The sequence below is a fragment of the Embiotoca jacksoni genome, unplaced genomic scaffold, assembly GCF_022577435.1.
Source record: "Embiotoca jacksoni isolate LCO1_2020_lvr unplaced genomic scaffold, fEmbJac1.0.p SCAF_5, whole genome shotgun sequence".
Lineage (NCBI taxonomy): Eukaryota > Metazoa > Chordata > Actinopteri > Embiotocidae > Embiotoca > Embiotoca jacksoni.
Window position 1 is genome coordinate 7,102,121 of NW_027185403.1, and position 282,265 is coordinate 7,384,385.

Below are 282,265 nucleotides of genomic sequence, written 5' to 3' on the forward strand. Positions count from 1 at the left end.
GTCCTGTTGAGCAGATACCCGTCCAGCCGTTGGTCCCTGGTTATCCTGCAGGGCCACGTGGGTACGTATTAAGCCTGACTTCCCACTCGGCATGATGTCATTTCAGTTTGGCTCCACTAGCTGTAAGAGGAAAAGAAAAAAAAAAAGGAAAACACAGTTAGCAAAAACAGAACTAAGGAATGCAAACTGAGTTTGATGAAATCCATCAGCACAGAGGTGGAGAAAAAAAGATAGTAGGCCTCATATCTTTAACCAGTCTGGACAGAAAGTGTAGGGAAGGAGTCTGATGCTGAGATTGGAAGTCATCCCAAACTGTATGCTGTCACTCCAACCTCCGGCCTTCTTAAACAACCATAAAACATGTCTTTGGCCTGGAGATATGGAGAGGAGAGGGGCATCTGCTGGTTTAATCAACTGATATAATGGCTGCAACAGGAATCTTGGTTCCAAGGGGCAAAATAAATCCACTTATTACTATTTTCCCATAAATGTTTATTGATTTTTGACACTTATCAGCATCAAATTACATCACGGATAACTGCTTTTGCAAATATTATTTCTTAATGAAGTGTTGTTGATGAAAAATAGTGAAAGATTGGGTGTAAACTGGCATATACAGTATGTTACTATTTGTACTGGATACAACTGAGACCAAAACCCTGTAATCTTTGACGCTGATGTTTATTTTTAGTTTCATTTTTGACCACTTATATTATTCTTGCAACATTGTTCAAGGCCCTGAACAAAGGTGGACCTGGAAAACAATACAGTCCAACAGGGAAATTAACAAAAGCAAATGCATCTTATGTCTTCAGTTTCTCATGAAAAAATTATTTTCGAAACATTTTCCCAGTTTGATGAAAAGATCTGAGCCAAAATATGTGATCTGGGCAATTATAAATTATACCAGAAGGGGGAAATAACTCAGGGAATGCTGGGAATCATGAGAGCAATGAAATGTTCTTGAGACCAGAGATAACACAGAATTGTCCCTCCAATTGTCATCAATCAGCAGTGAAAGCGTCGAGCCACCCGGCTGTTAGACAAAGAGGAAAATGCACACATGTGAGTGTCGAGTGTGAAGACAGGCCGGCTGACTGCATCACACCAATATGGTTTGAATAAGAGGAAATCATCAAAAGGGGCTCTGATAGCTACACTGCGCAGGCGACTGCAATCCATCTGACCACAAAAGCTGGATCCCACCTCCTAAAACCGTTTCCGTGGAGGAGACGCAGACAAAAAGCATTCAGGTCATTTGAGAGGAGGAACAAATCCGCTGTAAAGGACTCGGTAAACAGACCCAAATATTTACAGCCTCACAGTGAACATTCCCACTGACACTCCTCTCTGTGAGTCTCTGCTTCATGCACAGACACAGTGGAGTTTCAATAATGAATTTGACACTCAAAATATACACCTCTGTATCCTCACTTGACCCTTTAAGCGTGTTACTCCGTCAGCTCCCTGCTGACGTAGGAAAAGTCAAGATTTTACCAAACCTTCCATCACATTTGACCAGATGGCTTTAAAAACACAACAGTATTTTTACGACAACACACAACTGTAATCACTAACCAAAGCCATGCCTAGTTCTTTCATATCAATTCATCTAATTTGTGGTATAATGGATCTTTAAAGGTGCATTCATTGATTTTTTTTTTGTCCAAGGGGCAACATAACAAGCTGATAACACAAAAATACACATATTTCCATGGTTCCAGCTGTGATTGGAAATCAATTAATTCCCCTTTCAAACATCCAGCAGTTAAGAGCAACATTAGCATCAATTTCGGTGTTTGTGTTTCTGGCGACCTCACGAATATATTATACAGTATTAATCCTTCTTTCAGCGTTATTTGTCAGATAAAATATCTTGCTCTTTAGCTTGCTAGTTGCTTGAACTGTCACTTCTTTCGCTGAAAACACTTTCCTCCATTGATAAAGTTACAATCTCCGAGATCTCTGTTTCGTTCTCTTTGGCAGCACCAGTGGTGATAAGCAGTTATTGCAGCTGTTTTGTGTCCCAGAGACCCAAACAGTGTCTCCTGTCTGACATCATTTCTTTTTCTTTTGGATTTGCCCTTGTTTTAGAAGTTTCAGTGTTTGCAGTCATTAATCTTTTGTTTGGTTGTCGTTGTAACTGATTACTTGCGATGTTAGCTTCATCTTCTTCATTCGTATGCCGCCGCTTCACACAAGTGATTTCAAAAGGAAGCCTGTTGCACTACTTCAGCCCGTTCTCATTCTCAGGGTGTCAAATACTGCCGTTTTGGTAAAGCTGCTGGCATGACAGAACAGCACACAATTTACATATGTAAATTTTTTTTCGCACTTTGAGACATTTGCATTCTCACAGACTTACACACCTGTGGCCTGAGTGAGAGTACCGTGTTTGATCCATTCAGCATCCCTAACCTCTCACTCTTTATACTCCGTCAGATGACCTTCTTCAAATTGGGTAGTGAAAGCACTGACGCCAAAGCCTATATTTCAACCCAAACCATGATCTTTTCTTAACCCTAATCACGTAGTTTTGGTGCCTAAACCTGAGGCATTTTGTACTTCTCTTTGTGAAGCCAGCAGGCTAAGATAAAAACATGAGTATGATGCCCTGGGATGAGAACAACCACCAGTGATGTCACCCGTTTGTTTGTGAACTGTTGTTCTGAGGCCTTGAGTTTGGTGTTTTGGCCGTTGCCATTTTGCTATTCTGGATTCAGAAATGACCATATTTGGACGAACTGGAGACGAGCGAGTGGTAAATCTGACCTTATATCTGAGGACAATATGCCTCGCCCACCTATAACAGAAACCTGACTGCACCACAGACCTGTCAATCAAACAGACAAATCCCAAAACATATCTCTGTTTGAGGCCTAATATCTAATTAATGATGGGATTATTTTCAGATGGACCACCAGAAAACTAATAAAAAGATTAGACTTAAACAAATGACACCATAATAACTTCTGACAAAATAATTACTGACTTTGTATTTCATGAGAGAAGTTGAATTGGATACTACGGAGCCGGAGTCTTTTTGGAGCCAACCCCTAGTGGCCCTCGGTGGTATTGCAGTTTAAGGCACTTCCGCATTGGCCTAATTTTTCAGACCTGCAAGCTATGTCCACTTTCATATACAGTCTATGGTCGCCACACAAAACCAAGCGCAATCAATTTGCAATTCTGGTACAACAATGTCTTTTATTAGTGGACCCCAGGCTCAGTCACCAATTTGTTAAATCATCAGCGATAAACAGACATTTGTTAAGAATAAAAATCTTTGAGATTATTACTTTAATGCAGAATATTTGGTTTTATTTGTGAGTGTTTCACCTCGAACTTTAGTTGCGATACGATTTTACTAACCAGCCTTAAAATAAACCTTTAATTTTCACACAGGTTTGCCTTCAGAAAAGAGGATTACACAACCCTCCCTCCAACAAACTAAAGTGTCCTTTGAGTCACCATGTAAAAAGTGTAAGTGTAGTTTGATAGCCACTCTCCGTACTCTCTTGTACCACAGGGAACAATATACCGAGGCTGACGGTGTACCCGAGTCCTGAATGGAATGTTCTGGAATGTTCTGGAATGTTATTGCCGCCGTTCTTTGCTCCTGACAAGGACCCAGAGAGGACCCACCCACGGGAACAGCGCGGTTTGCCGGGTAACGAAGAAACCCTGATAACGACCACAGTGTGGTGTGTTAGCTGAGGAGACGAATCCAGACAGAGTGTGTGTACAGCGACCCCGGCCCCCCAAACACAACAAGGAGCACCTTCGACGAATGAAACCACTCATGATCAGGAGCAACAACCAGGACTGGACTGGACCAGCTCTTCAGAAAAACGTCACACGTTTTCAGTGACTACTGACTGTTTTCACATGATTTACTAACTCGGACAGCCCCGTGTGTAAACTAGTAAGGACTAACAGTATGTTAAAATAAAATAGTGAAGAGCTTACGTCAGTAGAAATCTTGTCTCTTTGAAAATAAAGTGTTGAATGTCCCAGAACTTTCTTCAGCTGAATGAAAATAATGTTAGCAGATATTCCACTGGCAGCCAGTTCAGTCTCTTGGATAATCAAGTAAAAAAAGATCAAGCCAAATTTAATCAAATGTCACATTTATCCACAACAAAAGATGAACAAAGGCCTACACAACACCCAACAGAGTTAAAATAAATCAAAAAGACTTGAAAAGAAATAAAGGATTAAAACTAAATTAGAACAATGTCAAACAAAACAACACATGAGGATATACATGATATACAGGAGCAGTAAATTAACACAAAAGATTCATTAATATTAAAAATATACTTAAAATTAAAATTGGGCCTTATCAGGATATGCCAATGAGAACAAGTAGGTTTAAATATTTATTTGAAAACTGTTAGCGGTGAGAATTCAATCCATTATATTTGGTCTTTTTTTCTTTGTACTACCCAAGAAGGTCTGGACTACATATCATATCATACCTATCATATACATATCATCACGTCTGGACTATCAAAATTTACTGTATTTGACAACCTCACCTGCAAAGAGAACAAAACTGCAGTAGAAAACATATCACTCCTGTTGTGGCCTCTCTTTACTGGTTACCAGACAGTTTTAGTAGATTTTACTGTAAGGTAAAATGAGATCAAACTTCAGGATCAGTGTCATTGTTTAAACCATTTCTTAAAACTTTTTAAAAAGCATTTTATCAAACTTAACTCAATGTTTTCAATTCCATGATGTTTCATGTATTTTATTAGTTAAATTTCATTTTATAATGCAAACAGCTATTGCTTGAAAGTGATCGTGTATTCATAAGTTTATTTGTATGTTTCTTATTTTATTCTGTCATGGTATTTCTTTAATCAACTCCAGAGTTTGTGGCGGTGGTGGCTTTCCTCCTCGATGCTCTGCATGAGGTTGACGAAGGCGAGCCAGACGAGCTGCGAGGCTGCCAGGTCTCTTCGCTCTGTTCTTATCTGCAGCTGCTAATCCTCGCAGTAACATGCAATATTAATTTGGTGACATCACTCCACTACAAAACACCAAAGTGTTGTAAATAACAGCTATCAGTCTCAGTAAGCAGACACTTCCTTTGAAATATCCTAAAGAACATGTCTGAATAAAGACAAACAAGACCATCTTTCGCACCTAAACACGCCTCATCACTCTTTCCAACAAGCAAATTAAAGTTCCTAACGAGGGCTAAATGATCAGTGCATGTGTTGAGCTGTTTGAACTGCATTCCCACAGGTAAATTAAAGTATTTTCCACTGCTCACCTCTCGCCCACATATCTACTGCAAGGAGATTTATCACTTGCACAGCTCTGGATGAGGAGCTGAGCAAGCCAAAGGAGTGCAGTGGAAAACCTCTAACAAGGACAAGAACGTGGCATCTTTAGCTGCATTCTTTCCTTCATCAGGAATTCACTGAGGTTTGGCCATGCATTTTTTTGCTGGAGCCTTTTCCTGTTCGCCTGGGAATAACAAGGCTGTCCAGTTCGTGTCCCAGTGAGCTTTGAAGAGAGAAGCAGGCTTCAGAGCTGTCCAAGTGCTCAGGGCAACTCCTCACCCACAGTTTAATCCTTTAAACACTGCATATCACACAGAAACAAAGCGAGCCCTCCCCCCACCACCACCACCACCCTCACCCCCCACCAGTGTCCGAAACAGGCCACTGAAAGCCGCGCAACTCATTTTCCGAGAATAATACTCTCTATGCAGATCAGTCACAAGCTTGGGTTCAGGGTTTTGTCCCCATGACTGGTTCTCCTTTCAGCTACAGACACACTGATGAAGCAATGACGCTCATAACTGGATTCCAGCATGGCACATCTCTGCTCTGCAGTCAGCTGGAGTTTATTGTTTTTGACCAGCATTTAATCCACGGCTGATTGGAGTCTATAAATTCAACAGACAGGAGATGTAGCAGAGATTTATAGCTCCAAAAAGACATCAGAGCCGTGACGAAACATTCCAGCGACAACTGTTTAATTGTAAACTTATCTGAAGGTTACCCACAGCCAGATGAACAAAGAGCTCCGAGGACACGAGCGAACTGTGAATCTGTGATGAAGCTTTGCAAATGCATGTCTGTTTATAATAAAACGATAGAATCCAAAACACCCCACACAAATCCAAAGAAAACTCTGAGGAAACACCAGGGATGCAGATTGGAAAGAGACTCTGAGAGATGATCTGTGCCAGTAAATGAATGTCACAGCCACCCCCACCTGTCCTGTTGTTCTTCCCTCATCAAATATCTTTTTAAAAGGGAAAAAATGGGGTTAAAAAAATAATCAATCAAATATTTATATAACACCTTTCAAACAAATGGCTTCACAAGCAATTGACAAAATGTAAGATAATGAAAATGAATTTAGAGACTAATACACACCAAAAGAACCAAAAACCACAAAAGTTAACAAAGAAAACAATAAAAGAAGGTAGTTAAGACAATACTCAAGCAATAAACACAACAATAAAAATAAATTGATTCCGGTAAATAAGTAAAATGTAAGCAAAATAAAAGAGAATGATAAAGAGTAAATTATGAGTAAAACATAATGGAATACAATAAAAAAAAATGTGATAATAAAAGCCAGACTGAGAGGTTTTTAGTTTATATTTAAAGACATCAGTGTTTTTGGCTCCTCTCAGATTCTCTGAAGGTTTTTGGATCTGAGGGGCCTTCTTGGTTCATATGGGGAAATTATTTCTGAGAGGTCGTCTGATGTGAGCCTGACTCTGCCCGACAATCGCTCACAGATTCAGTCTTCACTGTGATTATAGTGCCTTCAAATGAATCTGGTGAGCTTGTAGTTACGACATAGGAAGTCGTGTGCACGGTATTCGTGGCATTCAAGTAGTAAAGTTGTACGAACACTATTGCCAGGCAACAACAACATGGACGGTGTCTAGAAGCCACAGAGGCTACATATTAAGAAAGCTAGCAGATGGATAATGTAATGCAGGAAAAGCAAAATGAAAGATGAGGCCATTAGAACGTCAACATTTACCCTCAGACGTATCATTAAATTATAAAGAAAAACAATTACAATATATTAACTTCAAATCCAATGACAAAATGAACTTCCATGGCCTCCTTTTTTCCCTGAAATGTCAGAAAACACTCCACAACTCATGAACTTAAGCTCCAACTTCGTGAGTTGTGGAGTGTTTTCTGAAACTTTTGAGGTCCAAGGTTATGAAAAGCAACAATAGGGCTGCGTCCATGTGGACTCTTCTCATAAGCAGGTAACAAAAGAACCAATTTGAAGGCAACAACAGTCCATAAATGTTCACATGAAGGTTCGTTCACTCACTCTATAGGTCGGACCAATCGGCAACCAGTGAAGGGGGCTGAGTGCAATGACGTGGTAGTAGTTCCAGCAATGATGTAGGGCTTCAGCGAGCTACATACGGTATATGATGGTCAATGCCGATTGGATAAAGGCTCCCCCAATGGTTTCAAAATTAACCCGAGGTCCGCACTGAGTAGGATGCAACGCCTGGAAACAAATGGAGCAAGGCCGGACCCATATATGCGTGCAGTAAATTTGGATCTGTAATACCAGGCTAGTCTGGTGCAAAGCCACGTAGTGCTTTCTAAAAGTATTCTAATCAATTCAAAAACAAACAAGTAACCAAAGTAAAAACTTTGAAATGGATGAAATGTGTGCTTCAGTCAGAAAGGGGAGGAATGTACTTGTTTGTTAACAGTCCCTTCAGCCTTCACTATCCTCTCCCATCTCACGCATTAATCGTAAGGGAAGTGGCTGTTGCGTAATTCTCGTAAAAAAATTACAACCCATGTTAATCACTTTGGATCCACTGCTGCAGCTCACACTGATGCAATGCGACCGACATCTCATGCCAATTGTTCCTGTTTTTCAGTGAAGCGTGTGAGGCAGCCCAGACGTTTGGCGGCTCAGTGCCGACAGCAGGACAGGTGACAACAGAGAGAGACAGAGAGAAGCACACGAGGTGGCCAAGGCCTGATCTCAGCTAAGACGAGGCTGGGCTGCAGCTGTGTGTCCTCACGTTCAACTCCCATCTAGATCCAGATTAGTAACACTATTACTCAGCCAAGACCTGCTCCCACTGACACTTGGACATAAGTGCACTGAGGTGTACGTTTACACAAGGCTGAGCTGCTTGTCTCTCTGCTGATAGTATTCATTTATCCATCTATCAATGTCATTGGTTATAAACAGCTGTTTTCACTGAACTCTATCCCTCCATCCGCTTTCTGTTGTCGTAACGTTTGATGAAAACATCCTCTTACTACTGTGATGAACAGTCCTGCTAAATGCAGTGGACAGTGACACTTGTTTTTGCCGTCCTCTACAGTTTAACATCTCGCCTCATTGCCGTGACGTCGAAAAGGTACTTTAGGGTGTGTCGTACACTGTGACATCACTGTTCATGCATCTCACTCTGGGTGTAGAGGGGAGAATCTACACCTCACCGTGTCTTCAGGTAAGTCCTACTCCTGCTTTTAAATTTACAGTAATGGAGCGCTGATGTAGAAGTGCACTCCAGGGTGTGACAGTGCACTGTGACATCACTGTGACATGACCGTGGCAATTAAAATCAGCCTTTAAGATTTGCTCCTCACTAAAGGTCGCAAGAAATAAATAATGTTTTCTTTAAAATCTCTCTGTATAAATATTTTCGTTCATTTTGCCCATCACATCAGAGCCACATTACATCTCTCCACGACTCCTATCCTGCGTACAGTGTTTGTGTTGCCGTCACTCTCTCTTCTCATGCAGGGCCCCTGCAGCCAGGAGGTGTTGTTGAATCATGAGCCTGTGACTTGGCAGGGTGTTGAATGACTGTCAACTTAAAGAGCACCAGTTCACCAACTCTGCTGCAGAACCAAAGCAACTCCATTCAGCCGCCCGGTCACCCACAACAAACACCCCGAGGACACATGGAAACCACAGAGGTTTTACTGTGAGCTGCCGCCAAGCCCCCTAATGCTTTCACTTTTCCTTTTTTTATTTTTTTATTTTACACAGAAATATGTGCTCAGCCATTATTTCATTTAAATCATTTCATAAAACTTGAACAAGAGTGAGTGATTTTTTTTTCAGCACTTTGTTTTACAGCTCAGCCTTTGACAGCTGTCTACTGCACCTCGCAGGTGCAATAAGGAGCTTCTCAGCAGTAGTTTCAGGGATAAGTGCTTTACTCAAGGTCATTTCACATCTTCCAGGTGACTCTGGTGCTCTAAAAGCAGCCACTCTGTTTCACAAACACGCCTCAGAATACTGTAAATACGACAACTGATTAAATGATGAACAGACGCAGTTCAAACTATTCTGATAGTTGATTCAAAGTTTATATCATTTTTCCAAAAAGTGCTTTAAATTACTTTAAAATATTTTCCAACATTTCACCTTTAGATTATTGACAGTACAAAATAAAATAGGGAATTTTCTTTCATTTTTTTTACCCATTTCTTAACAAAGCAATCAATAAAAAATACTATCGGCAGGATAATTGATAATAAAAATTGATTTTAGTTGCCCTACTTAAAAAATGTAGAGTCCTTAGATCACGTTTGCACTTGTAAAAAGCAGAAGCAGTAGAGACTGTGCTTAACTCAGAGTCTGCACGCTATTTCCCATCTAAATCATATCTGTCTCTTCCTGTGAATGAAACAAAAATATGGAAACAGTGAGCGAGTTAAGGCACCACAAACAGTGTGAACCTGCTGCTAATAAATCACAACCATGACAGCTCTGTAACAATGGACTCCACCTGACCTTTCCTTGTTGCTGCTCTCAGCACCCGAGCTGCTGCTGCTGCTGCAGGGTGGTGTGAGTCTGAGCATCGGTACAACTCAGCAGGGCTACAGGCAAAGAGCACCGCTCTCTCAACACAAAATGAGGAGAAAAACTAACATCAATCGCTTCTAGCTGCACTTCAGAGTATTCTTTATGATATCTGGCTGTTACATTTGACAAAAAAAAAATCTCCTGTCACCGGAGGATCAGACAGTTTGACGAAGAGCACAAAAATAAAAAAAAAAGACCCAAACAAGCTGAGGGCAACAGAGGTGGTGTCTCTTTACCGAGTCGTGCTGTTTCTTTTATAGAGTCGCTCAGACATCATGTGACAGACAGATGGAGCATTAAGTCGTGATTCACACAGACTGTAGTGACCAAGCATGATGAAGGTTTTAAAATACACGAGAGAACAGAGGCGGGGTAGGGGGGGGGGCGGGTCTGAAACTCTCCTCTGTTGTAATATCTCAGCCGGCCTCCTCCTTCACAGCTTGTTCCTTGTGAGGCTTATATAAAGAGACGTGGGACTTATTCCACCCTCTACTCTTTATTTGTCCTCCAAGTTAAGACTTTCTCACTCTGTCCTCTTTCTTCCACTTTGGCTGGAATGCTGGGAAACTCTGAAACATATCCAACCGTGTCATTCAAGTCAAGCAGGGTAGAACGTTAACATTCAGAGCCGTCTCTGCGGCCTCAGCGGCTCCCAGCTCTCCTTCATTTGATACTCTCTCATTGAGTTGCAAATGGGGTCAAATTCAACTTGAAAGAGGCAGAAATGCTGCCGGAGAAGGAGACCACAAGACAGGTTCCCGACAGTCTGGGTGTGAACGCACATAAGTCTCCTCCGACTTTTGTGGTTTGCTTTGTGTATCTAGAGATGTTGCAGCAGCAGCAGTCTGGGCATGTGCAACATATTTGCTGCGCCCCACATGGTAAACGGCGCATGGGAGCGAGGCCAGGTATCTTAATCCCCATCACCCTTGGGATTCCCCACCAAGAGATCCCATTAGTGAGGATAAAAGCTGTAATGTAGTCCGGAGAGGCTCGGTGGACTTGTGGTGCGCTGCAACCCCCACAGGCCAGCAGTGACCTCCATCTGATCCCTCACTAACTGGAATTACAGCTCCGGCTCCAGCAGGCAGTGTAAAAGAGCAATGAACTGGAAAGCATTTTGATGTCCTAATGAACAACATACACACAGCAACAAGTCCAATAAGGGGCACCTATAAATTTTAAAATCGCAGCAGTGTTTGCAGATCCCGCGGAAACCGCTTGTAACTCTTAAACGCTTGCAGTGAGATGAGAGGAAATAGTTTCAAAACTAAAGTTAGCTGTTTGGAAAGATGCAGCAGGATGCCACAGTGTTAAAAAACTGGCAGACACTGTGTGCCCACATGTGTTTTTAAGACAGAAAAAGTGGCTCTTTGTCTTAAAAATTTAACTTAAAGGAATCTGAAGGGAGGAAAGTTGTCCACATTCTTCTCAGACATACAGTACAGCAGTGCATAGACCTGGGTCAGCATCTGGTGTCACTGAGCAATAATCACACGATGTGAACACGAGAAATAATTCAACAACTAGATCCGGAGATCAGAAAATTTGTTCACTTTAATGATGTCTGGAGAGCGATCAGAGCGGGTGTTGGACCGTGAAAGCGAAAGAAATCGGACACACCTGAACATAAGTTGCAAACTTCACCCCGAACGTAAACAAGGGATGAAAGGAAAAGATCATGAGTCGAAGCAAGCGGAAACCGTTGATGATCAATTTGTATGGGGTTACCCCGATTACACTAAATGTGATGATGGTGTAATGAGCCCAGCTCAGGTTGCAGGTACACAAATTTAACAGCAATGAGCAGGCGGCTGTGAGTAACGAGCGAGTCTGAACGACTCTGGCCTGCATTTACTTGGTTTTGGCCTCGGCTCTGTGCGTAATTACTTTAGTATGTTTCCCCTCATAGTTTGTGCTTTTCGTTTTATGTGAAATAAAGGAAGAAAGTTTGGTCGAAGGCCAGTCCCCTCCAGTGACCGCTTGTCCTGACTAAACAATGAGGACACAGTTTCTGGAGCCAAGAGGAGAAATGTTAAGTGTGAAGGAAGGATTTCTGATGTTTATGTTTATCATCTGTGAGGTATGTACCCCAGCGAAGGTTACTGCGACCCTTCTCCTTTTACGATCATGTGTGTAGATGTTCGTGTAGTAAAGTTACACCGAGCTGATCGCTTCTTAAAACTTTTTTTTACTGCTGCTGACACTTTTGACCTTTTAGGCACCTGTTAAGTTTTGACTTAGATAATAATTTTGTCAAACACTTACATCACAGCCTGCAACATTTGTATGAGTCGGCGAACTTAGTATGCACAAGCACTGGGATCAATAAAATACTTCCTGGGTACTGTTATCCACAAATGTATTAAGATATGGAGTGAGAGGACAAAACGTTAGAGACTAAGGTCGCAACAACTTTGCGTGATATTATTTAAATTACTTAAATAAATTACACTTGAACTCTTTAGTCAAAATTACTCATTAACTGTTTAATTGTATTGAACTGCAGTTGTGTTATCACAGGATAATTAGGTGAACAGTGCTGATATATATTTCAAAAACATGTAGACTAATCCTGGAGGCTGTCTCTTCTTACAGTACAGTTTATTTCCAGGTCCCTCGCTCTAACTGCAAAGTTATTACCCTCTTATCCCCCTCATATCTACGAGCGCATACGACACCCTTATTATGTAATTTGTATGTCATATATGGAGTGTAATTTTCAAACTGTAGCATTAAATTGTTGGCTCCAAAATAAAAATCCCCTGACTTCTTCACAGATTATTTTAACATTATGTTACAGTAACTTCTAATTTAAGCGAGACAGCGGGGGACACATAAAAGGGAAGGAAACACCTGCACAGAGACATATGCAGCAGGAAGTACACCTGCATTTTAACAAAGGTCACTTATGCTGTGCTGTGGTGCTTCTATTGTAAGTATAAAGTGATGATAATCTGCATTAAAAAAAAAAAAAAAAAAAAAAGGCCTGAATTTACTTTTGTGTTGACTGGAAACACAAAAGTGTCACTAGTTTCCTCAGATATTTCACACAGCAGCAGGTCACATGTGTTTCTGGTTTGTCGTATTGAATAAATGAAACAAAAACTGGTACATTTTCCGTATTAGTTTACTGTGTGAGATATTAATGATGAAAACTTCTGGTGTGAGAAGGGTTTTTCATTGTACTTCAGCAGCATCAGCAACGTAGCACAGGTTATATATGATGTTTGGATTGTTTTAGGAGATTTTTGAATCACGGTTCCTCTGAAAATATATATATTTCTACACCGTGATGACAAACCAAAGACCAGACTAGAGGTGATTTTATGATGTGCAGCACAATGGACTAACCATACTCAAATATCTGACATTTAAGACTTGTTGGGTTTAAAACTGAATAGTCACTGATTCTCTTGAGTCATACGTGTAGTGATGAGCAGCATGGTGACCTCCTGACGTTGTGCTAAAAGTGTGAAAATTCAGGTCTGTCAGTTCTGTGCACGAGTGCAAACATGCGATGTGCAGGGCGGTGCACAGGGTATGCTTTGTACACAGGTCAGAGGTCAGAGTTCATATCTGTATTGGACCGCAGGAATTTTTGAGCACAAAGGCAGGAATAGTTTTACTCCCGTGGTGCTGTTGTGATATATAAAATCAAGTCTTCATGACTATCATGTAAAAATGAAGAAGTCATGAGATTTTGTCATTTTGGAGCCGGAAAGATTAGATTTTTGTCGTAGAAATATTAAATCTTCATCCCCCGCTCCACATAAATGCCGACAGAAGTCTGGGTTTTTATCTCGTGTTTGAGGTGTCTTTCAGCTTCTCCCTCTGTCGTACACAGAGCTGATATTGTTGTCAAAGCCGTGGCTCTTTTACAGCGGCACGTTACAAGAAACTGGGGCCCATCTGGTGAAATAAACGGTCAAATAAAAAGAGGTTAACCGGCCCCTCCCTCCGTCCGTCCTGCATGCTTCTGTTACAGCTCAGTTATGGAAACACTGAAGCTAAAACACTTCCTGCTACTGCACACACACACACACACACACACACACACACACACACGCACACACACACACACACACACACACACACACACCTAAGTCCATGTCCCCCGGCCCTCCTGGTTTACGATCCCATCATTTGGAAACCGAGACCCACATAAAGCAGTGTCGTTTTCCCAATTAGGAGAAGAAAGGAGGGCTGGAGATGAAGAGAGACAGCAGCAGCTTCTGGAGTCAGCATGAAAGCTGCTCATTTGCTAACACCCTGCTGGGTTAATTCAACCCCTGCATGAGTGTGTATGTTTTCACACTGGCCTACTGAACTCTTTCATTTCATGCCATCAGAGGACCTCTGGTGTGGACAAATAGACTCAAAGGAATGAACACATGATAACACACATGTAGGGTCTCACATGCAGCAAAAAAATATGAAGAAGAATAAAAGGAAAATGTTCATCTTCGTTGCATTTGTTTTGCTTTTAGTTGTCTGACTCCTGTAACTTAACCCTCGGGAGTTTAGTTTGTGAGCAGGTTATAGGCAGAAATATGTGCCAGTAGAAACTGAATTTGAATCTTTTATATTTGAATTTGAATCGCAATACTTGAGTAATTGCTTTAATAATTGAATTTGAATTGCTCAACTTGAACTTGAAATTTTAGTTTGAAACTGAATTCCAATAAACTTGAAACTGAATGTTTAATTCTGAATTTGAATTAATTTGCTCTGAAAGCGCATTTAAATGTCACTGAAAATTCAATTCAGTTCTAACATTTCAAATTCAGTTCATGAAATTCAGATTCAGTTTGCATCTCACATCTGGGTCTTTGAGGAAGAGCAATCGAGAGCAGACTCACAGATCCGTATTTAAACAAAAAAACACCATCAGCCCGTTGTATCTGCTGGTGTGTTCACAGCTGGTTTTAATATATGAGAAACTGGCAGATAAGAAAAAGGTCAGAAGAAATAGAGGGAAAGCGGGATTTGGAGCGTTGCATACCATGACAGAACATAACACATATCAGAGCCACTGTTGATTTAGGCCTTCAGTTATTTTCTCTCAATCGATTCCAGTCCAGATGCAGTAAAACAGAGAGCCAAGGCTCTGAAGACACCAAACAAATAGGATTTATTAAAATCTAGATCTAGGTTAAGCTCCTCAACTACAAACCATGTGTGTTTGGAACATTTCTTCAGAAATGTTTTCCACTGATCCAACCATCCAAACCAATATTCAAAGCTGCGTCGAACACGTTATGTGTTGCTGTTGTGAGGCAGCTTAGCTGTTGCTAGTTTTACGCTAAACTAAGTTAATTTCCTCTTTACATTTGAAAGAGAGATTAAAAAAAAAAAAAAAAAAAAAAAAAAACTTTCAAGTTAGAAAGTGCTGTAAATAGTACAATAAAGTAGTATGCAGAATCCCGATATGGTCAATTCAAATAAAATTTGATTTAACTATATAGAGACGACTAACGATAAACACACCTGCAGGAGAGAAAGTCTGCAGAATGCAAGTGATGAAAGAGGGATAGAAACTACAAACACCGCCGCATTACAAATAAAAATCGTTCCTGTGAAAGTTTTGAGGAGTGATTTAAAGGAGATACAGAGTCAGCTATAGCTTGAGTTCCTCAGGTAAAGCCCTCCACAGTTGCGGGACTCTTAACAGAAAACGCCCGGTTTCCTTTTGTAGCGAGGTGAGCAGAGCAAAAACGTTTTATTTTCCAGAATATCTCAACTGTTCGCTTCATTTCGAGCTTCAAAGTTTATTCTTGCACTGCAGAACGGCAGCAAGGAAAACAGATCACACCTGAAGGTAGTAGCTGCACCTTTCGATCCTTATCACGTGATCTCCCTCAGAAAACATGAACCTCCACGTGAGATTAAGACATTTGAAGTTCAACTTTTAGGCCCGAGACAGACAAAAAGTCCTTAAGGTGCTCAAAAAAAATGATGTAAATGTGAACATTAAAAATCAAAGTCAAACATTCAAGTCACTAAAAGGTAGTAAAGTTTCTGTCATGAGGTGTATAAAGTGTGTGCGTCACCAGTAAGACATGAGCAGAAACGTGCCAGGCAGCTGGTACGGTGTAGAGATGGTGGACAGAAATCTTCACACAAGCTCTTTACCATCTGTTCTGGAGCTTTCTATCATATGACCTTCATCAACAGACTAAGTTTGCCTACTTGTCGGAGAAATATAGAAGGTCAAATTAATTATCAATATTGCCTTGAAAGCACGTGTTAAAAGTTCCACCCAGACTCAAGAAAAGTGTATTTGAACTAGCTCATCTGGAGCTTTTGACCACATCACATGACCTTCATCAGCAGATGGAGTTTGCCTACTTGTCTTGGTAATATAGATGTTCTAATTACTTGTCAGTATGTTCTTAAAAGTTGATGTTAAAAGTTCCTTCTAGACTAAAAAAAAAGTGCATTTAAAGTAGCTCTACAGGAGCTTTTGACCAGGTCACATGATCTTTGCATGTTCCTTTAAAGATACTGTTCATATTAAACAGCTTGCAGACACGATGCCACATTGTCCCTTTTACAGGAATAAAACACTATGAGGCTGAGTGGTGCTTCACAAATCAGTACTACTACTTGTACTTGAGTACAATTTAACTGTTGCAGTACTTTACTCCATCAGGATATTCTCTGAACAGCTGGACACACCGCAGCCAGAGTGGGAGTTAAGCCCTCCGTATCAGGTGTGTGTGTGTGTGTGTGTGTGTATAGGGGTGTGTGTGTGTGGGGGGGGGGGGGAGGGGGGGGGCAGTGAGCGGTGGTCGGACCGCAGCACACCCAAGAAACTGCCTGCACACGTGCTTTGAGTCATGTCGACCGCAGAGAGCAATTCATCCAAGTGGTGGACATTTCGACCGATTGCCTCCCCGGAGGCTCGTTTAAACACCTCTGTGGTCAGCTCCCGTTCAGACTGAACTCTGTCACAAAAAAAAAAAAAAAAAAAAAACTTCACACAGGTGGAAAACGTGAGGAGGGTGTTTTCAGCACTGCAGCAGGTTTAAAGCTCAGGGAAAGTGATGAAGATGTGAGCTGACTGCACTTTTCCTGACTGCGCTGCCAGTGTCAACTGGAAACCTGGACCTGTTGGAGCAACACGTGAGGAGCAGATCCCCGAGACAAGACGAGCAGAGAGCTGCTGAAAATCCGCTCAGTGCAAAGTTACGACTCGGTTATTACAACGCTGCCGTCAGCGGTGACAGCTTGTGATCCGTCACCAAACGGACTGCAGTTTGTTTCCTTTAAGCTTGTTCTAAGTTGTTTCCGTCATATTCAACTTTGAAACAGTCTTTATCTCATTGTTGAAATTGTTTTTGCTCCTTTACCTTCCATCGGAGTAAAATAATCTGTAAAAACACTGTGAAGTCCTCCATCAGGCCGTGACGCCCTCATTCATGATCTCAAAGACGGACACCGCCACCTGGTGGTCAATAAATAAAACTACATGTAAACAACAACATGACCGAGACGACTCTGAACATGCAGTTTAACCGTGACTGGTTTCTTGCTGATCCTTGACCGGTGATGAGGGTTATGATCCCCAATCCTCCAATTACACAGCGGGACCACCTGCTGTCATGATTTCACACTGATAGCAAATAAATCATCTCCGTGACGGCTGAGTGAACTCCATCTGATCATGTGGGGACACCACCCTGAAAAACTACACAGTGGATCCTGTGGTAAATGTTTTTTGTCAAACTACACATTGTTTATATTGGAGCCCGACAGATACCGGAGTTTCTGGGCTGATGCTGACACCGATATTGATAAATTAGCTGAACATTTTTATATGTCCATTGTTTATAGTTTATATAAACACATTTTTGCAGTGATCCTTTGGATGTGGTTATCAGACACTTTTAACACTTGTGATGAAGCTATGTAATAAATTCCTAATATTCGTACAGTTTATTATCACGCTGACATCAGTGCACTGAAACGGTGGACTTCACTGGGAATTTAATAACTATTAAAAAACACAAATAGAATATTTTCAAATTTACCTCAAGCATCTTTTTCTGCATTATGTTCTGTAAACAAGTTTTCATATTAACCACCACACAGGCTGATATTGATATATCTGTGATGGGCTAGTATCAGCCGATAAAACCAACTGGCAGATTAATCAGACTAAATATTCAATCCTAATCAGGTTTTGGGTTTGTATCATGTTCACACTAGAAGATGTTTTTTTCTTTGTTACTTCGACGTTTCGGCGTCACCGTGCAGAATGATGAATCTGCTCACATTAAATCTGAGTTCAAGTTGTGTATTGTGTACTGTTTTGAGGACACACAGTTAAAGTTACAATATGAAACTGCACTGAGTTTAACAAGAAAACAACCGCAAAATGTTCTGCAACTATTTTGATAACTGATGGATTTTTTTTTTAAAAGTAAAAATATTTTTTTGTATTCTGGTTTACGCTTCTTGAATCTGAATATTTCCTCGTCCACTGCAAGTTAGATGTTTGGACAAACAGAGATATTTCAATGTGTTCTCTTCGAAACTGAACATGTAAAATACTCAAAGGATTAATCAGAAAAATTAATCGACAGTTTAATCCATAATATACCAATCTCAACACAGCGTCTGTCTTTGTCCCCTTGATAAAACAGTAAATCTGAATCAAGAGAAGTTGCCTTATGTAAAGATTTATTAATTTATAATACAAGCTTTTATGTAGACCACATCGCATTTTAGTTTTTACATTTATTCATACTGAGCTAAACTTCATAGCAGTGACACTGATTGACAAAAACACAAACCAAAGGACACTCAATGGAAGGAATCAAAAGGTTTTCCAACTGTTTCTGAAGAAACCGCAGCCCATCAACACTCCCAGTGCATCACTTTTTTTTTTTTTTTCTTTTTTTTTTAAGACCACATGCCCTCACTAGTCCTCATACAGTATGCCACGTGCATCACACACCCTCAGACACACTCGCACACAAACTCACCCACACTGAATTCAACAAATACCTATACACAAGATAAAAATTGATATATTTAAATTTCAATATTAATGATATTACTGAATTCCACGATAAAAGGCAAACGAGAAGTAAAGACAGCATCCAAATGAAAAGGAGGTGAAACACCACCAGAACCCCTTCATGCAGGGGGGAGAAAATCTCCATCTGTCTCATTTTTAGTGTCCAGTAGAGGAGGGTCTCACGCCGACGCCGCTCCTCCTTCCCATCTTCAACTGCTTCTTCGGTCTGCGTTTCACTGGCCCGCCGTGTCGGCTCCCGTGACGAGGGAGCATCGACAGCCTAGTCGATAAAATCTCCACCAGAGGTGCGAACGAGAGACCCGATGGCACCGAATCCTCTGACTACATCTTTTCAAGCCTCACTGGGGAGTCTGTTCCCGTTCCTCCAGGAACCTTCGGGTGTTTCCACAGCCCTCCCTCATAAAAGTCTTTTCTGCATTGGTCCACTGTCGGAAACACAATGATGCAGGTGTTTGGCACGAAGGCCACCGGTGCCGATACAGACCGAACGGTTCAGTTAGTGGGGCGCAAACAGTCTGAGGAGGATGGGACGTTTTCTACCACGTGGGGGAATTAAGGTCTGTTCATCTGACCAGAACAAAAGAAAAAGCCGTGAGGGAAGAGAAGATGAAACACAATAAACACTTCAGTATTAACAAACTGGTTAAGCGCAATGAGAGGGTTAACACCATTCAGTAAGACCTGGGGAAACATCCATGTGACTAGTAGGGAAGGGTTAAAGCCAACTCATCCGTTTATAGCACTTCTGTGTCCGTGAAGAGCGACAGGTTGCTTTCTCACTACGGACGACAGCTCTTTAAAACGTCTCCGGCAGCGAAGAGCCGCCCGGGAGCGGAGGTATTGTTCCATGTTGTGATCTTTAAATGAAAAAGGGTAACAACAGCAAATTACGCTGACGGTAAAAGTTCGGGGTCAGAAAAGTGAATATATTGGCACAAAAAAAAAAGAGCCTCAGATCGGACAAGAGTTCAACCAAAGCGGCTCCAAACAGACTTCCTGCGATTTATTCCAGATCCGCAGCTGACGGGACGAAAGGTACGAGGGAACGGAGAGGAAGGGGATGTGTGTGTATGTATGTGTGTGTATGTGTGCACGTGTGTGTGTGTGTGTGCGTGTGCGTGTGTGAGAGAGAGCGGCTGGGTGTTGGGGAGGGGGGTCATATCTGTTGCTTTACAAGAGAAGGCAGCAGTTGCTCTCTGTGGTTTTTTCTCTGTTCCGCTGACCTACGAAGAAAGAACAGCAGAGTCGTGAGGTGAAAACAATGAGCTGCTACATGTACCTTCATATCGACTTGTGTGTGGGTTGAGGTTAGCGGCAGGAAGACAGAAGCTTCCCCGCACGATGTCCGTGACAGAAAACGGATCACACTGAGCCCACTTTACTCAGACAAACGAGTCAATCAATTACAAGAGCAGGGATACGATTACATTTCCATCAAGTGATCAGATACCACAATCCCACAGGATAACTAGTCTAGTTCTAGTAAATCATTTTTTTTATTATTATTATTATTATTTTTTTTTAAAAAGACAAAGAAAAGTCGCTCACCGTGAGAGTTGGGCTCTGGAAGAGTCTCTCTGGCAACCAAGTGCATGACGGTCGTTCGGCCCTGCGGCAGCTTTAGAGCTTCACACATGGAAATACACATCGTGATTCAAAATGCTTCTCTGTGTTTCACGGTATGATCAAATGACGGCTAATGCTATTAAAACAACAGCTGATGGTTTAGACGGACAGTTCAGGCGTTGTTGAAAGGACGAAACTTCAGACAAATATTTGCCACCGCGGGTAAATCAGCTTTTTTGTTTCTTTGCATCTTACGAGTAGAAAAAACCTTGAAGATACTCTGCGGCTTAGCACATTTATAAATTTGTCTCCACCTGAATGTAAATGTTATGGTTCAGTACTCTCTCACTTTTTATTTCCTTTTGTCTCTGTTATAAATTATTTTAGTTTTATTTCTTGTGCACATTCCTGTTTCTGTTGTATTTATTTAGTTCTTGGTGGGAATGCCGTGTTACTAATCACACATATTTGCGTATTAATGTAAACGGTCACTACTCAGTGGGTTTCCTTTTTATGAATGCAAGTTTCGATCAATCGATGAAATTCAGACTGGCAGACAAATTACAGCCAAGATGAGGGCCGGCAGACCGTTCGCTTCACTCCGATAGAAGAGAACCGTCGGGCCACCGTGACAGACCTCTCACTCAGGAAATATTGTTCGCTTATACTCTTTTTATAACTGTACAGGGGAATAAACCGAGCATCGGGCCGGGACTGCGAGGACAGACGCTTCGTGGACCGCGGCTGTCGCCTTGCCGGCTCCTGCGGTCGAAGGCCAATTCATGGCTTGAAAACAGAAAGCAGACGCACACGCTTGTAGAAATGAGCTCCGAGTTTGTTGCCCTTCAGTCCCCAAGCGCGAGCAGGATTTCGGGGAAACTTGCAGCTTCCCACAGCATTTAGACACCATCGATGAAAAGCACCGTCAAAGTCAGGCAACGACAACTTCTAATACAAACTGACCTCTTCCATTGTCCTCACGGCGGCATGTGACGCACATCATCTGTGCACAGTGGCGGATGTGGAGGTCTGAGGTTGTTAATGTGATGATGGCATATTGTGGTTGTTTCAGCAGGAGTGTCTTTGTACTCTTTAAATGATGAATTATAAAATGTGCAACAGCGAATCTCTTCACAGCTTCTCCACAAGATAAACGCCCATTTTGTCCCGCTGGCACGCCGACAGGCTACGACGCGTGGACGCCTGGTCTGTGCGGACCCGGTCGTTCACGTCACACCCAAACCATGAATTGACCTTTGCGTTTACAACCCAACGCACAGTTTCCCGTCCCGCTTGATTTTCACGATACGACACAAATTACGGTCCGACTGCAGCCTCACAGAAGAGCGTGTGAAGGGTTTAGTCCACCGACGGCTGCTCCACTTAACACCCGTCTGACTGAGGGTCATTAATCTCGGAGCAGGTAGAGGGCGGCGAGTCCAACTGGTCAAAGGTCTGACGAGATGAAACTAATCAAATCAGGTGTTCCACTGTTTCATTTGCTGCTTACGCTGCTTTGTCTTCACTCAGCCGCTCATTTTTAAACTGCGGTCAGCCTAAGCGCAGGACCACTACTACTGTCACCATGGCAACAAATGAGTTGATGATGTCGTATGCAGAAGTTAAGCTCTGTAAGTGCAGTCTATGCTACTGCAGTGCATGTGTTTATCGTTCGCGACATTACCTTTCCTTCATTGATAATACCACCAGATGAATTCCTGCAGTTTTATTTTACACAAATTTACACAATTTATTAACATGACAGAGGAATTGCAGATCTCAAGTGGAAGTGAGGTAGTTATTCACACTTTACTGTAACGCAAACGGTCTCAACCGATTTTGTCATTTTTGAAAAAGGTTTGTTTTTTTCCCCCCCCTGACAGGTTGGACATCGTTTCTTATTGCGATGAAATCCCCCCGCAGAAATGATCACTCAGTAATAGGTACTCTTTCAGTAGACGTGGACCTCGACGTGTTTTTTTTTTTAAAGTGCAAACAAAAATTAAGACCGGGGTTTGGGTGACTGATTCACTCAAATGTAGTTGGGCAGGAAATTTCATTTTTCTTTCAGTTGTGCGAGGCCCATCATATTACTGCCAGGAGTTTGATTACCTACGTTGACTGGAGTAAAATAAAAGTCCCACAGTGACGAGTAAATAAGTCACGTGTCAGCATGTAAAAGTGGACAGAGGTGAGCCTGAAGGTTTCACTGTTGGCTGTCAAATAATTCTCTGTACGAGGTCCACCCACTCGAGAGTTTCCTGAGCATTTCGGCCACATATCGTGGCCTGAATGAGTGCATGTTACCTTGTCATTCACTGTCTGTGTGATGGTGTCTTTGTGGCGAGATGGTCTTACCTCCCAGGGTAACGTTGCCATGAAGGAAGCGTCCCTGGAAGATGAGGCGCAGTATACTGGGACTGCTCACCTGCTCCTCCTCCCACCCTGCCACAGAGAGGAAGAACAGGTGCATCACTGACTACCACCCGGCTGATACTGAAGTTCAGAGGCAGAGACTGATACAATATATTAACTTCTTTTTTTAATCAATATGTCAGACAATTGTGTTTTTTTTTTTTACATAAACACGCAACAAAAATGGACTACATGTTATCGTTATACATGTTATGAGAATATTTTGTAGTCAAAACCCTTTATGCTTTAATTCAACTGTAATTGTGACTTTTTCCACATTACCTCACTACTTCATAAAAGGAATTTAAACGTTTAACACAAACAGTGCACACAAGGTTTTGATCACAGCAGTAAAGCACTATGACAAGAAACGGTCATATTACGGGTGTGTCATATCGTTCGTGGCAACATGAGTGTCATTTTTAATATAATAAAACAACTCGTATCAATTCAGACAATATTTAGAATTAATGCAACATACATCATAACAGTATGACGTGCATTATGTGCGTAACTTAAGCACTCAGACAAGCATGGCTGAAAGCTGCTACACGGTGGAGAGTTGGTTTCAGATATGGAAGCGATTTCAGGTGTGTGAAAGTAGTTTGGTTTCAAAAGTTTAGATGTGCAACGAACCAAAGTAATATGTCAATTTATACTGAATATTTAAAGGCAGACTGTTATGTTTATGCTGACATGTAAAACTTATAACATTTAATTTGTTGCAGTTGTATATGCTCTAGAAATTAAGAATAAAATAAGTTGTCGCATTTTTTCATATCAAGAACATCATTATCTCAGAAATACACTGAAATATTATATTATTTTGCCCTATCATAGAAAGCAAAACAATTAAACCAATCCGTTGATTATTTGAAGGACAACTGACTGAATCAAAGACAGTCCACTTAGTAATTTAATGTTTCATGTACCTGCAGGCCAGTTCTCGAACACATGCTTGGCGATGTCTGTGGCCGAGTCGTTCGGGGAGAAAGTGAAGTCCTGCGTTTTGCCACTGACCAGGATAAGGCGGAGGTGCACCTAAAACAACAAACAAAAACATCTGAAGACCGGTCCGAAGAAATGCCGCAGCACCCAACATAAACACCAAACGTCCATTAAAATTCTTCGTGATTAGTCGTGGTGAAATCCCACCACTTCCTCTAACCTCTTCAGACATGAGGTGACCTTCAGAAGGCAGTGAAGAGACAGGCATTCCAGTCTAATTAGATTTATCCACACCAGATCTCCACCCTTTGACTGGGCGACTTCATTCACGGAGGGCTTACACTGAAGTGAGCCCCTGTTGCCAGAGACAACAAGAGATAAGGGTGGGGCTGAGGGGGAGAACACTGGCCCTTTAGTTCCAGGGCGCTGCTGCTCCTCTCCGGGCTGTCGGCCTAATGCGATAACCCCAGGTGTCCCAGACAGCTCTGGGCCATGTTATTAAATTTACATGGCCAGTGCGTAGCCCCAAGAGGGACTGGGCATATGTGTGAGGGAGGGTCTCTAACCGTGGGCCTTCCTTCAAATTATATCCTCTGGGCAACTACACATACTAACCTGTTAAATAAATAAATAAATAGAAGAATAAAAGGGGTACGTCTTGTCCAACATGCCTGTAAGGCCAAAATATTACACCATAAGCAAACCCACATGGGATTTTGCTCACTCTATTTAAAGTTAAAAAAACAAAAACACAAACCCTTATTGTAAATGCAGGTCACAACTATAAAGTATACCATGTTTTTCATTACCAAAAACAGACTAAAAAAAAGCATTTTGTAACCCTTATATGACCAAACAGTAAAATCTAGTTCACCTGTACAGTCAAATTTAATGTATCAATATATTTAACGTTATTGTTTTCTGTTGGTTTGTGTGTTTTAAAGAAAGGAAAGCATAAAAAGATAAATATGGCTTTATGAATTTAAATGTGCCTGCATATCAGTAGTAGGATGTGGTTTGGGATGTAATTTAATTTTTGTTTAATTTTTAAGGAATTTTTAAAGCTTTGATCCTAAAATGTAAAACAAGTCAATCAAAGAGTTTTTTTGGACTCAATGGTGCAATGCTGGCTGAAATGAATCACCTGACCTTGATCCAAACAAACACAGGACAAGAATCTCTTGAAATGTGTTAGAAATTAAAGGAAGTTTTGCCTGGAGATGGTGAATCGTCACCAGTAAAGACAACAAGTGGATATGTGAGAGTCACAGACTTTGGACAGACTCTAAACCACAAATGTATTCAAAGCAAAATGTATCAAACCCCACTGAAACTCTATTTAAATGTTTTATTTTCACACGCATTATTTTAATGTTGCTTTTAATGTAACTTACAAATATTTAAGATCTTTTCAACATATTTAATATATTGAAATAAATTGAGGTTACATTTTTCAGCCCTAACTTTTTTAATAGATACTGATTTACAAAATAATTCCGCCTTCATGTGTTAATCATCGTCCTCCTCCCAGATGTTGGGAGACACTGGTCAACATTTTTCACCACCGCTTTATAGACCAAACAGCTAATCAATTAATTGAGGGAATAATCGACAGATTGACCTATAATGAAAATAATCGATATTTGCAGCCATACCTTTGTTCACCTACTTTACACTGCATGTACGGACAGCAGGGTAACATCACTCTGACCTAATTATTGATCCATTTTGGACCTTTGTTGTCTAATTTATGCTGATTCTTATTAATCCATCATCTCTAATTAATGATGCAGCTACTTTAATAAATGACTTTGGTATAAAAAAAATAATAAAAAAAAAAATCTTTCATGCTGGGATGTCTTTTCTGGAGGAGTCGGAGCTGACAGATGGGGGTACTTTTCCCGGACATTTGTCCTTCTTAAAAAGGTGGCACATGAACTTTCTTTGGTTCACAAATCACAGAGGAGAGAACAAAGAGACTTAACCAGGAGGTGTGACGTCAGGAGGGGGGGGCGACCCCACTCTCTGATCTGTTTACCAATACAACCCCCCCCCTTGGTGGTCCTCTGACCTCCCCTCCCCCCTCTGAACTGAATAACCTCAATGTGGGGTTACATACCCATGTCATCATTAACCAGCTTTGTCGCCATCTCTTTCATCCCCCCCCCCAAACAAAATAAAAACAAATCTGCCTGGTTACTCAGGGCAACACCCTGTGAAAGTCCTCGAGGTTCTCCAATCAAAAGAAAGACATTAAATCTTTCAAACTCTATTTATGATTTATTTTTTTTGAGGCTTAACATGGCCACTGGAGGTTTATCCGTTCTTGATGTTGGTCAAGTTTTGTAAAAACACAGCTACCCACAAACTAATGCCTCAGGGTCGCTGCCAAGAGAGATGATCAAATAAATCCAGCCTCAGTGTGAGTTTCTACCTGATGTTGGTGCCCTAGAGAAAACATCTGATGAGGTTTTTTGTCTAAATATAATGTAAAACAATATTCTGACAGGAAAGACATGTGCCAAGATGATTGTGTTTTAACGACTGCGCCTAAAAATGATTTAAAAAAAATGAAATTATGTGAATATTGTTTTAAAAAAAAAAAAATGACATAAAATAATTAAAAACAGTCGTCACAATTTCTAAGAGGTAAAGGTAAGATTTTCAATTTTCATAGTGTCTCTCCAACCACCCAAAAGCTGAAATATGCTAAATTTGCAATAATTTATACCAAAAAAAAAAAGACCAAAGCTGCATACCTTCAATAAGATATTTTAAAACTTTTTTTTTTCTTTTTTTTTTTAAATCGTTGCAGATTAATTTTCTGACAGTCAGTCTTCCAGCAAAAAAAAAAAAAAAGCTTCCCTATCATTCACATGACCAACTAATCCATAACCAATCTTTTATCGAACTCTAAATCTGCTGGTTAAAACTCCACAGTCGCAAATGTTTATCCAGCTTTTCATTGCGAAGTATTCCTGTGAAGCGACTTGCGCGTTAAGACAGCCAGCTGCCTGGATCTTTTTGTCCGCCATGACTTCTGCCATCCTTTCTGTTGTGTGTCTAAATAAGTGTTGTCCATTCCTGTGGTTTAAGGGGGACGGGGCGAAGGAGGGGGGGACGGGGCGGGACAGAGTTAGAGGGTACAATCAATTGGAATCTAAACCTTGAAAAGAAAGTAGGGCAACGTTTTAACTGAGATTAGACAGATGGTGTTCACGGGAACAGCAGTTACTATCCCAGCTAAGTGTTTGTGGACGTCGGCTAATCCAATACCCCCCCTCCACTCCCCCTCCACCCTACCCCACACACACTCAAAACTACTCCAATTTGGTGGGAAACGTATATTTAATACATTTATTCCCCCCCCCCCCCCAAGATAAACACACACATACATCAAGTGTTGGTATTTTTTTTAAAGTGACCCTTACTCACAATATCAAGATCCTTCTGGGTGGTCATGGCTCAGCGAGGAGGAAGGCCGTGGACGTGGAGCAGAGAGGACGGGACTTGGAGCGCTTCAGCTGCTGGAGAAGGGGCCAGAGCCCTGACACAAACAACAACAACAACAACATCGTGAGGCACCATCGCGGCAGCACGTCGCTGAGGCCACAGCTGACATCAAAACACCAACCAATCAAACATCAAAACCTGCACGCGATTATCTACCTGAACCTGCAAAAGCAGTTCGGGGAAGAAGCTTATTTCAGAGATTCATCTCGTTTAAAATAACAAACTTCGATGAGTTCAGAAGCTCAAGTCAGATTCCGACATTAACCTCGAGATCAGGTGATCAAAGCTGGTGGGCTAACGTTTCCTCATTCACACACATCTCCTCTATTACAGCCGAGCAGCTGGCCTGAAGTCATTTATTCGTCACTTGAATGCGTCTCTCGCCCAAACCCGACACCTAATCACCGAGTTACCGTCCGGACGGATGTCGAAACAAGAGTCCTGCGAATTGTGGGGGTGCTTTAGCAATTTGTAGCTGCTGTGTTAGCTTTACGCCAGTTTCCCCCTTGCTATCCGCTGACTGGCGGCGGCGGCGGCTTCCTGTCTCACTAAAAAACGCGCCGCCATTGTTTGTCACGTCGGCCTCACCTGCATCTGATGAATACGATGGGATTTCGCATTCAGTTGAGTTGACGAGTCAGCGGGGCGCGATTTTAATGAGGAAAATATCGAATGCAGACGGATTATCGTGATGGTCGACTCTCGGTATCGGTGGCTTTAATGGACGGGAAGACGCCGGAAGTCAGCTGGTTGTAAACAAGACCGCACGCGCTTCTGGGAGCTGAAGTCCAGGACGAGGACAGGTCGTCCAGGACGAGGACAGGTCGTCCAGGACGAGGACAGGTCGTCCAGGACGAGGACAGGTCGTCCAGGACGAGGACAGGTCGTCCAGGACGAGGACAGGTCGTCCAGGACGAGGACAGGTCGTCCAGGACGAGGACAGGTCGTCCAGGACGAGGACAGGTCGTCCAGGACGAGGACAGGTCGTCCAGGACGAGGACAGGTCGTCCAGGACGAGGACAGGTCGTCCGATAGTTATGCAATCCAGACGCGTGTGGAGCAAGTAACACCTGCAGGATGTTATATTTAACAGTAACTACCCGAAAGAGCTCATGCTTTGGCAGTAAATACGAGATCAGTACTGGTACAGAGATGAAAGCTCACCGGGTAAGACAGCAAAATTATAAAAACAAAAATCGTTAAAAAAAAAATAAAAAATAAAAAACACGTCAGTATAACAGGACTATTTATTTCCTGTAATGCTGATGAAGTTTTAGTCCTGGCTTTGGAAGCTCTGGGTCGATTTGCGTGCTTTTTTTCAGGACCTGGTATTTGGCTGAGCTTGCTCAGCTGTCATGAAGATCATCACCATGGCAACTGAGCAAAACCTCCGATGGTGCAAAAGCCATGTTGTTCTTCAAGGAATTATTATTCCGCGTTATTATTATTCTCCGTAAACAACTGAATTTTTGGAGGCTTTATCATATTCAAAAACTCATTAAAGTTGGTACAAACGTCTCCCCAGGCAAAATATTTCTAATTTTTGTGGGGTCGCGAGTGGGCGTGGCCAAATGGCTCACTAGTGCCCACTAAACAGATGCCCCGGCTGCACTTACCTACATGCACGAAATTTGGTGCACGTGTATCACACCGAAATGTACAAAAAAAGTTCCAACGCACCATTATGTCAACTCAACAGGAGGTATGCCGTTTTTTATTTAATCGCCTTAAAATTTAGTCTGTGCACTCTTAACATGTTTGGAATTAAAAGTTATCAAAATAATACGTTTTCGTCGATCGGTGTTCCCGTGGCGTGGCAGCCAAAAAGTGACCCAAAAGTCATACAATAGCATGTCGTCCAAAAACCTTTTGCTATTTTTTTGCTTTTTAAAAAAAAAAATTTATTCATCACAAAGGGAGTGCTCAAACCCCAAACCTTTTTGCAGAGAGGCAACAGTGCTAATCACTGCACCACCAACCTTCCCAGGGTTTTACCTGCATTGTGTCAAATCTTTGGCTCACTGCAACCTATAACTCCACCGTCCACAAATATTCATTCAAATGCGACCAAAATTGCCGCAGACATTCTTTGGATAGTAGATATACATGTTGTCAACAGGGTCTGCAGTGATATCAAATATCTTCCTGTAATGTGTAGTGTATGCAAAACGTTGAAAATTTCTCCAAACGTTTCAACTTCACTAAAAGTTGAATCACCATCAACAGGCCAAGGTGAAATTTGAACCATTTGAACCATTAATAGCATTAATTGGTGAACTACAATCTTTTACCTGTTGAGTTAACCAGACTGTCGGTTGATTCACTGGAAAGCTCTGAGTGAACTCCGGGAAACACTTTCTCCGCCGCTACTCGTTCTTCTGCGCCAAAGATAGTCCCGCGGTCTACGACGCCACTTCAGAGCTAGAAATGATCTCATGAAGAAGTGCGTTCGATCCCCGCTCAAGATAATCCACGAAGTTTACAGAGGGAGAATCCCCTTAAGACTAAGCCACATGGTTCACGGAGGACAATTCCCCGTATAACTCCATTTACAACTCAAACCCGTATGTTGAGACATACGGGTTTGAGTTGTAAATGGAGTTATACTATAAAGAACAAGAGATCAATAACAATAAAGGGTATGTGGATTTCAGTGCAAAGTACCACAAACTTCATCCCCCAAAATCCCATAAATACATTTTGATTCTACAGTATGACTTTTTTAATCATATTTCAGACAACATGTGACACAGTGGTGCAGTGGTTAGAGCGGTTTCCTCAGTGAGATGTAACTGGTTCGATCCCCACTTGACGCATGTTAGTTCAGAAAAAGGTCATACTGTACAGCCAAAGATAACATCTCCACTTCGTAGTGGATTGCATTTCACCAATATTTAACAAACATACATCAAACCACAGGATGCCATGACATTTATACAACAGATTTACATTAAATACCTATTAGCCTATTCTATAATATGGTAGACTTCACATAATCTTTCCTACTTCAGTTACTTTTTAAAGGTAATTACTAATTCTATAGGATTACCCCAAAACAGAGTCTATTTTTTGAGTCATTTTAATTATCAGACTTTCATCAGAGGCTGCAAACAATCATGAAACCACACAAAATCTGGCACCCAAACAAAACCTGCTGTCTCCATGGTGACATTTGAGGAAGAATTTGCAGGTGGTTTCTGTTATATGCACGTCTACTGGCTGGCATGTATCCCACATCAGTCCTGTGGTCTTAATAAGCAGAGGAAACAAGTTATCCAGGTCTCGGCGTGAATTTCGATCAAAAACAGCATCTGTGATGAGTTGTGTTATGAAAATTTCCCAGCTGATGCGTTTGTGCCAAAGCCATGATTTGCATAGTAAATTCATGCGATGATTATTTTGATGGAGTGTTGCCTCTTTCTGCTGTGAGAATTAAAATATCCTATGAAGTGTGACTTTTACCATGACAAGCTTAAATATAAAAAAAAAAGAACTACCTGAAAGTGCAAATTAATTATTACTAATTATTAATTATCCATCTTATATTTTTGTAATTATTTTCAGTGGAATTTTGTATTTGCTGAGTTAAATACCAAAAATATTATTTGTAACACTTCACTTGGCGTAACTTGAAAAAGAGACATGTCTGATATTTTTGTATCGTGAGTTACAAAAGTTACTCTGAAGCCGTTAACCATCAACAGGATGATGTGTTGGGACATGTGTGTTTTTACAAAGCAACAACATGCTGGAATTGTTGGTACAACATATCCTATCATAAAAAGGTGTTGTTGATTGATGTCTGGACATCTTCTCTGGAGTATCTGAACAGTCTGACTGATGATTACTGAATGTAGAAGATACTTCCTTCCAATTACGTGATTCTTTGCTTTTTCCTCTCCAAATGAATAAAACTGTATCAGTGGAACTCAAATGACATCAGTACATTTAACCGTCTAGCAAACAGGTAGAGTGTTCAGAAAAAACAATTAAGACTAAAACTTCCTGCTCAACCAGGTTATCAAAGTTTGTGCAATACCAACTGTAGCAATGAACAGTGATTCACAAAGAAGGGTTAAAATAAGGTCAGGCTTTTTTTGAGTCCTTGCATGTGCCGGCCCAAGGTCTTTCTGACACTTTAAGCTTTTTTTAGTACCCTCATCGAAGCCTCACGTCAATTCAAACAGCTAAATTACAACTGATTTAACAGCGCCATCAGCGGTATGTGTTTATTTCAAAGTGAATTAAAACGGATCAGTGTTTGCTCGCCCAGCCTAATCCTAAAACCTCTAATTTTAAAGAAGAAGATCAACGCAGCCAGTGGCGTAGGTCCGCATCACCCGTTCTCACGCCTGACACAGCTTTTGGGAGAAGTGAGTGACAAAGCCAGCACAGAAAAAAGCTAATCAATATAAGAGAAAGCAGGGCACTGTGGTGAGTCCTGCCTGGTTATAGACAGCACATGTTCTCTGGTTTCTTCTGTTGATCCCACCGCATGAGCAATTAGGTTAGTCATAGCAGAGCAACAGGCAAACAGAATCTGCACCTGGCTATCAGACACCTGGAGCCACTGAAGCATTTCACACAGGAAGCCTCTTCTCAGTCATGACTCAGCTAATGAGGAATGGCGCAGGATTTATAGACTAACATTAAAGATGGAGATTAAGTGCAGTGTCGCTGGGGTGTGTTGCTTTTCAACACAAAGAGCAGGAAGCTACACGAGTATTCAAAAGGAAATACCACACAAAAAGCTATGTGGCGGTTAAAGCAAAACTATGACAACTATGATAAATCTGACATGCAACCGACCACCGATGGACTAAACTAAGGGCTTTCTCACTTCCTAATTTTAATGCCATTTTCCTGTTCATTACTCTCCTGTACAAAGACCCAGGCAACAAAAGGCCCAGCATTTCACAACAGTAAGTCCAGTGATGAGGCAAAAGGTAGGTAGGTAGGTAGGTAGGTAGGTAGGTATTTACTTTATTAATCCACGAGGGGAAATTTTTTCGCTACAGCAGCATACAGAAGCAATAGGATAATAATAGAAATAATAGAATAAAATAATAGAATAGAATAGAATAGAATAGAATAGAATAATATAATAATAGAAAAGCAATAAAATAAAATAGCAGTAAATAGCAGTAAAAAATATAAATATAAACTATAAAATGCACAGTATATACAGTACATTATATATCTATATATATTATATACAACAAACCAAGAAACACAGTCAACATATATATATATATACAGTACAGTATATATCTATATATATAATATACAAACAAACCAAGAAACACAGTCAACAGTGTTATTGTACTTTGATGGATTTTGTCAGAGGTGAGTTATTGTACAGTCTTATTGCAGTGGGCAGGAATGATCTCCTGTATCTGTCCTTGTGACAGCGGAGCTGGAGGAGTCTTTTAGAGAAAGTGCTCCGCTGTCCCTGCAGCAGGTGGTGGAGAGGGTGGTCAGGATTATCCAATATGGATAATAGTTTGTTCAGCGTCCTCCTCTCCACCACCTTTTCCAGGCTGTCCAGTTTGTAGCCGATGATGGAGCCGGCCTTCTTAACCAGTTTGTTAAGCCTGTTGGTGTCTCCGGCTCCAATGCTGCTCCCCCAGCAGACCCCAGCGAAGTACCAAGCACTGGCCACAACAGACTGGTAGAACATCTCCAACATCTCGCTGCACACATTGAAGGATCGAAGTTTCCTCAAGAAAAAGAGTCGACTCATCACCTTCTTGTAGACAGCATTGATGTTGGTCTTCCAGTTCAGTCTGTTGTCGATGGACACACCCAGGTACTTGTACTCCTCAACCATGTCCACCTCCTCTCCCAGAACTCTCAGCGGTTGTGGAGCCGTCGCCTTCCTCCTGAAGTCGACCACCATCTCTCTGGTCTTGGCCACGTTCAGGAGCAGGTGATTTCTTCCCGCCCACTCCACAAAGTCCTCCACTACTGCCCTGTACTCATCCTCCCGTCCATCCCTTATACATCCTACCACTGCAGAGTCATCAGAGAACTTCTGCAGATGGCAGGACTCTGAGTTGTACTGGAAGTCAGTTGTGTATAAGGTGAACAGGAAGGGAGACAGAACAGTTCCCTGTGGAGCTCCAGTACCACTGACCACCGTATCAGACAGCACACTGCCCAGACGGACAAACTGTGGTTTGCCTGTCAGGTAGTCATTGATCCAGGAGACGGTGGGCGCGTCCACCCCCACCACCCGCAGCAAGTTACACAAACAGTGCCAAATTAATGGTTAAAATAATGTCTCAGACATTTTGTTTCTCTGTGGAATTGAACATTTTCTTATTGGATATAATCGTCAGTAAATTCATTTCAAGATAAAAGTTGATTGTTTTGGTCACTAAGATTTTCAGGTTAAAAGAATCCAGGTCGTCTCTAATGACAGAGTTCATACAAAGTCATGTCTTTGATGAATGAAAATGTGACTGCAGTCAGACTTTACTTTAACAGTGTCATCGTGTGACAAAATAATCTACACTCGACTGTCCATTTACTATCTTTTTATAGGATTTCAAGCACACATCATCGTCTTCATTGATGAGTGGAGCTGGATCACTGATGACCTCATTAAGGCTGTGAGATGTTTTTTTGAGCTCAGAAAAGTTTAGATTGTTTTGTGACACATATTGTTCCCAAATTTCATGAATGGACTTCCATGACTAAACTCTAAAAAGAGTTTGGATTACGAGCCGGGCAAATGACCCAAGGCCTCACACCCTCAGGGCCCCCTGAAGCCTGAGTGTCACTGAATATGAGATAGTTGCACACATATTATCTAGTGGCCTGATAATTAAAACATGCAGAGTGGTGTTTGAAAGTTTGTATTTTTTCAGCATAAATATGAGTTAAAACATAATCAGAAATGAATGACAGCCTTAACAGTAGATAAAAAGAACCCAGTTAAACAAATGAGACAAAAATGGTATACATTTATTCGTTCAGTAAAAAAAAAAAAAAATCCAGTATTCTCGTGGGTTCACAAACAAGGCAAGGCAAGTTTATTTGTATAGCACATTTCAACAACAAGGCAATTCAAAGTGCTTCACATAAAACCATTAAAAGCATCAAAACATAAGGCAAAAGAAAAGGACAGTGATTAAAACAAGCCCCATGCTACCTGTGGCATCCCTGGTTTAATTCTCGTCTGGGACCTTTATAGCACGTCATGTCACTCCTGCATATCTTTGCATTTCCATGCCAAATGTGCAAAATATAATAATCTTTAAAAAAAAAAAAAAAAAAAAAAAAAATCCACACAATGCTATTTTTAGAAGTATTTATAGCATCAAAGGTATCAACCAAGGAGGGCCTTGAATTTGTTTACAGGTCTTTCTGTCTTTCAAAGTTTATTACTTGTATGATTTGTAAGACTTTAAATTGGTTTGTTTATAATGTGCTCACACCACACATATTGCTCAATAAAGTCATTCTTAATCAAAATTCAAAACCGGTTCATACCTCGGCCCGGGAGTACGCGGTTGGTTTCTGGTTATCTGGGTGTATAATTAAACTATTTATTTTCAGAAATTTAGGGAACTCTACAGAGGCCCATCAAATGTTTTTAGTTTTGATTTTGCCCTCAGGCTTCCTAACATGTTAATCTGACCAGAGGGAGTTGACAAATAAAGCAGAAACATTAAACGTTATTCTATAAAACATGTTGTTTGGCAGCCTGTTTTTTGTTGTTTTTGTTGTTGTTGTTGTTTTTGTCTCTGCTCTGCAATTACTCGTAATACCTTAAATGGCTTTCATAAACTGTTACACCGTCCCACCGCAGGTGTTGCCTCTGCTGTTTACGCCTGTGTTGTCACATGAACGACTCGGGTTCCCAGAATTCCGTTCCGCGCAGACGCAGACCGCGTTGCCTGACAGTGGTAAACAGACGTCAGAAGGGAGTCTTCGCCTCGAGTCAAAACAAAACAAAACAAAACAAGTCGAAAAGACAGTGAAGGAGTGAATATTTTGACAGCCGCGACGACAGGAAGTTCTACAAAAGTCGGCGCTGATTAGAAACGGCCACTTGGGCGAAGTTATCGGAGGCTTTTCGCGGACTTTTCCACGGATTGTAAACTCTGGAGTAGCAGGAGCTTAACGCGGCTAACGTTACGGAGGCTATCGTGCCGTTTTCAAAGTGCGGCGAGTGGGAGCCGACAGACCCGCCGGGGCGACCCAGCTCTCACCCCGGCGCCCGGGGTCGAGCCGTGAGGATCGGCTGCCGACGCCGCGCAGCTAAATTCGGCTGAGGTGCGGGCCTCCGGTCGACAGTTTTTTCTTTTTTTTTTTTTTTTTTTTTTTTTTTTTTTTTGTAAGCGCCTCTTCGAGCATCGTGTGCGGCGGCAGGAGTGTGGGGAAACATGGCAGATGGTGACATGCGCCCGGCCTCAATGTGGCGGATCGTGCAGACCTGAGGCACGGACTTTTCTTACTATATTTCTGTTATCTTTTTTTTTTTAATTTTTTTTTTTTTTTTTTAAATCACCGTAAACACTATTGAACCGCCCTCCCTGTCCTGGAAGTTAGTTGTTTGGTTCCAGCACACAGGCTCTTTACTGCCCACACGTTGTTGAATAAACGCGCTGCTCGGACCTTCAGCCGCAGCTCACTTCCACTGGACTCCCAATTAAACCACTCCGGTTTATGACTGTCTGGGGGGATTTTTTTTTTTAATGTAAAGTTTGGCTCGTTTTGTGTCTCGCTGAGAGCTCAGACATCGCGTTGTTTACAAGTACAGACGGACAGGAGCTCTCTCCCCTGAAGCTCCTTTGTAACCAGCTTAATCCCTGCGTGGAGTTTTACAGTAATCGTCCTTGAATTTGGTACGAAATAATTCTTCATTTTTGTTTCATTCGTAAAATGAATGTCTAGAAAAATAACTTTTACAACTAGTTCATCCTTTAAATTGAATGTTTGCGTCGAGGAATTTCATTAGTTTTCATCCCTAATTGATTTCCAGGTGAGCCCAAACCTCTGGAGATCCAGATGTTTTGGCGTCACTCTGCCACTTTTGTTTTTATTTCATTCAAACAAAGGGACCCCAGTCCCAGCCCTTCTTCATTCTATATAAATCGGAAGGTTTATGATAGTTACTATTAAAGAGATTATTTGGGTTCCCTAATCTCCAATCTGAGGATTAACCGAGGCTACTGGTGTGTCCAGATTATTACGTCTCTTTTCTAGGGCCCTCATCTGACACCCCCGCAGTGGCCTCAGGATATTGTTGTTGTTGTTGTTGTTGTTGTGTTCAGAAGTTTTTGAACACATCAAAGTTACCTTTGAACTGTGAAGGTAGATGTTTTAAGTGAAACGCGTATTTGAGGTTGAGCGGAAGTTCAGAGCACCGACATGGACGAGTCATCGGTGCCCCCGATTGACCCAGATTTCGAGCCGCAGAGCAGACCCCGCTCCTGCACATGGCCGCTGCCGAGACCCGACATCTCCGCTGTCAAGCCGGAGGGGGGGGGACGGCACCGAGTCCGCCGCCGGGACCCCGCCCGCCGACGAGGACAAGCCCGAGCCGCAGCAAATCACGTCTGAGCCCGAGAAAGCGGCGGCGGCTGCCGAGGGCGGGGTCGCGGCCGGTGTGGGCGGAGCCGGCGCGACGCCCCGCAAAGGGTCCTCCCGGCGCAACGCGTGGGGTAACCAGAGCTACGCGGATCTGATCAGCCAGGCCATCGAGAACTCCCCGGAGAAGAGGCTGACCCTGGCTCAGATATACGAGTGGATGGTGAAGACGGTGCCTTACTTCAGGGATAAAGGAGACAGCAACAGCTCAGCCGGCTGGAAGGTGAGACCACCGGTTCATCCTCACAGCATCCAGCTTTAAGTCTTTTTTTTTTTTTTTTATGACTTTAAAATTGAAAAGAACTGGTTTGCGCGTGAATACTGTGACTGGACAATACGGGAAAAGGAAATACACATACCGACATCAAAGTATAGTGCACTATATTTATGTAGATATGGCAAAGTACCTGTTGTTTTGTTGATGAGACACACTTTACTACTATTAGTCCAGCCCAGTGGATCACAGAGGTTTTTTTTTTTTTTTTTAAACAAAGTAATAGCTCCTTTAGACTTATTATTACAGTTTGCATGTCTATTAGTTTTGATTCTCTTTTTTTGAGTCGAGAAAAACAAGGACAGAAAGTTAATAGTTAAACATGTAAAGTTAGCTAGACCCTCAAAAATAAAGAAAATAAAAAGTCTGACCTTGTTTAGCAGTTAAATAATGTTTTTTCTGTCCTGTTATTCATTTCACGACAGTTTATCTTGTGACCTCTCGGGGGTTTTGTGACTCCCAGGTTGATTTAGATGACACAATTGACTAATCGTTGCATCTTTATTCTTCAGTATAATTTATTACCAGGTACACTCGGTCTTTAGTTTTGAGAGGATAATTTAAAGCCATTAATCTGCAAACAAAACCCTTTTGTTTAATGAAAGGAAACTGACTCATAACTGGCAAATCCTTCATTTTTCATATTTCCTGTATTTCTCTATTGTCAGAATTCGATTCGCCACAATCTATCACTCCACAACAAGTTCTTGAGGGTCCACAATGAATCGACAGGAAAGAGCTCCTGGTGGATGCTCAACCCAGAGGGAGGGAAGACTGGGAAAGCTCCTCGCCGCCGGGCCGCCTCCATGGACAACAGCAGCAAGCTGCTGAAGAGCCGCATGAGAGCCAAGCAGACCAAGAAGCAGGCGGGGGCGGCCGGTCTGGGAAGTGCTGGAGGGGTGCTGCAGGGCGACGGCAGCACGGGTTCAGCGGGTGCAGACAGCCCCAATTCGTCCCAGCAGTTTCCTAAATGGGGGGTCAACAGCAGCAGCCCCTCATCCCGTGGCAGCCTGGACGACAGCGACATGTGGACCACCTTCCGCCCACGCACGAGCTCCAACGCCAGCACCCTGAGCGGACGTCTGTCCCCCATCGCTCCCGGCCAGGAGGACGACGATAACCTGCCCGAGGACGCGCTGCTGGGGAGATACGCCTCCAGCAGCTTGACCCCCACCCTCACCGAGACCCTCATGGAGGAGCTGGACCTGATCGACGGGCTCACCTTGATGACCGGGCAGCAGGGAGGAGCGAGTCCCAGCACTGCACCACCGGCGCCTCCCACTCCGCTGCCCTCTGCCTCCACCCTGCTGCCTCGAGGCTCCAGCTTCCCCTCCTTCCATCAGCTGCAGTCATCCAGCCTCCCGCAGGCCCCCACCCACACCGGGACCCAGCCCTCCGTGTCTCAGTGTGGACCCAGCAGCAAAGAGTCGTCGAGCTTCAGCAACTCCCTCTTCAACCCCATGTCCGGCTCCGGCTCGCGTGGCAGTGGCCATTACGGCACCCACGTGCCCTCCAGCCTGGAGGCGCTGCTCACCTCCGACTCCCCTCCTCCCAGTGATGTCCTCATGACCCAGGTGGACCCGCTCATGCCCAGCCCCGGAGGGGTGGGCCTGATGGGTTTGGGCAGCTCCGTCGTGGGCATGAGGCCCAAACCCAACCAGCTGCTGTTGGGTAAAGGCCTGGAGCCGAACACCATGTCCACCATCGCGATGCAGCCGCAGCAGCAGCAACAGCAGCAGCAGCACCACCTCCACCAGCAGCAGCAGCAGCAGCAGCAGCAGCAGCAGCAGCAGCAGCACCAGCAGCAGCAGCAGCACCAGCACCAGCACCAGCACCACTCTCAGATGGGGTTGGGGATGATCCTCTCAGGTATGTCTCAGGACCCGTCGCAGCTCTCCGCTCTCAAAGCCCAGCACGCCACGGCGCCAGCTGTGGGCTCTCACCACGGGGGGCCCATCGCCTCGGCCAATCTCGGCGCCAACCTGCAGGGCCTGAGTCAGTTCGGAGCTTCGCCCTGCTTCCCCAACAGTCAGGACCGACTGCCCACAGACTTGGACATAGACATGTTCACCGAGAACCTGGACTGCGACGTGGACTACATAATCAACAGTGACCTCATGGACGGAGACGGCATAGACTTCAACTTTGACCCCATGCTGCCTGGAGGCCAAACCTACGCGGGCCCGGCAACCACGCAGGGCTCCGCTCACAACTGGGTGCCGAGTTAATTCTCCAGGCGGCCACACACAGTTAAACAGGTACGCTGACTGACTTCGGTGACTTTCAGTGTTTTAAATGAAAGAATTAGTTTCTTTTATTTTTTTTTCTATTTGACATCATTGTTACTTTGATATTTTCGTGTTATGGTGAAGTGTGAGGAGCCTTTTCACATGAATAATAGTTTCTACAAACCACACATGGCGGCACACGTGGACGTCATTTACGCATGTTTGCGAATGATCTTTCAAGTGCACCGCTTGCATAATCCGGTTTCATGAGCCAATCAGCAGCAACAAAAATGACCTTCTTATCATCTCGTCCCGCAGGAACCGAGCTCCAATCAAGACAAACCTCACAGCATGACGAAAACAACCGGTGCATCCCTCCTCCCTGCTGGCTGAAGACACTTTTTTTTTTTTTTTTTTTTTTTCAAACATGAAGTTTCTCTTGGATGGTAAACCGCAAAAAAATACATAAACCAGACCTCACCCATGTCACGTGCCAAGACATGCAGAGGACAGGGAGGAGATTCAGGCGACTATGCACAGTTTTTCTGTTTTTATTTTTTTAATAACACTTAGCAACAATTTGGCTGCTAGCCATTTCTTTCCTTTTAATTTGAACTGATGATTTTTAAAGATTTGTGACATGATGTTTTTAGAGTGAAAAGACAAATCATCAGCTCCCCTCCGTTGGGAGTGTTCATATTTCAGTTTTGTTACACCTGAATAGCTTTAGGGTGGATACGGTACCCCGGATCTCGACAGACTGTGCGTTTTTTTTTTTTTTTTTTTTTTTTTTATTTTTTTTTTTTTTTTTAGAAATGGCCAGTTTCCCGCCGACACTCGGCTCAGCACAAATTTGCCAGACCAAATGAGATGCACTTGACTCTGCTGCACCGTCCCCGACAGACAGGAGGCGGTAAAAAAAAAACTTTGAGGACTGGTGGAAGACGACAAATGGAGGGTACAAAATGCTCGACTCCACATTGGCAACACATCTGGCCCTTAGCACGATTAATTACACGATTAAGTTGATCAGTTTAGAGAAAAAAACAAGACAAAAGAAAATGCTTTCTTTTTTTTTCCAACAGGAGGGTTTGTACTTGCAGTTTGGCATTTTTGACTTCGATCCAGTGTGTTCAGGTAGATGTCAGTTAGAGGGTGTTTTCTTTTCTTTCTTTTTTTTAATCCCTGATGTGCAGTTAAACTAACAAAATGAAGAAACTTGTGAATTTTAAACACAGGGCATTCAAGGGTAAATTTATTGTAAATTTATTAACAGATGATTGGTTGGCCAAGTATTACATTGTCCGAGACAGCAGCATGCCTCCACTGTCGAACGCTCTTCCTGATATATATTATTTTCTCTTTTTCCTTTTTGCTTTTGTCTTTCCTCGAGCCTGTGCATTTTCAAAGCACTTAGGTCTCCTGCGACAACAGGGACCCCAAACTAGGAGAACACATCCACGTTTAGGTTGTACCATTTCAGTAAGAGAGAGTCTATGATCTTGTAAAAGAAACGTTATGTACACGTTGCACATGTACATGACGGCGCGCTATGCAGACTTATCAGGAGAGCTAAATGAAATCTTGAAGTAAAACAAAATTAGAAAATCACTTCTTGAAGGGTTTTGCTATTTAACGTTTTCCTGATGTGTGTCGGGGGAGAAACCGGGTGCTTCAAAGTCAGAATATCCTCTCACACTTAAATCTTTCAGTACTAACCTTAAAGAAATTAATCCACTGTGTGAGAAGTACAAAAAAAAAGAATATATTTGATTATAGTTTTAATATACAATTTAGATGGAGATAATAAATCAGATATTAATACATATGAATATATTACTAATGATGTTTTTTTTACATTGGAGGAAGCATTCTCAGATCATTTTTAACGGTAATTTTCTATACTTTTATTTTTGTAAAGGATGAGATGCATGTAGATTTCTTTTTTTACATAACCAAAGGAACACTAATATTTGCATTTGCATGGCATTTAGGGAGCGCTTGGGCCTGACAGTATCCTTGGTGTACATAAGCTTTGCAGAAAATTGCCTGTAAAGTGACGGGGCAGAAATACTTGACCATTGTAACTAAAATTCCCAGTCACCCACCTCGAGTTGCTTTTTATTTGTTTAATTTTTTTTTTTGAATCCAAGTAAAAATCTGCGTCAACGAAAAAGATTTCTCATCTCAAAACGAGACTCGTACAACTGTTTACCTCTCAGGGTCACTTGGAAGAAAAACCAACAGGAAAGCCAGAGGGAGACGTAATCAACTAAAACAAACTATTTATTTTGCACAATTTCTGTTACGGCCGACTGGAAACCAACACACCGAGTCTTTGTTTTGTTTTCCTTGCCTGGAGACATTTCTGTCTTAAAAAGAGTTGATCTCAAATTATCCCCTTATCATTTTAGAGAAATGTATTTTAGCTGTCCAGCCATGTATATCAGTACTAGCCTATCCCTTGGGTTTTTTATTTTTGTTTGTTTTTGACTGCCAATATTTAAAACACTATAGCATGATGTTACTCTGTAGCAAGACTTTATTTTGTCATCTCTCCCCCCTTTTTGAAAGTTTGTGTTTGTATTTAATTACCGTCTGCTTTTTGCGAGCGGACATGACATCCCTGCAGTTTAAAATTTTATATTCATCATTTCGACTGTAGCTTGTGTGAATACGTTAGGAGCTGTATAAAGCACTCTCCCTTTTCTCAACAAATATTTTGTATTTTATTTTAATGGTGCTGGATGTCACGTGTGACGTATCTCCGGGTACATTATGATGCAACGGGGTGCATATCAGGGCCTTGGATTTTCTACGTAAGGCACAAGGATCTTGATTTATGGTAGAAGTTATCGCACAATCAACAGCAGCCCTTTAACCCCCTTTGTTTTTTTTTTTAAATGTTTTTATATGTCTGATAATAATAATCCCTCCCCCCCTCCCTTCTCACAACCTAGTCACTTAATCTGGAAACAAAAGACCAGCTTGTTTAAACTGCATGATTTTCTTATGTTCAATCATAACGTGTAATTATTTTTAGACAGTTGTATACGCAACAACCCTCCCTGTTGTTCTTTATGAACAGCTGCAGGACGTAAAGGAGCAGCGGCTGCTGCATCTGGCTTTACTTTTTACTTTTGCCTCCTTCAAACACTCTGCTGTTGTGTTATTACTTCTCTTGTATCTCCCCTGTATGTAATGACAACTATCTACATATTTGTACTTGGGTTTTCTTTAAGTAGCAGTTAGTCCCTTTATGTTTTGAAATTTTAAAAAAAAAGTCCCCATTTGATACAGTATTTTAGTATTCGAAAAGGGTCGTTTTGGCTATTTTTTTCATGGGGGGGGGGGTGGGAATGATGAGTTGTGCATAAGCCAATTACGTGTATGATTTTTTTTTTTTTTTTTTATGTTGATAGTTTCACTCTGCGCCCCCTTTCACCTCACCTCACCTCTCCTCTGTCTTTCTTTACACATTGTAAAGTCAGCAGGAGATGACAAACAGTTCTGAACAGCAGAAATCAATTCAATAAACTGTTTAACCCACTTTTTCTTTTGTCTCGAGACTTTTCTTTGAAGCTAAACCCAGTTCTGCCACTAGAGTGCGCCATCGTCCAATGATTTCTCCGAGACACTTAACTGAACACCAAGGCACATGAATGTTCTTTGTGCCCGATGTTATTCATCACAATGTAAGTGTAAGGTTCATGTTTGATTTAGGAAGCAGCAGTGTAACCGGAAAGCTTTTTCTGATGCTTTTAACCGCAGACGAGAGAACGCTGAGGTTCAGAGTGAAACCCCATCAGCCGGGAACGACCGAGATGTGGTTGAAAACTCAAGAAAATGCTTGTAAGTACGCCTCGAGTTCATATTTGTGAGACTTGAAACCTAAAAAAATATCCAATTTGTACTTTTGAGCAACGGCCAATAATGACAATTGACTCAACAACAGTAAAAAGGTTGAACTGTGATGAAACGGATCAACTATTAAGTGAAACAAATTAAAATAGGTTGTAAAATGAGGTCTGAGCGATTTGAAAAACAACCTAAAACATAAAAATGCGCCGCTTTTCAAGTTTTTAAGTGATATCGTAAAAGAAGAGAAAACAGGCAGCAGTCATTTTCGTAGAGCATCTTTATAGAAAACATTTCTTCACATTTTCAAAAAACATTTTTTTGGTCTTTTTTTTTTCCTTTGTTCTCTTTTTTTTTTTTTAGGGTTTTGTTTATTAATTTTTTTTGAAAGATAATTGTCCATTTTTTTTTTTCTGCTAAAGCTGAACATTTTTAACATCCATCTGTGTCAAAGGCTCCTGCTGCGTTGCTGGGGGCTTGTGGAAGGTGTCTGATGGAAAACACGGGCGTTCACAGCTGCAACATTTATCAGCTTTGGTGCTGACCAACACCAAAAAGAAAAAAAAAAAGAAAAAACTTCTCCCATTCATGCGGGGGGGGGGGAGAGCCCCGAGTTTTACACTCGTGTCGGCTTGGATTTTTTTTTTCTTCCCCCCCCCCCCCAGCTGCGACCGAAACCCACAGTCAGCCTCCAGTCGTCACATCCCTCCACTTCAGCAGCGCTCCAGTTTTAGCCTGAAGGCACCTGTGTTAAACAGCGCTTTTGCTTTTGTCGATATGCATTTCTTTTTCTTTTTTCTTTTCCAACGTCCTGCAGTCACTACTTTTAACTCTACACAGTCTGTCACACCTCTACGTCTACCCGGGCCGCAGCGCGCGACCTGCCGTCACACCCAGACACAAACAAATGTAATCCAAAGTTACAAAAACTGTAGAAATTAAAAAAAAAAAAAAAAAAAAAAGACATCGAAGAGAGACAAGTGCTTTCAACAACCAGTCTGCACGTTGTTCTGCTTTGCTAATTGTACCGCAGATTTTGACTTGATAATCAGCTTTGATACAGCTCAACAACAAAAAAACAACAACAAAAAAAAAAAGCTTTAACACAGCTCAACTCATGACCGGTGCGGATCTACTTCTGGACATTTTTAATCTATCCATTTTATTACTTCACTTTTCAGGAAGGTTATTAATGACCCTTCGGTCTGAAATTCAGTCTCTGATTTGATAATTTCTGAACCACGTCAGTAAAAACATCATTCTGTGAACGCTGTAGGAAGCTGACCTTTTCAGTTTGGCTACAAATTTTGTTTTCCAAATCAGTCTTCCAAATTCTCCACTGAAAGTAACAAAAAACAAAAACAAACAAAAAAAACAAAAACAATTCACTGAGATATCTTGAATCGAGTACCTTCTTCACTCAGGAATCCGAGCGGAGAACAAAAGCAAGTGTTTTTGAAAGTTTGAGGACAAACCGCTGAAAAATCGTACGGGTCATACAGGGAAGAAGAAAGGCATCAGACCCACGCACCGTGAGCCTCGACATCCACTAACAAGCTACCTTGCATTATAAATATATAAAGTTAAAAAAAGTGCTTATTAAAAGAAACTATAGTGATGTGATAACTTCCAGCAGTGTCACTGTTGTGTTTGTTCCTGACCAGCATTAATACAAAATGTCAGGGGGAGCAAAACTGTCGTTCTTCACAGTCCACTGAATGTCCTCCTCCAACACTGACGAGGATTGTCCAAAAATAATAAAGGCCCTGGTCTCCCATTAACATTCATTCAACTAGTACAAACAAAACAAAAAAAATTTTGTTTTTGGGTGGGGTGGAGGGGGAGGCGTAGTTAATACAAACGGAGACTCGTCAAACTAAGAAGGAGAGTATTGGCCACTGCTGCTGCAACCAAAGCAGTTTCTCACAGACTGAACTGAACAACACAAGACAACAGGTAAAAATTTAAATAACTAGTAATAATTGCACATTAGCCAAGATGTCTGATAAGAGGACTCATTCACAATTAGACAATTAGCAGGAGGGAGGGGGCGGAGGGGGGGGGGTGGGGGGGGAGAGGGCGGGGTGTGGCACACTATGGCATAAATACATTAAATCTGAGAGAAAGAAAAGCACATTCATGAGGCACGGCTACGAACAATGGAGCTCTTGTGTCCTTAAAAAGTGCCGCTCTCGTCCCGCGTCACCGCCCGCCGCTGAGATGTCTTCGTCCTCCTGCGTCTCCGGGGCTCTCTGTACCGGCGGAGAGTTCGAACGTCGGCGCCTCTCTCTCTCTCTCTCTCTCTCTCTCCCGAGCGCTTAGGCGATCATGTACTGAGTGATGGCCCTCAGCGCGTACAGCAGCTCCGCCTGCAGCCGCGCCTCCATGATTAGTAAATTGACGTGTATCTGAAGAAAGGGGATGAGAGACGATTAACGCGGGAGGCGCGAACGTACGTCCCGACGGGGGGGGGGGGGGCTGACCGCGGCGCCCGTCTGGCGTTTTGAGAGAAAACGTCCGTAGAGCACCGAGTCGGGTCGAAGGGGCGTAGTTTGACGCGGCGGGAAGGCGCGCGTGTCTTGAGCGGTCGCTGAAGAATTAAGATGAGGAGAAAGTCTTTGTGCTAAACCAGGTTAACCGGCCGCTGCCTGTAGCCTCGTCTTCATCATACAGGCACGACGGTGGAATCAGTCTGAAGGTTGTTGTTGTTGTTGGTTTTTTTTCCCCAATTGTTAAGTTTTTATCACGCGCGCTTTCAAACGTAACCTACATATTACGCGGCAGAAAAACGTTTATTTTTTAATTAATTTTTTTAATGGAAGCAGGTCGGTTTTTCCTGAGCTTTCGCAGCACACGTAAAGGCGTCTACCGATTAAACTGTGTGGGAACACGGAGGAAGAGCAGGACGAGACCATCATCGCTGGATGATGTTGAATTGATCTTTCTTTTTTTTTTTTTTTATATATATAAAGAATGAAGTGAAACATATTTATTAAAAACGTTTTTTTTTTTGTTTTTTTTTAAACCAACTGTCGCAAATTCACATCGCCGCCCGTATGAGCAGTTTCGATGCAAAAAAATTCGCAGGCTGGGGTTTCACATTTTTGTGTCACGTGATCGCCCCCCCCCCCCCCTCACCCCACCCCCCCGCTGTGTAAAGACCTTTAATCTCATTTAAGTCTCGGCAAGAAAGCAAACAAGTCTATGAACTTTTGAACTCATCCCTTACTGGGTTCAGCAGGAAGCCGTCTTACCCGGTCTGAAGTTTTAAGTCGGGTCCAACTCAGCGGACACGCGGGGGTTTTGGTGGCGTCCGGAAAACAGGCCACGGCCTTGATGTACAGCTTTAAATCTCGCTCCAGCAACTGGTTCACCTCTCCGTAATCATAATCGTCATAGCTGCGGTCGAAAGCAAACGTAAATAAATCATCGAAACGCAAATCAAATCCAGGATTGTTGTGCGAGTAAAAGAGGATGTTTTTTTTGTTTTTTTTTTATCGTTAGTACACAAACCAAAAAAACAAACCAAAAAAAAAGTGCCCGTCTCACCGTATTCCTAACACACAGTGGATGTAATTCCATATTGCCCTCTTCAGGTCGGGGCTGTGCAGCGAGGGCAGCGTGGTCACACTCCTGAATCTGTCGTCCAAGAGGTGCCCGATGTCCGAATACAATCTGTTGACCAGGGAGAAGCCGTGGTCTTCCCACGAGTAGTCCTGCAGAGTCGATGCAGCCGGTCAGAACCACCGAGCTTCAACATGAAGTCATCAGACGTGCAGCGGTGCTTTAAAACACTCCCCGTATGTCATCCGCGTCTTTGTTTTTTTTTTATTGTATGGAGCCACGATCGGGTAAAATGATCCAACAATTAACATAAAGCCCTCATAAAATTAAAATCATTTGCTATTTAATTTGCGACCTCTCGTAGGAAACCGCTGCAGTACATGTAGAGCGTGCAATCAATAAATGGCACTAGACTACTGAACAACAGAATATTATGTTAATACATTAGTAAATGCGCAGTAAACCTATATGCACACATCGGACAGTAAAAAAAAAAAAAAACTCACGCGAAACAATTACATGTCAAACCTGCATTAACTAGCCAGCCACGTCAACTTTTCATTTATATATATATATATCAAAAAAAAAAAATAAAATCTAAATATACAGTACGAGGGAAAAAGAAACTTCAGCTCTCGTCAAAGAAACATTTTAAAATGTCAAGAATAACAATTATGATTAACTTGACCTGCCTGACTGCAGACGTCAAATTTACAGTGTTAATGTTCTGGATGACTGCAGCGTCCTCGTACACAAATTAAACAAACGGCTGGCAGCAACACACACACACACGCACGCACGCACACGCACACACACACACACACACGCACACACGCACACACGCACACACGCACACGCACGTTTCCCGACTCCATCCGTTGCGTACGGACACATTCACAAACATAACGTCCTCACCTGAACTCTAAACACTTGGAAGTGGTCCTCCTCTCGGCGTGCAAACTCCTGATAGCAGAAGTCGGGGTCCGTGATAAAACGCGACGGATCGGCGAAGCATATCATGTCCTCCTCTTCGTCCATGTCTAAAAAAAAAAATAAAAGGAGATGGAGGAGGGGAGGAGGGGAGGGGGGGAGAGAGTGCGTCACCGAGTGTGGCTGATGACTGGCGGTAGCGCAACTTTCACACCATGCGACATGAGAGCGAGAACATCGGAGCGGCGTTGGTCGGTCACCTGTCTGCTGGAGCGTCTGCGCCTGCAGGAGGCGCTCTTCTCTCTTCTCCCGCTCCTCCTGGGACTTCTGGATCCTCTCCTTCAGACACATCATGTCACAGCTGGAGTCCAGAGACTGTCGACACAAACGGCAGCGCGCCGGTGAGCTTTCACTAACTCCGCCGCGAGGAGAGACAATCTCGCGGTTGCACCCGGTGTATCAGAGTACGGTGAGCGTCTCCTGTCCTCATATTCACACAAAGAACTCTTTAAATCGAAGTGATGCCGAATCAGATCATGTTTCTCCGAGGCTTACTCAATCGTGCTCTTACATACTATTAATTATGGTTTGTTGTTAGGGATCACGTGAACTGATACAGAACGTACAGAAGGCACGTTTGCAAGCAGCCTCAATACTGAAATACATTTTTTTTTTTTTTTTTTTTTTTAAAAAGAGCTCTTCTAAGAAAATACTGTGTAATAATGCTGATACAACAGCTTCCTCGTGTTGGAAAACATTTTTTTTTTCTGTTTTATATCATTATGTATAATATAATTGTGGGTTTTGGACTTTTGGTATGAAAAAAAAAAACGTGCAATTTGAAGTCGCCACTTTGGATCATTTTTCACTGCTCTGACATTTTATTGACTAAAATAAATACGGATTAATTGTAGAAACATACTCATGAGATTCAGCCCTGCCGTTTAACTTTTTAATTATAAAAGCTTCATTTATTTGTTTATCTACGTCTTATCAGTTTATCTCAAATGAAGCAAGAAAGAAATATCAACATATTTCCAACGTATTCAGAAGACCAACGCAAATGCAGCTGAATGTCTTTCGGCGTTATTCATGTTTAGAAGGTAAACGAAGTGGAATAGTTTTGCAAAACGAGAGTTTGCGCTTCGAATCTCTCTGCAGCTTTTCACTTTACAAGATAAAAGTCCCGATTCTTTACCCGTCGTCGTGCTTTGTGTTCGGAGGGAGCGGCGAGTGACTGAGGCACGTTGGTGTTGCCGTTGGCAGCGTCGAAGGGGCAGAAGGTCGGCGGGGTACCGTTAGGAGATTTGGAGAGAGGGACAAAGTCTGAGTCTGTGTCGCATCCAAACACAAAGCTGCAGAGGGAGTGGCAGTGGGCCAGGATCACCACGGCCTGCACCAGCTCAGCCAGGGACCAGCACTGCTCGCCCGACTTCAGCAGCGTCTGCCGGGAACGGAGACGAGAAGAAAGCGCTGCTTTAATGCCGCGTTTTAAATGCGTAGGATAAGTAGGCGAGTCTCTGCGGGCGACGTCAGAAAAACATTGAACACGGGTCTCGTTACGGTTTATGTACACTTTGTTACGCGTGGTCATTCGTCACCGTACCTGGATGTGTGAGCAGGCGGTGAGCCAGGGTTGGTGGGCCAGCACCTTGTTGATGTGGTTAAGGAGGCGAAGGCGATGGGGCGCCGCCTCCAAACCCTGCAGCCACAGAGGGTCTCCGCCCACCCTCAGAAACTGAGCTGAGTGCAGGTACACCAGGTAGTTGCAGTGATGTCGCGCCGCAGCCTGGAAGTCACAGCAAGAGACAAAAAGTTGAAGAGGCCGGATTTGAAGAAACTCCCGCGAGTCTGTTATTCTTTTATTTGAGGCGATATCAGGGATTCCTGCTGCCATAACGGAGTGTGTGTGTGTGTGTGTGTGTGTGTAGAACGGCTTTGCGTTCGTTTCGCGGCAAAGTACAGCAGCGTGACGACCGCTGAGGTCTTCGGTGCGTGCCGGTGAAAACGGCCGGCTCACTGACCATGATGGCGATGTAATGGCGGTACGGCAGCGGCAGGGGGCCGTCCATGTGCAGGATGTAGTGCTGCGTGCGCAGGAAGCTCTCCAAGTACTGAGGGTGAGACACCATCTGTTGGGACACGGCGTCCACGCTCCCCCTGCTGACCAGAGCCTTCATGAAGAGAAGCGACACTCGGTCCTTCTCGCTGTTCACCATCACCTGCAGGAAACAGGACAAGGAGCAGGGAGAGGGTGGGTTTCTGACAGGAAACCGTAAAAAAAAACAACAAAAAAAAAAAAAACATGAGCCGTTTGCTATCGCGGGACAAGCTGAGGATTTTGTGTACGTGTATGCGTGCGTGATGCCGAGGAAGTAGTCAGGGTGGCCGAAACGCTGCGCTGACAGCCACGAAGTGACCGGAAATGAACCGCTACAGAATTGTACAATCTGGTGACCGTTTCAGCTTCTTAAATATGAGGACGTGCTATTTTTTTTTGTTTTTTTTTTGCATGAATTATACCACCGTGAATTCAACATCTTTGAGTTCTTTTGGACTGTTAATCGGACGAACTCAGCTGAAGTCTTGGACGAACAGCAGCCGCGATGCCGTGATACCGGTGCCACTGGCGAGTGAGCGCGTTCCTTACGTTATTCTTTCTCCAAACAAAACGAGCAAAACAACAAGAAGCTCAGCCGGGAGCTCAACAGACACACTGACACCCGCTCAGGTCAGATACAAGTCCACCACATTATTCTTAACTGTAGAAAAAGCACTGTGGCTTGACGGGTATCTATTTCTGTGAAATGAAAGCGGATGATGGCGACAAAAACAAGCCTGATATATATCTGAAAGCAAGAAACAAACACCGAAAATTTTCCTTTGAAAAAGGGGATTTACACGCTGAGAGGACGCGCACACGAAGGAACTAATGTGAAAGTTGAGCTTCGGAGGCCTTGAACAGGGAAGCTCGGCAGCAGCGAAGAAATGGATGAGACGAGACACACAAACGTGGGAGCGACTCGGCTGCGAAGGGAAACGGACTCGTGTGGAGAGGGAAGCCGGCCTGCCCTCGCAGGCACAGCCATTTATTAGCTCGGCCACGGGCGAGGACTCAACCTCCCCCTGTATGTGAAACCCGAGCGCGGAGCGCTGATCAAAGCCAAACGGTTCAATGCAGTTTGAAGTGTCCAAATGTTGGCGAAGACTTTTAACAGCGCAAACAGCTGTCTGGGATGATTACCGGGCCTGTCAAATCACACACACCTCAACTTGTGTGACGGATAGCCGGAGCAAATGGCGAGTTGCCGGCCTCGTTACTTAATTTTAGCCCCGTACGGGTCTTCGGCATTCAGCGCCATGTTTATCTGGCTGGTAGCTCCGTGTGGTATTTCACTTCTCCCTCCAGTGGATGAGGGTTTCCTCCTGATCCTGCTCGAGGCTCCACCTCTTGACCTATATAGAGTCCGTGTAGATCCTAAAAGACGTGTTAGCGTACCATAAACAAATGTACCTCGTTCTGATTACATCTCCCTAATCTCAAAGTATACAAAAAGTAAATGACATATATATATATATACACAAATAAAATAAATTTAAAAAAAAGAAGCAGCGAGTGAGCGAGCCGAAGAGGAGTTGGCACTAAATGAATCGCGGACCGTGACCCACTCTTGTCTGTCAAGGGGGATGAGAAATGGTGCGGACTGGAGGGAACGTAGAGCACACAGGTGCCTGCCAATCAAAGAGCTTTACTGACAAGAGCACATTCACACAAGTATCTCTCCGCAAACACAAGAGCTACTGATTAGTATGCCGAGCCGTAGAAACTAGGTTATCGCTGCATCAGACACTAACTGGCTCGGTCACCGAGAGGAACAGCACTTCAGAAGCCGGCACGGTGCAGAAAACTGTCCCGAGGCTCGTCGAGGACTTAACATCAAGGAAGACCGCAGTCGAATTTCTTTTTTTTCCTCTTTTCTTTTTCTTCTTTCTTGTTGAATAAACTGATATTGACTGATCACACTTCCATCCGATTGCGTATGACCCGTGCGCACCTTGTCAAAGCCTGCAGGTTGCTTATGAAAACCAGACCACTAATACCCCACCGACGCTGTGACAAAACTTTAGAAAAGTGGGGCATCATTGGCAGCCAAGTGACGCAATGATCCTGAGCACAACGCAGGCATTCACCCTGCTGATGTGTCCCTGATGCTGCGGCTACTTGTTCAGAGGGGAAAAACAATTTCTGTACAAGGATTACTTCAGCAAAAGGTTACTGCTGTTGTTAGACGGGTTAAAGCTAAAATTACAGACTTGTGCTCTGAACTGAGAACCATGCGCCCACACAGCACCACTGCACAAAACGGCATCCTTACGACGGGCTCCAGACAAAGGTGGCAAGCGTCAACGAGGACAATTCATACAAAACCGTCAGAAATGTAGAGGGAAAAAAAAACACAAGAAATCACTAAAAGCTAGTGACCTTTAAATAGTCCCATTCTGTTATTTAATTATCTTCAACCACTGTCAAATCTAGAGCGTGAAAAACAGAGAAATGAATGGCAACACTTACTCTCGCACGGATTGAGGAGATTAGATTTGTCCTCGGCAAAACAAAGAGGAAATTGGTATTGTGCGTAATCTCACAAACATGTCTGGACGACTGCAACGGAACAAGTCAAAGTGAAACAGGAAGTACAGTAGATGTGGGCATTCAGGCAGCAGGAAATGACATCCCCCAGTTTTAACTGAATCTGCTGACAACACAAAAGACACTGGAAATCCAGATAAATCTACATTTCAATCATGTTTATAGTATGTTTATGACAATATTTACTCCCTTATTAAAGAGTTTATCCAAACAGACGGTTAAGGCCTGCTGTTGATGCATCCAAAATCATTTCAAGCATTTTCACCCAACTAATCAATATTTGTGATTAATATACACGGTGGGAGTATGTTTAGACAAACGTCCTTTGTCTGGACACGCATCCAAACTGCTTCATCTTTTACAAACCACAGAAGCAGCAGACAGCAGAGCTTTTGATAAGGCAATACACTCCTTATTGTCCACCCACAGGGAAAAAAACACGAGAGACAAAACTGTTAACAAGCATGTGTGGGTGAAAATATAAAGCAACAAGGAACGCATCATCATTTGGGCAAATGTGCATGGTGTTATCAAATCTATTACTTTTGCTTACAGTACACCCAGCAGCAACTGATTGTGAAACAGAAAAATGTTTTTGTGGTCAAAAACAAGCCGGAGGGTGACAAAAGGGAGACAGCGATGCTGATATTAGAGCGCTGCTGTATTCAAATCACAGGATACATTCAAACTTGTGGCTTGGCTGCAAAATATGTAAAAAAAAAACCCAACAACAACTCACAGAGGGCCTGTTGTGAGCAAAAATTTGCAGGTGAAGATCATTTGACATTAAAAAACAAAAAACAAAAAAAAATCTCCCTTCCCAGCACGGGGGAGGAAGGTGGTGGGGGGGTTATTTGTTTATTGATCAGACAGGAGCAAAAGACAGGGATGAGATGAAAAACAGGGGTGACGTCACCGAGGGGAGGAAAGGTAAAGGGAGACAAAGACGGGCTTTGATCGCCGGCTGACAAACAAAACAGCAGCACTGTACAAGCAGGAATATGAAGCAGAGCGAGCGGCAAGACGACGCACAAAGAAGTGGAAAAATGATGCCAGCAGTCTTCCAAGGGTAAATGTGTCAGTTGCAGATGAGACGTGGTGGTGGTGGTGGTGGTGGTGGTGGTGGTGGGCTGCAGGAGAGGGGGCTGCTGCAGATATAGAAGGACATTCAATCTGCATTCCGATTGGGCCTGGAGGAGGGGTTCGTCCTTATCATGTGCCGGTGTCCTGTGCATTAACACCCCCTACACACACACACACACACACACACACACACACACACACACACACACACACATCACCAAGCAGGTTTTGGCTCTGCAACCTGAACTTAGGCAGCAGAGCAAAACAAACCAGCTGCAGCCCAGAGAGGTTTGCAGAGGGCAGTAGAGGGGAGGGAAAGGAGCTGCACATACAACACAACCAAGACAAACAACACACTGTGCTGCAGGATGAAAAAAAAAAAAATAAGAGACAAAAGGCAAGCCCATATACAGCAGATGAGTGATTGGACCTGTCAGAAAACAGGGCAGGCAGGTAGAATGAGGGAAAACATGCAGGTACAAAAGACAGATAACAGAATAATTTATTACTCATCTTATACACAAACAAGCAAGGTTAGTAGGTTATCATATCCGAGTCAGATACATGCCTCTTTATTATAACAGGCAGTTTTAAGTTGTGTCATTTTCCTTCGCAACAACACAATCCCTGATTGTTCCGTCTCCAATTACTAATAATTGTGCACAAATGCCAATTGATAACAGAGGTGAACAACAAACAGTGAAAGGGGGCAGTGCAAAGTAGCAGATCCTGGGCTTAAAACCAGAGTTTCTGCTCACATTCCTGCCTGTTTTGTTCCATTTCTGGACCCTAATCTGCAGCAAACACGTCTTTTTTTTTTTTGGACTGCACCCGAGACAGCGCCCCCTCTCTGTTGCACACTGAAAAAACAGCGGCGGAGGAGAAAAACAACTTTGATTGGCAGTCCGGTTCAGCCAGCAAAAAAAAAAAAAAAAAAAAAACAGCACAATAAAAGTCGCCAACTCTCAGAAGGACCGCGAGCGGCTTGAACGATCCCCGTCAAGGCCTTCACGGATCAAACGCATTCACGCCACGGTGCCTCCCCCCCCCCCCTCCGTCGACCCCCCCCCCCCCCCTATTCATATCTTATTTATGAGTAAATAAAAGCGCTCCGCATTACTTCACAGCCTCCGAACTGACACTTTTCTCCCAAATCCTCAGATGATGTCATCTTCACCTGCAGCTGCCTCCTCGCGCTCGCAACGGCTCGGCCGTTGGCGGACACGCACGCGCGGGGGGGGGGGGGGGGGGGGCTAATAAATAACGTTCAGCACGAAAAGGTGAGAAAAAGTCAAATATGACCTCATTTTAAAAAACGAAGTGCCGAAATCATCCGCGGTGCAACAACAAAGGGAAGTCGTCACTGCTCTGTTTGTGCCAGTCAGTGTGATGTCAATCAAAAAAAAAAAAACACACACAGAAAAAAGGGGGTTGAATTTGATCGAAACACGTTTATATTAAAAACAAAAAAAAAACACGAGAGGAAATGCTGCGAGGTTCACGCGACATTTTAACGGCTGTACATGAAAACTACAGTGAGGAAATGTGGCCGCTGCTGACCGAGGATTTAACCGCAAAAGACCCCCCCCCCCCTTTTTTTTTTTTTTCTTTTCTTCTTCTCCCGTTTTCATTTGTGATTTAAGTCAAATTATGTTTGCTCGGGAGACAGTTAACCCGGCTAGCTTTGGCGTGTGTTTTGAAGTTTCGCTAAACTGCAGCCGCTGTTAAGTTAAAACACGTCACTGTCTTCACTGTTAAAAGTTTACAGACCGAAAAACTGCCGAAGGCGAAGTTAACCTTCATCTTCCACCTCTGCAGGCACACACAAAAAAAATAAATATCTACGTTAAAGCTTAAAAGGCCAGAAAAGCTGAACGTAAAGAGGCGAGGTTTTTTTTTTCTTCCTTCCTTCTTCTTTGATGTAAATTGATCTCCTTCGTTAAATGAATGAACGCTACTCAGTTAGCCGCTAGCGTTTAATTGTGTTTAAAGTTAGCCCAACTCTTTTTTTTTTCCCGGCCCCGTCTACATGTCATCTCGACCTACCTGTTTCTGGGCTCGCTGGCGCTGGGTTCTTAGGGAGTACTCCATTTTATTCGTACAGATGATCATTTTCCAACAAAGTGCGCTATTGCATGGATGCGGCTGTGTTCTTTCTTGGTGCCTTTCCGAAAGCTGGCTAACAAAGACGGGACCGGACGAGACGAGACGGGACGAGACAGCCCGCCGCTGGCTGCAGGTCAGCCTGGTCTTGGTCGCTCGCAGACCGCACTGAGCGGAGAAACCTGCCCGGAGCCGAGCTGACAGCTCCAGTAACAGTGTGGCCAATCAAAGCACGGGGGAGGGGCGGAGCTGGGGCTAGGGGGGCGGAGCTATCTGGCGAGGAGGGCGGAGCTATGTGGCGAGGAGGAGGAGGGTTACGTCCAAATGCTAATGAACATCTGCAAACAACAAGCGCAAGAGAAGGCAAACACAGGCTAAGGCAGACACACACAGGGGGGACTACCAACTTTCATACCAGGACGGTTGTTGTTCTTGTCCTACACCTACAGCTGCGGTTTACCATTTAAGGTGCACCACCTAATGTGTTTAAGTCCCGTCTTGTAACGTGGTTCCAAGAAAGGCTCTGAGCAAACTGGTACATCCGGGAATTTTGGCTTTCAGGAAACGTCCCCGCCCCCTTTTGGAGGAAAACATTGGTCTCGCGCCACAGGCTTCAAAGTAAAATAGCCTTTACTAAACCAATCCATTGTAAACCACCGAATCAAAATTACTTTAAAAATGACATGGCGGCACTATGTCAAGGGGTCATATTCTGCCAGAGAACACGCTGGATAGATGAAAAGGTTTAGTTTGATCCCTCTTTAGTCACTTCACTCCAGTCTTCCCTTGTATAGACTGGTGCCCTAGAGCCCTTCTATCAGGATCTTTTTTTTAGGACACAACAGGGAAAAAACATCAGAGATAGGAGGGTTTTTTTTTAACATCATTGTTGGTAACTACAGAGCTATAGGTGGTCAGTAATGTTATACAATTAGCTGCCTATATAAACTATCACTACATAGCCAATGTTGGCATTAACAGCTGTTTACTCACCAGTCCAGAAGAAGCGTCGTGAGTTCAGAAAATCAAACGTCATTCCTTTACTCGGCTGTCTCCAGTGCTGGAAATCGATGCCAGTATTAAGTCTGGTTTTGCCTTTATTTTGCCAAGTTTCAGCCATTGTTGTGTCCAAAGGTATTTGGACACTTTGGCCTAAATACATTTCAGAAGTTTTCCTCAGGGTTTGGGCTGGGTTCCCTACTTCCAGAGAAGTCTCATCTAATGCTCCAACGTACAATAATACTTTTGACGATACTGTGCTTCAAGCTTTGAGGCAACAATATGGAGAAGGCTCTTTCCTATTTCAGTATCTTAGCACCTCTATACAAAAAGCCGGGTCCATAAAGAAATAGTTTCCCCCAGATTGGTGCATCAGGAAGAACTGATTGCACTGAACTCTTACCCCAGCTAACGCCTTTGTTAATACATATTAATTAAAACTCTGCATCCACAAAAACTTCTGGAGCCCTCCAAGAGCAAGGCTGTTGCAGGGGCATAATAATACCCTAAGGTCTTGAATGAGATGTGCAACGACTACATAGACATGTTACTTTCCAGTGTCTAGTTTTGTCCAAATGTACGATAAAACAGCCAGTATGGACATCAAACAGGAATATACTTCTGAGGCTAAAGCCATCGAGCAACTGGAGTCAAGATGGGTTCATATATGACTGATCAAAACCACATTAGGAGGCTGGAATAAAACCATAGAGACTGATCAAAATGTTGTATCTCTTCTGAAATATGCTAAAGTCACACAAAGACATAACAGGCGTGAAATTTCCATCGTCTCGCTCTCATACATCAAATCATCCAAACATCCCCAAGGCAAAGGAAAGCTGCGTCATTCGTGGCCATATCCTGATCTAAACTAAACACACAACAAGCATTGATCACAGTCCCTCTTGCCATGTGATGCTCACAAATGACCACTGCATTCAGGCTTGTTTGATTGACCCTCTGCTTTGACCCAGTTGTTACTTTTTGTATGGACTTATTCAGTCCACTCTTGCCTTGATGAATGGGAGGTTTGTTTCTTCATCAGGAATCCTGCAATTGAATTGGTTTGAATCAGGATGTTTTCAGAGTGTAGGGGTCACAGTGTTCATTTCAGCGATGTGCACTGAGAGCGCAGTTACTAATCTGAAGTATTTAGCAATATTAAATAGAACTTTATTTCCTCGTGTTCCTTACAAGGAACAGGATGTTGTGTCCATTAAAAGGAACACAAGGAAAGAAGCTAAATAAATATCACATTTGTTGTTTACAATCTCTATAGAGTCATAACCGTTACAATTTCAATTTACATCGCTGGTTTAAACCTCAAAGTCCGAGACTGATTAATTTATTTGTAGGCTCACTTTTGATTTTGAGTCAGATATTCACCTATGAGTTGATGTGTAAGGACAACACGTTTGCGGTTTAAAACTCTATTTTCTCTTTTCACAAAATTAATGTTAAGCCCTTCATTGGTCCCGGTGAGGCAGAGAAGTGTTTTCTCTACATTCAGCTACAACACAGCAGTTTCAAGACAACATTCAAACATGCATTCAGGCAACATTAACGTAACGTTGTTCCCTCAACTACGAGTCATTGACTACCTTTATGTTTCAGAGAACACTTTTTGAATGAAAATAAAGCGGGAAGAGACACTGTAGTGTGGAAAAAAAAACACACTCGAGCGTCCATCTCCACCAACATCATATGAATAATGTGTCCGACAGAAGCAGGCAAAATCCAACAATTACAGCTGAGCTGAGTCAAAGAAAAACTACAGGAGGTTGTGGTTCTGCCTAAAATGTTAACAGTAAGGACGTTATTTTCAGTCTGGCATTGAGCGTTGTCCTACATTTAAATATATGATAAAGATAATAATAACTTTATTTATATAGCACCTTTAAAAACAAGAGTTTACTCTACAGAGAAGCAAAGCATAGTCATACATGACGTCAATACCGGTAAACATTTAAGAAAACAGGAGGCAAAAAAGACCATACCATGAAGGTAATGAAGACAAGAAAACCAAACAAATAACCAAAACGAGCAAATGGAATAGAAAACAAACAAATAAATAAATGAATAAAATAAACAAACAAGAACAGGGGAACAAAAGAACTGCATAAAAGGACATAAAAGGACGACATCACTTAAATGCAATTCTATAAAAATGGGTTTTAAGAAGTGATTTAAAAGAAGTTAATGATTCTGCAAGATGTTGACTTACAAAAGATTACAAGTGTATAAATGGGCTTAACTTGTGTCCCAGAAACTGTCTGTGAATGTCAGGAACTGCCAAATAATTAATCAAATTTAATGTTATTTTATGTTCTGAAAGAATTTTGTTGGCTCTTGTCCCGTGCTTACGTCTGACAAGAGTTGTGAGACGGAACGAATTCTAATGGTAGCATTTCATTAAGGTGTTTTTGAGTGCCTTGTCATTTTGCCTTTGTAATAAATTCACTGTTTTATGTGGCTTGACCCATTACTTTAAATTTCTATTGACATTTAAAAGTCACTGTTTACTTAGTTCAGCTGATCAACATCTGCCTGGTGTCACTACAGAATCATAAACTAAAGCCGTTATGCCATATTTACTGGCAGCTGTGACGCATTAAGGAACTGTAGAAAGTTACCTTTCCCAACGAGTTTCGCATCATAACAAAAATCCTTTGTTGCAACAGAAATATTTCTACAAACAAACTGGAGGGACTTTCCTAAGAAGTCTCCTCGTTTATTCCTCCTGTACAACAGTTAAAGCAGATTTGATACTTAAAATATTAATCAAACTGATTGAAATGGCATTTATGGCTAATTCAATTTGTGAAGAGAGAACTTATTGTATCATAACTAAATGCTGGTGAAACTGATTTTTTTTTTGTGGCCTGTTTTACCTGAACAGGTTTAAAGTTGGTAATAACTTAAAGTTGCCAATCAATATTTGTGTGTCTCCAGACTCTGGTTGAAGAGCCAGAATAGAGTGTGTGTGCTGCATCTGACCCATCATTTCCTGTCTAATAAAATCTCTTCTAAAGAATAAACTTTTTTTCCAAGAAATGAGGAATTAGCAGTTTGCTCAACATCAACACTTTGCCTAAACTGAACAGTGTGCCTTCCTTAATGGCACTTTAGCCACGCCTCTATGCACATGATTTCAAAGCTGAACAAGAATAAATTTATTAAAATGTAAATAAAAAGCCTCATTTGGAATTCCACATCCTTCTTCCAAAGCTGCTAGGACATACAGTTAACTGTAGAGTTCCTCTGCTGGTTGGATGATTTCTGATAGCCTCTCCTTCTCTGATCAGTGAAGCAGATGGTGGTTTCTCTTATCTGAGCTTATAAAATAAAATACATCTTCTCCACTGCTGTTTTGAAAAAACACACAGACAGGTAGATATGGGAAAACAGGACTACTAGTTAAAATATTATCACCAGGACCTTGTACAACATCGGAATCTTTCTCTTAAAAGTGGTTTCGAGTTGAAATGCCACCCAATGTCAGCATCTGTTCTTTGTTTTTGCCAGTTTGGACTGGGAGAGGATGGAGCGCTGTCCTCGGCCAGGAAGGACAAATGATAAATCACCCCACAAGGTTATAATTTTTAAACATTATCTCGCCCTCGTGGCGAGCACTGGTACAACTCATCTCTCTGCGATGCAGCAAATTCCATCAGCGTCTCTGGAAATCTGCATCAGTTACATCAAACCGGCTTTCTGTCAGACTTTTAAATAAGTGCAAACTAGAAGGAAATGATATTCATTACATTCAGAGAGCCATGCAGAGTGTGGGGTAGATTATTTAAATTTCATTTCACGGTAGACAATTCTTTTTTAAATAAATGTACATTTTGTTGTAATTTGAATTCCCTCCAGCTCGCGTTCAGCTGCAGCCTTTGGCCTACAGTGAAAGAACAGTCTGCAGCGCTGGGATCACACAGACAGAGAGAAACAAACAAGTTAGAGCAATCACACACCTACGGGCAGAGATTATCCTCACTCGAGACATCTGTCCTCTTGAGAAGAGAGCTCTTTTCACTAAGCCTAAATACACAGCAGACTGTAAATAAAACATGTATGCCACACAGGCAATAGGAAAAGCAAATAAACAACACAACAAAACAAATAAGCTGTTAAGTATACTATCTGTAGCGATGAATCAAAAGTTCCTTCAAAGATAAACTATTTAAGAGCTATTTTTTTTAGTAATCTCTGTCTCTTTCCCAACATGCCACAAAGACCAACAGTCTTCATGAAATAGATGCCATAAATTATTTTGTCTAAAATTAGGAGCTAGCAGTAAGCCTGACTTCTCTATACAGTCTCTAAATTTACACAACAACAAAACTAGAAAGTAAGTAAAACTAGAATTACTGCGTTGCCGTTCTATGCCTCCTCCTATCAGTCACGTTGCAGTTTACATGTTTCATGTTTATACAGACTCATATCAGATATGTCATGAAGACTTTGACATTTTAAAACATGAATGCTGCACACATCAACCCAACAGCACAGAAGATCTAAACAATCACCACAGTTTGAAGGTGGACGCCTAAGATTAGTGTCACAGACTCAGTATCTCTCCAACCGTGAATTAGGTTGATAATCTCTCCTTCTGTTCCCGAGTTACGGTGTTGAATAATGGACAGAAAAGTGTTGTCACAGAACATTATGACTTCACAATGAAGTTTATCCATTGACCTTTTGGATATCCTACAGATCCTATTAGAGCTTTGTGTGAAATTGTCATAATTAGTGTACAAGTTCTTTAGTTGTGGACACGTGGTTTTGTGACCTTTGACCACCATAATCTAATCAGATCGTCCTCGAGTCAAAGTGAATGCATGTTTTACATTTAAAGAAATTTCCTCAAGGTGTTCCTGAGATATTGTGTTCAGAAGGAAGGGACAAACAACCCGAAAACATTATGCCTCCTTCCGCGGCTGTTGTCGGCACAGAGGCATAAGATGTAACGGCTCAGTCACATCTGAACCTATAGTTTGTGGATTCCAGAGTTTTCAAACAATTCCTGACTTCCATCGCTGGGTTTTGTGACTCTATGGTTCGTAGTCTTTGCTGCACTGACTGCCGCAGCCTGTTGTTCAGCTTTGTCTAAATCACTGCGTTTTATTTGTCTCCGTTTTCTCTTTCAATTGTATACAACTTTTAAAGAAGCTAAATCTAAAACTATTATACAAAGAACTGACAACATACATGTGGATTTGAAGTCGGACATATATTATTATATCATACAAAAATATAAAACACAGCAGTGTCAGTTGTCCTATTCAATCATAATCTACAGCAACACGATAATCTAAAACTCATCTCACCTCAGTGTAACAGGAAATAAGCAGCAGGTGGAATTAAAGGTTCATTTAATGCCGAGGGCTTTGTCTAGAAAGTTTGCAAAGTTCTGTGGCTGTCCAGGTAAGAAGGGCTGGAGAACAGAGAGGTCCATGGTCTTCAGAGTCTCTGTCAGGGTGCTGAAACATTCATCAACACAAAAAATGCCTATTACCTTTGGTTTATCTGGATAATCTCACACGAACAAACAGCATCAGTTCTGACAGGAACTCATACCTGCACGTGCAGTAGAGCAAGTGGGAGTCCATGTGCAGCCGTCGGGCCAGCTCCAGTTGGTGGTTGTTCATCAGCTTGTCGTTGACGACGACCAGCAGAGGTTTGCCTGCACCGAGAGCCTCCAAACAACTTCCGGCCCCTGAGGAGAAAAAAAAAAAAAACAAGCTCAAGATTATTTTTGCTGACCAGACCCAAACAATATTTAGCTGATACTTTAGTGATCTGCATTTGCACTATTTTCCATGCTCCATCAATTAAGCAGAGTAAGCAGTGACAGGCCTGAATTTCAGCCCAATGTGTGAATCTCGTATTCAGAGTGTTCAGCCAAACTTGGTCTGTGTGATTTCAACTGTTTGAACATCCTCCTGTTTTAATATTACATATACATCCTCTGATGCCCTCATGTTGTATCAGGCTGCGTTAGTCATCAGTTTCCTGTTTGCACACCGCCAACATACCTGTATTTACTTTTACTTTGAAGTCTGCATAGACATTAATGTCTTCTGGGCAGGTCATGAATTATTTTTAAACTCTACTTATTAATCTGCACTCTGTTAAAAAAAAAAAAAAAAATTAAATAGAGAGTAGTTTGATTTTTTTTTTTTGAACATCTGCAGGTTCTCAGCACAGTACATCTGTGCTGAGAACCTGCTCAACATCTTTAAAATGACCTCACCTGCGTGGCTGATGACGAGGTCAGCCTGCTTCATGTCCTCTGCGATGGAGTCTTTGAATCGAAAAGCCTCCAGTCTGATGTGTGGACAGCTGTCAGCAGCTGGAAGAAGAGATCCTCTTCCAACCTGAAGAACCAAACGCTCATATCCACGAGCCTTTAAAGCCTGTGCGGAGAAAGAAATAACTCTGTGTCAATGAAGTTGTTTTTATAGAGAAGCACTATTTTCAAATAATACAATTAAACTACACACTGCATGTTACGGCCATTTTTTTTTTTTTTTTTTTTAAAGATCCTGGAAAGAGGCATTCACACAATATGACTTCATCAGGTGACGTCTTCAAATATACCCCACTTGTCACAACTGGGGCACAACTTTATTGAAGATATTCAAAGTACATGTAGGAAAACATGCAATAAATCATTGTATTGTCAACAATGAAACAGACAAAGGGGGCACTGAAGGCAGATCTAAACCCAAATCAAACCAAATATAAAACTATTAAAGCAACAGACATTTATAAAACTGCTGTAACGAGGCCATTTTTGGAGAAGCAATCAAAAAGGTATTAATAAAACAAGATTAAAGGCCAGGGTTTCTCCATTTCCAAACATTACATTCTCCACTCATAACTGTACTGTTTTTCCCATGAGAATATATGCTCGTGTTTTCATTTGGGACACATTTTAGGAATAAAAAGACAGGTTGTCCGACAAACAGCAATATTTCTATTTTTAGTGCAGCGTTTCGACTTGTGCAGCCGCGCTCTTTGTCCTGAACCTCTACTGTTCACACACAGCTCCGATTTTTGTTTTGCACACTTTGTATTAACTGCAGTAAATGTTGGTGAAAAGATGCCTCTTGCCGAACGTCACTCACCTGCGCAGCCTCAGAGGACGTGACGCTTTCAATGAGCTCATCGAAGCTCGTGGTGCCGACAGTTACAAACACCGTCTTCATGTCTGCTCGGCAGTTTTTCAACCTAATTGTCAAAGATTTTAAGAACTTTTCGGACACCTCATCCTTTATCTTATGTCTGCAGCCACAGACCTGACGGCTGCTTCCGCCTCGGACCAGATGACGTCACAGCCGTGGTGTTAAAATGTGTTGTGCCGCCACCTAGAGGTCCGGAGGTGTTCCCTGCAGGCCGTGATGTGTCTTGAGCTGCAGCGTGGAAAAATACCAGTTTACTGCATGTAAACTGTATCGATCCACAGAAAGTCTTGGTTGTGATGCTTCTGAGCCTCTTTACACAGTCATTTTAAATAATAATAGGATATAAATCAAATATACCTTCCTGATGATGATCCATGAAGTGTTGTTCGCGTCATTTATCCTTAAAAAGGTAGCATGTTTAAAAAACAATATCAAAACACCCATCGTCAGATGATCAGACAGAATTCCCATTTTGTTTCCTTCATCAAAAAAAACAAAAACAAAACATTTTGCAAATACAGTAGGCGCACAGGACATGGTGAGCAGACTGTATTGATAAAAAAAAAACAGTAAACCTACATCAAGATATAATGTTCCCACAGAATATCTCTGCAGGCTACTTTATTTTTGAATGGTCATATTGATTAGATGACCGGGAGATGAGGCAAAGCGGACCCACCAACACTGGACCAGTGGGTACAAACAGTCGAGGAAATCTGATGGAAGAACTGATTTGTATTGTCACTGCAAAAGGCTCAAATGGGGAAAAAGTGAGACACATTAACATCATCTCAAATGAAATAAGCAAAACTGAACTGAAAGACAATGCTATGCACATGTGATTTGTATGTTTTCCCTTTGTGCTTGTTTGTCTTTATTTAGCATATTAAAAAAGAAAACAGTAAAATCGACATCATACTGAAGGGCCTTTTTCCACACAAGAGATTTTGTCACGTCGCATCAGAAGGAAAAGCACCGCTGTAAATAGTTGCTTCCTTATCAACCTTACTCACAGCAGATGTTTTGATCCATCGTAGCAGGAAAATCACAGGTGTAACTAAAAACACTAAAAATCTTTTTTAAAAAGGCATTTCCCACAACAAGAAGTCAAATCTCTGCTGTGAAAAAGGTCCATTGTTCATGTTGGCTCAGTGTCACACAGTCATGACTTGCTGTGATATTTAATAGAACTGAGCCACCGTCAATAACACCTGTACTTTTCCTATTATGGCAAATCAAATGTCTGCAAACAGAGTAACTACCGGAGGGCCACACCTGCAAAGCTCCCTGAAGAGCTCACCACACTCATGTTTCACTGTGTGGCGATGAAAGCAGGACCGGTGGCTGGGAGCACAGCTGGACAAACCCTGAACAGAAGCATGCGGCTTTTAGTTCGCTGTGTGGTGATCTGAAATGTCAAGAGCCTCAATGTACAGGAAATGGAAGTCAATGAGGCTTTAGAAGAGCAGAAAAATAAGCTTAATAGCAAAAGAAGGAAGTTTCTGAAGACAATACTGAAGTTTGTCCACATTATGAACAATTTTAGAAGGGGCATTCACCTGCTGTGGTGGACGTTAACACAAACAATGTGATGCCACGTCTAATATGGATTATAAAGGCCAGCTTTGACACATTCCTGCTGCAAATAGTCCATCACAAGTCTGTCAGGCAGGGTGTGGTGAGGCTCGCATCTTGTCCACAGTCTTTTGACACCTGGGACATGTTGAGACAGGTCCCGCTCTGAACACAGGCCCTTAAGCGACACTGAAGTGCTTTGTCTCTTTCTGTCCTTTCCATTTATGCCGAGCAAGCACTCCTGCAACATGCAGCATAAAAGCGAGGGCTGCATGTGATGTACAGACTTCCCGTACCTGGAGCATGCAGGTGTACAGCAGCAAACCTGCTGACGGAGCTCTGCAGAGGAATCAGGGCACAAGTTTGTACTTGACACCGACAGCTGGGCTCCGTGGGCACATTGTCACTCCTGGGAATATTTCCACCTCGTACGGTGCCGAGCTCCTGCAGCCCACATGAACCCAGTGAGACGCTGCAGGTCAGAAGATGTCCACACACTCCATGTGACATTTCTTTAGGTCAGTGGTTCCCAACCTATTTCACCGGGCTTCACCCCACAGGCCTGTCAGATGGATTCAAGAAGCCCTTTATTAACACCACCTCTCATGTTCAGAAGTATTCGTTTGAACATATTTCAAACTGCATTTTATTGAACTCTTATTATGTAAAAGTGGATATTTTTTTTATGTTAATTTTTCAATTGAATTGTCAATGTTCAGTTTCGTCAGACTTTCAGACAACAATTCAACCCGTTAGTCTTTAGTTAACAATTTTAACTGTTAGCTTACTTTGAACTAATCATTTCAGAGCATTTATCTATACTATTAGCTAAGTACATTTTTCATAGTAATGCATCGCCTTCCATTACTGATACTGTTATTTAAGCAAAATAATGAATGCAGGGTCCTTTGTAAGATAATACAGTATTTGAAACCTTCCTCCAATTCCACTTGGCAACAAACTTGAAACAGGTCATTTTAACATGATTTTTTTAAATCATGCTTTTATAGAGGATCACCACAATCATGTTAAAAATGATAAAACGTATCAAGTGACAGCTAATTTGACAATGAAACAGGACACAGATATTGTATAATATATCTATTAATAGAATAATTTTCCAAAGCTTTACTGTCCAATTCCATATCGATAGGCATTTATTACTTACATGACACTTGTGGTCCTCCATAATTACTGGGAACCTCACTATTCATATTTGTTTGCCATGGATGAAATCGCTGGTTTACATGGTCTTAGCTTAATGCACTACACATTCATACCAGGGGAGACACGTGCCCAAATCATCTCTTAACTTCAACGAAAACAAATGACTCGCTTGCGATAATAATAAGTTGATTTTGTTGCAGCTTGCCGACACCTCCTGCACACCGCTGGCCGCCGACAGTCCCGCGGCCTGCGGTGATTTCTGTCGTTCTCGTGGTGCGGACAGAGATAAAGCCAGCAGGAACCAGGACAAGACCTTCCAAGGGAGTTTTGTTTCCCTCAAGGATTTTGGAGGAGCTGCAGCGACCCTGCTGATTCAGAGACGTTAGCATCCCCACACAGCAGCAGCTGCTGCCAACTCGGTGAAGGACGCACAGACTCAAACGAGCACCCGGCAGCTCCACCAGACGACCACAGAGAAGGAAGAAAGAAGAGCCAGCTTTGTGCTCTGCAGGAAACTGCAGCAGCACCATGAGCGAGAAAGGCAAGAAACAAATAAATAACTGCAAAGCACACACACACACACCAACTCAACCGTCAGATTAGTGCACAAAAATACACAGCAAGAAGGGAGTGAAAAGTGTGGTCTGTTTGTGACAGCTGCTATTTTTAGACAACTTAATAGTTTCAGCTCTTTGACGAGACCCGTTGGAAGGTCATTACGTGGGGGGCGTACTACTTTACATGTATCACTGCACTGGCACAGCGTGACGGAGATGGGTGGAGAAGGAGATTTGACGTCTCGGCTGCTTCCGTTTTTTTCTCTTTTGGGGAGACGTGCGACCCTGCTGACACCTGGCCTTAGCATCTGTCCCGAGTGATCGGGTAATACAAGTAAATAAACACGTACAGAAACGCAGGAGAGGAGTTGGGGCAACAGGCATTTAACAAAATGAGACATCCTTGCCCAGTGGAGCCCGATTTTAATTTGCCATAAATTTAAAAAAAAAAGAAAAGAAAAAAAAAAAGACCTATTTCAAGTTTGTACATGTCTGAACACTTCAGTTTGTGATCCACAGCCTGAACCCCAAGACTCGACCCAATCACGTCAATTCAGGCTCAGATTATTCAATTAGTACAGCGGGTTTGAGAGAGTCGGACTTTGCGCTGCAGCGGATAAATGAACTCTCCAAGTGTCAGGCCTCTACTAAAGCTCGGGGTCTGATGCGTCAGAAATGACCGGTGAAGTAAACTAAAAGATAAAAAGTGTCACGTACAGAGTTTCAAATGACCAAACAGATGTTTTATAGTCGCGACAGGTGAACCTCTCCGGCTTTTTGTAGTTCAGCAGCGCACGGCAGAACCACTCAAGATTTATTTCTAGTAAACTAGTGATCCGATCACCCAGGGGTACGTTACACGTATTTACATCTTTTGTGGTAGCATGGCGCTACTTTCCTTTAAGTTACAGAATAACCATGAAACTTTGCGGGGAAATGGTTCCCAAACTGCAGCACTGACAATTTGCACAACCAGCTGCAAAAATATGGCATGAAAAAGGTTCAAATTCAATTTTCTGTTTCTAGATTTTGAAGTTGAAATAAGAACAGATTAGATTGATATTGTTTATCAAAGACAAGATTGTATCTGTGTCCCATCACAAAAGCAAAGAGTCCAGCATGTTTATTACCAAATAACGACAGATGTTCATCTTCGAGAGGAAAAAAAGAAACATGACACCAGGATGCAACAGAAAATTTAAGGCTCTGTTAAATTCTCAGCTTCAAAAAAACAAAAATACAACATACCATGTATCCTGAAAACTCACAAAAAGCAAAAACTAGTATAAAATTAAAAGTTTAAAACTGGCTACCCATGTCATTAGTTTTTAATAAATAGGTTACTATAAGAAAAAGAAAAATACAAAGTTAAATTGGATTAACTGTGCCAGAGCTTTTATCAAACCACGTTGCGGCGGGAGTGATGACAAGAAATCAGCGTCTCCTGAATTTAAAGCAACACACGTCATGTAGTCAAGCACAAATATTTTCACTGTGAGCTTCCTTTGGTCGTTCCAAAATCATTCTCCTACACAGACTCCTCAAAAACTGAAAATGGAAGACCTGCGTCCACGTGAGTCATGCCTAGCAGAGACTTGAACAGAATTTAGGCTAAGAACAGTAAAATGGCTCATCCTCATCACTTCAAGTTGATTTAGTCATGTAAACATTTTCACTTTTGAGCATGCGAGTATTCAGATGAGTTCAGCTGCTTCAGGCCACTGCGATGAAAACAACGTATTGTCCCTTGAAGTGAATGATCCTGGTCTAATCCAAAGTTATACACCCTGTTTAAGTGTCCCTAAGCTATATATTAAAAAAAAAAACTAAAAAAAAAAACTTGCAGTACAAACTGCTGTAGTTTGTGTCAGAAGAACGATTTAGAACAAGATTTTCAAAATAAGGTGAGCAGTACACCTGGGCAGCAAACTGGTTGAAGAATGCATGCTTAAAAGTCAAAATGTTTCAATATTATGAAATACTTTGTCAAATTCCAAACTTGAGACATAATACAAGTAATATTAAAGTATATAATAGTGATTAAAGCAGCTTTAAAAAGAAGCTGCAACCTCACAAACACTCCTGCTTAGTATTTCAGGGATAACTCCATCTACAAGGAAAAAAAAAAAAAAAAAAGAAGACAGAAATTCACAGATGGCCGTTCTTACAAGTCTGTCTGCCTGTCTGACTCCGTCCGTGGTCATCGAAAAAAGGCCGTTGAGGTTGCAGCAGAAACATCTTTCTAACTGTTATGATATCAAAAATAGGACCGACGTCTTTCCTGTCAGAAACCACCTTGAGCAGAAACTTTACCAGCCGCTGTAAGTTTGTGTCAGTAGGTTTGAAAGTCAGGTTGAACCCTGGTTCATGGTTTTTCAAAATGCTTGTGGCGATCTAGACAAATGATGGATCTATAAAAAAAAAGAAAGGAAGAGAAACAGAAAAACGTTAGGTACCGCAAGAGGTTTAAAGGTCTGGTGGGCAGTGGTTAACGCAAGCAGCCTCTCTCACAGAAGCTACAGTGAACTTCCTGTTTTGGAAGAATTTCTTTTTCAGGATGTTACATTTTCCGCTTTCTGCTGCCAGGCTCACGGACCGCCTGCTTCTCGACTCTCTGCTCTTCGGGGTCTTTTTCCTCTCGGGCCCCGAGCTGCTCAGACAGTTGTGTTCTTCATGCCGCATACTTTCTGCAATCTTATGATAACAAGCTAAACCAACGGTTTGCGCCGAGCAGCACCACCCACTCGTCTTTCTCACTTCCAGCCGAATCTCTCCTCTGCTTCACACGGCACTCAAAACGCCACACAGTCATCCATGTGTCACATTTCTCCTCAGCTTGTGAACCATCTTTGCACAGGCACTGCAGGGACATTTTATCACATTTTGTAAAATTAGAGAGCGGCCAACTGTCCGTACCTCTTCCTCACTGTACCACGCAGGCCGTGCAGCACTGCTCCTGCTTCTCCGGCAGCGTGGAATAATTCATCTGTCGGACGATCTCTGCAAACAGCTCATCCACCATGGTCTTGCTCTTGGCAGAGGTTTCAATAAAAGGGCAGCCCCACTCTTGAGCCAAAGCTCGTCCGTCTGATCCGGCGACCTCCCGCTCAGACTCCAGGTCGACTTTGTTGCCAACCAGGATCAGCGGCACTTTCTCAAAGCGCTTCACTCGCACTATTTGGTCTCGCATCGGTCTGATGTCCTAAAAGGTTGATTGAAAGAGGAGTATGAGTGGAGCTCCTCAAAACCCACAAGAATTTCTATCAGATACAAATGAATGAGGCACTAAATTCGAGTTATTTTACAGGTATTAAAGAGTGGAAAACTGTGAAGGGTTTGCAACACAGACTGCACAACTACATTATTACACCAAGTATTACTGCCTTTGTTTATTGTGTGGTTATTTTTGAGTTTTTGTGGCACTTCACGAAAATAAGTTGTCTGGTAAACAGTTTGCAGACATTCAAAGCTTTGGACAGGCAAAGATGTGCTCTTATAAAAATTTCTTTTAAAAATTTCCCCTCGGGGATTAATAAAGTAAATACCTACCTTACAGCGAAGCTACAGACACAAATGCAATGCGATATGTTATGGCTGGGACATGTATCGATATTATATCATATCTCTTTATGAGACTAGATATGATCTTAGATTTTGGATATCGTAATATTGTCATATTTTATCAGTGTTAGTCTTTCGTGGTTTTAAAGGGTGCATCACAGTGAAGTGATGTCATTTTCTGAATCGACCGTTCTAGCTGTTCTATTATTTCACTTTAGCCACTTTGTCATTGTATTCGCATTACGACTGATTATTAAAAATCACATTTTGGAAATATTTGGCGAAAGCACCTATAGTAATCTCTAAAATATCGTTTCAATATCGGTACGAAAGCATTTGGCCGAAAAAAAAAAGTCGTAATATTAAGATTTCGTCCTCATCGCCAAGCCCTACAGTTGTAGTTGTTCACACAACAATAACACTGTTGTCTAGTGTTTCTTTGTATATAATATATATAGATATATATACTGTACTGTATATACTGTGCATTTTATATTTAACATTTTTTACTGCTATTTTATTGCTTTTTATTATTCTATTATTATCTTATTGCTTCCTGTATGCTGCTGTAGCGAAAAAAAAAAAATTCCCCTTGGAGATTAATAAAGTAATAAACCTACCATTGTAGGTTAGGTTAGGTTATATATGTATATATATGTATATAGTAAATCACCCAGGCTAATCCCAGGTTTCGTGCTGTGGTAGCAGAGGGGGGGTGATGGGGCAGTTGTTAAGATTAATATTATCATAAAATGTATTTAAAAATGCCATAAAAACAAGAACCACCAAACAGTAGGTGCAGTGAAAAAACAACAACACACACACCTGGGTGCTCCACCTCAGTGTTATAATGGTGGGGAAAACCCTGGCCCCTATAACGATGCCAGCTAAGTGGCAGCAACATGCTCCCAATTACGACAGCAATCCCCGGCTTGAAATAAATGTAGAAACTCACTATATTTTAATTGTTGTTGTTTTTTTTGTGCGTGTGCATCTTTTAGCGAATGATTTCCCTCCTTCAGTACAATTTGATGGAGAAACTGGCAGCATTTACGACACGGGAGACTCGGGAGTCACAGCCCGATTTTACTTTATTTATTTTTAAACACCTATATAGCTGCATTTTGCACGTGTGGTACCTGGAAAGACTGCTGGTTGACCAGGCTGTAGACCAGGATGAAGCCCTGCCCGTTCTTGATGTACAGATCCCTCATGGAGGCGAACTGCTCCGTCCCCGCCGTGTCCAGGATCTCCAGCACGGACGGCGACGAGTCCACCTCGATCTCCTTTCGGTAGAAGTCCTCGATGGTCGGGTCGTATTTCTCGATGAAGGTGCCGGTGACGAACTGGACGGTGAGCGCGGACTTGCCGACGCCGCCGCTGCCGAGAACCACAACTTTGTATTCTTTCATCGGGGCGGCCGGAGAGGGCTAACGTTAGCAGCTAACGACGTTAGCGACGCTGCTATACTCGCTCCAGAAACATTTATCAGGCCTTTTAAAAAAAACAAAAACTGGCAGAAACTAAGGCGATAAAAAAAAAACAAAAAAAAAACGAACCCTCTTCTTTCACTTAAAACCAGATATACTGCCCATACTTTTATGCTGTTTTTGTTTTTTTTAGTTAGTTCGTGAGGAAAAGTTGGGTGTCCGTTAACTCTGCCGTTAGCTCGCGTCACAGCTAGCTCGCGCCTGGCTGAATTCCCGCGGTGCCATCCCGGAGCCTCGCGCCTTCACGTCCGATCCGAGGAGCCTCGAGTACCGGCGACTCATCACAGACAGCAGGTCGCGGTGATACACGCTACACCTCCCCGACAGACTGCATGCCACTGCCCCGCTCTCTCTCTCCCTCCCTCTCTGTGTCTGTCTCTCTCTCTCTCGCAGCCGCTGGTTATGTCCGTCAGTCCGGGCCCGGTTCTGGTTCCGGCCCGGTCCGGCGCCTCGGCGACCCCCCCCCCCCGGGGCGTGCTATCGACGCAGATTCAGTGTAGTGATCCGACGGTCCATCGGCTGCGGGTTATTGCTGCTCCAGGGTGCGTTTGGACCTCTCGGTGCGGCGCAGGTTTGATTACCAGATAGGAAATATTTTTTTCCAACCAACTGATTTCCTGAAGCTAACAGCCCGCTTCCGCTAACGAGAACAAGACATCCGGCGCGATGCTTTTCAAAATAATATCCTGGATACTGGGAATAGCGTTGCGGGTTCTCCGTGTTTCATTTGACCGCATGCAAAACGTAATCCCACGGTAGTCAGTGCTTTGACATGTTAATTAGTTTCTTCAGAAGTCCCGTAGCTGTAAGAAAACCACTTCAAAGGTAGACTGAATGTTTGGTTTTTTACCATATACTACCCAGATGTTTTGATTTATCTAATAAATTACTAACCACATTTAAATTCAATTAATTGATACCAGATAATTGTTGTAGAATGACTCATCTGGATTTCACATTAATGAATGTCTAATTTCAAGAACTACAATATTGTATACTAATACCAGTCTTCTTTTCTCTTTCCATGTTTCCTGTTTATATTGCTATTGTCACTAACAAATACAAGTAGTGCATGTATTACTCTATATTGATTAATGATAAATGTCATATTTGTTACTATCTATTACTAAATAAAAATTATTATTGATTCAGTCTGTACCCAATTTATAAGAGCTTGTTTTAAATTAAATGAGCAGATTTGCCTCAGGACAATGAAAACATAGACAGCATGTAGGCTGAAAATCCAGATTTTTTTTTTTTTGCATCAATCAGGGGATTACTTTCACTCACCTTGTTAAAGTGTTGTTTAAATGTACTCCAGGGTGTGTCAGTACACCCTGACACCAGAGTAGGGTGTGCTTACAGATGCAACAAACCATTTGCAACTTATTGAGTTACTCCATAAAATATGTCAACTATAGATATTAAGATTTGTACTTCTCATGTTACTGAGGATGTCAGACAATCTGAGCTCAGGCAGTCAGCTTTGTCAGCTTTAGTTAAGCAGCATTACTGTCTGTATTCAGGCCAATCAATCAGTTTGAGAGTGACAGCCGGCTCCTGTGTTTTTGGTTTTAATAAGACCACATTTTCTGTGACGCGTATATTTGTAGCCTACCTCTAAGTTTTATTATACTGCCTCTCTGCTGCAGCAGCTTGAGTTTGCACCTCACTCAGTCGCATTAATTCTGCTCATTCGTGAACATGATTTATAAGGTTGCTCTCCACCTTAATGCTCTAATGCTCAGGGTCTAATGAAAATGTAAAAACGTGACAGAAATAATGACGCATAATGCACTAAGACACTTATTACCATACTTATTACCATAAATACCACGACAGATGCTTGTGTTTACTTGATGCCTCAGTTATTTGTCCACACAGCAGACATACTTAAATAGGAAGGGTTCCTTTCATTCAAATATAAATTGATTTGGTCAGCTATGCAATGGCTATAATCTAAAGTAAACAATGTGGGCTGAAAAAGCCTTGAAGGGAACATATTAGCATCTTTTTTAGAAGTACTGATCAAATGCAGTTTTTTGTGCTTTATTTAATAAACTCCGCATAAGACATCCATGACTTCCACTTTCTTTAAATTTATATACATATAATGAAGTCAATCGTATGTAAAAAAATAAACTGACAAAGGAAAACTACAAGTTGACACAAAAATCGAATGAAGAATAAAACACCACGAGAGGCTCACAATGATGTGTTTTATTTAAGGTCAAACAGAAATCGCAGAACTCGTCATAGGCACAGAAACTGACTCTTAATAGCTATACACTGCAAAATAAATTGGCATGTAGCACAGCAGCACATACAAGCACCACAAGCAGAAAACAGAGTGAAAACAAGAAGTGACAAAGAAACAGCGGTCACGTTCAAGTCTGTCCTAGAGTGTCAGAGACTTTTTCATATATGGCTTAGTCCTGAACAGTCTTTGGCCCTCTTCTTCCACAGTTTGCCTTTCAGTCTGTGATTGTACCCAATTTAAAAAGGTAATTTAACAACTCACCAGCAGAGGATTTTAAATAAAGGGATACGTTCTATACACACACGCAGTCAATTTCAATGTAGAACGTAAAAGTACATTTTGCACATTAAAGGCACAATACAGCGGGAAATAAAGGTGACAAAGCATCAATTTCAAAACACAATCTTATTCAGGTGTTGGTGACTGGAAAACCACAGTATGTTAAAATGGCTGCATGTGTATTTCTCCGTACACTGGCGCAGCAGTAATGAAGTGAGCTGGTGAGTCATAGAAAAGAAGCTTTGGTGAGTTTTGGGTACACGTCGTTCAGAGACCCGTCTCTGCACACAGACGCTCTGAAGCCAATCTTCTACAGTCAGAGGGCTGTGAACCGATTCACCAGGATGACTCAGTCAATCCACCACTAGGACAAGTGCCATGGCAACAAAATCGCTGGCTTTAAGAGTAATTGAAGAGCATCACATGTCCAAATCTGCACAAACAGAGTTGCGTAAGGATGCTGCTGCTGCTGTGAGAGTAACATTGGAAAACCATGTTGTTTGTAATTTTGACCAGAATCCTGAGGAAAATTCAGATTTATTGTTGTTTTGGATAATGACAAGGGAATAAAATAAATAAATAAAAAATAAAAACATTTTGCATAATGGAAGAAATTAAAAGTGAATTTAAAACCCTGTGAGCACATCCCTCATCCACGTTACTCTGACTTCTGATTTTATATCTGCTCCTCTTTGAATCCTGGCTGTTTTTGCAGATAGAGCTGCTCTGTGCTTTATTTTGGTGCTTTCCTGGAGAGAGAGGGAGGTGTCTGCATGATGAACGTTTACAGACAAGGTTACATACATTTCAGGCTGACTCTTTCTTTTAATCCACCTCTCCTGTTTGTCAGGGTGACATCTTATTGAACCAAAAATGATCCAGCAACTACTCTGAAAAAAAGCTTTTTTTTTTAAAGCGAACCGTTCGTAGTTTACCATTAGGCGACATCATGCTTGGCAAAGAACAGGGCTCGAGCAAACAAACTAAAGGACAGATCCCTCAAAGCAATCTTTTCACACTGTATTAAAACAATATCATTAACAATACATTGATTTGATTTTTTAATCAACTCTTTTATCTGTATTTATTCAAAATAAATTTTGAGTATTTTGACAGAGTTATGTACATAAGTGCAAACAAGGTGAACATCACACATTCGTATACACCTCAGCAAGGATCGACATCACCCAGCACAGCTGGGCAGAAAGAGACTTCTGGACCACCTTCTTCCTGAAACAGAGCTCACCAACGAAACAGCTCCTCACAGACGAACCAGAGCCAGGCTGCCCGCTCTGCAGGAGGTTTGACTTTACAGAAAAAAATCTTTCAGTCAGTCCAAAAGCCTCTTTACCTCCCTGACAGATAGGTGTTTGCTTTAAAAGCCAAAGTCCATTCTTATTTCTCAAAAACACCATGTACAAGAAAAAAAACAACACTGAAGGTCAAATAAACAAAACAAAATAAACACCTGACCTCCCCCAAGGACCTTTGGATATTACAAGGATTTAAGTTTTCCATATAAAATATTTAATCACGTTGCAATAACAAGACAAACTAATTAGACATTCCCTTTTTGAATAAGTTAGTGTGGTGTGTTATTTCAATTAATGTGAAAAAAATTCACTATTAGGATAATAGAAAGGTAGCCATGTTGTCATTTTGTTGCCATAGCAACAGCAACTATTACCATTAACAATGACTCCATCATTGTGTACAAACGATTTTTATATTATATTGTTTTTTTCTTGTAGGTCTACACAAACTATTAACTATATATAAATGATTTTTTTTTTTTTTTTAATTTTTTTACCATGCCGTGTTTTTTTTTATTTTTTTTAAATGTCGGATTAAAAAAAACCTTAACTTACAATTAATACATGTAATTTTCATACACAGCTATCACATCTTTATACAGTGATCGAGAAATAAGGCCGTTGTTTATTTGTATTGTCCGGACTGAACTAACTGTACACATGCTAAAGTTTCTAATCACGTTGATCGGAACATTTTGCATGTTCCACAGTTATGAATCAGGACCGCGTGAGAAAAATACAGCGAGGCCTAAAGGAAATCAAGTACAACAGAATGAGAGAGGGAAAGAGGTAAAAACTATTTTTTTCTCGTGCCACACCGCGATACCCCAAACTAACACACCCTGGAGCATTAACAGATGTACTTAAAAGTACTAAGAGTACTTAAAAATGCACATGCCCTAAAGAGGCACAGTTTATTAATCAAGTATTCTGTTTTCCCAGCTGGACAGCAGTCAGTGAAGGCATACCGATGTTGAGGGAGGGGCGGGGGGGGAGGGAGAGGAGGGGTATTTCTTGGCTGGACAAAGCTAGTCTTTCAAAGCGGTAAGATTTAGACAAAGGGATTTGTCCGGACATTCTGATCATCAATTTCATCGAGTCGGAGAAATTGAGCCTGCTCAGCAAAAGATAACAGATGTAAGGGGCTACGTAAGGTTTGATCCACCAGGCAGAGAGAAAGAAACGATGGTCTAAATAGATTTCTGCAGCATTTCAGAGATGCACTTATTTACCTTCTTTCTGAGGGTCCAAAAATTCGATCATCACACTCATGTCGGGACAGTTATTTATGAAGTAGTTTGTCTAATATTTGTCTAACATGAAAAAAGGAAGACCTTTTGTTTAGGTTATATGTTCATATTTTTTTTTTTTAAATGACTATGTATTGTTTATCCACCGAAGGGGTATAGTGCTATGCGTTGATGTAACGAGTACATCACAAATGATGCGTGAGTGCTGCATGTGCGCGGATTAAGTTGTTGCCGTTTCTGAGGTTGTGTAACCACTGTTCCTACGGTGGCAAATTTACATACAATAGTCAATAATATATATTTCCATCTCTTTAATTCATTAAAGTCAACTATATATTCATGCTAATATGAAAGGCTGCTTGGAATCACTCATCCAAAGTGTTTGTCTGATTTCAGTCGCAAAACATTCCAGCGTGTTTTACAATAAAAGCCTGAAAATAAAGAGTCTGTCTACTGAAACACTAGAGGGCTTTTAATTTGAAATGGATACAGGAAGTGTTGGGTTTGAGCCCAAGTTAATTAGCTGCTGGTTCTAGCTTTGTATTTCCCACAAACATGAGAGCAGTGTCAAGCTTTTCATCTAACTTGGTAATAAGTGTGTGCTGTTTCTTTACCTGCTACAGTTTAGGTGGCACGCTAATTGTGGTGCCCAGGTGGTAAGGAGGACAAAACATTAACTTGCCCAATGACAGGGTTATATCTCTGGAAGCGGTGCTACTAATTTGCCTCTGTTGAACACAGCTGGTAGTGCTGATGGGTAGGAAACCAGAAATGGATTACATGCTTGTCGCAGCACTAGCAGCTCCTGCTGGATGGCCTGTTTACTTCTGTATACAGCCTCCACAAACACCAAGAGTTAACAGAAACAAGGCTGCAGTACAGGGGACAACTGGCCAATCCAGGTAATCTAAACAGGGAAAAAAAAGCTAAAATAAAAATGTTTCCAACGCTGACTTTCTTAGTTTTCTGCCCAATAATTACACATTTTCTTTATAGTGCTTTTTGGCCACTTTGGATACTTTCGAGGGAAGCGGTTCAAAAACTGACTAGCAAGAAATGGTACCGTAATGTACCTGACCAGTGTATACGAATGTACTTTAAAGAGTACAATTCTGCTCTACCTTTTCTGAGAGTGAAAGATATTTCTAAAAGTAGTCACACCACCCATTGACATTAAATATAAATCTATATAACAATACACATACTTTAATATGTCTTAACACAGTATCAGCATGGTAGCTATGTGACCTCTGAAGTAGTCCATATATAGTGAATCATTACATTTCAGCATGCCTGTCTTTTAGAGGGGCATGTGTAAAGTTTTTGCATTAGATACATTCACGACACATTAACATTATTTAAAATGAATAATGTTCAGTGAAATGCCGTCACTTCTGCAGCATTTACAACTAAATATGTGATTCATTGTCTCTTTTGACACACGTACGTATGCACACAACTCTGATTTATTTCTTTACATTAACAATAGGACAGCACAGCTGTCTCTGAGAAGAAACTATCACATATGCAATTTTCTATTGTAATAATGTACCAAATAACACATCTATCTTTGAGCACTGGTCTGTTCTTACAGTGTATAGTGGTGGTTTGAAGAGACTTGAAGGAGGCACATTTGAATTTGGATAGAAGCGATTTCAGCCCAGTTTCCAAAGCTGTTGAGTTCAATTTTACACGCCTACAAAGCAATTCCTTACAGACATTTGAAAACCAAAAATCTAGCTGGTTTGTACCTTTTCTTCCATCAAACGGGTGATTCATTCTTTCATTTCCTGACGTCACCACACCTCGACTCTGCTTATAACAACTGTGGCTTCAATATTTAGAGTCTGACGACTTTTGACAATAAGGATACATCAGTAGAAAAAACATTTTAAAGTCAGACAGGACATTTTCAAGTTCTAAGCGTTCTCCCTGAAGAGCCACAAAACATAAACCTCTTGTGCCACTTATTCAATCCCAAAGCCGCATGATAGGAGATAATTACACAAACAAACTGCTTTTTTTTAAAATACATCTCTGCGTTTAGGAGGGAGACATTTATTTGGGGGAATTTTTCGGGTATTGCATTAAATGGGGCAGCTCCTTGCATATCCGACAGACTTCAGGCACAACATCAGGAAAAAAAATCCAGCTTCCATCTTGTGCAATGAATAACTGACATCAGGTGTAAAAATTTAAAGTAGTGCCAATTATAAAAGTCTGTAACAGATCTGACTCAAGTGTTTTCAATTTGATTTCGGGTAAGTTGAACACACAAAACCAGGGACCATGACTATACCTGTCAATCAAATCACAGAGGAAACGGGACAAACAAGGACCAATCACAAACAAAAATCAGTCACTGACAGACATCACAACTTAAGAAACTTTCATTTTTAAATGTTTTTAAATTTCAGCTGTTATTAGGAGAGTTCTACTGCGACAGGCCTTCACAAAGACAACATGACCTCACCAGCTTTAAGGCAGTTTGCTTCTTCAATCATTGTTTCTTAAAAGACTGAGAAATCTCACTCAGCCACTTCAGTAGAAGTGATGGTATCGTAATTTAATGTCACCCAATTTGTAGTTTTACAGGTTGTTGCATTACATGACAAGTAATGCCTCATTTGCAGCTCAGGTCATGATTATAAAACTGGGGGACAAAAACTGATTTAAACCGTACTTCACATTTATACAAATTTTAAGTGGCAATCAAGTCGACTTTTTTCCAGTAGTAGTTTTAGGCTAATACACGCTATTTTTGTAATCGATACTGCCTTAATTGCAAATACTGCAATAACCTATTTCACTAATTGCTCTTAAATGTTTTGGGAAACTAAGTCTCCTCTGTAGCTGAGCAGAAAAACCAAAGGCACAAACAAATTAACGACGACTCCTTATTGAATGGTACACATGGTACAACACAAATGCTGCATTCGTAGTCATCTTGATACGTAAACATGACATGATATGAAACACTCTTTCATTTGACAACATGTCATGGTTGTAGACCAGCAGCAGGTCCGCTGGCTGCTGATTTTCCAGATCTAGAGTTTCTGACTTTGGAACAGTCAAATGTGTTGGGTTGCCACATGTGATGGCTGCAACCCATAAAGGGCATTTAGTCTTGAATGTGTGTGTGTGTGTGTGTGTGTGTGTGTGTGTGTGTGTGTGTGTGTGTGTGTGTGTGTGTGTGTGTGTGTGTGTGTGTGTGTGTGTGTGTACATGTCTGCTGCACGTTTAAGGTGTGGGCATGTATGGCTGTAAGAACGAGGGAGCTCTATTGCTCAGCCTGATTGAGTCAGTATGCATCAGGATGGCTGCTTTAAAGCAACAGTAGTACGTCCAGGCTTGTATTGCATGAACCATCGCAGCTTTCTTACTTTCATAACATCGTATCAGAAGTTTCACATTGCCACTCGGTCAGTGTGCACTGTAGGTGAGGCACATGTTTGCTGCGGTGCGCAGGTTTCAGGGGCTTTAACTGGGGTTTCGGGAAAGGCTTACTGAGTTTAGTGCCACTGGAGCCGCCACCAGCAGTTTGGGGACGGGACAGAAATGGGTTTCCATGGGAACGCACTGGAGCTCCACCGGATCAGAAGTCAGAAGCTCTGAGTTGTCTACTGGAAGAGAGAGAGAGCAGGGAGAAAGGAGGAGCAGTGAATCCCCACTGACACAAATATCTGCTTCACATGGCCATTATTCTACGTTAAATTTAGAATGCAAAATATGCATCATGTAAAGTGTTTTCCAGATTTTAACATCTGGGCCTAATCCAGGCAATACACATTTTTAAAGTTAAGCAAGTGGTCGAGCAAGCACTGAGGATGTTTTCATTGATGTAGATACTGAATAAGTGTTGTCTTTATAGTTAGACTGAAGCTGCCATCAACCAATATCTTTGGCTATTTAGCAACAAACTTGATCAAAAGTGTTGGAGCTTGAGGGTTCAGATTTCCACCCCAAAATTCAGTCCGGGTGGAAAATTCAGATCATAATCAGACTGAAAAAAATCAAAAGCAATTTCACGTTGAAATTGGATTAAGAAGTTACCCGATCTCCTTATGGAGGCCTCTGTTTTCCCTTGTGGCTCTCAGGTCATTTGCAGTGAATGAGTGTGATGTGATAACAGAAATATTGACAAAAACAAAAGTGATGCTTTATGTTTACTGTGATATATCATGGAGTTTGGCCAATGTTTAAGTTTCATAATGTTCAAAAGAACAGCAGAAAATGTTGTCTAAATGGAAAAGAAATGTTGTTTCTTTCTGTTCAAAAACCTGGATCATGTTTTTCTAGTTGAACAAATTTTAAAACACTTTTGAAGCTGTTTATTAAAATCATGCCAGTGACAATTAAAGTCAATACTAGTAAACGAATACACTGAATAAAGCCTCATAGTTTAGTAGAGTAGCATTAATCATACATTTCCTCTCCAGGAGTATTTTACTGTGAAGAAAACAACATACTTAGTAAGTTTGGTTCAGCTGAGCATATTATTTAATCTTTACTGAAGTCTAAATATATAACGAGACATTTTTGTTGCTGCTCAAGCACAATGATCCCAATCCCTCTCAGACCTGACTGTTTCTCAAAAACAAAGCTAACCGGCGTCTGTTCTGGATTATTGCATCTAAGTTAGAAATGGGTGAATAAGATGTACCAAAGCGCTGACTGTTGCCTCAGTGAAGTTATAGCTTTTAAAAGGCATTCTCTATTTTCAAGTGCCGCAAAAGACTTTGGTAAAAACTATATATCTGGCTATATTATGTAGTACTGCAGTGAATACTGAAATAAAAAAATAAAAAAAACTACTATATGTTCATAGATTACAAAGAGCCACAGTAAAGACTGACAGACATGAAATGGTTCAACAGCAGAGATTGAGATGAAAACAGTATTTTAAGATTCCTCTCAAAACAAATTGTTTTCGGTTGCTCAACACACAACAGACTGAAAAGTAACGACAGATGAAATGTGAACATAACACGCGTGATGTGGCGTTTTTGTAACTCGATGAAAAAAAAAAAAAAAAACACTGACCAGGACTACAGAGCTAAAATAAAAGAGAACTGAAACAAAAGAGCAAACCTGATTCGAGGCGGCAGATTCAGCGAAAGGAACATTGGTGACTGGGGTCGAGGCCGACGAAACAGTGGAAGTGGTGGCACCGTGCATCATGGGAACTTTTATTCAGGCGAGTCAGACGAAAGACAGAGGACGAGGATGCAGGTAGGGAGGAGGAGGAGGGGGCGGAGGGGGGGGACAGGAATGATATGGTTACCATGGCAAAATGTGTAGGATCAAAAGTCATGGCAAGTCAAGTCAAGTGATATTGTCAGGATGAATTTGAACAGGTATCAGGACACATGCAAACGAAATAAGAGATAAAGAAAATTACATATTCAATTAGCCGACCCGTTACATAAAATAAAAAACAAAATGCATCGTTCAACAACGAATGGTAGTTAAACAAACAAGGCAATACACAGTCATACAATCTAATCAGACTGGAATATCTGATAATTGTATTCAATGGACGGATAATGTGTATGGAGGGAGCAAATGATCCATAAGGAGAAAATCTTTTTCGGTAATATCACAGCAATAGTTCCTTTTTCAGAAACATATTTTTACTGATATATTTGTGATTCAGTAACAATCTTCCTTTGGCTTTGGATTCAACATGTTCTGTTCTGAGGCCGCTTTGGATGAAGACAACGCTAACATATTGATACAAAATATGAGTACAGGACAAATAGTGCACACAACGCAATCATCCATCCATCTTCCTTTTTCTGACACTAATCCAAGATACACAATCATCTCAGATGATTTGTGGAAACAAATAATAAAACAGTATCACAGTTACAATCAGATGACAGTTTTAAAAAAAAAAGCACGATCTGAGAGGAAAAATCTGAATAATAAACTGATTTTGAATCTTGAGTTATCGAGAAGTGTGTACTGATCATAAAATAGATTTCTTTTTAAAGCTTTTTGTCTTATAAAATGTGTTGACCTTATTTCAATGTAAATTTTAAATGAATGTAGAGCACAAAGTTAGCAAAGTTGCATCGAGAGGTTGAGACTGAGACACACACACACACACACACACACACACACACACACACACACACAGAGTTCTACAATTAAGATCAGCATACTGACACTGTATCTTCCTGTGTGCGTGCTGTGCCTGTAATCATTGATAGTTGTTCCACATTGTCATTACAGAAAAAACACATGAATCTCACGTGTGCAAAACGTACATGTGTATTTTGGAACATTTCATGGTGGGTAGATTCCCATGTGAAAACTTCTTGACATGTTTTTCCCAGGTTCCCCCAATGTGGAAAACATGGGAAACTTGTGTTTTTTCTGTGAGGGTAGACTATCTTAACTAAAACTGTCTCAACATGTTCAGGTGTTATGTGAACCTGAACAACAATGCAACAGCATTAACAGTAGCTACCTTAGCCAACATCTCATTTTCTATGATTTAACTACAATATTCTGAATTTACACCTTCAGTTTTGGGACTATTTCCAACAACCATTTTTTTTTTACAAAACATCTGTGAAACTGTACTCTGCCTACTCAAAGCCTGACTTCTTAAATAAACAGGGTGCTAACAAAGGGTGCAAAACCTCCAAAATGAGTGTCTATCATATGAATTTCATATTAGTGTTGACCAAATACTGACACTTTCCAGGATGGTGTAAAACTTACAAAACTTGAGGCCTGTTTAGTCACCTTTTCTCTGTGAAAACACTTAAAGCTGACCACTGATATCAAAGGTATGAAAGCAAACAGAAATGTTTCTCAGTAAAGAAACAACTACATCTGCATCAGCGATTTAATATCAGCTCCAATATTTCATCCCGGTACAATAACCTAACCACCAACCATAAAATAAAACTGAGCTGCATCACCAATCAGGCCAGTGAAATAACTGGATCAAACCAGACATTGTTACCGGAGATACACAGCCCGTTAATGACAAGGAAAGACATCCCATCATTAGGAAACTACCTGACAGGTCACACCTTTAAATTTAGTTTTTTAACAGTATTGATATTAGCAATCGTGACTTACTGTAACTGTGATATTTCTACTCATGTTTGTCCTATATGGAGTCGTGTCTAAGAGGAATTTATGTTACTTTCTATGTGACAGACAATTTGGTCCCTTGAATCTGGAATCAATATTCTGAGCTTTTGATTTTATTCAGCCGTTAAAAAATTTTTTTGGGGCCCAAGAGAACTGAGCAGCTGAATCCCCAGTTCGACTTCTGAATTCGTATCTTTGCTGCGTCATATTCCTGTGCTATCTAAATAAAGGCAAAAAGCTCGTATTTTAATTGTCAGAGCTTTTTTTGGATATAGAACAGAGTGCAAAATCCCCGGTTTTAGTTCGGCTAGATTTGCTCATTTCAATTAATTCCCCCTGCTCTCTCTCGCTCCCTATTTTCTGCCAACTTTTTCACAGAGGAATACAATTTCAAACAAATATTGAAAAGACATAAAAAAAAAAATTTAAAAAAAAAAAATAAAAAAAAACAGTGCCAAATTCCCTTAAGTTAATGAGACTCTGTGGGTATTTTTTTTTTTTTTTTTTTTTAAAAAGCCTAGAGAAATGCATTGAAATCCTAATGGACTGTGGCTTTGAAAAGTTGTGGGCAGTGCTGTAATGCTTGGTTAATTTGTAGTTATTTGGCTAAAACATGCTAACCAGTATGACCATGTTGTCCTCCAATTAACCAATCAGTCATCCAATAACTGTCCACTAACACAAAAAGTATAGTTTATGATCCGTCACATTTTGAACAGACATGAGCATAAAATAAGAAATACATGATGAGAAGAACAGCAAGAGGAGAGCAAACAGAAAAGATTTGCGGTAAAGAAGATGCGATCGGCAGCTGCAAGTTCAGGTTAGTGCAGACAATACAAGAAACATCAAAGCTGTCACAATTAGTCCATATGTGCAACAACAAACAAAGACACACGGAAACCAATTGTTGATAAGTGAGGGAGAGCAAAAAACAATCACTTTCAGATCTCTTTCAACAAAATATATTTTCAAATGTTTTATTTTCTATAAACGTCCCCAGTCGATTGAGGGGGAAAAATTACCCAGAATATCGAGATAGAATAATTATATTTACAAGTTTTGGCCAGAATCTTAATGCAACAATAAGCCATCATTTTATGCTCATTAATTTCATTTCATTAAAATTTCTATTAATTTATGCATTACACACATGAGAAGGATATTAACATATTCAGATAGTTTTCTATACACATAAGGATGATTGCACATTTGCTTTGGACAGCAATGGTTTGCTTTTTTATTTATTCCTGTCGGCACAAGTTGGTGACATTAAAAACGGCAACTTTATGCACTAATCAGGCTTCTGTGTCTTTAACCTGACTGCAAAACTTTGTTAACCCCCCAATTTTTTAGACAGTGGTGGCCCCCCCTTAATATTTCAATTTGAATTATCTAAACTGGATTTACTGTATACAGGGTTGGATATCATTAACATTTTGGGGTAATAGTACTAGTACAGATACCTTGCCTTCAATACCAGTTTCCTGAATTATACTTTTTCCCAATTCCATAAAATTCATTTTAACATACTAAAAATACACTGTACATTACAATACAAATCTTTAGTTTTCATGCAGTTTGGAGGAACAGAGTATAAACCAGGTTACTTTCTGTAGCCACAATGTACAGATGTCCGCTAAACGCCTCACATGCAGCTGGCCAGACTGTTCAAAGAGAAGTTATTGCTCTACATTGTGTATATTTCACTCGCAGACACGTGAATCCAAAAACTTAACTCTCACAACCTACCGTAATCTTTTGATACAAATGTAACACAAGAAAACTCTGATTATCAAATATGAGCAGACTGTATAGTGTCAACATTGCTCAAGCCTACAGCCACTTAGATAGATTGACCACTGGCTTTCTTAAAGAATATATAAATACAAACTTCTGTCACTGGGGCATTGAGTGAGAAACTTACACCATGGATAAGCTGAACGCAGTAACTTCCTGTATCAGTTTCAAATTAAAAGCCCTCTAGCGTTTGATACATGGTCCAACCATACACGAGCTTTTGACCTTGTCTTGTAATACCAAACAACGTCTTTTGCGTCTAGTAAGCATTGACCAATGTGTGATTCTGGTAGTATGTGCGAGTGCACTGATGTGTTTTCCTTAGTATACAAGCACATACACAAACAGATTTCCCAGATCTCCGCTGTCCAATTCAATGGGTTCCAATAACCTGCAGTGCATGCAGCATTTTCACATAATGGCATTCTGATGTGTTTGTTGTCTGTCATTTATTTGCTCATCACAAGTCAAGCAAGAGCGCATCAAATGCAAGCACCACAGCAGAGAGGGGAGGGAAGAATAATGCAGGGTAATAGAAGGAGTAAATATGAAGAGTTACACTGCAGAGGAGCCTTGAACAGAACAGCATGCACACTGTTACCACAAGACCTGCAACTCCTTGTATCCCACAGTATTGCCCAGTCGTCTAACTCTTGCACTTCTGAATCAGGTTCCAAGGGTTCATGAATCCAGTGTCACGCTCACACATATGACAGATTAACACTGGTGTTGCAAACGTGTCCAGAGACTCACCAGTGGGGATAAAGGCTGGTTGCTGGAGCTGCATATTAGCCAGGGCTTGCTGGTAGTGGAACATGCTGGGGTTGAAGACAGTGGCAGCAGCTCCGTTACTCTTTTCTAAGATCGGCCTCTTTGGTAGCTGCTGCATGACCCCTGGAGGCAAACCCTGGCCAGTGAGAGAACCAGAGAAAGAGAGGCTATCTTTCAGCACAGTGAACTGCAGGTTACAAAACTCCTCCTTGCCGTATACACAGTAAACACTTTCCCTGCAACAAAAAAATGACATCATCTGGGGACATCTCTGGGTAAATGTAAAGTCATCTGTAAGTACTCTTTAAACTAAACATCCAGTTGATGTGAACGCTTCTTACCACCACAAGAGGGCACTGCGGTATCTAAGATTAGCTGAAGTGATGTAGGACAGCCCAGAGGTCAGGCCAAGAGCAAAATGGATTTCTATAATTTCATTGTCTAATGGGGACAGTGCTGAAACATCAAACTGTAGCGGAAGATGACTTACACATATTAGTGCAACATAGATATAAAACTTTAACACAGAGCACATCATTGTAGGATATGATGCCAGACTGATGCAGGAATACACTTTTAATTATACTCCCTGATTTATCTCAGATAAATGCATTAAAATGTGATCCATTTACGACTGTACAATAATAGAAGATATTCAGCACTTCAATAGCATGCAGAAAAACAATATGATTTCCAGAAATATATCTTGTTTCTAATTCATTTCATTTTACTATTTTGTATTTTTCTCAGTACTTCTTGTTTTTTCTGCATCAGCACTGCAGATTAACCTGGTTATTGTACAGGTGCTCAAAATGCTAACTTTAGCACCTGCAGCTTGCTTCACTGAAAGTACAGGCTCAGGCAAAGTAGCAGGTATTCATGAAAAACATAATCCCCAGACTATATTATCACATTTGAGGCTGGCTGTGGGATTCTGTGATCGCCTGATCCCTCAGTGCATCAGTAAACAATATGCCAGGTACGGAACAAGAACATCTACTATTTCAGTGGCAGTGTTTGTTGAGCAGATATGCTGAAAGTTGACTTGTGACTTCTAAAAGATGAGTACTGGCTTACACCCGTGTTTTCTTCTGTTTTCTCTGGTTGTATATAGCATAGAAAAACTACTACTAAAATGTCCAGCCCTTGACTAATGTTTATATTTGGTAAAAAGAACCCAGAGCTCTCCTCTACTTGCCCCTCGTATTTGTCCCTAGTATTTGTCCCTATCATGGCACAGAGGACTCACCAAGGCTGCAGACGCTGTGTTTTGACTGGCTTGGTGCTGGGCAGCCTTGATCCTGGCCTGCAGGTGAGCCGGGGGATGGAAGTACTTGCACTTGTCTCTGCTGCAGCGGCCTTTAATGTAGTCCATGCAGACGATGACTGAGTTCTCGCTGCAGTCCACCATGCCAGCCTCCAGGGGGTGAGCATAGCGGCAGTCGCTCTCACCTCGTGTGCAGTTACCACGCTGGAATTCTCGACAAACCTGTCAGGGCCAGCAGGAGCACTGATCAACACTTTCATCATACTTTGGCCAAACATAGAAACACAACAACTGCACACAGTTTGCATACCTCCAGCTTGTCTGTGCGCACATGTTTTTGTGCGGAGGTGCCATTGCCCATGGATGCCAGGCCGGTTGGACTCCCAGGGACCAGCATGGGAGTGCTGGGAAGCAGCTCAGGCATCAAGCCTATGGCCGGGCCCATGTGGCTCAGATATGGACTGAATGCCATACTGGGACTCGTGGCCATGGAGGGCGTCACTGGGAATGTTGTCTGAGAGAGGAAGAGAACCAGAGAAACAAGAGAGAAACAATTTATTGCAGGGCTATCTCTGGATTCAGGAGATTTGCTGGTAACATTACCAGCGCTGTGGGTTTTGGCAGCAATAAGAACAACACATTTACCTACAGCTGTGCTACTCCTTTAAACATTAAAAAAAAAATTGGCATCGATAATACGCAAAAGCTTTTGTATGTTACTTGCTATTCAGTGAATTTCCTTCTATAAAGTTAAAGAAGACTTAGAGTGTATTTCAAAGCCACCATCCCTGTTGCTGAATATAACTGCATGGCATCATATTCTACTGTATGTAACTGGCTTTTATATGTAAATAATAGAAGAATACTCTTTTTTATTCCCTATTTTTTCTTTTTTTAAGGAAAGAAGATAACATGATGTGCTGGAATAATTAGCAGCACGTAATGCCAGTCAAATACTATTCTGTAATAAAATAAAATAGCTGTCTCCTTGTGTCTGACTTATTGCATCATACACAGTACATTAATAGTGGTATTTTGATCAATATAAGACATTTCTTCAAACACACTGCTTCAACTGGAGAGTGGTAGTTCTGGTACGGGCTGCTCACTATGGGCTGCAGTTGTGCTCCAGGCAGCATGAACTGCATCTGTTGAGCCAACATGGCTGCTGCGGCCTTTTGTTGGATCAGGTTGTTCCTCCCGTTAATCTCCAGTTGGGTTTTCAGGTGCGGAGGTGGGTGCAGGTATTTACAGTTCTCTCGTGAGCAGCGCCCCTGAGGAGATGAGGGTGAGAGCAGGCAGGTAGTGTGACACTTAACAGGGAGATGAGAATAATGTGACTGAGAAACTACATCGAACAGGAGAGTGTCATGATCCAGGCAACAAAGATCGGAGAACTGTCCAACACCAAAGATTAAAATCCTCCATTATTGCAGCAACGGATCTAAGTATAGCAAGAGGACTCATCCATATATTCAAGTACAATTTGTTAAACTAAACATTGAGGATCAAGTGCATTTTCAGACCAGTCTAAGAAATATGTCTTGTTAATTCTGGTCAAATTAAGTACTAATGAAGCCCCAAAAGAGCTGACGCTGCATAATTCATGAGAAATGTGCAACCGCTTCCTAAAAGAGTTCAGATCTGAGAAGAACAGATATGACGAAATGTAACTGGCACTCATTCAAAGGTGCTTCTTATACATATATAAAATTAAAATAATATGTTTAAAAAATAAAAGCTGTTCACTTAGTTTCAGTCAAAGTGTACAATTTATTTTCATACCATTAGTGAATCATTTTCAAAGCAGTGTGAAATGACATGTGACGTATTTGAGCTGTATTTGGATTTGTCCACAGTGGCACGGCAGGAAAATAAATCCCAGTGACAAGAGATAAAGCTGGAGGGTGAAAACATATGCTCAGCTCTCACCATCCTGGACGACAGGTTCTGTATCTCCACCTGGAAGATTTCAATCCAAAGAGCAACCTACTTAAAAACCCCAAAAAGTACACGCGTATGACTGACTGCAGCACATGCACTGATGGTGTATTGTTTAGAGGGCAGGGTTACATAGAAGATTCCTTTATATTATCATGATAAAAATAAGATATATTATTGAAATACAACAATACGACAGGTTTGCAAAGGACTGAAAGCATCATTATTTTATTTTTTTGAAGACCACTTTTTTGTTAAGAATGATTAGCGTTTGAGTAAACTGTATAATACTGAAAATACATGACATATATGCATACCAGTTTTATGAAGTATACTTGGGAAATGAATCGCTAATTAATCATAACTTTGTGATTGTTATCTTTATTACTTTATGTGCATATTACTTTATTCTCACCACAGGAGGTCAGAAATATCATTTTAAAGGATATGTACAAACAGGGGGAGGTTTTTTGACATGAGGTTTTATAAATAAATCATACAAAGACATGTTTCTGATGGAATAATGTGCTCAAATAACTGCAATTTATGACTTTGCTAGATAGGATAATCGATTGAACACTGAGCAATACTATTACTATTGATTAACAAATGCAACATGTGACATGTTGGGTGAACAGCCAGTGCTGTGTTGGTGTGTTTATGTGCAGTCAAAGCTTCTCTTTTTGTATCTGAACACAAAGCTTCATTCAACACATGCAGACTTAAACAATGGCAGCAGACAGTTTGTATGACCATAACCTCATACAGTGATGCAAAGTAGATGCTGTTTATAATAAAAATGAATGAAACATGAAGAAATAGTCGTAAAAACCTTTTCCAGAGGTCAGACAGCTCAGCAATATTTTGATTATAAATTAAAGTAATTATCGAGTTAGCTGAAAAATGCAGAACACCAACTGCAGCTTTTTATCTGATGACACTACAACTCTCTGACTTTACCTAAAAATGTAAGAACTGGCACTTGGTCAAATCTGTAATAGATGCTATGTCTTCATGGCAGCTAATATTGATAATGTCATCCCGAAAATATGGGGATTTTTTTTTCTCCAAATAATCACCTCAGAAAACTTTTAAAATTCTTTAGCAAAATTTTCCCAGAGACCAAAATAAACAGCTTTCAGCTGAAAGTTATAGTGTGGGACTTCTACATATAAGTGAACTTCTGATTTAACCCATCACTGCCAGGTAGCTCTCTCTGTATGTCACTAGTGTTTAAATCTGGTGTCTGGTGAGACCTTCCTGCCCTGGCTAGATGAATGCATATTTTGTATGGGCAGAGGATGTTCACCAGAGACTTTCACCGGCCAAGCTGGATAACTTCTGGTTTAACCCTATATGCTAATTTAATTGGGGATAAAATAATTCCATCACCCAGCTCTTCAAGACTTTCCAAATGTTATCGGACTGCTTGGATAAAATTCTGAAAGTGAAGCGAGTCATTTCAAGGAGGTTATAGTGCTTAAAACTATTTATTCACTATTTCATAGCAGTGGCTTTTGGAACAGATTAGGCTACGACTAGGCCTCTGATGTAAGCATGTGTCAGTACTTTAATTACTCTGACTGGCAGAAGGGGGAGACAACAGTTCCGCACTAAAGGTTTAACAGTTCAAGTTTTAATAGCTCATCAGAAATTCTGTTTGTTATTAAGTTTAAATCCATAAAATATGAAAAAAAAAAAAAAAAAAAGGTTTTCCATGTTGCTTGAAAAATGACTTCAATAATAAAAAAAAAATAGATACCAATTCATTTTCTAATTTGTTGATCAACTAATTAATCATTTCAGGACTATATATTTTACATACTAACTCTGGCCACAAATTGTTTTGATCAGAAATAATTCTTTATACTTAATATTTTTGGCTTCCTGACAAACTCTCGATAAGATTTTGATCCATTTATCTAAAAGCAATTCATTTTGCCCCAGAATGTCATTTAAGTGTCCTTCGTCCCTGCCAGACTGTGGGGAAGGTGAAGATGGTGCTGCAGGAACACTGCAGGTCAACGCACGCTCAGAGGAGAAACTGCAGTCTCCATTAAACCCCTGGGCCGACAGCAGCTGCCTGCCCCTGCAGATGAGCTGTTAACCTGCTAAACTACCTCCACTGAGCGTCAGCCGCATGCTCTGTCATTAAACCACACCCACACAATGCATTAGATGATCCTGTCAATGCTGCACAACTGACAGAGCACTAAAGCAAAGGAAAATAAAAAAAAATAGTCTGAGAAGAAACTGACGTCATGGTGCAGAGACTCTGACGGTGATGGATGATGTCGAGCTGAGATGAGGACACATAAAAAAGGGATCAGCAGCAGGAGAGCAATATTAGACGAGAGGAAACCGCAGTGTCTCTTATATCCGCATCCACTCGCACGACCTCACACAGCGGACAAAAAGCATACAAACATGCAGCGTCTGAAAAATGGTCAGGATGATACATGGATGAACACAAACATACTCGCCTACACTGGAGATGAAAACAAGCTTTGTGTCAGCTGTGTGTTTCGGGACGAGTCTGTAATAAAGAGTCCCAGGAGCCCAGTTCTCCTGCTCCAACTCAAGGGGGAAGGGATCCTATTAATAAATCTAATGGTGGACTTTGTCCATTGTGTGCATCAAAACAAAACTTGGACTAATCATGAACATGGACACAGATGTAAAACCTTTCAAATCTGGGGTACAGAAGGAGGCCAATGAAAAGCAATGCTGAGGAGAGCATTGGGTCAGGAATCTCCTTTTGGTAGCCATAGCAACACACTATGCAACAACCAGGTAAGTCCCTGTTCGTACAGTGGTGTGGCGTTGATGCATTCAGCGAGAAGAGATGGCTGGGACATCGATAAAGAGAATTCTTCACAGATCTATTGTTGCATGCATTTTTAGAGCTGCATTAACTCCCATGTCAACATATGACAACTGGCTGTTTTTGAAAGAGTCAGAACGCTCAAGTTTGAACTCACTCTTATATGTGATGATGAAGAATAATCAATAGACTGATTGACACAAGTTTAAGTCTTAGTCATGCTATCGGCATGACTGTAGGAATGACAGTACCAGTCATTTCGTAAGATATCTCAACAACTGTTGCATAGGTTGTCATGAAATTTAATTGAAAAGAATTGGTCGTTCCAGCCTCTAAAATGCCAAGATTATCCGTTTCCCTCGGATAAATTGAGTAAATTTGGGTGCAAAATTGTTGTTTGGACAAACGATGGTCTTTTGCTGTCATTTTATTGACCAAAAGAAAAGAAAAATCAATGAATCTACAAAGACTCGAATGGATAAATCTATTAATATTAGAGTATTGTTAGTTGAAGCCATACAATGCTGTCATTCTTGGGTAACACTCCTATTGAAACTACTGTATGTTGTAAAGTAGGATGGTGGGCAGATGTGATGTTCACACTAATCATTTGAGAGGACAGCTGCACTCCAGTTAACAAGGTAAAAAGAACTAAGCGGCGAGCTCCCCTGTCCCCTCCCCTGCAGCAGGTTCAGACCGACCAGACAGAGCTAATGGAGGAGCAACAGGGAATGACAGCAGTCGGCTCGGACCGGCATGGAGATGCCAGATATGGGAGGGACGGTGAGAAGGGGAAGCCATTAGCAGATAAATCCATAAAATTAACAAAGGAGGGAGGGGCGGGCAGGGAGCAGGAGGAGGGAGTGATGCTTCAGAGCGGTTCTGTTGGGAACAGAGCGTGGTGCTTCTTTGGTTTTTCTAATCAGTCCACCAAAAGCAACGGTTGTCAGCCGAGTATAATCCTGAGCTTCAATGAGAACAGAGGCACTGTTGTAAAGAGGTGGTTGCTGACATATTGTGCCGCCACCACAGCCCTGCTGCCAGCCCTGATGAAGAAACCGTTTTGACCTTCAACTGTCACCAACTTCAGTTCGCTCTCAAACTAACAACATGACCCTGAGGCTTCAAACAGCTAAACGTGGCCTTTAAAGAGTCTACACTGCCTCTGGTACAAAGCAGCTTGCCTCTTTCTCTTTCTTTCAATGCAACCAGTACAGAGCCAGGCTGTTGCTCTGTGCTAAAAACAGCCGTGCCACTCAGGAAGATCAAACTATCCAATGGATACGCACTCCTGTGCTGTTGCTAGGCCCCCTCTCTCTGTCTCTCCTCTCCATCTCCCCCCTGCTCTGGAGGACATAACACAGAAAAATGGCTGAATAATAAATCCTAACTCAATAAACCAGGAGACAGCAGCTGCACTCAGACAGAAAGCCCCTTGTCTGGGTCTCACTTTTTCGTTGCAGGAAAGCTGAGGAGCAACATTTCCCACAAACACACATGAATCAAGACACATACACACACGCCGACACAGCAACAGTCTGTTTTTGATTTTAGCATAATTGGCCATTGATAGTTGGAGCTCCTCTAAAATACAGTAAAGCGTCAACACTTCTCAGAGTGCTTTTCTACTAAGTGTCAGCAGTGCTAGTGTTGTGCTTCTGTGGTGAAGGAGAGAGGATGAGAGTCAGGAGAGCAGCTGCAGTCATGTTGAAGCAACATGACCGACTAGCCCATATCAGTGTGGTGCATGAAACGGACCATCAGCAGAGAGGCTTTACGATAAATTACGCCTCAGTCAAATGGAAACAATAAAGCCATATTTCCACTGCTGGAACCAGCTCGGCTCAACTTTGTTTTTGTTTTTTTCCATTCGGCAACAGTTGTGAATAGTACCTGGTACTATTTCTGGTATCACCTCCGTCAAGGTTCCGAACAAGTTGAGCTGATACTAAAAGGTGCGGTGAAAACCCTGCAGACAACTGATTAAGCAGAGAGAATCGTGACAATCACTGCGTCACTGCGTCAATGACACCGGACATCCTGTTCATTCACTGGACTGGTTGATTAATGGCAACCTGCAGAACCCCGCTGTGGTCCAATGAGATGCAGATGTTCTTCTGTTAGGTTGCCGATGAAAGGATCCACTAAGCAAGTGTATGTGTGTGTGTGTGTGTGTGTGTGTGTGTGTGTGTGTGTGTGTGTGCTGTTGAAGATGATGTCAGGGTACTTACTAATGTGGTGTCGCCATAGTAATGATGCTGCATTGAGGGGGCATCAAAATGAAATCCAGAATAGTACCTGGTACCTAAAGCGAGTTGAGTCAAGTGGAGTAGAGCTGGTACCCGCAGTTGAAAAGGGGCTTAAACATCTTGTTAACCAGAAGACACTGTTTTAAGAATCTGTGTTACCATATGTCAGTTTGACTGGTTTAAAAAACTGTTGGGCAATATCATGATTGATACTATGGCCACTGAAAATACTTGATTCTGATTGGCTGTGTGGAATAATGTTTAGTAATCAGACAGTATAACCAGATCCCTATGATCTACGTGTTTGATTTCAGCTCTGTGTGGCAGGTTTAAATTATAAAGACAGGTACAAACTAAAAAATACCACGAATAAAAAACAGCTAAACAGCAGCACTGCGAGAGCCATGCAAATGAAATTTTGGATTTGCTTAATATCTGTGTGAAGCTGAATAAGCCATGCAACTTCAGATCAGTCCACATTCATTTTGAAATCCGATGACAAAAAACAACTTAATTTTGTAATTTTCAGTTTAAAATTGAAAATCCAGTTAACACTCCAGTGTCAAACGAAACCAGACACAAATGGGCTTACCAAAATCAAGTGATTTTGGTATTTTCAGGTAAAAAATTAGATGCTTTTTTTTCTGTTTGATTTCAGATTTCAAAACTGAGGCGGTCTAAAGAAGGAAACAGGGATTCTGGAGGAAAGAGAGGACTTTTGACATGACTTTAGCTGTTCCATGGAGGTAATTAGATCCCTTAATCCATTACAATCATGGAACTGACTCATATTCCCTCCCTTCTTACAGACATTTCCTGTCAATCACACAGTACACGGTAAGAATCACATTAAATTTTGATATGTGCTGTAGCATCATATAAGGGGCATATATATATATATATATATATATGCACAGTATATCACTATCATGAAACTGCCTGAATTGTGTATATATCACCCACCCTACCAATAAACACAAAATAATGATGAATATCAATATAATTCACAGAATCACAAAGAGATAAGGATGAAATTAGAAATATTCTAACAAATATAGCACAAAAAATTCAAAGTATTTGTAAAAAGAGAGAATCTGCTGACATAATTTGCAAGGTTTCAACCATTATTTAGGTGAGGGTGGAAGCCACCTTCACCTCTATATGATATAAATATATGGTCTTTTTTGTGTAAAAAAACAACAACATTTTTATTCTCCCTACAGGTGGTCTACCTCACCTAAGACACTACCTACAACTCTGGTTTGTGTGTATCTGGGGATGTGTGTGTAAGAGTCCACAAGCTAGCATGACCTTAACTACATTATACTACACAGAGCCAGAGGGCATCAACAACCCTGACACGGGCCATAATGAATGCCTGGAAATAAACAAGCTGTTTTACAGCAGGGACTGATGTGTGTAATGTCTGCTGCATTGTTACCTTGAGCGAATCAAAGCAGGCGATGACTCGGCCATTCTCCACATGGCAGCTCCGGGAGGGATGTGCAAACTTACATTCGGCGTCAGACCGTGAGCAGGTGCCTCTCTGAAACTCACGACACACTTCCAAGGTCAGCCATTTGGTGTCTCGCCCCATGGTCATGCTGACAGCCATCGGAGACGTTCACAAACACTGAGCTGCGGTGGGGCCAATGGACGGAAAACTGTCTGATGAGAGCAGGGGTGACTAATGGTGATTCAAGAAAAAAAAAATCCCCAGCAAAACACAGAGGAAATAGAAGCAAAAATATTTTAGTTTTTCCCTCAGTGCAAATAGGCAGCAAGTCCTTTTGGTTGGTGTATTTTGGGGGATATTTATCAGTTGTTCCTGGGAAAAGTGGCAGCTGAAGTTTCACTAGGGTGAGATAGAGGGGGTTGAGTGTGAGCAGAGGCCAGCTCTGTCTCAAAAAACAAGAAAAAAAGGAAACTACTCTGAGGACATCACTCTGGCATGCTTGGATATGTCGGTGAGAGTCTGTGCATTCACCTGTATCAACTGACACCTACTGTAAGTCACCGTTACATTCACGTCAACATGGCCGAGGCTGAGGCAGGAGTTCAAACTCAGGTTTACTCTTCTTGTATTTGGGAAGCCTGACGGAGAAAAGATTTCAAGCAGAGCCTTACACTGTATTGTCCTTGCAATGATTAGTCGAGGTGGCGGCTCAGCTCAGGGTATGCCGGGAAAGCAGCCCAGCAACGTGGGATGGATGACTCTGTGGCTGTCAGGATAAAATATAGCCTCCATTCAAGGCCAAACACACACTGAGCCCTGTCCTGCTGTAATCCAGCAGACTCGGCAGACGAACCCTCGCAGTAGGCACTTTGGAGTTCCACTTCCTCCTCTTACTTCAGTCTCTTTCTCATCCCTCCTTCACCGTTCTCTATTCTTCTGTTGTCATCCTCCTCACTGACCTCTCTGCTGCATGTCCTTGCTTGTTGTCTTGATGTTGACTGTAAAAACAGAAAAACAAACACTAATTTGAGGCATGAACAAAACGGCAGCCTGTTGAAGAGAAAATGTTGTTAATGTAAAGCCACAACCTCGCGGAGAGCTTGTTTAGACGGAGGAGGGCGACGAGGACCACGAGGCAGCAGGGTGAAAGCAAAAGAGCCAAAGAGAAGAAAGCGAGGGCAAACAAATAGGGGAGCAGAGCATACAGGAGGGAGGGAGGCAGCAATGAACAGGAAAGGGCAAGCTATGTCTTGATTAAGTGATACAAAAAGAGAGAGAGAGGGTGGGAGAGAGAGAGAAAGAGCGAGAGAGAAGGGATGGAGGGAGATTGCAGGCAGGACAGAGACGTCACTTCAGCTCCCGTGAGCTCCGCAGAGCAGAAACTAATGGACTAACTTGACATGAATCATGCTGCAATTTACAGTGAAAAGTGGTGTCCTTGAAGTGGCACGGGCTGGCATGTGTGGTCGACACAGATGATTCCTAGACAGCTATTAATGTTAAGGGAAGAGGCAGGAAAAGGAGAGACAGGGCAGAAAGGGAAGGGGCAGTTCCTCACAACTGCAGCTGCTGTGCTCAATGCAAAGCAACTGCCAATCAGACAGCCCATTACAGGCAGGCCGGGCACGTCATTGACCAATGACGGAGCATTTTAAAAACGCAGCTCCTCCCTTCACAGAGCCTGTCCTTGTTCCTCGCTTTTTTCACTGGTACAAGCACAGTCATGGCTGAGCCACATGCTAATATTCAAACTGAAAACAGCTCTGAGCTGACTCCGAACAGCTTTGTCTGCTCACGGACGTGGAAGAGGAAGGTGTGTAGACTATACTGCAGTATGATGCAAGGATGATGCATGCAGCCTGCTGTGCGGCTCTCTTAGGGAACATAGTGATGTGTCCGGTCACTAGGTGAATACAGATAATAATCGGTAAGGTGACACACAGTGAAGAAACACGATTTCACTTCCGAGGAGAAGGCAAAGTCCGAACTGCATTTTGGACTTTGGAACTGAAGAGAAAGGAAGACAGCTGCTGTATAAAACCTGAGGCTACAGCACCACAACAATGCAGAAAGTGAATAAACAATCGGCAAGATGCATTATGAGGAAGAGTGCAAAAAATAGGAGGAGGAGGAGAGGGCGTTGGAGCCGATATTATCAGTCCCTGCCTCTGATGGCGGCAGACACAGACGGAGGAAGCAACGGGAGGGAGAGTGTGAGGGAAGGAGTGTGTGTGTGTGTGTGTGTGTGTGTGTGTGTGTGTGTGTGTGTGTGTGTGTGCGTGTGCGTGTGAGAGCATGCAGATACACAGCCTAGAAGGAGAACACTGCAGTGGAGTGGGAGAAGGAGGGATAAGGGGGAGGTGGGAACTGAATTGATACACCCACCTTCAAACACAAGAACAAAGGCACATCCCAGCCAAAATAATGAGGCAGAAATGAGAGATGAGCAGGTACAGCCGTTGCTTTGCTTGCTTAACCATTATGCTCGTCTGTGCCTCCTCCTCCTCCTCGCAGCCTACCTCCAGATCGATAGAAACTTTTCTCAGGGGGACAAGACAAGCACTCCTGCAGCTTTGCCTGTCCTGCATTCAGGTCCACGTCAGTGTCAAGTGCCTTTGCTTACGCACAACCTGACGATGCAGCTCAGCAATATGCAACCCACATCATCAAAATGCTCCTCAGCAACGCTCCTCACTTCCTCTCCTCGCTCTCGCCACACCAGACACCAAATGGCGCACAGTTGCCATTACAACCATTCTTGGAAAGCTGCGCAGCAATACTGGCCCTCCTCCAAAGCCATCCGAGTTTATACTGCACCCGGTACCTCTGAATATTCACAAGAATAACCTTTTCTTGGCTCTTATGAGCTGCTGGAACAGCTGCCTTCCAGAAGATTCCCCCTCCCAAAAATGATTCCAACTGTTTAACCAAGCCTTTCCTTCTTAGCTTTGCCTTTGGCCTCTATTGGGGCCTTCACAGATACTGGAAGACAATGGGGACAGTTAAAAATAGAGAAATCATGCCATGGAATAATATGTAAGTAGGTTAAATTTGACTTGCCCACTTGGGGGTTGTGTTTGTTACAATAGGTTCTTGAGCAGACAGAATGATCTCTGGGAGCTTTCAGTAAACTAGTCGACTCGATATTTTACATCAGGAGACAAGTTTTATTTAACAGTTACTCATAAGTGGGTGTCGCCATGATATCCCTGAATGCAGAAATGTAAGAAAATGGAAAAAGACGGATTACTGTCATTGTATACTCGAAGTACAACAGCCTCTACTTGTACAATGGTGCTTTGAGCGACATGCTAACATTAGCATTGCTCTACATGATTTAATACCGGTGAAAATTCTTTATCACCAAAGTGATTATAATCAATTCTGAAGAAGATAAGAATGGCTGTACCAAATTTAATGGCAATATATTCAAGATTTGTCACATTAACTAAAATCCAAAAATTTCCAACTCAATTCTGTGCAAAATAAGATAAAATCCACCAAACAGTTGTTAAGATATAACAGTCTGGACAAACGTGGACTGGCCGGCTAAGAGACCACTAAAAGGCAGTCACATCGCCAAGAGTTTTGATTGACTCCATAGTCTACGTACACCATTGGACTACTCTACACATTCTTCAGACTGATAAAACCGCCCAGGTATATTGCCATCTTTATACAACTCTAACTCGGTTTCAAAATGCAACTCGAGTTTCCCATCATTCACCGTTCAAAACAAAAACATACAGATGGCCGTGTCTTCAAAAATGTCAAAAAACAAAGATAGATACAAAACAGCCGCATGGATTGTCTGCATTAAGCAAAGTATGTTTACTCACTTCTATTTCTTTTTTAAGCTATAATACTCTTTGGAAATTAAGCTTATTCAATTTGAAATGAAGTATTTTAAGGCTAGCACAACATTACAGACCACAGCATTGATCTCACATGAGGAAGAGGCCAGAAGATACAGGAACAGAACATACAGCAAATAAATGAGAGGCAAATGAGGTGAAAGGATTGAGTGAGAAAAAAAAGAAAGGAAACTCTGACTTTAAATGGAATTATAGCTCAATATTGATCGAGAGACATGGGCTTGATGCTGCATTATGGTGCAGTGTGGCCCAATAAGGTTGTGCCATATCATATTGTACACAATATTATCTGTGTAGTTTTAGTATCGTGATAAAGGCGATACTCTGGCGTAATGACATCAAACTGTTACGCAGTATAATGGTATGATGTATGCTACGTACAATCTATACTCAACCCAAACTACACAGCAACAACAAGCATAGCTGGAGGCAGCTATATCTTATAGGGAATATGAAACCCCCTCTGAGATACTGTTGTTTACAAACTAAAGAACCAGCAGAGATCATCCGTGTTCGCCCACCCCGACAGCCTACGCACCACAGCTATCTCAGTGTTGTCCACTGATGAATGAATTAAAGCTCTGAAGTAAGAACAAAATACAGTCTATATAACAGAGCATGATAAGCTTTAGCTACACTGCTAGGACACTAAATAAACAAGAATGTGTCATTTAATCCTATAATAATCACAGTTTTATTTAATGATAACAAAATGAGTAGTTTCAGCTCAAATGCGTGGACTTATTTGGAAATAGCTCCAAAATGCTCCACTGAATTCACACTTTATTGTAAGACAGCTGCATTAAAGTGTACATTTTGTACAGAAATAACCTACTGAACTTGTGCGACCTTTATAATGCAGCATAAACAGACGTATGCAGAATGCGGCACAGTGAATAAATACAGCGTGCCCTAGTTACAACGGGCCTTATGCTGCTGCTTGTCCTCCAGGCGTCTGCAGTGAGGCAAGGAGCTCCAGCAGTCAGTAGGTGGGGGTCAACATGTAGGTGGAACTGGACTGGGGGAAGTATAAGGAGGATAGATGAGCGCGTCTGCTGTTGACTCCAGCGCACTGCGTACCTCATGAAACACAGTGCACCAAAGGGCCACCGACAGCGTAACCTTCACCGGATCTCTGACGTCTGCAATATGGCTGGTGTGTAGGCTGGGTGTCATCTGGACAGACAGCCCTGCACCTGTTTGCCTCACACTGATAGGCAGCCCTATTTCATATAAAACATTCAGACGTGCATGACATGCACAAGGACGGAGACACATAAGTATTTAAGGGGGAAAAAAACATCCCCTTTGCTATATTCTTTTGTATGATAATAATAATATAGGTGAGGGAGCGTGTTAAAGGTGGAGTAAGCGATTCTAATCCAATACACTTAATGTCAAATTCAGCAAATATCTTCTTACAGTCCAATAGCTGTCCGTTCTGTGCGTGCTCAAAACAATCTGGTGTTTGTACACAGCCCTGGTTCTGTAAATCGGAATTAAACAAAGTGGCTCGGACCACAGCACACAACACTTTTCCAGACAGTTATCAAAAGGGGGCATTGGTGCTAGTTCATAAGATAGGGGGAAGAAAAAGTTAGAAAAAGAGATCGAGGAGAGGGCACTGTGGGAGCGAGAGGGACGGTAAATATGACATATGCTAATGTGCTGAACTGCACAACATAATCACATTATCAGAAAGGGGAGATGGACGAGAAAGAATCAAAGTCACAAGAACAAAAATCGAATATGAAGTGCGATGATCATGCAACGATGAAGAAAAAGAGCTTTCTTAACATCGGTGAGGTTTTTCAATGGTGGAAAAATTTCAGAGAGTTGAAATGCGTGAAGATGGATGCGAGGTTGCATTGAGGGGAGGGTTGTATATGTTTGGCTGTTGGGTTCAGATGTCAACCTTTGTCCAGAATTGCTGACTCCTCCTTTAAGTGCCCAGTCTGTCGCTTTTAATTTCTTTTCAGAGGCCCATGATATTTTTGGTGGCTAGAAAATGTAGCCTCCGCTACTGCTTTATCTACTCATTTTGAATTGTTCTGTATGGGGCTGCCCTCTGATCGTCAACGAGTCGAATCATCAGTCAACTTCTGCAAGTGGAGCAGTCATTTTGTTTTGTTTTTAGGTTTGGCAGTGCTTTCACACAGAGACATTGAACCTCTGCCTCCCTCAGAGGTGGAAGGAGATTTGGGTACTGGAGACACATGGAAGGTGACCAGCATGAAGCCGCTGTACTGCACTGAGGTTTGGAGGTCAAGGTCAAGTCTATCACCCCTACACGTGGGCTGCAGAGTGCTTCACGTAGGTGCCAGTGGTGGGGGACACTGGGTTTTCTGGTTGGGTGTGACGCCCCGAGTAGTGGTGTTTTTTGATCACATAAGGCCCCAACAACCCCAAAGGTGGCGACAGACGACGACACCTCCACTGCAATCCAGAAAAAGCGAGAGTCCAAGGGAGAGTTGACTCTTTATATTGAACAGACAAATCAACTGACAAACGTCTGAGTCAGGTACAGCCCTGGTTCTATCCAAGAAGTTTTAAAACAGTTAAGGTCGTGACATACGTCAAAACAAAGGCTAAAAGTATTATGTGGAAATGCTGAAAAGAGATAGAGGTTTAGATGAACTTGGAAATGTCTCCCTTTCTCAATTATTACACTTATTGTGAATTGCTCTAGAGAAGAGCATTTAGTAAATGTATTTGGTTTTATAAAGCAGGTTGACAGGGAGAAAAAAAAAGTCATAAAACGATGAAGTTCCTCTTTTAACAGACTGGGGAAAGTCAGTGTGGGACTGGAAAAACACTTTAACCCAGATCTGTTTGTCATTTTGGTTTCACACGAGACTCTGTGAGTTTCCCGTGGGATTTTTTTTAGTTTAATCTGGAGTTTCCCCATTCCCAAAAACTGGGTGAACTCCATTTTTAGAGGCACAGGTAGTCGTGTAACAAATACTGAAGCTGTGAAAACACAACTCTGATCTCTATCTAAATCATCTGTGTTACAGTTCACTAAACAGACAACTCTGTTGAGAGCAGTGACAAGGACAAGCGCAAAGCAGGTCAACATCAATGACCAGGTGATTGATTAAAAAGCATAAGGTGAACAATTCATAAATCACAATGAGAGTGAAAGCCAGAGTCCTGGAGGGAGGGAGCAAAATAATTAGGTTAAGTATCAGTAATCCTTTCAGCTCATTAAAGCACCACAGCTCCCATTCAAGCAAACATACAACACAGCATAAACACAATACTTGGAAGCATGCCACTTCACTTGCATATTTTATTTTAATATATGAATCAGAATAGAGACTGAATAAAGTATAGGCCCTGGAGCTTTCATTTCACTCCATAACACAAGTTCTGTGCTGGGAGTTTTCCATAACTGTAGTATGATAATGAAAGTTAACTGCGTGGAAAAACTGCAAATATTACAGCCAGGCCAAATTTTCGATTTGTTATTGCTGCTACAGTGTTGGTGAATGGTTTTAATTGCACCATTAAAGATTAAAAAAAAATGACCAGGCAGTTAATGCGTGTCTGTGAGAGGGAGATTAAAACAGGTTATGTGGGAAATGTGACTTTAAACCCTTGTGTGCGTGTGTGTGTGTGTGTGTGTGTGTGTGTGTGTGTGTGTGTGTGTTTGTCAGTTTATATTAAGTAAAGAAAAACTAGCTAGACCAGTACAGAGTCCACGGCCTGGAGGGAGTGTGAACTTGTCTTGACTGGCTGTATTGTTAAATGAGTCAATTCGTTCACTAGAACGGCATACAGTATATGTAAGCAAGTAGTGACAACACAGTATGCCATGGTGGCCTGAGTGTCCGACCCCTTGTAGGACAAACAAGGACAAGACTCAACCTCCTGCAGGCAGCCAAGTCCTGCAGACAAACAACCAGAGAGCAACCTGTCGGTGTTCTTCACCTCTGCCAGTTGTAATGGGTTTAAAGTCAATAATACTAATAAACAGAGTGACTCAGAAAGTAATTTCACATGGATTTTCTTTTTGCACTTCACAACCAAAAACAAATTGCACTTTAAACACTGGCAATATGAAGATATCCAGTTCATTTGAGACCGAACTAAACCCTTCTGTGCAGATCCCAGGCTAAAACATGACAGCTGCTCACAGCATCATTTGTATCGGGACGGAGCAGAGCTGTCAGCTCTCAGACCTGCCCAAAGCAACACTGCGATTGCGCCCGTATTTAACAACAACAAAGGCGGCTTTGAGCGTCTACGCAACAGGCAAGAGTGGAAGAAGCACATAAAATGTCTGCAGCATGGATTGGATATAAAACTCACCCCTAAGCTTAGTTATTTAAATGCGTCAGGCAGCATTAATATTGCTGCAAAGTCAACTGCGCCAGACGTGCCCAGCCTCTTACCTGTTTATAGTCCAAACGAGTCCAGGCTCAAATGTCTTCTCCTAAATGAACGTCGGTGGAAATGTTTGTTTAATCGCAAAGAGGTCCTGCACTGCTTTGAAGAGGGGAAATAATAAGAAAGGGCCGCTAGTTGGAAAATAATAAAATCGAAGCAAGTAAAAAAAAAAAAAAAAAAAAAAAAAAAAAAAAAAAAAAAAAATATCGTGTTGCCGCCGCAGAGTGAAAGAAAGAAGCGGGGTTTGGCAGCTCAAATGTAAGCTGCACCTACATTTGCTCGGCTGCAACACAGACTGAACAGACAGCAGATCACAGATTTGGGAGGAAAAAAAAAAAAAAAAAAAAAAAAAATGAGAGGGAGGGCATTATGGAGAGGGAGGAGTTGGACGAAAGAGTATGTGAGTATGTGTGTCTGTGTGTGCCTCGTTTATTAGATAACATCATCATGGGGAATCGAAATCACGACAAAAGCGCAGCAGGTATGAAGGTAGACTGCCACGACACCTCTCTAAGTGTGTGTGCATGAGATTACACAAATTCAAAGACGTTATGGGTGAAGAAAGACTCATGACTAGCGCCACTGAAGGCGCGCATTTGAAGATGTTTCACTTAGTAGCCTGTGGTTGGACTTAAAAATAAAATAATGACGAGAAGAATTTAGCTCTACAACACAATTAAAATGTATGCAGGTAGCAAAACATCCACCTGAGTAGTCCACTAGTATTTTAGTGTATTTCCGGTTTGTGTTTTTTAAATAATAAAACATAATATATTATGTTATATATTATATTATAATATAATTAAGCACTATTTCAAAAATATTAACAATAGTTTATCTTTTATCGCGGTCATATATCTACAAACCTTGCTAAAATTTGATGATTTGATTGATTGATGATCCCAAACAGGACATTCATTTATGAGAGTAATATTCTTCCCAATAGAGGAGCAGAGATAAGGTGCATGGATGTCATTGTGTCTGCTTGTCAGTTTCAGACTTCTGGCATTAGTTTTCCAAAAATAATATATACACACTAAAATGTGTTATACTTTTTATGTTTTCACTTCTAAAATTAACAGCACACACCTATTTCTGGCAGTACAATTGACTTTTAAAAATCGAATAAACTACTTCAACCTTTTTAGTATAGTGCTGACATTTATATTTTAGGAGCAGCTGTCACAGTTTATCCATTTATTAAATCCTCTGAGGATCACACTAAGAAATGGCCCTAATCCTACCCAACCAAATTTAAGAATAAAACCGTGATGTCAACTATCACCCCCAGTATCTGCACTCAGGAAGTTTGGATTTCAGTCAAATTACTTCAGCGCTCCCTGCTGGTGTTCCAGAGGTTTGCAAGGGCAACACAAAAGCTTGCAGTCTTTGTGCACATGTTTGGGAAAAAAAAAAGGGCATCAGGCAGAAGACAAGCTAGGATGGCAAGAGTACAACAGCAACGCAGCAAATGTAAAAGCTTTTTTTTTATATATATAAAAACCAGACAAATTCAGTCATTTTACAACATTAGCAGTTAATGCTACACATTGAGGTATTTATGAAAACTCCATCCGCCTTTTTTGTTACTGAAAATACACTTAAAAACACATTTTAAAATGTACACATTTCAGACAAGAACAATTTGGAGAACATATAGATTGTTAATCACAGATAGTAGTGTATTATAAATAGAAAAAATGTATTACAGTGTTCATTGTAATACCCCCCCCGCCCCCCCTTGCTCAAACCTATATCACAAAGAGTTCAGATGTGTTTAAAGTAGGAGAACAGTGTAGAAGGCTCGTGACATCACTTAAAGGTTTAGGATTTCAGGTAGCTTGACTTTCCTTTCTTTCTGTCAAGGAAATGCACCCATTATGAATGTCAGTGGTGGCAAAGAAATACAATCAGTAACAATAAATTAATGTGTCATTTAAACAGTTTATGGCAAAAAAAAATAAAAATGTGGAAGGCATGTACTAAAAACAACATGGAATCATGAAAACATACAAGGCAGAACTTGGCACGCTTAGTATTAAGACACCCCACTGCTCAAGCCCATCACTACCACTGTTCAACATTGTCTACGTAGTCCTCCATGGTGCTATTCTCATCCAAATCCCACCAGTCCGGGAGTATCGCTTCAGACTCCGCGCCGTCCTCGCCAGCCTTCTCCCTCCGCTGCTCCTCCTTTACGACAGCATGGTTGTTGGTCAGACGTGGAGCTTCTGTGGGCTTCAGCTGCCTCCCTTGCTTTGTTGTGAGCCTTCCACGAAGCCGCCTCCTCTCCTGTTGCCGCCTCTCCCTGGCCTGCCTGCGCTCCTGCTGCCTCGCCACCTGGAAACGCTGCAGGAAAAGGTCGCGTGCATACTCGTACAGCTCTACGTCCCATTGGTTTAGTTGGCGGATTCTGCGTTGTGTCTCAGTTGGTACCTCAACACTGGAGGCCCGTGTGCCGTTGAGCTGTGTGAAGGGTGCAATGAACTCCAAGTTGAAGGTTCGCTCAAACAGATACTGGGTCTTACGCTGGTACTCTGTCAGTCCAAAGAAAGCCATTCCTCGTAGGTTGCGTTTGGCGCTCTCCAGAAGCACGGCCCAGCGCTCCTCCTCGCTCATGGCCGAGACGTTGTAGCACCCCACCAGGCTGAGGTCAGCCAGCATGCGGGTCTGCCGGTTGTTGGCCAGGTTGTACAGGCAGTCCATGAACTCCTGCAAGGAGCAACCCGACCAGTCGTCTCCCGAATAGCAGCTTGGCAGCTCTGACAGCGTCGGTGAACGTCCCTCGCACACGTGCAAGGAGGCCTTCCACGTGGCACCGCGCTGCACATGACGCCACTCACTCAGGTAGCGTGATACTGGGTCTCTTAGGATGGTTATATAATAATAGTTCCTCCTGGAAAGACAAAAGCAAATTAGGTCCGTGATAAGCCAAACTCAAAAAGCCACAAATTGTCTCTGCAATTATTTGTGTTCATTCTATTAAAGTGCTGCAACTAATTGGTTTTACGCTATAATGTTAAGATAATAAATGCAGTGTGGGGAAAAAAAAGGTGAGTAGTAAAGCAGATGGTGTTAAATACAAGAAACCACACCATCTCTTTTGTTGTATCAGGCCAAACAAGTCCTGTTTTGATCAAATTAAAACAAAGATCCCGCAGTCTTATGGCCCGTTTATTTGATCTGCATGTACTAGAAACGTTTGTGAACCAAAGGTTAAGTATAGATTCGCAACAACATTATACTTTCTGTGTTGGCTTCTTAAAAAACCTCATGTTAAAAAGAGATTTTGACTACCTGCTTTCTGCAGTAGTAAAACTTTCTCCAAGTGTTTGCAGAGTGGGTTTTTAATCTGGCTTTTAACTGAGACATACTGGACAAATATTTTGCCATTAGGAGTAATTTTTCCTCTACAGCAATGATGATTTTGTACCGTTAAAAGCTACCTTGCATTATACTGTAATGCTGAATCGTGTGAATAGTTACAGGTTATATAATTGCTATGATAAATACAGTGATTTATTTTAGTTTGTGTAAGACTTAGGTGCACATGTTTATTGAGGTTTTGAAGGTGCTCCGGAAAGAAAATATGAAAAAAAAAAAAAAAAAGTTCCAATCATGTTTAACCATTATCATCACTATATCTGTGTATTGTTTTCCATAATTTGCAACAACCAAAAAGCTAAAAGGCAAAACTTGTTAAAGAAGTCCACTGGGGAGTTACTTCATTCATTAGATATGAGAAAAGTCATTTAGTGGATGCTCTCCACAATTCATACTTGGGTGGTGCACAAAATGGTGTTGGTGCTGCGCCTCAGCCTCATCATGGTCAGGAAATCATCAAGTGAATACTAAGTGTATGGAGCCCCTCTCTTACTAACCTGGGCAGGTTCTTGGGCAGGTCTTTGGGGGCCTCTCTTGAGTCCATGCGTGACGGGACACAGCTGGTCAGTTCAGTCCAGTCCGCATGCAGCCCGCAGCTCCAGCCGGTGGAGAAACGTGAAAAGAGCCAGGTCTCCTTTTTACCTGGCCGTAAACATGTGCACTTCTTCTGCCCTGCGTGGCACTCGCAGGGCCTCTCTAGCTGAATGTTCCGCACCAGGTGTCGACCAAACGTCGTGCCGCCTGTTTTCTGGATGTGCAGGAAAACGATAACATCATCCCCTTTGATGTTGAAGTCTACGACGCGATTTAGGTCTGCTTTGGTGAAGTTGAAGCGAGGAACAAAGCGGGCCATGGCGCCGTCTTCTGCGCTGTACGGATCCTTTTGGAGCCCGTCTTGGACTTCCCTACCACCGCCCCGTGAACCAGTTGCACTGCCGACGTTAAACCAGGACCCCAGCTGGTGGAGCAGCTGGCACTCGGACCTGCTCGGGCACACATACTGGACCATAATGACGCCGAAGAGCAACACCATGAGCAAGACGAGCAGGAGCCGGTGGTGGCTGCTGGATTTCTCATCCATCTTCCCGGGATGGACAGAAAAACATCACTCAGGCAGTCCGGACCCCTGCCTCGGCTGGGGGACCTCGGAGAGACGTGAATATGTGGACGCCAAATGAAGCGAAAACAATAACAACGCGGTTATTCGCCAACCATCGTTAACGAGCCGGGGAGTCACAAAATCAGACCACAGCTTGCTGTCATTTTTGCTGCATCATATAAAACAGCGCATATAGGTTTCACTTCAAATAGTTGAATAGTTCCTTCATTGGTGTCCGTCAGCTCAACAAAGCGATAATCTTTCTTACAGCAGTAATCCGAGTCCTCCGTGGCCATCGATTCTTGACCTTTCTTCCCAGCAGCCACCGCGCTCGGTGTGGGAGTGAAAATTACGTCACCATGGAACGTTCCAATCCAGAGCCACAGAGGCAGTTAACCCAACATCCGGATGTGTGTTTTTATCACGCGCTGGGTGTCTGTTAATTGTTTACAAACAAAACTAAATACTCAAAGGATGTATAGACTTTGTCCTTTGACTGTATGGACAAATCTGATATGCGTCTCGTACCGTTTTCATCGCCGAAATAGCTCAGTTGGGAGAGCGTTAGACTGAAGATCTAAAGGTCCCTGGTTCGATCCCGGGTTTCGGCATTTTGATATACTGATTCATAATCGGTGTTTTTTTTTTTTAGTATGCTCAAAAGGGCAACACACAAATCAGCTAAAAATCAGACAGTAAGCAGACAGTATATCACTCTAGCTAGGTTACACCACTTCAACATTAATATTCAGGACACATGCATTAATGTAAATTACCCGACGGCCTCACATCACAGAGTCCATCTTTTCCAAACCAATCAGCGAGCCAGCTCCATCTTTTGCTAACCAATCAAATGCCGGAATCCATCTTTCAAGGACCAATCAGGGTGCGAAGTCCATCTTTCCATGAGCGACCCAGATGGAGTCCATCTTGGTAGGAGACCTGGAAATGAGACCAATCCAATTGAGACCAATCAAATTGTGAGATCAAAATTTTTATATAAAATTTTTTTTTAATTAAGTGCATTTTCCTGAGACCAATCAAACGGAGAGATCAAACTTTTCAAGCCAATATTTTAAACGTCTGATCTTTCCAAATCCAATTACAAGATACAAGTTTGGTAAAACAAACAAGCGTTTATGCTGCCATTTTTCGCAGGTGTTTTCCAAAGGTAAATCAAACCCTCTGTGCTCTAATCTGAATTTAACCGAATTTGAATATTATCAAATGTACTGCGTGAATTTTGATCGCTGCCATTTAAGTAAACCACAATTTAAAATAGTTGAATTTGCGAGGTTTGTGTTATAAACCAGTTCAACATTGGTACCTAACTAGCTTTAGCTAACTATTCCCAACCAAGGTGACCAGATTGCCGGTTTCGTCAGGACTTTCCTGGTTTTTCTAGCCTGTCCATTTGTCCAGAGCATTATTAAGGTATGTAAATATGTCACCCATATATACAGTGGTGTGAAAAAGTGTTTGCCCCCTTCCTGATTTCCAATTTTTTTGCATGTCTGTCACACTTAAATGATCCAGATCATCAAACAAATTTAAATATTAGTCAAAGATAACACAAGTAAACACAAAATGCAGTTTTTAAATGAAGGTTTTTATTATTAAGGGAGAAAAAAAATCCAAACCCACATGGCCCTGTGTGGAAAAGTGTTTGCCCCCTCCTGTTAAAACATAACTGTGGTTTATCACGCCTGAGTTCAATTTCTCTAGCCACACCCAGGAATGATTACTGACACACCTGTTCTCAATCAAGAAATCACTTAAATAGGACCTGCCTGACAAAGTGAAGTAGACCAAAAGATCCTCAAAAGATAGACATGCCGAGATCCAAAGAAATTCAGGAACAAATGAGAAAGAAAGTAATTGAGATCTATCAGTCTGGAAAAGGTTATAAAGCCATTTCTAAAGCTTTGGGACTCCAGCGAACCACAGTGAGAGCCATTATCCACAAATGGAGAAAACATGGAACAGTGGTGAACCTTCCCAGGAGCGGCCGGCCGACCAAAATTACCCCAAGAGCGCAGCAACGACTCATTCAAGAGGTCACAAAAGACCCCACAACAACATCCAGAGAACTGCAGGTCTCACTTGCCTCAGTTAAGGTCAGTGTTCATGACTCCACCATAAGAAAGAGACTGGGCAAAAATGGCTGCATGGCAGAGTTCCAAGACGAAAACCACTGCTGAGCAAAAAGAACATTAAGGCTCGTCTCATTTTTGCCAGAAAACATCTTGAAGACTTTTGGGAAAATACTCTGTGGACTGACGAGACAAAAGTTGAACTTTTTGGAAAGTGTGTGTCCCATTACATCTGGCGTAAAAGTAACACCGCATTTCAGAAAAAGAACATCATACCAACAGTAAAATATGGTGGTGGTAGTGTGATGGTCTGGGGCTGTTTTGCTGCTTCAGGACCTGGAAGACTTGCTGTGATAAATGGAACCATGAATTCTACTGTCTACCAAAAAATCCTGAAGGAGAATGTCCGGCCGTCTGTTCGTGACCTCAAGCTGAAGCCAACTTGGGTTCTGCAGCGGGACAATGATCCAAAACACACCAGCAAGTCCACCTCTGAATGGATGAAGAAAAACAAAATGAAGACTTTGGAGTGGCCTAGTCAAAGTCCTGACCTGAATCCTACTGAGATGCTGTGGCATGACCTTAAAAAGGCGGTTGGTGCTGGAAAACCCTCCAATGTGGCTGAATTCCTAATTATCTTTTTTTTTTTTTTTTTTTTAATGTTATGTCATTGTATTGGTGTGTTACTTGCAGATGTTCAGACTGCGTATGTTTTATTGTTGTTGTTTATGTTGGTTCTCTTATTATTAAAGTTAAAAAAAAATTTAAAATGTCCCCTCGGGGATTAATAAAGTAACTACCTAACCTAACCTAACCTAATAAAGAGATGTTTAAAAAAATAAATAAAAGCATGAACGGACGGAATTAAGGGTGTCCACCGATTCAAGTCGTCTGCCGCTTCAAGTCGTCCAGCACTTGAGGATATGCAACACTCCATGATGTCCAACACTCGAGACATTTCAGGCTGTCAAACCCTCCTGGCTGTCCAAAGCTGAAGCAGAATCGTTTTGTAGATCTCGGTCTACAAATGGTGGGTAACGTTTTGTTCTTTAATGCTGGGTTGTGTACTTAACATGGCCGCCGTGCCATAGCTTTCCCTCCATACAGGTTTACAGGTGTCAACACGGATGCAAATCTGTATTTCCTTCAATTTGTCCAGCAAGTTTGAAGCCATCCCAGTCTGATATGGGCCTTTTTTAAAGCAGAACCATTCATTGTTGCGATCTACTGAAGGTACCCCACCTGTTTTATCGTGATATGTTTTTTTGCATGGCCGCTGTGCCACTCTCCCTTACCCTTTTACATAGCACCCCCATGTGCTCTTTTTGCCTTCTTGCACATTGTCACTCACACTGTCTGAGGCTGTCTGGCTGAATTTACATCTCTGATTTGTTACCTTGTCCTTTGTGCTTTGATTTGGCCACGTGGGCCTGAACTTTTCCTAAAATCTTTTGCTTTGTCTTTCTGCCTGTTTTTCGTCTCTCGCTCTCCCATCTGTCATTATTCAGACGGGACAGATGGGAGACTATCAAAGCCTACCCAATTAGGCTTTTGTGTTTGCATTTAATAGGACTTGTCTTGGCTGCTGTGCTATAACTATTTATTGATCTCGTATCTATTCTGTTAGAATCTGTTTTGGTGCACTAACTTTTTTTTCGCCAGGAAGATCTACGAAAAGTGAGAACCTCTTTTTTTTTTTTTTTTAAATATTCTTTAATTGTGTGTTTTTTGCATGGCTCCTGTGCCTTGTGTTGACCGCCTTGCCAATCTCTAGCCCTGTCTCTGCTCAACATGGCAACTTTGACTATTTATGTACTTCTGTCTGCCTGCCCGTCCTGTTTTTGCAAGGCCCGTGTGCCATGACTATCAGGCGCTCTGCCGACATTTCTACAAACTCTTTCATCCATCAATACTTCATCCATCAATTTTTCAGAATAGACTGTCTGCCACATCTACAAAAAGGTGTGTCAATTTCATTCTCTAAAGCTGGCTTATTTCATGGCCCGTGTGCCATGACTGTCGGCTGCTGATCTTTCTCTCTCCCTGCCAAACACAGTGACCATTCTCTTGCGTGAGCATTTTACCGTATATGATTGGAGCTTCACAGAACAGCCAACTAAATCCTCCATAGCAGGTGGAAAAGCTCTGCGACACCTTAACTTATCCTTCAGTAAATTAAACCATATTTTACTACAATCAGCAAAATATATCGACACAAAATTAAAGAACTCAAAATGTAGATCATAACGTAAGGGTACCGTTACATTTGAATCCAAATACAGCCATGGGTTAAACTTGTCTCATATGTTAAAATATTAAAATCCAGGATCCTGATGTGCATATAGACGCTCTCGGTCCTTAAATGAATCACATTTAACACCAGTAACATTAAAGAAATGTACTATAAATGATTAAACAGTTTTTGGTAGACCATGTGACAAAAACAGAATTATGAAAATAATACAAAATGTTGCACAACTTTTCACAATAGGACCTCAGGATTAAATCCTGTCCTCAGTCGTAACAGAAACACAATAAAATCAAAACATGGACCAGCACTTTAAAACTTGTCTCGCTACTTATTACTTTTTATAAGGGATGGGGGCACAGTTTTTTAGGTTTGTCTTACAAAAACAGTCAGGACGGTAAACAGGTTTTGCTTGTTATTCCAACTTTATTGAATTACTGTTAAAAAGATTTATGCCTTTCATTCAAGTAAGATAAAAAATTGTGACTCTGCTTTCAGGATTTATGATAATTACAGCAAGAAGTTTGTGTATGTTGCAAGACAAAGCTGGCAGTCCTTTAAACACCATCGTAGCTTCATTTTTGTGTTATTTCATGTTCAACAGACATATAAGTGGACCCAGTATGTGCCGTTCTGTCTTTAAATACATATTAAAGTAATCTATTTAGAATTGAATCACTGAGCTGAGCTGCTTGTGTGTTGGCCTTGTTTTCAGAATGGCAGCCTTCCCTAAAGAGCAGCGTTACAAGACTCATAATGTTCCCCATTTGTTTAGTGCCACAGACATCATGTCTAGTCAATTATGTTGTAATTCACTCTAGAAAATGTTTGCTTTCAGGAAGTACCTCATTTAAATGCTCATCAACCAGAAGATGACCTTCCACTTTTTAGTGCTCAATTCATCAATCTGACATCTTTTTGCACATCATGATTGACATGGTCATGATTTTTGCAACTACATTTTGGAAAACAAGGCTCTGCGGTCTGAAAGTAAAGTTAGCAACAAGCATATCGTTTATCATTATTCATATGCTAATGAACTATTCATAATCATTTCATTTATCCGTTTGTGATAATTTGCATTCAGAAAGCTCAAGACAAAAACTCTGTCACAGTATTTTGAAATCATGGTGATGTGACTCAGTCTGGGCCCATCAACGTGTCTGTATGAACAATGGTCTCTCTGCAGGGTTCATTTACTTACTGTAAAATTTCTAAACCATTTGTACTGGTTTGGAAAATGATGAGACCATGGAACTGACCAATGGAACGGGGTGTTTTTGCAGGCTGTACTGTCATTAACTTTGAGCTGATCAACATAATATTCATATAATTTTTGACAACCACAGCTGTTGTTATGCAATTTTCTTTGAGTGTTGAGTGTTAATGCAGTAATGGGCCTTTTACCAGTTATCTCTCTCTGCCTTGTGTCTTTCTAACCTGTAAATAAAATGTTTACTAGCTTGCAATAGTAATCAGGATTTGATTTAATGTGATTTATCTCTAAGATAGCCAACTAAAAAGCAAACGACTTCTCAGTCTCTGAATCTGAGAGGAAGAAAACTGAATTTGTTTTAGCGTCTCAGTTTTGTGCTTCATGTTTCATTCTCTGCTGTCTCGGTGGGTTTGAAACTGAAACCTGCTCCACAAAATTTCAGCTTATTTTAGGAAAACACACTTTGGTTTATCTGTAGACAGCAGGTCTGTGGTGGGTTAGTGAAAAAGAGAGGAATTTGTTAAAAGATACATAAAATGGAGTGTGGCATTAATTGGCAATACCGGTCTTCTAAATTGAGCACTGCTGCTTTTTTTTTTTTATTCCTCCAGTTTACAGGCTTAAAAGTAGCCAACTGAATTTAATTTAACTCAATTGTAAAATGTGCAGTTCAGTTTTAAATAATTGTAATGTTGGACTCGGGCTCCTGCTAGTACAAAGCCAATATGTGTCAGCCCCCAGTCCTGCGTGTTCTTTAATGAGGCAATAGGAGAAGATGTCAGGCTTCAAGATATTTATTTAACAGCAGCAGAATAACCAGTTTACAGAGCTCTGGGTCCAGACTATGTTTCCCTGACCACAACAGGGTATGTGTGTCAGTTCACGAAGTCTGATCTCCTGACTTTCCCTGACCCAGTTTTCTTATAGTCCAGACACCAAAAAGTCATGTGTATTGATGTGTCCTTTGTTGGTTGGTGGAGGTGGTGGTTGTCTTCCTTCACACCCTGGAGTCCTCCAGACAACCTCTACACCTTCATTCACAAACACAGCCTTTTGTCTACACCTTCATTCACAAACACACCCTGTTGTCTACACCTTCATTCACAAACACAGCCTTTCGTCTACCCCTTAGGATTAATAGTTGATAATACGACCTATATATAATTAATATGATATGGCATACATATATGTTGTATTATTGTAAACATAACCTAGCACAGAACCGCACAGTATCCAAAAGCTAATTTCTTCAGAAAATTGGGATTTTATTCAGTGACATTTGTCAGTTATGTCATGTAAGATAAATGACACAAAACAAGCCTCCAGGTGTCACTGATTGATCAGGCATTATCAGTACAATCAATATGTCTGCGAGGTGATTGGTTCCCCCTCTGCACGAGCTGATTAAAAGAAGTCAGCCAGTGAAAACAGACGTGACGTCACCGCGTTTACGTCAATGGGTGAGGAATTTGTAGGCCAATGCCAATGATCGTTTATGTAAGAACACGTATCACTCCGCTCACATATTAGCAGGCTACACAAAGGGTGTGGTCCTCCCGAGATGTGGTTCCTTTTAAGCTTTCATTAGATAATGATTGGATCTGCCTGAGGGAAAGTGAATGGTTTAACATCGTGTTTGCCTATTCATCCGTGATATGACTAAAAATAATTCAAAGGCCCAGCAGTAATCACGGCCTCCACCAGGGTTTGTTTTTGCCTGTTAGTGTGCTATTATTTGTTGCATATATATTGAACTATTAATATTAATAGTAACTAGGTATGGTATTGTAAATACAGCAATTTTGCTGTCTAACTCCCTAAAAGTGTTCATGGTAATTTTGACAGGAATGAGTGCTCTCACTGTCTGGTTCCCGGAGTTTGAGGCAGAGTGAGCACTCTGTAGTTCCTGCTCCTCTCTGTTGTGTAACCGACAGACTATTCCGTCCCCGCCCGACATCTTTAAATACCCAGCACCACCGGGGGGGACCGTTACATGGCAAACACACGGGGATGTGCAGGTACCCCTTTTTATTTTTGAGTACTCGCTCAGTTTAGTCGTTGCAGGTGGTCAAACATGGAGTTGGACCGGCGGCTGTTGCTCTTCCACTGCGCGGCTCACGTCCTGTCGATCGTGGCGGGCTTGCTGGTGGTTGTCCCGATGGCTCTCAACGGCTCCGCTTTCAAAGGCCGCTGCGCCCTCTTCTCCCACGGCTACTGGAGGACCGAGGACCGGGCCGAGCTGACGGGACAGCCCGGGGACGTGTCTCACCTGGTGGTGCAGCAGTGGGGCCCGCCGGCTGCCTGCCAGTTCGCCACATTTGTTGGTATTTTCACGGTCCTGTACGGAGCAGCGCAGGGCTGGAGATACCTCTTCTATCTGCACGGACGGCATGACGAGTGAGCGACACGCATATTATCACTGACCTAAATGTTGTTTACTGTTGCAGCAGTATTTGCAGCGCTTTGCAGTGAGGTTGTAGTATCCGAGCAGTTTCAGCTGCAGTAGTTATTTCATGATACATAAACTGCAAATACGTTGCTGTATCCAAAATATATCTCATCCTAGTAAATGCACATCTATCTACATGCATGCGGCAATATATTAGTAATATGTCTATAATAATACCTAAAGTGACCTAAAACATGTAAACACCCGGCTGAAATAAAAAAAAAAACGGAATCGTGGTATTTTCTACATCGCAGTTTTAATGAGCATTGGAGCTCCAGTCATTAATTTGTCGACGAATTAAAGATGAAATGTGATAAAATGAAGTGCACATTCATATTTTTCAGAGGTGAGGTCCTCAGATGGCTCATTTTATGTGACTTAATATTAAATTAGCTGTCATATATGGTAACAACAGCAGCCTTTATTGTCTAATTTGTCTGTTTCTGTTCATTTTTTTGTAATTAAATTTTTTTATAACGTATAACTGGTTATGTAATATAATTTATAACAGTGAGGCCTTATTGTTAAATCACTTATTATAAATCACTAAAGTTACTATCGTAATTATTTTAAAGCAAGAGCAGTAAGATGTTTGTCACTTTTGCTTGAAAAACATCAAATGATCAATATATTATCAGAATAGCTGCTGTTTTAATATTATGGTCGGTTAACTAACAGACCATAATCTACATTTTTCAGCTTCAGCTCGATGTTTTTAAAGTGCTACGTGTCTGATGGCTGCCTGTTGTGTGCGTTTCAGCACCCTGTTTTCGTCCTTCCTCACGGTCCTGCTGAGTGTGTGTGTGCTCTTCCTGTCTGGAGGGGCCTCTTCCATCTTCTCCCTGGGACTCAGCTCCTGGTGCGACACCGTAACCAATGACAACACACGACCGTACAGGTACATCGTCTGAGAGTACACTGTCCTGCATGTTACTGTTCTGTTACAACTCCTATCTGAGGAATCGAAACGTTTGGACTTAACAGACTGTAGCTTTGAAAGATAACTTCTTTCTGCTCAGTGAGACTGCTGAAGCTCCACATGAGCCTCAGGCTGACTTTTCGAGAGCAGTTTGGATGTGAGGGTCGTGCGTTTTGAAATAGATTAGTAATTTAAGTATCTGTAATTTTGTCTGTATTTGAGTAGTGTGTAGTTATCCATCTCATCCCTTCATATTTGTTTGTGTTCAGCTGTGCAGAGTCCCAGTCTCTTCCACTTTACCTGGACGTGGAGACTTCGTCTTTCTACACAGAGCTCAGTCTGGCGCAGGTAAGAGCGCTCAAACATACGTTCACATTGGGCACGATGGATAGCCAAAGTGACAACAGTTAATAACAAAGTAGTCACACGTAATGGATAAAGAGTTCAGACAATGTCGGTGCTTTTTGTTTAGTTATTGACCGACACGCTGGTTTATTTTACATGTTCCTACACACGCCCAGTTTAGCCTCCAGCTTCTGTAACTAATTTTCAGGTTTAAGTGAGACTGTAGGCTTCATGCCCCACCCTGTGTCCGCAGGCATCTCTGTGGTGTGTGACGGCTCTGTGGTTGGCTCAGTCCGTCCTGGCTTTCCTGCGGCTCTATCACTCTCACAGCCAACACATCAGCGGGCCTTGTATGCCCAGAGAGAAAGAGCTGCTGCTGGGACACAGTCCATCTGACAGCGGCTCCCCATCACCCCCGCATCCTCCAGCAACACCCACCATCTTAGTCTAACCGAGAGCGTACAAGGGAGCGATACTGAATTTAAACCTCAGTTTGTTCAATGTCAAGACTGATAATGTCTTCTCTGAACTTCTTCCTTTTTTATTTTAATGCAAGTCATCCTCTTATATAACAGAACCAGGCAGTACTATATATCAACCACTAAACAGACACTGCAGTGTAGAAATGCCAAAGATATGTTCAGGTTTCAGGGAGCTTCGACAAGTTATAACCGTAAAACGTAAAACAGGTCATAACACTTTGATGACATTTTTTCTATTGGCTGATCTGTTCAAATATTATATTTGATAAATATTATATAATGGCTGATGTATGAGAAGAACCAACATCACTCACAATACAATATCATATTTCAGTCAATTAAAAAAAAAAAAAAATAGAAGTCCACGTGCTGCTGTGTGAAGATTTTTCAACAGTCCTCAAAGACTCTTCTGACCATTTGGATTGAAAATTATTCAGCCCACTGCACAGTAGAGAAAACTGATTTTGAATTACTTTTCCAAGTTGTGACTCAATTTTCTGTCCTGATAGTTGGAAATGATTCTCTGATCATTAAGAGCATAACTATGGGCAACCAAGTTGGAGAAAAGCCGAGCTGAAATTCAGAGGTGGATATATCAGGAAATTGTGACGGTATCGATATCTCCCAACACAGGCCATTAATTAAATCTGCTATTAACAGGAATACATTACATTAGTGCAGTTTCCAATACAACAGAAGAAGCTAGTTTAAAGGCCATTTGTCCTGGAATGATACCAGAATAATGCCACTGAGGTTTGCAACCTCTTTTTAAAGGTGGATAAATCCAGGATGGCAGCATCGGGCAAGCAAATAAAAGATTACTTAAAAGTAGGTGACAGTTTATGAATTTTCAAAGAGAATTAATTCATTTGACTTGTCAGATTTATGAAAGCTAAAATGAACAAAATATAAAGAAACAATTTGTAAAAGAACCATTTACCGCAGAGTTTACATGTTCTGTAATTCTTTTTCCCTCGTCAAACTAGAGTGTGTAAAGCAGCAAACATCAACGCTTTCTTTCCCATCTCATGCATGTCCTGTGATCAAAGGTTATGATTGGAAGATAAACAGTGTGAACTCAGTTTGTCCAGGACAGCTTTATAACTAGAAATATCCCAAAGGCCCAAAAGTGAAGCTGAAAGAGAGAACATAGCGTGAAGTTAATGGTTTTTAGTTGGTGTCGAACCTGAATGCTCCGTGATAAACAGTCATGTGAACATGCGACGACAGACGCATTCAGTGATCGAATAACAGTGTTATTTACAGTTAGAGCATAATAGTTTATTCACGTCACTGAGGCCACGGCGAGCAGCCAGATGGTGTTTTTCTCAGAGCCTGTTGTGAATACCTTTTTAAGATGCATGTTGTTTACATTTCTGCTGGACATTTTGCACAGTCGTGTCCTCATCAGGGAGAATTAGTTTTGTTCTGAGTGTAATATTCAGATGTAGCACTGAGATGCTTTTTATTATGAAGCATGTGGTGAGAGTGTGACTGAGCCACCATTTTCGTGAACCAGGCTCACTGTGTGAGCATGACCTGAAAGTCCTTTCGTGTAACGGAAAAACCAGCACGCTGATCTTCTCTCCTCTGGTGATGATTTTTTATTATGATACTGTTTGTGTGGATGCAGCTGCACTCAGGGTGTCAGTGAAGCAGTCAAATCCTCTCAAATGATTCATGCTGAGTTTAATTAAAGACTTTTACTGATTTGTGATAGTTTTCATGTCGAGAGAAATTTGTGCGGAGCCCAGTGGGGTCAGTGAAGAGGGAAGAAGTTATTAACTTTGCTGAATGTTTAAAACAAATGACTTAAAGTTGATACCAAACTTTTTCCTGTTAACACTGATTCCAAGCAGTCGTGATGACACACTTAACAGCGGAGTAGAAAATCTGAAGTAAAGAGAGACGAGACAGCGTTGTTGTGTCAAACCAACTGTAATATATGAAATGTTTTTAACTGACAGTCCTGATTTTTACCTACTCTACCCGTTTGTGCTTATTCATATCCATGTTTTTGCATTTGTCTTGTTTTCAAATAAAAATCTTCCTGTTATGAAAGAAGGCTGTCGTGACTCACGCATAAGAAACAAAGAACATCTTTATACATGGATGTACTTTGTTGATATGATATGAACTGATAATGTTGTCCTGTTTTAAGCCTGAATTAAACATGCTAACAAAAAATATTTTTATAATCGATTATTTCATTGATTAATATTTGGGCCTTAATTGGCAGAAAGTTGTGAAAACATTTATCAGTGGTGCTAAACGTACTTATTTATTATTATTATTATTAGGGTATTATTATTGTTTATTGGTTGACTGATTGACCAAAGACAACATTAAAATGTTGTTGTTTTAGGAAACATGCCTTTTTTTAATTTGATGGCAGCCACGTTTCAAAAAATTTGGGAGACTGGCATGTGAAATTAATCAATTGAAATAAATGTTAAATACCTTGTTTTACAAGGATACACAAGAACATGATTAGCAGGGTGTATGCAGGTCCTTAACACTTTTTAATCTTGAAATAGTCTATAAATAAATTTGTTGATTTGTATTTTAGATCAGCTGAGCAGGGGACTAACCTTTACCTATTAAAACCTTCCATCTATTTAAAACACAAGGTCTCCATTTTTCTTCTTTTGCGAATACAAATCACTTCGATATGTTTCAATAATTCAACGAAGGTTTTAAAACAAATGTAGATCATCCGAGTGCAGTGATATTTCTTATCGGTAGGTGACACTAAAAACTCGCGCACGTGTCTAATCTGCCACAAATTAGAATGAAGAAGAAGTAAAGAGCCAATCAGAATCCAGGGCACCATATTGAATAGTTGTTTTGAGCCAAACCAGCGCTCCTGCGGTTTACTTAGTATCGGCCTTTATTTTATTTATTTACTTTTAATAGGCCACCTTTACAACAAGAAGACGACTCATCATACTCACGCGGTAACAATGAAGCCAGCGGACATTAAAAAGTTCAAAGTGGCTGAGCTGCGGTCCAGACTTAAAGAGCTGGGGTTGGACAGCAGGGGACTGAAGGCTGAGCTGGTGGACAGGCTGCTGTCTGCATCTCAAAGTGAGACTGGACAACTACAACGTGACACTTCGCCGACACCTTCGGTACCGAAGGACGCCTACCTTCCGTCCTCATCACGACCGACAGAAGCTGCTGTTAGTAAGTACACCGACACTGGCACACAGACGGAGACCGATCCCGGTCCGCCAGCTCTCCGGCCGGAGTCTGAGTTTGTTCCAGTAAGTGCCTGCCAGGCCGAGGGAGGACAGCTGAGACACGCAGAGGGTCCCGGAGAGGACAGCAGGGCTCTGTCGTCAGAGGACATGGGCAGAGGAAGAGCTTTCTACGAGTTCAAAGAGGAGATACGATACAAAAGGTAAAATCCTTGTTAATAGCATTGCAAAGAAACACACGTAGAGAGAATGGGCTCGTTTAAAGACTTCAGGTTTAGTGAAAACTAATAAATAAACCACAAGCAAACATGTCATTAATAATGACATCTAAGAAAGTCATCAGTCTTAAGATTTGAGTATATTTTAACAATTTATTATCCTGTAATTACAGTGTGGATTTGTCACTGTGACCTTTCATAACATATTTTGTCAAAGTTTTTAGGTCTTCATTTTCTCTGAGCATTAGTCAAAGGATGAAGGAACTACTACTACTGGTTTATTATAGACTGAATAACACTTGACAGCAATCAGGTTTTTATCTGTAAAATTACAGTGAATTAGTTCCCAGCAAGTCTAGCAAGATCATTTTCATATATCTTTAGAAGCTTAAAGGCACCATTTATACACAGTAAACATACACCAAAAAGCCTTCGTGTTAAAGTTGAAAATACAGAATTAGATCATGTTGTCATTCTCAAACTGCTGCTGCTGAAAGTTGATCTGCATCATTGTTTGTGAACACTAGCAAATAATTCAGATTATGATCAGATTTACTATTGACAAACACTGCAGATTGCAAGCATCTTCAAACTGTATAATATTGTGTGATTCTTACAGAAGAGGAGAAGCTTTTATGTTTTTGATGACAGTTAAGCAGTTTGTGTCTCTTTTCTCAATCAGAGCCAAATCACCGCAGCCCCCGCTGGAGAGGGAGGAGGAGGCAGGGGAGCAAGATAAAGACCGAGTCAGATTAGATCCATGTGAGTCTTTGTCTCACAAACCATCGGAGCACAAAAAAACATTTAGTTACAGCTGAAGTTTCAGTCTGTTGTCAGTTTTGATCCAGAAGATTCAGTTTCTTACTTTACAATGTTCATCGGAGCTGTGCAGAGTCATCCTGAATCCTTGATTTTACTTGGCACAGATGGCTGTCACCTCCACTTTGAGGTGGATCCGGATGGATCCTATGGGCAGCCGCGGTTCTGGGCTCGGTTCCCCATGCTGTGGTCCGGCTGTAGGCTCACCCACGGGGCGCAGGGGGGCAGGGTGGGCTTTGAGGTTAGGCTGGAGAGGAAGTTATTGACCACTCGGCCAGAAGACCAAGAAGCCAGGGAGCCATACGGTCTGAGAGTCGGCTGGTCAGTGGCTGACAGCTCTCTACTGCTGGGTAAGAATTAGCTTCATTTAATCCTTTCCCCCACGATAAGTTATTTTCTGGAGGTGTTTTTATTCCTGTTGCACATTGCTTCTATTTTCTCTTTGGTTTCGATACCAGGTGAGGATGAACTCTCTTTTGCATATGACGGGTGCGGTAAAAAAGTGTCAGGTGGAAAGGAAGAGGAGTTTGGAGAACCTTTCTCTGAGGGGGACATCATCGGCTGCTATGCAGTGAGTAACACTTTTTCTTTCTTTATATTCTCCGAGATCCAGTTGTGACGAAGCTGGAGTGAGTTTTATTTAATGTTTGTTGGTTGTGTCTGCACCTGCACAGTCTTTCTCCGCAGATGGTGCTGTTGAGCTCTCTTTCCATAAGAACGGTCGTTTCATGGGTGTGGCCTTCCCCCGGGGCGCCTCGGTGCTGCTGGGTCGCGCCCTGTTCCCTCACGTCCTCTGTAAGAGCTGTTCAGTCAGATTGCTCCTGGACCCCGCAGCTCCTCCCTGGCACCCTGGCCCTCCAAGTTTTACACCGCTAGCAGCTCTCCCTGCCGTGCAAAGGGTTTGCTCCTCATCCTCTCCTACCTCCAGAGCAGAGTGTGAGGTGAGACGCCAAATTCAATGGCCGTGATAGCTCTTGAGATATTTCAGTGAAGGCGACAAATGTCAACGTCATCGTGGCGATACAGGAAAATTTAGGGAATCGCCAAAGTCATTCGGATCCATCCTCTGGGAATCATGAACGTTTGTACAAAGCTTTGTGGCATTTTGTTTAATCGATAATTCAGCCCGGACCCTCAGTGGTGCAGTGACTGATTGTCAGACCGACATCCTCACAGCGACGCTGCTGAGACAAACACCTGGTTTGGTTGTAACGTTTCATCTTTCTCTCCGACCCACCAGGTGGTGCTGATGGTGGGTCTTCCTGGTTCTGGGAAGAGCCTCTGGGCCAGGACTCACACACAGCAGCATCCAGAGAAACAGTACAAGCTGCTGGGAACAGAGGAGCTGCTCGCATGTATGATTGTCAGTCAGACCTCCAGGCTTCACGCTCAGGTTTTATGTTCACATTCGAAGATGATGAACCACTCCTGACCCGTGCGTGTTTGTTTGTGTGTGTATAGAGTGGTGGACAGAGGGACAGCAGGCTGCGGCAGGCCTCTCAGTGTCTGACTGAATTGATCAAGATGGCCGCTGAGACTCCTGGAAACTACATCCTCGACCAGGTAACGCTTCACTAACAGACGTGTCGTTATTTAACTCTCAGGACCGCGTCTCATTGTCCACTTATGAAACTCACCTGCATGTATTTATTTAATTTCAAAGCCCAGTTTGAGAGTGTTTAACAACTGAGAGATTTTCTTTTAAGAAATTATTTGTCTACTTCATGTGTATTAGAATTAACGGGCTATTGAATAATGATATATGAATCGTAGACTTTAACCGTCACATGTACAGTATGTGCAGTTAATTAGCCACTTAATCACTGCAACAAGCTTTGAGAGGACAGTAGCAGATCAGAACTTGCACTCTTAACTCCACAGTTAAGATCTCTCTCTCTCTCTCTCTGTCTCCCTCCGTGTCTCCAGTGCAACATCCTCTTCTCTGCTCGCCGTCACAAGCTGCAGCTGTTCACAGGCTTCAGGCGGGCGGCGGCGGTGGTCTTCCCCTCAGCAGACGAGTGGAAGAGACGACTGGCGCTGCACCAGAGAGACGGGGAGCACATCCCTGAGACGGCCCTGCTGAAACTCCAAGGTCTGACTTGGTCACATTTCAAAGGGAACACATGATCGAACCGAATGAGGATGCTTTAGTGCCAATTTATGAAAATATTCACGTTGGACCGCCATTCATTCTCTCTGTGTGGGAGTCATTTAACAACTCTTCAAAGAGAGGAGAGAAACGAGAGGAGACACTTAGTTATTTGTTTATGTTGGTTTAAGTGAGCAGTTTAGCAGACATGCATTTATGTAATAATTACACTGAAAAGGCCTTAAAAAGCATTGAAATAATTTCCACCAAAGGCCGTTCACGGTAAAAAAGGTCCTTTTTACACTAATATTTCCTTTTTGCCAGCTATCAGTAAAGAATGTTGGTTATAAGAGGTTTCTGTTTTTGATTGCAGGACACATGACACACTTGCAATGTAACAGACCGCACTGTCATTACTGCTACCTGCAGCATAAAGGAGGCTTAATGAGTTAGTTTTGATTTTAGCAAAGATTTAAGTTAATTGAGTTTTCAATTTTTAGCCACCAAACCTGGTATAGGTCATGATAATATCATTTGTTATACCATTATGAATTTTTGTTATATACTTGTGTCAAGTACTGAAAAAAACTGATAAAATAATGAATAAATCATGGTTAATTCTGATTTTCCATATTTCCCTACATTAGCTGGTATGATCATGAAACGGGTAATAATCTGTATTCATTGAATTGAAAACATCCTAAGTATTAACTCAGGGAACCCTCATTATTTTATTATTATTCTATTGTAATCAATAAAAAAAATATACAGCAGTGGGCAGCCATGTAGAGGTCTTAAACCAGTATATGAAAGAACCTCTGATAAAGCTTCTATTTCTGTAAAGCATCTACAGCTTGGATGTCCTTTCTACTCTGCAGTGAGCTGTAGTCTTCCAGAGCAGCAAGCTGACCTGCTGGAGGAGCTACAGTACGTCGAGCTGCCTCAGGATCAGGCACAAACGCTCCTGCAGGTCTACAAAGATGAGGCTCGCAGGCTGCTGCCCCCCGTCCCCAAGAAAAATCCCAGACTTTATAAGAAAAGAGCCCACCCTCATGGCCCTCCACCCCCCCACAGGAACCTCTGGACTGGGCTTAATGGTCAGTGTGAGAAATGATGGATAGTATTGTGGCTGACTTTCTATTTTAAAATGCGAGATGATGTTATTTTGGTCTTTGTAGGGTGGAACAACGCAAGAGTCAACACACAGCCATGGAGCCAGCACCCGAGATATGTGAGTACCAAGCAACATACTCAAGAAGCTTTGAAAAGGAATAGGAGACAACACCTTTACACTCAAAACACACCTATGATCAATTAATAGATTGAGTTCAACCACTTTAAATCCTGCGCCTTACTTTGTGCTCAGATTTTCTACTGTTAAATCAACATAGGTGTATGATTAAAATAGTCCTTTAACTCACGTGTTGTGTAGATATCACTAAGAAAACACAATGGGAGGTTACACACCAGCATTATTATTATCTGTTGATTGACATATAGATTAATGAGGTTAATTACAATCTCTTCTTCATTATATATCCTGTGGTTCAGGTCAACATGAGCTTCTTTTGAGCAATCAGGTCTAATTTAGCATTTGGCGGCTTTTTAACCTGCTGAAAGTTGATTTAAACCACAGATACACTGTGACAGAGTAACAGCTACTTTAAGTTGATTTCTCAAACCCCGTCGTCCCTGTGTGTCATTTACATTTCAGTGGAACGGGCCTCATCAGAACCAGAGCTTGTACTACGGCACAGACTTTGGTTACAGCGGTTACTAAAGTTACTGGTGAAGAAAGCTGAAGCAAGAAGAAACAAACAGAATCTGTCAGTACAAGGCCTACAATGCAACTGATGTGATTTAGTTTAAAAAAAAAAAAAAAGAGCCACATCAGCAGGTTTTTATCCTACAGAGATCTGATGACTTCAGATTATACTGCACTCCCTGCTTTGACCATTCAAAGACAATCAGTGTTTTTAAATAATGTCAATGGCAGAAACATGGTCACTTTTTAGGATTTTTATACCAAATATTTTAATACATTTAAACTTATATTTGTATACAGTGTACAAATTATGAAAGCTATACAGTATTTTTCAAAGTTTTAACACCAGTGTTGGTCAGTGAGTGCATAAAGTAATTAAATCCCCGAACTTTAGTCAATCAGTTTGTCTTTGTGCACATTTGATCATCTGGATCCATTTTACATTGTGGTCACCTGCTCGCTGTGGTCTGGCTCTCAGTCAGGTTTCACCGTCTGGTAAAGCAGCATGGCTCCTTTCGCTGAAGGACACAGCTCCGACCACAGTGGGCTGCTTCCGTCTAGCTGCAAGACCTCCTATGATACACAGGATATTTCATAAGATAACGGGGCTTTTATATGCTACAAATGTCTCTCTGGAGTGATTTGATATTTACTTTGAATCCTGTCATTTTAAAAACACAACCTGTGTACCTTCATCTTTTTGGGGTGTTTTCTGGATGCAACTAACAAAACGAGAAAGCTGATTGTACACAACAGACGACTGACCGTTCTGCTGAGGAAGACGATATCTGTGGACTCGTGCGCCTCCGCTCCTCCTTTCCAGTACAACTTTCTTACTTCATCGGAAGTCAGTGAGCAGCTGAGGACACACGGACAGAACTGACTCAACATTGAGCATCTTTATCGAGCCAATCAAGACAAACTTAATCCAGAGTTTATTCAATATTTCAGATTAAATCAATCTTTGATTTTTGATTCTTTCTTTTTTCTGAGTAACCTGTAGTGACTCCAGGGAAACACTGCTTTACAAGGTGCAATATGTAAGATTTAAGTCCCGTCTTGTAATACCACCATGTCCCTTAAAAAGCGATAAAGAGTCACTTTAGCATCCAGTCTTTTCTCAGTCGGGCTCTCAGAAATTCAGTTGTTTGGTCATATTCTTGCCCTGCTGTTAGTTAGTAGTTGTCCTTTTTTTTTCTTTTTTTTTTTTAATAGCTGATGTAAATTGTAAAGTTAGACTGAATGACCTCAGACTGAACACTGCAGTAACTGACTATCGCCTCTTGAGGTGTGGGGTGGTATTATGAGATAGACAGGCTGGGGCTAGCTGATTAACATGCTGGGGTGGGTCATTTTTGGCCATACTTATTGTAGTAATAAAAGCAAACAGGGCTGCAGTTTGTGACCGTGATTAATATGAACGAGTACCTGACATAGAACTCAGCACTTGGTCTTCCAGCACTGGTGTGATTCAGAGCGACACCCATCAGGACAGGAGGGTCGAGGGAGCTCAGAGGAACATTCACCTGGGGACAGAACAGTTCTAATTTATAAAGAACATTTTCGCTTTGGCTTTATCTTCTCCTATCTTTGCTAAACAAATATGAGCAAAAACGAGTTGAGTGAATATTGTTTTCCATGTTCTTTGAATTCAGCAGCGATAATTCCTACCTGTGTTTGGCTATACTGTTCAACAATCATTAAAGTACATTATCATCACATATCTGTACATGATTAATACATCTACCAGATATTCAAGTCATTAATTAGGCAGAATCACCAAATATTTTTTGGTTTCAGCTTGTGCATATTTGCTGCTTCTCTCTATTTTAATTTACTGTAAATGGAATCTTTTTTTTTTAATTTTAAAATTTTAATTTTTTTTTATCAACAATTTCTGACATTTCATAGACTAAAGAATTGATCAATTAAAAAAAAAAAAAATCAGCCATCATTCAAACTGTAGGAGTGAAACAGACAACTTGGGTTCATTTAGTGGCTAATAAATCATGAATAAATCAGTGAGAATGAAAAGTACTGCTTTTTATTTTTTACAAAAAGCGAGAAATGCATCTCGCTTTTTATTCTATCGAGACATTTTGCCATCCAGCTCTGAGCAGCACCTCAGAGATATAAAGGCATTTAATAAAAAAGAAGTGTGTGACTATTGACTGCTGCCATTACTGACTTCTTCACTGCGGGTCAGTGTGAGCTTTTAATGTATATCGATGTCTCTTTCCAAGAGGGGAACCTGTTTGGTTTTCATGTGACATTAATCCTTTTATTTCATGCACCTCTCAACATTTACACACCACTCTCATCTACATAAACACCACTGATGAACACACTCCATCCTCATGCGATCTGCTCTGGTGACTTTCACTTCACATTTCTTTACTTAATTTTTTTAATCATCTCCTCCTCGCATCATGAGGTAACAAGTCCAAACCTCATCTCGGATCTCCGCGCACACAGAGGAGAAGAGCTCCGACACGACGGCCTCCGGTCGCCGCTGCATCATCACCACGCTGATCTGCTCTTCACACACGGCCTCGCCCAGATGCTCACACACCACCTGAGGAGAGCAGCGATGATTTTAACAACACGTTCAGGATACAAGAGACTTAACGTTTACTTACGTCACCTTGGGCTCTGGGTGGCCTCCGGGAATGTCCAGGAGTCCCCCTGCCTCCGCCACCCTCTGGCTCCTCCTGATCAGCACCACCTGACCGTCATCTGTGCACAGCACAGCGCCCACACCCAGAGGCTGAGCCAGCAGCGCCAGAAGGTCGCCGAACTCCGCCTCTCCACGCCGACGGAGCTCTGCCACTAGACATGACCAGTTCGTTCCCAGGTAGTCCTTGTAGCAGGTGAGGCCGAGTCTCAGAGTGAGGAGTGACCCGGGGTGTGAAGGTGAGTGACAGTGTGAAAGTCTGCAGTCACAAGTGGAGGAAGTTTGCGACAATGTGCTGGCTGTCTGTTGAGTGACGCCCTCTCCCTTTTCTGTTTTCTGATTTAAACACCTGTGGGTGTCGCACAAATCCTCCTGTCTTCGTCTGTCCCGGTCCCCTGAGTTAGTGATGGGTGGATGATTTGTAGGGGCCAAGCAGAAAGAGTGCAGCCTGAATTTGGCCCCGTTGAAAAGCCACGGCTCCTTGAAAACCCGCTCAGTCCACACCTTGTCTATGTGATGCTCCACAGACGGATCAGTCCGCCTGTTATACCTGAGACAAGAGGAGGTCAAACAACACTTTTGAGGTCAGTACAAATACATTTGATCCATTGCCCACTGCTGTGTTGCACTAATTTGACATAATGTGAAGAGTACAGTATTCATAAGATGTCCTGTCACTGTCTGGTAATGCATGTAGACACTGTTTGAATACCTTTCAGAAAGCTCCACTGCTACTTGAGACTCCAGCAGCCCACGCCAGTGAGCACAGTGCAGCAACACAGACACTTCCGGGTCCATTATGTCTTACTGTGGATTATTATTAGAGATTCAGTTATCTCCTCAGTTATTTGATCCCCATGTGTCCTTTTCCGTATTAATACTAAAACTGAGACTAGAATTGAATCCTGTTGAGAGAGCCGAAATCAAATAAAATCAAATGGAGGGATATTTGTCAGGACGTTTTACCCGACACAGTCCCCGAATCGGACAGAGATTTGTTTCTGCTTGTAAAGTTAAACTCGATTTACTTGAAATAGCGTGAATGTTGTAACTGTTTGATTGTAAGTGGTCAAAATAATTGACAACTTCAGACACGTCAATGAACCTGAGAAGAGCAATGATCACCTGCAGTGCAAAGCATTGATAAAATAACACGACGCCTCTTCTGTTGTGTTTTGTTTTGTGCTAATTTACCGAGGACAACAACTTCCTAAACTTAAAAACGTGAACAAGCTTTGTTTATCTTACCTTTCCGGGTGGAAGTGCTGGTGAAAACAGTACAGCATAGTTTCTTCTTCTTTTCTTACTAACGGCAGATGTGCTCATTATCACCACCCAGTGACCAAGAGGGTGAACTACAGGTCGCCCTCCTATATATCGGAACTATCTTAATGAGTAAAATGTAAACTATTGTGCGTATTTGATTATGACAGGAAATGCTGGTATGTACGAGGACATGTATTCACCTCTGCAGGTCATCATAGGGTTTATATCCTGGGAGAACAGACACTTGCAGTGGCGTGTTTGTGTTGTGTCCATTTTGTGAAGCAACAAGCGACCCAGAATCACTTGACAACTTCCGGCCAAAACAAATTAAAGCAAGTATCCCAGTTAGTGTAATTCAAAAAACTTGCCACTGTAAAAATACAATATGCAAGAAATATCATTTTTGCCAACTGGAGTGCAATCATTGTTTATTCACAAACATATTGAATAGCACTGTAATAAAATTCATTCAAAAGGAATGCATTTTTATAACTCATTATGTTGGCTCTGTAAACTTCGTATAAAGATCTTTATATACAGTTAACAAGAAAAGAGGCTAAAATAGGCCTACCAGTGGTATTTAACTGTATTGATACTTTTACCCAAGTAAATTTATCTCAAATAATCACAAATAATCATAAGTAAAGGTCATGCGTACATTAAAAATCCTACTGAAGTAAATGTGCATAAGTATCAGCACCAAAATGAGTTAAAATATTACGGTAAATGTTCTGGTTTGGTCCCTCTGACTGATATTTTATTATGTATGACATCATGAACTTATTAATACTGCAATGGTAATATGGAGTCTGTGTGCAAGCAGCATGTCACTGGTGTAACTGTGTCCAGTTTCATATCCCAAGACATCAAATAAGTCCGAGGGGTCTTCAGATGATTACTGAGAGGAAGAAAAAACAAAGTTCTGATCTACAAATGTGTTTGTGAGAGGTTTAGAGGGAAAACATCTGTATTTGGTGGAGCTGTTGACAACCCATGGACAACTGAAATGTGCCCCGACAACACACAGATTAAAAAAACAAACAACAAAAAACGGGTTTAATATCTAACAGCGTGTTGTATTTAAAAGCTTGTTATACTATCTACTGTGTCAAATCATAAAACTACAAATATATAAAGTAAATGTTGCAGAAATAATCTTCTGAAATGTAGTGGAAGTATAAAGTTGCCAAAAATGAAAGAGTGAAAGTTATGAAGTACAAGAACATCAAAATTATACTAAAGTGCAGTACTTATGTTAATGTACTTATGTTCATGCACTTAGTTACTTTTCATCACTGCCTGTAGTTGTGAAAACGATGGCCGCTTTATTTTGAAAGTAACATTTCTTGGTTTCCGGTTTAACTCACAGATGTACTGTTACGACACTCAGTTATTCTGGTATGTCACCTTTCTTCTGTCAAGCGCTGGTTTTAAAGTCGTTTCTATTGTGACGTATGGCCTCATGTTTGTTTACTGATTTTGACTGAACACCCTTATTTCAATCAGACCGTGTTTATTTTTTTTATTTATTTTTTTAGACAGCTAACAGAACTTAAAGCTAACCCCGGCTAGCATTAGCTTGTCTGCACAGGTGAGCAGAACAAAGTGTTCCTGCGGGACATTTATGAGGTCTGTCCTCGGGAAAACTTTTGACAAATATGGTTATTTCATATAGAAACACACGCCAGAACCCAGCACTCACCTCTGTAGTAGCTGCTGTCGTAGCTAATAAAGTAATTCACGTTTATTTTAAAAGTATAACTTGGACCACAATCACTCACAAAAACAAAGCTACATGGTGTTAAAATGAATGACAGGTTGTTGTTGTTGTTTTTTATGTTTAAGTGCCTAATGAAAGATCTCCTAGTACCAGCTGATAGATGTGTTAGTCTTTAAAAAAAAAAATATTCCGCTCACCCTGTCCTGTGTTGTGGTCCTCAAGTCACGTGGTGACAGATATGAGGGGGTCTGCTGCTGCTGCTGCTGACACCTGCGTTTTCAATGGGAACACTGTGAAAGGTAATCTCTTTTATTTGAAGCTTTACTTGTCTCAGTATGTTTGCAGATTAAAATGGTTTGGTTGACAACACAATAATTGTGCCGGGGTCAGGAACATTCAATAACACGTGCAACAGATTGGACTGTCTCCTATAAACTATGCATGTTAAACTGTGTATTAACCTAAATTTGGTAAAATTGTTGTGTGTGCTTTTTCTTGTCTCAGTTCAGTTGTTTTGTTGGAGTCAGTTACAACACTGCTGTCGAGCAGTCAGGGGGTTCAAACATTAAGCAAAAATGAACTCCTATCTGCCACCAATCTCTGCATGTAAACTATGAGTTAAAAATCAATGCAGTATCTCAAAACATAATTGCAACACTCAAGTGGTATCTTTATTTTCTTACCCCTCTGTATACATGGTCAAAGTTTTCCCGTGTTTTACACGTTGCTCATTTGGTAGTCGTAGATTAACGGCAAATATTCCACACCATTTACGTCACGGACAGTTGTAGTTCTGTCATTCATGTCTGCAGATGTTCAAGTTGAGAATTAGGGCTTGACAAAAAGGACTCTATAATAATACCTCTATTTTGCAATGATATTGTAGGGATTACTATTAGTTCTTTCACAAAATATTTACACAATTAAATGTTTGATTAAAAAAAAAAATCTGTAATGTGGATGTAATGACTGAAAATATATCAGCTAGAACAGTCTGGTAAGTAAAGAAACTTACATGTCTTTACTGTAATGCAGCTTTCAAAACCAGGAAAAAGCAACAATTATGCTATATCCTGATATTACGATATCCAAAATCTGAGATGATATCTGGTCTGATATAGATACTGGTTTGATATTGTATCACAATATAATAAAATATCAAAATACCGCCCAGCCCTACTGATAATTTTTTTGAAAGAGACATGCATCCTGATTTTGCTCAACCTTAATTTGACTTCTTTATCAAATAACATAATTAATTCTTTGCTGATCTTTTACCGACAAAGATATCAGAAGAGTCTCAAAAATAAATATGAAAATGGCCAACCATTTCCCCCCGAAGAACTCCGTTGTATAACTTTCAACTTTACTTTCAACTTCTCTGATTCTCCTGTAATGACTCTTTGTGTCATTGCTGATGTTAACATCTGTCCTCGCTCCTTAGCTCCTCTGTGTTGAACCTCAGAAACTTCCCATCATGCAGTTGGAGGCTCAGCTGCGTCTCTGTCAGAGTTGTCTTTGGTGCTGTAAGAGTGGACTGCGGATGCTCTCCCAGAGCTACGCGCACAGGTACATGTCGTGAATATATGTGTGTTGAATTTAATCTGATTTACTTGAAACAACTCGGTTATTGTGCTTATGTACTCTGTATTTTTAAAGGTCTGAAAGCCCGCTTGGCTTTGAGTGCTTTGCTTTCTCACCACAGAAAAGCTGTGAACCACTACGACCTCCTAGGAGTCAAATCTGAGGCCACCTTGGAGGAAATAAAAAATGCTTTTTTTGACAAATCTAAGAAGGTATCACCCTCCTTTGATTTCACACTCTGCATTTAACGAACATGCCTGACCACACGAGGGCAGCCTTTCACAGCCTAGTTTGTATGTGCTAACTCTTCCCACAGAGGACTTCCTGTTTGTTATCATGCTGTGTCTCCCAGTGTACTTAATTATGTATTGAGCCTGTAGTTCTGGCATAACTGAGACAACTCACCCCTTCCAGAGAAAAAAGTGTGCAAACCATACCTATGCGTGCATTTTTTTTTTAACACAGAAAGTGCCCTGAGCAGCAATTCCCTGGTTCAATTCCAGGCAGACCTTCACTGCACGTCATTCCCCTCCTCATTTCCTGTCAGTCACCCATGTCACTGTCAAATAAATTCATAAATGTACCCAAAAAATAATCAGTTAAAAAGCATGCGTTGATGGAAGTATCCACCTCCCTGTAATCACGTGGCTGCACCGCAATATGTCTTGCTTCATTGGTTGGTTTGGTCAGTCGGCTTCATTACTGACTCTGTTCTCCTCATCATGCAGCTGCACCCGGATAGCGACCCTTCAAACCCGGAGCTGCACAGCCAGTTTGTGGAATTGAACGAGGCGTACCGAGTGCTGAGCAAAGAGCTGAGCAGAAAGGCGTACGACTTCAAAATCCGGCAACCGCACAGTGGGAGTCAGGCCTTCAGCTCTACCTCCAGTCACACCAGCTACGGAGCCAGGTGAGGACTCGCACAGTCTGTTTGATGTAACCTGACCTTCCTCTTTCACTCAGTGTGGGAAAAAGACAACTGGCTGATGTTCTTCCGAGGCAGGAAGACAATTTAAAAAGCAGCCTCAGGCTCAGTTTTTGTTTGCTGTAATATTTATGCTCTTCTTGTGAAGCCTTAACAACTGAAACCTCGAACCACTGCAGTAGTCCTTAATGAAGAATGCATCTGTGTTCTTTCTCAAAGAAGGAAAAGTAACCCTGCAATTTATTGTAGAAATGTAACTTTATATTTCTAGATGATGCTTGGACAGAGTGGTGCATAGTTTGATGTTTCAGGTTTTGTTCAGCTTTGTGCTCGAATCTAGAAACTGTGCATTTGAGGATGTTTCTGCTTAAACCATAGACCAGGGAAAGCACAGGTGATGGCTCAGTTCCATTAAGTTTCCCAATATACCATGACCGTTTACCAGCATGAATAAAAGCAGGACCTTCTCGGAGTGGAATACAGCCCTCATTAATACACCTGTGCTTCACTAAGTCTGCTGTGAAACCTGCCTGTTAACCAGTCTTCAGAATCTCAAATTATTCAGTTTAAATTATTACATATCCAGAAAAAAAACACAAATTCATCTCAAGGTTTCCTTGTTGTGAAAAAACTGAAAATCTTTGAGAGTTAAATTCAACAGCTCAGTGGAAGATTCAGAATTACAAATGACTTTCTTGTCCATCACAGTTGAAATTACTGTCACTCAGGCATCATTACTGCCTCAGTTCTGTCCGTTTGTACCTTCTGAAACACCGCTGGGTTTGATGTCACCAATCACAATCAATCTTTGTCTCCTTTTGTTGTCAGTAAGGGTGCCCAGGACAACATTCGTTACTGGGAGCAGTTCGGTCAGCCTCAGGCTGAGGAGATGACGGCGGAGGAGCAGCAGAAGAGGAGGAGGAGGAACTTCCGCCTGGTTGCCTCCTGCGTCATCACCATGATTCTCAGCATCGGAACACACGCAGTCTTCTTCAGGTAAAACACACCACACGTGTGCTGAGTGTTCAGCACTTTGTTTTGTCAGGAAGGACATTTTTAAGCAAATGTTTCACAATGTGAATATTATCACCTCACATATAAGAGGGTATTTAGAGTATTTTTACATTGCTGCCATCCTGTCATGTAGTCCACCCTCATTGTTTACTGACTCCCCTCTTGGCACCCGTGAGTTTTGCTTGCTGTTCTTTCACATCCAGATGAATGAGGAATTTTGCGGACACGCCTCCGTGCCTTTTGTGTCTTGGCACATCCTCACGACTTGTGGCCCTATGTTTGTTTTCACAGACTGACTCTGTGCCACTTGTGTTTGTTGTGAGATTTACTTCTTTGTGATCTGAGGAGCTGTTACAACAGCTGTACAAACTCATAAATACGACTGAGAACACAGAGCACCCGCTGAGCTCCGAGTTTTTAGGTTAAGCAAAGTTATTCTCTGAATGGTGTCGACTCGAGTGTTTCTCCAACACTTTCAGGAAAATGGAGGAAGTTCACAATGACTTCATGGACAAGAAGGATCGAACCATCACAGAAATGTACAATCACGCCAAAGAGAGAGCCAGGTGAGTGCAAGAGCTCCTTCAAATTAATTTGTGCTTTGTCATCTCTTTAAAGGCACATTTGGCTGCTGACTGTGAATTATGTTTCAGTTTTGTGGTGCATGAATTCTGAGCCGAGACTGACGCCATCTCGTTTGCGGTTCCCCAGGGTCAACGGTTTTAAGAAACAGACAGAGCTCCTGCGACAGAAACACACTGAGTTCCTGGAGAAATACAAAATCCGCAACGATGGAGAGGACAAATAGGAGAGTCTCCAGCTGTGCTCTGTGATGAGGGAGTTTGAACTGCCAGCAGGTTTTAGGATTTAACCGTTTTTTCTGATGTTTTTAAACACGTTCCTGCACCCGTGTTTGTCCTCAGGTGAGATCCTGATAGCTGCAGAGCACGGGTGTGACGTTGGGGGTGTCATCTGGTCATACATGTGGTTTTACATGAACGCGCTGTGCTACACGTCACAGGACTGTTGAACCATTTATAGTGGGTGCCTAATTTGAAGTGATGTGACTGTCAAAAGGATTTACAAACCTCAGAGGAGCCGTGATGAGCACTATTAAAGTGCCTCTAATGGTTCATCGACCTCAGCCTCATTTCTGTGTTAACGTTGTGCAGCATGTAGGGCTGCCAGATAACAGTGAAGTAATGAAGGATGACAGCTGATAAGGACACAATGAGACAGACTCTTGTTCACACCAATGTCATTCTAGAACTTGATTGGTTAAACGATGTCCTCGGTTGTACACAAGAGGACGCTCCATCTTGTCCTCTTAGGTCTGTTGAGCCTGCGTCTGTTCGGGGATGATTGAGGATGCTGCAATATAACACGTTCCAGGTAAGGTGTCCGAAACGTGCTGCCAGGTCTGATCTGTATTCATAGTTGTTTAATCTTCGGATCATTTCTGCATTTCCCGGCAACTCGTAATCCAGAATGTTCAATATTATGACTTGAACAGTGCCACCGATATATATTAATGGTTCAACTATTGTAATAATATTAAAACTGTAAAAATGGAATGCAATAATGCGATACAAAAAAGTGTATCACTGACGGTCATTTCAAACCTCCGAAACCAACATTTACCATTTTGCCTCTCAGTTTTAGATATTACAGATTGTTGTTATTTATCTGTTTTTGGCTGCCTAATCTTTTCCCTTGAGGGACGTCGGAGAGAAATTATTAAAAGATTGAGTTTTTCATCACTTCCTGTTTGCTTAGTTTCTCATCCGCAGATGTTTCGGTTCTGTTTTTTTAAGATACTACATTTAGAAAATGATGAATTCCTTACTTGCTACAATTTTTGTAATATCTACAGTGAAATTTACTTCCTCTCATTGGCAAGAGATTCAAACATCCAGCTTTACACAATTTTAATGAACAACTGCACAGGAGAGTCAGTATTGATGTAATTCGATAATTATTAATCTGCCGTGTCAGAATATATTTTCCATTACGTCAGTGGTCCGAATTTGTGAGTAAAGTTGAACTTTTAAACCTCAAATGATGCATTCACAGTGTAACTGAACTGAAAACTAACTTTGCTGATGCAGTAATGCAATGATATGTCTGCATATTATCGCATAATCTCAGTTTTCTTAAGATCATCCAGGAAAAATAACATTTGTTTAGTTGTGACCTCGTGAAACAGACACTTGGTTTAAACCAATATTGCACAAGTACGGGCTACGAAAGATGTTACCCTTCTCCGTCTCTGTCTCATTGTCACCAGCGTTGCCTGCCCTGAGACGTCAGCGGGAGATAACATACTGTGTCCCCGCATAGCTCACAGACACCCTCACCCTCATGTGGCGTGTGAGTGCCCTGTCATAACCCAAACACACCATAATGACTGAGAGTCTGGTGTCGGCGTGCCTCCACACAAACTCATACATTACTGATGGGAGACAAGGCTCACGGGAGAAGAAAAAAAAGCTATGAACACAGTTATAATTGACTTTGGTCTTTAGTTTAATGAACTGCAGAGAAAAACTGTGTCGAATCATGCTCTGAAATAATACTCTGACTTTAATGTCCTCTGGTTTATAACTTCATTGGAGAAAATTCATTGGATTAGTTGTTTCAAAATCTACCCCTTCATTGCCTTCCTATAATTAAATGAAAGCGAGGATATTATTGATTAAATAAGTAAGTTTTTAGAAATTATGGATACCCAAGACAAGATGTCCCTTGTATTATATTTCCAAACAAGAATAAGGCTGCTCACAATCCTACAACACTGCCAGGAATCAAATTTGAGAGGCTGAAAAATTTCTGTTCTGCATAAAGTACATTTAGACATACTTATGAAGGGCGGCATGCAAGTAGCAGTTTATTTTCCTTGTTTATTAATCTGCTGATGGTTCTGGTCTATAAAATGTCAGAAAACATGGAGGAAATCCTTTTTACATTTGTCATAGTGGCATCTTAACATTGCTTAAATTTGTCCAAACCAAAATATTCAATCAATTTGCCACTTCCTCTTTAAAATAATGACTTTATCGATTCTAAAAAAAATAGTTACTTATTACTAATCATTGAATCTGCTGATTGTTTAAACTGTTCATATTTTGATACAAAAATCTGCATGTAAATACACAACATTACTGAATCCAGCCGTATAAAACCTGCCAGGCTTAAAAAAAAAATCTCCAGTGGGACATGAACTCAGTGTCCCCAGTAGAAGGCACAACACATGCTAGAGGCCCCTGGAGGCCCCCTGGACCCCCACTGCGGGACTAGTTGAGACGCTGCACCTGTATCCGCGCCTTTCCCGTTTGGAGAAAGTTGGCAGCCAATGGTTACGCTGCGTGCGTCTCAAGGGCAAAGGAAATGAGGAAACCGATCACAACAACAATTGAAGACTGCTACCTTTCCAGACCTCTGTGCGTGTATGTGTGAGGACTGCCCTGCTGCTCTGCCGGCTCTGCTGTAGCTGCACTGCCATGACAGCGGAGGATGTATTCTAGGTTTATTTATAAGGGGGTAAAAAAACGGAAAGATGCGCCTGGAGGGGCAACGTCACATTTTCTGTGGGAGCGACAGTGTGCTGAGACTGTGACCGAGCCGGGGAGAGGAATATGCGGCACTGTCCCTCTGCACGTCGTCCCAAAGCGTCGGATCTTTACCGGATAAACATCCTATAACAGGATGATGTGATTGGTTTTTTTTTTCCCAGGCACGCCGGATTTTATGATCGCACCACGTTTCAGCGGGAATCTGTATGATCCTCCAGTCACGCCACCCCGGACCCCCCAGACCGGTTTCATGAGACCAGGACCAACAGACTGACGGTACTCAAAATAAATACAAGAAAGCATCACTTCAAAGTTCATACAAGTTCCGGGAAAAAGGAGGGGATTTTGGTGCTTTGGTGTCACGGTTAGTCATTAGCTAATATCATAAGAAAGGCACATTTATAGGCTACTGTCAGACGAGAGTTAAGGTTAGGAACTGACTCCTGGTAGTTTATTATCATTTTATAAAGTTGATATTCCGACCCTGAGGATGCCACCCTGGGAGACCTTTCAGGGAAGGGAGGCTGGGGAATGAAACCGGGATATCTTTAATCGGACACAGAGGCGGAGGAGGGAGGACAAACTACCTTCTTTTTTTCTTTTTTGGATTGGTCCAAAAATATTTTTTGCGTGCCCCTTGGACTCCTGCACAATGGGGATTATGCTTCAAGTTATTCTAGGAATGTTTCAATTCCTGCTGCTCACCAGAATACCGACGTCTCATGCCAAGGTATGTATGTATATGTATAGACCATTTGACCTAAAAAAAAAAACAACTGCATCCAGCCACCAGCCAGGAGCTTGTGTGACTCATTTCCAGCTTATTTTCAGGGTCACTTTATGGGTTTAAAGGAAGCTACCGTCCTTTTTGTCTGAATTTAGACTGGTGGTAGTTGTAGCTTGGTGGAAGTTATCCCCGAGGTCAGTGACACCTGTCACTTCAGGTCCTGTGACAGAAAAACACAATAATAATCCTGCAGGATGCTGTTCGTCTGTGGAACTCAGTTATTACATGATATTATGGTTTGCTGTCTCCTCTCACTATTAATATTCAGTGATACTTTATATAAGGCAGCTTTTATAAAAAAGTTTATAGACTGTTGTGAACATTATAGTCGAGTAAAACTTGGTAGATCAGTTATAAACATTAATTACAACAATTATTGAGTTGCCAGGTTGTGGGAAATCCTCCTCCCTCATGGCACTTGCTTTGTCTCCTTTAGCTAGCTCTATATTCATTAATTTCTCTTATATATTTATCGCTGTATACCGTATGTTTGAGTGATTCATCATCCTAGACACTACACGGCGCTCAGCAGCAAACACCGTGAAAGCCTCTTCACCTGCTCACACCCGAAAGGTTCAGCCTACCATGCTGTCTGCTTCTCTGACAGGTTATTTGAAAAAGGGGGTCATCCTTCTCCTCCTGCAGCGATGAAGCTCAGTGTGTGAGAGATGGTGTATAGCTGGAGGGCAGGGTGTTTTTCACACACACACACACACACACACACACACACACACACACACACACACACACACACACACACACACACACACACACACACACGTCTACACGGTGTTTCTCTGGGAGTGTTAGGGAGTTAGATGGTTTAGACAGCAGACAGACAGCAGTGCCAGGGCAGATGGCTTTGGGCTGCCACTCAGGAGCGTGTGTGTGTGTGTGTGTGTGTGTGTGTGTGTGTGTGTGTATGTGTTTGTGCCAGCTCCTTGCATACGGCTGCCAAAAGGAGTTTGTCTTAGACTTGTCTCCAAGACTGATACAGAGAAGACACATTTACTTCAGTTCATACCAGTCACAAAATGGCCTCAGTCCAAGCTTAACTCAAAGCTGTTCAATTAATGTGGGCCAGACCTGTGTGTGTGTGTGTGTGTGTGTGTGTGTGTGTGTGTGTGTGTGTGTGTGTGTGTGTGTGTGTGTGTGTGTAGAAGGGGGTGGAGCAGTTAAAGGGGGGGCAACTGGACAAAGTCTACATTCCCTTACAAGTGGCCTTGGTCTTCATACACACATGGGCCGAATAATGTCTGTGCAGATGTGTTTGTGTGTGTCAGAGAGAGAAGTATCTAGCTACAAAATTCAGTTTCTCCTTATTTTTCAGTGGTGGAAGAAGTATTCATATCCTTTACTTCAGTAAAAGTAAAATTGTATTCTTTTAAAAATGCTCACAGATACATTATTAGATTTTTAATATGGAAACAAATGTGGTAGAACCATTTTCCTTTTGTAGCTGCCCAGTCCAGTGGTTCCCAACCCCTGTGTTAGGCCCCTCCATTGGGTCATGAGATGAATTTGAAAGGTCATTAGATGATTAATGGACTTTACTCAAATATTTGCAGCTATTTGTGAACAGTGTTTGGGAGCAACTAGTTAAATGTAAATGAATTACAAAATAAAAGTAATTGTAATCAGTTACAGTCACTGACAAAAAATATTGAATTGAATTACATATTTTACACATCAGAATATATTATTTTCAGTAAAAAGTTCATGTGTAGAATATGATATTCATTCTGTTGCTTTGCATCTTTTCGCAGGAATGACTTTTGTCTATGTCCAAACAGGCTCATTTTATTTGGCAGAATGCACTCAAATTATGAACGTTGTTTCTGATTGGTTCCCTTGTTTGAATTTGCTCTGCTTCTCGTCTTCCAATCAAATCAATGTGCAGTGCTCTAAGCAGCAGCACCAAGATGGTTGGCCATGTCATTGGAAAAGACAGAGATGTTTAAAAAGAGTTATGGAGGTGACCTGAATGAAGACTTGGTTTGAGGTTATAGTAACATTTTTCATTAACTGCAGTCAGGTATGATCTATGTACTTGGGATTTATTTTTGGTTGCGCTTTTAAATCTAAATATTCAAGTGCTAATTCAAGTTATATTGAACTTTTAATTAAAGTTTGACAGCAATCAATGTTTAGTTGTGTTGAAAGGTTTACACTGCCTAGTTTAAATTTAGTTTTTAGGACTATTTAATGTTACTCTGCAACCTATTACATTTCAAAAGTGACCTTCCCAACACTGTTTGTAAAGTATTTTAATTATTTGGTCCTCAAACAGTCATTTAAATGAAACCATGTGCGAAGTTTGTAAGGGAAAAGATGGAGCTGTTCTTACCTCAGACTTTTGTAAATGGTCACAAGACAATCAGGTTGGAAAGCAACAGTTTAATATTTATTAATACATAGGTCTGAATGTAAAATATTACTCTGCAAAGTAACAAGTGCTGAAGGTAAATTTATAAAATGAAGGCAGTGGAGTATAAAGTACAATATTTTTCTCTGAAATGTGGTGAAATGTACTTTCCAGCAGTGTTTTCCTTCCTCGGACTAAAATAAATGGGCAACATGAAGTGAAATAAAAAGAGAAAGGCCAGTTAAATATTGGATTGGTATTTCTGTCAGACCAAAACATGTATACCAATCATTTTCTTTTAAAGTAATAGTTCACTGCTGAGAAATCCAGTGGCAGACACTCACTATCTACCGCTACTGAAAGTTTTTCCAATGCCGTAATCAGGCGATAGACTTCAAGGCGAAGGTAGCAGGTGCAACTCAGGTTCATGTAGCTCCCTCACTCACGAAGATGACTATGTGGTTGAAATTTGATTTCTAATGCACTCAGTTGAACCAATAGACCTTGTCTATGCAAGAAATGTTTCATAACAGCCTTAAATGAGGGGCATTTAATTTAGCTGCCTTACTGTAGGCCTCCTTCAAGGTTGTATCAAGGAGTACCAAAGTTCAGACTTTTCCTTCATGGTATTTACCACCACGCTTTATCGAGCCTGTCATGTTCAGATTGCAGGTGTGAAATATTGTGGTGTTCATTAACAGGAAACACTTTGATCTGCTCCAGGAGGCTTTTTACAACCGTGTCAAACAGGAGGCTGCAGACAATTGCTTCAAAGTAATTACAGCCATATCATGGGTTACCTCAGCAATAAATGCTGATTAGTGAACAATAACAGCCCATATTTGAAGTGTTATCTTGCTATAAACACGTGAAAAAAAACAACCTTTTCTTTAAATCTGATAGATAAGCTAAATAAAAACACAGAAGCTAATACTTTTTAGCATGTGCAGACAATCTGGGAGTCTTTGAGGGTTTTCTTCTTGTGCTTATGACATTTCCTCAATCTTAAACTTGACTAAATTTGATCTTAATTTCATTTATAATGTTAAAATGTTCTTATCGATGAACAATGTAGATTTTGATTTATTTTGTAAACATTTGATTGAATTTAAACACATAAATTCTTTTCGTTTGATTTTGGCATGAAAATGTTGCACATTCTTTGGTTGACATGATTAAAAATTGCACATATAATATATTTCTGGAGGATGTATGAGGGTATTTTAGGTGTAGAAAATGTATTGTTTTTCTTTGAAGATGGCATACCAAAATTTACTGGCTGCTGTACATCGTTTTTTCACTTTCACCATGTTCACTAAACTTGAGTGAAACCACTTATCATGGCTCTTCAACATGTCAGCTTGACCCGGAAATCCTGAATTCTTTGAAACAAACTTCTCTCATTGATTTTCTTTACTTTTATTTCTCTCTCCAGCTCGCTCACTGGCGGCCAGCAGACTCCCCCAAGTCCAGGGAAGGTCGAGAAGGTACGCTCTTATGTTTCTTCCGCGAATCCCATGTCATGGAGAAAAATGTAAAAATAAAACTGATTATTTGTTTGTGTTGCTTCACCAGTGCGACGGTGGTTGGAGGTTTACTCGCGGAGCGGCTGCGAGCCTCGGGACACTCTGGTGGAGGTTTGGCGGGAGTTGCCGGGGGAGACCCACCATCTCTTTGTGCCGTCCTGCGTGTCGGTGAGGCGATGTGGCGGCTGCTGTGCTGACGAGGCCATGGAGTGTTTGCCCTTGCTCACACACACACTCACCATGGAGGTACACACAATCACCAAATCTCTGTCTGCTTCAGTATGTGATAAATCTTGAATGATTTTTCTCTGCTCTGTGTGCAGCTGATGAGAACGTCCTTCATGAAACACGAGCTCCTTGAGCTGCCCTTCATCGAGCACAGCCAGTGTGAGTGCAGGTAATTAAAACACACTGTTCATGTCTGCGCACAAAGGAAGAGATGCAACGTGTACCTGTTGTTCATGGCCTCACTGCACTTTCATACTGACACCCTGTTTAATGTGTGTGCAGATTAAAAGAACAATTCCAGCCAACACCGACTACAAGGTAAAACACTCATTATTTCCTTTCTTTCTGGATTTCCCCCCCCCCCCCAAAGTTGTTCGTGTGTTAGTGAGCTGTTTTTGTGACATCTTTTGTTTCACTTTTTCCTTATTAAACAGTCTATCATCCCATGTCTAAGCTCTGCACTAAGGATACACTGTTCTGCTAATGATGCTACTAATGAGTCGGCAGTAGTCAGACCAGTATTTCAGTCAAAAACAGCGCCTCCTGATGAATAAATGGCTTTATAGTTTCTTAAAGAGGTTATATTTATCAGATACTTGCTCTCAGTCATTATATGAGGCAAGCATGCTTTAATCAATTATTAATTTCAAGCAATTTGTCATTTGGGTTGATTTAAAACTCATTTTTGCTGCAAAGGTCTAACATCGCTGGCAAATAACTCATACTACATTACGTTAATCCATGAAACGTGTCAGTGTTCGCTTTCGGGCTTTACTTATCTAATGAAACACAGTGAAGAATCAACATGCTCACACCTGTTTAACTGGTGCATTTAAACAGCAAAAGGGACACCCAGTTAAACACTAGTAGAACACTGATTACAATTTAGGCTGTAAAAGGCATCTTTTGGAATTTTCTTGCTTACTCACTAAAATGCATGTTGAATAACAATTTTCCATCTCAATGATGATTCTTTAAGTATTTGAAATGTTCAGATCCATTTTTACCAGCCTGCCGTCTTGTTCTTCCCTGCATGTATTGCTACATGTCTTACCTCGTGATAAGTCACCTGTAAAGCAGTAAAATAGTGTGACACCATTGATAAGACAGTATTTGACCTCATCTGTGTGTACAACACCTCGAGTAACTCCGTCACACTACTAAAAGGTAAAAAACACCTCATTCAATGTGTTTAATCTCTGACAGTAAATTTCCTTTAATACACCAGGCCGGACAGCTGAGCCAGAGACATTGTGGTTACATGGCACAGGTCTTTGCTAAACTTCGTTAAAAGAAATTAGGTAACAAACTGATCTCTGTGATAGTTTACTGATCTCAAGGTGAGAAAAGTTTGAAATTTCTGTAAATTGATTTTAGAGCGTCAGATTTTTCTCAGTCGACAAAAACTTCACAGAAAATGTTAAAGTCCTCTGACTGTGGGTCAACTTTCACATTTAGTAAAGGAATCTTCCTCTCTTGCATGTGGGGACTCCTGTGTTGAGGTTTTGTAGCGTGTCAGCTGGGACTGACAGCTGTACACTGTGAGAGAAATATTTCTGCTGGATCCCTGCTGTTTGTTTGTGTGCCTCGTACTAGCAGGTCCAACCAGACAATCATATGATTGCATCTTTAATGTTTATGTCACCCTGCTTCCTGTTAGGATGGGGACATAAATAATGGGATTCCAGTTCATGTGTATACTGTATGCGTTTAAATAATTATTTTTTTTCTACCTTCAGTTAAAAGTCATGAGTTTATATGACTCTGTGTGGTTTTCTGACATTTTTACATGCTATTGGCATTTGTACATACTCGCTGTGTTAATAATAAGTGTGTTTGTGTGTGTGTGTGTGTGTGTGTGTGTGTGTGTGTGTGTGTGTGTGTGTGTGTGCATCAGCAAGTTAGCATCTGTGTGACTCTCTCCCAGCATCCCCTGGGGTGGCCAGCATCCTGTTGTCACCATAGAGATGATTTTATCTCCCCTGCCATGTGCTCTCTCACAGACTGACGGAGCAGAGTCACGCATCCATAATAGTAAATTAGAGCTCCAAAAACAACAGCAGCAGCAGCAGCACAGTCTGTTAATATGGTCAGGGCCGAGCGGGTAAACACTGCCCCCGTAATTGAATATAGTTTATAGCAGCAGATGGGATTAGAACAGAGACAAGTTATAGTTGGTTAAAACTAAAACCAGAGCTGTAGATACACTTTGTTGCACAGATAAAAACATGTAAAACAGATTGAGCTCAATAAAGGCTGGGCACTCAAAATGATAAAGCTGACTGCTGTCAGCAAACTGTTGTCAGAGCTTAAAGATCCCCTCCAGGCATAAATACTCTGATTTGAACAACGATTGTGTCTGATGTGGTTTTTCCACAAAAAAGTTCAGTTATCTTTTTCAACTTTTTCAACTAACATCACCGCCTTCTCCCTCATTTAAAGTTACAGAATCTATGAATAATGCAGATTGATTGAATTTCTGACATTTAATTGCTCGACAGGATTTCTCATACATCACTTTAAAGTCTACTTCCAGTGAATATACATAGGAGGCTTCAAGTTTCCATATCACACTTATGTGTATGTTGATTCCTCTCATCAAGAAACCTAATTTGGAGTCCTCTGACCCATCAAATTACAGACCAATATCCACTTTGCCTTTTCTGTCCAAGATCTTGGAGAAAGTTGTATTTAAGCAGATTCAGTCTTTTATCAGTTTTAATGGCATCTGTGATGTTTTTCAATCTGGTTTTAGAACGTCTCACAGCACTGAATCTGCCCTTTTAAAAGTTTTTAACGACCTTTTACTCATTGCTGATGCTGGTGATCCCGCCATCTTGCTTTTTTTTCGACCTCACTGCTGCTTTTGACACTGTGGACCATGAAATTTTAATCTCCTGCCTTGAGCACTCCGTCGGCATCCGAGGTACTTCCCTACAATGCTTTAAATTCTACCTGAATGACAGATCACTCTCTGTCATCATGGGCAACTGCTCCTCTCAACAGGCCCCCCTGACCTGTGGGGTACCGCAGGGGTCCATTTTGGGTCCACTTCTGTTCTCACTTTACATGCTTCCTCTTGGATCCATTTTCCAAAAACATAATATTTCTTATCACCTCTATGCCGACGATATTCAGATATACCTTCCCTTCAAATCTGGCACTGCCTCTATAAGTTCACTAATGAGCTGCCTGGCTGATGTCAAAATCTGACTGTCGCAAAAACAAAATGTATGCCTCAACGAAGGTAAAACAGAGATCTTGCTGCTCAATCCCTCTCGCCTTTCAGCTGTGACACCGGACAGTCCTTCATTGTGTCTTGGCTCTATGGCAACCCACTTTAATTTTCATGTTAAGAATCTGTGTGTGATTTTTGACTCATCTTTTAAATGAGATCTCCGGATTAAATCTGTTGTCAAAGTCGGTCTCTTTCAGCTAAGAACTTTAGCTAAGGTCAGGTGTCTTAATGGACCTGCCTATCTGTCCGACCTGCTGCATCCTCATACCCCACCTCGCTCACTCAGGTCTCTCGACCAACAGTTTTTAGTTATTCCGAGAGCAAAAATGACAACCGGGGCCGACCATCCCTTCTCTGTTGCTGCTCCTAAACTCTGGAACAACCTTCCCCTTAATATTAGGTTGTCGTCCATTTTACCAATGTTCAAAAGCTGTTTAAAAACCTATTTATTTTCACTGGCCTATCCGCTCTGACCTCTACTTGGTATTTTTGTGTGATTTGTGTTAGTTTGTCTTGATTTTACTTATTTTCATTAATCCTGCCTTTTCGAATGCGTGACTGTTTGTCTATGTGTGGCACTTTGGGCAACCTTTGTTGTGTTTTAAAATGTGCTATACAAATACATTTTGATTAATTGATTATGTGAGTCAAATATTGTTTCACCAGAATCAGCTTCCAAACGATTTGTGATGTCACAAATCATGCTCTTAGGTCGGCCCCTTCAAATCAGATTTCCTGAGGATAGGGAAACTTTTCTGCTTCAGGAGATGAATGTAAACACACACTTAAACTGATATTGATGAGCATATCACTGTTGAGCAGATGAACATGTGCTACTGTTTGAAATAAGAAAGGTGGATAAAGTTACAAAATGAAATACATATTGCAGACAAATATCATAAATTACTTGAGGAATATTTCAGATAATGTTGTAGTGAGGAGCCCTGACTCTAAACTGTGTGTTTCATTTAAAATTTAAATATGTTGAAATTAGCTATAGGGATTTGGTTGAAATTTTCTGACACCATTGCACAACAAAGTTTTATTATTTTCCAAAAAAGGCAAAACATGTAAATCTGGAAAGTTTAACACAAGTAGCTGTTGGAGAACTGAGTAAAATTAAAAAGTGTTAAAAATTAAATCCAAAACTTTTAGATTGAATGTTGCATGCAGTTTTTGGGGTTCATCAGGAGAGACTGATTTGATTTTAGTGTTTGTCGTTCCAACAGACATCAGAACTAAATACAATTTACAAGACGTGAAATCCTGCCCATTTAAAGTGTGCAACATTTTGTCTGTTTGATATTCTCAGGCCGTTTCTGAAGCCACCAAGAAAAGACAAGAAGAAAAGGAGGGGGAAGTCCAGACAGATGACAGCCGAAGCTGTCAGAGCTGCGTATGTTGAATATTCAGTGCACACATTTGATTGTTCGTACACGTTAGTCAATATTTCCCAGATGCTCTCTGCCTCAGTGTGAATGTTGGAATTAAAGAAAAACTGGGTTATCTGGTCTACAGTATTACTGAAGGACAATTTGTTTTACAGCCACAGCACTCAAGGTCTCTCTTTCTCTCTTTCTCTCTCTCTCTCTCTCTCTCTCACACACACACACACACACACATACACACACTGTGAAACTCCATAATCACAGTCATCAACTCAGTCAGTAGTTATTAGTAGTCATCAGTAGTCTGACATTTCATATTATTCTCAGTGATTTAAATGTGGAGCCACGTGCATCGTATATCTGCATGAGTCCTGAGCAGTGAAAGATAAAAGAGTAAGAGCTCTTTTCCTCTCTTTTCTTTTTCATCTGATTCCCCTTCTCTTTGCTGTCAGTTATTTCCGGCCCCCGGGGGCCAGAGGTGGCTTTGGTTGGGTGTGATGTCCCTCAGCACCCATCCATCACTCAGAACAGGCTTTATTCAGACTCTGGCAGGGGTGAAATCCTGGTAATTTGCTTCCAAATGCCACCTCCTATGTCCATGCCAGCGGCAGGCGTGGTCATCGGATGTGAACAAAGATGGCCCCTCTCTGCCTCATTAAGTAACTTCATTAAGGCCGCCAGCCTCCCGGGAGGACTGAGCCCGAACCAGCTCCAGTTAATGGACCAACTGATGCAGGCAACTTTCTCAGACTAAAACCTCAGACAGGAAAAGTGTAGGGCGTCTAGAGGAGAAGCTGAAGACCTCATAGGCAAGTATGCGAACATAGCCATGGTAACAGACAGAGAGACAGACGGACAGAAAGAGGAGAAAGTTTGTCTGCAGCTAAGGAGACAGTATCCCACATTAGTCACACATCTCCCACACACTACATTGTGTTGGTTTGTTTCAGACTGGCAGTGTGTACGTTCAAACAATTCATTTTTAGCCCATCGGTCGGTCCGCCGCTTTGTTCCAGAATGATATATCTCAACAACTGTTGGTTGGATTGAGATACAATTTTGTGCAGACATTTACGGTCTCAAAAGGATGAATTCTGCTGACTTTTGAGGACCCTCTGATGTTTCCTGTGGCGCCACCTTAAGGTGGACTTTTGTGATTTTTCAATGAAATCTTAATAATTATGTGATTAAATTTGATTGTGACAGTCAATCACTCCATGTGATCAATTAAAAAGTTAGATAATTCCTAGATTTGTCAACTAGCTCCAGACTCTAAAAACAATCCCTCTAAAAATAAAGCCCTGTGTACCGTGTTGAGATGAAGGAACGTTCTGTATCAATTTTTCACAGGTGGTTTACCCGTATTTCATAAATACCCATTCGATCGTCTGAGCTGAACCCCCATCAAGCGTGAACAGTTCAAGAGGCAGGGCATCCATCACTCACGTCGGTCACCCGGGACAAAGAACGTTTCTGATTATTAGAATTTAAGTGGTGAAGAAAATGTCTTCAAATTCTCCTGAGGATGTGCTGTAACTTTTTAGACATTGCACCTTAAAGATTAGAGATGTCTGCAAAAGAAGAGGATACAGAGGATTAGCTGTAAATCTACAGAATTTTCCGAATTAGGATTAACAGAAATATCAATAAATTTAAAGGAAAATCTGCTGGTAATTTTCTGCCAGGACGTTATCTCATTTTTTAACAGAGCGCCATCAGGTCAAATGTTTTGCCCTTTTATAACTAATACCAGCAAAACTATCAACAGTCTCGTGGGGCTCAGCTGTACTTTGTGTGTACAGCTAATTATGTCTGATTAGCAATTTTAGCATGCTAAGACACCACACTAACTTGAAGAACATGGTAAACGTCATACCACATGTGAGCTTTAAGACCATGTGGGAATGATGATGTTAGTATTTAGCTCAAAGCATTGCTGTGCTTCAGTCCAGCCTCAAATCACCACCACCATCTTTTGATGATCAGTGAATTAATAAATTCTGCAGCTAACCACTCTTTTCTTTCACCCTTCTTCCATCCAGAACCCTTGCTCCTCCATCTCTTCCTGCCACATCCTCTCCTCTTCCTCCGTCACCTCCTCCCACCACTTTCTCGGTCTCTCCCTCTCAGACACCTCGCTGCCGCCCCTGCAGGGGGAGGAAGTGGACCTTGGATGTGACGTCATGTCAGTGCCGCTGCACCATCAGAGCTGAGAGCTGCAGCCGGAAAGACCAAAAGCTCAACATTCGCCGATGCAAGTCAGTCCACACCCAACCAGAAAATAAAAATCAATCTGTTGCTTGAATTTCTTTTCAATGGTTTTGGAACTGAAACACAATATAAGGACAAGGGAAGATACAGAGATGAGCATTAAAAAGAGACCTTCAAAAGCTCAATCATTTAGGAATCAAGATATAAGAGCCTAAATCAGGATACGTTTAGTGAGTTTATCTTAATAAAAGTTCAATCAGTGAAAGCTGAGCTGCATCAGGCTGTGTCTACTATTGAATGAAGCTGCAGAGCATGTTCTCCACTTTAATGACCCACTCTGAATCAATTTACTTTTACATTTGCTGAAATAAGAAGGCTTTGCTCTGAGGAGCTTTAACTCATGTGGTAGTGCGGTTTGACTTTATTTTCTAGGGTCAGCATTTTAATTCCACATGTTGAGGTATCTTTGACCAAAAGACTAAAACCCAAATAGATCCTAATGTGGGTGTGTTTGATAGAGAAAATGTAGGTTGTTTTGTACAAGAGTATCTGTCAAGAAAAAGTGCATCTAGACACTGATTTTATCACCAGACTTATAATTCAGTATACATGTGAGAATCAGCCTTGTATCTGAGAAAAACGATTTCATGCTAAAGCCCTTCTCTCTTTATTGTTCATTGTTCCAGGTGTGATTCCATGAGGACTTGATGTGTCCGCCCACTTTCTTTTCATCTCCTCTCCACCACCTCCCCGTAGATTCATCGCCCACTCTCAGCATCCAGTATCTCAAAATGAAGGAAATATTAGTGGAAGGACGCACGGGACCCTGCAGCAGAGCTCCAGTAAAGCAACATCATTGCAGCCTAAATGCACTGTAGATCCACGTGGGTGCTTCTATGGCACAGCCTCTGTCAGTTCACATGTACATGCATGTAGCGTCACAACACACATTCAACGAGTGGGGGATGAAAGTGGGAGAAAAATGACAACTTTGAGGGATGTGCAAAAAACCTGACAAAAGCCTGTAGGTGAACATACTCTGCTGTGGTTTTTGGTTGGACTCCAAGGCGTTCCTTTCAGCATAAGAGAACAGTGGAAACAAGAGCGAGCGTACGCTACGAGAACAATGTTGATGAAGAAGGGCGGTCGTATGCCGGTGTCCTACGTGCTGACATTATTTGCTCACAAGGACACTGCACCTAGAGACGAATTCTGGGTTTACATCAAGGCCACTTTGTGCGCAGAGGATGTGCAAAACAGATTAACGGTGAACACATACACAGTAAGACATACCAGAGGAACACAGGACATGCACATGAACTGGCACCCCAGTGTGTGTGGACCTATTTAGTGGAGCTAAATGCTGGGATGGAGTGTATCTGTGTGGTCTCCCCACTGAAAGACCCAGATGGGCTATCCCTGCAGCCGTCCTCTCTTATTCAAAGCGTATGACCGCAGGCTGGCTCTCCAAGCGCTTTCCGGCATTTGTTTAATTTGGGCCTTTTGTCTCTGTTTCTCCTTGGCTCCTCCATTTGAAAGGAGACTTTTGCCTCCCTTTTAGGCAGTGAGCAGAATGACAATAATGAGGCCTGGCGGCTGTTCACTACTTCACACACATGCATTCACAGTCATAATACCAGGAATACGGACGACACAACACATGCAGACACACACACACCCTGCTGTAGCACACATACATCCATATTTACACACACATCCGATGTGAAATGAATGCAGGTAGCCATAAGCTTTTGTTTGTGCCACACCAAGTGTGCAAATATGTCAGTCGTTTATTTGCAATTTACTGCAAAGTCTTCATTAAGTATTGTATTATATGCCTCTGTTTTATATTTTATTATGATTTTGTGGAGTTGATTGGAAAATATTCTATATTGCAGAATGTGTCTTTGTTTTGTTTTTGTTAATCTTTAATCCGCCTGGATAAAGAGTCACGCTGGGTGGCCGGCTAAACCGATACCCAAATGTATTGAATTTAAACAGAGACGGCTCACACGGCCACAAATGGGTGACTCTATACATTATAATGTGTAATTCAAACAATCAGTGGGGCAGTGTTGTCTGTAGCACACAAAAACCAAGCAAATAGCCGTCCCCAGTGCAGTGAAAGGAAAACACGGCCGCTGTTGTTGCACGTTAGAGCTAGGATGGAAAGACTATTATTCAGTTGGAACATAACTTGTTTATATTCTGACTGAATCTCACGGCCTAACTCCATGTTGGTTCATGACTGCTTGGCTGCCGGGTGGGAACAGGGATTTGAACTGTGACTGTTTCAGAAAGGATGAGGTCTTAAGCAGCTTGTCAGTCAGTGTGACGAGCTAAAGCCAGAGATCAGAGGTCCTAAAGTTGCAGGTCCCGGAGTTTAAACCCATTTTTGACACCCATTCAGAGCTCAATTTTACTGGGAACATTTTGCCAGTGACGTCTCAGCTCCATGAGAAACGGTAGCTTTGAAAGTTCAAGATTCATGTCCATACTTTCCCGAGGATTCATACAATCCAGCTGATTGAAGAATAGTCACTCAGAAAACAGCGTGCAGTCCAGAGTCTGAATTATTTATATCCACCTCGAAGCAACAGAACATTGTTTCAGTGGCTGCTGTGATAAACTTTGTTTTTATACTCTCCTGAGATGAGATTATTTTGTCCATGCTCCAGTTCATTGTTCAGTGTTTATTACTGCCAATCAACGTTTAAATCACTACCTCTATATCGTAACATATTAATGACCAAGTATTAGAGCATCATTGTTACTTTCTCTGTTATTTCAGACCTCTATTAAGATTATGATGCTTTTAGCAATAAGCACAGTCTCGGGTGTCAGGACTCGGAACTGCAGCAGATCTGCAGTGATTTTCACTGATTTAGAGGACACTGTGTGATTATATGGAAGAGGAGGTGCTTCCCCAAAGCTTTTGTAGCCTCAAACTACTGGTGACCATTCATGGCTTTATAGGTTTAGTTCGACATTTTGGGAAATAACGTTACCACTCCCATTTGTATGGGAAATATCAGTCCTTCCAGGAAATGCTGCAATCACATTAATTAATGCAAACTCAACCAGTTGCTACAGTGTTTGCGGGAGTTTGCAATTTAGCCCAAATTTCCCCGTAGTGAAGGTATTGAATGGAAGCTCCACTGTAGGTATTCATGGAAAAAAGTAAGTCTTTCCAAGTAAAACTTGCTTTTTCAACAAAAATAAAGTCTCTTCTCATCATCAAGACAAACCATATGCAGGGTGACTGGGAAAAGAACAGAAAGTGGACATGACAAGGTTTATGGGAAATGTGGTCTGACTGGAAATTACAAATCATCAATTCTCTGCGTCAGTCTAATCATACAGCGTGACTTAAATTACATGAGTTTATCTGCAATTGTAAGAGATTGCACCTCGTTTTTGCGCATAAAATTATTGAGAAAGGATTAAAGTACTTATTTTTACACAAGATGTTTATTGCTGTCACAGATTGCAAACAAATCAAATCAAATCAAACCCCTGGATGGACTGAAATATGAGGCTGGAGCTAGCAGTCTGTTACCTTAGCTTAGTATAATGACTGGAAACGGAAGGAACAGTTTGCGTTGCTCTGTCCAGATGTAACAAAATCCATGCAGGAGCAGCACTGTTTTTTGACAGATTTACTTGGTGAGATTCAAAGCCAGGCTAGCCATCTACTCCTGTTTCCAGTCTTTAATCTAAATTACACGACCTGGCTGATAGTCTAACTACGTATTCACTGAGCAGACATGTAAGTGACATCAATCATCTCGGCTAACTGAAAGTTAAAAAGTTCACTTCCCAATCTTTTAAACTATTCCTTTAAGGTTTTTTTTTGTTGTTTTTTTTTACTCACTTTCAGCTATATTGAGATCACAAAGCACATACTGTAGATTATTCCACTGGAAAAAAAAAGAAGAAAAAAAAACATGTTGGGGGCAGAGCTGAAAGAGCTAACTGACTCCACTCATGCATACATGTATGACACATCAAGGACATTCCACCTACGAGAGTTGTGGTGCTGAGACAGCTTTTTAGCTTCCTCTCGGGCTCCAACTGTTTCTTCTTGTGACCAAATTTTCTAAACTCAAAGCATTAATTCTGAACAATAAAAGCAACAACAGCTAATTCTACTGATCTGCATCTTCTGGCCCCTCCGGTCATTTCAGCATCACAACTCTTTAAAGCTTGGACGTATTAATGAGCATCAAATATCAGTGTGCATTGTATCAGCACAGTCTACATTGTACTGTTAAGATAGCCCTGTTCTGACCTTCAGTGTCTTAGTAGCCTATAGATGCCCCTCACTAAACTATATAACATTTTATAATCTCTAATATCCTGCCATGACCTTGTGTATGAGGTAGAGCATACTTTAGAAATGTATTTGTAACTTCATTCTAGCTGTACCTTGCAATGAATCTCTTCTCTGCAAATACATACTGCAGCCTATGTATAGAGATAAACTACACTCTTTTTTTGCTGCTACACCATTTGTGCCCTTTTATGATGTCTTTGTAGAAAACAATGCAGTTTTATGTCGTATTAGTATATACTGTACATGCTAATTAATCGACTCAATGTCCACATTAAAGTGTATACTGCATCATCAAATATATTCAACATGATACCAGGATACAAACATGATGTTACAGATGTTATTAAAGGAATGTCTTATTTTTCGTATAAACCTGTCGTTTTCTTCCTATAACCTGTTTCATGTCCCTCAGTTTTGACCTCAGCCCCCCTTCATCTCCTCCATCCCCCCTGTTTCTTTTGTTTTAATCCCTCATTTGACAATAATGAAAGGCAAACAGACATTTTTGATTACGGTGCCACCCAGGGAGTTGGGTACAGAGAAAAAGTGCGTATGTGATGTGACGTGGTGTTATGAGACATAATATTGTTCCCTCTCCTCCTCTCTGTACTGCTGAGTCAGAAGCTGGTCAAGTACAAAGTGCGCGTGTCTGTGTTTGTGTGCGTGCGTGTGTGTGTGTGTGTGTGTGTGTGTGTGTGTAAAATTACTATAAATTTAAGACAGAAGATCTTAGAGGTCTGTCTTTTTAGGAAGAGGAAAGATGAGGAAGAATCTGGTAAAACAGCCTGGATAGGAAAGGAAAGAGGAGAGGAGCTCAGAGCTGCTGCCACCCTATCTGTTGAAGGGCATTATGCCAGTACTAAATATAGCAGCAAGATTAGGGAGACAGAGAGAAATAGAAAAGGACAGAGTGAGTCATTTCGATACTGAAAATATGCTGTTACTTTAAAATCTGCCCATTAAAGCTCTGTGCTCCTCAGAAACCTTTCAAAAATGTTAAGAACTGTACTGAGGAAAGCAGAAACAGCCTCTGCTCACACTTTCATATTTCTCTGTGTTACAGTTCAGATTTTAGACCATGAGCTCACATGTCTCCCTCCCTGTCAGCCTCCCTCCGTCCCTCTTTGTCTCTCTCAGTCTTTGCACTTGTATCAGGACTTCCTGTATTTTTCCACCTTGCTTTTCTCTGCATTCAGAGTCAGTGTTTTTCTAATAACTCCAGCCATGGTTTCCTCCCTGCTTTTGTAGCAGCAGCTGTGTTGAAGCAGGTACTGGACGCTATCTGGCCTGCGAGTATGTGTTGTTAGATGGTATCAGCGCTCCTGTGTGTGAGAGAGAAACACAGATAAAACACACTGAGAGAGATTTAGTTCAATATGTGCGGTGTAAAGAAGATTCATACCTGTTTGCTGGTTTCTGTTAAACTGACAGGAAAGTGAGCGTTTGTTAAAGTCTCCTGTGAACACAAAGAACTTTTTTTTTTATTTTACAGAAAAAACAAACTGTGTTATCTTCAACAGAAACATGGATCCACAGACCTTGTCTTTCTCACTCCACTGAAGGACATCAACCTTGATAAAAGATTTACAGCTCTTGCTATTACATGGGAAACAGGATGTGTAAAGTCAACAGGTTGAGAATTTAGTTGGAAGATAACAGCCTGTATGAAGAGATTTAATTTAACTAAATTTAGGGTAAAAACCACCAAAAAAACCTACCCTACAAACACATGACATCAGGGAGACATCATGTTCACCATGGATGTCACCTTAAAAGACTTTTAAAAAAAACATCTCTTGAACGTCCAGCATGGATGTCCCACTGATATCCAGGACGAATGTTGAAAAAACTTTTAAAGAATACATCAATGACATTGAACTAATGTCTCCCTGATGTTGCTTTGGAGGGAAGGAGATCAACAACTATCTGTGCAGCTACTGGAGAGTGAAATACAGATTACCAGTGGGGAAGCGATATAGCTAACCCACCAATATGTAAAAAATGTAATCAATTTAAGAATATACATTCATGTATGTCAATGTTAAAATGAGATCGATTTATTTTACCAGTTGGAAATAATATATACAAGAAAAGAGATCAAATCACAAATAAAAGGGAGATTTTGTCAAAGAAACTGTTCTCTTCTGTCCTGATGTGGGCAGTTTTGTTCAGCGTAACATCAAATCATGTTTTGAAAGCATAAAGGAAGTGTGAAACATTTGTTGGATTAAAGTGGGGTATAAAAGTTGAAGGGAGTGTAGCTGAAGTAGATGGGGGCTTTTGCAGGGATCAAGGGGGTGGTGGAGGGCCGGGGTTTTTTGTGGTTGAGGGTCTTGCAGGTAAATGGGTGAGGACATAGTTGTGGTCTGGGCATGCTTGATCCTGTCAGGCGGAGGATGCGGGTACCAGTAGGAGTGAGAGGAGATCAGAGGGCCTGCTGGATGTTATCTCTTTCTCCATACCATGCCTGTAGGTCGACTCAACAGAAGCAGAAGCCAATCAGGTTTTCTGTATGCCTGTCTCCTCTGCTCGCAGTAACTTAAAGCTTCATTTCCCCTTCAAGTGGCATATAATGTTTTGCATGCAGTAGTTACTCTAAAATGACACACTGATCTTTTTCACGATTATTGACACTAGTGTTCAACACAAAACAAGACTCTCCATATACTATTGATAATGATAATATTGATTAATTTCTTCCTTTGGGGACCCCTATCAGGTAAATCTAAATTGATGGGATACAATTACATACTTTTGAACATTATATGGGCTAAAAAATAAATCACAATTTTAATAAAGCCAAATTATGCCTCAATGGAGTGTTTTTATTTATAATTTACATCAAGAACCTCAAAAGAATTTAGTTTAAAATGTTTGTGTTATTACTTGACATTTTGTAGTTGTCTCCGTCAGTTTCTGTAGTATAATGTCTCCCGTGGGGCACTGTAAGCAGGAGAAATGTCAACCCCTGGTGTTGGCGGATTGGACCTGCAGGGATTTGGAGCCTCGCTAAAGTAGACGTGGCAGTGACGTCAGGACCGGAAATGACCCGGATCGGAACTTTAACTCCTGGGTTGATTAGTTGTTTTTTTTTTTACCCGAAACATCGAGGGCTGTCGAGATATGGTGTGATATCGATTCAAGTAAGTTGAAACCAATCGATTTTTGTTGTTGTTTTTTTGTCTTTTAAATAAGAATAAACCTCACGTGGTTAGTTTAGGTCGAATTTTTCCAAGGTGAGTTCGGAGGAACCGAACGGAGAGCCCGGTTAGCCTTCTGTTGCCAACATTAGCTTGTGGTTAGCCGGTCAGGCCGTGATCAGCTGTGCGTCGTGATGGGCGGCCTTCACGCTGACGGACCTCAGATAAGCATTGTTACCTAATTAAATGTATATTTAGCTCGCCTATCGGTGAGTTTGGGGCGGTTATTTCTCACGTATTGCCCGGTTGTTGCGCTGTTGACGGTCTCTCCCGAGTCGTCGTGTTGTTGTTGCTGCTAACGGTCCTGACTGGCTTGTTTTAACTACCGCATCAAAATGGGTGTTTTGTTTTTTGTTTTTTTATCTTGTTGAATTTCAAACTGTTAATCTGTTAGACTAAAAGTTGCTTTCCTGGTACCGCAGAAATGCGTGTACTTATGCCCATGAAGGATACCCCACCTTGGATGTGAGTTTGTCCGTACCTCGGGAGGTCCTCCTATTTTACTCATCAGACCAACCAAAGGACGAAAACCCGCCAATCCCAAGTGGTTTCTGGTCTCCAGAGGGCAAGTGACCCTTTCCCGACGGCAGGATGACGTGCCGTGACCGGACCCTCGAGTTCCAGTCGGCCTGTAAATCTCTCCAGGGCAGACAGGTATGTTTGGGTAAACACCAGTCACCGCGGCACAATAATAACTGGATCACTTTATGTAAAATTGAGCAAGTGAAGGCCCAAAACGTTATATAGTATGTTATACTGATGTGCCCTCACTGTTTTTTTTTTTCTAGTAGTCTTTAAGTTTAGTTTGTTTTTAGTTGCATTTCCTTGTTTACTCCTCTCGCTGCATCTGCTTTTGGTTCCACTTTTGAGTTCGTCAGCACTCATCGTCTTTAAAGACAAAACAAAAAGACTTTAAAAAAACAACCTTAAACCTTGTCTTTTTTGCACATTTATGGGAAAGATGAGTTCTTGTTGTCTTCTGTCAGCTGTGTTCAGATGCTTGTTTCACTGTAAATTCCCAACTGGTGACATAATCGTAGATAAGAGTCAATCAACTCTGCCAACAGGGTGTCTGATAGTATTATCACTAACATAATGATCTCACTGTATATGTTGGCCAAAAGGAAAATGTCAGGACAGAAATGCAAGGATGCGTTTGTGGTGCCATAATAACCAGCACTCAGAGAGGTGCCATCAGAAATTGTTTACTTGAATTGACAAAAAGCCCAGAGCACCGATTTGGGATGAAGTAATCGGAAAATGTTTATAATCCGGACATGTTAAGAAATACATTATTTCTAACGTATGACTAATATTAGAATTTTTCTTAATAACCGAATGCTATGTTTATCAGGTCAACCTTTTTGTAATCAATATGTTCCCTGTTATTTGACCAGCTGATTAGCGCTAAATCAATGTGGATAAGTTCTGTAGTCGTATCTTGGGTTACTCGTCGGCCTCTTTATTTTAAATTTATCTTTTCATCTCTTACCCTCTCCTTTGCCAGAATGGAGTCCAGCCCAGTAAACCAGCTCTCAGCGCCCTCAGGCAGCGCAGCGACTTTACAGTTATGGCCAAGTAAGTGTCTCATTGTTTGTTTTCTGATGTGTTACAACAGCTCAGATATTTGCTGAATATACTCGTTCTTTTACTTTGATCTTGGGTGTAACATTATTATTTTTCACCCATTGTTGTCTTCCTCATCCATTGCCGCACCTAAACACTTTATTGCTTTTGATTGGCCCATAGAATTATAATAATTGTGTTGCTGTTAGTTAAATGAGAGAAACAAGAAATTAATCCAGGTCATTTTTGGTGTATCATACTTTAAATGCTGTAAGCACAGGCAGGCAGATAAAATTGATGTAATCTCTCTCTTTTTTTTTTTTTTTAACTCATTTGTAAAATCATAAACAAGCAAAACGTTTGGGGTATTTATTCAGTATGTGCATTACAAAGAACTTTGTTTGTTTGTGTCCTTGCAGGAGAATTGGGAAAGACTTGAGCAACACATTTGCCAAACTGGAAAAGCTCACCATTTGTAAGTGTTCATTTAATATTATTTCCACATGTATATTGTTAGAGTGCAAATATTTAGATTCTACATGTTGTTGTTTTGATGTTTCAGTGGCAAAAAGAAAATCTCTGTTTGACGACAAGGCCGTGGAGATCGAGGAGCTCACATACATCATTAAACAAGTGAGCTGAATTGGTAACATCTCATGATATGCGCTGGTCCTCTAAATATCTAATAAAACTATTCATGCTGATTTCTCCACCTATCTTGTGTTTACGTTATTAGGACATCAACAGTCTAAACAAGCAGATCTTACAGCTGCAGGACTTGGTGAGGTCCCGCGGAGCTCCGGGTGGCCGACACATCCAAACCCACTCCAACACTATAGTGGTGTCATTGCAGGTAAACTCACAAAGAACTATGTCGTATTTATGCATGAAGTTTAAGTAAAAGGATCTATTTAAATTATTGTTAACTTGGCTTTGCTTTTATAATTTATTATCAACATTTTTCTACTGTTTTGTTGAACCTTTGAATCAAGATGTTCACATTCAGTAAAATAGAGAAATGACTAATCATTTTTAGTAGATTTCTATCTCATATTTCTCGTGTATAATTTCATCGGGAAGTGTTTGTGGAGTGTAGAAATAGAAACAAATGTACACGGCTGAATGAAGCAGCACTGTGTTAAACTTTATTCTTTGATGTCCGCAGTCCAAATTGGCTGTAATGTCCAATGACTTCAAATCAGTCCTAGAAGTCAGAACAGAGGTGAGAACTGTTTGGTATATTTCATTATTCACACTATTTCATTTAAGTTTTGAATTGGGCTCAGTTTTCTTCTCTTTCTAACTCTTCATCGTTTGACTCTTCTCCTGCAGAACCTGAAGCAGCAGCGCAGCAGAAGAGAGCAGTTCTCCCAGCCTCCTGTGTCGTCTTCTCCTCTAATGGCCAACAACTTCAGTAAGTTTGTCTGCACCTTAGCTACACGTTTCCGCTTGCTGTGGTTATAACTAGGGTCTTGTATTGAAGTAATGGCAACAACAGGTAAACAAAGCATGCTGTCCCAACTTTATAATGGCGTGTTCACTCTATACTGATATTGTTTGTGGGAAATGTTCTGCCTTTGGTGGACAGAGGGCAAAATGCTGAAACACATCATCTGGTTTTAACTTTGTCAGAACCAACAAGCTGCAGTAATGTATTCAAATTACAACCTACAGTTTATCTTCTGTGGTACAGAGAAGAATAATATGTGACAAAAATATTCTGGTCTCATACTGACCGGATCAACCTCACATACATACATACATAAATACTCATCTGTGTTCATCTAAGATTATTAATATTTCACAATTTAAGAAATCTAGCCTAAAACATGGCCCGCTCTTGGTCTAAAAATTGTGCTGCCAGTTTCAAAAAGTGTAATAGAGTGACAACACCTCTATTGTTTCTTTGTTTTGGCTTGGAGGCCATGTTTGACATCTCTGGCTCCTGCTAAGTTCATCTATTTCCCAAACAAACAGCTAAAGCTACTTTTCCACCGCATGTATGACTCAACTCAAATCTACTCACCTTACTTTGTTTGCTATCACATCCGTTGAGATTTCAAGCGACGTGAGGACATTTTAAAAGTTGATGGAAAACATCACATCATTGTGCAATAGGGGACATCCTGCAAAACCAAGCTACTGAAGCGCCCGCAATTTTGTTTAGAATTCACTGGACTTCTCGATTAAAAGCAACCTGCAAGAACCACACTGCGGTCAACTGAGGAGATTCAGAGGTTCCACTGTGTAAAACCAGCGAGACTGTGTATCGGGTTGTAAATGAATTCATGGTAGTGTCACGCTGGGCCACTATGACGACCAGTTACAATGAGGAGGTACCATCTACAGCGGAAAATGAAATCCAATAAAAAAAAAAAACTGATACAAAAGCAAGTAGAGTCGAGTTGAGTTGAGCCGTACCATGTGATGGAAAAGGGACATAAACGTGCTGCTAAACAGGCTTCTCACCCAGAGACCCTTTAATAAGCGCAGGGAGCTCAGATGCTTCCTGTGCATGCAGGAACACTCGGTAAAATGTTCATGAGCAATATGTGTTTCAGCATTTATGGCTGAATCTCAAGCAAAGCGCTCCTTGTAAATACCTAAAAAAAACTAAAACGTGCACAAGATGGGGATTAATGATGTTTGTAACAATTTATTTTGCTAGAAACAACCTAGGTCTAATGTGTTCAATTATGATCTCTGTAATTAAGGACTCAGTAGATTATATTTTTCTTGACAGATAATGGTAGAAATATCTATGCTTGACCCATTCAGTTTAATAGTGTATTATTTGTCCTACTATTAAAATGCTTTTCTAAATTAATATCACTACTTAACACCATAATATTGTCTTTCAATCATTTTCCCTCATTCTTTTATATGGACAAATTTTGGGATATTTACAATGGGCATGTTGTTTGACATTTTTTCAAAAATGCCGCAGGTTGTTGGGACGTTTTGACTGCCATTGTACTTTTCAAAACAACAGCTGCTGTGGTAGGGAACTGCTCGTAGTCCTTGTGAATGATTATTATTGTATTGGGTCCTCTATAATGCAAAAATTAAAAAATATTTTAGGGAGCCGAAAAAGGGCCCAGGAGCCGCATGCAGCTCGTGAGCCGCGCTATGACTACCAGGGCTATACAACCGCAAATTTAAAAGGTATTTCCCTGGAACGTTTGACTCTCCCAGCGGGTATCACTAGATACTGTATGTGCCCGCTGTTCTTTTTGCTTTTTCCCCTCTACCATTGAGGATTTCTGTCTGATCTCATTGAACATGGGTTGGTGTTGCTTGTTGTCTCCCCTCAGAGAGCTCAGTCCTGATGCAGGATGAGTCCCGGAGCCTGGGGGATGTGGCCATCGACATGGACTCTCAGAACAATCCCTTGCAACTCCAGCTTATTGATGAGCAGGTCGGTGTCAAGACAGACAGATTATTTATTTTTTTGCCACTGTAATAAGGACTCTTATCCGCTGTTAACTTTGTAGAAATATTGGACAAGATGCTTTGTTGGGTCCTGTTTTAAAATCGTTCTGGTTGTGCCGTCACAGGACTCGTACATCCAGAGCCGCGCAGACACCATGCAGAATATCGAGAGCACCATCGTGGAACTGGGCTCTATATTCCAGCAGCTGGCACACATGGTCAAGGAGCAGGAGGAGACCATCCAGAGGTGAGATAGAAACAGAGACAACGTTTTACAAGACAGACACAAAGGAAGAGAAAGATTGGAATGAGCACGAGAGTAATGACTTAAACATGAAATTCTGTCATATAGATAAAGTGTAGGATATTTTCATAAAGGCTAATGAAATGGATGTTCACAGCAATGCATTGTGTTGACAGCTATTGTATTGATTACTCGACTTGTTGCTTTATCTATAAAATGTGAGAAAATAACGGCGCTGCCCCACTCTGCCTGTCGTGCCCCTCTCACAGGATCGATGCCAACGTGGAGGACACCCAGCTAAACGTGGATGCTGCCCACACAGAGATCCTCAAATACTTCCAGTCAGTCTCCTCCAACCGCTGGCTGATGATCAAGATCTTTCTCGTCCTCATCATCTTCTTCATCATCTTTGTCGTCTTCTTCGCTTAAAGAAAAGAGGAGCGGCTGAGGGGAGGTGGAAAAGCACATGGAATGATGTGAAGTAAAACTACAACTGAACAGAGACGACGAGTCCCGACGACATATTTGGAGGACAGACTTGTGCATCACGGTTTGACAGTTGCTTGGGATCCGCTCAGATGAATACAGACTTGTCGGTTATTCCCGAGCCACAGACTCTCGATCTTAATTTGACAATTCTGTGAAGAAAGAAGATATTAAAACTCTGTCCAAATAAAATGTCTAGAATCCCCACGTTGTACAGAGAGAGAGCAGAAAACTGCTCTGTATTCTACTTGGACCAACTATTCATAAACATTTAATCAAAATGGCTTTAATTTTATGGTTTGATTCTGCAAACTGTCTTATAATTTAGATTTTCATTTTCTTGTTTATCCCCCTTCACCACAAGTCATTCTTTACTATTATTACTTCAAAGCCAAACAGTAGAACTTTCATCCTCAGATTATTTCGCTTCTTAGTTTACCTTCTTTTTATTGGAAGAGCCTGACTGCGTCTCATTTATTAGTAATTCTTAACCCGCCACCATTCAGCTGCGACATGAAATATTTTTTTTTTAGCCGGTTATATTGTGATTTGCTTTCAAAGTTTATTTGCCAAATGTGTACTGTTATTGACTGTGACACAATACGAAGACTCGATGTGGTCCTCAAGACACAAGAAGGCAGACACAGCCACTTGAACTGGGGACGTTTGCAGTGTTACGAAGGCACGAGTTGGATGAAACGCGACAGGAAATGTGACAGAGCTGTTTTAATTGAAACTGCCTGGTTGCCAGCCATCAGGCAGGTTTTCAAAAGGTTGAAACCCTGCTCATTTAGTGCTGCAGAGGGGATCAGTGCTTATGAAGGGGCTACGCTGGTTGTGAAGGCCCACTGATGAAGTGACTCAATCAGCCAGATTCCCTGAAGTGTCTGGTTGTATGTCAGCGCTCCACCTCTTCATCGATCTAATGTACAGGATGTTATTTAAATCACCACAGCTTTTTAAGAAGAAAGAAAACATTGTTCCTATTTTCCCCGTTTTTTTTAGCCAAATGCCTTGACTTCATTGTATAAAGTGCAAATAGATATAATGTATTGATAAGAAAATGCACATTAATAAAATAATAATGGGGTGCCGGTATTTATGTCTTGAGATTTTCTTGGGATAAGAGGATTGGTCAACAGTGATATAATTAGCCACGCATGGTTATGGCAGGGCAGCGACACACTTTCTCTGCACTGCGTTTACGCCACACAGACATATGGTCTTTTCGTTTCTTTCATTTATCACAGGCGCCAGACATTTTGCCTTTTCAATTTGTTTTTGGAGAAAAGCTTCAAGGCAAGCAGACTTTAAAAAAATGTGCTCCTCACAGACAGTACACAGGCAGAAATCCAAGAGTCACGTCTAGTTTCAAAATGTTACACAACTGCACCTAAATTTAAAGCAAAACAAAGACATTTTTAGTGAAAAACAAAAAGCAATGTTTTAATCGAGGAGATCAGAACATTGTATATTTATTTCCCCCAAAAACATGTACAGTATAGTCACAATAAAAAATAACGTCAGACATTTGCTTGATGGGAGACTGACTGAGCTGGCGATCTGCATGGAGCCAAACTGTGGTTGCTGAGTCTCCAGACGAGTGGCCTGAGCTGAACTTCCCACTTCTGCAGAAGGCAGCTGATCTGTCTTGTGTAACATGTTGTTAAAGGGACAGTTCACTTGACGCGGTCTTCTCCAAAGAGCCCTCGTTTCATGCGGTTTGAGTTTAGGTACACTAGAAACATGCAATGCTTAACGATGCGATGAGGTTTTACTCAGCAAAAACTACCGGATGGACGTCCACGTAGTGTTTCACAAACATTACAATTTGTACAGACATTAATGTCTCCCTGAGGATAAACTGTAATAACGCCATTAACCTTTTTGTCTCGCGCCATCATTTGATCACAATCTAATTTAAAAACCATTACTTTGGTTTATGACCAAATATCAGCTAAATTACTTAATGTTTAGTGCCAGTTTGCAAATGTTTTGCATACTAATATTAACGGGAAACTCGATGGAAAAAAAAGTATACATGCTAAACATCCGGTTGTTAATCTTGTGAGGCCAGAGAGCAGCTACGTGGCTAAACAGCTGTTTTGTATTTACCCATGAGCCCAACACGATGCTTCAGAGGCTCTAAAACCAGAATAATGCTTTTTGGTTGGACTAAAGGCTCCCAGGTCATCAGCAAGTGGACAGTTGAGCTGAAAGTGAAGTAATCTTTTCAAATCATCTCAAATCTTTCTCTGTCTTTAGAAAGAAGCCAAATAATTAAGAATGAGACATTTTTAAAAACACTTTTTACTCTGTTTCCCTGATAGCTACCTTCTCTCCTTCGTTTCCTCCGATTATTCATGCCCAACATAGTTTTACTTTACTTTCCTCTTCCCAGTAACTCCATTTTCTCCTCCTGCCAACCCCCCCCCCCCCCCCCCCCCCCTCGCACCTCCGCTCTGCATTTACTCCTCCCTGACTCCCTCTTCCCTCTCTCTCATCATGCATGTGAACTCTGCTCCATCGGAGTGATCTCTGGCATGCTCTTGCTCCTTCCCCTCCTTGCCCTGGCCTTGATGGCTTCCTCCTCGTCTTCTTCTCCATCCTCGTCCTCGTCAGACCAATCCACCTGCTGCTGCAGGTTGCTCCTGGAGCCCCTCGTGCCGCTGCCCCTGAAGAACTGTCCCGTGCGGAACTTTGAGCGGAACGAGACGAAGGACAGGCTCTTGCTGCGCTGCTGCTTCTCGATCACCGTGTCCTGCGGCTGAGCGTCGTCGTTTCCGTTCAGCTCGTCCGCGCAGTCGCGCAGCACTGACCGAAATAGCCGCGGGACCTCGTTCACCTCGGGCTCCATCTGCGACACCAGCCTCCTGAACCTACGCAGGGAGGCAGGGGTTTTTACTGAATCCTTTAAAGCAGAGGCCTTCAACGGGGGGGGGTGACCCCTAGGGGGTCCGCGGAGGTACTGCAGGGGGACGTGAAATTTTTTTGGTTGATCAGACCAATTTAAATGTGTTTAAATACACATTAACATGAATCTAACATATTATAGCGAATGGATAAATGGAGGCAGAAGATGTTATCTTTCAGTCAGAAATGCACACGCAGCAGCTTTCTCAGGCTGTGCACCGGTTCACTCAGCGCGAGACTAGCCTGGACCTGTCCCGCCAAGCTTCCTGCACTCCTCCAGTTTAATATAAAACACAATTTTATACAATATATATAGTAGGGGGTCCCTGCTCCATGTCTCTATCAGTTTGGGGGTCCTTGGCCTGAAAAACGTTGAAGACCCCTGCTTTAAAGTCCAGATGAAACCAGAAAACAAAAACTGAAACAAAATGGAACAAGCAAAAAAGATGTCAGAGGCGGATAGATGTAGCCTCTCGCTACCCCCCGGGTAAGACACAAACCCTTACATACACGGTTTAATGAAGACATGTCTACGGTCTGTCAGTGGTGCAGCTTTAGTGATGACCACTGATTTTTCTTTTCTATTTTTTTGCTTCGTAAATTAATCCTTTGCAATTAGATGACTTCTTTTTTTTTTTTTTTTAAATGATGAGGTGATAGAAAAGGTAAACCATACTTTGGTGTTTCATTTTTATGTCTTCACTGGAGACTTACTCTAGCTATTCTTTTTTGTTTTATTAAGGTGAACCACAACACCACCAGAAGGAAATCTTGGGTAGATAACAATACAAATAAATTAAAAAAAAAAAAAGTTTAATCAAACTTCAAGCCTCTCTAAACTAAAAGGAAATCAGATTTCAGTTTGAATCAAATTGAAATTACTTATCGTAAGCTTGTTTACTATATTTTTAGTCAATGCTGATCTGTGGAAGAAACCATAAAGTACACATAATGGTTCTTGTTTTTGTGTTTTGTCACTGTTGCCCAAATCTTTCCATGAATTATCCAGGTTGTTGCAGATTGGTTCAACTAATTGATTCACTGACTGATCCGTTCAGCTCATGAGCAGAACGTGTTTTTACTTTTAGAGTAGGGATCTGAAAGTATCAGCAAGTTTGTTCTTAAGGTGTTATAGGGATTAGTTTGAAACCCTGCAGCGCTGTCCTCTTTTGTTTCTTCTTAATATGTTCCTGCCTGCATGTCTTGCTCTTTGTCCTTTTATTGTCTTTATCTATTTCTCTTTTCAGTGGCTGCGATTGTCTCCGGTTCTACATCCAACTCTCTGTTTCATTCTAGCGTCTCATTCCTTCTGTTTGAGTAACAGTTACAAGTTTCTCTGCCTAATGCCTGCCAGTTTCTGTCTGCAGTATCTCTCTATGTCTCCTTGTATTTCTTACCTGACAATCACAGGGCCACACTGCGCAGGAGGGATCTTGGCACAGAGGTCCTGGAGCTCCAGCAGGTCACTGGGAGTGAGCTCGTAGGGCTGTGGGGTCGGGGTGGTGGCCAGCCAGCTGTAGTCAGCTGTGGACGAGGAGCTGCGACGGCGGCGGCGACCCTCAGTCGCTCTCTCCAAACGGATGCGTTCAGTGCGCTTCACCATGGCCCCCAGCTCCAGCATCAGAGTGTTGGTGACCAGCTCCTCTGTGGTGCGCTGGCCGGGCACTTTGGGCTCGAGGGAGAAAACAGCAGACCAGGGAAACATCTGGGAAAGAAGGCATGTGGAGAGTTATGTCATAGTTAAAGGTAGAAAAACTAAAATAATATCCTTTATAAGTAGACATAGCATTCATCAGACGTAACTTTGAGCACATTCAACTTTAGGTTTGTAGTTTTTAAAGCAAAAACTCATTTAGAGATGATAAAAATCTCTCGAGTCCCACTGCGAACGATTTTTTACATTTTCGATGCAGATCATTTCAGATAATTTCAGCCTCCATTCTCTGACAGTCACCCCTGAAACTCTGTAAAACGTTAGTTAACACATAAAAGGTAGAACAGCGGACATGTGAATGCAAGCTGTTCATACTGCTGAATAATAAAAAACCATCTTTCTTAAACTGCCTGCTTGAACTTCATATATGAGAGATGTTATATTGTGGTCTTACCTTCATGAAACTACGTTTACAAAGCTGTGGTGTGTTCTGGTCTGACAGAAATCCGCCAGTCATTTGGTAAAGCCTCTGTTAGCAGCAGGATGACCTACAGGACTCCATGGGCTTTCAAAGTGGATGAAACTCCTGTGACAGCCGCTGGTAGCACACAGCTACCTGACTGCCTTGGCAGACAGTGCAGTGTTCTTCTGTGTGGTGTGTGTGTGTGTGAGTTTGGGATTGAGCATAAATGTAATCCTATATTAATAAAGAATGAGTGACAAGATGAGCTTACCTCATGACACCTGGGCGAGCAGTGTTTGTGTGTTTACATAACAGCATGGGACTGTTGGCTAAATAAGATATTTTCATTTAATTTCATTACATTTTCACCACTTTTCATTTGCATGTGTTTTCTATTTAAAAAAAAGAAAAAGTATCTACACTAACTGTAGATACTTTTTTAACAGCTGCAGAGAGAGTTTCAGTTCATACACACCTGCAGACTTTCTCAAAGGCTCTTCCAACCACATTCACAGTGTCTGTTATTCCTGGACAGTCATGACATTTTAACTGGCATACTTTCTGGTTTCAGACTGCCAGGTGTACCATTACACCCAGCAGAGCTCTTCAAATAACATACTGGAGGTTTGAAAACTAGTCCCCCAGCAGGCAGACAGTAATCCTGCTTGCACACAAGGCTACCGTGGCCCAGCATTACACATTACATTAAACATTATATAACTACCTGCTAATCACTCTTTCTCACACCTATAGCCTCGGGTGTTAGCAGTCTATCCCACCGGCTAGCATATGGCATTGTATGTATGGTAACTGCAGGCTAGTTCCTGGGTTTCCACACCACTCAGCACTGAACCACCAAATCCCAGATTACATTCAAATCCAGAGCCTACCTGGAAGAATAAGTTGTTGTAATGAAGATTATAATCTAATTACAGTTGCCACAATCGATGCTGCTGCTGCTCCAACTAAAGGAGAATTTTTTTTTACTGTTATCGACGTTGATTGAATTTATTTATTTATTAAAAATAATTTAACTTTACACAGCATAATATAGACTAAAATCTGACTTCCACTGTACTCCTCCAACATGTAACAAACAACATGAGACCATAACACCAGTCAAACACACAGTGGCAGTGTGGTTAAAATAACCCTGATCGGACGAAGTAAGAACTAATATACTTGTACATTAAGTCACATTTTTACTGCATGAGTCTGGCTTGTAACAGTGTATTTCTACACTGTGGTATCAGTAACATAAAGGATCTGAGTGTACAGATGACCTAACTAAGAACATGGTGTTACTGTCTTAAAAAACAACAACTTAAGCCTTGGTTCATCTTTGGAAAAACTGACTCATAAGATAGATAGTGTTGCAAGTCACTTTCTAAATATGTCTTTTTTTTTTTGGTAATCAAAGATTTTTCTGTTTTTAATTGATTAGAATATATTTGGACGTTATTAATACCACAGTGGGGAAATTGGACAGTTTCCTTTAATTTGTTCCTTGGGCAGTCCCTGTTTCTTATATAGTTTATAGCTGCACTGTCTAATGTAAATAGTAATAAGATAAGATAAATACTGTAGTTACAGAAAATGAATCATAAGGGACGCTATTACAAATCCATTCTTCACACCTCATCAATATGTTTGTGTGTGAGGGTGTGTGACTATACAGTATAATTTGTATTGTTTCTGAGTCTGTGTCCAATTAAAACAAACCTCAGATGTACTTCTATCAAACAGAAATCTTTTGAGTGTCTCTCTGCAGTATCCTCTGGTGGATTATCAGGTAGATCCGGTCACCTAGATAGTGTCAACGGTCGAATGGAGGTAAATAGACTAAAAGCAGATTAGTTATTATCTGTTTAACAGTCACACATGAAACTGTGTCTTGCTCAGTTTGATTCGTTGTCTATGTGCTGAGATCCAGTGAAACATGAGGAGGTTTTACACTGTTAAGTGGAATTCAGACTCACATTTTTTTAACCATTCAACTTTGTTTACTTTTAAGGAACTTCTGAATTACAGTGTTAACTATTTACTGTGTACAGTTGGGTCCAAAAGTCCAGGACAGCCAGCCCTTCCTTGTGTTTTGGTCTTCAAGTAGTCCTCTCAAAGATTTGAGGTGTGTTTGGGCTCCTCTCCTGGATCAGGGTGGAATAGATCCTGCGCAGGTGTCCAACTCCAGAACACCCCCCTCCAGAATTAAATATTACCACCACCATGTATGACCGTGGGTTTCATATGCTGCATTATCATTCTCTCACCTGTTGGCTTGCAAAAACCCTTCAGTTATTGCAAGAAGCCATAAATGCCTATCCTCTAAGACCACTACTTAACAGCCTTCTTTTGACAGTAGCCTACTTTTGCTGACTGGAGTCTTGCACTCATAGGTCCCTGGGCTGCTTGATTGTGCTATGAATACAATGGATCCAATTTTCACAAAGCATTTCAGAGTGCCAGGCACTGCCACCTTTACAACCTTTAGTCTAGCCTTGATTTGACACGTAGGAAGCCCCTCTCTGCACAGAATAATTTGATTCGTGACACTGTCACTTAGTTATGATGCTTTCTTTACCACTATCACAATGCTACTTAGTAAAAGCAATTTTCTGCTGGAAACTTGAACAATGGCAGCAAGTTGATCGATCTACTTGAACAAGCCTCTGATGAGTCGATCAAATTCATCTGGGCTTTAGTAGAAAGAAAATCTGAACTTGTGCGAAGGAGTTAACATGGTCATTCCCACTGATTCGATTAAATTAGATTTCTGACCACAAAATAGTGCAGGATAATGTTATTCTTTTCACGTCGGGACTAACTGAATGTTTAAATGTTTCTAAATCCTTTCTGATTATCTCCAGGTTTTCGGTGGAAATACGGCAGCTTTTCCATATGGTCTCAGACTTTTGGATCCCCCAAAAAAATAAAAAATACTCGACTGAAATACCTAAAAGCTGTATTTGAATAAAGTACTTGAGTAAATGTACTTAGTAACTGCGGATACTCGTTATACTGACGCCAGACGTCGCTAGAGGTCATCAGAGGTTCACACAGCTGCGAGGACTTTTCCCAAAACATTCACTTGTGACGTCACTAACCCCCGCCCGCCTCGTGCCAACAACGGCTCTGGTTTTGTCGGCTTGTCAGCTGCACGAGACGTATCTTGTATCAGCTACGAAAGCTGTCAGTTAAAGTTAGCGGTTAGCTTCTGTTCTGCTTAAATTCCCCTTTCACCCGCTGAACGGCGAAGAACTGGAGACCGCTTCAAAAGCGCGGGATAAGGACGCCGTCGCTGCGGCTGCGTTGAGCCTGACCCGGCGCCCGGCGCCCTTCGTAAACCCCAACGTGAATGGTAAGTAGCTTTACTGTGGGGTTAGCATTGTAGCATCAAGTGCTAGGATCGTTATCTGTCACTGACCACCGATGGACCGAAGTCTGAACAACCGGCAGAAAAGTGAGTCTCCGCCGGTCGCGGTGCGGATCCGGCTCGCTCACTGTCCGCTGTTCACGACGGATGTCAAACTGAGAGTCATCTTTTTTTTTTGTTTTTTTTTGTTTGTTCTATGAAGTTGTCTTTTGTTTGTGTTTGAACCTCGTGATCAGCTCGGTTCAACACAGGCCAGGGTCCGAGGCTCGGATCGATGCCTCGTCCGTCTCCGTCCCACTAGATCTGCTCTCGGCTGCTTCCATGAACACTTCCTAACAAGGGCCATTTCGTTTATCTCTCCTGTTTGCTTAAAATCAGACGTTAATGGTCATGTAACCTGAGCTGGTGGGAAAAAAAAAAAGAAAAAAAAAAAAGTGTAATTCCTTTCTGTGTGATGAAACCATTAATAAAAATGAGCTGCCTCATTTATTTATGAAGCTGTCAAATCCTCCTTCCTTCATACAGTAGTGTCAGGTATTCTTAAACGGTGTGCACATGTTGTTAATATGTTTTAATACATTAATGGTGAGTTCGTGGACAATATTATGAAACTGCTTTCTGTCATGATGTGATTTTTTTTTTTTTTTGAGTATCTACAAGACTGTGTGCCTTCTCTGCTTCTCGGAAAAAAAAAAACAACCTTATGGAAAGTATTTATGATTCATTCTGCCAGCTTCAGTGCCCGTTTTTAAATGAAGACCTGTCTTGATCTTGACTGTAGAGAAAACCTTGAGAGAGAGAGAGAGAGGGCAGGGAAATAACATACAACAAAGGTGTCCAACAAGGGCTGTTGAATAGTGTGTGTCCTTAGATCACTTGTCCTGTACCCGTCTCTAGCTGGATGAGTAAGTGGAAACATCAGTGACAACAGAGAAAATAATTATTCAATCCATGACAAAGTTGTATGCCATTGTATTTTTATCAGCAAATTAAAGTAGACTAGAACTGAAGCAATGGATGACAGAAAATGAATGGGCAAAAGTTAACCATGAAAAATGCCAGACCTTCTCTGGTCCAGGCTTCTGAAATGTGTATTTGCTGCTTAATCTTTTGTTGTGTCATTGTGAATTTAACATGTCAAGAGTTTTGGAATATTACTTGGGCAAAATAAATCTCTCAGACTCTGAAAAATTGTGTATTGTTAGTAGATTTATAAAGAAAATATTTGATACATTGATCCATCAAATGAAAGTATTCGTTAGTGGCTGCCCCAAACTAAATGCACCAGCATCTTGTTCTCATTAAAGCGAAGATCACCATGTTATCCCGATGAAGATGAAAACACACTGAAGTACAAAAGTGTTATTGTACTGTCTTTAAAGCCACTTTGAGTGTTGTCTGACTGGCTTTTGTCACATATAGATTTTTTCACAGCGGTCAAATATTTCTCTTGAGAAGCAGGTCAACATAGCTTCTCATAACTTGTGTTATATGACAGGAACTCTCTGATGGGAGTCATGGTGCTAATAGCCCTGAGGCTAAAGCATGTCAAAACTAAATTCACAGGTTACCTCTACATGTTTGGTCAGGCATCACTAACAATCAGGCTTTTCCTCATTCCGACACTCTCACTTAACACGGACCATCTGTTTGTGATTGTGTATGCATTGTTTAATCATATACATATATATATTTAATTGCGAATTAATGCAATGTTAGTAGATTTTACATTTGAAATATTTACTTTGGGTAAAATGTAAACAGTTTCTGCAGAAGTTTGAGAGAGAACGATTTGTTTTCAGCTTGAAGTGCTGCTGGAACATTGCAGGCGGTCTGTGTTGGAAAACAGTGAGTCACCACTGCCCAGCGGTGACGACCAGCTTCTCCCTGAGGCATCAAAAGCCTAAGCAACATAATACAGTTAGGACAGGAAACAGCCAGAAGCACAGATGATTGAAGCATGTTTAGATACATGTGTTATGGATGGGGTCCTCTGTAACAACACGTACTGACATTGAACTACGTACACCTTAGAGGCCTGTACTTTCTCTTTGACTCGTGGTGTTATTTTTTTCAGTCCAACCGGTGAATCCCATGGCCCCAGGAACTCTTTGATTATGGATATGCCATGTAGGACTAAGACTGGTCAGCGGGCACATTGTCTTATGAATGCCATTTGCCAAAAAAAAGTTGCCTTTTTTCTCTCGAGTGTATACCTAAGAATCCGAAAGTAAAAATGAACTTGTTTTCGAGCGGTCGTGCTGATGTTATTTTCCCACCGTTTCAGGCCTGGGCAGAGAGAGATGAGCTGGGCTGAGGAGGACTGGACAGTAGGGCTCTCTGGACGGGTCCTGCAGAAGGTGAAGGAGCTGCAGACCCATCAGGAGCGGCTGTCCAGAGAGAACAAGCAGAAACAGCTGCAGCTGGACAACATCCACACCAGCCTTGAAAAACAAACTGTGAAGGTATAATCTGCCATATTAGTTTATTGGTCCCACATACATGTTACTGTTCCCCACAAAATTAAACAGTATAGCAAGTAACTGTTCACCCAGTGTTTGATGGATTTTGGACAGGAATTTTGATCAGAGGTATAATATACGCTTTATTGTACCTCTGATCAGACATTAGGCATATTTTCCATTTCGAAGTTTACTTTGATATTTTTGTCTAAGTAGGTGAAGTTAAAGTTGTTGTGCCTATTAAAAGGGGATAATGTACAGGACTGTACGTACTTGAGGTGGCTCTCAAGGAAGTATAGTGTTCCTTGAGTGCCACCTCGGTCTCAGTACATTACCAATACTTAGCATTGTCGTTACAACACTACTTTCATGTGTGGTGTAACCTTCAGTTATTTTTTCACTAAAAGATTAACACAGCTGTATGAGCATTCAGTATTACCTTCAAAACAAAGCAGTTGAAAAGTTTTGGAAATACTATTCTACCTTTCTAACATTGTCACAGGATTATTTGTTTTCAGATTCTTTATTCCTAAAACGTGTACCTTTCCCTTTCCACTTATTCCGCCTCTCTCCTGCCAAGTATGAGGAGGTACGCGGCGAGCTTCAGTCTGTGCAGAGAGAGCTCTTGAATGTTCGCGAGGAGGTGAAGGTGGCCGTGACCAGCAGGGAACGACTGACCCAGGACTTTCAGACCAAGCAGGCCCAAGTATGCTCTCTGGAGGGCCAGCTAGATGCTGCTCGAACCATCAACAGCAAGCTCACCCAGGAAGTCAAAAGGTCAGTGCGAGTAGAAATCACCAGGGACAGTTAACTTCCCCCGTCTGTTGCTTTCTTTTGTTTTTTTTTGTTTTTGTTGTCTTACTTACTTTTATGTTCTCATTGAGCACAGTGGAGTCTTGTTCCTTGATAATAGCCTGGCTGATGTTAAAATTACACTTGGCCGTAAAATACGATTTGTTATTCAAATACTTGATATTGGATATTTGTTGCAAATAAAATTTAAATCAGGTTCTTAAAGCGACATGTAGAGGCAAAAATCAGATGAGGGAGAATTAGTCTTTTGCAATAATTTACACATATGGAAATTTTTTTGGGGCACGATGTCCGAAGCATTTTGGTATTTCCAAAGCTGAGTTTGATATTTATTGCTTGAGTCATTTTTGTTTGATCAGTGTCGCAAATACCGTTAAAATAAGTTGGAACAGACACAGTTTTTTTTTTTTCAAGAGGAGGCAGAGAAGAAATCAATCAATTTTCAACTGTTGTGAATATGAAGTGCTTGGAAGTTCGTCCTTAGGCTTAAAACTAATTGAAAGCCATGATACTTATATTTACGTAAATTATGGTTAAATCTTTTTTTTTCTTTTTTTTTAATTGTCTTTCCTGGTACGTTGCCCATTAGTGAGTTTTGTTTTGTTTTTTTGATATTTTGAAACTGTAATTATTCTCATGGGTTAATCCATTTTTGGTTAATGGTTCCATATTAATAGACAAATCCATCTGTTCCAGTTCATCATACTTGTTTTCCCTCTGAACTCTCTCTGCTTCCTACCTCTATTCTTCCCTCTGTGGCAGCCTGGAGGCTGAGCTGGAGAAGTTGCAGAACAGCAGCAGGTCAGCAGATAGCCCTCTGTTTTCTACACCCTGCTGGAATACCACCTCGCCCTGGGAACACAATGGTACAGTCCTGTAAATTTATGACTGCTGTGTTTATTCTCTGTTGTGGTTTCTCCCTTGTCTTTTCTTTAATGCACAATTTAGTTCAGGAAATTAAAGGGAAAAACCACAAGACTCCCAAATGAGCAGAGATGTTATAAATAGACTCCCTGAGCTCCGATGCTTTCCCAGCCCTTCACTCTCTAGGGACTATTGTGTTCTTCTTTTCCTCTCTTGTCATTAAACTACTTGGTTGGTCACGGCTGTGGTTCGTGTTTAGCTGTGGTGATTGGTTTTAGGCCCGAAGTTCTATCCATATGTTGTGTTTTTGCCCTGTAGGGAGCAAACAGGAAGAGAGGACGGGGCAGCGAGATGAAGGACAGAGCAGGGCACTTCACATCCAAGTAAGTACCGGCATGTTCTCGCAGAGCTGTAGACTGATGTGGATTTTAGCTGAAATTTGTTGTTCTCTGCTTGTAGGATTGGGACCATTTCATTTCAGTAAAGTACAACTTCCCTCTCGTTTACTTTATATTGTAGTCTATCTTGTATTAACAGTCTTAACTTATAAATTAACCCTTCCCACCTAAGTGGTCCGGGTGGCCCTATCTGTTATCTAACCACGACCCTACGCAGCTATTTTAAAAAGATTTCAAGGTGCGGCACACTTCGCTTTCTAAAGCTCTCCAAATGTCTTTACTAAAGATTTTAATCTTTTAAAAAGTCTGGGAACTGTAGTTTTTAGAAAATGTCATTCAAACAGGAGTCAGGGACCATTTTCTGCTACAGTCACTGATCTGTGACTTTTCTCTCAGCTTCCACACTTTTTCGTAAGTTCGAGAAGTGTTTGTGAGAATAGTGAAGTATTTACTCATAAATTATTATAAATAAAACCGCAGTTAGTGACTCGTGGTCAAATATGGTTAAAGTCAAACAAAAGGATCTTAAACGTGAGAGCCCCGTTGTTTGTAATCTACTGTAAACAGCAGTACCACATCCTGTTCACGGTCACACCACCTTTTCTTCTTTTTTGTCTAAACCATCTGTCCTCCCTTCTGCAGCGCCTCCAGTTCTCGGACATACCCGCAGCTTCGTTGCCACGACACCAAAACAAGAGCACACCCCACCGCCACCCTTCCGACCAATCGGACAGCTTCTCTACTCCCTTGGCTGCGTTTCCATGGGAACGGGATGACTCCAAACAAGCAGCCAGGCGACGACAGCTACCCTCTCCCCAGACGCCCTGCCCTGATGTCGCAAATCAAGGCCTGTCGGAGCTGGGGGCTTGTGGGAAGGAGAAGGACCGGAGGGCCGAGACAGACAGTGAGTTGAGATGTTCAGCGGTCACCCTGGTAACATGGAGCGACTAGATGTTGTCCTTTTACAATCCCGTGAAAAGTGGAAAACCAATAATGTGTCGGGTCATATCCAAACACTCATACTGCCCCTCCCTGTCTGTGCGTCTCAGCCCAAAGGCAGTTTGTTCACACGCATTTCTAAAAATGAGTTACAAATATATAACTTTATTTAAAAAAAATTGTCATTGTCATTTTCTAAAACTGCTGGGCAGTAGTTTTCAAAATATTTATTCCTGGTTGAGTTAGATTGTTCTTTTGTTTGGAACAAAGAGCTAAATATATTACAGTGCCTGATAATGAGAGATGTTGCTGCTCTGTAGCAGAGCGAACAGGAAGCTGCGGTAACGCTAATGCTCGGTGAGCTGAGAGAGAGTTCTGTTCAAACAAACATATGTTAACTGGATTTACAGTGGGAGAAACTAATCCTGTAATAGATGAGAATAACACCTGTAACCATGATAACCATACACAAATATGGTGACAGCTGAAAGTGCTTAGGAAATATATAAATAAAAAATGGCAAAATTAGATGGAAAAGTCACAGACGAAAACAAGACTAAAATGTTTTTAGTTTTTGTTCACTATAACTAGCGAGAAATCAAAAGACTAAAATTTAATTACAACTCTTAGAAACGTAGATTAATATCAGGTGCTAAAATGAACACTTTACAGTGCCCTTGTTCAGGCAGGAACACGAAGCACTGTGGTTTATTTAGAAAACACTTGAATGAAGGAATATGTCCCCCAATTTATTGGTCATGATTATTGTATTATTAAACATCTTTGAGCAGTCAAGCCACAGTGTTGAAATATTTTGGTTTAGTTTTTACGTCTGAGGGACTACCTCAGAAAAACCAGTATAAGTGAGGCAATCACTCTGAATCCCACGTACTCCGTATCACACCAACGACACTCGTTACATGAGAGGCTGTGTGCAAATCACTGGCTCAGCCAGAGATTCCTCTTCCTGCTCCCAGGCCAGCTCCATGATATAAAGTGGCTCTTACTACACTTTATTAACGTGATATAACGCTCTTCTTTCTCTCAGCTACACTGTGTGTGTGTGTGTGTCTGTCTGTCTGTCTGTCTGTGTGTGTTTGTGCATGTTTGTTCAGAGTAGGAAGGGGACAGGTCAATGTTAAACAATAAATGCTTCTCTTAGCTGCTGGGACTCTGGGGGGATGGGCGGTGCAGTGTTTACTTTAGGCGTATTTTTTTGATGTTTTTTGTTATTATGCTCTTCTATATATATATCTATACATATATATACATATATATGTGTATATATATACCTTCCAGGATTTTACTCTGACTTGCTTGCGTAATGAGGTTACATGTGGTAAATCACATAAAAGAACAGTTGGTTCTCCTTAGATCTGTACTGCAAGAAATTATGAGAACTATTATTCCTGTGTAAGACGAGTATATACTAATACAAAACTTTTTTTTTTTTTTTTTTAAACAAACAAAAAAATGTATTTCCTCCCTGGCTTTGGAAATCATCAGCCGGACATCCACAGGCACGGTCAAAGCAACTCGTACAGAGTCACAACAGCTGTTGTTGTCATTGAGCCAGTCTGTATGGATCGACCCCAACTGCTCGTTGCTCCTCTGTCATTGACTGTTTGTGGACAGTTATCCGAGATCAAAGGACTCTTCTTGTTGATAATGTGAATGCTCATTTTGGAGAAAAAAAACTAGTTTAATTGTAAGGTGGAAGGTTTTTTTCAATCTACTTTTTCCCACTTTGTTCTTTTTATTTTTTTTTGCCCTCCATCCACTCAGTCGTCGTTCACCCATTTCATGCTGCAAAGCCAATATTTGTGAGAGGTATTATTTTGTTGTGCAATTCTAAAAGTTGGTCAGGTAAATTAGTATTTTACTGCCCTGTTTTATATGCAAATTACTTTATTAACAGTGTGTCTTTCTGCATGTGTGTGGTTCATCCTCCAGTATCTTCATCAGAAATGCGGAGTCGTGTCTCTGCTCTGGAGGAGGAGCTCTCGGCGAAGGCTGCAATGTTCAAGTCCGTTCAGGACGAAATGACACAGAGCAAGAAGGACCTCTCCGCCAAGGAGGTCAGCCTGCAGAAGACACGCGACGAGCTGAGCCAGGCACACGCACGCATGGCCCAGGACAGTGAGCGGGTAAAAACACACTAATACTGCTAGCGAAAACAAATGGATTTCATACCGGTGCTCATGTTCCATATTTCTGTGAAGCCCTGCTGTTTTCAAAACAATGGGCGTCGGTCTCAATAATCACAACTTTTCTCTTTCCAGAAATATTATTAGGAAGTTGGAAAAAGTTGAGTGGAAGAAAAGTGGCCCTTTTTTCTGTTGTGAATAAAAGACTAAAAACCATCTGTCATCCGTGTGTACTGCTGAGGAGAGACTGCCAATTCTCCCACTGATTAATGCTTCCCTGATGTTAGAATGTCCTTAATCACCATTACGTTATTAACACGAGGCAAACAAAGTAAAACACTGTAAGAAATGTGTTAAAACACATCACATAAATGCAGTGGTCTCAGAAGTGAATCATATATATGATTTTTAATTTTTTTAATTTTTTTTTTTTAATTTTTTTTTTTTTTTTTTAACAAAGACACAAACATGACAACAAATATGACCATTTTGATCCAAACTAAATTTGGGTGTGACCAACTGCAGCATTCAAAAGCATACACGTTCAAAACTCATGTGATGAACACAAAAAGACATCTAATTGTTACAGAGCTGTAATGTGGGAGGGGTCATTTCTGATTTCACAAGTCTCATTCAGTTAGTGTTACATGACTAATAGTTCACTTCTGTGTTTTGGATTGGCATAAAACTCTCCTGATTAAATCATCAGGTGAAATAGTAAACAACCGAATTAGACAATGTCTGGTTCTGTGATTAAAAAAAAAAAGTCAAATGTGGGCCACAACAAACATTTGTTGATCTGTGAGAGTCCTGTGTTTCCGTGTTTACCAACGTTAATGATGTAATTTAAAGGAAATCTTGGTTAAAGAGTGTACGATGTGTGCGTTTGTGCTATGCAGGCATCAGGAGCTGAGCAGAGGCTGAAGCAGTTCCAAGAGGAGCTTAAGTGTCAGAGGCAAAATACCGAGAGCAGCCGGCTACAACACCAACAACGCACGAAGGAGCTGGAGAAACAGCATCAGCGAGTAAAACAGACACTTACAGGAACAACAGAGGAAAACTCTGATTTGTGTCCAGCTTGCTTTTATTCCATTCGTCCTGTTCAACATTTGGAGTGGAGGATAGATTTTTTTTTTGTGTGTCTGTGTGTGTGTGCACGTGTGTGCACGTGTATGTGTGTGTGTGTGTGTGTGTGTGTGTGTGTGTGTGTGTGTGTGTGTGTGTGTGTGTGTGTGCAGGATTTGACAGAGCTCCAGAAGGAGAGGCAGTGTTTTGAGAAGCAGCATCAGCAGGAGGTGAATAAGCTTAACCAAGAGCTCCAGCAGGCAAGGACGCTCCACAATGCCCTGCAGGCCCAGGCTGACAAGGTACACGCACACAAGTACATACATATGCCATAAATCTAACACATTAACAAGACCAACGAGTTTTTCCATTTGCATACAGCTACATTTGTCAGGACAGTTTCTATATATACTGAAAACTGAGGGCCTAAATGATAGTCATATTTGTTCAGTTGTGGGCCGTTTTGTCAGCTGTTTGCGTTTTCTCTTTCCTGCTCTCTTTTTCTCTCTCAACTTCTCCCTCCCTCTCTCTTACTCCTTGGACTGTTTTTTTGTTTTTTTGTATTATTTGTACCAAAGGTTAATAAACTTATCTCCCTTCTTTTCCCACACTTGCTTCTCGCCCTGGTTGTTTTCTTTCGCTCTCCGTTTCACTCTCTCGCTCTCTGTGTTTCTGTTTTATCCCCCCAACCTGCTCTCCTTCGTCCTCCTCTCCTCTCGGTTTCTCCCCAGTGGAAAGGTTGAGCAGCGCAGGTAATGATAGTGTGACTGCGTTTGACGATGCAGAGTGTTTTTGTTACGGAAGCGTGAAACAAACTCATGACTTGCAACTTGTGTGTGAGAAAAACCGTAGTCCGTGTTCTCAGTAAGGGAGGCGTAAAGGAATGGCTGCGGGATGAGGGTGAAGATGGATGGAAGGATTTGGATGAGGTGTGTTTGAAGCATGTTGCATGAATGCAGAAAAGAAGGAGTGTTTGTGCTTGGGATTTCTTTAACATGAAGGAATGTCATGGTGCTTTTTTTTTTAAATTTTTTATCAGCGTTACAATAATACACAATAATCCAAACTCATACACAACAAATATCTCATTGATTTTTATATTTATTCTTTTAGACATGGTGTGAAAATTCTGAACAATGGCCATTCATTCCACCCATAGTGTCCCTGAAAACCTTACTGTAAGCCCTTTGTAAACCACGCAAATGTTAACTTGGTTTATCTGATAAGGCCACAGAGAGTAAAAGCACAATAAAGGCACAGTTTCACATAACAAAATCGGTGACATTCAACTATGGATTGTGTCCAACTAACACTGGCTTTTCTGGAATTTGCACTTTTAGCAATTTGTTGGCAGATGTATGTAGTTTCATTCATGACTATGCCATAAAACCTTTTTACAGAATTTTATAACCCCTTAAAATTTTCAAGCTTATTTTTTTTAAATTTTTTTTTTTTTTTTTTTATGCATTAAGGCTGATAAGATCTCAAACAGCCTAATGACAGACCTGAAGAAAAATTTACATAAATTCTCCCAAAACCAGGAAGAACAAGAATTTCCAAGAGTATTGCTGTCACAGTAAAGTCGCTAATTCGATTGGAAAAAAAATCAAACTGTCCCTGCTCCTTCTCTCAGTAGTAAAGAATGACATAGTGAGAAATATAGTAAATCATGCTGCTTATTAGAGCTGCAACGATCAATGCCAACAATTTTGATAATTAAATAATCAATTAACAGACAACAACAGATTAATCCAAAATTAAAAACAAATAGTTATTTTCAACCTTCCTAAATATGACATTAACTTCTGGAATCACTTCAAATTATTGGTTCACTAAATATTGTGAAATAAAGCCAATAATAGTGCTAGAAGTTAGTGCAACATTGTCCATTATATAGACCACATTGTTTGCTATTATATGTACACTAACTGAACTGTACATGTTGCTGGTTCCAGCATGACATCATAGTAGGATATAACGATAATTCTGAATCAGAAAAAGCTGAAAGAAGAAAGTAATGCAGTAACAAACCATTTGTTAGATTAATAAAGTTAATGTCATTTTTAGAGCTGTATCGTCAACGTTGCTCAGTACTTCACAATTAGCTTCTTTTAAGACTGTTTATATGTACAATGACTTGAGACAATGTGCAGACTTTCACAATGAGTACTGGTGGGAAGCCGATCTGCTTATGTCTTCATTAGTTTCCCCAGAGAGGTAGACAGACGATACAGTAGACACAGTTTACCCTCCTTATTGATCACTGCCATCCTCTTTCTGGTTCCTTTCACTTTTCCTGGTTCCTGCAGCTAAAACTACTGCCACTCATTTCTTTCAACGTTGATTTTACCTCCTACCTTCAATTCTTTCTTAAATCCTTTCACTCCAATCTCCTTTGAATTCATCGTCCCTGTTTTCTAGCAGCTAACGAGTAATAATTTCCTCTATCAGCTGTCTCTACAGAAGCAGATGTTGGATAAAGAGTTGGATACTCTGAAAGAGAAATTGAAGTGGACAGAGGGACAGCTGAAGGAGAGCCAGAAGAAAGAGACACAGACACAAGCCAAACTGACGGTAACACACACACACACACACACACACACACACACACACACACACACACACACACACACACACACACACACACACACACAGTGATCATGCTGAGTCTTGTGAGTCAGGGTCTAAATGTATCAATAATTCATAAGCTCAACGGTGAATAAATAATAAAATCCATACATTTTTAAACAGCATCTTAATGTGCCATCTGTCTGTATAATATTTTGATAATGTGTGAAATGTAAATAATAAATTAATTGTGGGAAGGAATGGACCTTATCCTACTGCATTCAGTAACCAGCTGTAAAACACTGACCAGTGACTGTTGAACTTGCACACAAGAAAAGCTTGTGTATCAAAAGCTCTTTTCTAAAACTTTCCAGAGAGCACAGAGCAACTTCAACACTCCAGAGTTGTTTGTTTGTTGTAGTTCGTTGCATGTGTACCAGGTTGCAACACTGATACTAATGCTGCCTTTATCTGAAGCTTGTATGTCCGTGGTTTGTTTCTGTTGGGACATTGTGTTTATATGTGGCTCTCAATGTCTTACTCTTACACAGCTTCTTCTTCTCTGGAAGTTCTGCTGCACCGATACAAACATTCCAGGTGCAAATATTCAAATAGATAAATGATACGCTTCTTATGGCATTATTAGTTGCTTAGTATTAGGCTGATCTATATTTCTTATCAGGGACGTACATGGCAGACATATTTCTCAAACACTAATGTTTTAATTTAACATAAATTCTGACTAAAAAAAACAGACCATATTTGATGAAAAAGCTTCCAACTAAGTAAAACACTTCTTTGAAATACTTACATAAATTAAATCCTTGGAATCTAGAGCAAAGTTTCATCTGACTGGATTCATTCTACCTCATTGGTTTCTTTCATTTTTTTTTTACCATCGCATTAGGAAGCGATGCGAGAGGCGGAGGGCGTGGCCGTGAGTCTGGAGCAGAGCAGGAAGAGAGAGCGAGCTCTGGAGGAGGAGGGGAGGAGACTGGCGGAGGAGCGAGCCGACACCCTGTGTCTCCTCAAAGAACTACAGGGTGAGGAGTGACCTTTGGGTGTGAGGACAAATCTATGACCGATTAGTCATGGGATATGTACTAATGATATGCAATATGTTCTTGTGGAGATTTCTTTTTCTTTTACTCGGTCCACATGAAGGTCAGGGGTCAGGAGTTGATAGGGCTGCAGTGTCTAACTTATAGACACCTCAGCAGGGCAAATGCTTGACATTGGCTCGAATTAGTGTCCTCTGGTGGACTCATTGTAATAATATGTGCCGTAGATGAATTTATAATTTTGGAAAGAATAAAAAAAGAGACACTCATTATTTAACAGGATAACTCCTAAAGAGTGTGCACGACAATAATACATGTTATGTTGTCATGGTAATTCCCCTGTGACGCATAAGTCTGTTATCTCAGTAGTGCTCCCTGCTGGTCAGTGACACAGTGTACATATTAAAATACACTTGACTGTTTCAGTAATCTGTGTTCCTTAAAACCAATAACCTCTTTTGTACATTTCTGGTCTGTAGATTAAAAAAAAAAAAAAAAAAAAAAAAAATCGTTTTTGAATATGCTGTTTGTGTCCATTTCCTTTTTAACTCCAGAGCAAAAATCTGCTGCAGCACCCCCTCCACACCCTGTCCAGTTTAGCTCTGTTGGACAGAGTTTCTCACCTCAGTCTTCCTCTTCTCATCATCCTCGACCGTCAGCCCACACCAAGAGGCCTGCTGGTTCTCGAGCTCAGCGGAGGAGGGAAAAAGAAGAAGAAGAAGAGGATGAATATGATAAAGGGCTGGAGATGACAGCGTCTTACCCTCCTGACAGAGAACCAGGAGAAGGAATTGACTCTGAACACATCACTGTTCTTATCTCCTCAGACTCTGAGTGTTTAGAAAGTGCTGGACATAGAAGAAAAAGTCATGACGAGGACAACAAGAGTAGAAATGAGGCTATAAAATGTGACATCTCTGGTACAAAGAAAAGCTGCCCCTCTTACTCTGCTGCTGATACACCCATCAAAACCACTATGGATGGTGATCCTGAACGCTCCCCTCTGGAACTAAGTTTGATGCCTTCCTCTGAAAAGACATCTTCTCTCAAGTCCGAGCAGACCGTCGCCTCTGAAGACCTCAAGAGGGAGAATACCATGCTGCGTTCAGAGCTCCACGATGTACGTGAAGAGCTCCAGACACGACTGGAGGACCTGGAAGCCCAACGACGGGCTGAGGCAGAAGCCAGGACACGCCTCAAACAGCTCAGCCGCAAACACGCCAGCCAGGCTGAGGAGAGGGACGAGCAAGATAAGGAATTGAGGGCTCAACTAGAGAGTGAAAAGACTGAGACAGAAAGGCTGAGGAAGGCTGCAGCTGCTCTGGAGGCAGAGATGAAGCGAGGAAGTGAGGAAAGAGACAAGCAGGAGAGAGGAGAGCAGCAAGGGGAGAAAAACAAGGAGCAAGAAGATCGGGAGAGTGAAATGACGGAGCTTATTATCCAGCTGAAGAAGCAGTTGGCGGAGGTAAAAGCCCAGCTGGCGTTGGAGAGAGAGGAAAGAAAGAGAGAGGAAGAGGAGATGAACCAAATAACAAACACAGACATCGATGTAAAGAAGGAGCTGAGTTTGAAAGTGGCAGAACTTAAAGCTGAAGTGGAAGAACTAAAGCGCAGAACAAAAGACTCGGAAGAAGAGACATTTTCAGCTGCCAACAGCCCCCTGACGTACTTGTCTCTCCGTGACGATGAGCTCAACTCCAACACCGTTTGCGGCGACAACAAACTCCTCCCTTCACCCGAGCAGCACCTCCTCTTCTGCCAGTCCGCCAACCAACGCAACATGCTTGTGTCTCAGCCAACAGCAGATATCATCCAGGAAGAGCGAAAAGTGATAGATGCCGAACACTCACCTTCAACAGATGATCTTCAAACAGCTCAAGTGGCTTCTTACCGAGAAGACACCAGGCCGAACTATCTGGGAGGGCCTTCCTTGTCAGACCTCCCGAAGGGAGAACTTGCCACCTCTGATTTGGCAAAAGAGATACAGCGCCTGAAGAAAGAGTATGCACAGGAGACAGAACGAGCTAACCAGTACCAGGTTAAACTGGAGGCCCTGCAGAGCCAGGTAAATAATGGTGACGACACAGATTAGTATGTTAGGTTCTTTCCAGCCTCAGTGACATTTTTTATTTTTTTTGTTAAGCTAAATCATCGCACTCACAAAAAGGTAATTATGGCAAAAATAGGTTGTTTTAATCTGCATTTCTGATCAGAACTTTCTTCACCGTATATGCTATATGAGCTTTATTGACCCTGATCATTGGGTTCAGATAGAAGAATATTATTTCAAAGTTTTATATTTTTATATACACATCAGTAATTGATTAAGAGGGATTAATGAAACATGCAAGTTAGTATTTATAGCTGTTATGAAAGAAGTTGGCTACTGAGAGCTGCTATTAAGTTTTAATGCCTGGGCTTACAGACAGCAGTCAGTTAAAAAAAAAAAAACAGAAAAGTATAGCAATAACAAAACAACAACAATAAATACATAAAGGAAAATGGGTTAATGCCATCATCATTGCCGTATGTGTTAATTGCTACCAAAACCATTCAAGGAGGCTGTGAGATAGGAAGTCTGAATAAAAGGGACCTGATCAAATTACACATTGTTTAAAAACCCAATAACAGAAGGAATAAAAGACTTCATATGTCTGTTGTACTTAATCTAAGAAGGTCAAACCTCCGACCTGATGGAATGAAATTAAACACTGTGAAAACAGCACAGAGAGTCCAGTAACATGACCTGCCTTTCTGTGTGGCCCTGATTCACAAGTGGTAATTTACTTCAGCAAATTACATCAGAAACTTCACCACATGATTCACATCTTTTTCATTATCGGTGCTTAGGATGTGTGGGACTGGTATTACCACATTAGCAGATATCAGCAAGAGTATAAGTTAGAGCTGAGCTGACTCATAATGTAAGCTTCCTGAAGATGACCAATCTTTTCCTTGTCTTTTTGAAAATGTGCCACGTGCTGTGAGTTATTTTTAAAACACAAAACATACATGCTGTTGTGGCTTGTTACCTGTTTCTCTTCAACATTTTCTCTGTTCCTCTGTTCTTCAATCTTATTGTCTTCTCAGGTGACACGTCAGACCCAGCAGCTGGCTCTGGCCTTTGAGAAGCAGAGTCAGCACATTTCAGGTCTTCTCGCTGAGCTGCAGGAGAAAGAGAGCACCCTCCTCAGCCAGGGAGAGGAACTGCTGCAATGCAAGCAAAAGCTGGACACACTGAACACTGAAAAAAGGGAGGAGGGGAAGATGATGGTCAAAGAGGTGGAGGAAGAGGGACACCGAGAAGAACGGGGAGACAACAAGTTGGCAGAGATCTCAAAGCTCCGACCAAAGCAGGAAAAGGAGCGAGCTGTCGCCGTCCACGCTTCAAATCCACTGACAGATGATGACTTAAATGCACAGAGAGACGCAGGTCAACCAAAGATTGGGACATGTGATGGGGAAACAGCAACATCTGTTAGCAGTGAGGAAGACACTGGATGTCTGTGGTCAGGACAACAACATCCAGGGTCTGTAGACTCAAATGAGACTCAGTGCGGTCAAAAGGGAGGAACAGCAGACTTGATAGCAGAGATGCTCGCTCTGCGTCAGGAGAATCCGCTGCTGAAACAAAGAATAGAGGGCGTGACCGTCTCAGACACCAGGAAGCCAACATTAGAGACTGACAGTGAAGACCAAGAAGAACCAGTCAAGCAAAGCCAAAACACAGAAAATGCTGCTCTGTCCCGCTCGGCGGAGCAGAAGACGCAGAGTGTGTTGAATGACGTCACGACTGAGGGACAGGAAGCGCTGCTGCGCAATGCCAAGACCAATGAAGATGAACGACAACATTCACAAGGGGAAGATGGGATAACCACCAGAGCTGAAGAAGATCTGAAGGAATTGTCTCAGGTCCACGTCATACACCTGCAGCAACAGGTAGCGACAGAAAATAAAGTCACACAGTGATGCGACACGTCTTTCATACAAAAACATGCGGTTAAGTTAGTCACATAAACAGGAACATTAAAAATGAGTTCACAAGTGTAGATATTAGTAGTCTTCACTAGGAAAATTAATTCACACCCTTCTTTTGAAGTCAATTCACATACAGTATATAACATCAGTAAAGGAAAAATATGAATTCAGCTTCTTCTCTACCAAATGTTTTATAACATCCAAGTTATCGTATTTTTCACTGCTAGATTCAGTCTGTTCTGTCCTTCCCCGTGCTGTCCAGGTGGAGGCGCTGCAGATGAAGGTACGGGCTCTCTCTCAGGAGACCCAGCAGCAGACAGTGGAGCTGACTACGTGGAGACTGGTCTCCCAACCGGCCCCAACAGTTGACCAGTTCCTTCCCAACACAGATGACCAGTGTGAAACCCAGCAACAGATCTCTACCGTCAGTCTGTCTCAGTCTAACCAGCAGCAGACAGATGGGCTGACTCGCATCCTACCAGGGAGCCAGAGCGACGTGCAGACACTTGTACCGGCTACTCAGAAGAGCCACAATAACATCACAGTCATCAGAGAAGATGAGTTACTCCTCTCCTGCTCCTCCAACAAACTGCAGGGCCGCATGTTGTTCTCCAGGTAACTCTACATAAGTGTGAAATGGCATAAACTTCCGTTTCATTGCATTAAGTTTGCGTTAAATGTAAATGTAGGTTGATTACGTATATAGGAACAGTTTAATTTCGGTACATGTCTTTTGTGAGTGCTGGATTTAACTTCGTCTTGTTTTACTTTAAGACTTCAGAACAGCAACTGCCCTGAACCAAAGAGCTTCTATCCGTCTAAAAAGACTGAAGGACTTCAGGAGTACAATCAGGACGCTGCCAAGATGGACCAGGTGATTTAAAAAATAAAATCTTCATTCAACTTCATACCAGACCACCATACGTTTCAGGCTGTTTATCGTAACTATTTAAATCCTTCACTGGCTAAAAAGAAAGCAAATTCACAAGCAATGAGGGCTGAATTTGTTTTTTCAGTGATGCTTCTAAGTCCGTAATTTCCAAAGAATTTCTTTGGGAGACTCTTGGAAGGAGCTGTGTAATTTGGTGAAAATTATAGGGAAAATAAAGACTGCTGTAAATTGGTCCACTTGTTGTTTATGTGGGAAAAGTTACAGTCCTGACTTAGTTGTGTGCACACATTTTGCATATTAAGTTAAGGATTCGACCTTTTAATCGCTGTGTTTTGTTTCTTGACTCAGGAATCTGAAAAAGAAAACCAGGAGAGTAACTTCTTACAATGGCCAGATGCTGGTCCAACACAATACAAAGTGAAGAGAGACACTGGACTCATCCAAATGTCATCAGAGGAAATGGCTCAACAACACGTAGCCAAAGATCCTCACCAAGTCTCAGGACCAAATCTGACCAAATCAGTAGAAAGTTACACGGCCAAACCGAACTCATCCAGAACCACCAACGACGTAAACGCAAGCAGCGATTCCACGGACAGAGCTGTCAAGACGGAAACAAAAAGTGTCAGCAGTCAAACGGAGGAGACGTGGTATCCTCGCGGCGCTCCAACAGTGTGTGCGAACACGCAGACTGAGGAAGATGAAGAAGAGTTAGTGGATTCGCCTCCTGTCTCTCCCGTCCCTCCTGTCCCTCCCGTCCCTCCCGTCCCTCCTGTCCCGTTATCTGAGAGGGCGGTGTCAAGGGACAAAATATTGTTTTCGGGTTCTTTCCCCATCCCGGCCGACCCGGTCCGTCTGGCTGAAAGAATCCGCCGTAACAGGACGCAGTTGTCGGCTGCCTTTGACGACACCGAGTACGAACCCTACGGCCTGCCAGAGGTCGTCATGAAAGGTAACTTCTTCAGTTGGAGCTCTGTGGGGTAAATAAACTGGAAACAGTCCATGTGAAACGTCGGGACTTGATTAGTTTTTTTTGTGTTTTTTTGTGTAAAAATAAGCAAACAAAAAACTAAATTCTTCTCACAGATGAATCTAACCAAGGTCTGATAACACTACCTGCTCATTACTAATCAGCAGACAGACACTGAAAAACTAGCCAGCGAACGTCGTGGAGCATTTAACAGTTAACAACGCAGACATTCTCTTCAGGAGTCTCTGAATTATTGATTAAGTAGCTCCGGGGTTGAAGGATCTGCAAATAAAGCACTATTTGCTAACAAGTGTCCTATATCAACTTTAAAAGGTGAGAATGAATTAAAGTTGTTGACTGCCCCCCAGTGGCCAATAATCGGTTTGTGCAAGTGTGCAGGAAAATGAGATATGTGACATAAAAGGTTGGAGGGGGTAAAAGCTTTGACAGGATACCAAAAATAAGCACTATGGCACATTTTTTTTTGTGTTCATGGGGATGGCAACTTCAAAGTTCAAATTCTGTGCAGACAAAACACGTGTTGGATTAGAAGTTAGTCTGTATTATTAATGGTGTTTATGGTTGTGACCCTGAATTGTACACAGAAACAGAAGTTTGTACTGTTTTCTCTCCGTTTTTGTTGCACTCTTTATTTCTGTGCGTTCACGCTCTCCCTTCTCTGCTGTTCATGAAATCCTTTTTTTTTTTTTTTTTGTCTGTCTCCCCCTCTTTCCATACTTCAGGGTTCGCTGACATCCCTAGTGGTCCATCGTGCCCCTACATTGTGAGAAGAGGTTTATTAGGGACAACTGTTGTACCCATCTCTCAGAAGGAGGCAGAAAATAAGGAGGAGGAGACGGATTAAAACACAGCAGCAGGTAATCTCCAGAAGACGATCCCATTCACTAAAAAAAAAAAAAAAAAAAATTCTTGTAATGCAATGAAATTATTGAAAGATTCTTTCCCTTTTTTTTTTCTTTGATTAAATTGAGATTTTAATTCTATATACAAAAACACTGATTCACATTGGCATGTTTTTGCTTGTCCGGCTGTCTACAGATTGTGTGGAAAGAAGTGATTATGGTAGCTTCACCTGGAACCTGAGTGATGGATGATTGCAGCTGGACGGAGACTCTTGAAGCACCTCGGACCTTGAAACAGGCACTGGACCAGTTTAAAAAGCTGCTATCAACCATGGACCTTTGTAGGTGTGTGCGCAAGTAACTGGGCCTGCGCTGACAGAATAAACACTCCACCGTGGATTTAAAATGTTTTAATAGTCACTCGTTTGTGCTCTAATTGCTGTGTGGAGACTTTGCTGTCCATCACAATGCCGTGACCTTTCACCCACCTGTGAATTTAGGCACCGAGGTGGTGATTTAGTGACACTTGTTGAGGTTTCTTGAACCACTTTTCTAAAGGGACTGTTAGAAAACTGTTAAATTAACTTATGGGCCGAGCCTCGGTTTACTCTGAATGACACAGTGCCTCGTTGATGTTTTTCTAAACAAGCCCTTGTCAAGATAAGTTTGACTTATTTTTCAAAAGGGTGAAGCCAAGAGAGGCCTGTTGTGAAAGCATGAAATGTATTTTCATCTTTTATCTTCCCAACGTGGCTTATTTATGGACACTTAAATGTGTTTTAGTGGAGGGCAGGTGTTTATAAAGAATGTGTGAAAGCATAGTCTAGTATGACACTAGCTGTGAATATGAACATGCGTGTCCTCATCTTGATGTTACTGTTTGTATATATATATATATATATATATATATATATATATATATATATATATATATATATATATATATATGTGTGTGTGTGTGTGTGTGTGTGTGTGTGTGTGTGTGGGAGAGAGTGGGGTCAGCACATGTCTATGACTCAAGTCTAACCTGCATTGGTTTCCGCTCCATGTATGGTGATACATGCTGCGCTCCCTCTCTCCTCCTCCTACTGCTTTGCTCCTCTGTCTTTCACTAACATGCGCTCAGTTGGCAGATTTACATCGAATTCACCCAAAAAATTCAACATGTGAAGGTTTATTTTGATAGAATACAGATATAGTATGTGTTGATGGATTAGAAGTAATTTATTTAAGTAATGTGATTGGTTTTTTTTGTGTGTTTTTTTTTCTTGCACATCTGTTGCTGTGCCATAGACACCAGTAGCCTACATGTATGTACACTACAGATTGTGTGGGTGAGTTTGGAGTGGACGTCCAGTTTGTGGTGTGCACTGCAGCAGCGGATCGCCAACGCTTTGCTTGCTTACAAGATTTGAGCAGTTAGTTGAAGGGAAGTTTCACATTTTATCAAGTCTGCTAAAAACTCCATTCACATGCGCACATGTACATTGAAAGAATTACTGTTTATTGTCACTCTGCAGTTATAATGTAAGTAATTGCTGACAAAAGTCACAATCCTCTTTCCAACAGAAGCTGATTTGACACCTGAACAGGCTGAGTTGAGGCCTGGTCACACCAGAAAGTGGAACAGCAAAATTAATGTCTGTCTCTGTGTGAAATATTTGCTCTCGAAGCTTGACGGCGTAGCAGCTATACTCTCGGAGATAGTTTATGATAGCTTTTATCATGCATACAGAAAATACACAGGAAAACGCTGACGTGCTAACTGGCCGGGCTGATGCCTTGTCAGTTGCAGCAGCTCCTGGAATTTGTCTCTGTGCTCCTTTACCCTTCTTCGCAATTGGTTCACCAGCAGTCACTGAAGAGAGAAATGTCTCCGAGGTAGTGCTTGAAAAATCCTCAGTCGGCTTAACCCGGTCCCTGATTGGATAATAGATTCAGAATTTATTCTGAAGGTGTGTTTGTACCATGTCTCATAGTTGTCTTGCAAACCTTTGCTTTTTAGTGGGATAGTCCAAAAAAAAAAAAAAAAAAAAAAAAAAAAAAAAAAAATCAAAAGTGCAACATTGCTAGTAAGCTGCCATTGTGTCCTCCATTTTGCAATTTCTGTCCACTCAGAAGTTCAGCACTGTTAACATGGTTTGCCTTTGGTCTACGTAACCTGCACGGACTTCCACTCACCGCTGCGATTCCACTCGGAATGAATTGAAGGACTGAGTGATTTTTTAAATCCTGGTGTGACCAGCTCTTTGGCCAAATCAAGTGGGTGTCTTCCAAAGTTACAGTCCGTATAGACGTTCTTCCTTTTTGTTTTTCTTTGTTTGTTTTTACTTACTGATCTCTGGTGACGGTACAGAAAGATAACGAGGGAATTTCAAACTAAAAAGTCTGAAAAATCAGAAGAAACCAACTTGATTTATCTAAGGCAGGCCGCTGCAGCTTCCTGTTAGCTTCACCATTAATTCCATTGAAAGGTTCCCTTGCATGGTGGCGCGGTGGTTATAGCCCCCGTCACCTCAGAGCAAGAAGGTTCTGGGTTCGAACCTTCTTGTCGGGGCCTTTCTTTGTGGGATTTGCATGATCTCCCTGTGCCTGGCTTCGTCCAAAAACATGCAGGTCTGGTGATGTTTTGTCTGTTTGCCCTGTGACGGCCTGGCGACCTGTCCAGGGTGTACCCCGCCTTTGCTCATTTGGCTCCAGCCCCTTGTCACCCTGTTCAGGACAAAGTGGGTATATTGGATGGATGGATGGTTCTCTTTACAGCCTGTATGGACAGAGGGAATAATTAAAGTGACCATTCATTATTTTGAAATACATAATGGAATGTGAATATAGTTTAAAGGCATATGTGAAGATTTGAGACACACGTGTGCTAAAAATGGAGTGATTTTGGTTTTTAAGTTTAAATTAGAAGTAGAGTTGATCCCTCCCGGCTGTGACTCGATGACTCAGTCAGAACACAGTGGACTGTTCCTGTCTTGAATCAATGCTGTCATAATTCATTTTCTCCCGTGCTGTTACCCCACACACACACACACACACACACACACACACACACACACACACACACACACACACACACACACACACACACACACACACACACGCACACACACACACACACACACACACACACACACACACACACACCCTCTCAGCTGCCTTCATATCTCTGGGATCTGTAGGCTTTTGGCAGTGAGGTGGGACTGTTTGATCCTTGGCAGGGAAACTCTCTGCATTTGTTGCCTTATTTTGGACACTTTTATGTGAATGTATCTGTGTTGTGTTTGAGACTAGAATAAAAGGCTTTCTCTTTAACCGTTGTCTCTGTTTGAGCGCCTCTGAGTCTAAGAAGCCGGGCTGTGCGCTTTTTATTTCATGCTGTGATGTCAGGTCTGCAGTTTGTTTTACTGCTGCCGTACAATTAAGTCTAAATGAGCGCCACGGTCCAACGAAGAGAGCCTCAAAGTGTTTTTATGGGGAATATCTTGGTTAAATCACATTAGTATTTCCGCAATTACCGAAGTCCTCTCCCTTTTCCTCTTGGTCGCTGAGAAGGTGCTGAAACGGACTTAAATCAAAAATTAGAGTCAATAGAAGAGTTAGGCTTTCCAAGTCTGTTTTACTTAATGATGCAATTCTTTCTCAAGTGCAATAAAAACTATGTGGCCCATAACTCTGACTTTGAAGAAACAAGTGTCTCTTTTTACTTCCCAAAAAGACAGAGGTTGGAAAGGAGAAGGATTTAGAGAGCTCAGCCCCTTCACATCCAGCTCAGGAAACTCCAGGCCCTCTGCTCTTCCTCTGCAGTGACGGTACTTAATCACATCGCAGCTCTGTAATGGACTTCACATGCACTCGCTCCCCTCCGCCTCGTCGCTCTCTTCATCTCCTCCTCCTCCTCTTCCTCCGATCTGCTCAGAGTGATGTAGGGTCACAAGAATGGGGAAACACCTTCCAAGGAGAAAACACACATGGATACATGCGCTTTCACAACACACACACACACATACACACACACACACACACATACATACACACACACACACACACACACACACACACACTGAGCTCCCTCCTGAATGGTGAGAGAACGGCACATGCTGCATGAAGCGAACTTGAGTGGCAACATTTCTCCAAACTGAAGGTAAGACAGACAAAAAAATATTTCTTTCAGGGAGGTTACTGAGAGTTATGTGAAGAGAGGTGATTATGTCATAAGTGAAAGATGTGTTATTTTCATTTAATAAGCAGAAAAGTCTATTTTTATTGTGCATACTGCTTGCTTTTAGATCCAGTTTGTATTTGTGGCTTTTCTCTGAAATTGATTTTATCATTGTAATGGTAGGTTACCAAATATAGTAGCAAACTGTCATAATGATTTAAAAAGAGGTGATCAATCCCCGCTCTAACATTCCTGCCCATATGAGTTCTTGCAACCCTGACACGAACAGACAGTACATTTATTTTCAGAGCAAAGTAGATCCATCAAAAACTTCAATTTTAGATTTGTGCAAGTCCGGCTGCTGCAGTTAATAAACATCTCACTGGAAATGTTTTTTTTTGTTGGTTTGTTGCCCCACAGCAAATTGTTCCCCAGTACATTGTTTTCTATGCAACTTCTGTTCCCTAAGACAGTCCTATCATTATTTTTGAGGGTCCTTCTCTCTGGTTTCACGCTCTGACATTTAGATTTGAAACCTGTGATCTCTTTCTGACGTCAGCGTTGGCTCGCCGAAAAAGAGTCAAATGCTTTTGGGGGTAATTACATCTAAAGGAGCTTTATTTTCTCCCCTTCGCTGGGATTTCTTCAGTAGATACTACGTTCTGACCCGCTTACAGTCATAATCGTCTCTCTCGGTTTGTGGGTGCAGATGAAGATGTGGGACCAAATCTTTGTTTCTCCGGCAGTGGCTGACAGTCACATTCACAAACAGGCCTGTTTGCTGCACGCATTAGTGTCAGCCTTTCTCCACACTGTTCTGTGATATTAGCTTTGTTTTGTCCTTGTTTACGCTCTTGCAGACTCTACTGCTGTTTTTATGTTAAAATGATTAAACTTTTTTTTTTTTCTCTAAATATATTTGAGTTATCTTCTGTACTTGTATCTAGAAACATTGATGTAGCAGCCCTTCCCTTTTACAAAAACTACCGAACTTACCATGAAGTGTTATTTGTTTAAATAAAAATAAAACAAATGTTTTTTTTTCTTTTGTTGAAAAACTCCAATAGCAGAAATCCTGAATCCTTATTCTGGGATTAGTTTGTACTTGATAGAGAAATACTCAGAGTGTCAGTCAAATATGAGCAATATAAAGCTTTTGAAAATCTGATGCGGTCAGTCAGCTGATAGATCAAAAGAGAAATCGTTTTCTGTGGAAACAAACATCAGTTCAAAACCGAAGCAATTTTAAAAGACTATGAAAGGTAATTAAGATGATAAAAATAATGTTTAAGATCCCTTCAACATGGTTGTAAGACTACATAAAAATTTCCATCACCTTTAAAAACAATCATAAAGTTACATCAGTTTCTCCTCCCTCCTTACAAAGTACAGCAAACGTTTGACACAAGCCGTCTCTGCTTCACTGTAAAGTCTGTGTGCGCTGGAAGTCTCTGGTTTAGGGAATTACTGAACATCGATTGGCTTCCAAACTGGTTGTGATGTCACGAAATCCTGCTCCTGTTGCACTGAGATTTAAATTTCGGCACACAGAAGACCGATAACGTATCGTCGTGCATAGTGAAGCCTAAACAATCAAGGGAAGTAACAATAAGCAAAACACATTTTTGTGTGGAGGAGGACTTAAAGGGGAAAATAAGGAGCACCCTGGCTCTGCAGGAGCACAAACTAAACATGACTGTTTAACTAGTGACCGGTCATATTTGCAGCAGGTTTAGGTCTTTTTATGAAGATGAACTCAAAGGTCACTGTCTCCTCGCATTAACCCATATCTGTGGAACTAGAGGGAATTTCTTCTAATTTTGGCACAAATGTTCACTTGGCCTCAAGGATGAAGTGATTAGATTTTGGTGGTCAAAGGTCGGGCGTCATGGTCACTGTGACCTCACATCTTTCCCATTCTTGTGAACGCGATAGCTTAGGAACCCCTTAAAAGGAATTTCGTCAAATTTGGCACAAACATTTACTTGGACTCGAAGATGAACTGATTACAATTTGCTGGTTAAAGGTAACTGTGACCTCACAAAACATATCTGTGGCCATAACTCAATATTTCAAATGTCTAATAGGATAGAATGATCATTTTTCTTTTCTGTCCAATATTTAACAGCCAAACTGACGGGCAGATTGTGATCATATTTCACATTCATGACAGATGACTTGGTGATATTACTCTCGTGTGTGCATCTAGAAATTACGGTGATTATATAGATCTTTTGTGTTGTCAGGATTGAAGTTGTGTGTGCAACATCTACGTTTTAGAATTTATAGCTTCTTTACAGCAACGTCAAAGTGAGTTTGAACAGATATGCATGTAAACTACAACTTGAGTGGCTAGCAGAGACATACAACCGCTCTGCGGTAATTCCAGTTCATTTCTGTCGTCCATCTTCGGTTAGTTAGATTTGTCTTATACCCCTGCCATAAATGTAAACCTAAGAGTGGCCTGTATACGTCCTGTCCCGGCCTTGTGTTTCTTTCCAAACAGCTCACCTCATGATTTATGACCTCACCTGCCCCACTGTTTAATTTAAGATTAGATCACAGCCTGTCAGCCACATCCCTCCTCTCTCAAAGCCGCTCTCACTTAATATCTTAGCAAAATATCACAATATGCCCACGCAGGTTTAGATAGTGATAACTAATAATGTCTGTTAGTGTTGAAGCCAGGGGCAGAGAGCGAGTGTCCACATAAAACAAAGCCAGCAGTCCATTAGCGCAGAATGCTAACAGTTGGCCAGACTCTGGGAAATCTCAGAACACTGTCAGAGTCCACGTCGAGGGCTGGCTGACCCAGAGCAACAAGTTCCTAAATTCTAGTCCTGTTTGTCTGGATGTCTGACTCAAAGGTAAACACAGTTCAAAGAAAACATTAGAAGCCAAATGGAGATAAGGGATAAGCGCGTTTTCGGTTAATGTCGAGATGTATATTTGGAGTTTTGGCATAGTCTAATCCTTTGTGAGGCCTCTGGCGGGGTGGCCTGGTGTGTGTCAGACTTTCGCTGGTTATTATAACAAAGTGCCTGCAGTGTGAATGCTTATTTAATGCCACACTTACCCTGCTGAAACAGAAACAGTGAAATGTGCCAACTGTTCTGTCTAATACAGTCACACTTTGTTTTTAATCCAACCTAATCTTTACTTTTGTGTGCCTAGAAATGTTCAAATGGCTTGAAGGGGGAAGAAATGGTTCCACAATCATTTACTCCTGAACCCTGAGGTTACAGGCGACCAGGAAGCAAACAGAGAAGGAGACTGAGATAAAGACTGAAGAGGAAAGAGGAGTCCAATATTTCTCCGTCACCTGATATGTGGAGCTTTAACATGGGATGAGCTCCTGACATCAGTGAGTAAAGGTACTCTCTTTTATTATCCTCTCTGTTACAAAACATCCTGTATGCATGACAAAAGCAATCATAAAAAAAAAAGACTACAGAGGGCATTTAAAAGGGAAGAACAGTTCCTTCCACTATTACAATAATTCTGCATTCGGCTGTGATCACACTGTACGCACTTCTTTACACACTGCACCTTGTTTTTCCAGTTCAAAGCAATGTTTCCTGACACATCACACCTTCCAACTTCAACAGGGTCACACACTGCGTCAGAGTGACACAAAGGAAACAAGCCTTTGTCTGGACAGACAAATTTGTTTACCTGACAGCTTAAAGGGGCACTCCACCAATTTTGCGTATCAGGTTTCCGTTGACTCGTCACAGAGGGTTCTGTGACGTTCTCGGTGGCCTGAAATTAGGGTTAATATCGTCATCAAACGACAACCCTGTTTGACTTGGCAGATTAATTTACAGAAACTGGTTTTGTGGAGTTGCAACCATGTCATTAGGGACGGAGATGGGAAAGATTCCAGCGTCAAGATGGTGGTGTGGCGACAGGGGTTTTTTCGTGTCATCGTTTAAACACTCTGGGCCTGATTTACTAAGATCTCAAATAAAGGGCACTAAATTGCGTGTTTATTCCAAAAATTTGCACATTTATTTTTGCACACGTTTTGCGGGTGATTTGAAAAAAGTAATTGCGTCTTTGATATCAGGTGCAAATCGCTGTTTTTAAATGAGGTATTTGCGTGAGTTAAAGTGATCACAACCGCAAAAGCAAAAGGAAATCTGATCCCACTAATATATTTTAATATAACAAGATCAAGATACTAGGTGAAAAAAACCAAAAAAAAACCGGTTTATATTAAAACGTGGGCTAATAAAAGAGGAAAAACGGTCGAGGAGATCTTCTAACACACACTGATCAGCAGGTCCAGCTCTTTCTGTGATGAGCAGGTGACTTTTCATTCAGTGCCTCGCGAGTGCTCGGGAATCTTATGAAGCTACCTGTGAATTCTGCGGGACACATTCAGGACCTGTGACAGCACACCTGAATAACAGGACTGGGTGGGATATGCAAGCAGCGATACCCTGGAACAACCCGGAGGGAGGACAATGCTGAGTCCCAAGAAGTTTTTTAATTGCCGGTATTTCGTGGCTCCTCCTGGTTGTTGGCTGTCAATCATCATTCAGTTCATTCAATAACTCTGAAATGTCATCGCTGGACAAACGATATATGTGAATAATTCTTCCCTCTGGCATCAGAAATGTTTCCACGGGTGTAAAACCACATTCCCTACATATTCTTTTGGTTTCCCCTGCGTCTCCTTCTCACCACAATAAGAGCAGCCGTCTCTCCTGATGTGGTCACCTGATTAATACGTTCCTTTCAGTTCGTACTAAAATACACACGCAATCACTTCTCCTGTTTCTACTTTCAGGTTTAGTAAATATCTTTGCTGGTGCTAAATGTACGTATTTGCATTTCCCCTCCCAGTATTTTGCACGTTCAGTTAGAAACGCCCAATATTACAAATGCATTCAAGCGAACACGCAAAATGGACAACGTGTGTTAAATTGCACATTTGAAAGATGTAATCCTCACTGCACGTCGTTAGTAGATCAGCTTGGACATTTTATTGCAGTTGGTGTTTTACACCAGCAAACAGTTAGTAGATCAGGCCCTCTGTGTTTTACACACATTTGTGCAACATGTCATTACTCTTGTGGTGTGTATTCTCAGACTAAGAAACTGTTGTCGAACCATGAAGGCCTTCTTGTCACATGGGTTCTCATGAAGTCTGGGAAAAATCCACAATTCTCCTTTCATGCAAGAAATTCTTCAAAGGACGCTTATTAAGTACTAAGATTTATGTATCTTTTGGAATGCTTGACAAAGAAAGTTGAAGCCTCATATTATTATAAACTGGAATGAAAACAGATTATGCCACCCGCTTATGTATTGAAATCGCATCAGGAAGGACTCTCCTTATAGCTAATATTGACAGGATGAATGATTACAGAGATTATTCTCTTTCTTTCATACAGACATCCAAGTGTTGTTCGAATATAGACTTTAAAATATCAGAACCTGTAGTATCTTCAATGCTGCAGCTCTTAAATGACTTCATACTATGTGCTCCTGGTTTGTGTCAACATTTTATGACCTGGTTATCTTTAATCAAACTCACTGCAACCATCATGGTAATTGAGAGGGATTAAAGTGCAGGTGTGAGTCAAGTGTTTTTATATATACCAAGCTCTAATCTTTTCTGTCCCCGGTCTTGGTTTGACGCACAGATGTGTGAAGGTTGTTGATATCGTCCAAGAACACTTGTGATGCTTGTTTGGACATTTCCTTGCTCACAGATACATAACCTCTCTAAAGGATATTCCTGTTTACAGCCAGTTGTGTCCCGGTGTATCCTGACTGAGAGCCCGACCAGACCCTGGCCTCTGAGCTCGGACCCCTGACCCTGGACGGGCGGGGGGGGCGACTGGGAGAAAATGCGGTGTGCTACCCTCACCACCCTTCTGACGGGGGTCATGTTGTACCTGGGCATGGGAGCGTTTGTTTTTGTCAACCTCGAGACCTCTCAGGAGACCTCGGCACGCAATGACCTGCTGAAAACCAAGCATAACTTCCTCATTAATAACTCCTGTGTCACCGAGTTGGACTTCCACAAGCTCGTGAAGGTATCATTGAACACACTACACACAACATAATTCCACTTAAACACTCTAAACGACTGTATCAAACAGAAATATGCAATATTGCTCCTTCTGATTTAACTGTACAGACAACACAATACACATATGTCCATTAGCTTCCACACAAACAAACATACAATTGAAAAAAGTAAATGGCCCTCCAGTTCCAGTGTTTGGTTTGTCCCTTTGGGGCTACTGTAGAAACATGGTGGCCTCTGTGGCCTATGTAGACATGAAGGGCTCATTGTAAGGTAATGACAACCGAATGATTCTTTGAATACACACTAATTAAAAAAACATCATTATGAATCTTGTATTCTATTTCTGCCAGTAGATTCCCCTGAATACTTCCACAAGCTCGTGAAAGCAAACCTATCACTCAAACTAGACTTAGGCTCATTTTCATTTGAATAAGTCTGACCTTTTGGGTGACTTTTGTTGTTGTTTATTTGAGTTTTGTATTGTTGTTGACGTTTGGTATTAGTATGACTGCATATACAAACCCGAACCGTTGTGGCTTAGCCTTAGAGGGCCTCGCCCTCCGTGAACCATGTGTACTATCTTGAGCGCGGCTTGAACCCGTGTCTTCATGAGACCATTTCCAGCTCTGAAGCAGCGTGCTAGTGCCTCTCAGTCGGGTCATTTTTCGATTCTTGCTGGAGGCATGCATGTCATGTGCAAAAAATGTCATGTTGTCTAAAGTATAAAAAAAACCCTCATACTATAGCATGTAGTTGAATTTTCAGGTTCTAACAATTTCAAATTGTTGACTTTTTTTCCCCATTTCGGATGACATGCGTATGACTTTCATGACTAGTATGACTTTTTTTTTTCCTATTTCGAGACAACATGCTCAGTATGACTGCATTGTCGTCCAAAATATGAAATAAAAGTGGCCTCGAAAGGACAAAAGAAAGTCACAGCATCACAGGCACAGTGGTGGTGGAGGACTTCATTAAAGTACATGTTTCAATCACCAAAAATGGCGACTGAATTCAAAATAGCAGACTTCCTGTTGAGTTGACTTAAAGGTGCATTGGAATTTTTTTGTACGTCTAGGTGTGATACACATGTCCACCGCATTTTGTGCATGTAGGTAAATGTAGCATCTCATCTAGCCACCGGGGCATCTGCGAGCAGTTTGGCCACGCCCACTGTGGTACTAAAATACGAAATGTTTCGCCGCGAGAGACGCGTGTACCAAATTTAAGAGTTTTGGAGAGATTTTGAATATTATAAAGCCTCCAAAAATGCAGTTCTTTGCGGAGAAAAATAAGGAACGAAAAGAATAATAATTCCTTGGACAACAATTGAGCTTTCGCACCTTCGGTGCTCGGGCCCTAAATAGAAACACAACTAAAGAAAGCCAAACTGAGACTGTGAGCAGATTTTCAGTTGAATTACATCTCTCACCTGCAGAGGTTAGTGTCTGCGGTCGAGGCGGGCCTGGATGTGGGCAGCCTTCCTGCCAACTTGACCACCCGCTGGGACATGGTCTCGGCCATCTTCTTCTGTGGTACCATCATCACCACCATAGGTAGGCGGCAGGACTCATCTGGAGGGAAAACTTTCAGAATTGTCTTATAAAAATATACACCTGACACACATTGTTAAAAGATTAATAGGAGAACAAACTTTTCTCAGAGAGATGCCGTAATATTTAAGAGATCTGATTTGAATTCTGAACAAACATCAGCCTGTCATCGCCGCAACCAAATCTCTCATCTGTGAAAACATCTTTCCCGTTGGACTGTGTTCTGCAGTTATTTATTTCACTGTAGCATAAATCTGAACATATTTGTCTATTTCAAAGATATTTTGGCCCCAAATAAATCTTCAGACTCATACCAATGATCACATTGGCGGCCAAAAACTAAATTAATAACTTAAATAAGAAGTTGTAGTTGGATCCATCTAAAAATAAATAAAAAATTATAATTTTTTTTTTAATGTATTCATGATTGCCCTTCATTTTGATACAATTTTATGTCAAGAAAATATTTCTCTTAATTTTCCTTTTAATCTCTGGTCCTAGGCATGTAAATCTGTGTAACTAACTGTACGTGAATTTCTGTCTGTGTAAACCGATGACCTCTTCACAGTCCTCATGTCAGTCCAAAACACATCTCAGAAGTGGATCTCCATTAAACTGTAAATAGAAGATAATGACACAAAATTGCTCTGATAATTAAAATAACTTTATTCTTCTAATTGCATTTTTTTTTTTTTTAACAGGCTTTGGGAACCTGTCTCCTCGGACGTGCTACGGCCAGTTGTTCTGCGTGTGCTACGCCCTGGTGGGCATCCCCATGTTTGGCATCCTGCTCGCTGGAGTGGGTGACCACATGGGCACGGTGCTGCGGAGAGCTGTGGCGAAGATTGAGACCCTCTTCCTGGTGAGAATGGTCTGTCCTGCCAGGAACCGGAACCAAGACCTCAGTTGGACTTACACCTGACTGAATCACAGCTTTAAACCTGACAGCCTCGTGTCAGTGACATGATGTCACTGCCGTACAGTCAATAACTGGGTTCTGAGTGAGTTTCTGGTTAGGAACCTTGTAGAATCTACTACCTGGAAGCAAAGCTTTGCTCTTGTTTGTATGAAAGAAGAGATTCTCAGTGAAATTCTTAAAAAGGAAGGAATATTATAGAACTGCTGAATAGAGCAGCGAGAAGTGGCTCCTTAAAAGTCCCGAAAACTGTAACTGTCTCTGTGCGAGTGACAATTTCTCTAAAACCTGTATTACAGTGTAGACCTGCTGTACAGCTGTTATCAGTGCTGTCGCCGCAACCTTGTTTAGGGGCACCCTGGTAATTGTAGCCGAGGAAGAGGTCAAATTTTAGTTATTTAATTTTCTGTCTGGAAATTTCCAGACAGTCTGGATATCCGAGATGTGCCAACCTCAAGGTCACAAACGTAATTCCCTTTTTTTTTTTTATATCTTCCACTAAGTAACCTGTAACTGATAACTCTCATCTTAAAAAGACGCCAAAACATCGGTCACGTTTACATTCAACCTGAATGTTAATGATTTTTAACCTCCTTTCATTTCAACCTGTGCACTTTCTGTTTAAAATGTGTGAGTGTTGATCATTCTGCATCTGCTCTCCCTCTCTCTTGTAGAAACGTAAGGTCAGGCCCACGACTGTGCGCGTGATCTCTGCTGTTCTCTCCATCCTGATTGGCTGTCTGATCTTCCTCGCTGTGCCAACAGTCGTATTTCGGAAAGTGGAGCACTGGTCGTTCCTGGAGTCGCTCTATTTTGTGGTCATGACCCTCACCACGGTTGGCTTCGGGGACTATGTGCCAGGTACACGCACACGCACACGCACGCACACGCACACGCACACACACACACAGCAGGTGTGTCAATTTTTTTTTAAAGGTCCTTTATTTTACGCTTTTATTTGCAGTCTCGATATCTGTAAGAAGATCATTTTGCGATTCTATTGTCATTGAATAGATACAGCCTGAGATCACAAATGTGAACCTTTGGTGTCGTGTGGTGCCATATTCATACTTCACTGCAGCATACCACACATGTACACAATCACAGCTGGAGCCATAAATCGATTAATCATCATTATTGATAGTTTCAGTTCTTTTTCAAGCAAAAAAACACTCCAACATTTGATGTTTCCAGCTTCTCAAACATGACATAAGGATGATGGTAATATAAGTCTCATTATAAATTGAATATATGTGAGTTGAAGACTTGTGGAGTGTGCACAATATTTGTTTACTGTTATTTCACAGTCTGAATAATTAATCTGCAGATTGATAACTAATGAAAACAATACTTGTAGTACTGTACACAATACTGGAAGTGGCTGTGCAATCCTGGTCCAGCACGCCTCTGCATGTTTCAGATCTCTGGAACATCACGACAATAAAACCCTTTTAAAGTCCACTTTTTCTGTGTCCAGGTGGAGGTCGTGAAAATGTCATGTTCTTTAAGCCTCTGGTGTTGTTGTGGATCGTGTTTGGTCTCGCCTACTTTGCCTCCATCCTCACTATGATTGGCAACTGGCTCCGAGTGCTGTCTAAGAGGACCCGCGCAGAGGTGAGAGAAAGGCAGGAATGTAAACCCAGAGGAAGAGCTGCACTTCATGTTGTCACTCATCGCCTAATGTTTCCCTCTCTCCCTCTCAGATGGAGGAGTTGAGGGCTCACGCTACAGACTGGACGCAGAACATCCAGAACATGTCCATGGACTTTCGCATCCCAAACCCTCTGGAATTCAACGACCCTTTCCTCCTGCAGCGTCGGCGATGGAAACGCAGCGAGCGCCGACGCATCCGCCGGGGAGCCCAGGGCACTCTGGGACACTTGGCTCGAGGGGGATCTGAGAACGGACACCTGCTGAACCGCTGGGCCGGCCTCTCCAGCTCCATGAGCCAGCTGGAGGCCCATTCGTCTGTTGAGAGGGCGGTGGCCAAGTCCAGACCGCGGCTGAGTGCTGTCGGAGGGGCGACGGTCCCGAGAGCAACGCTGGGATTGAAGGTGGACCCTGCTGCGGGTCTGCAGGCGCGGGGCAGATCGTTTCCTCACCTGCTGACCCGCTCGTTCTCCCTCCCGGTGGCCCGCTCCACCTCAGAGCTGGACTCAGCAGGTGCAGCCATGCAGGAAGGATCTCTCTACGGATCTGAGTCTCCATTTGACTCCAAGTCCGATGGCTCCTGTGTCTCTTTGTCCTTCTCGGCACTCTACAAGTTCCAGCCCTGCCGCAGCATCAGCAGCATGGAGGAGGGTGGAGCTAGAGGCTCCCCGATGAACACAGCACAAGAGAAAAACAAACTGGTTCCAGTAGAGAGCTTTGAATCCGTAGCAAACAGTCGCCACAAACACTCACCTGCCCCTAGTTTCCTCTCTCGTTCCTCCCCTAATCCCCCACCCTTCCAGCCAGTCCTCCCTCCCTCCCCCCACCTCACCACCGCCTCCTCACCGGGCTGCCAGCTGCTGGCTTTCTTCGGAGAGAACCTGGCGTACATCGACGAGTCCTCAGACACGCTGAGTGACCGCGCCCAGCCGGCGGCGAGCGAAGAGAGGAGGAGACGACCGCGAAAGCCCAAGAGGAGGAGCATCAGGAGGCAGCTGTCACACAGGTGGAGCCCCGTGCAGGTGAGGAGGCCCAGCAGTGACACGCAGCCGCCATCCAATCCCCCAACACCACCTCCAGACTCGTCTCTCTCAGACCTGAACCAGACAGACTCGGCTCCTGCATTCTGACAACCACCACACTCACAGCGATATCCAGATGTGACGGAACGTAACAGTCCACATCAGAGCTGTGGGTTTACAGCAGACTTTACACTCCTGGCAGTAAGAGGACACACACTTCACGCAGATCTCACCATCATGAATGTGGCTGGTGTCCAGGATCTTTTACTATTTATGGTTAGCCTCACAAAATCATCTCACAAATTTTGTTAAAACTATGAGCTGGTTTTGAATAAACAGGTTGCTTCAACGTTGTTCCCCAAAATATATGACATGAATCTAAATAAAGAGACAAATCTTAGAATGATTCGTGCTTAACTTTAAACTGGACCACACCTGGTGGAAACACTTTCAGTGGTTTCAGGAGGCAATTAGACACGTCATTATCCAGATAACAATAAACATAATTATCAACTTTGTTGATTTTGCTTTTAGCTGCTAAGCTCAGTCGATTCTCGGCAGACATTCTCGACGCTAAATCTCAGATTAAAGCTGGTTTTGTGAGGCTAACTTCAGGGGAATGACTACGAGGTTTAAATTCAGTGTAGGGTTTCCCACAGCAGTCGGCCACTTCACTTGAAAGAAGACAACTTCTGCTAACATGAGAAAAAAAGCTCTACACTTTTGTAAAATCGAAAAACATCAAAAGGGAGAAAGAACAGGGGACATATTTTACACAGTAAATTACATATATTTAAAGTGCGTTGAGGTCTTCATGTACTAACTAAATTGATGACACTGTGCGTTAGGATCTGGGTGGCTCACCACCTCGGCTAAAAAAAAAATCCTGGGGGAAAACCCTGCGATGGGTGGAGACCCGGAACCACAACAACAGAACATCAGTCTCAAAGCACGGCAGGGCCATTATTCATCGTCAGACCTCCATGTAACGCTGTCTCACAGGTCCTGACGACTGAAAACCTGCAAGATAGAAGTCGTTTTGCGGGATAAAGAAAACTTCCCTGAAAATTCTTTCATCTGCTGGTTAATGAAACTGCTCTTCAATATTTTCAAGGGTTAAAAAGGGTCAAATAAAAACCAGCTTCGTGCTCAAAGAAAGCACACAGATGTTTGTCTGGCTATTAAAGCAAAACTAAAGTTATTTGTAAGTTTGTGGTGCGTACCAACGTTACTATCAAGTGTTCTGTCTTCAGTCACCACCGCGTGACCACTTTCCCTCTTGGCTCATACTTTTTCAATGTTTTAATATTTTTAAAGACTCCTTTGCGACATAAATAACTGTGCAGGTTTCTGTGCACACGCCTTTCATGTGCTGTTTGTCTTCAGCTGAATCTGTGAGATGCGTCATAATGTCTTGAAGTGACTCATTAAAGTGATCGTTATCAGACCTTTCCACACACACGCGTGCGCGTGCAAAGTGTCATTTGATATTAAACTGAACTCCTTGGCAGATACTTTTGTTATATAACTGACATTTTCCTTAAAGGTTCCATGTGGAGTTTTGCTATGATGCAATGTTTGTACATGTCGATTGTTCATGTGTATGCACACTAGGACATGCACTGATGCAACACACACTCCAGCCAATGATTTCACATTATTCCACTGATCAATAGATGGCAGCAACATGCCAAGAAACACGCAAATGCTCCAACAAAGACAGTGAAGACGACAGAAAGGCTAGTAAACACGGATGTAAACAATGTGGGTTGCAAACTGTACAAATGTTTTATAAGGAAGAATATGCATTCAACAAGTTTGTTAGACCTCAAGGAAACACAGAATGTGTTTTGGCGACTGACGGTGAAGAAGAAAAACTCCACAGTGTGCTTTTACACAGCACAAAGCCTGCAGTGCCTAAGCAGTGATGCTGAGTGATATAAAACCAGTTTGTACCTCTAAACTGTGCCCTTTTGTCTTACCATACAGTGCAACAATATCGAAGCAGTTCCTGAAACAAAAACAGAAGCACAATATCAAGAGAGAGAGAGATTTAAAAAAAAAAAAAAAAACAATGCTAATTTCCTGTCTCTGAACCCTGTTAAGATTAAAGTTCAGTTTATATACTGCATACAGTCTAAAAATGGCTGGTTTCCACTGTAGAGCAGCAGATTTTAAATGACCTGAACCCTAAACGTCCTGAATGAACTTTTGGTGGATTTGGGATAAACAATCAGTTCCTGCTTACTCAGGAGCAGGAACTACGACATGAGTCTATCGTGGCACTCTGCCCTTCACCATCGCCAAAATAAGTAACTGACTGAATCCACTCTGATTCAGGCTCCCACATATTTTTTCACTTGTTGACAGATTCCTGGAAGGAGAAGTAGATTGCTCAGAGTGGTGAGCTGACTATGACCTATCAGCAATATTTTCATAGTCCTGAAACTATGAAGGATGTTTTTACTGTTTCTCTAAAATTATTTTAATTCTTCTTAATATACAATTTATATGATACAGGGCACTGTTGGTAAAGAGTAAGATGCTTAAATTGAGAGCCCTTTTATCTTCAAAAAAGCCCCACCAAACGGAACAGTTAAAGTCACTAAAGTTGCGTTTCCATTACAGGAACCTTCCCCAGAGACTTGGAACCTTTTGAGGAACTCAGTTCCTCTAAGTGCATTTCGTACTTTCCAAAGTTTAGTAAACTTTGGAGGATGGCACTTGCTGCTCTGAACTTCTCTGATTGATCAAGTACTCAAAGCATTTTATTTCAAGTGCCATTATAAAAAATATTTGGCCGCAAAGCTGTTTTTTATCCTAGGTGCATATGTCCACTGAATTTAACGTGCCACACTCCAGTCCTGTATGTATGTACACATATAAGCTAGTTTGCCAACTGACTTGCCCAATCCTTGCAGATCAATTAAACTGCTGTGGAAATGCAGATAACAGTGGGATGATGGAACTTTTAAGTTCTTTTAAAAGTGTCCTCCGTTACAGTGCGAAACTTTATCACCGCTGAAAAAAATCTCGATCTATTTTCAATTGCTAACTCCCGATTTAGCCCTTTGCTAACTCAAAGGGTGATAAAATAATTCAACTGTGCGACTCTAGACTTCACAAATGTTATCATCACACCGGCGGTTCAAAGTTAGTTTGCAGGTGTTGTGACAACTTTTATTTTATTGATCTGAAGTTGTACAGCCTCGACAGTCGACACAGAGTAGGCAACGGGTGAGCTTACGGCGTAAAAACGTGTCGATAGTGTTTTTGTAATTACTCTCACTGAGAGAAGGGGGACTCAATCCCTCAATCTGAACAATGTAAATATTGGCTTGTTTTTTTATTCTGTCGAATATTTGGCTCGTCACCTTTACAAAAGTGTTTAAGTGCAACATTTTTTATAAATTGTGCTCTGAATAACAACAAATTAAAGAACTACAAGTTTACACGTCTGCTAATGTTTTTTCCCCCTAAATTTTATGTTTCTGTACGTGGATAACCCTGTTAGATAAAACCTAGATCTGTTTGTATCTTTCAAATGAAAAATTTGGATGGTTCCCAGTAAAAAGAAAAACACAATGAAACTTATTTTCTGTATCGGTGAGATGGCACATAATTAAGATAGATTTAGGTTTCATAATTTGGATGTAGATTTACTATTTTTATGAGGAAAACATACAGAGTAAAAAGTTACTCTCATTTTAAAATTTCTGAATTTTAAAGTGAGTTTTTATTGTTGATCGCTGTTTGCGGCTAAATAAATCATTTGGGCATGTTCCACCTCACCAAGTCAGTGTATAATGAACAATGTGACTTTTTACAATCACCACCAGATAGACCGAACTGTCAATAAACCAAACAATATATCACTCTTTACCTTAAATTGAATCAGCCTGCTATGCATTTATGGAAAGAGAAAACAGAAATGACGCCCTCATCTGTTAAAGAAGAGAACAGCCAGGACCCTGTGGGTTTGGCCGCCCTGTCGGGCCTCAAGTACACCTCTGGTCTCCAAGTCTGACTGCTCCAAGGATACAGCTTCAATAATGCTGCGGCCACAGATCGGTATCTTCTGTTTACTCCTGTGTCTCGTTGCCACTCTGTTGCTTGTCTAACTTTATATGTTGTGTTTATGGTGTCCTGTTGCCCCGAGAGCTGTGTTTTAATTTAACTGCTGGAAATAAATAGGAATGGCTTCAATCTAGTCGTGTCCAAACCGTAAAGGTGCAAGAGAGACGGGACCGCCTCCTGTTATTCTTAAGAAAGATTTACAGCACGTATCAAAGGCTTCTACATTCTGGTCAGTATAGGAAGGGTGGGTGAGTGTGTCAAGAACCAGGCCCATGAATCATGACATATTTTCGGCGGATATGTATGTGTGGGTACGCACACCCTCCCTTCTCAAGGTCAAAGGCACAGATGTAGTTTATGAAGAAAGAAGTGTGTGTGTGTGTGTGTGTGTATGTGTGTGTGTGTGTGTGTGTGTGTGTGTGTGTGTGTGTGTGTGAGAGCGGGGGGCGATATTCACAGCACACGTCCCTCCCAAGGACAGAGGGACCCAGTGTTGGACGGAGCAGGGCGCTCTACCGTGGGATAAGTACAGGTTGGATATAGCAAGGGGTAGTTAAGTGTAAAAGACTAACAGATGCTGGGGCTAGTTTACTCAGAGGGGAGGGAGCCGCACCACATCTCGAGCCCTGACACCCCAACACACACCCCAACACACACCCCAACACCAACACACACACACACACACACACACACACACACACACACACACACACAGAGAGTGGCTGCATTTTCAGTGCGGCTTAGCAAAACAATTTTACTGCGATGGCTGCACAACAGTTTGTATCTCTTTAAGCTATTTTAACAGCAGAAGCTGCTTGGCTACAAACTTGGCTCCTTTCAGTAAAGAAATGGGTATCATTGAATTCAACTTCACAACATTAACGGGTCAATTCACCAAAATGATGATCAAATATACACCCTGCGTAGCATTAGAGGGTTTGTAGACACTCATTTCTGAGATCTCTGCCCACATCCCAACACACAGGGTCTCTACATTTATATTTGAGCTATCCCTTACCTTAATTCTAACCTTTCCACAACATCTCTGGACCTGGTGAATCTGGCTCTGCAGTGAGCAATACTTGATTCAAGCAGCTCTGTAAAGCTGTAAATACGCACAGTGGTCGAGCATGTTAAACATGTTGACGTTAAGCACATATAATGTTTCCATTCTCTCTATTTTAGTTAGTTAACAAACATTAGCCTGTTAGCAGCTGCCACTAACCAAGCAGCAATCAACTGTGACGTCACCCAATGATTTGTGAACTGCCCCTTTGAAGTTCAAGTTTCACATTTTGGCCCTTACCATCTTGAGTATTTGAAGCGGTTTGGAGCCAGAAGTAACCATATTTGGACGAGCTGGGGGGAGCGAGCGGTGATTGGCAACCCCAGGACACTACGCCCGCCCTCCTATAGCGGAAACCTGACTGCACCGCAGGCCTGTCAATCAAACAGACAAGCCCCCAAACATATTGCTTTTTGAAGCCTAATATCTAATTATTGATGGCATTTTTTTTTTCAGATAGAACTTCAGGAAACTAAAAAGGAGGACTGACTTTCACGAATGACACCAAAATGACTTGAGGAAAAAATGGAAAAAAAATTAGCTTAACAACAAACCATGAACTCTGGGCTGTGAATACCACAAGAGGGTGGCGTTCATACATTCTGGTGTACAAAGTAAATACGACCCCAATGAATGCAGCATTAAACCAACATAAGGACTTAAGAGTTAATTGAATACATTCTGAAAACAGGCATTCAAAAATATTCCTCATGATGAGGAGTTTGGACTTTTTTTTCAATTACTGCATTGTTACTCAGATATCTAAAAGTCTGGGCAGCGTGGCCACAAATCAACAGGGTTTGTGTTGTTGTTGTTATTTGGGTAAATCAATCCTTTGATCTACCCTGCACACTCATTTAGAACAGCAGTTACATAAAGTGTTGACCAGAATAATGTTCGAGGTATCCAGTTACACAATGTTATTGCCAGCAAATTCAAAATGAATATTTCCTGTGGTCGTGGCAAAACTCCAGTAGATGCGTGAAAACCACTTGCCCGTTTAATACGTCTATAACTGGATGTTGTTGTGACAACTGAGTATTTGTCGCTTCGTATTTAACTAAAACTTTATTGTCAACCAGAGTTTCAACAAACACACACATAAAAAAAACCACAAAAAAAACCCCACACATCTCACTTTTTAGCAGGGTCACAGAGAGAACATCTGCAGATGTTTTTCAGACACAATGACAAAAAAAAATTCACAATAAAACCGGGGCAATGATTTCTGTGCTATCATGCATGACCTCACCAACCACACACACACACACACACACACACACGCACACACACACACACACACACACACACACACACACACACACACACACAGTTGCTCTCTGTCTCCCTCTCACACAAACCACTGGCATACCAGAGAGCCTATATTTAAAATGAGCCCTTGGGATGTTTTTTATTTTCAGCATTTAGACATTCTATCAAACGTGGTCAATGTGGATACTTGGGTGTAGAGAGAGAGAGACTCAGAGTGAACCAGTGAGGCTGATGGTAAACATGGGTATGACAAAATATACCCACAGCAGAGGATCAACAATGAGTCAACAACTTTTTACAATAAGATAATGAATGCACGTCGAGAAAACGAGCACGCGAGTGTGATTATGGAATGTTTGAGCCAGACCCAAATAGTTACAAATTTGCTAAGGCTGCAAAATACCACCTTCCAAACTTGTAGCCGTTCCAAATGCAGCCCTATCGTCCCACGTCTCATTTTCAAAGCCTCTCTTTTCTCCCTCTCTCCTCCCACCACAAATCCCAGAACCTCCAGCAACAGAGAGTGAGAGAGAGAGACAGAGGAGATGAGGGGAGAATTTAAATCTGGCGTTCCGTGAGTGGTCGGGTCGGTGTCTGGAAATCTTTCACATCCTGTTTACGCCGGGCAGATTTGAGCCCGGGACCGCAGAGAGCTGGCAGGGCCTGTGCCTGGACACAGCTCCTCTCTCTCTTTTCTATCTGTTCCCTTCCTCCTTCGCCTAAAGATCTCAGTCTGCAAACCTTTCCACGCCGCCCCCTTCCTATCAACACCGTCAGACCTAAAGCAAACAGGGGCACGTCTGGCTCGCTCCGCTGCCCACGGCCGCAGGAATACGACGGAGGTGGAATCAAAATCCTGATAAAAAAGAATCCTTTTTTCTGCAGCAGGCGGACCAAGCATGGCCAAATCACACAACACCTCCTTTTAATTCTCATATCCAAGTACAGGTTTAATAGAGCTATGGTGTCATATTTACAACAGAAGGTTCCAGAGAGTGAAGTCAAACGATGGGAGCCTGTTAGTGATGGCAGCAAAATCCTGATATGCGAGTCAGGTAGCATAAAAAATAACATCTAAAGAGTCTGCTAAAGGTGATCAGACGGCAAAGCTTAATGATCAGAGGATCCATCTGTCCTTTTTTTTTTTCCATAAGAGAGAACCAGTTTGTAGTTTTAGTCCTGTCATCTTTCTCTCAGTCTCCCTCACCTCTTCGTCTGGGCTCGTCTTCCTCAGCGGCACTTGCAGGATTTGACGACCATATTGGAGAGCTGCTCAACACGTGGTGTGCGGCCTATGAAGTACATGATGGTGAGGGGCTCCAGGTCCTGAGGAACACAGCAGGGTGTGGCGGAGGCCTCGGGGTTCAGCTTGTTGTACAGGGGCAGGATCTGACCAGGGAGCACAGACCAAGACACGTTAAAAACTCATAAAGTATATTTTCTCAACCAGTCTATCAGTTTGAACGATGAGGTCCTGCATCAACACAACGTTTTGCGCAAGTTTGAGCAGTTTTGGTTATTAAACGTACAAATTGTGGGTTTCTTTCTTTCTCATTGTCAGTCATAGGATTGAGCTGGAAACATCATCTGAGTTACAAAGAATAAACAGCATACGTGTAACTATGTGTACAACACAGAGGACTATGTGTGTGTATGTGTGTGTGTGTGTGTGATTGTGCACACATTTGCCTCTCAGGTTTATCGACAGAAGCTGCTGGACTCATAAAAAGGAAGATAAGTGTTGTGTCAACAGTCCGAGCTGAGGCTATTAATCCAAGCAGAACAAGAGCCCAGACTCCACTCCTACAAGCACCGCAGACGCAGCGATGCGGCACACAGAGGAGGATGAAGTTCAGTATCCATTAAACTAAAGGTGGCCATCTCATTAACAGAGGGAGTCAGCACACTGACAGCATGGACAGCTTTAAAATTCATCAGCACCAAGGAGACGGAGTACGTCGCCTGAGATATGACATCATGCAGGAAAGAGGTTTGCAGTGTTGATATGTTGCATTGTGTTAATATACAGATTAAAGCTCCTTTTCTCAAATTCACAACACCAGCCATTAAAAACGCCATCGTAAAAATTGGTGTTTACATATGCTGTATATACAGTATATGTATAAAGAATATTGGCCGATGTTTCAATATATCCGATTTTTTTTAACTCCCTAATATCGGTAACACCCCCAAAAATCTGGTATTGGTCGGGCTCTAATTAGCACCCAGAGCAGTCCAATTTAGGGCTGTTAATTTTCTCTATCAAATTATATTGGCCTACGTTTTATTTATAAAAGAGCAGGATATTCTCTCCTGATGATGCTCATGTACTGTTAGTGTGTCCTACGTCACTGACTTTGAGTGCCAGTCAAGAATAGCGATCGAGGCAGCGGCACACTGGCAAGAAAAAACGTAGAGAAAATTGGCGAGATTACTGTTTTTGACAATAATTTCTGCAAAATAATAAACTATTATTACACAGATAAAAGAGTTGTGCTTTAAATATTTGCAGCCCATATTTTTTGGCCCTTAATGGGAAAGAATTTGGACACCTCTGCTATTACCTCTATCTTTCAGCATCTCTTTCTTTCTCTTTCAAACAGTTCAACATCTCCAACAATAGCTGCCAAACTCCACTGAACTAAAACCACATTTTGAACTGGAGCAAAATGCCTCATTTAAAAAAATGTAGGTGTTACATAAATGAGACATTCCGACATGTTAGAATGACGCACATGAAGTATGGACACGTAAAAGCTAAAGGTTCTGGAAGAGTGCGTGAAGCTGCAGGCGGAGCAATGAGCTGAACGAGACGAGGTGTTTTGCATGAAGCTATATGTTCTGTAGTAAATAGGCTTCTGTGAGGTGGCAGCCCATTTATGACACTGGGGTTAACCGATCTTAGCTAACCGTGGTGTGTAGTCACCACAAACAATGCACATGAAGCTCATTTCAGGGAAATCGTTACCCGCATTTCAAACTTTCTGTGCATTAAAGCCAGGCTGAGAGTTGATTGGAGTTTGGTCCAAACCAGAGTGTTTTACCAGAGAGTCAGAGGAGCTACTGTGATTTTTCTGCTTATATAATTTGTCTGTCTCTGCACTGACAGGCCTGTCACTGTTTCCACTCAAATGATTCAGCACATAAGGTCAGAAGAAAATATAATGTGGAAAAAAGAACATATTAGTCTTTGCTTGAACCTTGCTAGAGGGAAGTCGGCGTTATTACTCTCAGTTGTGGTCTGATGCACTTGGAGAAGCTGTAGGAAGTCAAAAAATGAGCTGCTAATATCAAGGAACTTGTGTCTGGACTCGGCCACACATAAGGCTGCGATATTGTCTTAAATATTTTTAAGTTAGTGACAGCACACTGGCTACAAGACCAAAGCAGCACTTGATTTAACACCTTTCTTTAACAAGCAAAAGTCAAACTTCTCAAGTGTTAATAGCCGACTAAACACAATAAGTCATATTTTAAATAAAACAGTCTTTTGTGGCAACAGTTTGATATATATCAGGAACTTTCCGATCAAAGAATAATTAATCGGACCAAGTGTTTGATGTACATTTTCACTGGTTGGGTTTAAGATTCAGCAGAGACCTGGTTATACGTCACCTCACAGAAATAGATGACCCCTGAAACTCACCATGTTGTAGTGGTTGTTGGCACTCCAGAGGTACGGACAGTTGCCGGCACAGAAATTGGCTTTGTAACCTTTTGGCTCGTGGATCCACTTCCAGTTGAGGTCGCGTCTGAAGTCGATGTAGAGCGAGCGCAGGCAGCAGCCGTGGTCTGAGCCGCTGGGACACAGAGACAGACACACCACACGCATTTCAACTCTCACCCTGCACCTCAACGTCCAAAGACACAAACCAAATGTCGGGTCACGGGAAAATTACCACAGGTCACCGGTGAAGAACCAGCCATCAAAAGGTAATGACTATGCAAGGCTACCAGAGTTTTCCCCTGCAGCGTGAGGTAGTCTAAATAAAACGCAGTCGATAAACACAATGTCAGTACTGTTAGTTTTGCTGCACAATAGCCTGCAAAGTGGGTCAGGAGAATTTTTTTTAATTTCAGAATTATGAAACTACAAATCCCAGAGGAGTGTCGCTGCTGTCAGTCAATCACACAAAACCGCGCGAGTGGCTGGTCGGCGGCCTACCGGGAGCAGGTTGTGGTGTCTGTGGCGGCCGCCCTCTTCTTGCGGTTCTTCTTGGCCGGGTTGTCCACTCTGTCGCTGGGCAGCAGGGTGAGGATGAGGTGGGGCGTCTTGGTACTGAAGTCCGCCTGGCCTTTAACCTGACCGGGCTTTCTCATCCGACGAAGCCGCTCATCGTCCACACCTACAGAGAGCAGGGTGACAGTTTGTGAAGTGGTTCTTGTCACAGGATAAATAAGTCACAAACTGATTAACAAGAAAGGACATCAGAAAAAAAAAAACATACTCTGCAGCACAAATGATGTGTATTTTTTCAGCTCCTTCTCTAATCTTCATTGTTTTTGTGGCAAAATACAAGATCGTTTTCTCTTTAGAGTTGTAAAAACTACTCCAAGGAAACAATCTGCTACGGAAAGTGCTCACAACTGAACATTTGTGCATTCTTTGTCGGGTTTGTGGGCGGACATTACTTCATTTTAAAGGGTCACCAGCCAAAAAAGTTGACAACTGTTAAGTGGTAGCTTTGATTTATTTGTCTTTGCACAATTTAAAATCCAGAAAAATGTAGTAGTTCATATTGAGTATTAACTTTTCGTGTTTTTCTGAGATAATTTTGTTCTACGAGTTTTCAACACTGCTGAACAAATATGAAATAATGTGATACAGATGTTTCCGAGACCAGGAATGGTGGCCTGACTTCATGTTTTTTTCTGGCTCTACGGGAGCTCAAAACAAGCCCCCGCTTGTCTTACATCAGAGTCACAAGTGTGAAAAACCCCAGACTTGGCTCAGCGGAGTGTAAATCTTGAGGAAAGTGTCATAATTTGGGGGCATAAATGAAGCAACGCAGGCAGACTGGTATTCAATAATATCACAGAGTGGGTAAGAACAGTTTCTCCATTATTCCTGCATGATAGTGTGTAAGTGACTCATTAATCATGTTGGTGGAGCCACACAGAACACACCCCACTTCATGCTCACATCTCGTGACCTGCAGGATCGTTGCTGTGATAGCAAATCTCCCACTTTTTCCATCTGTTAAGTGTGCATTTCTCATCTTAATGGCCTCTGGGATAAAACTGAAGTTTGACATCATGTTTTAGTTCTTCAAATCGCTGCCCCACTGGCATCTACATAGAGTGGCAGCAGTCATCAGAAAAGACTAAAATTCTCATGATCAGGCTGAATTAAAATGTAGGTCTTTCACTAAATGTCTATGAAGCGAAACAGGCTGTCTTCCTGGCCTAGAATATTTCTGTAAGAGGTGCATTTAGTAAAAATGAGTCACAGCCTTTAGAAAGCTGAACTAATCATCCATTCTGCACATAACTGTAAGAGTAACAAGATTTTGTTAATCACAATATGCAGTGAAAAAACTAAAGAACTGTCACAAACCAGCAAACAGGGCCTCCAGCTCCTCACTTTTGTTGGGAACGATGTTGTTGGTGGATGGGACGAAGGTGCAGCAGGGACAGTGGACGCCCAGTTTCAGGCCCAGATTATTCTCTGAAGTAGACAGCAGAAAAAAGGGACATGTGTGGGGATGAACTATACAAACAATGTTGAACAGATCACGACGGGGAAAAGGCTTGTCGGGGCTGAAGCTGACCTGGATCTGACACCCAGTCCTTGACGGTTTCGGTGACCTCCACAGAGATCCAGGCTCCTTTAGTCCTCAGCTGAACTGTGCGGGAGTCGATATAACGTTGAGTGGAGGTGCTCTCTTTGTCTGGTTTTAGAAACTGACCCAACAAACACAGAGCAGGACAGTGACGGAGCTGACGCAGACATACACGTTTACTTTTTTTTACCTGTAAATATCAGTTCACCTTCTCAATCCCTACATAAAGAACACATATTTTTGTTACCTGAATAATAGATGATCTCCAAACCTGTCATCAGGCCTGTAAATTATGACGGCCCACTTTTGCACAGCTAGTATTTTCTGTGAGTGAGAAAAGTCTCCCTGAGGCCAAAATATAAATGGCTTAATTGGGGGAAGATTTAGTGTCATAATAGTCTAGTTGACCTGCAGCCAAAAATGCAGGGAAACTCTTGGGTCTGCTTCTTTCAAGATAAGATGAGACAAATGTGGCCTGAAGTGATTTTAAGAAGCTCGGATTCAGTGTCTCCTTCAAAATAAAAGACAGATCAATCTGTCTCCCACTGAGGTTGACGGTTACACTCTGGTTTGGTTGTTCTGCTGGTTTCAAAGCAGTAAACAGGTGTTTCATGGCGACTTGGTGTCACTCTGCTGGTTACCTGGTAGATCTCCACTCTCTGCTCTGAGGCCCGGGCCTGCGGGTTGGGAGCTCTGAAGATCCTGAACTCAGCCTTGACCAGGGTGCTGTTGGTCAGGTCGACTCCGCTGACATCAAATTGGACCACTCTGTAATGGGGGTTGGGTGCTGCTGGCTGCACCACATCTGGACAGAGAAAACAAAGCTCCAACAACATGTCGTGTCTTCAGACAATGTTGTATTTATGCTATTGGTTAAAACAGCACTGAGGGACTGATGCATTGTCTCGGACATAATTAAACTGCTGATGAGCGTCTTGAAACTAAATTATAGGTTTGTCCACAGTGACTAAATGTATCGGGTCTTATGTTTAATAAAAGGGTGATTGTTGTGTTCATGGGTTTCACCTACCACCTAGTTATTATCTTCCATGTAGCATCCAGCACCATTAATCTGAAAATCTTACAAATAAGGTTCATCAACACCACGTTTTTTTCTCTTAACATGAAATCTGGCTGCTGCCAAACACAGCTGGCAGTTTGACTATATAAAGCTGCTCTGACCCACTCAGAGAACGGAGTGCCTTGCTCGACGGCACGTCAATGGTAGTTTTTTACAGTTTTACTTGGGTGGAGCTGGGCAGTGGCTCACAGAAGTATCTCTAGTTAAAAGATCAAATAACAAGCAAACTTTTTATTGAAAAATATTCAAGTAGTTGGACTAGAGTTAAAAGCTCATTTTTAGAAAATTCTCAACCTCAGAAAGAAATATTGTACTTTTTACTCCCCTTACTGACAACTCTGAATAGTAGTGCTCTTATCAAGAAATATATATACATGTAGTATCTTCTTTAGAGCAGAATAATTATAAAGTCTTTGTGAATGTATTTGTGAACGTATCTCCTTCTTTGGACATCCACAACTGTATGCCGATGTACAGAGAAATTAGAAAAAAAATACAGTAAAATGCAGTTATAATTTGTTTTATAGTGAGTTACAGTTTATTATTTGACAAATAATGTAAACGAACAAACATAATGTCGGTCTAGCTCCTCATCCTACATTATAGTATGTATTTTGTTATATATGTATCTGCTAATAAATGCTAAACGGGGACCTACTGTATAAACTATAGTACGTTTCAACAGACTGAAATGCCGAACCAGGTATAGAGCAGTCAGAAGCAGCAGATCCATTAAATTGGTGATTATTAAACTAGTTCTGTGTTTAACTTTTAACATGTCAATGTAGCTACTGCAGTGCTGCACCTTTGTAAAGGGTGATGTTTACATATTGATTGTTTGACTTTAGTAGGGTCTGAATAAGATCAGCTAGAGCTGATTATGGTGAAGCCTCTTCCCTCACTTTACAGGGAGGATGATGCAACGTTTAATTTATAATTTACAGTTGATATCTGTTATGATTAGGCAAAATGTTGGAACACCTATTTTTTTTTTTTTTTTTTACCTATTTAGTCTTTAAAACAAACTATTAAAACTCACAACTAAAGGACGTCAAGGCCAGTGATTAAGATCAAGAAACCACGGACACCATTAGGCCTATATAACTTCTTCAGAGACCCCTGAGGACCCCGTGCCACACATCGAGAACCCTTGTCATACATCACAGACTCACTCGTGTCGGTGCGGAGGGGCTGCATGTCAATCCTCTGTACTTCTTTGGCGTAATAGTCCTCCTCGCTGCTCTCGCGCTCGCACGCGGACTCGGCCAGACGCGCGCGCTCCTTCAGCAGCTCCCGCGTGCTGTTGTAGAGCAACATGACCTCCGGGGGCACCGTGCCGGACGGCGGGTCCTCGTCCTCGTCGTCCGGCGGGTTGCGGATACGCAGCTTGCTGAGGATCTGACCGCGAACCGCCTCGATGCGCCGAGACTTCTGCGCGTCCAGGTTTATGGACTGGCACGTGTTGAACCCCTCCACCAGCAACACACCGGAGAACCGGAGCAGCAGCAGCAGCGAGAGACGGGGGAGCCACATTGTCCGCTGAGGAACAGAGATCACCGGGGTGGGCTGTCGCAAGCTGCGTCTCCGAACCGAGCGCGAGGAAATGTGTGCGTAAAACCGAGCGTTAAACCAGCAACTCTGAAACTTGGGCTGAAAAGACTTGTTTAACGAACCCAAATATCCACTTCTAATAGGTTATTTTGGTCGAAGCCACTTCATGTGGAAGAGGAAAACCACACCGGCTGACTTCACTTCTTCTATGGTAAATTCACAACATTTTCATCCATGCGCCCGCCTGTTTTTACGCCATACACACAACGACGCATTGTCACCACGTCTTCAGACTCTACATTTAAATTACTAAATGTAAATAGGTTACATTTAATGATAAAAAAAACAAATCAGAACTAGAAAATGCTTGTACAACACACTCCGACCAAACTCCAATGTAAACCCCTTAAATTTAATGATTGGAAATTAGGCTTCAGTTCCAGTCTGATGCGCTCAGAGCTCTGGTGTCCCGTGCCGGTGGGAGCGCGCTCTCTGCGTGTAAAGGTGAAGATATTTAACAACAGTCTGACCAAAAAGTTAAGAGTTTTATCCGTCTCCGTTTTCCGTTGTCCATCCTCGGATAATTAAATAGCTTTTAGGAGCTCAGAGTCCTCACAGGAGCTCAGCCCATGTCGCAAATCCTCCAAACCAAAACCTGAGCGGCGCACTTTATCTGAGGCAGCGCGGCTCCCGAGCTTTCACCTCCAAAAGACCCAGCAGTGGAGCAAAAAATCGGCCCATATCCTCTTCCACAAAATCTAGTTACAGCTTAAAAAAAACAAAAAACCAATGAGGTCCTCCCATTCCCTGTTAAAGGTAAACAGAAAGTAGCTTGCTCTAAAACTTTGAAAAAAAAAAAGAAAAAAAAAAAAGATTTATGTTGGAAAAACCACGGTGGGCCTGTTAATCCCCCCTCACATAAACATCAAAACACGGAAAAAAAAAAAGTCCGCCGACATAAAAAGACGTGACGCAGAAAACCATATGAAAGAAGTCCTTGTGCAGTGAATATTTAAAACGAGTCTTTACAGTGTGTTACAGATCCCTGGTCTAAATGAGCTCCGGTCTGATGTATGCAGGTCAGAAAGCTCTGCTGCAAACACGGAGACCTGCTGCATGATGTGCCTCCATTATTCTGCAGATCCTCTGTGAGAATGGCACGGAGCTCCAGACAGAGAGAGTCTGGAGGGAGGGAGGAAGGGAGGAGGTGGAGGAGGAGGTGGTGGTGGTGGTGGGGCGGGATGCCACCAGAGCGAAGGCATGTGTGTGATTATGTAGGCAAAAGCCATCTTCCTCTCACCAGAAGAGGCACACACACATAGCTGCACATTTTGCAATTATTGTCTCCACAAAAATGCCTGCACCGCCCTCTCCCCGCAGGTAAAACGTCTCCATCGAGGCTTTGCCAGGGTTGAAGGGAGTAGTTCAGCATATTTAGGGCAGCAGCTTAAACGCTGGCCGTCAAAACAAGTGTAAACAAAATACCTGTGTCAGTGTCAAACCATATTCCGTGACCTGCCGTAAAGCGTGACCACAGGGCTTTTCACAGCGGGTGTTAAAAGCAGTGTAAGAAGGGCCAAATACCTGACAGTAGTCATTTAGATGCTGCATATATTTTGGTTCCATATCAAGGTGCAGTAAATTGACAGTTGTGATTCTTCACTCCAATGTGCTTCTGTTAATGTCCGAAGTTGAGAAACGCCAGGGTTTCTCCAACAGATGTCCTGACCCCACTGTGCCTTTAAACTGAGCAGTAATTTGCAATATTGCAGTTTTTACAGACACGTTTTTAGGCTGGACCCGTTGCCTGGCAACCAGATGAGATATGAGATCCCGGGAAGTTTTGGCCAAGAAATAGTCCGACCACAATACTGTATGTAAAGGTCCGAGACACAGCTCCCCGCAAAACTAGTAATAGTGGCGAGGGGCACTAATTAAATGAGCTACCGCGTGTTAATTAGAGTTCCTGATAGTTGAACTTTTGTTAGCTGTGGATCGAGGCACTGGAGCTTTTTGCTGAACTAATCTGAGCTAAGAGACTGTCAGTTTAGTTAGCTTCATATTTACAGTAAGATGAGAGTGGTATCTATCACTACCAAAAGGTAAATGAGACATCAAGGGGATAAAACTGAACCCTGAGAAATAACGCATATTAGTCCATTTTAACCTTTAAGGCAGCTTCAATCTGGACCTCAATGCCATTTCCTTCCAGCTTCGACTCCTCCCTGCTGACAGTTAAAGGCTCGTCCTAATTTTATTAAAATCCCTCCAAAGACAGGCCGTCCCTTTTTTTTTTAAAAATCTTTATCTTTTCAAGCTTTCAATCTGGCTCCTTTCTTTTCTCTCTGTTCCTTTTCGGTCTCATTGTTAATTACAGCTCAGAAGTTGCAGAGGGCTGTTAATCTGTCAGGGGTGGCTTTTATTGCTGCTCTGCTGCCATCCCATTATACCGTTATTATAGTTGCGGGTGCAGGCCTGTAATTGCTGTAAGTACAAGGGAAAGGTAGGAGAGACTCAGGCTGCCTGGAGGCTTCTGGTCAGGGCAGCCCCCCCCCCCCCCCCTCCTCTCCCCTCTTCATCATCTGTCCTGGCAAAGGTTTCTATAGAAATGATAACACGCCTGCACACAAACACACTCCTGCTCCAACTTGATTGTAGCTGCTTCATCTCAGCGAGAAAATGATTGGAAAAAGACACTTCATTTGTCAACATGTACCTAAAATCTTTCTGTCAGTAAACTTACAAAAGACCAGACACACGGTGGGGCGTCTCAGATCACAGGTGGGGTGCTGTGTGTGAGCTGTAATTAAGAAGAGAGAGAGAGAGAAAGAAAGAAAAAAAAGACTTCTGGCCCGCCTGCTCTCTGCCTTTTTCCTCAAAGCCAAATATAGACAAGCCACTGCCACGTCATCTGGCCCTCAGCACTTTCTTAAACCCTGAGAGAGGGCGAGATGGGGTTCAGAGCCCGCCTCCCACAAGCACATCTGCAATATAACTGAATCCATATTTTCCACAGAAAGCTAACGATTTTTGCTGTCATGAAAATTTGGACAGTTTTATTGAAAAAAAAAAAAAAAAAAAGACAGAGAAAAAGAAAAAAAAAGAAAAACAAAGAGCACAAAAATAAATACAGATAAAACCACTGTGGAGGAGGGGGGGTTACTCTCGGGAAGCATTTCCATCTGTTATTCTTCAAATCACTTCCCTCCACTGGCAGAATCCGCCACTTAAATCATAACTACAATCAAGCAAACAGTGCGGCCTGTTTTCTCATGGCACCAACTCAAACCAGAGTCCGACCTCTCTCTCCTCTGAGAACACGCCGTCCCATCTGAGTGACAGTTTGGAGGTTTGTGTGCGAGAACCGCTGAGAATGCCGTCTACACCTCGTCGTCGTTCAGCAGCATGTTGGGGATTCCTCTGGAGATCGGGAACTCTCGACCGGATTCAGGGCACTTCAGACAGCCCTCGATCACCTCCACCTGCAACACGTGCACGCACACAGGCGCGAGGTGTGAGATCACCACCAGATGTCACCGCAGAGACAAATATGGCCAAAGGTATACGGACACCCCTGTCACTATATTTCTGCTTTGGGGCTGGTTAGTTCCGTGTGTATTAAGCCTTTTGCACACCTTCCTCGTTTGGCCCAAAGCTTCAGACTTCAGTTTAGTCCGAACCAATATTTCAGGTGTGCACGGTGTACCGAATCATGGCCCGTACCAAGGGACCACCATTTTGTGCATCTAAAAGAGGTGATCTCATGTGTGAACAGGATTCCTGCAAACTGAGCTGGCTGACATCCTGTTGGCTCCTCGCACACATTAATGATGAATCAAATAGTACAAATAGTCGTCTCTCGCTCCGAAGAATGAATTCGCTCTTTTACAGCTGTTCCTTTGAAGGCTTTGCTTGTAATATGAACGCAGTGATTGCAGAAATGCATTCAACGAACGGGTCAGACGTCCAGGATCCAAAGAATGCATTTTAGTGTCTGTTTAGTGTCATGATTGTAACGTTCCTCCCGGCATTGGTTAAACTCCTGAAACTCATCTCATTTCAGCAAAGTAAAATATATGGATGTTTTCTCCCCCCCCAAGAAAAGCGTAAGCAAGCCGTAAAGTAGCTTAACTGCAGCTCTGCACATTTTCTTCATAAAGTACGAGCGGTTCAATGAACAGTCCTCACCTGTACGTCCACCCAACCTGCTGTGGAACTTTGGACTGCTTCTTTCTCTTTATTTATTCAGAAAAGCTGCATGAATACGTTAACGAGGTTAGAAATAAAAGTATCACTGAAGAGGTCTTTAAATAAGAGAATGAATCCATTATTTAAGAAATGACAGCGGGTTAATTGAACATAGTTGTCGGCTGCAGAGCACATTGAACTACATTCACCAGAAATACAATTACGCACGGCTGTGAGGACTGACAGGAAGCTGCGTGAGCTCTTTACCTCCAGCAGCACTCGGTGCACTTTCTTCAGGAAGTCCTCATTTTTCTCGTATTCTGGCGCGAGCTCACCCGGCAGGTCCTGCCGATGACCCAACTGTGGAGGGAGGAGAGATCATAACACGGCTGCATATACAATCATTCCGTCATGTTTTACTCTTTTTTTTTTTTTATACGTTTTAAGTATGTCCTTAGACTTTGAGATTCAACAGAGGCCCAGTCTGTCATCAATTTGACAGATTCAGCAGAAACACGCGTTTGTCTGAATCTGACAGGTGGAGAACAGACCTTGAGCAAAACAATACAGCCTGCTCGGATCTAATTATTTGTTAATTAAACCCGGTGGTAAAAACAGACGTGTGTCCTAATAAGGCAAAGGAGGAAATAGGGCAATAGTTTATGCAACTATTCTCCAATATTTATACCTGCTGCATAATAATACACGTGCATATGTTGATAATGTTTACACCCGTCATCTGTGTTTTTCCATAGATTCGCTCCTTTATGTTTAAAGTAAAGATTTCTTTCCTACATTCATCTCCAACGTTCACAGGTACCGTGCATGCAGCGTTTGACATATTTTATAAACAACTGAAACCGAGACCAAACTCCTGTAATTAAAACAGTTGAAATAAAATAACAGTTTACTCTCTACGCAGCCCCTCAATTGTTTACGTCACGGAGAATTCAGTCGTCTTTAAGCTTTTGAGAGGACGTAAAACGCCCAAATACAAACCAATGTTTCAGAACGTGCGACCTTGATTTAGAATCGATCGATGTTTTCAAATCAGAGAATAAACCTCTTTCATGTGAGATATTGCAGTGTCTCCTCGACAGTGTGTGGTGACGTCTGACTCGCCTCCTCCGCAGCCTTCACCAGAGCGTCCCACTCCAGTTTGGGGATCATCCGCGTGACAAACTGAGGGTTGAACTCCACCTCGTTCACCTTCACCTCAGTCGCCTGCACAGAGACCACAGCAAGGGGAAGAAACAAAGCAACTTGTCGAGTCATTAATGCTTTTTAATTCCAGGAACGGTGCGCTGTCACATCAAAGTGAAGCGTCGGATTTTTAGGATGTTAGTGAAATCTTTTAATATAAAATGTTAGGGAAAAAAAAAAACGTTTCTCATCCCCTTGAGGGAATTATTGAGGGTGCCACAACATCTGTCTTCATAAAGCTCATGATGTTCAGTTTGAGGTGACATAAACAAAAAAAAACGTGTACATTCAATGTCTGTAACTGGGTGGTTATAGTTAAAAGGTGTTGTTGTGCTGGAATTAATTATAAAAAAAAAAAAGATGCGTTTCTATTTTTGTGTCGCAACACAACGCAGTGGTGGAAAGTAACTCAGTACATTTACTCAAGTACTGTGTTGAAATACAATTTTCAGGTACTCGTATTTTACTCGAGTATTTCCATTTGATGCTGCGTCATACTTCGGTATTAACACTATAATGATGTCATGTGTAATAATCAGCCAGAGAGACCAAACCGGAACTTTTACGCGCTCATATTCCAGAACTCCGTTAAAACGCAGGACATTAAAAAGCTGAGCTGGTGTTAGCATTAGTCCCGCTGGGGTGTTCGCGGTTTACCTTGATGAGCAGCGGATATCCTTTAGTGACTCCCTTCACGTGAGACGTCAACATGTTGTGCGTGAGCAGCTTCATGTTTACAGACGGAGGCTGAAAAGTCTGAGAAAACTCACAAATTCAACGATACACAGACGGTTTTAATCTGTCATCTGCATTCAAGCTGCAGCGTTTACATGTGGACCGGAAGTGCCGCTGGTGCATCACCCAAAAGACTCCCGAGGCTTTTACTGAGCTACAGTTGGTTCCTTGCTAGGAGCCATCATTTTTGTAAGTATTTTATTTGAATAAATCTCTCGTGGATGCCACTCTAGAAAGTCTAATAAATGCCAAGGTAATATATATTGATACAGCTTTTTCTTTGGTAATAATCACAACAAAGATAGTGTTCAAGAGTGTTTGCTGATATTTAAGTACGGAAATGAAACGGTATAAATGTAATTTCACGTAAAATCCAGCATTCAAATGTAACTAAATGAAATTCGAAGACTATTTTACAACACTATCGTATATATGAATATAGTGGCCTTTCATTACCGATGAAATGGCACATAGGCAGCATTTTAATGTTGCATCTGGTCGAGATTAAGCCAATTTGAACTGTTCTTAACTTTATATCAATAGTTCATAGTTCATATCAAATTGATCATGTTTTGTATGTAAAATAAGTGAATAAATCATAACTATATCTCTGAAATGAATGTGATAAATTATAAGTTTAAAGTAATTTAACAATGAAGTGCAACAAACAGCACACAAATTAATAGATTTGGTTGCATTTCACCACTAACAGTAAGAAAACAGCAAAAAGTGTTCAGTTTTTATACTCAAATTTTTTAATTTTTGTATTAATTTTGTATACTCCGTGTTTTTGTATTATACAGGTCATTCATACAGTTTATGATATAGTAAATAGTAATTACACACAAGTGGTGTAACAAGCATCGACCTGTCACCTTCAGACATGCATCATGCGCACACGCAAACACGCACTCTCTCATTCACGGTTACACACACACACACACACACACACACACACACACACACACACACACACGAGGGACACATATCCCTTACATTTATTAAACGGAAAGATAAAAATGTAAAACTTTTTTTTTTTTTTTTTTTTAAACACAAAACCTCCTAATCTTTCCTCCTCCTCTGTCACCAGATTCGCATCCTCCCAACTCTTATTATGAAAACGAGTATAACAATGCTTATGCTTTAAAAACAAATAGGGAAACATAAAAAAATTGCAGGAAGGCAATTAAAGATGTGGGCAAAGCCTCCACCATTAGACTCTTCATGGAAACAGAAGCATAGATGAGCTGTAACGCAGATACGAGGACCACTGACTGACGGCAGCTTGCAAAAGTGTGAAGCTTTAACAGAAACCAATGTGCTACAGAATTTAGAGGCTTAATGTGATCCGTTGTTTTTATTCAGTCAGGTATGAGTATAATCCAGTACGTGTTAGTAGGTTAGTTGTGGGGAGGGTGCAAGTCTGAGGAAGGCAACACACACTACTTCAAAGGGCACTCTGCAAGGTTTATGGCACAAATAACAGCACTGAGGGAAGCAGGTGCGTAGTGGGACCGGAGCTAAACCAATCACATAGCGTTGTGTTGTGAAGTCAGGATGAAAACATCTGCCAACAACTGGAGGGCGTTAGCAAAGGACACTTCATTAAAAAAACAAAACTCTCCGTGTTCCCATTATGAGCACAAGTAGAGAAAAACCTATCAAGTCATTACACATGGCACCCAAGAAACTGATGTCTTCATTCTTTTGCCAGACATTTCTGAGATAAATTCATCCACTTTCAAAACACGACACACAATAAAGTTACTTGTTACGCTTCTGATCATTTCCCTTCTCCACGCACCGTGGAAGCAGGTGAACTCGCGCGAGGAGACACTGCTTTAAATCAGAATACAAAACAGTTTCAAGCAGAGTACATGCCCACAATCTGTGTCTTCCCCCTATGAACAAAGAGAACCTCGAGAGAATCCCATCTGCCCCTGGTTGGACTGAAATTAAAGCCGGCTGAGAGCGAGGGTGATATGTTTGCATTAACAGTAAGGAACATCTGCAGACTGGTGTGTTACTGAGGGGACGAATATGAGAAGAGCTCTTGCTGAATGCAAAATAGAAGAATTAAATCTGCTGCGTCCATGTATGACTGAGCCACGTAAAACACTGGGTGTCAGTAACTGCAGTAGTAGTTAGTCATTGTTTTTGCATCGGAGCGCACACTGACTCTCATTAGTCCACACATACATACAAATACACATTCAACCCCTTGATTCCCGCAGCTGAAACTTTCATGAATCATAATCACCCACATACATGTACACACACTCATTTTCTCACACAGACACAAAAAGCTGTCCTCATTCTTGGGTCTCGTCTGTGCGCCACTTGAGGAAATCTTCTTTCCGTGCGTCTGGCTTGATCTGGTTCCGCATGCCACCGAGCAGGTTGGAAGTGGCTTCGGAGGCCACTATTAAGGGTCGGACCACGGTGGGCGGGATCTGCCTCAGGACGCCGCCCACGGCACCGGGGAGACCCTTCTGTTCGTGGCCACGGGATGCTACATCACACAGGGTCTGGGCCGTGTCAATCACTCCCTGGAAGGCAAAGAGAGAGATGGGATAGCAGATCTCGTGTTTCAGTGCATTTAAAAGACACATGAAGCCAGCATACTGAAGGTTATGCAGGAAATCTTATAGTCTATTAAGACATTAAATGTTTGGTCAACAAATATTTCCCAAATTCCTTCATCAGATTATTATTCATCAGACATTATTTTTTGTCCCAACAACAATCAAATTTTCTCACACAAATTTTTGACTAATTTCACTCCCAAATCAGACCAGTCACTGTTTCACTACACGTCTTTTTTTCCTACCCTCCCCACTGTTGACAGCACATGTTCGTCATGCATGCATAATATGTAAAGAGCCGGTGACCTCTGAGCCAGCTGTTTTGAAAACAGACCAGATGTGGTTCAAAGTTATGAATAAGGATCCAAGCACAAAGTAGAGACTTTGCTAAGAAACTGCTTTTTTTCATAAGAAATAAAGCTGCAGAAATGTTCCCTAATCCCAGGGCATGCTTTTGTAAAGTGGATTTTCTCATATAATCAGATCACTATAAAAAAAACAACAATAACCGTACAGTTACAATGTGAACTGAAAGATGAGCTTAAAGAAGAGCCCATTGTCAATTTTAAGAGGCTAGGTTTAAGGACGCACCTCTCTGACGGTGTCATAGGCCTTGGCTACTCCTTCTCGGAGGTCTGCAGGCTGGGCGGCTCTGCGAGGCCGGCTGGACGGGGCCCGGCCCTCGGTGATGGCGTAGCGATGCAGGGGCGGCGTAGGAGACAAAATATCGTACACGGTCTCGGCTGTGGCCTGTCAGAGAGGTAAACAGACACCAGAAGAGTTAACGGGATCAAATACTTGAGAGCCAACGATTCTGAAATCCTTCAACACATTTGGACATAAAAAATGAAGACAAAGATTTTGTTTGTTTCCGTGTTCTCCAAAACAAATTTTGATCATTTAGCTCTTGTATAACGTTGACTGAAAGTCCTTTACAGAATAAGTACCTGGATGGCCTGCACCAGCCTGTTGCTAAGCTCCAGAGCAGCTGACGCTGTGGAGGTACCGAAAGACGCTGCCCCCCTCTGGAGACCTCGAATAATGCGCCCATCCTTCCTGTACTGCTCGATGGGCAACCAGAACAGATCCCTCACTCCGTGGACTGCACAAACACACCGAGATGGAAAAGGAAATGAACGAAGAGATAAAGCAGATATAAAGAACACAACAGTGACAACGCAAACAGTGTGTGGAGCAGACACAAACAACTTACACAGCTGGACGACCGAGTGCATGGGGCCGACACCTCCCAGAATGCCTGGCAGCTGATTCTTCCTGATGTCTGTGAGCCACTCGGTGACGGCGTACTGAATCACTTTGTCTACACCGAGGAGACTGGAAAGTGTTGCAGAAGAGAGACTAAGGACTGAGGGAACTAGAGACTCTCTAAACTACTGAACACTGAACAGTTTTGGGCCACTTACAAATGGCCACAAAGATAATAAAATTGATTTCATGATGTTTGCTCTGGAGGAGGGGTGTGTGTTTCTACCCATGTCTGCAGCACAGCCTCTTCAGCTTCAGCTCAGAACAGTTTAACTGGGCCAGACCGATCAGAATCCCGGCAAACGTCCCCTGAGATACAAAGAGTAGGAAAGAGTGTGAAAATACAAAGTAATTTACTGACTGAATACTCAGAAATCTTACAGATGTCTTTATTATAATTTTCTGCTCAGGCCAAGTGAGATAATATGTTTGAATGACCTCTCACCTGCTCAATGACGACATGTTTGCCTTGATAGTCCAGCCAGATAGGCACTTCAGAGGTGAAACGAAACTCCCTGAAAAGGACAGAAGGAATAAATAGTGAACTTATTGATCAATAATTTAAACCTATATTCATCTTGACTGGCAGTGCATTTTCTCTTCTCTTAGCATGTTTTGCATTCTTACCCTTTAAACCACGCTTAGTTTTTCTTAAACTTAAGTATATTCACAACACAGAAAAACCACTGAAACCTCCTGATGAACCCGTGTCTACATACCGAAAGTAGATTGGCTGGTCAGAGGAGGTGGTGGAGCCAGCAGAGGAGGAGCTCTGCTCGCTGTAGGTAGTTTCCACTGAGGCTGTGAGGTCAGGTCCCAGACCAGCAGTTGCCTCTGCCTCCTCAGACGTCTTCTGGGAGGGATCTGCCTTCACTGAGAAAAAAACGAGATATACAGAAAATACAAATCCACCAGAGCTTGTGTTAAAAAAAAAAAAAAAAAAGGACACAAAATGAGGTAATAACCCTCAAAATGATCTTGAATAATCCTTTAAACATGTTTTGCAGCCAGTAAATTTGAATCGTAAAAAAAGTAGTCCAGCAAATAAAAGAAGCCAGCATGGTATGGATTTTAATAAAAGCTTAACATGTATCTATTATCAAGTATTAATGATAACAAATACAGCAAAGAATCAAAAACCATCCTTTAAGAGAGCTCACCTTCAGCTGCAGGGTCCACAGGCAGGTAAGGGTTAACAGAGGAAGCGAGATTACTGAAAAAGTCCTTCAGGAAAAACAGTGCATCCTGAAGAAGAGACGGGGGAAAAAAAGGCTGCTTAGTTGTCTACAGGAGCAGCACAAACTACTAATTCTGGTTCAAATGAGTGGTGCCAAATGATCAATATGCTACAAAGAAACTTGTGACACGAGTAATGGCTCATTTCGCCTGGGATAGTGAAAATTGGGTAATAAAAAGGTTCATTATTTAGAGCAGAGATTTATTGCTTGTTGTTGATCGACTCAAACTACTTTTTCTTTTATTTATTATCAATCATAACTGATAAACAACACTATCTACAGGTAACTGTTATGTGTTTTCTCCAATCTGACAGTTTTTTTTACATTAATATTGAAAATCCTTTTTGCATTCACAGTCATTTGTTTCTTGTAGAGCTGAAGCATCCACAGAACAGCTTTGAATAAAACAGAAAGTGAGATCAAAACCTAACAGCTGCTGTTGGCATCTCAACATGTTGGGATTTAGTCCCTAAAGGTGGAGTTACCTGGTCAATGTTAAGTCGCAGCGGCAGCAAGCTGACCCGAAGACAGCACTCTGGACCACCAAGACCAGACTCTGGACACACCTTCAGGGCCTTCACAGTCAGCTGCAACAAGGACACACACTATCAATATCACAGGACATGATCAATATTTATCTTCCATCATGAAGAAGCCCTCTCACTCCTCTCCATCTAATACTTCTGGCCTCCCTAAACATGTTTTATTAAAGCTATGCCAAACAGTGGTTGTACTCATTTTACCACGACTGTACACGATGCACAACGGCCGTCCTCTCCCCTTTCTCACCATGTTGGAGTGCGCTCGGCGGGGCATGCTCTCGCTGGTGTAGAGGTAGAGGAATTTGTTGATTTGCGAGGAGGCCAGTCGGTCTCGAACCTCCAGCTCCTGGACGATGAACACCTGCCTTGAGAGGAGCTGCTCGCCACCGGGACCGACGCCGATGGCAGCTGGAGCATCCCCGTCCAGCCCCACTACTGCCACTGGGTAGGACTCATGCTGGAAGGACACCTGGAGGACAGAACAGGAGGCAAACGTGTTGAGGAAGAGGCGCTACACTGTAAAGTCAAGGGGTGCAATGGTGAGTGGTTGCATGTCACTGGATCTTTGGAAAATATATTAATGCTGTCTAAGTGTATAAAAAATATGCATGACGATATCAAATACATCAAATATTAGGCAAAAAAATATAAAAAAACAACAACCAATAAACCAATCATGTCAATTCAGCGCGCGCGCACACACACACACACACACACACACACACACACACACAATGTTGTAAGAAGTATTCAGACCTTTTACTTAAGTTAAAACAGCAATACACGAGTGTAAAATACATTACAATACTTCAATGTAAAACAGCATTGTGCTGTTATAAATGGAGCCAATTTAAGCTCTTCTAAAAACTGTTATTGTAATTGTAAAATGAGTAATTTTATAAAATCAATATATAAAAGTTAAAAAGTACTTTATTTCTCTCAGTTAAGTGCACCAGTATACCTTGGTGAGCTGGATCTCCATCAGTAGTGTGTGCTGACGGCCATTGCCTCCGGCCCAGCGCCAGGAGTTCTGGGGACGGGAGGTGACGGAGCGAGACGGAGATCCACGAACTCCGGCAGGGACCGAACGACCCCTGCATGGAGGCACAGAGAGAGTGAGGAGGACAGAGAAAATATGAAAGCAGTAGGAAAAAAAAAATCAAGAAGCAACGCATACACAAAAAAAACTCTTTAATGAATATGTTATATGATAAACCAAATTTCTGTGCGTGTCACCTGTTTGTGTTCTGGGCGTGTATAGACATGGGTTTGCCGCCGAAGTCCTTGCCTCCGTAGAGATGCCAGACCACAGAGATCTCCCGCAGAACCACTCTGCTCTGCGGCACCGGGAAGCGACTCGGAGCCCGGAGCAGGTCTGAGCTGCCCCGGGGCCGGGAGAAGTGGCTGTCCTTCACCCTGATGGGCCCCTGGGACAGCACCGTCACCACGGGCTCCCCGTCCCTAGGCTGCAAATAACCCATGCGCGGATATTTTGTGAGTGAGCTTACAGATTCTGAAATGGAGTCACATCATGAGGGAACATGAGAAAACAGGAGCACAAAGACAATGAGAGACTCACAGGGATGCCCATGCCGGGAGCCTCAAGGATGCAGAAGTCATCATTGTCTGTGGAGCCCTCGGAGCCTTCCTCAGACATCATATCTGCCTGTGCCTCCGTTGCGGTAACAACCAGTCCGTCCAGCTCAGAGTCCTCCCTCTGAAGGACAGAGGGGCCGTGCTTTGAGGCTTCACCAGGGAACAGGTACACAGAGACCGGCGAGCCTCTCGGCACCGAGGGAGAACCTGGACGAACGCAGAGAATCCATCAGCCAGTTTAAGAAACCCAAAACAACATGCAAAGATTAGCTGAGGTATACACACTCTACTCTTTCCACAAAGTGATTCAAAACCTCCTGAACATGTTCACCGTGTTCACGTTTAGAAATTACACCACTTGTCTTACTTCAGATTTGTTTGCAGTGATAGTTTGAAAAGAAAACTGAAGAATCCAAGATCTCTTAAAGTCACTCTATTAAAACAATGACTAAAGGCAGTCTTTTAAAATACATTGTGCAAAGTGCGATTGATCGGGGACTCAAAACTTTCCTGTCTAATGTCTGCAGAGGAACTGACTGTGTAAAGTGAATCTGTGCGAACAACCCTCTTCACAAGGAATCGGGTGCATAAAAGAAAACAGATGAAATCTGCGTTACCGGGTTCTAAACTCTCTTCTCGGTGGCTCTTGTCTGTGTCGATTAAGGCGTCAGCCAGGTCATACTGATTGATCTCAGCGGTTTCAGCAGGAGGGCAGGGAAGCACTGACGCAGGACTTTCTGACAGCTAACGGGACAGAATATTATACAGACATTAGATCGTTTTATCCCAGCTTCATATCACTGTTCAACAGTTATTGCCCCTTCTCTTCTTACATGCAGTTTGACAACCTTACTTAATTCATATATATTATTTTCTGGGTTACAGTTTTATTTTCTGTAGGCTTTTAATCCAAAGTTTTAGATAAACACACTGTAAAACCCTCTGAGGGAAATAGCAAAGCCATTATTAACTCAGAATTTTAATTCTTCAGTGAGAGCACAGGCCTTACTGGTAATTTCTGGCCAGCAATTTCGGTGGGTGAGGCGTGTCGTGGCGGGGGGTGCAGGTCACCCTGGGAGACCAGGTACTGCAGCAGATTGACGAGGTGAGCGCAGGAATCTGCACAGGTGTGGAGGTGGACCACGTTGTTGGAGCAACGCAGCTCAAAGAGAGGCTGAGACTGCAGAAGAGAGAGCGAGCACGGAGGAAACATTCAAATTAATAACAGGACAACCAGTAAAGGTGGTGACAGAGAGATGTGTTAGAGGAGGGAGGGCGGTACAAGAGATGGGAGGAGAGGGAAAAGATGCAACAAATATTATAGAGCAACATACAGTGGCGAATTCAGTCTGGGAGTTGCGACATTTCCTCCAAAAAGATGCACTTTTCTGCTCATTTTTCATGGCTTTAAATGTTAGAATTTGCATGTTTAATGCCTTAAAGGAGTTAAGAATATCAGCGTGATGGGAGCAGATCAAACAAACAACAAATTATGGAAATTATCAGTGGGACCTCATGTTTTTGTGTTTGGTTTTTTGAAAATATATCAGTTACTTAATAAAATTTAGCAAACATAAAAAAAAAGTGTAAATACACCCATCATACCGTGACAGTGTAAGTATAGAAAAGTAAATATATATATGTGTGTTCACACTTTTTCTGGCAGCGGTAGTCTCTGTTTTTTGTTTTTTTTGGTGCTATGCGTCGTAACTGTTAAATGTGAAGGTCACACAGGTATGTAAACTGTCGGCGAGCACTCACCAGCTTTCCCGTGTCACTGCCTTTCCATGTGGTGATGGCGAGCTCCAGCAGGTCAATGTCCAGAATACACACATAATCTGTGTGACGCAAACACACATGGTGGTGTTCATTATCGATTTGAGACAGATTCTGCTTTATGTCACTGACATTAAGTACAGAATCAACCCTAATATACGACCTCCTTTTACAAGCCAAGTGGGATTTCAAATTTCCATCTCAGCTTAAAGAGAAGCAACATTAACTGGTGGATGCAGCTGTTCTACTGTTAACTTTGAGTTTGACCAGTGTTCAACAGTGATTTTAATAACAGGAGTGATATCACTCACTCTCATCCTGACATCCTGACTCTCATCTCTAACAAACTAAACCGCCAAAACCAGCAACAATGATTTTAATTTTGCTGTCCTCTGTGACTTTTGGCAACTTGACAGATGACTTGGTCCCCCGTAAGTTTCTGCAGCTTCAGCTGAGACATGAGGAAACACGTTAGCCTAGCAACATTAGGGCTATAAGCAGCACACCCACTGCATGTTAAAGCCACCACAACTACAGCCATTCTCTAACAGTACACTGCGTACACAGTGTAGGGTAAGAGTAAACAAAGGTGTACCCATGTGTCTTACCTCTCCTCAAGTCCACGGTGTCAGTCTCACATTTGTCAGAGAGGTAGAGAGCAGAGTCATCCAGGATGAATCTGACCACAACACAACAAATGAACTCACACAAAGCTTTTATACTGTTATTCACATATACTTTTATACAAAACTGGCAGCAACATTTGTATTATTTACTGTGTTCACTAACATTCCAAAAATATTAAATGTTAAGATTAAGTGGGATGTTATTTCAATATTTGTTTCATTGAACCCTTTCCATCCTGGAGGTCCCCGTCGAGACACTTATTAAATCTTCCAAATTTCATTTATCCATAGTTGGCCTTACAGTTCTGCAGCTGCCACTGACTGAATTTGGGGAAGTTTTTTCAAGTTTGAAACCTAAGAAAACAGCCCAGGGCTTAAGGGGTTAATGGATGATGTTCAGTCAGAGGTGAACCATACCTGAGGTGGAAGGTGGCAGTGTCTACAATGATATTACTGGACAGAGAGAAGGACTCTGCTGTGAACAACATTCGCAGGGGCAGATACAGAGGTCTGGAAAACAGAAAAACAGACAATGAGGGTTAGCAAACACACAGGAAGCACAAATATATTATTTACATATTATTTTACCACAGGAAAAAAACTGGTTTTTAGGTATATATATTGAACCTGTAGTCAACGGCACAGGTAGCGAGGTGTGTATGCAGGATAGTAATGACGGCCGGTGATGTGTATCCCAGAATGGGATCATCAATGACATCCAGGAAGTCAACCAGCTGAAACAAACAGATACAAAAAGACTCAGTTGGCAACAAATACAATCAAATCAATTCATTTGATTTTAGTGAGGAGTGTTTGTATTTTTCTGCCCAATCCAAATGATTTAACCGACAAATAAAACACAATTGCTACAATAACAGAACAGGCTGAAGATATATCTGGTTATTCAATTTGCCATATTAAATCATATTTTACAAGCTACAATGTAACAATATATGCTTATTATGTCTTGGAGCAAGACAGCTGCTCTGAGTACTTGTGAGGGAAAGCAGACTAATAACAGCTCTGAGTATGATAATACCAGATCATCTAGTCCAAGATGTCTGGATTTCTCGTTCATGAAAAAGATAAAAATTCTATTCCGTGTCCAACCACACATCAGTTATGTTGTGTATCCATTCCCCATGAACCACATCTACACAAGTTATTTACAGCACTTTCCACATCACTTTTAAGTCCCCTGAAACAAACGCCTGAATGATGTACCTGCAGGTAACACAGTGTAAATACTTGCAAAAAATAGTTCAATATCAAATAGTAGAAGGACAACAAAGAGTGTGTCCAGTTTAGCAAGCTTTATTTAAAATATAGAATGAACTGTGAACTCTGGTCCGTGGATACCAGAGAAATCTCACTCTCTCATATGCCACATTCATATATTTCTATTTCTTTTTATGCATGTGGAATGTGCAAAAATGTTGGTCTACAGTGAAAAGAAACCATTTTGAGGGTCCGTTGTGCACCACAACACCCAGACAAATTCCTTGCATGTGAAAACTTACTTGACAATAAATCTGATTCTGACAGCACAACATTAAATCTGACATTTGTCTCCAAGACAGCCCAAAATTGCTCCAGTTGCAGGGTACATTGGCAGTAAATGAAGTTCTTGGAGGGATTTTGAGATTATCTGAAAGACGGTTTGTTTTATTTCACGGCTTCTTACCTGCTCATGCCAGCTCTGGTTGGTCTGTGTCATGTAATGTCGCATGGTGGCACCTTGAAGTCGAAGAGCAACAAGGAACTCCTATAAAGAGACACAGAACAAACTTAAGTTTCATGTCAAACTTTTAGCAGCTACAATATTAGCCATGTGAGGAGGACGTACCTTGACGTTCCTTTGGAGGTCCAGCGTGATTTTGATGGCGGTGGACAACATCTGTGGTGCCCCCTCCCGGCCGCTCACACTGCTCACCCCCACCTCTGTGGGGTAGATGGTAGGGTCCAAGTGCTTTGGGGGAGTAAAGTTGGGCATTTCTAACCGCTGCGGGATGGGGGTGTCTTTCACTATAGCTGTGTTGGTGTGGAATGAAAAAAAAAAAACGAAAGAAAAAAAGCGTTTGGTAACCCAGAACAATTTCTTACATTTATACTTGCCAATACATTTACTTGATAACAATTTAAAGAGGACAATCTAAATCATGTTGAAATTAAATGTCTGTAAATAAAACCCCGATGTGCACCTCGATGGAAGAGCTCCACTCGTCTGCTCTCCAGACACAGGAAGTTGAGATTGGGTTCATTTTGATGCTGCGCCACACTGAATATCTTCCCCCCTTCTAGATCAAGCACAATTTCCCCATGACTCAAGTCCTCCTGAATCAATGAAAGACAATGGAAGAAGTTAAGAAACACACAAATTACTTAATGAAAAATGGCTGCAGGTGGTGTGGTGTCTGACCACATTTTCATCCATTATCTGTTTATACAGCAGCCTGTCCACAGTACGAGTTATAGTTAATGACAAATACATCAATAAAGACTTATCTGCTTACAAATACTTTATAATCTAGTTCTAAACATTCATTACATTTTATATACCGATTGTAAATGCTAAATGGGGGGACTCAAATTAAGTGTTGCTCAAACCATAAGTACACTTTTTAAAAATGTATTCATATTCATTTTTTAAGCAGTTGAACTCATCAGTGCCATCGTTAAATTATTTTTTATCTAATACGACATCGAGCAGCCACCTGGCTCACCTTCTTGTCTGTTCTGGCTTGGAGGCGACCTTTTCCAATAATCACAGTGAGGGAGAGGAGGCTGAGGTTGTGGTTGGGGCGAGGAGCCGCCTGCTGCGTCCTTCCATCTGAATCTCTGGCCAAATAGAACTGAGGTTCATCCTCTTCTGAATCAGAGTCTGTGGCAGAGAGAAAACAGAGAAAAACACACTTTATTCGATTACTTTCATTCATCCATCAAGCAAACATCCTAATCCAAATACAATACAGAACCTAAAATAAGAGGTTTTGGCAGGTTAGTTGCTATTATGTGTCATAAATCTAGACTGTGCTTACGTTTTTCCATTAAAAGAAGTCAAACCTACCAAGTCTAAAAGCCGATTTGCAGAGCTGGAACTCGTCATGACGATGGCGGCTGTGGTTGGGACTGTGAGCTGAGGGGGGAGGAGGGGGAGGCGGCTCCCACATCAGCAGATCATTATTGATCCTTTTGGAAAAAGGGATGAGATGAGGGTTATTTGTGAGGCAGGATTTCAGACCAATAAAAAGACAAAAAAAAGGAACAAAGCTGGAAGAACATGTAAATAACACAACTAATGTTAGTTCTACACGAACAACTGAACAACAAGAACAGCAGTATGACAGAAAGTGAAGAAATTATCTGATGTTTCAAGACTGATAAGGTGCATCTTGTAAGACCTGACCATAAGTGACCTTTCAGTACATTCAAATCTTGTGAGGTGAAAATGTCTTTGTATTTAAGACATTCTATTTAAGATCATTTAAAACATTCTCTAACTTTTTTAGGGGGATACGTGGATGATGTGAGCGGTGCTCTTGACGTACCTGTTGTAGATGCTCTGGAAGGCCTGTTTGCTGGGCAGGAGGATGTATGCCAGTGGCAGGCTGATGTCTACAGCACACTGACACTGAGCGACACACTGCTCCTGAAACTGACACATCTCCTCTGGGTCAGCCGGAATCACCATCTAAAACAAGGAAGGAAGCGAGATGACGAGGAGCGAGTTTCATCTAGAATCTATACACGATGGTTTGTAAAATGAGATGTTTTATTGTTTTTTTTTATGTCAGCACACCTCCTCAGTCTCGAACATGGTGCGGTTGGATGAAAACGGAGAGCTGGTTTTGTCTTGGAATTCACAGTGACTTTCGAAGAAGGCGGCCCCAAGGTCCCTGATGAGGCCCAGGTTCATCCCACTCAGACCTGCTGCCGGGCCCTGAGCCTCCCCTCCACGCACACGCACTGATATCCTGCTCACAGACACATAAGGACAGACTGTGTTTGAAAGGTGATGCTGGCTTGTGGTACAGTAGAACACAATTTTCTGTCTGATTTGATAAGCAAGAATGACCCAGTTTAGACAGGAAAAACATCCATTCATCTCTGAGAGACCTTCAGGACTGCGAGGTGCACATTTCTAGCAGATTACAGCATGAAGTTCAGTTTTTTGTGAATCATGCATCATCAATATTGACCTGAATATCTAAAATATCATCAGAGAAAAAGCTCCATGAGCCTGCCAAAAAAGAGTGCAAGTCTGTGACTGGTGGTTTTATCTATCACTGTATTTCATGTTTCTTTTTACAAGATTAAAGGTTTCCACACTGAGGACTGTCCTATTCTTACGTAATGATTTCTCAGGTAAACTTATCCAACACGACGGCAGTGTTTTTTACCCTCAAAAAGTCTCTTTCAAAAACAGATACTGGAAAAGGACAGGGTGTTGTCTTACGATCGGGGAGTTCATCCTATATTCAGGCCAGTACAGTGATTACTCTCAAAGAACTAACCTGGGCAGGGACTCACAGCTCTTCTTCACTCTGATACAGGGGAAAGAGCCTCCCTCCCAGCCCTCATATGATCCTGGGGAGACACAACACAGCCGTAAAATGATTTGTGTTCGAAATATCGACCACACAGGAATACATGCATCAGCAAAGTCAAACAGGGATACAGTCAGTACAGTACAGTCAGTAGTGAAGCCTTCAGAATAAAAATGTTGTACAGCTATATTACTATAAAATGACAGAAATCCTAGGGTCTGCATCATTTATAATGTTTGTAATGTGAATTAAGTTATAGCTACTCATAAAGAAATGCCATTATATTCACAATGTCAAGGGGCTGTCCAGGTTTTTCTAAAAATCAAACTTTCTAACTTAAGTCATTGGATGAAATGATTAATTAAACTGTTAAATAGGTTTTAATTGTCTTATTGTTTGGTTTTAAAACCATGGACTCCCTGGAAAATAGAAATATAAAGAGTGGGTTATTTCGGTTATGTGTTTTCCCACCGTGCAGGTCGGTGAAGGAGGCCTCCAGCAGCTGGGTGAGGCAGGGAGCCCATGGCTGTCCCGGGGCGGCCTGCTCGCTCTGGAGGTCCGGGGCCTCCTGGTGCTTCAGCTCCAGCTCCGTCAGCTCCAGCACCAGGGTCTCCTGGCGCACGGCCCTTTGGGTCGGCGGGCGACGCTTCGGGAGGGGCCGCAGGTCGGGGATGGGGAAACGAAGTCTGAGGACGGCGTGGGGGGACAGGAGGGTGAAGGAGGAGTAGAGCTCACTGCTCGGAGTCTGAAAGGAGAGAAAGCAGAAAAACGTCTGAGTTCATATTCATCAAAAGAAAGTCAGCTGAACATGGATGTTAGTAACCGATCCAGTCATAGAGTTACACAGAATCACCCCTGTAGTTAGCGTTGACCACTGTGAAGCTTTATGAGAGAGCTGGGCTGCTTAAGGCCGACTTGGGAAGTGCTTATTTACTCTTACGCCTGGCAATTTTGTTCATGTTTGTGTCAGCACAAATCGGATCAGTCAGACATGACATGATCACCTTTTGAAGTTATTTCCAAAAAGCTTTGGGTACTTTTAGTTTCCCATGGTGGTGGTGGTGGTGATGTAAAAGTTCATGACTCAGCATAACCAAACTGGCCTACTGAAGCCAAAATGGTTTTATGTGTTTTTCGAATGTTTTTTTTCTCAGTCCTGAGCAGTCTGATATGTATATAATTCAGAAAAGGTGCTTTATAAAATGCAATCACTGGACAAAATACAAAGCACTACCTGGTACATTCATTTGTTATTTATACTAGAATAAAATAAATAAATAAATACAAATAATTGTTGGAGAGTGCAGGTTCTTCTGTGATTTTCATTATAATCATATAGTGGGATCTACTCAAAATGAAGCATTGAATGTGCTGATTTGTGTTTTGAGGGGACTGTATTCCCCCCCGTGTTTCCTGGTATGTGTTTGAATTGGTTACATTTCATCTGATTTGATAACAGGTCTTCATTTTTAGGGTTTCCTCTTTTTTGTTCTAAATATACATGGGGCTCTACCTGTATGAGTCCTGATCCTGCAGTCTGTGAGGGACAGTAGCTGAAGGCTTTGCTGAGGCTCCCCAGGCGGCTGAGGATGTCCAGGTCCAGCTCGGTGCTCAGCTCAGCCAGCTCCACCCGCACTACACTGTCCCGCCGCACCACCCGTTGTTTACCCTGCCAACACACACAAATATGCACCGAACATGTTCAAAGATAAACTGATAAAATATTGTTTACAGTTCATATAATACAGTTTGTTTGATGACATTTTTTTTAAATTTTTTTTTTTTATAACTAATCAATATGACACTAAGGCACCTTTATAATAAATCAGACAAGTCAGAGACACCTCATCTTATGATTACTACTCGCTGCTTTACTTTTTAAACCCAATTTCAGTCATCGTCCTTCATTTTTCAGGTAGCTATTTTTCTCTCAGTGACTCGTGTCTGTCAACCACAAACACAAGTTCTTTTTATGGAGTGAAACGTATCCTGTGGAGTTTCTTACAGCTAGTGGCCAGAACAGAACGCTTTTTTGAGGAGAATGAGTTCATCACATTTGTTAGACCTCAAGGATACGCACTATGTGTTTTGGTGAGTGAAACCAAATGTAAACATAACCTCTATTTGTTCACAGCAACACTCCTTGGAGCACCTTTAACGTGGAACCACTTTACTACGACACAAAACACACATTATGTGAACTGCATAGTTTGGACACTGAAATTCAAACATAAAGACAAATACCATTTTGGGAAGATTTTTGGGAACTTTAGAGATGAGAAAGGTTTTGAACTTGAATGGGTCACAGATCAGGTCAGGCTTTGTATGAATGCGTACCTTCCGCAGGTGTTTTTCAGTGAGGCTGTAGTGTAGTTGGGCGCAGGGTCGGGCTGCAGCTCCAGCTGTGAACAGACCAGCTTTCTGGAACTGAAGCAACTGGAACGAGACATAGAGAGAGATACGCTGCACTCTGAAGTCTGCCTCAGGAGCTCGGTAAGAGAACTGCAAACATCACACCTTTTAATTACCTATTGTGATCACTTACTGATGTTACTGTTGACATTGTGATCAATATTGGCCACAGTAAAAATAAAATGACCGAATGTGAACGGATTAACAAACATTTAAATCTTTGCACAATGATATTATGCATTTTTTTGACATTTATACCCAAGAGATTTTCTACCTCGCAGTACTGAGGTTTTTCGTCCTCCCAGAGACACTCTAACACTTCCAGTCTGCTGAAGGAAAGGTCAGAGGTCACGGCCCGACTGTGGTGTCTCCCGCTCCGCATCTCACACGCAACCTGCACTGCTGCTCCCGTCAGTCTGGGAGAGAGGACGAAAGAAGAGAAAGAGAGTTCGAGAGTTTGAGAGGCTGAGCGATAGAGGCTTGTGGAAGGCCTCAACAATGTGTGAATGTGTTAATGTGCTCAGATGGCAAAAAGAGTGGGGTTGCAGCAGGATAAATGAAAAGCCGGAAGAAGAAACACATTCGCATTCCTCAATACCTACAAGGCGATTCTGAAGAAAGGGAACTTTAGAATCGTCAAGTGAATTATTTTTATATCTACGAAAAACTACAGGCCAAAAAGTACCTTTCGATCCGTGAGAAGCACATGAATTATAACTTAAAGAAGAAATGTGTGCTTTTCTACCTCAGATGGGAGTGCGGGCAGGCCTTGGCGAAGCCGCCTCTCAGATGGTGGAAGTCTCTCTCGCTGAACATGCTGTCTTTGAAGAAGACCAGCTCCCGGAAGAACACCTGAGACACTTGAGCCAATGACGTGGCTCCGTCAGACTTAGAGGGTGGGTCCTCCTGCAGCAGGGTCAGAGTGAGTCCACCGAGGGTCAGTCGCAACAAGGCGTCAGGCTTCAGCTGCTCTGCCTGGCCACTGTGCGAACGTCCTGCAAAGAAAAGGATTAAAGCTCAGTTCAGAGGGAATACAGAAACAGAAAACATAATATGAAGGCTTTCTTAGATATTATACAAAACTCAGGCAAAGTAAGAAAGATGTATCTGAAGATACTCTTTAAACTGAAGAATTACTAAGTCTGACTGAGTATAATTCTGAGAATAAACCAACACTTGATGTGTTCGACCTCATTTAAACTCTGTACTCAGCTGATTTTACCTCTGGTCCGGCTGCTGGCCGGCGGTAGACTCGAAAGGCAGCCTGGTACAGCATATCTCCTGGGACAGTTCACCATGCCCTGGCAGAGAAAATAAACGTGGAAATCAGGTTAACTGTGATTTGATGAAGGACAATTACAAGTTCCAGTTCTGTACTTGTTATTGTTCGTCAGTAAGAAAAAGAAGCTCACACATAATTCCATAAAATACTTTTGCACTTTTGCTACTTGTAAACGTTTGCACACTGCCCAATATTTAACAAGAAAACAGAAAAACAAACAAAAAACAATGAGACAAAGTAACAATGTACTAATACAATTCTAGGTAATCATACAAATATTGATTACAGAGAAATATATTGTAAGAATCTTTCAGCTGACAGCAACAGATACTCTATATTACGTGTGGCCATTGCCTGAGTGACACACACACACACACACACACACACACACACACACACACACACACACACACACACACACACACACACACACACACACACACACACAGTACCTGAGCAGACAGTGCTGCCGGCTGTGTGAGGCTGGCCAGACTGTGTGTGGAGGACTCCATGTCACTGTCTGACAGCTCGCTGGTGGAGCGGACAGATGTAACGCTGCTGCTCATCCCAGCAGGATACATAGAGTAAAACATTTCTGCAAGAGTGAACACACACACGCAGAGTGACAAGTTAAATACTACAATGTACACAAACGCTCCATCATAGCATGTTGCTGTAAGAAAAGCAGCTGCGGGAGTTTTTGTTCACACCTCCGGGAGTAATGAAATGCAGTTTACACAGCCAAGGCAAGAGGTGAGAATAATGACTATAAGCTGTAGGTTAAGTGTTTAGAAAAGCTCGATATTTATTTTGGAGCATTCAAAAAATATGGTTTACAAGTCTGTAAAGTTTCAATTTTCAATTAAAAGAACATCTTTTATCATCCAATAAAAGCCTGTTTTATGACTGAATGACATTTTTCAACATCAAAAACCTGAGTCTTTTTGAAATCTCTTCATAAGTATATTGCACATAAAACATCCGTGTCTGATGCCTTCAGTAGCAGCCCTACTGCAGCTCTGATGTTTATCAGGCAAACAGATTATAGGTGGACTTGTGCAGCTCTGTGTACCTCCATTCTCCAGGCCGGTGATGTAGGGCTCAAGGTCAGGGTCAGTTTCCCACTCCCTGTCTCTGGGACTGGAGCCCAGCTGCTTACTGAGGTCCTCCTCGATCATACGCAGGTCGTCTGAGTCTAAAGGACGGCTGTGTACTCCACCACACTTAGACTGTGGCTCTGCAGGAAGAGAGGAACAGGTGAATTAGATAGAGATCACGTGTGACACCTCACATTTATGAGGCATTTACAAAAGTCTGTGACCCTAGTGTTTAGCTCTGGGCGGCGGAGGAACAACCCAGACTCATTGTCTGTGTCTAAGTGTATCATTTCAGAGTCCTCGTGCCTTTAAAGGGCTCTACATTGTTCGTGTACTACTAAAGCTTATGGGCACGTTATTACCTTCTAGTTATGACACACACACAGAGAAGAGTGCACCCTTAATGGAAATTTGTGGTGTAATTTCATGATAAGGCAATAAGTTTTACTCATCATGAGCATAAATTAGAAATGAGGGAGAAATGAGTTCCTGACATTGCTCTCAGAGCAGCAAGGAGATCACAAAGTCATTTATTATAAAACTAATGTGAAGCGTAATGATCATTTCTTTACTGATGGTATCATAACAGCCCTCGCTCTGACCTGATTATACCTGGACTGATCACATTTTTAGAGAGAAATGTGAACTATTCACATAATTACTGATATACTAATCTGAGAGGATATAACAATATCAGATTCAGGCTCAAAACTTCTCTTTAAAATGTCAACTGTGGTCGAAGCTGTGTTCAGATCTGGACCATTCAAAAGTTAAACATAAGAAACAGGTGTAACGGAGCCCTGCACTGGTTTATGTACAGTACATCACACTGCTTGTTTTACTGTACCAGTGTCTATGCAGAGGGCAGCGAGCAGGTCTGTCAAGTGGGTTATTTGATCCGGAGACAGCAGCATGTGGACACAGCCCACCTTCCCATCCAACTCCAACTGAGGAGCAGAGAGAAGTCAGTATGAGAGCACAACTGTATTTTATGATCTCCTAGTTTACCAGAGAGAGCTGCACACACCTTTGGTCCAGGCAGCATGTCGTTCTGTTTGATCTTCACGGTGGTCTCGATGAAACCGGAGCAGCTTCCTATGAGCAATGGCTGAGAAGGAGAACAGGGAGGGGCTGCCAGGGGCTTAGCCTCTTCCTTCTCCTTCTCTTCCTCTTCCTCCTCCTCCTCTTCTTCCTCCTCTTCTTCCTCCTCCTCCTCCTCTTCCTCCACCTCATCTTCTTCCTCTTTTTCTCCTTCACTGGCCGCAGCTGATTCTGGGTGTTCCTCCTCAGGAGGACCCTAAAGGTAAATGAAGACACATCTTAAAGTTATTGTCAGTTTTGTTAGCAGTATGCTGGTACATTTGGTGCCAGTTTAATCTTGTGCAAAATAAACGTCAGCTCTGAAGAGAGAGCAGATCCAGACCAGTTTTCCACTCTGAGGCATAACGTACTGGTATTTCATATCATTAGCTGCAAACTGCCTCGGCTCGGGGCTGAAGTAAAAGAGTTTAAGTATCTCAGAGTTGTTCACTTGTGAGGGCAGGATGCAAAGGGAGTTTGAGAGGCATATTTGTGCTGTGTCAGCAGTAAAGCAGCTATCCTTTCTTCATTTGTTTGATAGATTGAGTACTTTATAGATTCCAAAGAGAAACTATGGTGTTACAGCAGTTCAAATAAATCCCCAAAACAATGATGGAGGTAAGAACAATGAAAGGCAAAATTATATGCAAAAACTGAATAGACCATATTAAGTATGAAATAAATAGAATAAAAGAAAGAGTAGACTAGAGACTAAAGGAGAGAACTTAGCTACACAATGTGCAGAATATCCACTCTTGTAAAGTTGAACACACTGGAGACAGAACATCTAAATCTGAATTATGATTGATCAACCACGTGTGAAGGGAATAACAAAGTGAAAAGAATCCAAATAGAGAAGAAAATAAACTACACTTGATATAAAGATTAGACATAAAGTATCCTCAGTGACACAGTTTGGTGTCCGTCACCTGTACTATGCCAGTGCTGTCGTAGAACAGCTGAACAGCGCTCAGCTGGAGGATCTTGTGCAGGAAGGCGGGCGGCTGGTGGATGTCAACAGGCACGGCAGTCTGGCTGGCTGGATCTCGCACTGCCTCATCAAAGTACTCCAGCCTGGAACAACACAAACACACACAGAAATAAATGTATTATTTCGTGCCATGACCAAATTAAATAAATAAAGGAAAAAGTGAAGATGATAAGAGGTGAGAAGAACAACTTTGCTGTTAATTTGCTTAATTTGAGAAAAACTACAGTGTCATCAGTGAGGCAGGAATCTGATCAGATGGTTCATGGAATCAACGACATACTGATCAGTGCATGTAGTGTCTAATATTTTGACATTATCTACCGCCTCAGTAGCCACGGTCTGCATCACAGAAGTAGACATATCAACCGGATCCTTGACCTCTCTAGAAGAGGTAATCCCACTACTAAAGCAGAAGCTTCCTTTAAAAAAAAAAAAATACTACATTCACTGGACTCTAATCACTTCTCCTGCTAAAATCAGCTCGTAGAGGGGGTTCTGGTCACTGACCACAGATCAGCCAACCTGAGCAGCTTTGTCAATAAGCCAGGAAAACAGAAAGGGTTCAACAGTGTCACATCAAAATGCCGACAGAGTCGCAGCACATGTGGGACATACAAAGGACGTAGGTTTGATTTCAGAAGTGTGGGTGGGTTATGAAGTTAAAAAAAGATTGTATAGTAATGTAACCCCACCTTAAATCATTTTTAGTTTTCTTTTATAGATAATACTTTCAAAGGATAATGTTGTATTTGCATCGTTACATCAAAGAGCTTTATTTTCATTTTAAAATGATGTCCTATAATCAAGTGTAAATAAAAAACATTAGATGTAATAATTTTTTTATGTTTTAAACTCTTTGTTTTCAGCCCCGAGTTGTGTCTGCAGGTGCTCCTTTCCACCAGCATACAGTGCCAACAGAGCAGCCGGGAAGTAGCCCGAGAGGTGAAAACCAGGGCAAAAAAGTCTGCAGATCTAGTTAAGCTTGTTGCTTTGAGAGCTCAGTAATAACTGAAGGCAGCTCAGATGAGGGTATCAACATTTTCATCTACTCAGATCTCCTCAAATCTGGACAGTGAGAGGAAAATGTGAAGAGAGATTTTAATATGAAGATTAGCTATAAAAACAAAGTAACAGGAGCTACCTGGTAATAATTCAAGAGAAACAGCAGATTAAGGATGACTGCATACTCGCTCAGCAACCCTTGCTTTGCAAATTGAGCACTAATATTGTCAGTGAGCACTATGCATTAAAAATGCATCACATCATCCAGAACAATAATCACTTTCTGTCTGGTGTGCTGTCCACGACAGCTGTGACTGAGGCCACATTATACATTCACCCATGTCATGGTCACAGACTCGCCCGTACTGCAGTTATTTGCAGTTGCTGATAAAACCCTGTTCAGGAGAGTGATCTCATCAATACTGAACCCGTTTGAAATGAGCTAAACACTCAGACTGTCTGACAATATAAAGCCAAGGAGTGCAAGTGTATAGCCGAGCAGGGGCCACTACTGCTTGTCTGCTGATGAGCAGAGAGAAGAAGAAATACAACTCTTGGCTTCCATTTTATGTTCCCTCTCCCCTGACAGTAACATTTGTGCTGATGTGGGAGTGTTATAACAGTTACTGAGAACAGAAAGACACACTTTTAGCACACTTGCCGGTGTAAGTGATGAAAAGTGAAATACAGAGCTTCACATTCGGTTTGTTTTTCAGTGTGTATCCCCTCTAACGAGGGCTGCAGAGTGTGTTTATGTCTTTATGACCGTGGACCATGTGTGTACAAAAGAGGGCCACATTATCATGGTATCCATTTGCTGGAAAAGTGAAATGAGGAAAGGTTTTCGCATATCTTCAGAAATGAGAATCAAAGGTGCAGAAAAAAAACACCTGCAGCATCGACATTTTTTTTTAAAACTCAACAGAAACTGGCTTTGATTTTACAAGTGATCTCACCTACAGTTAGAAATCCCTATGACCTAATATTTTAAGCCTTTTTAATTTATAATTATATCCACTTTACATGTCATTGCTCTGGTAAAAATAAATACACAGTTCAGGATGATGTCTTCACCCAAGGAAACAAAAGCAGAAATGAGGACAAGAGGAAGCATCACCAAGTCAGGGAACGATGAGTGCACATGTTGTATGCTTTGTAACTTTAGCATGAACTATATGCTCTGAAAACAAATGTCTTCTGTGCTGATCCTCATCGTATTTCTAGAGCAGTGGAATTCATTAAAAAGCAACTTAGGTTGGATTTTCTAAAACGGCATGATTGTCAAACGAACAGTAAAAGTGACCTTTGAAGTTGCTTTTCTAAATGCCCATTGAGCTGCTCTCTGCCAGCAGATTTCAGCTCCAAAACTAGCATGATTCATGCGTTTATGTTTTAGAGTTTGTTTCCATTAGTATTTTAAGATGTGATGAATACACTTACTCTAGTATTAACAAAGAGCAATTTAAGAGTAACGAAATGAGAGTCTTTGATTGGGAAACCACAGTCTTTCTCTTTTTCTCTGCAGCTCATTGTCTTTGAGCAAATTTTGAAAAGGAAGCTCCAACCCACCGTTTAATGTGCACTTCTAAGGCAACGCCTGTTTCCAGGTCCAGGGGCTGGTGCTCGATGCGGACGATAGTGTCTAGGAAGGTGACTTTAATGCGACGGAGGACTGCAAACACAGACGAGAAGAGAGACATGCAGAGGTTCATCAGCACTGATGACATCATTTCTAGCTGAGCTCTGAGCGTTTCGACAGAGCTTTTACCTAAAGGTACAGTGTCATGCCTGGTGTAGGAACTACAATACTAATTCCGTTTGTTGTCAAGTGGGGTAATGTACTACTGATGGTGAAGAAATAACTTTCCAAACACAGTGCATCTGGGTTTCTATTGTCTGAACAAATCTGCCCAGTCAAAACTGAACAAAGGTGAACTCTGACCTGTCAAGTCGGAGCTGCTTGAACATCAAAATGAAACCGGAAACACACGCTTCATTTAGTCCATTATTCAATTAAAGCAAATGGGAGACAGAGCAAATATTTGTATACTGGAAAATTAACATGATCATACCTTATTACTAACTGAATGCACATCATTACTGTGAGTGTCACTGTCCCTTGTAAACAAAGCGTGACAGATGCAGCTTTGACTCACCCGTCTCAATAGTTTGTGCAAACATCTCAAGTCCCTCCAGCGGGGCAGGCGGCTCCTCCGACGCCTCCGGGGGGTCCTTCAGGCACTCCTGAGCTAGCTGCATGCTGGAGGTCATGCTGGATGACCAGCCCTGGGAGTCCCAACCCCCACCTGAAGGGAAAACGAACCCACAAGGGATTCAATGATTTCTGTTCTTCAGGGCTTTGAGATCAGGCTAGCAGTGACCATTTACCCCCTTTTCTCTCTGTGTGGTTTAACAGCGGCAGAGTTATTGACATGTGTGGGACACTTGGTACATCCAACGTGAGACTTGGCAAACTCCACAGTATTAAACATAAATCTAACCCATTACCCATGAAGATTAGGGCTGCAGCAACCCGAGCTTGCTGTATACCAGTGCAGAACGGACAGGAAAAACCGATCAACCTAATTTATAGATTTTAAGAGTCTGGGATTAATTGTTTAATTTTTAGCTCCAATATGACATTAAATTAACTATTTGGGGGTTTTCTGGACTGTTGTTTTGACAAAGTAACGTAATGTATACGTGTCAGCTTGGGTTATTAAAAAATATAAAGAAAACAAATTTTAATCAGGTCACTGAGAGATTTGGCAGATTAATTGGTTGGTTGCAGTCCTAGACCAGTGGTTTGATTGAAAGAGCACATAAAAGGTCCGGACAGATGACAAATGGATCCTCAGTCACATCTTGACGTGTTTGGGAAAAATAATGACGAGTTTTTACAGTAGTCATGATTTTAGATCACACGCATCGAACTGGGTCTGCAGGGTCAGAGCTGATCATCCCGGTGTGACTGACTGATGCGCGTTTGATGTCCCAAGTAGAAAAACCCAAAGAGGAAATCACACAGATTGCGTAGAGAAATAGTTTTTAAACTAACTTACTGGTCCGGTACTTGGGTCGACATGTTATCTGAAGACCAGAAACTTCTAAGGTGCAGTGATCAGTCAGGAGAGCTTGCCAGGGGATGGTCACAGTTATGCTGCTCACAAAGCCATCCACTATCTCCAGAGGAGCCCCAAGAGACTCCAAAAGCTCATTGACCGCCTGCAGCAAAGAGGAAACAGTCAGTACGAAGTGAGGTAGAAATACAAAGAGAAAGAAATGGTTTCATTTTGTCGCATCACTCTGGGTGTAGACCTATAAAAGCAAAGGGCAAAGGAAGTGCTCAGCTGGCATGGCAGGAAAAAAATATCTCTCTCCAGGAACTTTAGACACCAGCAAGAGATCCAACTAATCTGGTCAGCTGGTGATGGGTTTCCCACAAGTGCATTTCCTCAAAGAAATGCGAGCTAGGCTAGAGCATGACGTTGGAGTTTGTTGTTGAACTTGAGTGCAGTTGCGAAAGAGTCGAGGGTGCACGAGTCCCGACAAAAACACTGCTGCTGTGGTGCAAAGTTGACAGCCAGCCACCCTCCCCTCTTCTCTAAAAACACACTCACCCACACATCGAGGTTGATTTCCTTGATGACCCCGCTGCCGTTGTACAAGTCCAAGCCCAGCTGGTCCAAGCTCAGTCGCTCCTGCAAAAAGTGACCGAGGTAGTGCTGCAGAAGGTACCGACAGGCCCGCTTCTTGATTGAGCCTGACCAGGGGAAAAGCCAGCGAGACATAGGGCCAGAGAGAGCGGGGAGAGGGAGCGAAGAGGCGGCGGAGGAGAACGAGTGCGAGTACAGTCCTCCGGAAACTGCATAACAGACTAAAACAAAGTGGTCATAAACAAGGAATGAGCCGCAGCTAGCTACAGAGGGCTAAGGAAGGGGCAAACCGTAACTTCTCCCCTTGGCTTGACACAAGAACTAGAAATCCTTTGTGTCAGGACCGACGACACTTCCAAGCTACTTGACGAGACGTTATTCCGACTGACTGCAGCTGCCTCGGCTCATATTTTCCGTACGTTTGTGTCGAATTGGAGCGACAGGTCCTGGTGGTGCGTACCTCTTGTTTCAGGGTTGTTTATTGTTATCATACGGCAACTGATGGTATGGTTAACGTACGTGCGTAACGCGTCATCGTGACGAAGGTAAAACTCGGAAGTGGGACATGACTATCCCGACGCCATCTTTGTAAGGTCAATAGAGTTTCGTGTGTAAATCTTGAATCAACGTTACACGTGTTAAAACTATTTTTTTCCCCCCTCAGATTTGAATTATTACATGTACAATTGCAACACATGTACGAGTACAAAGTCAAGAGGACAAAAGAGGCTAGACCGAATACAATCTGGTACTATCAGATTACACATCTGGTTGAAAATGTTTTTATATACTGTATTACAGCTAACAAAAGGCTTTCATGTCTTGCAAGCAAGTTTTCTCTTGTTTATTGGCTCACGTAATTTGTCTTTAGCCGTTTGAAATTATTCATTTTTCTGATACACATTCCAACATGCACAGGATCTTATTTCCATTTTAGTGGTACTTATTTTTGCCAATAAAAAGATTTCTTTAAGCAAGATTTTCACGACTGTTTGGGTCTATTGGAAAATGAAAAGAAAAAAGGTGAATAACTGCCATTCTGAGGATTAGTTTTATTATTTACTGAATAATTATCATTTTAAAAATAATAAACTAAGATAGGAAAATTAGATCTTTCGTTGAAGGATATTGTCTCGTTTCTCATCATTTTCACTCCTGTGTTGAATTTGTATTTGGTATTTGCTATCACAGGTCTTTATCTGCTTTTAATCTTGTTTTGGTGAATAAAAACAATGATATAATAGCTCACAACTGTTACCCCATCAAACATTTTTTCAAGAAATTAAGTTGCATTCTGCTGTGGACATTTAAATAATTTTACTATTGTAGCTCCACATTTTTTGTTTCATTTGTAAATGATAAAAGTTACAGTTGTGGGTCTATCTTCATATCAAAACCGTGAAAAGTGTCTGAAAGTTCCAGCTTTTACACTGAAATGTTGTTCTGATTTAGGCTGAAGTGAAATGTCATCAGTGTGATCAAATATATTTAAACTTAAAACAAGAAATCAAGATGAACAAATTCAAATCACTGACCATAAATCTTTATTCCTATGAAAATGTGTAGTGATTTCTATACAAATCTAAGGTTATAATGACATTCAAAAGCAATATCAAAACATCAGACTTCAAGTCAGAAAGTTGACATTTGGCTGCAAAGCAAGTAAACGTGATCTACTTAATTTTTAATACAACAAAAGGGCTAAGCAGAAAGGATAAAACAAAAGCCATAAATAAAATTACTGCAGATTTTATTTCACAGATGTTTATCTCTATTTTATGAACGCTACATCGGGGATCTTGCCTTCCGTCTGGAAAGAGAAAAGAAGAGGAGTTTCAGGGCCTTGGCATAACAACAATGTATTCCCATGTGTTAATGCATATGGACATTCAGAGACTTCATCCAACTCATGTTACCTTCAACTGAGTGAAGATCTGTGCGGCTCTGTTAAAATCCCACTCATTGTCTTGCAGACACCTGCGACAGACAACAAGTGTTTAGATATTTTACAATAAATGAATACAAGATATGCAACACTGTCCGCACTACATGTACAAAAATAAACAACAAAAAAAGACCTACTTTTGTGACCATTCCAGGTTCATGCACGACTTCTGCGAGAAGGCTGTGAGCATCTCTTGCTGTGGTGCAGTGAGGGTGGGCACGGGGCTGGAAGATGGAGTCGGAGCAGGAGCAACAAAGGCACGGCGGATCTCCTCTGTAGTGGCCATCCGGATGAAAAGCTGGTCGTTGACGATGCACAAACTGCCACAGGAAGAAAACGGTGGACAGAGGATGAGGTTTGAACAATTTACATTTCGGTCTATCTGCCACATACTTTCAAGTGCAGGGATCCACGCCTTCTTGACACATCACATCAGGAGAAGCACAAGTGTGATTGATTCGTTAAAAACAACTGCAATCCATTTAGCTGACATACTTTAACGGTCCTGGTGTTGTGCCTGCTGGCTCAGACACTTCATGGCACGAAGCCATTATTAATGAAATGTATATCACCTGTGCTTAACCTACTACACAATGTCTATGTAAATGGTCTATTTGGCAAACCTGGCTAATTTTCAATTGTATTTTAGTTTAGATTCCGTTAAGAAACATTCTGGGAAGACAAGTTGGTTTATAATTGCCAACATTATAGGTAGTTGTAATCATGAAGCTATTTATAGGAGTCATCAGGTGCAGGTGACTTTGTGTTAAGATGCGTAGCATATAACATACCGTTTGCCCTCCCCATCTCTCTCTCCTTTTTTTTGTTTTTGTCTATATCTACTCCTGTAACAGTCCAATAGAAGGCACAAATAATAAATTAATACATTAAAATAAATTATTGTTCTCATTGGTGCACACAGCTTTTTAGTCGTAGCTTTTACAACAGAAGGACAGGGATGTTGATTAACAACTGTTGTTGCTAACAAGTAACATGAGGTTAACATTTCCCAAAGGGAAAATGTGAAGGACAACAGAAAGATGATATAAACCTCTGGGAGCTCACTTGACTTACCCAGAATTTCCAGCTGGGACTGTGACAAAAACTCGAGAGAAGGCCATTGTGGATTCTCTGGTTTTACCATCAACAACAACTGAAAATCAGAAACAAAACCAACACCAAATTTATTTTTTAGCAGATGAAGAATTAAAAAAACAAAAACACAATTTTATTAATAAAATCACAATGATTTAACAACACACCTTCTTTAAAAACTCCGCTCACTGTGAATGATAGTAGTGTGTTCTGTAAACAGAAAACATTTTTGCAGTTAGAACAGAAAAATAATTCACAATGAGAGGAAAATGGTGTCGACAAGTGCTGGTCGACAGAATAAACATGGACTCACCGTGTAGGTGTTCACATCGATTGTAAACGAGGCGATGTCGTGCTGAGTTTTTGGCAGCTCGTTGAGGAAAGCCACAACATTGAGTCGTGTGTGTTTCAGCAGTCGAAAGCGAATCGCTAAAGTAGGCGGGATTCAGAGAAATGAAACATCAGGAGGCATTTCAAATCAGAAATATTAAACATCTCAATGATTTAGACACAACGACAGGTGAACAGATCGACAGGGTTCGACAAGGAAAAACTCACTAGAGTCTTTGATCCTCTTCAGGTTTCGACTGTCTTTGTGATACTCTCCAAGACTGCTCCTAAACACCAGAGGAGAGGGGCAGGTAGAAACAATGTGACTCAGTTAAGGGGGTGTCAGGAGTGGGATCAGTAAGAGCAGCCAGTGTTGGGTGGACCCACGCAAATATCTTTTCAGTGAACTGCCTAGTAAAATTTGACTAGTGGAAACACTGAAAATCTCCACAACACCATTCCTTCATGTGTTAAAGCTGTTGGCTATACTTTGATTGTGTTTGTGTGTGTTCTTACCTGGAGGGGTTCTGGGTGGAGTAAGGCGTTGTGAGGGATAACGATGCTCCATCATGGTAAGCGTCCAATAGTGGCTGTCTGTCCCCCGAGTCATATATACTGTAGTACCTGCAACACAGTCACATGTCACGCAGTTAGTTTCCTCGTTTCAGTTCCTGTGATTCTTTCTTGCCCACAAAACCCATTACTGGAACTAAATTAGTGGGGAAAAAACAACTAATGCTTAACTGGTCACTATTTGGGTCATATTACCAGTGAATTAACCCTGAAAATTGGCACTGATCTACTGACTGTTGTAAGATTAATTAAAATTTAAAAAAGGTAGAAACTCACTGTTGAAGGAATCGAAGAATGAGAACCTTGATCTCATCAGAGCCAAAGCAGCTTCCCTGGATGATAAAACAGAAGTTAAGACTTTAACCAGGGGGACAAGGCAGCTTAAAACATTATTAATGTGTATAAAAGGAAAAGTCTTATTGAGGACAACTGATAAAGAGAATGAGACTCACAAATTAAGGAACATGGAAGATGTGTTTAAGAAAAGATGACTTTAGAAGATGGGATAAAATAAAATAAAAAATGTGTGCAGTATCCCACCATGTTTTTCCATGTCTCCCTCCTTTATATTGTTTTTATTATTTTTTTTTTGTTGTTGGTTTGCTTCAATTGACAACCAATATCATGAAATTTCAAAAGTGGAAGCAGCTAAGCTACACGTGAATTTTTTTTTTTTTTTTTTTTTTTTTTAATTAACGTTAATGGGAGGAAACTATATTTAATATCAGACACACTTGAGTACAATATATAAACTAACCTTGCAGGGAGGGATAGTGGTGGGCGTTTCCACATCGAATCCAATGGGCGCAGGGAGGTCATGACCATCCTAAAGAGAAACCACATGAAGGAAATTACAGGAGAGAAATTAGTGATCCTTTCTGACTTTGTATTCTTTTGCTTTATTGGCATTTCCCGATATTTAAAATTTATTCCATGAACAGACAGAATTTACAAGGTAATTTGATTAAAAATGTACACTACAAAATACCGTGTTGTATTAATATCATGACAAACACAACTATTCCAAAAGCAAACACGTGGCGCGGTGCATGTCATTCCAGAACTATTTCAGGCTCACAAACACACTGTCCTGATGACTTTTGAAAATTAGGCTGAAAAAAAAAAAAAAAGGGTTCAATGCCAGCAGAGTCTAACTACAAGATATTTCCCCAGAACCCACAACATCTTCATGTTGGATTTATTTTGATGCCATGTTGATGCCATGTCAGCCAGTATGATAACACCTAAGAAAACAGGGAGGGCAATTGTGGGGATAAAATGTTTAGACCTACCAGTTTGAGAAGTCTGGGAAACCTCTGCCGCACAGCACTGGTACGGAAACAAAAACCAAGAGCAGGAAAGTTATCATCACAAAAAAAAAAACTGACACAAATAAACAATATTTATTACTGTAGGCACACCTGCTGATCCATTTAATGTCTTTTGGTGCCTTTCAGTTGTAATTTCAAGCTGATACGATTTGAAGAACATTAGGGAGAACACATTCATGTATAGATACATAAAAGTTGAGAGTAGCTACAACCAGTTCCACAATCCTCCTTGTATTCAAGTAAATCCACTAAAAGGACTAACAAACACACCCTTATACTCCCTTCACTTTCATGCCCTTTGAATTTTCCAACCCAAAAGTGTACTTACCAGCAGGTATACTCACCCTCTCCCCCAGTATGGAGACATATACAGATCTGACATGGAGAAGCAACACAAGCACACACACACAAACATGCAGAGTCCCACCATCTACCAGACTACCAGCAAACATCCATCCTGAATTAGTAAAATAAAGAAGTTATGCATCGCTGGGAGAGAGGTGGTTACCGCCAGTCTTGTGTTAAGTTCCCCCCAAAACTCTGGTCGAGATGTTGGGGAACAGATGAGTCTACATCACCAAAAAACAAAACAGGGCCTGAGTAAAAAAAATAAAACGTAAATTAAGAGAGACACAAGTAGCCTAACATTCAGAAGAGAAGTCAATCACTGCTCATCATGGGACTACGCGTGTTGTTGTTGCGCCCATGATTGACAGCAGAGAAACAAGACCTGATAACAGAGCAGAGCAAACAGGACAGTAGGCCTCAGAGTGAGCTGGACCCAGCAGTCCCACCACTCACCCCCTAGTTCCCCCTGCTGCACAAGCAAAGCAGCTACCAGTTAAATACGTCACTCTGCAGAGACGACCCGGCTCTTCTAGTACCATCGGTGACTAGACTTGCTGTAGACTTTTCATTTTCTTGCTTAATTTGGGACCAAGCTTCTGGTTGCAGAGGGAGTAGAAGATCTTTAAACATTCAACTGGAGTGATAATTCTCTGCTTCGTATTTGAGCTTTTTATGTACTGGTCACAGCCATCAGAAACTGGAAGAGGAAGTGTTTCACGTTTGTTCATGCGCCATTTTTCAGGCAAAGCTGAACCTTTGATTTCCAGTTCAGGACATATTTCCCTTCGGAGTTAGTTAAGGGTATTTGTCAACCTTGCCACTTGTTTCACTGAAAAGCAGAGGCCTGTTTTAGGCGAAAGACATCAGACTTAGTGGAAGAGACAGACTGTCTTTTCTCTTTGGCTCATCATTGGTCATTGATAATGACACACATCCCCCTCCACCTCAGCCCAACAGCTTTACCCATGGAGTCCCATCTTTTCAATTTCTTCTCATCACGCTCTGAGTGAGGTTGAGCTCACCGGGACTGAGGCCGAGTAATCGTGACTGTGCCTGCCTTAGGTTGTCCCGGGGTTTCGAGGTGGGATCTTACCCGTCATGGGCTATCCAGCCTTCCATACTCGCCTGATACAGGGAGCCGAGTGGGCAAGGGTGCAATAAGGGGAGGGGAATCATTGCCTGTGGATTTTCTTTGGTTCATCCAAACATTTGTCAAGACGAAAATGGACTGCCCTCTCTCCAATACAGAACCTACACTGTTTTACAGTACTGCTCAAAAGATCATTTTTGTAATCATCTTTTTGAAAGCATTTCCCAGTAAGTTGTATCAGGGGAGCGTCATGTTGAAAGACTTCTTTTCTAAAAAAAAAAGTGCTTCTCGTATATCGTCAGCAGATTGACGGTGTTTTACAGCAGCTATGGGATAACTAACCAGGATGTAAGCAGGGGAGTGCTAGGTAGAGCATCTCTGAGAGCCATAAAACCAAGATGAGACCAAATCTCACAGAGAAGCAGAACAACGGGCAGAAAGAAGATGGATGTTCAAACTGCACAAGGTTTAAAGCAAGCTGAAAGGGAAACAATGTAAGGTTTGGAGGTAAGAAATATTTAGTTTGCAGGGTGGAAAGGAAATATTAATCATCAATTTGGAAGCAACACGTAAAACAAAAACACAAATATTTTCTTTAAATTTCCACAGATGCTAAATGCATAAATGTACAGTGCACAGCATGTATTCAAGTACACGTGTAGGTTACTTTAAGTGCATTGGTACATGCACGCATATGCATGGTAGATCTGTAAAGAGTGGACGATATATGTATCTGTTTGGAACATCCTCTGAGGCCCTGATGTGGGATCCGGGTTAGCTGTGATGGTTTTGGAAATTCAGTAGCCGTACGAGTAAAAGGAGCAGTCTGCAATAAGGTCACGTCTGTGGTACAGTTATAAGTGAACTGAGAACCTTCATATGAATTAAGTACACATTAATTCATGTTTCTCACTCTCACACACATGTTAAACAGTGAAAGCCAGTCATCTACTCAGTCCTCCAGTTCATCCTCGACTGCTGGGGAAATGGTTTCAGTTATTGCAGAGCCATTTACACACACAAACACAGCTAAGATTAATCTGCTTTTGTAGCACAGGAAATACTCCTGTCAGACCCACCACTGAACTTCTCTCACCCCCCAAACTCACTGACTGACCTGATGTATGACGACTGGTCCTTGAAGAGGTCACACAGAGGGTTCCTGTTCAGCCACAGCTCCACCAGCTTCAGGCCTTTAACCTTGTCCAGCTCCCGGTCCGACTTCAGCTGGACACAGACAGAGATTTTCATAAATATAAACACTTTTTAAAAGGGCAAAAAAGTTGACCAAGGACCTGAAGTCATGCCGGCTTATTATCATTCTGAACTGAGCAGCCAGACTCACCTCATTGTGGGAAAGGTTGAGTGTCTTCAGGTTAGGCACCTTGGTAACCAATTCAGTGAGTTCATCCAGTTTGTGAATACGGTTGTTACTTAGGTTCAAGCAGGTCAGCTGGAAGGATTAGAGACGACTAATGAGCACGATTAATTTGATCCATACTGTACATCATACTATTATCTCTGCTTATTTCAGGAGGACAACTGTCTAAATGTTACCTCAGGAATGTTTTCTTCAATGACTTTGATGACAGCTTCCATGTTTGTCTTCCTGTTCAAAATGACTTCGATGTTCTGGGAGACCAGGTCTGTCACAAAAAATAGAATTAGCAATAAAATACTAAACAAATGAGCCAACATGGAAGATAATTGAATGTAATTCTCTGTGACAGTAAATAAAGTTCTGCAAGGTTTAATTCAATCACCAGACGATCAATTTAATCCTCAGTGTAATAAAAATGAATAAAAAAAATTGCTGAAACCTTTTATTTAAAACACTAATAGACTAAATACCCGTTTTACACAGATAAAAATATTGTACAATTTAATGGTTTCGCAATAATTTTATAATTTAGCAACAATCAGATATTTACTTGTAACAACTATTCTAGTATGTACTGTATCCTATGCATTCAGCATAATGTCATACGGATCATTCATGTGTGAAATTAATGACAAGACTATAATTACCTGGGTCTGTTCGGATGTTGTTTAAGTCCAGTGCTTGCTGGGAGCCATCGAAACGTTTTGCCATGCATTGCTGTGAAATATAAACAGTCACTATAAGAAAATCGGAGAGTTCCTCCAAACTTCAACTCTCTCCACCATCAAGACCACATTACTTTTAGGATTTTGATCCATAATCAAACATATTCATCTGTGAAACCACATGATATTTGAACCACATTATTTCTAAGACGAAGACCATCGTTGCAAAATGCAGCTCTTGTCACAGACGGCGTCTTACCTTTAGGTGCTCCAAGTGTTCAGGCTTCAGGTCAGCCAGCAGGAAGGACGGTGGAGCACTGTTGTTGACATGCACTTCCACCTTAAGGAAACAAATGCCAGATGGCAAAAGACAGATCAGCAACTAGAGACATACCGCATAAATGCAGACCTTTAGATCAAGTGTGGTTTATGGTCATTGATTATACAGACGTCCTGGTGGAACAAATATTGATTTAGGGTTTTGTGAAATGGCGTGAAAGTAAACAGGAAAAGAACTTGAGGACAACATAGCAATTGTCTGCCAGCTAAACATGACAGTCTGACATGTCTGATCATTGAGGATATTACATTTAAAATCATTTCTGCAGCAGTAAAAGTGAGATTTCAGTTATAACCCAAACGTACCTTATAACCATCCGAGTCTGTGATCTTGTGAGAACATTTGTGCAATGCATTAGCAGCAGAGGAATCATCCACAAAGAAATGGACCCTGTTGTGGTCAACATGGTACTGGATAGACAGAGTAGAAAGAGATATAGTTAAAATCTTCGGCTCGCCAATGTGTTTGGAAGGGGACTGGAGGGAGACTTGAAAAATATACAATAGCTGTTTAAAATCTAAGGTTATATTAGAAATCATAGACGGTGCTGATCATCACCTGTACAGGTGAGTAAGGAACTGAACAGATGTTCTGGAGAGCCGTCAATAACCATTTCTTCTCATATTTTCTTCCGTGTGGTATCTGTCAAACAGACAAGAAAGCAAAATATGATCACCTGTGACAAGTTACAAGGTCGTTTTATTAATGTCCTTTTCTGAGGCGACTGTAATGATACACACCGTCACTTTGTACCAGCCAGATCGGTTTTTCCCTCCTCCGATACCTATGCCTCCTCCACCACCTCGGTCTCCTCCTCTGAAGCCGCCGTTGCCTCCTCCTCCTCTCCCGCCGCCTCCCCCTTTGCCTTGTCGCCTGTCAAACCGTCCATCTCCTTTCCGCGGAGCTCTTGGATAGGGGTTGCTAAAGAAGACACAACAAGGCAATATTGAGGCAATCATCTTTAAAAACTGGGTGTTTTTTTTTTTTTTTTTTTTTTTTTTTGAAGGACTTGGGGAACTTTAGACCTGGGGCCTAGATTGAGTTCCTTTACCACAGCTACTGCATACCAAAAACGTTGTGTTGTGTGGGTTGTATTTTACAATGACCAAGAAATATTGGAGCCTTTGGTGTTTATAAAATGAGTGAGTCTTAGGAATAAACTTTGTGTTTTTCTCATTACATATTTGCATGCATAAGTGGCAGATTCCCTCCGAGTCTACATCAGGGAGAAATCATTTAGCTTCCAAAGTGATTTCGTTGTGAACAAACATTTTGGTTTACAATCAATGCTTCCCTCCTATCGCCAAGGCTTAACACATTTTTAAAGCACTTCCTACCTCATAAAACATCAAAGCAAAGCTTTTTTTCCGTTTTCCACATTTTTCATGACTGTATTGCCACCTTTAATGGTGGAAAGAACTGTCGCTGCCTCAACAAATGATGTGTATCACATTACCCCAGTGTTTGCATCATGCATGAGGGAAACTTATTTCATAGTTACATGTGTGGTCAATATCTCCAAATATAATTTGTACACTGTGAAGTGATATTATTGTGCACTTAAAAGTTGAGGTCGTTTTCTGTCCCATTATAAGCATGAGGCAGGGATGCGTAAAAGTTTGAGTGTTTATCCATCCCTTTCACTGTTCACAGTTCAATATGTATCTTGACACATGGCTCACAGTTCAATGCAGATATGATAAATACACTTATAATAATACAGTGTGATTCAGAGCTTATTTAAATCACCTCGTATTCAGTATTAAATACATATTTTTTAACTATAACGCGTGTTTTGACAGAAAGGTTTTCCTATTTCAAGCAGCAAAAAAAACCCAACCATTTCCTGAACAGCATTTGGTCGTAATGAGTGTTTTTGAACAGCTGTTCTCAGACATTTTGGTTAATTTTCACACCAGCACCAAAAACAACACTAACACAACAATCCACTTGTTTATATAGCACGAGTCACCAGTAAGTTCAAACAAAACAGCAACAGAGCTAGAATAATTAACCAAAATGACTTCACTGGGCTCAGCTCACATTTACTGTCATACTTTTACTTTCTTTTCCTAAGGTACTTTTCATACAAGACTCAACGGTTTTCATCGTGTGAAATTTGAAAATGCTCAGAGGCGTTCAAGATTCTCTTCCTGTAACCGTCTCACATTGGTTAGTGCATGGTTTTTGCACTCCTACTCTCCTAGCAGTAGAAACAGACCCACATCAAAGAAATGGTACTGTTTTTTTCCATCTTAAAGTTATTTGTCTTGCACTTAATGTTAATTATTGTTTAAAAGTTATTTTATCTGTGAGTTCAATTCAAACAAACATATGAGAGAGTTAAAGTATCAACACTTACAATCTGTGCTGGGAGCTGTTGTCCTGAGAGCTGTCACTCATAGTCACATCTCCTTCAGTATCTTCAAGCCTGGACCGTGGTCCAGGACCTCCAAACCCTCCCGAGTGGCTTCCCCGTTGACGGTCTCTGCGGGACCTGTCGTACCGTCCCTTGTGGGAGCCTCTGCCTTTACGGTTGCGAAACTGCGGTGCAGTTCTGTCATCATGCTCTGTGAAAGAGAGCAAAAGTTGAGATTGAATACCAGCGTTGGTACTTTTAGGGATTGATTGATTGACTTTACATAAGATTGTATTTTTTTTACTATTATCACATTACAAGTAAAATGAACAACAAAACAAGTCCAAACAAAGATTAAAATACACAGATTATGAATAATCTCAGCTAATGTACTATGATGACACATTTTAAAATACTAAATAGGCTCACAAAGAGTTCCTTTTTTATTTAAGTGTATAACTTAGAAGAAAAAACCTTCACATTTCATCCACTCTGGCCAATCTATTCATATATATATATATACACACACACACACATACACATACATATTACAATTTAGGTAGTAGGTTCAAGTTTTAAAAGCCTCCATGATAAACTAGGGAACAAAACACCTTGTTAAGACGAGTTAGACGAGTTTGACTTACTAACTTCCGCAGCATTCAATGTCAATGTATTGTCTTCAAACTATAAACAATATTTTGGTACTAAAATATACATACATTATATATACATACATATACACACATGTATGTGTATATATAAATATACATACATACACACACACACACACACACACACATATATAAAAGGACCAAGCAGAACTCGTAGGCCCAGAAAAAGAAGAAAAAAAAGGGAAACGAATCCATCTCGCAGGATCGTTTTTGTTTTTATATATATATATATATACACACACACACACACACACACACACACACACACACACACACATACATACATACATACACATACGTACATATCAGTCGTAGTCAAACATTAGAGCAAACACTTTAGTCCATGATGTAACATAAATCTCGAGAGCCCTCGACATAATGTTACCTCCTTGGACCATGAATTCAGTGCTTCTGACTTCTCTCTTCACCATGAAGTCTCCTCGGTCTAAGAAGAAACAGTAAGAGTAGAAAACAAGTGAGCTCGACACCGAGGACAACGAGAGGACCTACCGTTGTAGTAATGACCGCCGTCCGCCATATTCTGCAACAGTGTTGGATTAAAAAAAAAAAAAGAGAAAAGAACGAGAGAAACACGGCTCTTGACGTAAAATAATAAATGTGGGCTTCGTTTTCTCTGTTTCAAGAAACACAAAGCCGAGGCCGAGGAAGAACATCCGGCATCCCAACGCGGGTCAGAGGAGACACAAAGACGAACACGGTCGCTGGGCAGCGCTTTAACGAGCTCGTAGCTAAAAGGAGCTTCTCCTCCAGCGCGGTGAGGCGAAGACGACGGAAATACCGCTTTGACGCGCTTTTCCCTTCCGGGGCCACCGGAAAAAAAAAAAAAAAAACAGAGGGCAGGTTCACTTCGCGTCAAAAGACCGCGGTCGATAAGGGAGAACACGACCGACGCAACGCGACGAAACAGTCCGCTGAAAAGGCTTTACGAGCGTTAGCGAGTTGACGTCAGTTGTAAAGCTAATGTTAGCATGTGTCCTAGCTTAACGCACGTGGAGGTTTTCCTTCCCGCGAACAACTTCACGGACCTCCAGGCACGAGGAGTGTTTGACCAATTAAAGGCTCGCCGGCCGACCACACACGCAGTAATGACGCTGTACATAGTTACGGACGAAAGACGAGCAGCTGTTTTCAAGACTCGTCTGGTTATAAAAAATAAAAACATATACAAATACAAACAAAACTGTTTCGCACATCCTCTCCGATGCAAAATAAGTTAAACGAATTTATCCACTATTTAAAAGCCTATCAACAGGTTTCAAAAGAGTAAAAATACGAAAATGCAGTCTAGTAATAATGCAAATATAAATACAACAATAATAAAACAATGAATAGTATATATGATGTTCTGATTTACTAATTTTCAGTGTTGGTTTGAAGTGTGCAGGTTGTGGTGATGCATTACGTCGTACTGGGAAAAACGTTTTGATAAAGTTTGTCCATCTAATTTATATCATGCTGTATATAATGCATGAAGTTTGGAGTTGAAACCAAATAGTGTGTTGTAGCTGCTGTCCTGACCAGGTGTTGTTAATCCTCCAATTACATTAATTGATTCATTTGAGTGTATATATATATATATATATATATATATTATTCATGGCAGGGAAGGCATTGGGTGGAATTAATGGATGCATCAGGATGGACTTCAGTCATCATAACACACCAGTGATTTCCTCAATACACCATCTGACTTCTCTGACAGCTCAACTTCAACCAAGTGAGTAAAAAAAAAAAAAAAAAAGTCACGTGGCTGATCAGCGGCAAGGCGCAGCCTCATCCAATTATGAGGCTAATTATACTTTTATTTTTATATACAACATTTTCTACTATATTATCTCCGTGCATTAAAAAAAAACCAACAACCCTGAGTTTCAGTCGTGACTATGAGATCACAAGGCGATGAAAACCTTTAACTGAAAGTGAGAGCAGATCGATATAATCAATCAAACTTACCGCTATTGAACACGTGTGTCACCACGGCTAGGTTGGGATAGCTTCTCTGGAAAACAGCCACGCGGTCCATCCCGACGCTGCTCAGTCCTCCAGGAAAACGTTCACAATACATTTCCAAATAAAAGTACCAGATACTGTGTTAGTTATCTCGAGCGGGGCTGCACATTTTGAACTGCAGTCAACTTTTTTTTTTTTTTTTTTTTTGCCACTTGCAGGTGAGCAGTTTAGGTTAGCTTTAACTAGCTGTTAGCACAAACATTCATCACGGACAACATGCCGCACTCACAGACATAACCCGGCAATATTTACCGAAAAATGTCTTTCACTGTCGTCGTAATTCTCATGTAAATGTACACTACTCCTTCCTCCCTAATTATTTCTGGGATTGGAGGTGCCAGGCTCCAACTCGAACAACAATAGGGCGCCACCTGGTGGCGCAATGAGACTCCAACTGAAGTGGTGCAGCAGCCCGGACTCTCCACGCTGCAACACGTGATGCGTCCAGTGGTGGAAGAAGTATTCGCATCCTTTACAGGAAGTAGCCCAGAATAACTAATACGTCAATGTACAAATACTCTGTAGGCTGCAAGCAAAAGTATTAGCTGCAAAATGTAGCCTAGTTAAAGTATTAAAGTAAAAGTACCGCTTTGGTCCCTCTGACTTGCATATGATTAAATATGACAACATCAGATTATAAATAGTGCAGCGTGTGTGTAAGCAGCATGCTACTGTTGTAGCTGTTGCAGGTGGCGCTAGTTTAAACTATTTACTTTATATCCAGGGACAGCAGATATATCCGAGTGGTAGACCGGTGATTACTGGGAGAAAAAAAAAAAAGAGAAGAAAAACAAAATTAAAACTGCAAGCAGTGATATGCGGGCCCTCGCACGCATATACAGCATGTTGTCCCAACATATGACAAAAAAGTCTGTGTTGTTGTTGACCTTTAGTTTGGTATGACTGTATGTACAACGTGAAACTGTGAGCAGTGTGGCTTACCCTTAGGGGGACTCTCTCTCTCTGTGTGTGCGTGTGAACCATGTCCTCAAGGGGACTCGCCCTCTGTGAACCATGTGTGTTACCTTGGCGGGGCTTGAACCCATGTCTTCACGAGGTCGTTTCCAGCTCGGCGTAAGCATCGTAGACCGCTGGACTATCTTCGGCGCCAGAGGACGAGACGAGGCAGGAGGAAGTGTCTCACGGAGTTCACTGGGAGCTTCCAGCGACTCAACCGACAGTCTGGTTAACTCAACAGGTAAAATATTCTACTTCACCAAGGTTTCTATTAATGGTTGAAATTTCACCTGTTGATGGTGATTCAACTTTTCGTGAAGTTGAAACGTTTGGAGAAATTGAAAAAGTTTTGCATACACTACACATCACAGGAAGATATTTAATATCACTGCAGACCCTGTTGAAAACATGTATATCTACTATCCAAAGAATGTCTGTGGCAATTTTGGTTGCATTTGAATGAATATTTATGTACGGTGGAGTTATAGGTTGCAATGAGCCAATAGCCAAATGTCCATCTCCTGGGAAGATAGATGGTGCAGTGATTAGTGCTGCTGCCTCTCAACTCAGTGGTTTGGGGTTTGATCCCCCCCCCTTTGTCAAGACAAAAAATTAGAAACTCATCATTTTTTGGATGACATGCTACTTTTGGGTCGCTTTTTGGCCACCACGCCACGGGCACACCGATCGACGAAAACACATTATTTTGATAACTTTTAATTCCAAACATGTCAAGAGTGCACAGAATGCATTTCAAGTCGACAAAATCTGTAGGAGTTTGTTAAAGTACAACATGTGTGAATTGCCAAAAATGGCGACTAAATTAAAAATGGCGGACTTACGATTGAGTTGACGTAATGGTGCATAGGAATTTTTTTGTAAATCTCGGTGTGATACACGTGTCCACCGAATCTCGTGCTGGTAGGTAAATGTAGCCGTAGGGCATCTGTTTAGGGGGCGCTAGCGAGCCATTTGGCCACGCCCACTCGCAACTCTACTGAAACACATTTTTCGCGGGGAGAGATTTTTGTATCAACTTTCATGAGTTTTTGAATATGATAAAGCCTCCAAAAATGCATTTAAACTTTCAGAATAAAAAGAATAATAATTTTACGAATAACAATAGGGCTTTCGCACCTTTGGTGCTCGGGCCCTAAAAACAAACTGATTCTGATACACAAATCTGTTTTCAGGTTTTGGACTTTTTCTCTACTCTTTCTTTTTCTGGTGAGACATCGAATCATTTGAACATTTATTGAAAGGGAACCATGAGAAAAGTTCAGAGGGAAAAATTCCTGTTTGGAGGAGCTGCTAACAACCCATAGACATCTGAAATGTGATCCCAACAACACACTACTTTTTGTAAGACGGCAGAAGACAAAAAGGTTGGAAACCACTGGTATTGATTTTTAACAATGTTGTATTTTAAAAGTTATATTAATTTTGTATCAAATATTAATCTGAAAAGTAACTAAAGCTGTCAAATAAATGTAGTGGAGTACAATATTTCCCTTTCAAATGTAGCGGAGTAGAAGTAAAACATAGCATCAAATGGAAATACTCAAGTGAGTTGTTACAATACAATAATAGTCTGTTCAACCATATATATATATATATATGTGTGTGTTTTCTTTTATGATCATTATGAGATATCATTTCCGCTGTAAACAAATGAGCTCAGCATGTTTCGCAACACAAGTGAGCTCTTTGAGGTCTTCCAAATCAACCAAATGAAAGGAGGGAGTCATTCGCAGATAAGGACTGCACATGTTGGATTTTAGGTCTTTTGTTAATGATAGTTTTTTTTTAATAGAAAAGTAGAAAAGGTCTTAATTTGTAACACAATACTGTCTCTACTGTTAAAGTATGCACATACCAGATGTACAACTGCAAGACAACCACATCCCATTTCTAAGGATTTTAGCTACAGCACACTGAAGTCCCTCGTTCCTCTTTCTCAGCCGGTGAAGACGGATTCCCTCCAAACAAATCCTCCTGTTGCCTCAACAGTAAAAAGTGTAACTGCAGTTGTTTTGTCCACCAAACACAACCTTTAAAGTATTTCATGAAACACTCTTTTCCTGTTCACAGCTGTCCTCCTGCTGCCAGGAGGCCACACGGATGGCCTGGCTCAGAGAGGTGATGAGGGACGTCAGGCCGATGAGGTAGCCGTCCTCCCTGCTTCCCTCAGCCCACAGGACGTTGTGTTGGAGCTCCTTTGAGTCGGGAAGCGAGGTTGTCTTTCCAAAGTCTATCATCCACACGTTGGCCTTGCTGTGGTCGTGGACGAAGAGAAGTGAGCTGCCAATCACCTGATCAGGTCAAACATATGATTATATTCACTGTAAGAATATGGGATGAACCTGAGCAATGTTTTTCACATGTAGTAAATGCAAGATGAAGCACAATTAAACAAGAGAACATAAACCAACCTCATGGGTTCTGAAAAATGGGGATTTCTCCAGTGCATCACTCAGGTCCACGAGTCTGGAGTGGTACGCTTTCTGAGAATAAACATCAGTACAGTTGTGGTTTAGAAGCTGCATCTGGTACAGTTACAACAAAGTAGAAGATTAATGTCATAAACTGAGGAGAGTGGAAATATCAGGAAGTCTCAGATTTGGGAAGTAAAGGAGGAAAATCAGCAGAATGAGTAAAAACTTCTTTGAGTTTTTGTTTTATTTTTTAAATTATTTAAAATTTTTCAGATCTTTAGCGTAATTTAATCTTCATACGTGCTTGTTGTTAGTTTATTTCTCATTAAATCTTTGTCAAAAAGCTTTCAACGACATGGCTTGTGTGGTGTGTTGAGGTGGTTTTGTGTACTCGGATAACTTTCGTTAGATATGCACAGCAGGCATCCGTCCTTTTCTTAAAACTGAATATGATCCAACTACAAGTTTGTATTCAGTTTTTGAGACTCCTCTGTCTTTTAAGTTTTTAATTTTCAATTTTTAGATCTGTTTTTAATAGTAATTTGATCTAGGATTTGAAAGAAAAATATTGTAATTTAACTTTTTATGACAGACAGAACTGACCAGAATGTCCAGCTGACTCCTGGTGAAGTAAAGCAACGCCTCCGTGACCTGAGCTAAAGTCTGAATTTTCCTGAAGTCCCGCTGAACACTGCCATCCTCTGTCTGATTCACAGAAGCAGAAACACAACAGTACAGACACATTCAGGTAGTGAACATTTTTAAGATAAATAGGTATTTCTTACTGGACGTCTCTCCTACCATAATACCCTCTATCCTGAAGCCCATCGTGGATGTAGAGCTGGTTGTATCCCTCCACTGAAGATAGCGCCACTTGGTCACCCCTTTCTGTGCGTGTTCCTCTGCTGAAAGAGTGGATGGGTCTATTTTCACCATCTTCTGGTACATGTCGCTCCGCAGGCTGGATTTGGTGCGAGCTTTGATCAATTCCTCCTCCTGGTATGTCCTAGCAAGAAAACTCCCAGATAATATATCATATAGCTGAGGGCACACCAGGGTCATGGAGGCTTGTGAACAATCCGTGCCACAGAGCAAAGAGTTTGTGTTTAGACTGTCAAGAGTCACACTCAGACAGTTAGAAGGCAAGTAGCTGATTAATGGACCTGAAATTGAGATTTTTAAATCAGGTGCTGTTTCAAAGTTTAATAATGACCTTTGGACCTTTTAACATGGTCAAGAAGATGGACTGTAAATGGAACATCGCCAATTTCCCCCCAAAAAGCCCAAGTGACAATCTATCTTCCAATGAATGTTTTTGTATAATTAACAGCTCGGGCGATTAAATGCGCTTTAAAGTTAAATTGTTTGTCGGTTTTGGCTGAAAACCTTTATTGTTCAAAAAACATAACATCATAAGACAAAAACCATAACAAAACAACAAAAATAATCATAAAAGCAGAATTTGGGAGTTGATAAAGGACCTAAAGTGTGAAGTGCAAAAGAGTGACAATCTCGACCATTTGATCAAACTTCTTAAGCAGCTGAATGCTACTTTGAGAACTGTGGGAGAAAATGTACATGTAAGGTTAAACCAAGTACAGAAAATGGTTCATAATTGAAAAACTAGGCAGTCGGTTTTTGATTTCTGAATTACTAATACTCATGCAGGACACTATTTGATCTCCCAGTCTAATCAAGGACAAAAGTGAAGGGAACCTTTTACCAGTGAAAAGAATGATTTCAGTTCCAATCGCTTAAGTATACAAGCCAATATAGAAATAAATTCAAATTTCAATAGCAAGAAGATGAGATGAAATCATACTTTGCCCCTTGCTTGTGCACATTGTCCCTGACATACGTTGTACACACTACAGCCAGTATAGTGAGTTTATTAATCTGAAGTATCGAGGTTTTCAGCCCCACTGATCCCAGTTATACAGTTAAAAGTAAAACTTTCCAAAATCAGGACTGGACTGGTCACATTTAGGGGTCAAACCTACCTGACTCCCATCTTGCAGTCCATGATAAGAGGCTTCCTCAGACCGCTCAGTAGGTCCTCCAGGCAGATGTAGCAGTGCTCCCCTCGGTTGACCAAGCCATGATACTGCGGGACAAAGGGTTTCAGTGGGTCTCCCATCAGGCAGTCCAGGCATTTTGCCTCCACTTCACTGTACAGTTTCAGTACCTCCCCTCCTTTACTCAGCTGGAAGTTTCCTGGTGATACCAGCAACCAGCAAGCAGGGACAAAGCAGAAAATTATTGTCTTTCCAGATGGTCATTGAGGAAGAAAGCTGAATGAGGATAGCAGCTGATTTCAAGAACCAAAACACTAAACTTCCAATCACTATACTTAAACCATATTAAGCTCTGATATGTTTTTCATGAATGCCTGATATGAAGTTAATTCTATGTGTGACCTGAATCCTCACAGAGGCTTTTTATTGCTCAGTTGTATGATGTATTAAATGAAACATTAGGTCTACAGACAGGATTGTTGTCCTTATTGATCCTTGACCTGATGAAACATGTTCTAAAATACAATGTATACACTAAAAATGCTTAATAAAACAAAATTGACTAATTTTCTTGACCCAGAACAGCTGCCATTCTGTTGATAAAAGTTTCTGAGTAAAGGGATAAATAAGGTTCATTTTAGGGATGACACTGTCTCATATTCACAAGTGTGCTCGTAGAAAGCTTCAGAATCATGTTCTGAATGAACTGTACCACACATGCCTTGATGTCCAGCCAGCTGGACCCAGGAGCTCTGATGCCGCAGTGGCCATTGCATCAAGGTCAGGTAGGTTTTCCAGGAGTGGCTCTGAGTGACATAAAAGAAGAGCAGATTATGTTGTTGTATGTTGCATTCTAAATTTGTTCAGAAGTTATCATCATCCATTTTCTCTCTATGACATATTGTGCTCAGGGTCTGGACCCAGCATGCCCTGTTTAAGAGGCAGGTTACATCTGTGACGAGATGTAAAACATACAGACAAAAAGATTCACCTGCAGGCAATTCATTTAAACCTGAATGTCTGCATGCCAGTGGCTTGCAAGCAGAGTTCAACCAGGACCTTCTTTGTGTGAGTGCACAGGGCAGGAAATATCCTCATCAAGCCTGATTCTCAAAAGTACAAATAAAAGCATTCCATGTTCAGTGACCCCATTTTACAATTTGTCCATTTCCCACCCCTTTTTAATAGGCTTTTGTCACACATCTTATTTTGCCACTTTACAGTAGGAAAAACACAGATGTTACTAATGGTGTTAACAATGGCTTTGGTCTGTTCAAGCGTCCCAGTTAGTCATGACAGTGTGACAGCGAGTCAGCATGGAAAATATATTGAAACGGAAGCTGTTAAAGGATATTCAGCCATCATTGATTGCATTATTTTCACCTGCTTCCTATTGTAACAACTCAAAACATCTGCTGTGATGAAAGACACCAATGGAGCAATAACAGTTACACATTTATCTTTAATTCTCTGGCATGTTCTGACTTCATACCTCATTTGTACATTTCTTCAGATGAAAGCATGTGCTGATCAAATGTAATTTCTCTCTTTGACAAGCCAGGATCAATCATTTCATGTAGCCTCACCACACTCTGAAAATGTTTCAGTAAAAGAAGAGCAAGCGCCTATTTATGTTTTATGTGCACAGCTAAAGTGTATGTACAGCTATTGTCTATGAAGAGAAAAAACCTTAACAGTTATGATCTACTTTGTATATAGACAAAACAGTTCCAACCAACTGGACAATGGGAAACTAAAAAAATCGAGAGGTTTGCAGTTAGAAGATAATGTCAGCATTATAATATTTACACAATTATCGTTCAAATTGCAGACGTTTGCATGCTAAATGTTATTATTTTGGTCACACATTTTATATTGTGACAATGCTGATTTCAATGTGTAAAACTCTTACACTGACTGTCTGCTGTTTAGCCTCTGGCAATGCAAACAAACTGGATTGAGAAAATGAGCATGTCCTCCCATGTCCTCCCCCCACTGTCCGCTACCCTCTACTCTCATATCTGTTGCAGCAGCCAGGCATGCAAACGCCATTCAAATCCGACCCTGTCAAAGTCCTCTTTCAGGCCCATGCAAATCACCAAGACCACAGGTACAAAAAACAGTTGAGAAATATGGCTTTATGCCACTTTAATGGGAACCCAGAGTAGCCAAATGCACAGGGGGATGCCAGTGTAAAGATTGTGATATCAAATTTCACAAAAGAAAAAATATAAAGTGCATCCATCTATCTTTTGTTTATGTCAGCAGTTCTCACCTTCTTAAATGTCTTCCTCTTTGAGTCAGCATCCTCTCCCTCGCTGAAAACATCATCACTCTCTGCCGAGGAGAAGTTGATGGAGGAACAGGAGGAGATGGTGGAGGAGTGCAAAAGCTTGGCAAGGATTGGATGTGGGGAGGACCACTGATGTATCGAGGAGTCCTCTGTCATCCCTGCCAGTTCCTCGGCCTCTTCATCCTCCCCCTCAGGAGTCTCCCCATCACTCTTCTTCTCTCCCTCTACAGCTGAAGTCGAGAATGTCCTCCTCTCTTCTTCCTCTTTGTTCCTCCCTTTCTCAAAACTGGAGTTCCTACCTCTCCAGTTTTTGCCCTCACTGTTTTCACCGACTTTCGGTTCTTCATCATCATGATCCCTTTCTTTTCTAGCCTCCTCCACCCTTCTTTTCCCACTCCACCTTCCTCTCTCCCATCTGTCTGTGTCAACCTCATAGCTTCCCCCTAACCGCTCCTTCCTCCTTGACTTCCATTTGGCCTTTACTGCATCCCTTGCACATCTTGCAGTGAGCTCTATGCCTTCTTCTCTGTCTGTGCCTTGAGTTTTTTCATGTCTGTCCTCACTCACATGCTGGCAAGCGATGCTTGATTCTGAATCGAGCTCGTCGTCCGACTCTTCGTCCTCGCCTAGTCCACCAATGCACTGACTGTAAGGGGGGAAGCTTTTTGTCCACTGCAGGCTCGGTCTGGATCTCCCTCTGACCCCCCTGCAGTTGCTGGCTGGTCCTTCACTGATTGACAGATATTTGTGTGTCTCATCTGCTAGTCTGACATAAGAGTCATTCTCCATTGCTTGCTTGTTCTCCATCTTCATCCCCTCTTTATGGTTTTCCTCAGAAGTGTCCATCTCTGAGTCCAGTGTGGAGTGTAGATGGTGAATCTACTCCATGAACCCAAAATGTGCTTGTACAGCAGGGAAATATTTACAAGAGATGCACAAGTTTGAATATATTTGAAGAAATGAATTTAAAAGTCTAAACAGATTCCGACATCAGCATTTCTGAGCTTTCTTAAAAAGACATAAATGCAAAAATAAAATTTCAAATGCTCATTTTTATCTAACTTACCTGACCTGTCTTCCTCCTGTTTCCAATGATACAAAGCCTTGTGCCTATCCGTTAGTTACATCCCTCTCATTCTCTCTGCTGATGGTGCCACATTTTGCATGCAGTGACGTTACTAAGTTTCCAAAGCTTCATAGGTGGATGCTGGAGTTTGGCCAACTGTGCCGCAGGGCAAAAGGACATCCAGGAATGACAGCGTCAAACGGTAAGGTGTCCTCCTACCAGCAATAAATGCGTTTTAGAGGGTTTATTGCAGCAGTTGAACTGAATGGACTTTTATGTTTTTGTGAAAAAAAAAGTCACACATGTTATCTCTCATGCTTTAATCAGAGTTTTACATTTTGTTCAGCTAAAAAGAAGGTTAAAAAAGTAACATCTCAGCCAGCGTGATTGATGTTACTTGTAAAAGAAACAGCTCCACAATCTTACATTTCACAGCTGAAACCAAACAGAAGCTGCAGCCAGTTAGTAATTAGTATTTCAATATATGTTTGTGCGAGTGCTCATCACAAGTTATGGAGACCTAAAGCCGAAACACTGCTTTTTTTTTTTTTTTTTTTTTTTTTCACAATAACACTTTATTTATTGTTTTTACACAATTCTCACAACATTTAAGATGTTGTCTGCAATTATTCATGTGTTTATGTATTTACTTAATATTGAACACCTTGGATCTCCATACAAGTGAGCACAAAATAATTGCTATGAAGTGCAAAGTGAAAAAAAGCCACTGGAAATTGAAGATATATATCAAGTGATGGCTGTTCGGATGTGTCAATCAAAGGGTGCCACCCCTTAAAGCTAAAACACCAGTATGGTACAGGGCACAGATGATGTACACTTTCTGAATAATATCTATCTTAAATCTCCATCCTATATCCGGATCACTCTCCACACTTTCTACCCTCCTTTTTTAAAGGCCTCAGGCTGCTTCTGATTAATTTATTTCACCCTGACCAAGTGTGTTGCTTATCTGCAGCTCTGTGCTGTTGCCAAATTGCAAATGGGGCTCCTCCCGGTTCAGATCTGTGGGGTTTATCTGGAGGGGACCCAGCAGCTCTGCAGTACCTGTCAAAGAATTTGTTCCTGCAGTCAAACACACTGCAACACACTCATATTGTGAGTACCAAGTGACTGAAGCAGAAAGCTTAAATAACATTAAAATTCTGTGTGCCTGTGCTATAGTGTCTGTGTTATTTCTTTGTACCCTCAGCTCCATCTCTTTCATCCTCTTGCTGGTTGCTTGTGTTCTGCCCCGTCTCTGACAGCAGTCCATCTCTTCTGAGCTGTAAGTAACAAGGAGCTACATCACCTGAAGGGAAACATCTAAGAGTTCACTCTCACTTGGACATAAACTCATGAAGTGTGCAGCTGTGCAGCTAAAGAGAGTGCAGTGTTGTCTACAGGACCAGCTGCCTCTCACCTGGTCTGGTTTCCATTCCACTCTCAACAGCAGCCTCAAGTAGCTGAAGACGAAGAGGAGGCTGAGGAAGATGAAGTTACTGGATACGCCCACCAGGGCTGATACGACAGGAAAGTAGAACAGCAAGTATCTGAAGAGGGGACACAGAGAAAAACAGCATTATACATCTTGTATTTTGATGAGGTGCCTTTTAGAATTACTGCATGGTAGTTGCATGCCTCCGCCAATCAGTCAAGTTGCAGTTTACATCCATATCTATCCAGACTCATATAATATATGTAGTGAAGACTACACATATTATTAGGATTAAGAATCCTTATATCCTTAAATGTGTTCGCAGGTTTTGGCCAATAAAGCTGATTTACAGCAGATGATGCTTAAACCATTGAAGCTACAAATTCTTAAAGGTGGATGCTTCACAAACACCTTCAACCCAACAGCACAGAAGATCTGTACAATCAGCACAATTTCAAGGTGAACACCCAAGATTAGTGTCACTAACTCAGTATCTGACTTAATGTGAAATATGGTCACAGTCTCCCCTTCTGTTCCTGAGTTATGGTGTTAACTATTAGCCATAAAAGTGTTTTTGCAGAACATTTTGATGTCACCGTTAAGTTAACCTTTGACCTTTTGGATATAAAATGTTATCAACTTATCATTTAATTATTTTAGACATTTGTTTGAAGTTTTGTCATATTTAGAGTCTGAATACTTCAGTAATGTCAACAAATATGTCTGGTGAGGTCACAATGACTTTTGATCTTTGTCCCCCAAAATCAAATAAGTTTATCCCTGAGAGATATCAAATTCACAAGCATGGGACGGACAACCCAAAATCATAATGCCTCCGACAACGAACATCGCTGATGTGGAGGTATGAAAATATTCTTTCTTGTCCCCACTGTGTCTCAGTTGGCCTCATCTGTGCCAGTAGGTGATTTCTTATAATTACCCTCAACAGTTCCCACATAGAATATGCCTGAACTCACCATTAAATTGTTTGTTATGGCTTAATTCAAACAAATAGCTTGAGTTTTTCCACTGAAGTAAACGTGAAAGTCACTATTACTCATAGCAGAACATGTTTTGTGTTTCCATCTGTTGCATTTAGATCCAGCAAGGCTACTGCGGATACATTTGTTTCTCTTCCTCCAATGTAATATATTGCTCCATTTATCATTATTGAGTCACCGAGTGTCAGCTCTGAGTTCTGCTGAAAGAGTTTAACCATGGATTATGAAACAATGGGCTCTTTTGCAAGGATAAGTAAAAGGCCCCACCATCTCTCCCTTCAATAGATAAGGCTCCCCACTTGTGTCTTTGTGTCTATTTAGAATAGTTTCTTATCTCTTTGCAGTTGTTTTGGGTCTTTTAGCTGAGCACTGTGACTTTCCAACATGCTTATATTAAGTCACTTCATGCAGAGGCTCTGGTCAATTCGCCCCCTGATGCAACAGACCCTTTGTGGTCTGTTTAGTAAACCACCCAAGAATATAACCAAAATCAGATGTTTGACAAAACTGCTAGAACATACATACTAACATAAATAAACATCTTAGTGATTCTCACCTTATACCAGTGAAATGAGCGTGAATGAACAGCTGAGATGAGTAGATCTGGACCTTGTTGGACAGGATCTCAATGACAGCTGTGACTGAAGGGGAATACTGAACATGAAAAAATACCTATTAGGTTCAGTTCGACAAAATACCAGCTTGTTCTCCAAACTCTTAAACAATGGGATCTAATATATAGCAAGGACTCACAGGGTCGTCCATGTACTCTGAGAAGAGCTCCACCTCCAGCACTTGTTTCTCCTCGGCTGCTCCGGTCAGAAAGGCTGGGAGGAAGAGCAGCGTTCCCAGAGTCCTGAGCAGGTCTGAGCGGTACCGCAGCATGCTCTGACCACAACAGAACAACACAATCACCAGGATATACAGTTGACACATTTTCAGTTTCTGGGGATTCATGAATCTGCTCTTTCCTTACAAGTGTATGATACCACATCTCCAGAAAGATGTTTTCAGTGATGAATTTGTAGGAAAGGATAATTGATGCTGCCATGGAAGCTAAAGTTTTTACTTCACTAACTCTGATTGGGTTACAGTCTGTGCTCACCTTTAATGAACACTAACAAAAGCTGATCTCAGTGGACTCCATTTTTAATGAGTTTAGTCCTGCATGGCAGATAAACCAAAACAAGTTCTGAGGCCGTGGGAGTGGATTTGACTGAAATTCAAATAGGCTCTGTGTGAGTCTGAAATATTGAAATAATATGAAGAATATAGTATATATGAAGATGCACAAATATATACAACTACAATCTTATAAGTGAATGCAGTTCAGTTACAAAAAAAACATTTGCATTGATCAAGCATGGATTACAGTACTGTTCTTCAGTGTTTAAGTAATTGAACTCATCATGTATCTGTATCTGTATTAGTCGTCATGTCACTTATTCGCTCTGTCATCTTGGTCACCTGAGCCCTGAGATCACCTTATGTTGTAGTTGAGCTCTGCACAAGCATAAGCAGCTCTAATCTGGATCTGATTAGGTTGTGGGGTTATTGTGCGTCAGCGGTGTACTCACAAAGCGAGAGCTGGAGGCGGACAGTAGTTGTCTTGCCTGAGAAACACACAGCAGTGCAACAGCGAATCAGAGGAGTTTGCAGTGACGAGTAATTAACCACTATTTTACATCATATGCACACAAATATTTGTACAGCTTACAGAGCGAGCAGAGGAGGTAACTTGTCCTCCATCCTGAGAGAAACAGGTTGTCTTGATCATAAACATTCCCAGCTCTTGATTGGTCGGGGAATCTGGAATATCTAGCTGCAGAGAGATCCGATAGGCCTGGCCGAATGTCAGCACCTGAATGTACATCGCAAATTATATTTTTGGGATATTTTCCATAAATGGACTAATGTTTAACACACATACAGATACATACAGTAGATAGATGCACACACATGCACATACAGTTACATACATTTTTCTTGTTTCTCATCAGAGATATGTTGGCCAGAGGATAAGAGCACAAAAAAGAAGCTGGTGATTCACAGTCTGTCCTGCAGGCAAAAACATGGTCAAGTGAGCGACAGAGAAATCAACAACCAAGCGATCACAGATGTACTAAAACATGAAGAAACTACAGCAGGGCAGGACAGGATGTACACACCTGTAGTAATAGTGCACAGGTGAAGAAAAAGCTGGGTTGGGCATGTAAGAGTAGTAGAAGCTTCCGTATAAAAAGGTGGCCACCCAGAGGAGCAGTAAGACAAAAGAGAACACTACGATGCCTTGAACAACTCTCTGACGGGCCCGAGACATCGCCATGGTGACAGCATAATAGAGCCTCATCAGCACCTGACCGATGAAGATGGATGCATCTCCATCATCTCGTGAACGCAAGGGGCTTTCTTGATCCATAAAATCT

General features: G+C 41.6%; 21 protein-coding genes, 1 non-coding gene and 1 pseudogene across 43 annotated transcripts; 9 read left to right on the forward strand and 14 right to left on the reverse strand.

Moving 5' to 3' along the window:
- Positions 1-18,523: 18,523 nt before the first annotated feature.
- On the reverse strand, positions 18,524-28,091 carry ubl3b (ubiquitin-like 3b). The gene is made up of 6 exons (XM_069170938.1): positions 27,932-28,091; positions 27,266-27,377; positions 23,815-23,923; positions 22,826-22,912; positions 20,450-20,527; positions 18,524-20,124 (listed from the first exon to the last, which is right to left on the reverse strand). Exons 2-6 carry the CDS (start codon positions 27,290-27,292, stop codon positions 20,072-20,074), a joined length of 354 nt encoding a protein of 117 aa, XP_069027039.1. The 5' UTR covers positions 27,293-27,377; positions 27,932-28,091; the 3' UTR covers positions 18,524-20,071.
- Positions 28,092-35,653: 7,562 nt separating this feature from the next.
- foxo4 (forkhead box O4) lies at positions 35,654-40,227 on the forward strand. The gene is given in 4 exon segments (XM_069170385.1): positions 35,654-36,835; positions 36,837-37,166; positions 37,886-39,475; positions 39,764-40,227. Coding segments are annotated over 3 exon segments (2,001 nt in total). The 5' UTR covers positions 35,654-36,724; the 3' UTR covers positions 39,446-39,475; positions 39,764-40,227.
- A 3,338-nt stretch (positions 40,228-43,565) lies between these two features.
- sesn4 (sestrin 4) lies at positions 43,566-55,812 on the reverse strand. 3 transcript variants are annotated; one of them, XM_069170387.1, is made up of 9 exons: positions 55,578-55,812; positions 49,822-50,019; positions 49,404-49,586; positions 48,996-49,241; positions 48,058-48,172; positions 47,783-47,907; positions 46,853-47,019; positions 46,558-46,702; positions 43,566-45,711 (listed from the first exon to the last, which is right to left on the reverse strand). In XM_069170387.1, the coding sequence occupies exons 1-9, from the start codon at positions 55,641-55,643 to the stop codon at positions 45,622-45,624; spliced, it is 1,335 nt and encodes a 444-aa protein (XP_069026488.1). In that variant the 5' UTR covers positions 55,644-55,812; the 3' UTR covers positions 43,566-45,621. The 3 variants fall into 3 exon arrangements, with proteins under 3 accessions (XP_069026488.1, XP_069026487.1, XP_069026489.1); XM_069170386.1 differs by lacking the exon at positions 55,578-55,812 and adding an exon at positions 54,652-54,725; XM_069170388.1 differs by lacking the exon at positions 55,578-55,812 and adding an exon at positions 52,371-52,455.
- Positions 55,813-58,491: 2,679 nt separating this feature from the next.
- LOC138211030 (UDP-N-acetylglucosamine transferase subunit ALG13) lies at positions 58,492-64,390 on the reverse strand. 2 transcript variants are annotated; one of them, XM_069170580.1, is made up of 6 exons: positions 64,181-64,390; positions 63,767-64,051; positions 62,890-63,052; positions 62,214-62,352; positions 61,964-62,116; positions 58,492-60,557 (listed from the first exon to the last, which is right to left on the reverse strand). In XM_069170580.1, the coding sequence occupies exons 2-5, from the start codon at positions 63,845-63,847 to the stop codon at positions 62,005-62,007; spliced, it is 495 nt and encodes a 164-aa protein (XP_069026681.1). In that variant the 5' UTR covers positions 63,848-64,051; positions 64,181-64,390; the 3' UTR covers positions 58,492-60,557; positions 61,964-62,004. The 2 variants fall into 2 exon arrangements, with proteins under 2 accessions (XP_069026681.1, XP_069026680.1); XM_069170579.1 differs by having other exon boundaries at positions 58,492-62,116; positions 64,181-64,389.
- A 3,840-nt stretch (positions 64,391-68,230) lies between these two features.
- On the reverse strand, positions 68,231-72,830 carry rap2c (RAP2C, member of RAS oncogene family). The gene is made up of 3 exons (XM_069170578.1): positions 71,823-72,830; positions 70,039-70,324; positions 68,231-69,533 (listed from the first exon to the last, which is right to left on the reverse strand). Exons 1-2 carry the CDS (start codon positions 72,093-72,095, stop codon positions 70,046-70,048), a joined length of 552 nt encoding a protein of 183 aa, XP_069026679.1. The 5' UTR covers positions 72,096-72,830; the 3' UTR covers positions 68,231-69,533; positions 70,039-70,045.
- A 1,548-nt stretch (positions 72,831-74,378) lies between these two features.
- On the reverse strand, positions 74,379-105,134 carry mbnl3 (muscleblind-like splicing regulator 3). Of its 12 annotated transcripts, none has more exons than XM_069171258.1 (9): positions 104,969-105,134; positions 96,682-97,694; positions 89,294-89,500; positions 88,537-88,740; positions 88,209-88,448; positions 86,942-87,095; positions 85,010-85,063; positions 82,367-82,461; positions 80,809-80,898 (listed from the first exon to the last, which is right to left on the reverse strand). In XM_069171258.1, exons 2-9 carry the CDS (start codon positions 96,853-96,855, stop codon positions 80,896-80,898), a joined length of 1,131 nt encoding a protein of 376 aa, XP_069027359.1. In that variant the 5' UTR covers positions 96,856-97,694; positions 104,969-105,134; the 3' UTR covers positions 80,809-80,895. The 12 variants fall into 12 exon arrangements, with proteins under 12 accessions (XP_069027364.1, XP_069027362.1, XP_069027368.1 ...); XM_069171264.1 differs by having other exon boundaries at positions 89,336-89,500; positions 104,969-105,133; XM_069171259.1 differs by lacking the exon at positions 104,969-105,134 and adding an exon at positions 99,082-99,367.
- A 1,571-nt stretch (positions 105,135-106,705) lies between these two features.
- Positions 106,706-109,763, reverse strand: hs6st2 (heparan sulfate 6-O-sulfotransferase 2). The gene is made up of 2 exons (XM_069171704.1): positions 108,845-109,763; positions 106,706-107,859 (listed from the first exon to the last, which is right to left on the reverse strand). Exons 1-2 carry the CDS (start codon positions 109,426-109,428, stop codon positions 107,031-107,033), a joined length of 1,413 nt encoding a protein of 470 aa, XP_069027805.1. The 5' UTR covers positions 109,429-109,763; the 3' UTR covers positions 106,706-107,030.
- Positions 109,764-109,984: 221 nt separating this feature from the next.
- On the forward strand, positions 109,985-110,057 carry trnaf-gaa (transfer RNA phenylalanine (anticodon GAA)). Its single transcript has one exon. It is a non-coding gene; the product is annotated as a tRNA-Phe (tRNA).
- A 6,875-nt stretch (positions 110,058-116,932) lies between these two features.
- On the forward strand, positions 116,933-121,799 carry LOC138211100 (transmembrane protein 179). Its single transcript, XM_069170715.1, has 4 exons — positions 116,933-117,400; positions 118,213-118,350; positions 118,641-118,719; positions 118,970-121,799. The coding sequence occupies exons 1-4, from the start codon at positions 117,078-117,080 to the stop codon at positions 119,165-119,167; spliced, it is 738 nt and encodes a 245-aa protein (XP_069026816.1). The 5' UTR covers positions 116,933-117,077; the 3' UTR covers positions 119,168-121,799.
- A 241-nt stretch (positions 121,800-122,040) lies between these two features.
- On the forward strand, positions 122,041-127,454 carry LOC138211098 (heterogeneous nuclear ribonucleoprotein U-like protein 2). Its single transcript, XM_069170712.1, has 11 exons — positions 122,041-122,601; positions 123,299-123,378; positions 123,543-123,785; positions 123,894-124,006; positions 124,110-124,376; positions 124,676-124,798; positions 124,897-124,998; positions 125,362-125,527; positions 126,403-126,621; positions 126,703-126,755; positions 127,239-127,454. Exons 1-11 carry the CDS (start codon positions 122,162-122,164, stop codon positions 127,302-127,304), a joined length of 1,872 nt encoding a protein of 623 aa, XP_069026813.1. The 5' UTR covers positions 122,041-122,161; the 3' UTR covers positions 127,305-127,454.
- A 74-nt stretch (positions 127,455-127,528) lies between these two features.
- On the reverse strand, positions 127,529-131,450 carry nudt22 (nudix (nucleoside diphosphate linked moiety X)-type motif 22). Of its 2 annotated transcripts, XM_069170713.1 has the most exons (7): positions 131,212-131,449; positions 130,676-130,770; positions 129,934-130,513; positions 129,739-129,864; positions 128,718-128,815; positions 128,055-128,148; positions 127,529-127,862 (listed from the first exon to the last, which is right to left on the reverse strand). In XM_069170713.1, exons 2-7 carry the CDS (start codon positions 130,759-130,761, stop codon positions 127,764-127,766), a joined length of 1,083 nt encoding a protein of 360 aa, XP_069026814.1. In that variant the 5' UTR covers positions 130,762-130,770; positions 131,212-131,449; the 3' UTR covers positions 127,529-127,763. The 2 variants fall into 2 exon arrangements, with proteins under 2 accessions (XP_069026814.1, XP_069026815.1); XM_069170714.1 differs by lacking the exon at positions 130,676-130,770 and having other exon boundaries at positions 131,212-131,450.
- Positions 131,451-132,585: 1,135 nt separating this feature from the next.
- On the forward strand, positions 132,586-138,232 carry dnajc4 (DnaJ (Hsp40) homolog, subfamily C, member 4). 2 transcript variants are annotated; one of them, XM_069170919.1, is made up of 8 exons: positions 132,586-132,627; positions 133,172-133,248; positions 134,394-134,518; positions 134,655-134,745; positions 135,262-135,443; positions 136,287-136,454; positions 136,952-137,038; positions 137,184-138,232. In XM_069170919.1, exons 3-8 carry the CDS (start codon positions 134,427-134,429, stop codon positions 137,278-137,280), a joined length of 717 nt encoding a protein of 238 aa, XP_069027020.1. In that variant the 5' UTR covers positions 132,586-132,627; positions 133,172-133,248; positions 134,394-134,426; the 3' UTR covers positions 137,281-138,232. The 2 variants fall into 2 exon arrangements, with proteins under 2 accessions (XP_069027020.1, XP_069027021.1); XM_069170920.1 differs by lacking the exon at positions 132,586-132,627 and adding an exon at positions 132,652-132,820.
- A 1,469-nt stretch (positions 138,233-139,701) lies between these two features.
- On the forward strand, positions 139,702-156,495 carry vegfba (vascular endothelial growth factor Ba). The gene is made up of 8 exons (XM_069170921.1): positions 139,702-140,774; positions 144,632-144,683; positions 144,772-144,968; positions 145,046-145,119; positions 145,233-145,268; positions 149,501-149,584; positions 151,619-151,834; positions 152,474-156,495. Exons 1-8 carry the CDS (start codon positions 140,697-140,699, stop codon positions 152,493-152,495), a joined length of 759 nt encoding a protein of 252 aa, XP_069027022.1. The 5' UTR covers positions 139,702-140,696; the 3' UTR covers positions 152,496-156,495.
- Positions 156,496-159,171: 2,676 nt separating this feature from the next.
- On the forward strand, positions 159,172-166,149 carry stx5a (syntaxin 5A). Of its 2 annotated transcripts, XM_069171256.1 has the most exons (12): positions 159,172-159,266; positions 159,746-159,977; positions 160,831-160,901; positions 161,309-161,364; positions 161,452-161,522; positions 161,626-161,742; positions 162,055-162,111; positions 162,222-162,303; positions 163,971-164,054; positions 164,204-164,307; positions 164,447-164,568; positions 164,835-166,149. In XM_069171256.1, exons 2-12 carry the CDS (start codon positions 159,915-159,917, stop codon positions 164,992-164,994), a joined length of 987 nt encoding a protein of 328 aa, XP_069027357.1. In that variant the 5' UTR covers positions 159,172-159,266; positions 159,746-159,914; the 3' UTR covers positions 164,995-166,149. The 2 variants fall into 2 exon arrangements, with proteins under 2 accessions (XP_069027357.1, XP_069027358.1); XM_069171257.1 differs by lacking the exon at positions 163,971-164,054.
- Positions 166,150-167,531: 1,382 nt separating this feature from the next.
- Positions 167,532-170,122, reverse strand: LOC138211400 (protein RD3). The gene is made up of 3 exons (XM_069171250.1): positions 170,073-170,122; positions 169,362-169,669; positions 167,532-167,930 (listed from the first exon to the last, which is right to left on the reverse strand). Exons 1-3 carry the CDS (start codon positions 170,076-170,078, stop codon positions 167,555-167,557), a joined length of 690 nt encoding a protein of 229 aa, XP_069027351.1. The 5' UTR covers positions 170,079-170,122; the 3' UTR covers positions 167,532-167,554.
- Positions 170,123-173,209: 3,087 nt separating this feature from the next.
- Positions 173,210-195,792, forward strand: LOC138211223 (centromere protein F). Its single transcript, XM_069170960.1, has 18 exons — positions 173,210-173,439; positions 175,742-175,919; positions 176,497-176,693; positions 177,492-177,595; positions 177,912-177,976; positions 178,634-178,895; positions 180,884-181,077; positions 181,977-182,102; positions 182,316-182,444; positions 184,594-184,716; positions 185,618-185,753; positions 186,326-187,836; positions 188,862-189,710; positions 190,012-190,364; positions 190,524-190,623; positions 190,990-191,593; positions 192,355-192,489; positions 192,671-195,792. Exons 2-17 carry the CDS (start codon positions 175,758-175,760, stop codon positions 192,474-192,476), a joined length of 5,037 nt encoding a protein of 1,678 aa, XP_069027061.1. The 5' UTR covers positions 173,210-173,439; positions 175,742-175,757; the 3' UTR covers positions 192,477-192,489; positions 192,671-195,792.
- A 6,708-nt stretch (positions 195,793-202,500) lies between these two features.
- kcnk4a (potassium channel, subfamily K, member 4a) lies at positions 202,501-208,170 on the forward strand. The gene is made up of 6 exons (XM_069170922.1): positions 202,501-202,689; positions 204,124-204,241; positions 204,940-205,100; positions 205,829-206,015; positions 206,632-206,768; positions 206,858-208,170. The coding sequence occupies exons 1-6, from the start codon at positions 202,501-202,503 to the stop codon at positions 207,932-207,934; spliced, it is 1,869 nt and encodes a 622-aa protein (XP_069027023.1). The 3' UTR covers positions 207,935-208,170.
- On the reverse strand, positions 208,115-225,200 carry tgfb5 (transforming growth factor, beta 5). 3 transcript variants are annotated; one of them, XR_011179313.1, is made up of 9 exons: positions 222,278-225,200; positions 220,666-220,829; positions 220,013-220,145; positions 219,799-219,909; positions 218,407-218,587; positions 217,888-218,041; positions 215,449-215,630; positions 209,809-209,837; positions 208,115-208,846 (listed from the first exon to the last, which is right to left on the reverse strand). XR_011179313.1 is itself a non-coding variant. In XM_069170924.1 (8 exons), exons 1-7 carry the CDS (start codon positions 222,636-222,638, stop codon positions 215,472-215,474), a joined length of 1,263 nt encoding a protein of 420 aa, XP_069027025.1. In that variant the 5' UTR covers positions 222,639-225,200; the 3' UTR covers positions 208,115-209,837; positions 215,449-215,471. The 3 variants fall into 3 exon arrangements, 2 of the variants coding, with proteins under 2 accessions (XP_069027025.1, XP_069027024.1); XM_069170924.1 differs by having other exon boundaries at positions 208,115-209,837; XM_069170923.1 differs by lacking the exons at positions 208,115-208,846; positions 209,809-209,837 and having other exon boundaries at positions 213,262-215,630; positions 222,278-225,199.
- Positions 225,201-225,697: 497 nt separating this feature from the next.
- On the reverse strand, positions 225,698-228,897 carry trmt112 (tRNA methyltransferase activator subunit 11-2). The gene is made up of 4 exons (XM_069170926.1): positions 228,705-228,897; positions 227,967-228,068; positions 227,112-227,204; positions 225,698-226,138 (listed from the first exon to the last, which is right to left on the reverse strand). The coding sequence occupies exons 1-4, from the start codon at positions 228,777-228,779 to the stop codon at positions 226,037-226,039; spliced, it is 372 nt and encodes a 123-aa protein (XP_069027027.1). The 5' UTR covers positions 228,780-228,897; the 3' UTR covers positions 225,698-226,036.
- Positions 228,898-229,498: 601 nt separating this feature from the next.
- On the reverse strand, positions 229,499-254,984 carry atg2a (autophagy related 2A). Its single transcript, XM_069170723.1, has 42 exons — positions 254,443-254,984; positions 253,885-254,047; positions 252,979-253,128; positions 252,392-252,494; positions 249,759-249,903; positions 248,777-249,046; positions 248,597-248,696; positions 247,725-247,889; positions 247,105-247,247; positions 246,593-246,671; positions 246,116-246,365; positions 245,645-245,786; positions 245,296-245,394; positions 244,472-244,627; positions 243,430-243,703; positions 242,926-242,998; positions 242,211-242,385; positions 241,960-242,102; positions 241,479-241,600; positions 241,135-241,292; positions 240,613-240,745; positions 240,258-240,442; positions 240,096-240,176; positions 239,039-239,145; positions 238,829-238,921; positions 238,394-238,464; positions 237,771-237,847; positions 237,019-237,189; positions 236,627-236,753; positions 235,993-236,216; positions 235,650-235,879; positions 235,375-235,507; positions 234,661-234,882; positions 234,357-234,458; positions 233,794-233,878; positions 233,353-233,506; positions 233,079-233,148; positions 232,860-232,942; positions 232,581-232,702; positions 232,315-232,469; positions 231,959-232,117; positions 229,499-231,331 (listed from the first exon to the last, which is right to left on the reverse strand). Exons 1-42 carry the CDS (start codon positions 254,611-254,613, stop codon positions 231,095-231,097), a joined length of 6,102 nt encoding a protein of 2,033 aa, XP_069026824.1. The 5' UTR covers positions 254,614-254,984; the 3' UTR covers positions 229,499-231,094.
- A 1,021-nt stretch (positions 254,985-256,005) lies between these two features.
- On the reverse strand, positions 256,006-268,650 carry nxf1a (nuclear RNA export factor 1a). 2 transcript variants are annotated; one of them, XM_069170993.1, is made up of 22 exons: positions 268,581-268,650; positions 266,992-267,051; positions 265,939-266,146; positions 264,317-264,497; positions 264,135-264,218; positions 263,882-263,986; positions 263,496-263,576; positions 263,219-263,288; positions 262,748-262,836; positions 262,536-262,643; positions 262,308-262,417; positions 259,714-259,750; positions 259,179-259,247; positions 258,698-258,753; positions 258,365-258,472; positions 258,077-258,135; positions 257,832-257,947; positions 257,686-257,728; positions 257,498-257,576; positions 256,561-256,743; positions 256,395-256,455; positions 256,006-256,288 (listed from the first exon to the last, which is right to left on the reverse strand). In XM_069170993.1, the coding sequence occupies exons 1-22, from the start codon at positions 268,648-268,650 to the stop codon at positions 256,250-256,252; spliced, it is 2,016 nt and encodes a 671-aa protein (XP_069027094.1). In that variant the 3' UTR covers positions 256,006-256,249. The 2 variants fall into 2 exon arrangements, with proteins under 2 accessions (XP_069027094.1, XP_069027095.1); XM_069170994.1 differs by lacking the exons at positions 266,992-267,051; positions 268,581-268,650 and adding an exon at positions 267,117-267,401.
- Positions 268,651-270,339: 1,689 nt separating this feature from the next.
- LOC138211746 (inositol-trisphosphate 3-kinase A) lies at positions 270,340-278,341 on the reverse strand. 2 transcript variants are annotated; one of them, XM_069171854.1, is made up of 8 exons: positions 277,404-278,341; positions 276,320-277,239; positions 274,766-274,850; positions 274,030-274,243; positions 272,831-273,035; positions 272,633-272,734; positions 272,027-272,098; positions 270,340-271,906 (listed from the first exon to the last, which is right to left on the reverse strand). In XM_069171854.1, the coding sequence occupies exons 2-8, from the start codon at positions 277,181-277,183 to the stop codon at positions 271,658-271,660; spliced, it is 1,791 nt and encodes a 596-aa protein (XP_069027955.1). In that variant the 5' UTR covers positions 277,184-277,239; positions 277,404-278,341; the 3' UTR covers positions 270,340-271,657. The 2 variants fall into 2 exon arrangements, with proteins under 2 accessions (XP_069027955.1, XP_069027954.1); XM_069171853.1 differs by having other exon boundaries at positions 274,757-274,850.
- Positions 278,323-282,265, reverse strand: part of LOC138211602 (seipin-like) — a 4,767-nt pseudogene continuing 824 nt past the window's right edge.

Bases quoted from the DNA above. Each gene is read 5' to 3' on its own strand.
- ubl3b (XM_069170938.1), bottom strand. From the start codon at position 27,292: ATGACCACCCAGAAGGATCTTGATATT. The intron at 23,924-27,265 runs GTGAGTAAGGGT...TTGTTGTTTTAG, and splicing joins CCCAGAAGGATCTTGATATT to GTGCACCTCCGCCTTATCCT. The intron at 22,913-23,814 runs GTACATGAAACA...TCTCTGTGGCAG, and splicing joins GTTCGAGAACTGGCCTGCAG to GGTGGGAGGAGGAGCAGGTG.
- sesn4 (XM_069170387.1), bottom strand. From the start codon at position 55,643: ATGATCATCTGTACGAATAAAATGGAGTACTCCCTAAGAACCCAGCGC. The intron at 50,020-55,577 runs GTAGGTCGAGAT...TGTTTCCTGCAG, and splicing joins GCCAGCGAGCCCAGAAACAG to GTGATGGTGAACAGCGAGAA. The intron at 47,020-47,782 runs GTGAGGACGTTA...TCGACTCTGCAG, and splicing joins TCCAAGTGTTTAGAGTTCAG to GACTACTCGTGGGAAGACCA.
- LOC138211030 (XM_069170580.1), bottom strand. From the start codon at position 63,847: ATGAAGACGGTGTTTGTAACTGTCGGCACCACGAGCTTCGATGAGCTC. The intron at 63,053-63,766 runs GTGAGTGACGTT...TTCTCCGCACAG, and splicing joins CGTCCTCTGAGGCTGCGCAG to GCTTTAAAGGCTCGTGGATA. The intron at 62,117-62,213 runs GTATGAGTTCCT...TGAATGTTTCAG, and splicing joins TTGCTCTACTGCACGTGCAG to CACCCTGACAGAGACTCTGA.
- rap2c (XM_069170578.1), bottom strand. From the start codon at position 72,095: ATGAAAGAATACAAAGTTGTGGTTCTCGGCAGCGGCGGCGTCGGCAAG. The intron at 70,325-71,822 runs GTACCACACGTG...TCAACCTTTTAG, and splicing joins TCAACCAGCAGTCTTTCCAG to GACATCAGACCGATGCGAGA.
- mbnl3 (XM_069171258.1), bottom strand. From the start codon at position 96,855: ATGGCTGTCAGCATGACCATGGGGCGAGACACCAAATGGCTGACCTTG. The intron at 88,741-89,293 runs GTGTGTTTGAAG...TTCCTCTCTCAG, and splicing joins ACCACTCTCCAGTTGAAGCA to ACAACATTCCCAGTGACGCC. The intron at 88,449-88,536 runs GTATGCAAACTG...TGGCCCTGACAG, and splicing joins TGCGCACAGACAAGCTGGAG to GTTTGTCGAGAATTCCAGCG.
- hs6st2 (XM_069171704.1), bottom strand. From the start codon at position 109,428: ATGGATGAGAAATCCAGCAGCCACCACCGGCTCCTGCTCGTCTTGCTC. The intron at 107,860-108,844 runs GTTAGTAAGAGA...TTGTCTTTCCAG, and splicing joins CTGCCCAAGAACCTGCCCAG to GAGGAACTATTATTATATAA.
- LOC138211100 (XM_069170715.1), top strand. From the start codon at position 117,078: ATGGAGTTGGACCGGCGGCTGTTGCTCTTCCACTGCGCGGCTCACGTC. The intron at 117,401-118,212 runs GTGAGCGACACG...TGTGCGTTTCAG, and splicing joins CTGCACGGACGGCATGACGA to CACCCTGTTTTCGTCCTTCC. The intron at 118,351-118,640 runs GTACATCGTCTG...GTTTGTGTTCAG, and splicing joins GACAACACACGACCGTACAG to CTGTGCAGAGTCCCAGTCTC.
- LOC138211098 (XM_069170712.1), top strand. From the start codon at position 122,162: ATGAAGCCAGCGGACATTAAAAAGTTCAAAGTGGCTGAGCTGCGGTCC. The intron at 124,007-124,109 runs GTGAGTAACACT...GCACCTGCACAG, and splicing joins ACATCATCGGCTGCTATGCA to TCTTTCTCCGCAGATGGTGC. The intron at 125,528-126,402 runs GTCTGACTTGGT...TCTACTCTGCAG, and splicing joins GGCCCTGCTGAAACTCCAAG to TGAGCTGTAGTCTTCCAGAG.
- nudt22 (XM_069170713.1), bottom strand. From the start codon at position 130,761: ATGGACCCGGAAGTGTCTGTGTTGCTGCACTGTGCTCACTGGCGTGGG. The intron at 129,865-129,933 runs GTGACGTAAGTA...TGCTCTCCTCAG, and splicing joins GAGGCCACCCAGAGCCCAAG to GTGGTGTGTGAGCATCTGGG. The intron at 127,863-128,054 runs GTCAGTCGTCTG...TGTGTATCATAG, and splicing joins TCGTCTTCCTCAGCAGAACG to GAGGTCTTGCAGCTAGACGG.
- dnajc4 (XM_069170919.1), top strand. From the start codon at position 134,427: ATGCAGTTGGAGGCTCAGCTGCGTCTCTGTCAGAGTTGTCTTTGGTGC. The intron at 134,746-135,261 runs GTATCACCCTCC...CTCATCATGCAG, and splicing joins TTTTTGACAAATCTAAGAAG to CTGCACCCGGATAGCGACCC. The intron at 135,444-136,286 runs GTGAGGACTCGC...TTTTGTTGTCAG, and splicing joins CACACCAGCTACGGAGCCAG to TAAGGGTGCCCAGGACAACA.
- vegfba (XM_069170921.1), top strand. From the start codon at position 140,697: ATGGGGATTATGCTTCAAGTTATTCTAGGAATGTTTCAATTCCTGCTG. The intron at 144,969-145,045 runs GTACACACAATC...CTCTGTGTGCAG, and splicing joins CACACACACTCACCATGGAG to CTGATGAGAACGTCCTTCAT. The intron at 145,269-149,500 runs GTAAAACACTCA...TGATATTCTCAG, and splicing joins CAGCCAACACCGACTACAAG to GCCGTTTCTGAAGCCACCAA.
- stx5a (XM_069171256.1), top strand. From the start codon at position 159,915: ATGACGTGCCGTGACCGGACCCTCGAGTTCCAGTCGGCCTGTAAATCT. The intron at 162,112-162,221 runs GTGAGAACTGTT...CTTCTCCTGCAG, and splicing joins TCCTAGAAGTCAGAACAGAG to AACCTGAAGCAGCAGCGCAG. The intron at 164,569-164,834 runs GTGAGATAGAAA...CCCCTCTCACAG, and splicing joins CAGGAGGAGACCATCCAGAG to GATCGATGCCAACGTGGAGG.
- LOC138211400 (XM_069171250.1), bottom strand. The intron at 167,931-169,361 runs GTAAGAAATACA...CTCCCTGCGTAG, and splicing joins TGTGGCCCTGTGATTGTCAG to GTTCAGGAGGCTGGTGTCGC.
- LOC138211223 (XM_069170960.1), top strand. From the start codon at position 175,758: ATGAGCTGGGCTGAGGAGGACTGGACAGTAGGGCTCTCTGGACGGGTC. The intron at 177,596-177,911 runs GTACAGTCCTGT...TTTGCCCTGTAG, and splicing joins CTCGCCCTGGGAACACAATG to GGAGCAAACAGGAAGAGAGG. The intron at 189,711-190,011 runs GTAGCGACAGAA...CGTGCTGTCCAG, and splicing joins TCATACACCTGCAGCAACAG to GTGGAGGCGCTGCAGATGAA.
- kcnk4a (XM_069170922.1), top strand. From the start codon at position 202,501: ATGCGGTGTGCTACCCTCACCACCCTTCTGACGGGGGTCATGTTGTAC. The intron at 202,690-204,123 runs GTATCATTGAAC...TCTCACCTGCAG, and splicing joins ACTTCCACAAGCTCGTGAAG to AGGTTAGTGTCTGCGGTCGA. The intron at 205,101-205,828 runs GTGAGAATGGTC...TCTCTCTTGTAG, and splicing joins AGATTGAGACCCTCTTCCTG to AAACGTAAGGTCAGGCCCAC.
- tgfb5 (XM_069170924.1), bottom strand. From the start codon at position 222,638: ATGTGGCTCCCCCGTCTCTCGCTGCTGCTGCTGCTCCGGTTCTCCGGT. The intron at 218,588-219,798 runs GTTTGTGACAGT...TGCTCTCTGTAG, and splicing joins GCTGGAGGCCCTGTTTGCTG to GTGTGGACGATGAGCGGCTT. The intron at 215,631-217,887 runs GTGAGTTTCAGG...CTCCCTGGTCAG, and splicing joins CCAACAACCACTACAACATG to ATCCTGCCCCTGTACAACAA.
- trmt112 (XM_069170926.1), bottom strand. From the start codon at position 228,779: ATGAAGCTGCTCACGCACAACATGTTGACGTCTCACGTGAAGGGAGTC. The intron at 228,069-228,704 runs GTAAACCGCGAA...GTCTCTGTGCAG, and splicing joins GATATCCGCTGCTCATCAAG to GCGACTGAGGTGAAGGTGAA. The intron at 227,205-227,966 runs GCGAGTCAGACG...CTCCCTCCACAG, and splicing joins TGGTGAAGGCTGCGGAGGAG to TTGGGTCATCGGCAGGACCT.
- atg2a (XM_069170723.1), bottom strand. From the start codon at position 254,613: ATGTCTCGCTGGCTTTTCCCCTGGTCAGGCTCAATCAAGAAGCGGGCC. The intron at 240,746-241,134 runs GTGAGCCAGGTG...TCATTGATTCAG, and splicing joins AAGCCAGAACAGACAAGAAG to GAGGACTTGAGTCATGGGGA. The intron at 233,879-234,356 runs GTAACTCCACCT...TCTCTTCTTCAG, and splicing joins TGCGACTTAACATTGACCAG to GATGCACTGTTTTTCCTGAA.
- nxf1a (XM_069170993.1), bottom strand. From the start codon at position 268,650: ATGGACCGCGTGGCTGTTTTCCAGAGAAGCTATCCCAACCTAGCCGTG. The intron at 264,219-264,316 runs GTGTGTATCATT...TCTGTTTGACAG, and splicing joins CTGGCTGGTACAAAGTGACG to ATACCACACGGAAGAAAATA. The intron at 256,456-256,560 runs GTAGGTCTTTTT...TGTCTGTCGCAG, and splicing joins AACCTGGAATGGTCACAAAA to GTGTCTGCAAGACAATGAGT.
- LOC138211746 (XM_069171853.1), bottom strand. From the start codon at position 277,183: ATGGACACTTCTGAGGAAAACCATAAAGAGGGGATGAAGATGGAGAAC. The intron at 274,851-276,319 runs GTGAGAACTGCT...TATGTCACTCAG, and splicing joins AGAGGAAGACATTTAAGAAG to AGCCACTCCTGGAAAACCTA. The intron at 274,244-274,756 runs GTACAGTTCATT...TGGTATCACCAG, and splicing joins TGGACATCAAGGCATGTGTG to GAAACTTCCAGCTGAGTAAA.